The sequence below is a fragment of the Strix uralensis genome, chromosome 16, assembly GCF_047716275.1.
Source record: "Strix uralensis isolate ZFMK-TIS-50842 chromosome 16, bStrUra1, whole genome shotgun sequence".
Classification (NCBI taxonomy): Eukaryota; Metazoa; Chordata; class Aves; order Strigiformes; family Strigidae; genus Strix; species Strix uralensis.
Genome location: NC_133987.1, coordinates 1887415 through 2170543, shown reverse-complemented (window position 1 = coordinate 2170543; position 283129 = coordinate 1887415). Strand labels below are relative to the sequence as shown.

The following is a 283129-nucleotide window of genomic DNA, read 5'->3' as shown; positions in this document are numbered from 1 at the left end:
ATGTCTTGTTTGACACAGAAGCTAGGAAAAGGGATGGCCACCATGATCAGAAGTCCCACCATCACCATCACAGAAGTGCTGATGTTATGTCTGAAACTAAGAAGCATTCAGGAAAGGAGGCAGCACACTCTCAGTATCTGTCAAGAAACACAAGGGTTCAGGTATGAGGCTTATAAAGACTTTCAACCAGACTTAGAGCTCCTGGCTGAGGTAGTGAATCCTGTTGATGTGCATAGTCCATGAACTTGAATGGGGAAGAGGTGGGGGTGAAGTCTTGCTATTCTGAAGTATAATACATTCCTATTTTTGCACTGTGCATTTCAACATTAAGTAGTCATTCAGAGGCAGCTTTATGTGACACGAGTTGTATGTACGTTACATGTGTAAGACGTCAATGTGCATGTGTGTGTATCTATATGTAAATTATTCCTTCCTATATTAATAGAAACAGGTATCATTTCTTACCTCAAGAAATTATTGTGCAGCTCTTCAGCTGTTATAAATCTCCCACTTTCCCCACATACAGCAGGGTTTTGCCAGTTTGCCCAGCTAAGGATCTGGCCCGGTAGGGTACAGGAGCTCAGCAGACACCTATCTAGTGGTGAATGCATGGTATCAAGCCATGGAAAATACTTCTGTAATTCTTCTGCTGTGCGTGATGATCATGCATAATGTACTCCGTAAACATGAAAGTCGCTATTGGCAACCTGCAAAATTTTCTTTGCCTTGGCCAAGGCCCTTTTTTAGGTGATGAAACAAGATGCATGCCTTTATATTTTTATCGTTATCCTCATTGCAATACATCAGATTTTGCCCTTGAGATGACAGAGGTTCATGGCAGCTATGCGAGGCTGTGTTACTTTATGCTAGCAGCTGTTTATATTCTTCATTCTTGAGACACGTATCGTGCAGTGCCAATGCCTCGCTCTGCCACTGAGCATGTTCTAGGTCCAGGTGGGAGCTCCAGTACGAAACCTTCACCTTAGAGGGGAGAGCCAGACCTTGATGTCAATAACTGCGCCCTGCCGAAGAATTAAGAGACAGATTTCTTAGCAATGAAGGCACTGCTGTAAACAGCCATTTCAGTGAGCCAGGACATTATAACTTCTTAAGTCTTCAGGAGCTGCCTGAGCTACCTGGGGGAATCAGTATGTCCCGTTGAAGGCAGAGGGGCAAATATACAAAACGTGAGAATGTTGTGCAGAGTACATGGGCAGAAAGAGTAATTCAAGTGGTTATTTACTTACTGGCATGTTTCATTTACTGAAGAAGGTGCTAGTTTATTAGACCTGTCACAGATCATAAAATAGCAATGATTTTTCATTATGGAAATGGATCATGTTGCAAAATAACAGTGTTAGCTTATTTTTCTAGTATGGTTAAAGATAACTGCAGAATGCTGATTGGGGAGAAAAGGTGCTGTGGTCACTATTTTCTTACAGTTTAATATAATGCTAATTAGCTACAGGGAACATTCACTTGCTTAGAAAAAGGGAGTACACTTTTTTCACAGACTTGATGCAGCAGATGATCCTCCTCTGGACAGTTGAAAACTTTAATATAAGTTCATTTGACATATGAAATAAACAGGAATCATGCAGAAGCAAAGTAGCGACATAATCCTTTGTTTTACCTCATTTTGTGTTTTGGGAGCAGTGAGAAAGAAGTCATCACCTAAACAAACCTAAAAAAGCACTTGTCAATAAGTTGTCCAGTGAAGTGAAACGGGAAACTTCAACTTTGCATGGAATAGTATTAGTGCCAAAACTGCTGGGAGGAGCGGGGTTTGTTTATTGCTCAGGCAAAGGCTAAATGTTGGGATAGTTTCAGGAGCTGTATTTGAGCATGGTTACATGGGTGTATGGCATGACAGAGATGCAGCCAGCTCATAACGTGATTTAGGTGCCATCCACAAATATGACATCATGTGGGTACGTACAAAGGCTTTTGGGTCTCTCCCAGGTCAAGGAAGGACAGGGATGCTTGTTCATGTTCAGGGAGGGGGTAACGTTCTCTCCCTTCTTCTGAGAATTTGTCTCTCTTTCAGAATGAATGTGGGTTGTTTGGATGTGCCAAGTTAGGATCTCTGGAAAATTAAATCCCCAACATTGTCTAGCAGAGGTAGGATGGCTTGCAGCAAAAGCTTCTTCAGTAAGTGTGCCAGTCTTCTCAACCAGCCACATCCAGCATCTCTGCTTGCTTTTCCTGCCCAGTTCTGAAAAAGCCTGCAGCTCTGCTGGCACTACTGTGCCACAGATGAGTGATCTAAAAGCTGTTATGGATGGAGAAAGAGCAAACACCACCAAGCTGGAGCCCTGGGCAAGGACATTCAGGAGCAGTATCTGTGGAAATTCAGAGTAATGTGATAGTATTGGCAAGAGGCAATACTAGTTGCAGATTTCTCAGGGGGCATTGGACTTATTAAATGGACTTTGGCCATAGTTGGTCAGTTATCAATGTAGACACCTTTGATTATCCTATTTTTCCACTGGAGGAAGCTGTTTTGTCTTGAAAACAGATATTTAGGAGGAGGTAGGGCTTTTCTTGTCATTAACTGCACTTATCTAAGCCCTTGCCTCGTAGGGTAGAATCCATATTTCCTTATGGATTTCAATTTGTTGCTACACATTAAATTATTAAATTATCTAAAAGTAATTTCTAGATTTCCCCTCATTTCCCACTGACTTCCTGTTCTCATGGAAACTGAGCAGTCCACTCATTACAGCCAAACAGGAGCAAATGAATGGATTCAGAAGTTCAGGAGGGTAAAGGCAGTAGGTGTGACAGAGCAGTAAGCAGATTATTTGGGGAAAAATGTACTCAGAGGGTTTCCTGCTTCATTAAACTTAGAGCAGGGTTATTTTCAGGTTGTTTTCAGAAGCAATGAAAAATGAATGGTGGCAGATGGCAGAGAGGTGTGCACCTCCTACACGCTGGAAAAATAGATTGCCAGCCAGGCTGCGGTACGTACCACGGGTGGTAGAGCACATGTGCCTGTTAGGACAAGGCAGACGTTGGAAGTCTTTACATAGCCATGGATTTAGAAAACCCACAGTGCCAGCTTTGAGCCAGGCAGTGCAGGAAAAGCCAGGGCAAGGCCCCAGCTGATGGTGAGTTGAGAGCTGTTTCCAAAGGGGCTTGGCTGAGTACTGGTGCGTGCCCTGTGACAGCGAGAATTTGAGTTCAGAAGGAGCATGTGGAGATGTCTGTCGTCAGTGGTGTGTGAGATACCCGCTGGGTACATTCATGGTAACTTGCCTGACTCTGATGGACCTGTGTTTGTGTATGATGTGTTCAACACGGGTCAGGGTTCAGCAAAACCAGTGCTTCTGCTGACAGTGATTCCCGTAGTCAGTAATCTCCAGTGCTGTCCTTAACCTGAATATCTTGGAGTCGTACCCATGGAAGCTCTTGTGATGACACATCAGTGCTAATACAGCCACGGTTCATGTGAGCATGGCACGAATAGGCAGAGCTGCAAGGGAAAATAGTTATTATTCATCCACACAAGGTTGACTTCTGTGGTGTAGTACTGGGCATCCTCACTTCTTCAGGTCTGGCAAGAGTGGCAGTGCATCCATCATGGATTTTGGGTGGTTTTAACTATGCTGCAAAAGCTCTGCTCCTTCAGTCCGTCATCTGATTCAGTCTGCTGCTTCAGCCCATCACGGGCCCTGAAAACCACATAGATGGCTAACGCAGTCACGTGATTAAATGTCTTTGTGGATCTCAAGCTGCAGTGACAGACACCTTAAATGACATTACCTGAGATAATACTGTTAGGGCATGTTTCTGTAACCCTCTGAAGACCTGCCATCATGCTGCTTTTTAAGTCTGTGTTGCAGCTGTGACTTTTCAAGCGTAGAGGTTTGTAGGCAGAGAGGATATCTGTCATTACACCTGTGGAGCTCATGTGCCTGCAAGCTTCTCTGTTGTTTTGGGGTTTTTTTCCCGGTTATATCATTTGTTCTCAGAAAAGATGATCTGTCTGTCACATCTGTGTTTCAGATCTATACCGTCCATTGTAGAACCACAGAGTGGATGAGGTTGGAAGAGATATCTGCTGCTCAGCTAGTCCAGCCCCTCTGCTCAAAGCACAGTCAGCTAGAGCAGATGGCCCAGGAAGGACTACGTCCAGTCAGATTTTTAGTATCTCTATCTAGATACTTGGATGTCCTCCAAGAAAAAATTGAGCATTTGGGCAAGAAAAACAAAACACTGTTTCTTTTGAAGTCTCTGCTTCCACCCAGGTCCTCCATCTCTGTATTGCATCTAGGTATTTCCCAATCTCTTCACTCCCTAGCACACCCTGTAACACCAGAGAAGTAACTTAGGCAGATATCAGGATGTCTATCTGAAAATGGAAGTTTCAATTTGTGCTTCAGCCTTGACTTTTAATCAGGTATATTCCAAGCAGCACATGAAATACGGTGAACTTCTAAGTTTCTCTCTTAATGTGAGGACACAGTTCTGCCTCGCTTTTCCTTGCTGGTCAGGAAGCCCAGGATGTTCCAGCAAGATGATCAGAGGTTCAATAGGTTTCAAGCCTGTCGTCAGTAACAAGCATTTATTTGCAGGTACAGAATTTCCTTCTCCTTGAATCACTTTCCTTACCTCAACAGCTGGTGACAGTTAAGTAACAGCTATATTTGGAGTCTAGAAGATTAGGGGTTTTTTTACTTGCAAGATTTAACTTCCAGTTGGCTGAACAGTTAATTGTGGCATAGTCTTCATGTGATCCACAAGCTCTGTAAGAACCCAGCATGTCCCAGCAGTTTGTAATGTGAGCCAGCACTCAGCAATGTAGATGTGCGTGTGGATCCACCCCATATATTAGGAGAGAAGGATTGATACAGAGTGAAGAGGAGCAAGAGGAGAAGAACATGAATTTAATCATTTTGCTTTGTTAGACAGCATGTAGGAGTTGTTTTGTGGACATGCTGTCCAGGAGTTGATAGAATAATGTTCAGAGAGTGAGTCAACATTGTCAGTCTGTACACATTCCCCTTTTTAGGCTTGTTGAATTGATTTCCCATTTTAGTAGCGAGTGTAAGATACAGGTTAAAGGGGATAAAAAGAAGGGTATAAGGTGACAAATTAGTAGGAATATTAGAATGGCAAAGGATAGATATTTACAGTCCTTTGTGGACCTTTGCTCTCAGAAGACTGTCCCTGCTTGAAGTTTCCAAGAGCTCTGCCCCGGCTTTTATTTATCTGAGGACATTTCAGCCTTCGGGTTATTCATAAGCTGACTGTATTGCATATGTTATCCATTTGGGATCACCACCATGCTGAGGCATTTTTAATCATGTGGCACTTGCTCATAGAGCTGGGTGAGTCAAGATGAAGAAAGAGAAAGAGGGCATATCAACCCAAGAAGATATTTGGTTCTTTGGGAAAAAGAGTAGAAAGAGTTGATGTTATTTTGGGGAAAACTAATGAGGAAGAGTTCATTGGAAGAGTCTTGCCAGCTTCTGGTGTTTCCTTTCCCAGCTGTTTAAATTAGGCAGTGTTGGTGAGAGCAGGTACCACATCTGCTGCAACTGAGCTTGTGCTGAGCTTTAGACTAAAGTTTTGCCACCTGCTCATTGCCACCGTTGTCACTACCTGCTTACTCTCTCACAGCTATGGTTAGGAAGGTCATAGCATCTGTGTCATATCTGCCATGTCAAATCTGGGGATCCTTTCAGTGCTTCTGTCTTTGACCCTGCTTGTTAAACACCACTTGGGTGGGGTTTACAGGTCTCCAAAAGGCACAATCAAGATAAGAGCAGCAGAAGAAAATTACTATAAAAAAGCATATAATATAAGCAAAATCAGCATGGTTTCATCCTCTCAGCTAGCTGTGCCTACCAGTGCTGCCTCACTGGTTTTCACTTCAGCATTTCAGTTTGTCCTCAAAGCTCTGCTTTACAGTGGCAGCGTTCCAGCCATTGAAAAATGGGAATCCGTTTAACTGAGAGGAATTTTTGATCACCATGTTCTCTGTACTCTGCTCGAAGCGTTACCGGATCTGGAGCTGTATCCCTGCCAGACTCTTAAGGTGAGCAGGAGTGACCTCAGGGGTATTTACAGTATCTAACAGACATTTAACTGAGGTGCCCTGGGAGAGAGGTGTGCTTTGGAGCATTGAAGGTAGGATCAAAAATAAAATGCCTAAAATAACCTCAATTAATGATGTGATTAACCATACACCACCTCCCTTCCATTAGCTTGCCCCTAGCCTGAACCGCTCTGACAAGCCATGACATCGCCACTGAGAAGGAGTTGAGTTGGAAGTCTTCAACAGTGCCATGCCTGCAAGTGCTTTTAAGAGTCTGACCCTAAACCTTTAGCTTGTCTAACTCGAGACGTACGTGGGAGGAGAATTCCTGTGCCCAAACTTAGGCACCTAAAAGATGTCTAAACCCTGAGTTAATTAACCATGGCTCTGTCTGTAGTCAAGGGAGAGAAACAGGCATCCTCGGAGACTGACTCATTTTGTGCATCACCGTTTCTGTTTAGATGGATTGCCCAAGCTGGGCAATGAGTCCCCTCCCTCTTTATGGCACAGCATCAGAGATCTGAGTTGGTGGTGGAAAGAGGTGGTGTGGCTCTGTAGGAATGGTGCTCCACTCAGCATTTTCCTTAGCAATTATTTTAAATTGGTAGATTTTAGATTGCTCCGCAATTTGCAGGTCACCATTTTAGAACTCTGCTTATTTCCTAGGCTCCACAGACTCTCCTGAAAGGGGCAAAAATCCCCAATATAGCTGCATAAATGACTCAGCCCACAGGCTAATGAAGGAGTAGGAGTCTTCCCATTAAGTTCAGGGTCTTGGGGACAGACTCATGTTCTGGAAAGAACATTTGATCCCAGTTAAAGAAATTACAAAGAGATTAACAAATGTATACATTAACCTTAAAACAAAATGCCTATTACTTGGTCAGGGTAGTTCTTGTCATTATTCCGTGGCTTAAAAGCAGTAAAGTAGTGGATCTTCAATGTCCTTTGTTGAGGTTTTGCTGTAAACTGACAATCGTACAAAGAGAAATCTCTTGAAGGAAAGAGTTACAAAAGCTAATGTCCTTGTCACTGATTACAGAAGGAAATAGTGGAGTTTTGTCATTTCTCCTTTGTGTGTGAACATGTTTACATTATCATAAGGTGATGAGCTGTTGCAGCTTGATGAATTCCTCCTTATCAGTGAGCTTTCTACAATGGCAGTCCAGAGCACGTTGGCTGAAATTACCCTGATGTGAACTTCATTAAGCTGTATTAACACATTTGCTTCAGGCTGTTCAGGCAGACCCTTAGTTCTGAAGGAGTCTTTCTCAAAGCCAGTCCTGCCTGAAAACACACCTGAGCACGTGCCTGAACATTTCAGGAAATTGTACGTGGACAGTAGATAGTCTTCAAGTGGATGCCTTAAATAACAGCTTCTCAGTAGTGATTGAATACTCTTGCATCTGATTTTCCAGTGGCTTCTGTGACATCTTTTTTTATCCGGTCCAGTTGTTAGTAAACACGTGTTTTTATCATGATTTGTTACCTTCCAGAGTCTTGGCACAAGCTGTGGAGTGAGCTGTTGCTGTCCGTGCCATGACTGCTTTGTGGACACACATAGGACTTTGCTCTCCGACGCTGTTGATCTTTGTGCTTCTAAGCAAACGCCAAACTCAATTTAGTTTCAAAAAGCATGAATCTAAATTTTAAATGTGTCTTGGGGGAAGTCAGATGAAGAGAATATGGTAAAGTCTGTAAAACCTGAAGGACAGAGAAGGTGAGATGGGAATGACTGTGCACTAGCTCACTTTCCCTGCAAAAATGTGGGTTAGCCAACAAAATTGCCAAACATCAGATTTAAAGCAGAGCAGCAGTCACAGAGCACATAGTTTAAGTGTGAATTTCTGCCAAAGAATGACCTGGAAACAAAATGTGTTAATTGCTTGCTAAAGGATTAAATGCATTCATAGAAGTCGAGGCCATGACAAGCTCTTAAACACTTTTGTCCGTGAATCCCTGAAACCAAAAGGACAGCTAGTTGTCCTGCATGTCCTTAGTTTAAAAAAAACATAAAACACAAAAAAAAATTGTTACCTTGTGTATGTTATATCTTGGATTTGGACTGAAAAAGACTTTTCAGTGTCCCCTTAGAAACTGGGATAGTTTAAAAGTAGACTATTTCATAGGCTGAATGGAGGCAGGCCATGTCAGGTGTGCTCAGTATTTAGGCTTTGGAGTCCTGCCCAAGAGGGAGGAGTTTCCTGAGTCCTAGCAAACATATAAGGTAAACTCGCAGATAAACCAGGAGAGCCATTTGTTTCATCTTTCCTCACTCCTGACAAACCAGTTTTCAAGATCTTCTGGCCACCAGAAGGGAATCCATCATGGTTGCCAGCTATCCAAATCTCAGTAATGAGCAATGCTACCAGCATTTAGAGTGACAGATTTACTGCTGGTCATATATCTGTCCTCAGGTCTGAGACAGCTGAAGGGCTTTGTGAAAAATGCTGGTGCATTTACAGAGGTGCTCTGAAAGAGCACACAGGCCTACAGCAAGGTGTGGAGCCAAGCTGGGTTAAACCCTTTGAGGAACCATTCTAAGCCTAAAGGTAATGTCCCAGACATGATAATGGCTTCTTCCAGTGAGCCAAAGGTACTGCGTTCTCAAGACTGAGGAGGTGGGACTGACCTGTCAGGATTTGGGAGCTGATGGTAAGGTATTAATATTTAGTTCTTTTTAGATTGCTGCTCTTTGGTGAGTTAGGGTAGTATTGATAGTAAAAAGGACACTCGTAGCTTGGGTAAATCTGACTGTAGGCTTTATTTAGCAGAGCACTTGAGGGCAGCCCTCAAGATCAGGTTCACAAAGAGAATTGCATGTTTTCTTTTCAGATAAACACTGAACAGCCATTTGGTCACTAGTAAGTATATGCACACAGGTTGCTCATGGGCCATCTAAAGGCTTTGAATGCATGGGAGGTAGGTTGGGGAGTACACTGTGCTGCTGGGAGGCACGACCTTAGCCTGCATTCTGAAAATGAAGCCACTCTTCCCATATGTAAGAAAGCCTTAAGGAAAGGGTAGCATGGGGCTGCAAGAGGAGAAAGCATAAAGGCTCGTCTGTGCCTTTTAGCTCTTCAAAGATCAGATGAGGAAGGTGAATGACCAGGACTTAATGAAAGCTTGTGTGCAGAGGCAAAGATGAGAGTTGCTAATTAATATGCTCAGGTTGTGGAGGGAGTCTGAGGTGACTGGGACGGAAAGGAAGTGGCACAAGTTCTCCCTAAGAAAATACAGGGTATGTCTATGGTACATCAGATTGACAAAGGTTATGTAGACATCCAAGAGACAATGCCTTGGCAGAGACACTAAGAAAAAACATCAGTGTAAAGGTAATAGGTGGAAATCAAAAGACTCTCCTGATTTAGCTCATAACTGATGAGAAGCAATTCAAGAGTAGAGAAGGTGGTTGCTGGCACTAGGGCTTCCAGCAGGAACTGGAAGAAAATAATTGAAGGCAATATGAGTATAGAGAGGTCTAGAGGTCTATGAGGAATAGAATAGAATTGGGTAGTAAACTGGAAAAGCAGATGAATGTGAAATGTGAACAAGAGTGTGCCTGAGGAAGAATGAAAGGGGAGATATTTCAGGACAGCAAGCCAGATAGGACCAGACTTTATGGACTGGCAGACTGGTTTCATCAGGGATGGAAGAGAGGAGTCATAAGATGAATTTGAGGAGTCATGGGACAACAGGGATGGAAGGAGGAGGTCAGGAGTAGCTAATTGATCTTCCCCAGGCTGAGCAAAGAGGGTTGAAGGCCATCTCTGTAAAGGACAACTTGGACAAGGAGCTGTTAAATCCAGACAACTTCCTGGACAGAGAGAACAGAGCAAGCCCAGAGTGGTGAAAGGGACAGTGAGAAGTGATCAAAGAAGAAACTCAGTGAGGGAAATCACAAAAAAGCGTTGAAAGATTCTGTAGGTTTTACTAAAACTCCCCAGCAAAGACACAGGAGCTATCATGTGGATGCTTTTAGCCCACCGCAAGTGTGGATATCTGGATGTTAGCTTAAATCACTCTCAAGGTGTTCTAGGTCCCTTTTCCTTTCCAATCAGGTTCAGATGCAGTAAGTTAATCTCTTGTAGTAAGTCTGAGGAAGGCTGAAGCAAAACCACCACTTGCGCTTGGCTGCGTCCAGTGACAGTGGTGCATCCATGGGTGCCACTTCTTGGCAGATACCCTTTTGGATTTAGGAAGCACAAGTTCTTGCCAGCTGGGGTAGCTATAGCTACATAACACCTAGTTACACCCTACTGAGTGAAAGGGAAGTGTTAAACCTGTGTGAACTTGCCTGGCAACGGGTACTGCTGTAAATTGTTTGCACCTGGGGGAGCTGGCTGTTTGGAGTTCAACACCACCAGTGTGTCAGACCCTCTGATCCACTCTTCCTGACTGTTCTTGTTCAACGTCTGCTCTCAAGCTTCTCCGCCAACCGATGTTCCCAGAAAACCCACAGCTCTTTGGAAAAACCTTGGAAAACCTGTCAGTTGTTTAAAACCTGTCTTTGTTGTCCGAGTGTCGCCCTCGCGTGCTGCTGCCACCTGCCCTCTCCAAATGACGTCCATGCGGCACACGGCCTCTGAGCAGGAGCCAGGGGTCTTGGACTCCTGCTTCTGAAGGCGGGTTGGTGCAGTATATGGACTGCCTGACCTGGACAGTATTGATTTACAGTCAGGCCCCCACAGGAATGCAGGACCGTGCCAGTATGACCTGTTCAGATATCCCAACTGAGAGCAGGAGCCGTTGGCAGTCCTTAAACCAGAAAGGTCAAGTTAATGTCACAGCGCACCTTTGCCAAAAGGAAGGCTTCTGAAAGTGTGGTCTGGGAAGCTAATAGGATATGTTTTTCCCATCTGTTCTGTATTTTTCCATTCCTTTGTTTGGTTGTTCCCTCTCCCAGATCAGCTCTAACCTGCTGGAAGAACATCAGGTTTTGGATGCTGGAGGGCAGCAGTGAAGCCCAGCCTCTCCATTGGGTGGCTCGGATGGTCTCCCTGGGTTGTTTAAAGCTCTTGGATGGGTGGCAAAGTTCAAAGACGCCTCTGGAGGGCAGGTGGCGTTCAGCAAAGAGCCCACATAGCAGTTTGGCAGGAAGTCCTGCCTTCAGTGAGGTCTGCACATTGAACAGGAGTTTTCTCAGCTCAAAGGTCAGGTCCTGTTCAGCTGCTCCAGCTTGCCATTCAAGTAGGAAATAGGAATCCTTGCACCAGCTCACATAGAAGGAAACCTAATAAGCCACAGCTGTGCTTGGAGACAAAAGAAGCAGATTAACAGGAGCTCCTCTGAGTTCAGAGAGGTTCATTTCACAGGCGTACGAGGAGTGACCGCAAAGGGTACCTGCTCACAAGAAAGCCCTGTCTGCGAGCTGACCCAAAATGCAAACCAGCTGTCAGTAGCATCAGCACCTAGGCAGCTGGACTCACAGCCCATTCAGTATAATCCATAGGCTAGGAAAACAATCCAAAACAACCTTGACACTAAATACTAGCGTGAGAGCTCAGAAGTCACTCGTGTCCGCGGTTTCTGGTTCGTCGCTCTGGTGTGTGGTTTTGTTGATGTACTGCAGGACACTGCGCAGTCGGTGCTAGCTGCAGTCACTGAGAATGAGCAAAGCAAAGGGAGTTGGCTGGCTTCAGCCAGCAGCCCTGCAACCTGACTCCCAACCGCCTCCATCTCTCTTGCTCCGACACAGCTCTCTTCCTTTCATACTCATGTACAAGTTTACAGCATAAGCAGGGTGAGTACAGAAGATGCAAGACATGGTGGAAAGCCCACAAGAGATTTTGTGATCGATTAAAATATGATTTCTGCACTGCTTTCAGCTTCTTTCCACCCAAGGCATGAGACTCTGAGCTGGATCCTGTGGTGAGCAGGGGAAGGACAGCAAACATGCCAAACTAATGGGAGAGGAGTCACGGTGAGAAGCTACCAACAGCAGAGGGCACAGAAGATAATGGCATCATATACTTGACACGTGCACAGGACCAAAAGTGATAGCTTGCACTTGAATTAAATCAAATCAGTTTTGTTACTTTCTCCTTATGATCGTAAAAAAAGGGGGGTTCTTTATGCTGATTTTCTAAAGCTTCTTAAATCTTTTCTCTCTAGATTTTTTTTTCTTAATATTTAAAATCTCTGTGGTGTGATTTCCTTTGTTATCTCAAATAACAAAGCACCGAATACTCCAGCACCTGTGGGATCAACGTGGTCAGTGTTTCCGCTGATAAACTCTGTGAACTCCTAAGGAAATTCATAACATCATTTCACCCCATTTCCTTTCCTAGTTCATCTTTTTCTATATACACTGTGGTACCTGAGTTGAATAGATTAGAAAATGACCTCTGATGTTTTGAGGTATTTGCATTCATCATTCAGCTGGGTCAAGGAAAGCCTCATCTGGTGTTACAGGTCCAAGTGAGCAGAGCAAGCGGATTCCTGGGTCTGTTCTTTTGGAGCAGGAGGGTGAGATCCAGCTCCTGGAAACCTGAATGTGTCTGGAGGCAGCTCTGATGGGTGCAGCTACAGGGGATAGCATGTGCTTAGCTGGGCTTGCAGTGCCAATGGCTGTTATCTTTAGGGTTTAAATCTTTTGTGTACACAAATCTCTAATATTTGGTTACTCTAAATAAGTAAGTATGTGTTTGCAGGTCTGGCAGCAGCATTGTTCTTCGTCGTTTCTCTGTGTGCCTGTCAGTCATGTTAGCAGTGTTTTTCAGAATAGTGAACAGTGGCTGTTCTTGCTCTTTTTCCCAATCTCTGGAGCAAACAGTGCCGATTTGCACAGTTATCTGAATGTTGCTTTTTTTAAGGAAAAAAAAGCCCTGAGGAGAAGGACTTAGCTCTTGAGATGGTGCATAGCAGCATAACTGAAGGACTTGCACTGCATGGGATGGACACTTTGTCGGGTGGAGTGGCTGAAGCCAGCAGCTGCTGATGTTGAGAGCAGGAGGGCAGCACTTCTGTCCCCATGGTGTTCGTGGTGTTAATCACAGCGGTGACCAGGAAAGCCTCAGCACTTCCTATTCCTCTCTCAGAGCAAAAGGGCAGGTCAAAGGGGCATCCACCTGAGGTTGTTATTCTTTTTTTGTTTGTTTTGTTTTGTTTCTGAACAGGAGAAAACCACTCCTCCTGGAAGCACTGAGAATATTGTGGAAGAGATTGGTGAGTTGGGCCAAACTGTGAGATAATGGCTATAGAAGTCTCCTTCTCCCATGCAGGCATTTTCTTTTGCCACTTCAACCAGGAGTGACAGGGAAAATGCTCCTGGCTTTGCCATCTCATGCATGAACATCTGTACACCCAGCCAAATATTCAGATTCCTTCTTAGCACCCAGGGTCTGGCTGTGAGTGCTGTGTATTATCTGCCAGGCAAGTGGGCATTTCCCTGCATCTAGTTTTTGAAGAAAAACAAACCTACAGGGAAATCAAGCCCAGAGCTGTCTTTAGGCATTGGTTTCATGAGGTTGTATGCCCAGACCATTCTCCTGAACACTGTGTCTATGCCTGCAGAGCCCTGGAAATGGGGTCAGTAAGCAGAAGAGGCTCCCACTGCCCTAGCGGATAGTCCTGGGGAGGCACGGCTCTGCGGCTGGCACACTCAGCCACGGGGCACCCAGCAGGCTCTGGAGGATGCTCTCTGGCCATGCCTGAGGTCACATACAAAAGGAAAAGAGCGTGGTCCTTGCCCTGACCCACCACCACCAGGGACCTCCAAGGCAGCAGATGGGAGCGAGGATCTGGATACTCTCAGTCTTGCCTTCCCTTTCCTCCCACCAGTCTCTTCCAGGCCAGCCCGCTCCCTGGGCTCCTACTCAGTAGTGCCCTGATGCCCTGCTCTGCCCTAAAACCCTTCCCTAAGCTTTTCCCTCTCAGCCTGATTTGCAAATACATCACTGACTTCAAAATCAAATTTTATATTCTCCCCTTACAAACTGACCCTTCCTTCACGTGAAGGCAGTGAGCCCAGAAGTTGAGTCATTAGTGGACAGAGCTGGTTAAATAAATGAGGGTTTGCCAGGACGAGAGCAGAGGGGGTTCATGCCCACCCCAGCCCTTCCACAGTCAGTGGGTTTCAAAACTGCCCTCCACAAAATGTCGCTGGCAATTACTCTTGATAGGAGCTTTTGGAAACTTATTGCTTCTATCCACAATCGTAACAAGCATTTTTGATGAAAAAAGAAATAATTAAATCCATGCTTTGTTTTACAAGAAATATTCTGTTGCCAAAATTTGATTTGACCGGCTCTACAACCATTTAGTATTGTGTGTGTTGAAGGGAAGGAAGCCATCCTAATTTTAGTTTCCTCTGTTTTATCACACGCAGGTAAATCTGCTTTACCCACTTCCTCATTCTGCAGTCCCTGCAGATTTATGTTTGGAAACCACAGCTTATTTATATACCTCCTTATTATGCTAAATGCACACTCATATTTAACATAATAAATATGTATACCAGTTCACAATGGACCGTGAGACACAAAAAGCACAAGGCCAGACTTTCAGCTGCGCCAGCTGGCAAGGAAGAGTCTGAACAGCAGCGAGCTGATGGCGATTCTCCAAACAGGGAGTGATTTTTGGTTTGGCCATTTGGTTTTGTGCTGTCTGAGCTGTCTGAACCTATATGAGAAATGCAGCAGGTAATGTGCTTCCTAGGAAAGCAGGAGGGATGGCTTCAGGTATTGAAAGAGGATGCACTGCCTTCGTGTGGTGTAAGGCAGCCTTGCTGGGCAGCAGGGAGGAGAGGGAGACCAGAAGGATGTCCATGAAGTCATTTGGAGACCATTGTGCAGACAAGAGCTGTGTTTGTGCTGGAAGCCAGTGACTGTCTTGTACTGGTGGTGTGGGGCCAGGTATGACCCCGGTTGAGGGGTCCCTCACAAGTCTTGGAGAAAGCAGAAGTGATGGTCTCCTGCACTGTGCAGCAGTTGTGATCTTCAGGAGGTCAATGTGCTGGATTTCCAAACATGCCACCCAAAAAGCACACCAAATTTAAAAAGTTTAATCGAGCTTGAGAGGATAAAGGCATTTTCAACTGAAAAAAAGAGAGGGCTGCAGTACAGGTTTTCTGGACCGTTGTACGGGATCCCAGCGCTTGGAAGTGCCATTCCATGGTGCTTAGCTCCCACTGGCAGCTGTTACCAGGCAGTCTCCTGCAGGGCTTGCTGACAACTGCGAGGAGCTTATCAACAGAGGTATATCTTTCTTTGTCCTGCTTCCAGAGCAAGCGGTTCAGGAGACGGTAGACACAGATCTGTATGTGAGAAGACAGCGCCCGACTGCTTCCAGGAGATACCGTGAGGGTTACCGGTAAAGACAGTTCTCCATGGGCATCTTGGTTTGGCTGTAGCTCTCCTTGCCTCTTTCTTCCTTTCTTTTTCTGCTCTTCTGGACTCTGTTTCTGCTAAGCTCAGCTGTGTCATTACCAGGAGGGGGTGAGAGGACAACTGTTGGCAGCTCCTCATGGTGTGCGGTGGCCCTGGGGCAGGAGTGGGCTGAGGATGGGTGAAGCTGTGAAGATGGGGGATGTGGAGGAATACAGGATGGTTCTGGGATACTTTCCCCTGTTAATGTGGGACAGGAGTTCTGGCCATGTGGGAGGAGAATTGCGGAGGAAGAGGTGGCATCATTTTCTTTCTTGACATGGGCCAGTGAAGAGACTGTCTTGTGAGTGGCCTGCATTGGCTGACATGTCAGCACAGGCCCTACTTGGCTTCCATTGTTCCTCTGCTGTGTGTGAGTTCCAGGGGGATGGGACAGTGTCTCATCTCAGGAACCTCAGTAGAAATGGAGAGGCCTTTCCCAGTCCGTTGTCTCTGGGTGGCAGCTGAGCCCTTGACGGGGCCCAGAGTCTGGCCAGCATCCTGACAGGCTGCAGCGGCCACGCCAAGGAGGACCCCGGAGGCAACACTGCAGCTTGGTCTTGCGTTGTCCGAGCTGTCCTCAGTTACCATGCAGGGACGCTGCGGGCTACACCTTTGAGGCAAAGAGGAAAGATTTTATTTCTGCTGCTGAGCCGCTTCACTGCAGGCTCAGAGACCTCAAAATGAGCCATACTTATGGAGCAGAGCTGAACAGCCATTTCACAGTGGGCTTGGTCCAGCTCCAAAGTCTACCATGACCTAAGTGACAGGAAAGGAAGAAATGGGACCTATGGAAACTCAGTGTGAGCTCCTGGTACCAGGCAGCTGGCTGTCCAGCTTCTAGCCACTTCAGGAAAAGGAGGAGAGCAAGGGGATATAGGATTTATGAAAAAACAAACAAAAAAAAAAGGTGTGGCTCTCTACGTAGTTCAGCCATTAAAAAGCACCTGCTTGGGATTTTATTTCTCTTCCATTTGAGCGGTCAGTGCTTACACAGTCCGAGGGTGGCCCTGTAGTCCATGGCTTGCGGGAGTTTTGTTTCACACCCTGTAGTAGTGCTCGTTGTCTGGCATCATGCACAGTGTGTGGATGAAGGTATGTGTGAATACAGACGTGTGTGTATGTGTTTATCTGGAACATCCTCTGCGCAGTTCCACCTTCTTCAGCACATGTTAAACATTTGTGCTGGTTTCAGGGAATTAAACATAGTTGAAGACAGTTTACGTATGCACACTTATTGTTAGGTATCCCTGTAGGGGCATTAGCTGTATACAATATACTAGGTCATACAGAGCATATGTTGTGTGTGTGGTATGTGTATGCAATGACACGGTTTAACCTTGCTTTGGCTCTGCGAGGTAGGTCACACCAAATGCTCTGTCATGGCAATTTCAAGCTGACCAAGGGTCCCTAATCATCAGGTTATGTTGACAGCTGAAATAACCTTGCTCAGACACGCGAAGCATCTGCTGGTTTATAATTAGAGCCCTTTCCTCAGCAGCTGCACCAGTGCAGTCAGTTCAGGGGAAGATGGGGAGTGGGGAGGAGGGATGTTCATGCCTCGTAGTGTGGGATCCTGGTTAATCGTGTCAGCCACCATCCACCATGTCAGGGGGAAGGTGGCTTGGTGGGACCTGCTCCCCCAGAGCGTTGCTGCTGACAAAGGCATGTCCTGGTCACAGGGCTGGGTCTCAACAGGGAGCAAGGGCCTGGCCCTGCCACTCCATGGGAAGATGCTCAGCTGGTGCCCAGGACCAGGCAGATGTTCAGTCAGCTTTGCCTTTTTGCCTTGAGAACATAGTAAAGAAGGGAAGTAGATTGAGAGAGTCCATCTCCCAGGAGCTGATGAGCAGGGAAGAAGATGTCCTTTTCTGTCAGGGTTGCATGTAGCTGAAAGCAAGAACTTCTTGTGCTTCTCAGTGTCAAGGGTTACGTGCATGTTTTAACCCTCTTTGACGTGCAAACATTCAAGCACTCACTGGACAAGAAGTCTCAGCTTTTCATAGCTGGGAAGCTCCTCAAGAGTGGACACCGGGCCCCTGCATGCTGGAAGGGCCTTTGACAACCTGATCTGCTGTGGCTGCTGGTTTGCTCATCTGTACTCTGTCACAGCTCATTCTGGTGTAGAGTCCAGCTTGGGGCACTGAAATCATTTGGGCTTTGCACTAGGGCAAGGAAGATGAGCATTTGGGCTGAAGCCATATGTGTGCAAAGAGCTCTGCAGCTGGGTTGACCAAAAGCTGCTCTGCTGTCCCCAGTGACCTTGGTTTGAACTGCTGCATCCTCAGCCCGTGAGCAGCATCCGCAGGTCCCACCTGGAAGCCCTGGGCTGAGGACCATTGCTCTACCCCACAGAAAGTGTCCTTCCCTCCAAGGGTGACTCCACTGTTTAGTTTCTCCTCTTGCTTCAAGATGCAGTTGTCATCCTCTCACTGACTGCTGGCCTGTTTCAGTTTTGTTCTTTTCTTGCAGGCCTGAAGCAGCTGTTCAGCCTGAGACCGATACTACTTAGAGCTGTAGCTGGTAAGTGTCCCCCCATCACTCACTGCCCATTTTATATAACTCCATCAGGCTAAAGGTGTTAGGTGGCCACAGCTTGTGACACCCATCTGCAAGCGGTACGTGTGGCTGTCCTCTCTATCTGCCATGCCCAGGCATCTAGAAACTGCAGAGCACAAGGGCTGGGCTGATGTCCTGAACCTCAGATTGTGCTTTGTATTGCACCAGAAGTCCCAGTGGGCTTGGAGTCCCATTGCATGCCTCTTCCTGCCCAGCTTGTCCCTGCCTGGATGCCACCAGAGAGGAGGACTGAGGTTGAAACCCATCTGCCTGCATTGCACCACCACCACAGGATTCCCGCCTCGGCCTTGTGTTTAGGTGGTTTCCGTGGGTATGATCTATTCACCAGTTTGAGACTCTCTTGGTGCTGCCAAGACACAGCTTGGACCTCTGCAAGAAACGCAGAGCTGACAGAGGTGTTGCTGGTCTTCCTGGAACCACGTGAACCAGCAATTGAGAAACAGTCTTTGCCACCATTATTGTCACCTGCCTTGAAGTGAAGCTGCCCTTGACTAGTTGCTTTCCTACCAGAGCATGGCCTGTCAGTGCTTACTCCTGCTCCTTCTCCTCCTCCTCCTCCCAGAGTCTGTCCACATCCCACTCCTGTGACCTTCAGCCATGTCTCATTCCCTTTTCCTTTCTGTTCCCTGACAGCTCCAGCTTCCACGGTGTGTGGCAGCAGCTTGCAGAAGTAGTGTCGTCGCAGCCCTCCTGGAGGAGACCTGGAGCGAACCAAGGGGTTTGGTGGGGTGGGATCGGGGCATCTTTGGGGGCATACCTGGGTGAGGGGAATGCTTGATGTTGCAGTTCTGTTGCAGCCAAGACAAAAAGCTTTCCCTGTGTTGAGGCCAGGTCAGGTACATTTGCTGTTTCTTGAGGGTAGACATCCCATCTTGTTTGTACAGCTGCAGTCTTCACCTAACCAGACATTTACTGGCTGAAGACAGACTGCTCCACAGCAAGCCCTTCCCTGCTCCTCTCAGCAGCTGTAGCTTCCCACCCAGCTGGTGCCCCTGGTCAGCACCACGCACACTGAGAGAAAAGGCAGTGCCTAAAAAGAGAAGGCAGCATCTCAAGAAACACCAAACTGTCTGGCCTGGCCAGTCTCTTTGAGCACATCAGAGCAGTAGTTGGCTGTCTCAGGTCACGCAGAATCCAAAGCTATCCCACCACCTGAGGACTGCTGGCATTTATAGCTGGTGGCTGCCTGGCCTGACCCTTCTGGCTAAGGGGAGACAGGGTTTGTACAAACTCCAGTGGAACCAGGAGGCTGGATGTGCTTCCCACTGTCGGGGTCCAGCCCAAAGCTGTCACCTGCAGCTGTGAACAGAGAACGAAGCCAGAAAGTTCTGGGGCTGAGCACTGGCACACATCCTTCTTTAAAGCACTTTTTCCCTGTTCAATGGCTTTGTAAAGCCCACTCCCACATGGCAGCACTTGGAAGTCAGAGGAGCTGGATGTAACTGGTGACACTGGGAGACAGTAGGTAGAGGCTCAGTGGGGAAGAAGAGCCAATACAGCCAGTCGAAATGCTCCGGGCTGCTGATCCATCCCATCTAACCTGCTAAACCCCATCCAGTGGCTTTTTCAGTCCCTTTTTTTGCAATGTAAAGGCTGTCCACAAAGCACTCTCACTTCTTCAGCATGGATCTGCAGTGAGTATTTGATGTCCTCAGGCTTTTTGTCTTGTGCCATGACCTGAAAGGGGAGGGAAGAGAGCCTTCCCCAAGGCTGGTACGGTGATGCTCCTCCAAGGCAGACTTTGACCCCTAAATCTCCTTGGCTTTTCGGGGCTGAGCTGCAAGTCCTGCGGGGAGTCTTACCCTTAGCACAGGTGGGTGGGAGGCAAGAAACGCCCTCCACGGCTGGGCTGGGCCACTCCACCAGTTAAATATCGCTGCTGCTGGGCTGGCAGAAGGGTACACAAAGGAGCATTTTCTAACTGCTCCACACCCACTGTCCTTTCACTGGGACTTGTGCCAGTGAGACCCCATGGGAAGCACAGCACCGATGAATGTGGTCTGCCAAGAAAAGAAAACAACTCACAACAGATCTCTCAATTCATAACTGTTATAAGCAGTGACTGAGGAAGGAAGAAAGTTGAAGTGGATAAATAGTAAGGATTTCCTCAGGATTTTGTCTGAAGTGGATGCAGGTGAGCAGCATAAAGATGCTGAAAATAACCTCCCAGCAGACAATAACTGCTCACCCTCAAGAGTGCCAGGACAGGAGCTCTTGGGGCAGGGGTGGGTTCAGCAGAAAGGACAGGTAAGGGCCACAGTCTCACCTGGGGCAGCAGATCCCCCTGGAGGGACAGCATCCCCCAGAACCAGGCTGATTGGCTTGGGAGCAACACCTGGGTCCCATGGGACAGCATCAGTCACATGTTTTTATTCATTATCCTCTCGCATGCCAGCGCCAGTGGCTGTCAGAGTCACCTCGTGTTTGGTGCTGTCCTTTCAGGCAGGATGCTGGTGGTGTTCAAAGCCACCCACCAGCCCTTTGCAGAAGGGGAAGGGGACAGGGGCAGGCTGCAGCTCACCTGACTCTGCTCCTGCAGTCTCCCCAGGCCGTGATACCTGATCCTAAGGGTGGGGAGCATCTCCCAGCTGGCTGCTCATATCTTGTCCCCCTGATGGGTACATCCCCCCGCCACCCAGCAGTAAATGCCTGGTGTCTTTCAGCCTGCAAGAGGCAGTTCAACAGCTCCAAAAGCACTTTGTTATAAGCAGCAAGGAGGTCTCCAGGTTCAGGAGGGCAGCATGTGTTAGACTTGCTTTCAGCAGCAGCCTTAGAGGCAGCACTCGCTAGCTGAGACGTATCACCCCAACGTAGAGTAGTGATGAAATGGAAAGGTCCTGTTAACGGCGGGGCGGGAGCTCTGCGATGTCTCTGTGGTGACAGCAGAGCAGACGGTTGGGGAGCACTGCTCCCCACGCAGGCTCAGACCGTGTCAGGTCCTTTGCCTGAGCCCCTGGTGACGGGGAGATCCCGGGCTGTGCCCCAGCCAGCACCCGCAGCGATCACCAGCACGTGTCTGTGCAGGCACCGCCATCCCTCGGCAGCGCTGGCCGAGGGGCTTTGGTACAGCCCCGCTCTGCCGGGTTGAGCAATGCTGCTGGGATGCCGGGAAAGCCTCTGGGACAGCCTGCAGCCAGGGGTGTGTGCATCTGCATGCGCAGCAGCGTCAGCTTGTTCCTTGTACAAACCATTTGGAGTGAAACCAATAAACACTGAGCTTTCTTTGCCTGCGTTAGCGAGCTGAGCCTCCTTGTGCGTCTCTTCTCTTGGTCTCCCCTCGCCCTGTCCCTGCTCCACGTGCTCGGTGGCAGCTCAGCCATGGCCACCTGACCAGCAGGACAGGGCACCTATGGCCCCAGCTGGCCATCCACACGCAATGCCCACAGCCACAGGGACGCATCCACACCCCTCAGTGCTTCGGTGAGCACCCGCCCCACGCAGGCTCGTGGTGGTTGCTGTCGCCGCAGCCACCATCCTGGGCCACGCTGGGTCTGACCACATCCCTGCCTTACCCCCAGCCCAGCGTTGTGCATCCCACAGCACCCAGTCCAGCCACGGGGTGGGAGTGGTGGGGGCCATGGGGCACCATGCTGCGCATGAACTTGGCCAAATACCCCCAGGGGCTTTGCTGGAGAGAGCTGGAGCCAGTTCTGCCCTGGCTGGTCCCACACGGGTCCCACACGGGTCCCACCAGTGTCCCTCAGCGGCACCAATGGGTGCTCCCGCTTGTCCCCCACACACTCAGGATCAGCCATCTCCAACCTCCTCCACTGACTGCAAGTCCCACCCCACAGTAAGACCCGTCTACTCAGGTACAGACTGGGCATGCTCCAGCACCTGAACAAAGCAGCTTCCTCTGCTGAGGGTGTATTTTTGACATGAGAAAAATGTGACCTCATACAGCATCTGACCCTTCCAGGTATTTCCTGCCTTTAACAGGCCCCTCTGAGCTTATTCAGAATAGAGGTAGGAAATACATTCCGACAGCAAGGTACACTTTTCTACTGAAGTGGTTAAAGCTTTTGCAGGGCTGTACAGGCTTGTCCTGCTGAGCTCTGCCTTGGCAAATCTACGTCACGCCGTGCTCACTGTAGGTTGGGGACCGTAGATGTGGCTGTGCCCAGCACACGCAGCCAGCAGACACGGACCCCCCAAAAGCAACAAGAGCTGCAACTTTCCTCCTGGTGACTCCTGGTGCCATGACCCAGAGTTGCCTGGTGCTGCGGACCCACCTCCTTTAGTCATCAGCCATATGTCTGAGCACGGTGGCCACAAACGGCAGGTCCTGCCCTGTCACCCCTGCACTTCTTCTGTGTGGGGGTCAGGGTCTCCCCCACCAGTTCCCGCTCACTGCATGGGCAGCAGCTCCACAGAGCCTCCCTTCATCTCGTGGCAGGACGTTTGGTCTTCTGTCCCCAAATCCCCCCTTGCTCTGCTTCCTCACAGACTGGCGGGCTACTGCGTGGCTGGAGAAGGCACGAATGGGAGGAAGGAGCTTTCTGGGGTCCAGGCTGCGCTCCCCACCAGAAGGACAGGAGCCTGGCGGTACAAGGCAGCAGCGGGTGAAGCAAGCGCCAGGGCTGAGCACGCAGCGGAGGCAGGAGGGCGTGGGAACCTGAGAGGGGCATGGGGACCTCGGGGACAGGCGTGACAGGGAGTCACTTGAGCCCGATTGCGCCACACAGATCCCAGCAAGGGATGAGTCAGGGCCCCTTCTGGGTAAGGGTGTTTCCTCTCCCCACAGCTCTCCACCTCCCTTTGTAATTCCAGAGCCTCATGATTGCATAAATCCAATGTCTCTAAAATGAGGCGGTTAAACTGAATAAACCCTGTCAGGAGGAACACTGGCTTTACTACCCTGTGGATGAGCAGCCATGCGGAGCACTCAGGCCCTGCAGTCAGCTCTGCATGCTCTGGGGGTTTGTTTGCTCAAGTCCCTGTGGGAATTGCCCCAGTGCTGCTCTGGGGACACACACACTGCCAGGGTCCACGCTGGAGTCTGGGGGAAAGCTCATACTGCCAAGGTCCCCCCTCCCTGCATTGGTTTACACCCCAAGGAGCACCCCTCGCAGCACAGCCTCTCCTCCAGGAATAACTGCAGAGCCTGTGAAGACACTGGGGCTGTGGGGGCACAGGTCCCCCCAGCCAAGCTGGCAAGACCTGGGGCAAACTCAGCCCCTCTGGCAGAGCTCCCTTGCTCTGAAGCACTGGTTTCCAGTTACAAGAGAAAGGAAGACACCAGGCTACTGGGTCATGAGCAGGAGCCCACATCTGGCCCAGCCATGGGAGCAGCTGCTTTGTCAAACGGGTGTTTAGCACCAAGTCCAGCCCAGAGGTGGATCTCCGGGACCTCCTCCTGCCACAGGGTCCCTGTGTTTGGAGGAGGGGGGCAGTACCACACACATCTCCCCATGGGAGATCCAGGGAAGGGGGACTGGGCAGCCCCGTGAACAGGTCTGGGGGAGCAGGAGCCAAGAGTTGATGGGGAGGAAGAGGAAGGCCAGGCTTGCCTCCTCCCAGTCGCCCAGGCAGCAGGGTCACAGTGCAACTTAAAGCTTAAAGCTCCTCCCGGCCAGGTGTGCTAGAAAATGTGCAGTGGCATTTGTTCTTCCCTCTGCATCCAGGCAGGCTGGTGATGTGCGGAAACAGACTCTACAACTCAGAGAGAGTTATACAGCAGGTATGGTTACTCCGGCCGGGGTGCAAGGGGATTTCTCCACAAAGCTTGCACCCCAACAGCACATTTTACCAAAAACTTATCGAGTGTGGATATACATATTCATTGGATTACATAACACAAACATACATATGCATAAGGGAGGCTGGGTGAGTTCTAGAGGCTGGTGTCAGCAGTTTATGTTCTCTTTGCACCTGCCCATTGCCTCCTGGGGGGCGTCTCTGGGGTCTGTTGGAGGAAGGCTCACAGTCCTCCTCTCGGAGTATGCGCAGATTCTTGTAGCCAATTTCTTGAACAAGAGTGGTTCCAGCAGGTTTACTCCATCTATCTTATCTTTGCCAGTCAGAGAGGGACCTGGGGGTGTTGATTGCCAGCCGGCTGAACAGGAGCCAGCAGTGTGCCCAGGTGGCCAAGAAGGCCAATGGCATCCTGGCTTGTACCAGCACTAGCGTGGCCAGCAGGGACAGGGAAGGGATCTTACCCCTGTACTCGGCACTGGTGAGGCCGCCCCTCGATGAGTGGGTTCAGTTTTGGGCCCCTCACTCCAAAAAGGCCATTGAATGACTCGAGCGTGTCCAGAGAAGGGCAACGGAGCTGGTGCAGGGTCTGGAGCACAGGTCTGATGGGGAGCGGCTGAGGGACCTGGGGGGGTTTAGTGTGGAGAAGAGGAGGCTGAGGGGAGACCTCATGGCCCTCTCCAACTCCCTGAAAGGAGGGTGCAGAGAGGGGGGATGAGTCTCTTGACCCAAGGAACCAGCGCCAGGACAAGAGGGAATGGCCTCAAGCTGCGCCAGGGCAGGGTCAGACTGGCTCTTAGGAAGGATTTCTTTGCAGAAGGGGTTGTTGGGCGTTGGAATGGGCTGCCCAGGGCAGGGGGGGAGTCCCCATCCCTGGAGGGGTTGAAGAGTCGGGTTGAGCCAGTGCTGAGGGATCTGGTGGAGTTGGGAACGGTCAGGGTGAGGTTCATGGTTGGACTGGAGGAGCTTCAAGGTCCTTTCCAACTAAACCCCCCCAGTTCCCTCAGCCGCTCCCCATCAGACCTGTGCTCCAGACCCTGCACCAGCTCCGTTGCCCTTCTCTGGACACAAAGGCCAGCACAGTGGCGTGCTCAGGTCCTGGCCGGGGGGTCAGTGGGGTGGGGGAATGGCTACCCAAATGGCAAACATCTGTCCGCTTAGTCTGTCCGTCTCCGTCTGTCCATCCACCCATCCCGCCCCGGGAGAAGAGCTGGGAAGAGCCAGAGAAGGATCTCCTGGGACACAGGGACCAGTGAACTTATTTTGGGGATGGAGCCTCGTGAATGACTCTCCCTCCTCCGCCTCCCCATCCCGTCCCGCCCCGACCCACCCTCCGCAGCGGGCGGCGGGGCCGGCACGGCCGTGGCAGCGAGCGGCGGTGAGTGCGCCCCGCCGGGGCACCGGCTGCGCGGGGGCTGCGCGGGGGGTGCGCGGAGGATGCGCGGGGGATGCGCGGGGGCTGCGCGGCCGGCGGGGCTGGGCAGAGCCCGCTGCCGGCGGCCCAGGCTGAGCCCCGAAGCTCCGCTGCGGCCGCTCCGCAGAGCCCCGCCGGCAGCGGGCGGTAGCCCCGGGCGGTAGCCCCGGACGGTAGCCCCGGGCCGCGCGGAGGCCTTGCCCCACCCCCGGCCCTTCTCATCTCCCTCCGGCCGGGGCCGGGCTCCCGCTGCCTCCTCGCCTCGGAGCCGGTTATCCCGCCCCGCCGGCCTGTCCAGCTTTGGGTTTGGGTTTTTTTTCCTGCTGTTTTCTCACATTTCTGGTGGGTTTTTTCTGTGCAGCCCCTGGCCAGGAGCTCCCCCGTGTGTTCCTCCTCCTCCTCCTCCTGCCTGTGGCTGCAATGGGGGAGCTGGTGGGACTGGGGCACCGGTGGGGATAGGTCCGGCAGGAGAAGCCGGTGCAGGTTCTTTTTCTTTGGAGGCTGGGCAGGAGGAAGAGTCTGCCAGAGGGCGGCTGTTGGCAGTGATTTTGGGGCTAATCTGTGCCTGAAAGGGAACACTGACCTTTTTAATAGCGACCGACTGACAGAAGAGCGAGCAGTGCCGGGGCTGCTCCTGGCTGGGAGAGGCACAGAATCACAGAAGCGTTTAGGTTGGAAAAGACCTTGAAGATCCTCCAGTCCAACCATTGACCTAACATTGACAGTTCCCAACTACACCACGAGGCGTGTGTGTGCTGCTCCATCTCCTGCAGCCTGAGAGCAGGTGAGCGTGGGGCTCAGCACAGCCAAGGGGGGGCATTTGGAGGCAGAGTGGCTCGGGCTCATCTCTCCATCAGGGTCCGTTCTGTTGTGGAATCACTGTCAGCTTCACACTTTGGAGTTATTGCAGATTCCTCCTGTTGGTGAGGAGATGTCTGTGCACAGGGACCATAGAGGCTCACTCGGAAGCCCGGGCGTTTACATCCGTAGCTGGAGGTTGTGGTGATACGGTCCCACTGCGGCTGGCACGTCACCTAAAATGACCGCAGGTACCACCCACACAGCTGTGAGCATCAGCCCTGACTTTGAGCAGCCGAGGGTTGGGTCCCTTGCTGACCCGTCAGCCCCACACGGATGCAGCACAGGAGGGGGACAGGCCCCCGGCTCCGTGCTGGTGGGCACTGCACGGGCTGGAAGCCTCCGCGTGGCTGATCTCAGCGTGGCTGAGCTCAAAGGCTGCAAGGAGGGCATCTGAGCTCCGCAGGTGATGGTACGGCTGCGTGTGGAAACATCTCTGGACATGGGAAAACAAATCAGAGATTTTCTTCAAGCATCTTAAATTGTCAGTTCCTCCCCACGGCTTATGCTGCAGGCTGACTCTGCATCTGCCGGAGCCGTGGCGGTGCTGGACATTGAATGACTCGAGCGTGTCCAGAGAAGGGCAACGGAGCTGGTGCAGGGTCTGGAGCACAGGTCTGATGGGGAGCGGCTGAGGGAACTGGGGGGGTTTAGTGTGGAGAAGAGGAGGCTGAGGGGAGACCTCATCGCCCTCTACAACTCCCTGAAGGGAGGGTGCAGAGAGGGGGGATGAGTCTCTTTAACCAAGTAATAAGTGATAGGACAAGAGGGAATGGCCTCGAGTTGTGCCAGAGAAGGTTTAGACTAGATATTAGGAAGTATTTCTTTCCAGAAGGGGTTGTTGGGCGTTGGAATGGGCTGCCCAGGGAGGTGGTGGAGTCCCCATCCCTGGAGGGGTTCAAGAGTCGGGTTGACCCAGCGCTGAGGGATCTGGTGTAGTCGGGAACTGTCAGTGCTGGGTTAACGGTTGGACTGGAGGAGCTTCAAGGTCCTTTCCAACCGAGATGATTCTGTGATTCTGTGGCCAGTGTGGTGGCCAGTGGAGCTGCTCTGTGATGCATGCGACAAAAATACAGCTGAACCCATCTGTCCTCTTCTTCCCCACCCTCACCTTGATGGGGAAGATGGTTACTATCATCTGTAGTGCCATTTTGTGTTAATACCTGTGGAATAAATTGCACTCGGGGAAATAACTATTAACACAGACACCATACAACTTTCGATGTTCACACAAGTCTCAGGGTTTCCAACACTGAAAACTTCTGGCTTCGCCCCATTGCAGTCACTGTTATGCATCTTGATAACCCTCTGAAGAAACACAGGGAGGAAAAATTATGGGGCTTTAAAGCTGTTAAATGTCATTGGTGTGTTTCTGTGTTTCCTAACAAGATTCTTCTTTTCTCCCCCCCACCCCCGACTCTTAAAGCAGCTGAGCTGGGGAATCTCTTGATCAAGCCATACTCTTCTCAGTCTGATTTTTGTGGGATTGCTGCTTTGCTTTGCAAACCAGAAGTCCCCAAAGAAGTGTGCCTGCCTCTGCCAGTGCCTCTGCCAGTCAGCATCCAGGTCAGAGGCCTTGTGTTGCTGTCCTGCAACAGCCAAGTGGTGGCAGCTTCCTTCTGGGCTCTATCTGTGGCTGTGAAAAGGACAGGTCCACTTTCCTCTAGATTTGAACTGAAAAAAAACCCCAGCCTTCATCATGGGAGATATCTGGCACATTGGATTGATGGTACTTGTGTACGTCTGGTTTCCCAAAGCTGCTGCTCAGAATCTCATAAAGAACCCCAGGGACCAGAAAACAGAGCAAACCCTCTTGATTAGTGAAGTAAATACTGACAGTCCAGGAGAGGACACTTCTGAGTTTGTGGAGCTCTACCACACCAGCGGTCAAACAGCCCGCTTGGATGGATACTACCTGGTCTTCTACAACGGCAATGGAAACCGAGCCTACAAAGTTTTAAACCTCCAGGGCAAAGTTACTAACAGCCAAGGCCTCTTTCTTGTTGGCTCCTCTTCTGTGAACCCTGCTATAGTTATTCCTAAGAACACTATCCAGAACGGCCCTGATGCAATTGCTCTATACTACGGAAAAGGGAACTACAAAGAGGGCATGAGCGTCACAAGTTATGGACTAGTAGATGCCTTGGTCCATAAGACTAAGAAGACAGACGGAGCAGATACGCTGGTCAGGGTACTGACCCCTGGCAGAGATGCTTTCTTGGAGGACTCCTCCTTCAGGACCACGGATGAATCAATAGAAAGGTGCCGTGGGGCAGATGATCAGTGGATCTTCCAAATGGCCATGCCCACCCCAGGCGCAGACAACCACTGCATCCTAACTCCTCAGCTGAACGCATCTGCTGTCCTGATCAGTGAGGTCCTTGCTGCCTCTTCTTCTGAAGAGTTCGAGTTCATAGAGCTTCAGGGTCCCCACTCCACCATGCTGAGGGACATTGTTCTGGTGCTGATCGACGGTCGGACCAAAGACATTTATTTCACCATGGATGTTTACGGCAAAACCTCACTGGATGGGCTACTTCTGATTGGTCCAGCACAAAGCAGAACCCCAGGTAAGGACTGCATTTTGATAACTACCTCAGAGCTGGGGGGGCGATCAGCCAATTTGGAGCTGGAGGATGCTGTCATTCTTCACTGTTGTTTGGTGTTCTGAGAGACCAATGAAAATGTGACTCGGAGCTCAGTGGCAGATAAAAAAGCAAATCAAATGTTAGAAGTTATTGGAAAAGGAATTATATAAAACAAATAATTAAATATTAGAAATTATTAGGAGAAGAGGAAAGAATGGAGGGCATCTTTTAGGCCACTGTATAAATTCATGGTTTGCTTTCATCTTTAATTGTGTCTTGTGTGGTACAATACCTTAATCTCAGAAAGGATGTATTGGAATTGGAGACATTCAGAGAAGGTCAGCTAGGATGGATAGTGCTCTGGAAATGCTTCCACAGAAGAAATAACTAAGTACACCTAGAAAAGGGAAAGCTTAGGAGGGCCCTGACAGAGGTTTCAGAAATGGGAGTAGCCTGAAGAAAGTGGACTGGGATCAATTGCCAACCCTTTCTCCTGGTACAAGAAATAAAGGGCATCAGAAGAAGGTAGAAGGAGGTGGTTTCGGGACAAACAAGTGGAGGTGGCATGTCTCGAAGTGGTGGTAGACCTGCAGAGCTCCAGGTGAGGGACCTCGTGGAGGTCACAATACCACGTGTGCCTTTGCTGCTTGGGAGGACACGGTTCTGCTCCCAGCCCTGTGGCCAGCCTGGCGCAGGACCCTGACTGTGCCGTGTCTCCTTGAGGTGTCCCCCTTCTCTATGTGCAGCTGGGAGGTCATTCACAGCAGATCACTCCCTTCTCAAAAAAGCACAAGGGTTTTTCCTCCATGGCAGCATCTGCAAATGTAGGTCACACGTGTATTGGCTGTGTGAAGCTGCAATCTAAACTTCCTCTCAACATTCAAAATTTCTTCCAGGCCACCAGAGGAGGAAGAAATAACTTGTTATTTTGGGCACCTCAAAAGAAGATTTTGGCATCTGGAGACACTGACTCTGCAGATGTCTTGTGTAATTCACTGACTCATGATTTCTGAGTCAGGGAGTATATTCATGCTCACAAAGCTGGTTCCCATAAAAATAAAGATACTTTTGCAATTAAAACTTTCTTTTTTTTTTAAAGAAGTTGAGCTCCTTTTTACAATTCAAACTGCTCCAAATACTCTCTCACCACAAGTAGAAGAGCTGATTGTCTCAGAGCTGAGCTCTGCTTTTCTCACCGGGAGAGGTGCTCTGCTCTTACCTCTGGGTGAGCTGGGGCTCTTAGCAGTCAACAGCTAAGGGGGGGTCAAAGAAAGTGATGCAAAAGCACCACCAGCTTTCAGAATAAGCAGGAAATTGCTAACGATTATGTTTAACTCTTCCTCAAGACTCACTCAAGTCAAGAAGGTGACTGGAGATATGCTTTGGCATTTTTTTCCAATGAGGCTTTGTCAAGATGTCTCAAGCATACTGCACACACATTTTTGTGGAAGATTTTTCCCCCAAAAACACCCAATGACACTGTGTGATTAAAAAAATCATCTTAAAAGGATACTTTCATAAGTGACTCCACGCTGAGCACTATGTTAGAAGTTGATTTAACCCGACCACTTCAGATTTGGGACAGGAGCTGTTAAAATGGCCCCAGCTGTTAGCCCTGTATTTGTACGGTTTGTCTGCCTATCGCTGCAGAGAACTTCAAGCTGTGAGAGCACTAGAGAAAAAGTCCTCCCTAGACAAATGCCAGTGTGAAAACTTCCAGTTGAATCACAGACTGGTTTGGGTTGAAGGGACCTTTAAAGATCATCTAGTTCCATCCCTGCTGCCATGGACAGGGACACCTTCCACTAGATCAGGTTTTTTCAAAGACCCATCCAACCTAAGCTTGAACACTTCCAGGGCAGAGCATCCACAACTTCTCTGGGCAACCTGTTCCAGCATCTCACCACCCTCATTGTAAAACTTTTCTTCCTTATTCTTCTAATCTAGATCTACCCTCTGTCAGTTTAAAATCATTACCCTGCATCCTGTCAGTACAGGCTCCGGTAAAAAGTCTGTCCCCACCTTTCTTATGCTTGTAAGAACCTTTAAGTATTAAAAGGCTGCAAGAAGGTCTCCCCAGAGTCTTCTCTTCTCCATGCTGATCAACCCCAAGTCTCTCATCCTTTCTTCATGGGAGAGGTTCTTCCAGCCCTTGGATCATCTTTGTGGCCCTCCTCTGGATCTGCTCTAACAGGTCCACATCTTTTTTGTGCTGGGACCCCCAGAGATGGACGAAATACTCCAGGAGAGTGGAGTAGAGGGGGAGAATCACCTCCTTGACCTTTTGACCACTCTTCTTTTGATGTTGCCCAGAATATAATTGGCTTTCTGGGCTGCAAGCGCACATTGCCAGCTCACGTCCAATTTTTTATATACCAGTATCCCCAAGTCCTTCTCTGCAGGGCTACTCGCTATCCATTCATCCCCCAGTCTGTACTGATACTGGTGACTGCCCTGACCCAGGTGTAGGACCTTGCACTTGGCCTTGTTGAACTTCATGAGGTTCACATGGGCCCACTGGCGTCAAAGTCCCTCTGGCATCCCTTCCCTCAAGTGTATCAACTGCATCACTCAGCTCAGTGTCATCCACAAACTTGTTGAGGGTGACTCATTGCCCAACATTAATGAAGATACTGAACCGTACTGGTCCCAGTACAGACCCCTGAGGGACACCACTTGTTACTGATCTCCATTTGGGCACAGATCTGTTGACTACAACTGTTTAGATGCGGCCATCCAGCCAATTCCGTATCCACTGAATATTCCATCCATCAAAACCATATCTCTTCAACTTAGATAGAGACAAGGGTGTTGTGTGGGACCATGCCAAACTTGCAGAAGTCAAGATAGACGACATCAGTTGCTCTTCCTTTATCCTCCAACGCAGTCGCTCCATTGTAGAAGGCCACCAGAGTAGTCAGACAGGGGGAGAAATAGTCCCCTGGGCAGGGGTGCAGGAGGGCTGAGGCACAGGACTGTCCCTTAGTGTGCAGGTGCCCTGGTGGCACTTCTCAAGGAGTAACCACTTCTCCTTACCCTTCAGCCTCTCATGTGATTCCTCCTTTAATGTTTGTTCCCTGGAGCCATTTACACAGGGAGAAGTATTGAAATGTCAGCAGTCTGCTGCTTTTTAATGTCCTCAGCAGTTCCTACTGGGTGCTGGGGAAATAGCTTGTGAAGGGAACATTAAAGACGAGGAAGGAAATTGGGAAGCTCATGATATTGGGAAACTCCACCAAACCTCAACCTTAATTTTGCACGCTGGTGTCTTGGGCCTTTGCTGAATATGTGTGCATGTGTATGTGTAAGAGTGTTTGTAAAAAACATGGACTGCTAAATGGTGGAATAAAATATAAATTCTTAAATATTTTGTGTACTATTAAAGTAACTGCTACCTGAAAGGTTAGTGGATTTTGCAGATCTCTTTTAGAATTAAAAATTTCCTTTACTGCAGACGAAGTCATATCAGCACTTGCTTTCCAGCTCCTCTGCTTACGCATGAATCAGCTCCTCTGTTCACAGAACCAAAATAGCAGGATGAACTCTGCTCAGATTTCCCCCTCCAGCCTCCTCTGTATCTTTGTGAATCTGGCCACAAATGGGGAAATTCAGGCTGAGCAAACATAAGAAATGATAGTGAGCAGAAAGATGGGGTAGCAGATGCCAAACCTGCAATAACCAAACAAAACCACGTTCTGAGTTTCTGTGTCCTGCACTCCAGGACCAAAGCGATGCTGGTTTCCTACGTGGTGGGTATCTCTCATGTGTTGCTTACGTGCCATTGTTGTTCCTTTCCTTGCTGGTGTGCAGTGGATCTGCCATTCCCAGAGACCACCACCCGCCCTGTCCTCAGAGGTGGCCCCAATGCCATTGCCCTCTACAGAGGCAACAGCAGCAGTCTTGTCCCAGGGAAGGCGCTGCCAGTGACCGGCCTGTTGGATGCCTTCGTGTACACGAGCAGTGAGGAACCGAACCCTGAGCTGCTGGAGATCCTGACCCCTGGCAGACCTGCCTACAAGGAAAAGCGGTGAGAGGCTGCTCACTGGGCAGGGCTGGGAGGAGAGTTTGGCACCAGAGTCACCCTCGTCTGCTGGGGTGACCCCTGCCTTGTGCGCCACACCCTGGTCAGGACTGGAAGACAAGTGCCACCTGCAGACCAGGGTGTCCCTGTGGCAGTACTGAGTCCCAGACTTTCCCCACTTCCTCATTTACGTTTGTAGGTGTCCCCCTCTCCACAATAGCCCTGGTGCAGCAGTTCAGTTGCAGAATAAAGTACTTGAGGAGGAGTTTTCTGACCAAATGATTGCTGATTCTTATTTTATAATTTTAATTATTTATTGTTTATAAAAGTGTAATGGTCAATATAATAAATTTTCCAGTACCACTTTCAACAAGTAAAGGTTATTCTTAGGTTCAGGATGGAATTTCAGGTCAAAATGAGGGTGAGGGAGGGACTTCAGTATCTCTTGCCTGACCCAGGAGGAACTCTCTGCCCTGCTTCATCCAGACCAAGGACTGGAAGCAGGGTTACTGTTCATTCTGGGTTGAGAAACTTTCTTTTTGGTTTTGGGGTTTCTTTTTGTCTTTGGGCTGAGGGAAATGTTACTAACCTCAGACTTTTGTGAGACATGAGAACTGTTTCCTTCCCATTTGAGGCATGCTCTACTGACAGGAGAAAGAGGATGACAGAGTGGGTAAAAGACCGTGGAGCAGGTGGAGGAGCAGAGGCAGCAAGGTGCCATGCATGTGAAGACGGGGTGGGGTGTGTAGAACTAGGCAATAAGCAAAAAATATCTGAGCAAGCTCTTGTCTGTGGTTTTGATGACAAAGCACCAGACTTGGCATCCGTGTAATTGTCAACTAAATAGCAATGTCCTGGCTCTGTAGCTGAAGGAGATTCACCCTTCCTGGATGGGCCTGTGAAAAGACCATTTGAGACCACACCACACCAGGAAAGGGCATAGTTTACTCCCATGACAGGGTGACCAGTTACTCACAGCATATTCCTATTCCCTTCTTTGCTCGTCTTCCTCCCACTTGCGAAACAAAATCTGCACTTGTCCCGTAAGGAGGCGGTCTCCTTCCCTGAGGAGCTCTGTGCAGCTCCTCACATTGGGGCTTCACAGAATCATAGAATAGTTTGGGTTGGAAGGGACCTTTAAAGGTCATCTAGTCCTACCCCTTTATCCTCTTCACCTTGGTGTTGAGGGCTCTTACTCAAGCATTTCATCCTCAGGTGCTGCCTTTCCAGTTTCTCTAGCTGCACCCCACCTTTCTTCCCAGTGGTCCCAGGATGAGCACAAATGTGTCTGTACTGTCTTGCCTGTCTTCAGACCAGTCAAAAAAGCAGCCAGGGCTAGAAGAGAAAGGGTTGGATGAAGCCCATGCTTTTCTCTCTCAAGATTTAGTGAGCTCTTGGGCTTTTTTTTGAGACAAGGAGGTACTGAGGAGGATGGGATATCTTTCCAAACTTTGTGAAAGGAGAAGACTATAAGTGCATGGTTTCTCCCTCTGATGCAGGCAGGTGTGACTGGCAGGTGAAGAGCACTCAGGTCTCTGGCTGGCAGCTCATGTTTTCTTTCATTTACATGTCTGTCTCTTGCAGGCACCAGCTGGGAGATGTGTCCATGAACCAATGCAACTGCTGCTCTGTGACCCGGGACTCCTTGTCCTACGTCCTCAGCAGGCCCACCCCTGGCAAGTTCAATGATTGCCCCAGGAAACGCTTCAGCCAGACTCTCTCCTTCTGCCTTCGTGTAGCAGGTGACCATTAGTTATTTCTGCTCCTGTAGGCAGGACCTCCTAAGGACAAGAACACAAGCACAAAGCCAGAGCTGTCCAGGAAGACCACCCAGAGTCGTGCTGGGTTGTGTGAACGTAACACCAAAGGAAACATAACTAGGACATCTGACAATTTTCTGCAATATTTTTCTTCATGGCAACCCGTGCCAAGCTGAGCTTCTCCAGGCTTCATCCCCACACCCAACTGCTTGGGGTGAAGAGAAGCCTTTTCAGGCCCTCTGAGTGATAGGCAGGAGCTGACCTGCACCCATCCCAGAATAAGCTGGATCCCATGATGGAGGTTGCACTGTCTGGGTAACAACTGGCTTTTTGTTTCATAGATTGCCAGGAGTGGTTGCTGAAGTCAGAGGAGATTCTGATGACTCTGGTCCAGGCGCTTGATGGATCCTGCAGCTGTGGAGTCTCTGCTGCCTACTTCAAAGGTGAGCTGGGCAGGAGCGGGGCAGCCCAGGCGCCACCAGTGGTTAATGCCCATTTGCTTCTCACTTTCAGCCTTGTGTTCCCTGTTGCATTGTGTTCTGCTGGCCTGGATCCCAGCTAATTTGAACTTGGTGCTGATGACAGCAATGATGAGTGTTAGGCAGAGCGTGGTGCTGTTCTTCCATGTTACACAGAGTGCTCCCGTCTGCAGGTCCACCAGCACACATCAGTGCTCATCTGCAGACCACCAGCTATTTTGGCCTTGAGCATCTGCAGTCAGACGTTTGTGACAACAGGGCTGACATCTCGACTAGGAGTCTGTTGCCTGCTTGAACTTATAAGCCTACTTGACCAACTAAGCCAAGTTGCAGCAGAAATGCAAGCGGACTTACTGGTCTGTGTGGCTTTGCTGCTATCCCTACTAGGTTAGTGTGTGAGTGTGATGAGCACATGCAGACACATGAAGAGAAGAGCCGTGACCTTGCAGCCTGCATTTGCAGTAGCGTTATGTTTAACTTGTGTTTACGCACCCCCCAAAGAGACCGTTCTGTTCGCTGTTGGGACTGCAAGGCTTCAGAAGGGTGAAGACAGTATCTGGGCGTGCTGTGTGACTTGTCACAGGATGCCCCTTGGCACAGGCAGAGCTCACAGCGTTGTGTGGATGTCATGAGCTGCCCTGAGTCAGCCTGACCAGGAGGGCAGTGGTGGTAGAGATGAGCTGGTGAGCTCTGTGTCTCTTCCAGGAGAAAGTGGGTCTTTGGCAGCATGGGGAAACTGAGGCAGTTCTCTGCTTGCCTCTGCAGAGCCAAAGGCAGCCTGCCAGGACCTGGGGCTTGTGTTCACCACTCTGCTAACTGCTAAGTCAGAGGACCAGCTGAGCAGCCTGCTGCTAGCCTTCAAGACCTTCCTAGAGACGCCCAGACTTGCACATTTTGACAGAATGAACATCACAGCAGAAAGCTCCTGCTTCAACGATATAAATGTGCCAGACTTCCCTCCAGGTATCAGTCATCATTCCTGCAGGCTGGGGATACAATGTGTTTGAGGGTGGACATGTGGGTCTAGCTCTCCTAGAGGAGGGAGATGTCCCTCCCTCCATTTCCCCAACTCTGGCAAAGATCCCTTCCAATTTCATCACATCCAGTTACTAGAGCCCATATTGCTCATTATCCGGAATAACAGCAAGCTCTGTTGTTACAGCTGGTATTAGCCAGAGTATTGCCTGTGCTCTTCTAAGGGGTATAGAGCACAGAGATGATAAAAATCTTGTCCAGCATCCTCAGTCTTCTGCTGAATTTCATCTCACCCCAGCAAAATAATGTACAACATTGTTTCCCTGGGGCTCTGTGCTTAGGCCCATATTTATGACAGTTTTGCTTTCTAAGGTGTCCCATCAGAGGTACCAGAAGGGACTCAAGAGCCTGCTGTGCATGTGGCCAAGCTACTCATCAATGAGGTGAACCCAGACAACCCAGGGGGAGGAGAGGATGCAGAGTACATTGAACTTTTCTACACTGGACAGACACGCTTTGACCTTCAGGGATACTGGTTGGTCCTCTACAACGGTAAAAATAGCCGGGCCTACAGGGTGTTGGAGCTGTCTGGACACCATACAGACGAGCTGGGTTACTTCTTGGTGGGGAGCAGCACCATGAGTCCAGCACCTATGATCAGGCTGCCCCCCAACACCATCCAGAACGGGGCAGATGCTGTGGCTCTCTACTACAGCAACACCAGCCTCTACGCGGTGAACATGGCTGTGACGGCAGAGGGGCTGGTGGACGCTGTGGTGTACACGTCCCGAATGCCGGAGAGGGCAGAGCAGCTGGTCAAAGTGCTGGTACCAGGGCAGAGCATCCTGTACGAAAATGATTCTCACAGCACTGAGGATGAGTCTCTGAGCCGCTGCCACAGCCTGAGCACAAAACTGCAGAGCAGCTTCCAGGTGGGTTGGTGGCAGATGTCCTTTCTCCGTCCATAGTCACTGGGAGGGCAGCAGTCGTGTTTCAGTATGTCCTTTATTTGGGTGAGTGGCATGTTCTGGTGAGCCACATCTACCTCCTGCCATCTGCTGATGCTCTCACCAGCCCTCACCTCCCTGGTCTGTTCACCTGCCTGTTGTTGAACAGGTAACAGCTCCCTGCCCTGTGCAGCGTAGCTCTGAACCAGGAGATCCCTGAAGACAGCTCACATGTCACCAACCCCAGACCAGGGAGTCTGCTTTTGGGCAGCATCCTGGACTCTCAGGTTACCCCAAGCCAGATGTGGAGCTGCCTCTTCACCCCGGCTTGTTTGGTGCGGGATGTGTGGTGCAGCACATCACATCCCTGAAACCCAGCTTCCTGCAGTGCCTCGGCTGCTGGTGGGATTGATTTGTGTTAATTTGCCTGAACTGCTTTCTTTTTTATTTCAAAATATCTAGTTTCAGACAGTTGCCCTGAAGGAACATGACAGAGTACGTATGCTTGTTCTGCACAAAGCGGGGTACGGGAGGGCTTTGCTGCTCCACTGCTGGTGCCTACTGGAATCAGGCCAACACAGAGGTGTGCTCAGGTCCAAAACTGGCACAGTAAAGCTGCTTTAGAAGCAGAAGATGTCTGCTGGCAGGAGGGAGGTGCATTTGCAGTGGGAGAGGATCACAAGGAAGCGATGCCATGGACTGGAGACACAAGTGTAGAAGTGCTCCCCACAGTAGGGCAAGAAAATGGTTCCTAGTCCTGAGAGTGGGAGTGAAGGCAATGATGGGGATGTGTGGTGAGGGGACCACCACACAGGACAACCCTTGAACAGATGGTAGGAGTCAGGAGCAGCTGATCTAAGGCAGAACCACCACGTCCTCTTCAAGCCTCACCAGGGAGCCATAGGAGGCTCTTGGTAACACCATGAGCAGCTGTGGCTCCACCTGAAGGAATGGGAGCAGCAGTGATGGCAGCAGCTTCTGTGTCTCCCTGCAGGTGACTGTGGTGACGCCGCTGGGGGAGAACTTCTGCAGCAGCTCCTCGGCGCTGGTCCCTCCTACCATCCACATCAGTGAGCTGTGCTTGGCCAGCAGCACTACCCCCCACCGCTTTGTTGAGCTGGAGGGGATGCCTGGCACCAGCCTGGGAGGGCTCAGCCTGGTCTTCTTCTCGGGGAAGGAGGGCGAGGCACGTGCCAGCATCCCGCTTAGGGGGACCATCGGAGCCACAGGGCTGTTCGTGTTTGCGCTGGATGGAGGACATGGGCACGGTGAGGCTAATGACATGGACCTGGCATATGGTCTGTCTTCAAACAAATGGGTTCAGTGGCTTTGAGGAAAGGGAAGGAGGAGGGTGCATGGCGTGGGGAACAACTCTTTCTTGCCTTTTCTGTCCTTTATTCTTTTTTTTTCTTTCTTTGTTCTGCATGGGCTGTTCCATCACACTCCAGCTGAGAAGGTGCTTAATCCTCCTCAGTGCTTCTGCTGAGCTCCCCGTGCAGGGCAGAGGGACCAGGAGGACTGAAAGCTCCTCCTGCTGGTACCAAGACAAGGGGCTTTCAGGAGAAGCAGGGTCCACCAGGACCGTTGGGTCGTTCACTGATGCCATTTCACTGATGTTCACTGAGCCCTGCAGTGCTGCTGTCTCTTCCTGGTCATGACGTGGTGTTTCCTCAGCACATTTGTTTATCTTGATTTATTTTTTGTTCACCTTAAATTCTGACTGGGCTGCATGAAGAGGACTCTGCATCTCAGAGGAAGCTTGATCTTTTTGGAAACCTGTGTTCACAGCAAGCAGTCACTTCTTTACAGCTTTACTTGACCTCAGTCACCACCATTATTTTGTCTCCCATTTCTGTTCTTGGAGTTCTCCTTGTTACCAGCTTGTCCTGTCAGGCTCAGGCTCAGTCTAACACTATCTAGATGTTCACCCCATCTATTCCCCTGGCATTTCCAGATGGGACTAACCTGACTTTCAAGGACATCTCTGCTGCTAGTGAAGGCTTCAACGCTATTGCTGTGTACAGCACCAGCTTGACTCCTGGTGGCACAAAGGCAACATCAGGGAACTTGGTGGATGCCTTGGTTTACACGTGTGAGCCCAGCACAGCTGCCGTACACTTGGGCTTCCTTGGACCATCTTATGCTGTGCCCTGCAAGGATGACAGGTGAGGTCGCTTCTCTGGGAAAGTCTTTGGGTTCCCTGAGCCCAGAGCCTCTGGCTGGCGTGTTGCTGAGCTTGCTGCCTTGTCCTGCCTCTTGTATGGCTGAATGCACCCACCAGCGCTGTGATGAAAAACAGAGAGGTACGTAGCACATTGCAATGGAAAGGGCTTCCCTGTTTTTGGCGTAGGGAATTGAACTTTGTTCCTCCACTGCTCACTTAACTTGCTTCCCCCAAGGGATGTGTATGGCATCCCACGAAGGCATGCAGCCTTTACAGACAGCAGCTGAATATGTGTCTTTGTGAAACTTTTTCTTTAAAGAAAAAAGCCCAGACAACAAACCAAACAAAACAGGATATCTCTGTGAGCAGTAGAACAAAACAAAACCCAACGTCCCTTTCGCTCCTAGGTGGACTCAACAACAAATAGGGCTGAACCTTTCTCTTGGTGGGACTACTAGCAGAGTTCCTCCTGTCCACTTCTGTTTGTTAATTAAATCTGTCCTCCTCAAGTCCTCTGCTCCCCTGTCCCACCTGGTGTGACAGGAGGTTCTGTGTTTGTAGCCTCCGCTACAAGCACATGTGCACAGAGCACAACCCCATGTGCATGGTTTTCCTGGGAAGCTCAGCTTCCAGCTGGCTGAAACATTGTACTGAAACCTCACCGGGGTGGTTATTCACGAAGTCAGGGCAGTGGTTTGGTGGGAGATCTCACATGGGCTGACTCCAGGCAGCTCTGTCAGTCCAGTCCTAAACGACCGCATCCAGAAAAGCTGCTTCCTTACACCAGGACCGAGTTTCTAAGCTCTGGTTTGGGAAAGGAAACAATAGCTTAGTGAAATGCAGGGGCAGATATTGTGTAGCTTGGAAAACATCCTGGAGGACGAACTCCTAATTTTGGGAGGCTGGCTATAATGAGGCAGCAATCTTACTCCTACAGAAGCCAGTCAGACCAAATAGGTTAGCTCTGGCCAAGCCCAGGTCTTCTCCAACTGGTGGAGTTGGCTGGACCCATTTCTGTGATGGCTCGGTGAAAGCTGATTTCAGCTCTAGCTCCAGCAAACTCTCCATCATTCCCAGCAGCGTCAGGAACTGGAGCCCAGGGGGGATTTGTGGTTGGAGGTGGAAAGAAAGGTGTGTGATGTGTTGGTGAGCTCTGACTCCTCTTCTGGGGACAGGCCCATGTCCCTGAGCCGTTGTGCCCGCGGCAACGACAGCGCAGAACTGCAGTTTGCCGTCTCGGACCCTACCCCTGGTCTGCAGAACAGCTGTCCCCAGGAGGCTTTCGCAGTGGACCTCCACCTCTGCCTCCTGACACCCAGTGAGTGGAGCTGGGTGCCCCCACTGGTGCGGGGTGGGAGGGCTGGGAAGGGGAGGCTGACCCCAGCTTCCCATGGCATGGAAGGGGGATGCTGGTGGGGACCCTGCTGCCTCCCAGCTGTGAAAGGGGACGTGCTGGAGGAGAGCTGGTACAGACACCCATGTGTGATGTGATGCCACCATTCCTAGACAGCAGCTTCACTCACAGCTTCAGCGTGTGCTTGTATGAAGGTGGCCACGTATTTCATTTGAGATGTCTCTGCTCAGGCAGGGCCAAGCCCTGCTCGGGATTTCTCTGGAACAAAGCAGTGTGGCTCAGTCCTGACTCTGGCGCCAGCAAGCAGAAGTACAGTGGGTTCTAGAGCCCCTGCAAAGGCCATGCTTGGGGCAGTCAGGACCTGGGTAAAATGAAACGGAGGTTCCTCCTCCAGTCTCCTGAGGGGGGCAGGCAGTGGACCTCTCTCTCCTCTCCCAGCACAAGAGACCCTGTACTGGCCCGTGTGGTGGGAGCTGTGGGGCATGCCTCTTCCCCACGCCCCTGGGAGGATGGTGAAGGAGTTAAGCTGGCGTACATGGTGGTAGAAGGCCAGAAGTGAAGACTCACCATGCAGGAGCGGGGGGCAGAGGAGGATGGGATGCAGAGGAGGGTGGGATGCAGACTCTGGAGGAGCTTTGCTCCTGAGCTCAGGGGTGAAGGCAAGTGTTTTGGAGGGGGCACAGAGTTGGGAGCTTATTAACAGCACTAAGCTGCACCCAGAACCTGCACCACTCCTTTTCCTCTAGACTGTTCCACGTGGACCCTGCACCACAGGAGGTTGCTGGAAAGCTTGGGAAGGGCCTTGGTGAGCTCCCTAGAGGAGAAGTGCTCCTGCGGCATCTCTGAGCTCTACCTGCAAGGTTGGTGCCCCGCTCCGCTCGGCCGGTTTGCAGTGCCCTCCTCCCTCAACCACCCACAGCTGCTCATCATCAGGATGGTCCCTTCTGAAGCCAAACTTGCAGGCTTGCACTGGAGTGAGGGGAACTGGAGGAGCAGCGGTGGGTACATGGGTTTCAGTGAAGAGAGCTGGAGAGAGCCTGACACAGGCTGCTTACTAGTGGAAGGGCAAGCTAGAGGGACCGTGAGGCATGGGAGTCTCTGATAATGCCTGCAGACATCTGCTAGCCAAACTGAATATCCTAAACCTGCAAAGCAAAATGTCATTTGCACTTTAGAGGACTCCTGTGCTCAACTCTTTTTCTATCAGACTCCTTCAGTATCCTATACTTATTCAAAGTACCTGGACCAAAAAGTCACTTCTTGAAGTTTTAGGGAACTAGAGTTTTTGAAGGATAGGAAGAAATGTTTCTTATATTTTGGCTGGTTTTGTAAGGAAATGAAGGGTTCGCAGCCATGCGTTGTCTCTCTTGCCCAAACACCTTTTTGACCCTTTGAACAATTTCAGACAACTCTCATCAATGGGTAGAGATCACGAAGTTACCCAATGTAGTACAAAATAGTCTGCTGGGTTGGGAGGACAACTCCAAGTCCCTTTTGTCACTGAAAGAGAGGTTGAGCATGTGCTCAAGTTACCTGCAAGACAGCATGGCAGCGTGATTTCAGAGAGGTGAGGAGAAGAGGTTGAAGAGCATGGGAGCAGGAGGGTGTTACTGGAGCAGGGCATGAAGTCATGGGAGCAAGATGTTCCCAAACAGCTGGAAGGTTTCCGACCACCTCCCACCCACTGTTGTTTCTCCGCAGAGCTGAACCTGACATGCACGGACTCTCTGGTGAAGGTCTGGGGCCAGGTGTGGGCTCGGCAGCCGGAGCAGCAGCAATCCATCGAGACCTGGCACCAGGGCTTCCTGGCCAGCCCCCATCCCTTCTCTGTGGATGGGAGAGTCCTGAAAACCAGTCCTGAGTGCATTGCCCCAAAAAATGCACCATCCATGTCACAGGACAGCAGTGGTGAGTAGGAGCCAAGCACAGTGACCTGCTTCCAGCACAGTGAGCAGAATCACAGAATCATCTAGGTTGGAAAAGACCTTGAAGATTGTCTAGTCCAACCAGAGCTGGGGCTGGGGTCAGGCCATATCTCCACATGAGTAGGGCAATGAAGGGCAAGCCACCAGGGACCTCTGGTGATGCTTCCCAAACACAGCTGCCTTCTAGAAACTGGTGGGTCATTACGAGAGAGGTAACGATGGTCAGTTCCTCCAATGTGATGGGGTAGTCAGCCCTGTCACACCAATACCACTGGAAGTTTGGGTGTCTAAATCTTCTCGTGAGACTGGGCTTCACCGAGGAGCCCCTTGCTTTTGGAGCTGTTGGACAGACAGCCCAGAAGCCCTGAAGGCCAATTGCTTAGAGCAGCAGCTGACACCCAGGCTGGAGCTGGCCAGAGCGGGCACACCGCGGAGGATGCAGCAGGGGGAGTGGAAGAGTGGGAGGCTGGGGAGCCCAACCTGTTGTTGCCTAGAGAAGTTGTGGGTGTCCCACCACTAGAAGTGTTCAAGGTCAGGTTGGAGAAGGCTTTGAGCAACCTGATCTAGTGAAAGATGTCCCTGCCCATGGCAGGGGACTGTACTAGGTGACCTTTAAAGGTCCCTTCCAACACAACCCAACCCAAGCCAAGCCATTCTGTGACTGTGAGTCTATGACCTCCTGGTGGCACCCTGTGGTGGGAAAGGTCATGGCTATAATTTTCTGTCTCTGCCTTTGTACCCTCAGCTTCCTTTCAGGGCTGGGAAATCGCCCTGTTTGTCATGGGATCTCTCCTGCTCGTGTTCTTGTTGGTCAGCCTGGCATTTTATGTTATCAAAAGGTGAGAAACCACCTCCCCATCTGTCTTGCATCTCTCACGCTCTCCTTCCCCAGCACTTCCCTCTCTAATCGCTGCACAGGGACCTGCTCCTTCACCTATAGATGTAGGTGAACACCTACATTCAGATGCTGCGTCCAAACACTCCAGTATGTTGCTCCTAATTTTTGCAGCAAGGCCCCTTTGCTTTGATGCGGCAGATTGCAGGTTCTGCGGGAGGTTAAGACAAGCACCAATAAAACCATGGATAATGCCAGGCATGTCAGTGGACACAGCGTAAAGGCCATCAATCTTACAACGTGCTGTGGTGGGAGAGCAGAAAGCTGAAGGCACATGGCATACAAGGGGCAGTGAGAGGTGGTGCTTTGGCCGCAGGGAAGAGCTCTTCCTTAGAGCAGGGTGGAAGCAATGGCCAGTTTAGGATTACCTTGATGGGAAACAGCTTTCATATGACACCACTTTAAATAATTACTTGTCATTCCCTAATGTTTGCCAGCAGGCAAACAACAGCTTAACACTTAGGCTGTATGTTTCTCTGAAATAAATGTTGCAGTGGATGGGTTATTTGACCAGCCCAGGTGATTTCTTTCCAGTAATTTTTACTGGTCTCTCATAATTGGATACGGGGCTGATGTGCAAGAGTTAGAAATTACGAAAGGTCTTAAAAGAGATTTGGGGAATAGAAAACTCAACATGTATTTTTTAAAAGAAATTTTAAAAATACCTTAAGCCAGATTTAGGGAAGCTCTTTCAGAAACCAGGGTGGTTTTAAGTTGATGTACATGTGCCAGGTGATGGCAGGTGTTCTGCTCCTGTTTTTCCCCAAAACGTTAACAGAGACCTCAGGAAACTCCGTGCCTGCTGCAGGTTGGTCATCCAGCCTCTTCATTTTAAGTGCAAAGCTGAGATGCAGATTAGCTGCTTGGTGCAACAGAGCAGAGCAACTGATCTTGCGTTTTTGTCTGTTGCTTTTCAGACATCCCCAAAATTACACCAACATCGAAATGAATGACCGTGGGGAGATTGCAGCAGACTTCTAATGCTCCTGGGCACAGCTGCAGCAGCAGGGTCTAACAGCACTGGGGCCAAGCGTGTGTCTCTGTGAGGGGCAGACTGGTTGTCCAGCTCCCCCATCCATGGGGGGTGCTGCAAGGACCTGCAAAATGCCCAGATGTATATATACATATATGTGTGTGTATACAGCTCTGTGTGTGTGTATGTATGTATACAAATACCTGAATTATTTTTACACCTCTAAATTTTGACCTCTGATTCAAGGTGTTCAAAGAAACAGGCTGGGGACCTCTTCTAGGCAAAGTTTGTGCTAAGTGTGGTGACCAGAAAGAAAGAAGCCTGCTTGGCTGATGCAGGATATCCCGTCTCCCCTCAAGTTGCACTGCTGGGTGATGAACCAAGGCTGGCAGATCTTTCCACCCAGCAGGCAAGTCCAATTTCTAGTCCCTCTGGACTCCACTGCTGCAGTGAAACTACATCAGCCTCCCTTGAGCCCTTCTTGTCTGGGCAACGGGGTTTTCAGCATTGTGCCCCTCTCTGCTTGAGCAGTTCTGCACCACCAGCAGCCTGCACCAGGGAGAGCCCTTGATGCTGGGGACCACAACCCGTAGGATGCCCTGCGCAGGAAAAGAGGTTAGGGGAGAGATGCATACTCAGCTGATGACCAGGTACAACTCTTACTCATGGGGTCCTGCCCATCTCCTGGCCAGACAGTGGGCAGGACCGGTGCCAGACTCCAGATCTACTGAAAATTTGGGGTGAGGAGGGTGGCCTAGGTGGAATCTGCTCAGTAAAAGATTGTTTCCTACACAAGTGTGATATATCCCTAACAGTGCAGCAGCTGATGTCAGGCCTCCAGTAGGATCCTTTGTGTGTGGAGTGGTGGTCTCACCTCATGGGTGCGACCCATAACAGCTCCGTGCATGGTGATCCAGCCTGCTCATCGGTAGGGCAAGAAAGAGATCCCACACTGTTTCTAAACCATGGTGTACATAGAGTTTTTACTGAACAAGGCTCTGCAGAGGGAGGGCACAAAGCGTTTCTGTGATTGCTCGTCACAGCACTGACCCTCACGAGAGGAAGCCTCGCCTTTTCTTTGAGACCCACCTACCTGTTGTGTCTCTTAGTTGCATCTTCTGCTTGCAGGGAGCCTGTCTGTGCTGCTGAAGTCCATGGGCCACCAGCCAGCTTCAGCACCAGCCGGGTTGGGCAGCACAGAAGTGAGGGCTCAGCTCTGCACTGCCCTGCCTCTTGTGCCAGGCAGCCCCTTGCAGTCAACAGGGCTGAAAACATGAGGCACCAGCGACCTTCTCTGCTGGCTGCCCCACATAATCCTCAGAAAGGTGGTTCTTCCCCGCTTCATCCCGCCCTCAGTGCGGCACTGCTAAAGCACAGCGGCGTGGCCTGAGCTCAGATGAGCTCCATCTTGAACTGGCTGAAGTTTGGCACAGTGGGCGAGGGCTCGGCCATGCTGCTGAAGGGGACGCAGGGCTGGTTCGCTGGCACGGCCCCGTGGCTCACAGTGGAGCTGAGCTGCTGCAGCGTCATCAGCACCTCCTGCTGCAGCCGCTGCTGGTGCTCCTGCTGCCGCTCCAGGCGGCACTGCCTCTCCAGCACTGCCTGCAGGGCCTGGCTCAGCTTCTGGATCTCTGTCTGGACAGCATCCAGCTTTTCGGCAATGGCATAGGAGTTGGGAGCAGGGGGAAGCGCTGGCTGGCCCCAAGCAAGGCTTTGATTGCCAGGACTTGTGGGGTTCAGCAAAGCAGTCTGAGTGCTGGCGTCTTTGACCTGGAGTAGCAGGAGGCAGGAGAGAAGGGAAGGTGAAATGTTTATCAGCTGCTCCTTCAATGGCATTTATCAAGATTTATTCTGCACTTAGCTACAAGGCATGAGAGAAAGCCATCACCTTGTTGAGGACCTCTAGACCTCACCATGCTCTGAGCTGCACTTCATCCCCACCCAGCCCCTGTGCCGCTGCTCCGCAGGAACTCCACGCTGCCCTGCATGCTGCCAGCACGTGCTCAGCCATCTGCTGGAGGATGCTGCTCGATGGCAGCTGGGCTGCCCATGCTGATGCGAGGCCTGTGTTTGCTCTCTGCAGGGACAGAAATAGAATATCCTGGGTTTTTCTTTCCAGCCCCTCCATTTTTTATATTGCACCTTGAAGCAAAGGGCTGTTCTGCTCCCCCAGAGGATTACATGCTCGTTTTGAACCCCAGGAAGCCTTTCTCCTGGAAAGGATGTTGAACAACCTGTGTCCTCTCAAGCAGCTGGCAAAGGCCCTTGACAAATACCTGAGTGGGCTGGAGAAGGCATCTGCTGTGTCTGAGCAGAGACAGGGCTGTGGATGAAGGCTCAGCCTGACTCATAGCTGTGTTTTATACCCAGGATGAGAAAGGCAGGTGCCAACCATCCTCTGTGGGGCAAGAGCATTGCCCGTAAGTGAAGTCTTCAGAGGTCAGAGCCTGCTCTGAAGGGGTAAACCTTGAGCACTGGGGCAGCCCCACGGCCACACTGCCCTGCTGGCAGCCTACCCAGGGCTAGTCCTGGGACCGATCAGTCACGTTCACCCCATGGCTCCCCATGGCTACCGGCAGAGTTGGGCTTGGCCATAGGGCTGGCCAGCCAGCTGCATGCTCACCATGGTAGGCAGGATGGCTACAGGACAAGGACCTGCTGGGACAACACATGCACGGCCATAGCCTGGAAGTCTCATGGCACGGTGAGGCAGGGGTGTATGCATTAGGGATTACGGCAGCTGGACGTGTCCCAGAGAATGGCCGTCCTGGCTGTGTCACCCCGTCCTGGCTTGTCACAGCTCTTCATCTCCTGGTGTGACACCAAGCTGCTCAGCTGCTGGTGTCCTTGTGGCGGCTTGGGGAACCTCCTGAGCTGGTAGTGAAACCAAGCCTTAAAGAGGGGGTCTGTGAGCTGCAGGTTGGAGGCCAACGTTGACAGAAACCGGCATCGCTCCAGCCAGCATCGCCCAAGGGCAGCAGCGAGTGCTGGCTCCAGGCAGGTGGGCAGCACGCCCCATGGCCCGGGCGGGCAGAGGGGCTTCCCAGACGAGCTCACCAAGTGCCAGGGTCAAGCATCGCTCAAGAGTGCAGCTAGCAGAGGTGGGGGAGGGTGTTTCAGGAGCCTTTCATCCCTGATAGCCTGCCCCATCTGCATAGTTGAGATGCAGAAGGTGCTGTGTGGGGCTGCCCCAGCAGGCAGCACCGCACTGGCTCCTGCCCGGAGCAGATGGGCCCTCCCATCCCGCCTGGTATCCCACCTTTTTCTGCAGGAGGATAGCCTTGTCCATGATCTTCTTCTTCACCATCAGAGCTGGGTTCCTCGCTGAGGGTGCAACCAGCCGCCCTCGGCTGGTCAGGGCCTGTGGAGGGGTGGACGGGACCCCCAAAGCGGGGCAGCTCCCCAGAGCCGAGGGGGTGCCTGTGGAGCCATCACCGCCTGCAAGGGACAGCAAGAGAAACGCCTCGAAAGGAGACCCTTGGGGGCTCCACGGCAGGGGGTAGGGAGCCCTTTCCCCACCCATCACTGCCAGGGGTGGCCATGGTGGCAACGCCCCACAGGGAGCCAGGCCTTACCGTTCCCAGGGGGGAGTCCTACGGGCAGGGCCTCCCCGAGCTGCCCGCCGTCCTTGCAGAGCGAGGCCATGCTGACAATCTGGATGCTCTCCTTGGTGTCTTGGCTTCCAGCAGGGCAGGGTGCCCGGCTACCCACAGGGCCCTCACCCGGCACCGTGGGCAGCCGGGCGCTCGGCAGCTTGGGTGGCTCAGCCTCGTGTCCCTGCAGCGGGGGCCAGGGCTGGTCCCCGTCCCAGCCAGCTGCTGCCAACCCCGGCTCCACACTCTTCCGCTTGAGGAAGAGGTAGACGGCCTGCGGCGTCACCCGGATGTCGTCCAGCTCCAGCACCTTCTTGATCTTGCGGAAGCTCAGCCCAGCCCTGCGCAGCTCCACGATCCTCCTCTTGGCGTGGTCGTCCAGCCGCCCCATCGCTGCCGACACCGCTCCTGCACGCAGCACCTACATCCCTGGAGCACGGCCGCTGCGGGGATGCCGGCAGCCCCCCCAGGGCAGCACTCAGCCCCGTGATGATGCTGGGGCTCTGCTAGTGCTCTGCCAGGCTGCTGGCCCCAGGTCCACACCGCACCATCCCCAGCTTCCAGCAGCGACCCGGTTCCCAGACAGAAAGGGGGCACAAGGCAGCTTTTCCCACCAGAGTGACTAGGGACAGCCCCAAACCCCTCTCTTGCTCACACGGAGCCCCCTTGGAGCAGGGGGTCCAGCCTGGTTCCCCTGGTCTGCCAAGGGCACAGAGAGTGGGAACAGGCTTGGCTCTGCCCAGTGTCCTGAACTGGACATCGACTCCGCACTGCCAGCAGCACAGTGGAACCTGGAGCGGTCAGAAGCCCGAGCAGCAGCTCAGTATCCCTGGAAGCTCAGTACGAGTCCTAGCAAGCAGCCGTTCGTCGCATGAGACTGGCAGGTCCCCACCAGAGCCTCACGTCTCCTTGGCAGCCTGGAAGGTTACGGCGAGCAGAGCCGGGGGTGCCCACATTGACAACTACTCCGTGGAAACTGTTGGTGCTGCCCTTCGGGGCTGGAGACAACACTGTCCCATACCTGTGGGAGAAGCAAAAGAAACCATTTATATACCAGTTGTAAAGAAGGCACAATTATAAATGTAATGACTGTACCGCCTGTACTTCCCCTTTCTCCCCACAAACACAGCCTTGGCTGGCGGTGTCAGCCAGGGGACAGTGGCTCAGGATACAGTCACACTCACTGGGTGCGTGGCTGCGTAGCGGGGACTGCACTGCTGGTACTGCCCCTGCACGGCACTGCCTCTGGGTCATGCCCCGGAGCGAAGCAATGTGGCAGGACCAGCCCCTTCCCTTGCTGCAGGCACCACAGCAGGGCCAGGTCAGCACCGACAGTGCTTGGAGTTGTGTGTATGTGTGTACATACACACTTACATGGGGATATATACATAAACATGTATGTGCATATACAAGTATGGTGGAGGGTTTTTTCCACTTCACAGAATCATTCAGGTTGGAAAAGACCCTTGGGATCATCGAGTCCAACCCTCAGCCCTACACGACAAAGTTCTCCCCTACACCACATCCCCCAACATCTCATCTAAACGACCCTTAAACACATCCAGGGATGGTGACTCCACCCCCTCCCTGGGCAGCCTATTCCACTCTCTGACCACTCTTTCTCTGAAACATTTTTCCCTCCTGTCCAGTCTGAACCTCCCCTGTTGCAGTTTAAAGCCGTTCCCTCTTGTTCTGTCACTAATCACCTGTGAGAAGAGACCAGCACCAACCTCTCCACAACGTCCTTTCAGGGAGCTGTAGAGTGATGAGGTCTCCCCTCAGCCTTCTCCTCCTCACACTGAACAGTCCCAGCTCCTTCAATCTCTCCTCACAGGATTTATTCTCCAGGCCCTTCCCCAGCCTCGTTGCCCTCCTCTGCCCTCACTCCAGCACCTCGAGATCTCTCTCGTACTGAGGTGCCCAAAACTGGACACAACACTCCAGGTGTGGCCTCAGCAGTGCAGAGCACAGGGGGACTGTCACCTCCCTGCTTCTGCTGGTCACACTATTTCTAATCCAAGCTAGGAGCCACCTGGCCACCTGGGCACACTGCTGGCTCATGTTCAGCTGCTTGTCAACGAGAACTTCCTATCAGCTTCCTTCACCTGCAGGCATTTCTTGGACACTCAGTGCTGCAGCTGCTGCCTAAAGGACATCATTTTGGGTTTCACCTCACCAAAATAAATAGCCTCCAAGAATTCCCATAAAACAGCAAAACACTTCTTGGATTAGCAATGTATAATTGAGGCTACCTCAAGTGGTCGCTGCCAAGCCGATACAATATAGGAACCTTTTCCAAACCCCACTTGCCCAGACACATGTGGACCTTAAAAAGGACAATAATGTGTTTTGCTGGCCATGGAGGCACAGAGACTATTGTACATCAGCCACAGAAAGCAACAGGGAGAAATGGAGCCACTTAATTTGACACAGGAGTTGTGCCCCTCTGCGTTTTACTTCTTCCATGGCAAAAGAGGGAGACATTGACTCCAGAGATATAGATTGTACTTCGATCCAGATCTGTTTACATCTAAAGGCTGCCCCATGCCCTGCTATGTGCATTAGGGACCTTGTGGATAACAGCTAGGGGAGACAATGTCCCTGGATGCAGACACCACAATTGCAGAGCAAGAGGAAAAGGTGAGAGATACCCAACCTTCCCCATGCCAAGGGGAGATGCTACAAGGAAACCTCCACCTTGAGCTTCCCGTGGCTGCAGCTACAGGAAGCTCAGGCCCTGGCAAGGTACTCTGCCCTCCTCTCAGAGTGTTTCAAGACACGACCAGAGGACACTAGAGCAAAAGTAAAGCAGTGCAGCTATCTGAACAGTCAGTGACAGAAACATAAGGTTTAAATAAATGCCAGGAAAGCCAGCACCCCAAGCCTGCAGCCTTCATCAAGTCTCCGCTTGGGAGGAGAGATGATGAGAGGACCTTGGAGATGGTACTGACTCCACGCAGCATCTCCTCCAGCTCACGTGGTACCATCCCCAGGTGCCAACTCCTTCCTTCTTGACCTGCTCATTCCCTCTGGACCCTCCCTAGCCCTCCGCAGAGCTCCCACTGCCCTGTCTTCCCAGGCCTGGGGACAGCCCATCCCTGCCCTGCTAATCCATCAATTCGACATTCCCAATGCAGGGGGTTCCCCCGCAGCCCCCCCATTTCCCGGAGGGGCAGCAGGATGAGGAGTTTGGCTGGGACCGCTCCTCCCTTCAGCACATGGCTCCACAGGATGGCTCCGTGCCAGCAGCACACAGCTGCAGAGCCCCGTATCATCAGCACCCCAGGGCTCAAAGCTGGCTTCATCCAGGCTCCATAAGCTTCAAGAACAGTATTTGCCTCTGCAGCAGGGCTTTTTAAAAATATGTACGTACTGACCAGAGATAGACCGAGATCTGGAAACCCATTTCAGAGAAGACACTGAAAAGCAGGCTGTGGGGTCAGAGTCCAGCTGGCAAGCAGGAGGCGAGTGCAGGCAGAAGGGCAGGGCAAAATCCAGCTCAAATCCCGCTCACTTAGGCCATGAGGCTATACAAAGCACACAGCAGCTACTCTCTACCCTGTCGGGTAGGAGAAAAGGGTGGCCAATGAAAGCAACAGGTCACCCCTCCAGACAATATTCTAGCTATTTCCTCCAAAATCACAACAGTCAGCCTCTCTGACAGCTTGGGTCTGGCTCCATCTCTAGTTCCACCTTTATTTACCCAGGTCCTGCTGCGAACTCACAGGTTTCCTGTACTAAACGTGTTCCCCATTTCCACAGGTGAGTCCATCACCTTCTCCTCTTTCTCCCTCTCCAGAGCAGATGTTCTCAACAGGGCTGCAGCCTGTCATGCTCACTGCTTACGCAACACAGCTGCTCAAGTTACACATTCACAGAGATGAGACCTTTACACTCACCTGGCCTAAAAGATGTTTGTTACCCTCCAATAATTTTTCCACAAGGTAAAAAAAAATAAATATCAATCCAATGAGGGAAAGACTCAGGGATTTTCCTAGACTTCAGGGATTTCACATCAGGGATGGGGTTCCCTTCACTTGCCAGAGCCAGGCTAGGGGTGACACGGTTCCTCTGAAGGTTTCTTACACCACTCAGAAGTCAATTCAGTGGTGGCTTTACAGGGGGACAGGAAAAGGGAGCACATCAGTGGAAAAAAATTCACAGCACTGCAATCATGTGAGCTTACTCTCTGCCTTTAGCCCTCTTCATTTCTGTGCATATCAGGAAAACAGAAAGGTTTCACCTTCTCCAGAAAGTCCCTGGAATAATCTCATCTGGGCTGACTCAGCCTTTGCTGTTTCTACAATAGAGCAGCACCACAAAGGCTGCTTGGCTTGGAGGTTTCCATACAAAGTACAGGCGCTGTGAGCTGTGTGTGAGCACTACAAGTTCCCTCTTCCAAAACCGCAGCTTGCCTCCACCTGCCTGGCTATCACACTGTGCACCAGCCACAGCTGCAAGCCATTCTGCAAGCCCTGATTCTGCAGTCATGCCTGTGCAGACACATCATCATTCCCCTGTGAGCTACAATAGCTTCAGTTTGACTCCTCATGGGTCTGCAAGTGTGCTTCCCCCACCACAGCCCTTGGTTTGTAGTGGGAGGGATACTCACAGGGAGAAGATGTGACTGGCACTCTTGGCTTACAGCTACAGCCAGAGAGAGCTGTCACACCGTACCACAGGCTCCACGTTTTGCCCTTCGGTGGGCTGGCTTTCGAGACCTTACCCAGCCAGCTGGACACACACATTTGTGTGAGCAGCTGCATGTTTTGTTATACAGCCAGGCCTGCAAAAGGCATTTCACTTCAGCCTGCCAGTTTAGGCATCTGTCCAAATTTCACATCAGTCACCCTTTCTTCAGCTGCTGCTGAACCCCTGCAATGCCTAAAGTCATTAAGTACTTAGTTGTAGCTGGGAAAGCTCCTTTAACCAGGCAGTGCTGCTGGTAACACTTCTATTCTGTAACTCTACACACAGTAATATCCACAGAAACACAGACCAGAGCCTGGAGCAACCCTCTCATCACCGGGCTTATTTCCTTAGCTCCCCTACTGTCTGGCCCAGAAAATACTATATACAAAATGGAATAGCCTCAAGAGAGAAGGAAAAAGAAGGCAGCACTCATGCACACCCCAGAGTTCTCTTCAGGGCAGAGTGGATTTAAGGTCTGAGGAGGAGGAAGAGCATGAATCCAAGTTTCCTACAGCCCAGGTGAAGTTACCTAACCATTAGCCTTAGGGCAAGCACCAGGCTTTTCCTCTTCACCACTTGTTTCTGCACCAGTGTCGGGAGGCAAACACGAGGAAGAGGAGTGCTGCAGCATCCCTCCTGCAAGTCCCTCTGGGTAAAGCTCCCCTGCTTGCCTGCACACACAAACACCTGCTGGCTGCACTGCTGCCTGTTTCTCCCCCAGTGTTTCTGCAGCCCTGATTACCTGGGTTTGAGCACCAAGTTCCCCAAGATCAGTCATATGACCACAGAGTTGACTCATGTCTGGGAAGATTGACCTCTCTCTTCTGTCTCACAGCTGCAAGTCTGCTCTTGGACACAGGCAGTTTTCACCCTGAGGAGGTGCAAGCAAAGCTTCTTCTGAAATTCATGCTGGGTGAAGCAGGGAAGAGTCAGATCCCTGCAGAGTTTTCAACAGGCAGCAGTGCCATGCAACTGCTTTACCCTGGGGTTGTAGTTTCTCAATGGCTATTTAAGTCATCAGGGTCAGCAGCATGACAGCACACCTGTGCTAGCCTGGCCCTCAGGGGTGGAACAGCCTTAGAGAGATGTAGGTTTAACCAGAGCAACAAGCTCCAATCTATTATTTCAGAAGCAGCACAGCCACAAGGGTAGCAGATACCAAGGTGGAGCAACATGTCTCACCAGTGAGACAAACTGCTGATGCTGAGAATGGCTGTGAGTGAGGAAGAGGAAGGAATGGGAGAGGGAAAAGCTGCAACCCATGGTGAGCGAGAAGGTGCAGCTCATCCTGTCCAGTCTCAGCAACTGAAAACAGACGCTTTATGATGTTAACATCCCAATGCACATTGGACTCGAGAGCTTGCTGTGCTGCAGAGAGTGCAAAATACTCCAGCCCTAACAAGGACCATGTAGGGCCATGCAGGACAAAGATGTGGGTATACCCCTTTCCTTTCAACTTCAACTGCCTTTGTACAGTGCAAGGCCGGTGTACCAGGGTATGGGACAGAAAACAGTTTGACTGATTCATAATGGATGCGCAGGGCATCCCAGGCTATGCAAACACATGAAAATAAAGAAGGGGAAAGTGTTATCAAGAGGATTGATCCTCATGGACCTTGTAAGGAGCCACAAGCCCAAACTGCCAGACCTCCCTTCACCCTGGGCATTGACCTCATGACCCTGGGGCCACTCCTGTTTAACATCTTTATTGATGATCTAGACGAGGGGATCGAGTGCACCCTCAGTCAGTTTGCAGAGGACACCCAGTTGGGTGGGAGTGTTGATCTGCTCGAGGGTAGGGAGGCTCTGCAGAGAGACCGGGACAGGCTGGAGCGATGGGCTGAGGCCAACTGGGGGAGTTTCACTAAGGCCAAATGCCGGGTGCTGCCCTTGGGCCACAACAACCCCCAGCAGAGCTACAGGTTTGGGGAGGAGTGGCTGGAGAGCTGCCAGGCAGAGAGGGACCTGGGGGGGGGGCGGTGATTGCCAGCCAGCTGAACAGGAGCCAGCAGTGTGCCCAGGTGGCCAAGAAGGCCAGTGGTATCCTGGCTTGTACCAGCACTAGCGTGGCCAGCAGGGACAGGGAAGGGATCTTACCCCTGTGCTCAGCACTGGTGAGGCCGCCCCTCGATGAGTGGGTTCAGTTTTGGGCCCCTCACTCCAAAAAGGCCATTGAATGACTCGAGCGTGTCCAGAGAAGGGCAACAGAGCTGGTGCAGGGTCTGGAGCACAGGTCTGATGGGGAGCGGCTGAGGGAACTGGGGGGGTTTAGTCTGGAGGAGGCTGAGGGGAGACCTCATGGCCCTCTACAACTCCCTGAAAGGAGGGTGCAGAGAGGGGGGATGAGTCTCTTGAGCCAAGGAACCAGCGCCAGGACAAGAGGGAATGGCCTCAAATTGCGCCAGGGAAGGTTTAGACTAGATATTAGGAAGCATTTTTTTACAGAACGGGTCGTTAGGCGTTGGAATGGGCTGCCCAGGGAGGTGGTGGAGTCCCCATCCCCGGAGGTATTTAAGAGTCGGGTTGACCCAGCGCTGAGGGATCTGGTGTAGTTGAGAACGGTCAGTGTGAGGTTAATGGTTGGACTGGAGGATCTTCAAGGTCCTTTCCAACCGAGAGGATTCTGTGATTGTGGCTGGTAGCAGCTCGATGAGGTCCTCTTGCCCGCCCTTCTCTTTCCCTCTTATTTCCAGCCCTCCTTCACAGATCCCCAGCACACCTTTGGGAAGCTGGAGCAGCTGCAAGCAGCTGGGGAAGGACACTGATCCATCCTCAATGGTTTTACTGCTTTCCCACAGCGTTCTAAATAGCCACTGGAAAAGCTGGCAAGATGAGTCCTTCTTCACTCTGCAGCAGCTCAGAGGGGAAAAAAAAAAAATATTAAAAAGATCCTCCAGAAGCACAGAGTATAGTGCTGGTTTACACTTGATTCAGATATGGAAAAGAACTTCTTGCAACCAAGAAAGCAAGAAGCATTTCAAGTAGAGCAGAGGCAAAGATGCTGTGGAAGGGGCCAGTCTGCTGCAGAAATGCCCAATGTCTTCTCCCCCTGCAGAAAAATGTGCTTTGAACACAGCCATGCTGGACTGGAAGGCCAAGCTGATACGCAACGCTCCACTTGGTTTCTTGCCCTCAGGGTCCTGTTTCAGAGCCTGCCCAACACACCTTTGAAGGGACACAGATAGTTCTCAGCTCTTCACCTAGGTAACAGTTTCACTGCTGTACGAACAGACTGGAAAGTCTTGGCTCCATGGAGACAGGTAATCAGAAAGAACTGGCAATGTGGTTTAATGGTACTAAGCTTGGAGGAAGATTAACAGTAGGTGTCCTATGCTGAAATGTTGCCAAAGCAAGAAGATCTGTGGCAGGGAAGAATGACCATTCCTCACAGGCTGCAATTGTACCCAGTGTCACTGCTTTGCAGGATCTGCCAAGCCTCACGGAAGAAATAACATCTAACCAAATTGACTGCCACCAGCCATCCAGACTGCTGTATCCCATGTTACAGAGCCCTGCTTTTCTTTGCAAAATCAGTGAAGGAGCAGCTCTGTTACAGGTTTTATTAAGGGGAGACGGACCAGTTGAATTTAGATGGTGCTGCTGTTACCTGAGCCGTGCTGACTCCCGCTCTGAAGGGATAACCTCATAAGAAGCTTTTTAATGAACTTGGACTCCAGCTGTCAGAACAGCAGAGAAGGAGGGTTGTATTCCTGGCCCAGGATTTGGAAGTGAGCTATTGAGAGCCCAAACCTAGCTTTGCTCTGTCACCCTTGACAACTGACCAGTTCCTTTCGGCTCTGCTTGCAGAGCAGTCGAGGAGCTAGCACCCTGCCAGGCCACACTCTAAAAATTAGATTCTCAGATGGAAAATACAAAACTTTAAGGTTTGCAGTACATGCAAATTGAAGAAAGTTGGGTCCCTGCAAGGTTTCTTTGACAGTTTTGGGGTTTGCAAAACAAACTGTGAGTAGGATGATACACAGTTTGCTTTTGACCCAGACGATGCCACTACAGCTTTGTGCTAACTGGGGACGAGGGTATAAAGATAAGGTGATAGGATAAATAGGAGTGTGTACATGTAATGAGTATTAGGATTGTTTAGAGCATAGGGTAACAACTGTATAAACATAGTTTTGTTTGAGGGGAGGAAAGGAGGCGTTTCAGGAATACTGAAAAATCCACCCTGATGGTCAAAGGGTCCCAAGACACACAGCACAAAGCAGTGACACTACAAAACCACGCTGATGGATGGCTTTGTACAAAAAGGTTTTGCACTCAGCTGTCCTGCAGTTCAAAAACCATAGGTCAATGCCAACGCCATTTCATGGAGTCTGACAAATTCAGCATGGTTGTGATGCTGTGCCTGTACCTGGTAAAGGTCAGATTTGTATTAAGAAATGATCTGAAGGGTTCCACCCTGTTATTAAGGGCTGTGAAACCACAGCTTGAAGGAAGAAAAGGCTTTCACAAACCACCTGGAAAGGCCTGAGGGAGAGGGACAGACTGGATTTCACATCCAGGCTCAGAAATCCATCTCTGCCCTTGGACTGAACAAACTCATCAAGCTGAGCTTAAGTATTCAGACAAGAACAATAAATGCCCTGCCTTTACCTGTACAGTCAACATTAGCCTAGCCTCTCTTTAAAGTGTTTTGCAGCTTTAAGTCTCTGTTCTCCAAAGATGCAGCCCTTCCAGCAGAAAGTTGCAAAGGCTAAACCACAAACATACCTTGAATTTCTAGTGTCTTTCACATGCCTGAAGATGAAACAAATAAATGACTGCAAAGTGTACTGTGATATTTGTTCCTTGTGGTGAAACCAGGACTTCTGAGGAAGGTTGACACTGAGCAGGCATATTCCTACAGCGTCAGGGCACGCTTTGTAAGTGTTGCGGGAAAACAGAGAAAAAGTGCACCGTGGTACAGTTTTTAGGCTAAGAGCCCCGAAATACAAATGTGTGTATAGGCACACTCAGGTGCAGACAGTCCTGAAGTCTTGAGCTGCCAGTGTGCACTGCAAGAATCAGCCTCAGACCTTGAGAGAGGGCAGGGCAGATGTTCAGAGACTACAGCTGAAGACTTAATTCACCTAGAAGTTTCAGCTAAAATGCTAAATTCACCTCCATCTTCAGATTAGAGAGGAACCCCCAAAATTTCCTTTTTCTGCTGTTCCAAATCTATATAGCGACTCAACGGCGCAGTCATTGGAAACTCGGGCTAATCTCAACTCTCTGCGGAGATAACCAAGGCTGTTAGGATGAAAAATTTCCAAGCTCTCAAAAGACAAATCCCCCATCCTCTAATTTCTCTAATGAAGTCACACAGACTGTATTCTCTGAAGCCAGAGACACATCAAACCCTACACTAAAAGAGGTGCAGAAGGTGTGACAGGCTGAACAGGGGGATGGACCAAAGATCTTATTACAGCAACAGGGAAAACATCAGCATGAAGGGCTGCAGTGCAATCCCTACAGGCACGAAGTAATGCCTGGTACCCCTTGCACCTCACCACGATAAATGAACGTGTCGTTTAGTGCTGCTGTTGGCAGAATAACCCACGGATCACCCGGATCTTCTGGGGCTCAAGGGGAGCTCTCTGGAGCCACATCACCATGGCTCTGCCACCCAAAGCCAAGCAACAGGAGGAGAAAACGAAGCACTCGCTTGCAAGGTGGTGTGACACACAGGGCAAGCACTCTCAGGGCATTTAGAGACACTAATTAGTCCTAACCACCATCGCCCGCCGCCAGCTGAGCGGCTCACCTGCAGAGGTGGCAGTGAATAGCACTGTTCTCATCACCAGCCTGGAGCTGCAGGAGCGAAGGGGCAGCAGGACACAGAGGCAGGTCCACGGGCAGCGCTGGTGGAGCTCCGTTCCCTCCTCCTCCGCTCAAGCCCCGGTGCCCCGGCTGGAGCAGCTGCGTGAACCCAGCACGGGCGGCTTCTGGAGCGGGTCTGCGCCTCTGCTGAGGATCGCTGGGGGATTTCCGAGCTGCAGGAGCAGCCCGAGGGCAGCGCCCCCGCCGGGGCTCGGCTCTCCCGGCGCTCCCCCCGAGGCCCCGCGCGGCTCCAGCCCTCCGCCCCCCGGCCCGGCCCGCGCAGCCCCGGCCGCTGCCCCCGAGCTGTCCGCCGGCCTCCTGCTCCCCGTCCCCTCCCACCCCCCCTACGGGAACCGTCTCTCCGTCCGCGCTCCCACCACCCAAGCCCGTTCCCCGGACCCCGCCGACACCCCCCCGGGCCACGGCACCAACCTGCCGCCGCACCCCCCCGCCGGCCGCGGCCAGCCGGGTCCCAGCGCAGCCCCGCTCCGCCACCGCCAACTTTTCGGAAGGCTGCGGTTTGAAAAGCTCCTGCCCCTTTGTTTGGTTGGGGCAGCGCCAGCGGAGGCTGCCGGGAAGGTCACCGGGAGGGGCCGGGAGGGAGGAGCCCTCCTCTTAACCCTTTCGGGGCAGCCCCCCAGCCGGACCTGCCGGCCGTCCCACCCCGGGGCCCAGCTCACAGGTGGCCGCTCGCCCCGGGCAAAGCCCGCAGGAGGCGGCGGTGCTGTCCCGAGAGGTCCCATCCAGACCTGGCTGCTCGCGGCTCGGATGGGCACACGCTTCGCTGGGTGAAAACTGGCTGATGGCCGGGCCCAAAGAGTGGTGGGGAATGGGGTTAAATCCGGTTGGCGGCCGGTCACGAGTGGTGTCCCCCAGGGCTGGGTTTTGGGGCCACTCCTGTTTAACATCTTTATTGATGTTCTAGACGAGGGGATCGAGTGCCCCCTCAGTAAGTTTGCAGATGACACCCAGTTGGGTGGGAGTGTTGATCTGCTCGAGGGTAGGGAGGCTCTGCAGAGAGACTGGGACAGGCTGGAGCGATGGGCGGAGGCCAACTGGAGGAGCTTCACTAAGGCCAAATGCCGGGTGCTGCCCTTGGGCCACAACAACCCCCAGCAGCGCTACAGGCTTGGGGAGGAGTGGCTGGAGAGCTGCCAGGCAGAGAGGGACCTGGGGGAGGGATTGATAATGAGCCAGCAGTGTGCCCAGGTGGCCAAGAAGGCCAGTGGTATCCTGGCTTGTATCAGCAGTAGCGTGGCCAGCAGGGACAGGGACGGGATCTCACCCCTGTACTTGGCACTGGTGAGGCCGCCCCTTGATGAGTGGGTTCAGTTTTGGGCCCCTCACTCCAAAAAGGCCATTGAATGACTCGAGCGTGTCCAGAGAAGGGCAACGGAGCTGGTGCAGGGTCTGGAGCACAGGTCTGATGGGGAGCGGCTGAGGGAACTGGGGGGGTTTAGTCTGGAGAAGAGGAGGCTGAGGGGAGACCTCATGGCCCTCTACAACTCCCTGAAAGGAGGGTGCAGAGAGGGGGGATGAGTCTCTTGAGCCAAGGAACCAGCGCCAGGACAAGAGGGAGTCATTCAATGGCGTTTTTGGAGTGAGGGGCCCAAAACTGAACCCAGCTATCGAGGGGCGGCCTCACCAGTGCCGAGCACAGGGGTAAGATCACCACCATCCTGGGGCTGCCCCGGCTGCTCACAACTCTGCAGGGAGCTGCTTCAAGGAGACAACTGGCAGGAAAGTGGGTTTTTTTTCATGGTAGTATTATTTTTTTGCTGGTCCAGTGAAGTCACCTGGCCACCATTGGAGAGAAGAGAGCCATTATGAGAATAAGGGCGTGCATGGCTTTGAGATCAGCCAGCCATTATGGCTTTGCTACAGCTGAGAGAGATGAAGATTTTACACATTGTGCCCTAAGCCTAAAAGCAGTGAGCACAGATGAGTGGGAACAAGCCTGTCCTCCAGCCCTCCTGCCCAAGGAAGCACGGCCTGTCCCGCCAGACCTTCTCTCTGCAGTAGTACTTGGGGTGCAGGCTAGGCTGGGACTGAGCACTAAAAGGCTGTCACTAAACAGTACAACCTGCTGAAAGCCATAGGTCCTGTGGGTAAGGCAGGCTGAAACTTTGGCTTGTCTTTGCAAGGCCTAATCTTTAATCCATATTGCCATTTATTGAACCAAGGTAGTGGTACTTGCTGTCTTCCATAAAGCAGTTTTCAGATTTGCAGCTAAAATGTGGTATAGAAGAGGTTTGGATGTATCATGTCTTGCTCTTCAGCTGTGGCTGCAGTTGTTATCTAATGGGCACGCTCCTTAAGTATTCTTTCACTCAGTGGTTACTCTAAATATGCACAAAAATGGTTAGCACAAAAACAGGCAGCACAAAATTGCACTGAAGGTTTCAATAAAGCGCCGTAAAATTCAAGAATTAAAGCTACAGTACTCAAAATTTCATGTGTAATGAGTTAGTTGGAAGAAAGGAGAGAATAACACTATGCTGGGTCAGCCCATGGGTTCCTTGGGGTCAGCACCCCATCTTCAGTAGGCTGACTAGTAGATACCAGGGTAAGAATACAAAAGCAGTTCAAGCACGTAGTGGCTTTTCCCAAAATAAACTCCCACCAGTGCAGCACTTTCCAAGAAGGCCAACAGCATCCTGGCTCGTATCAGGAATGGCGTGGCCAGCAGGACTAGGGAAGGGGTCGTCCCCCTGTACTGAGCACTGGTGAGGCTGCACCTCGATTACTGTGTTCAGTTTTGGGCCCTTCACTACAAGAAGACATTGAGGTGCTGGAGCGTGTCCAGAGAAGGGCAACGAAGCTGATGAAGGGTCTAAAGCACAAGTCTTGTGAGGAGCTGCTGGGGGAACTGGGGGTGTTTAGTCTGGAGAAAAGGAGGCTGATGGGAGACCTTATGGCTCTCTACAGCTACCTGAGAGGAGGTTGTAGCGAGGTGGGGGTCGGTCTCTTCTCCAAGCAACAAGTGATAGGATGAGAAGAAACAGCCTCAAGTTGCACCAGGGAAGGTTTAAACTGGATATTGGGAAAAATTTCTTCACTGAAAGGATTGTCAACTGCCCAGGGAAGTGGTTGAGTCACCACCCTGGAGGTATTTAAAAGATGTGTAGATGTGGTGCTCAGGGACATGGTTTAGTGGTGGGCTTGGCAGTGTTAGGTTGAGGGTTGGACCTGATGATCTTAAAGGTCTTTCCCACCCTAAATGATTCTGTGATTCTAAGGTCATCATGATAGTCCTCAGTAGACACAGTCCAGTTTCATTTTGAACCCATATAAAATTTTAGTAGGCTACAACATCCTATGGCAAGGAAATCTGCCCTTCAACAAGATGTTGTGTGAAGAACAACCTCCTTTTGGGGTTTTTTTTTTTTCGAACCTGCCCATCCTAGTTTCATGTAATACCACCATGGTTTTGCAGCAGAAGAGAAAATAAACCAATTCTTCTCCTTGCCACACATGATCTTACAGACACCTGCCACGTTCTCACTCATATTCTGCAGTGGAAGTAGACAGGGTATATTCTTACACTGCGTTCGGGAGGTGGAGCTGTCTTCCTCTCAGAGAGGAGCACAAGGATTTAAATCTTAGGAATTTAACAAAAATGCCTATGATCACACTTCAGCTGACTAGGACGCCTACTTCTTGGAAAGGTTTGTCATGTTTATTAAGGCCCTGCATTAGGAATGAGGTCAAAGTACGCTTCTGACTTTGTTCCTTTGAAGTCAGGCGGCCAGTACAGCTGGAATCCAACGTGACCAGGTCAGAAGATCAATGCCTCCCGTGGCAAATTTCCTTCTAAGTTCACAGGACACATTATGGAAGAAAAAAAAACAAGAGAAAATGTCCTTCCCACATAAATCTTTGGATTTATGAAACGCCACTGGATGGTGCTCCATCTTAAAGATTTCATTCTTCTCCTTTTTCTTGCACTTCTGCAAGTCAAGCAGCAGGTGAGTCCCCTCTCAGTGGTACACACCCCCTTCTGCTTCCCATCCCCGAGAGGACACATCTGCCACATCTCCAGTTACAAACTTGTATTGTGAATCTGCAACCTGGACGTGACACTGCTCCCAGCATCTACCAGTGAGGGCCTACAGCTTGCTGCGTTGTCACTTACAGAAAGTCAAGTGTTGAGGCCCTGGCTGTTATTAAGTTTGTAGGAAGACTTAACAACTTTTATTACACCAATAAGTGTAGCTGCAAAAATGGGACAAGCAAGCCCAGTACCAACAGGATAGTTGTTCACCGTTCCACGGGGCTGCACAGGTCAGACATCCCTGACTGAAGGGGCCTGGCACCCCCAGAGCTGAGGCACCTCTAGCCTAGGGGAACATCGGGTGCTCCAATAAATGAGATCAGACTTTTCCAGCCACAGAGTTTGTCCTGCCAGTCAGTGTCCTTTGATCGCCATGGCCACAGCCCATTATCACTGGAGCTCTCTGATGAGCAATTGATTTCTTTCTCTGCAGTAATGCACTGTCTGTTTTCTTCTCTTCCCACTCCTGCTCTCAGCCTGACTGACCCGCTCCCTTCCTCATCGTCAGCAGACACCCTGCCTGACCCGCTCCCCTCCTCACCCCGTCACGGACACCCTGACTGACCTGCTTCTCGTCATGTCACAGAATCACAGAATTACCTAGATTGGAAAAGCCTTTGAAGCTCCTCCAGTCCAACCATGAACCTCACACTGACCGTTCTCAACTCCACCAGATCCCTCAGCGCTGGGTCAACCCGACTCTTCAACCCCTCCAGGGATGGGGACTCCCCCCCTGCCCTGGGCAGCCCATTCCAACGCCCAACAACCCCTTCTGCAAAGAAATCCTTCCTAAGAGCCAGTCTGACCCTGCCCTGGCGCAGCTTGAGGCCATTCCCTCTTGTCCTGGTGCTTGTTCCTTGGCTCAAGAGACTCATCCCCCCTCTCTGCACCCTCCTTTCAGGGAGTTGTAGAGGGCCATGAGGTCTCCCCTCAGCCTCCTCTTCTCCAGACTAAACAAATGTCATGTCATGTCATGTCATGTCATGTCATGTCATGTCATGTCATGTCATGTCATGTCATGTCATGTCATGTCATGTCATGTCATGTGACGTCCCCACTGACTCGCTCCTGCTCTGTCCCTTTAAGCCCGCCCGCCCCTCTGCCCCGGAGCGTGACGTCATCGCTGTGCGCCGCGCGGCGCTTCTTCCCGCCCGCGCTGCGTCGATAGCGCGCGCCGGGCTCGGGGTGGCGGCAGTGGCGGGCGCTGAGGATGTGAGTGCGGCCGGGGCGGGGGCCGGGCTGGGGCCGCGGCCGCGGGGGATCGGCCTCCATCCGGCTCGGCCGCGGCGCGGAGCGGCCCCGTCGCCGCGCGGGGGTGCTGAGGGGAGCGCACCGGAGCCGCCGAGGAGGAGATGGCGGGGCGAGGGTCAGGGATGGGGCCTCGGCGCCGCGGCCTACCGCGCCCGGGGGCGGGGAGGGAGGGAGGCTGGGCCGGGGAGGGGCTGGGAGGGGCCGGGCCGGGGCCGGGCCGGGGCCTGGACGGGAGCCGGGGCCAGGGGTCTCGGCGCTCCCCGCGGCCAGGGCGACGGGAGGAGCGCTGTGCGGGCCCGGGGGCGGGCGGGCCGGCGGCGCCGGGCCTGGCGGAGGCGGCGGGCGGCGCGGGCCCCGGGGTGCGGGCTCTGCTCTGAACCGACTCTGTGCATGGTCTGTGCTTTTCTCTCCCTGTTCCTCAGCCCGCGCCTTGGCTTCGCTCATAGTATGGTGACACGTACGGTGCGGTCAGCAGCGACAAGCCCTCGGTCCGCCCGGCGCCGTAACGTACCCCATGGCGTGCGAACCGGGACGCGGAGCTGGCTGCCCCTGCGCTCCTCCGGCCCTGCTCGCTGTAGTTAGCTTGGGCGAGCGGCCGTAACTTTGCAGAGAACTGCCGAGCGTTGAACCCTCTCCTCACAGGAGGAAATCTTTTCCCCATTTTGCAAATGAGGATCTGAAGCAAACTGCCATTAAAGGACTTGCATGTAGTCGTGCAGGAAGTCCGGGGGAGAGCTGAGTTTGCTTCCTTTGCTACAGAATTGCAGCTCTCTAAGAGTGCAAATCAACTCTTTAAAGCAGAGAGGTGTGTGTGCGTGTGAAATGAATGTTTGGCCTGTGTAGATTGCGCATAGACTTTCTGGTTTGGGGTGGGTGCTGCAAAAATACTGACTTGTTAGGGATTGAGAGGTTTTTTGATTGTAGGAAAGAAGCATGTTGCTTAGAAATGCGTTGTTATACGCCCTTGTGTGAAAACCATGGTTTTATTCTTTCCGCATTGTCCAGTGAATGAACCCATACAGGTGAAAGTGCCCACACGCTGTGTCTCTTAGGCTGAGGTTTTCAACTGAAGCTAGGCAAGTGGCACTCTTGAGAAAGGTCCATATATTTTGATGAAAACAGTGGTTGGTTTGGAGGCTGCTTAAATGCTGCATGAACCATCATATGGAAGCTTGCTGAATATATGAACATCCTATGGCTAATTTGTCTAGTAAGTGCCTGCCCTGAGGAGTGGGGGCTGTTTAACTGAAGTATCACCTACTACTCCAGCAGCAGGCTGGATGACAGTAGAGCATGTGCTGGTCTTCATCTCTGCTCTTCTCTCTTCCCTCCTTTCAGTAGGGGTAAAACTGGAGCCAGCTATCAGACAATAATAGATAGTTTAGCATGGCTGAGCTGATTGCATCATCACTGTGATAGTCCACAGATGCAAGAGAAGTTGGTGTGTAGGAAGAGATTACACAAACCTGGCTATGGTATATTTAGGAGAAGAAAGGTGGGAAAGGAAAATGTCAAGTTTTTTGGTCTTGTGAGTCCAGAAACTTGTCTGTTCTGTTCTTCCAAGTGAATCAGCTGGTCTTATGCAGTGGCTTTCAATTTTTGAACTGCAACCCCCTCCCACTCTGCACTAGAGGCATAGAGCTGCTTAGAAATGACGTACACAGGTTTGCTTTTTTTAGTCACCTTTGCACCTGTGGCACAGTCTGTGGGCTGCCTTCTTACCACCACTGGTGTTAGAGAAGACGTTTCCTCTCCCAGCAAGCCCAGCTGGTGTCACAGTTGTGTTGTGGGTTTCTTGTTGTCCGTGCAAAAAGCCATGGGTGTTTCTTGACTTCTGGATCTGCAGAGAGCTGAGTTTGCAAATGTTCGTTTGTGTTGCTTTTTGGAGTTGTATTAGGGAAAACTGTGAAGTTGAAAATCAGGAAAGCGAGTTCTGCTGTTCAGAAGTGATCTCTTCCCAAACGTAAATTTAATCGTGATTTAGAGAATAAAGTAATTGCTTACCAGAAGCTGGCACCAGAAGCATAGAAGCAACAAGACTGTTGGATGCAGTGAGCTGGAGAGTTTTTTCCTTTGTTAACTAATTTGCCTGTGATGCATGTGGAGATAAAGATGTTTCCAATACCATGCAGTACTGTGAATATTCAGTGCCACTTCAGAGAAGCCTGTCAGTTCAGACATGCTTGTGCCCACTCTTTCATTTCATGAATGTTTTGCTCATGGGTAGATAATGGTGTTACAGCAAATCAAACCTGTCTCACTCTTAGTGGTTATTAAAACATATATTGGAGGCAGCTTAGTGATGCAGGTGTGAAACAATCCATGTGGAATAGTCAAAATGCAACGACGTGTTTAGACAGATGCAGCCCTCTCATGGGAAACATCTGGAATTCAACTAATGCCCAGTATTTCAGTGTTAAATAGTGGGGTGTTAAATTTGTCTCGTTTTGGACTTAAAGAGGGAACTGGTTGGGGCTAGATGAGGTCAGAATCCAGTTTAGACCTTCTGCTAAGAAGTTAAAAGTGGGATCTGCTGTTGCAGCAGTGCAGCAAACTGAGCCCTTTAATCTCGTCTTTCCAAGGCTGACAGAGCTTTGGAAGCAGCTTGTTGAGGCTGAAAGCAGCTGTAATTCAGTGCGGGGGGTTGTTCTCAACAACCCTTTCTTCCTCACAAATTGGCTTTGGAGAAAATCAGCGCTTACCCCTCTTGAAACAAGGCTGTTGTCAAGACGCATGAGCTGCATGTACATCTTGCAGAGAAAATGGATGTCCTCTGTCTGCCATTTTTTGGGTTGGATGATTAAGGTCCTTTGTACTTCTGTGAATGTCAAAATGATAGCTTTAAACATGGTTGCAGACTTTTAGGAGGCACAGGGTACCAGTGTGAGCAGGCACAGAGACTGGCCTTAAGGGCCGTCTAACTGAAGTACTCTGTAGAAGTCAGGTGATGCCCAGTGTGCTGCCATTGTTGCAAAGCAGGTTTGTTGTTTTATGCCTATCTGTTAACTTCTTGTTTCTAAACCCTTTTATCTTGTCACTAGGCTGTTCTTTGGAGTTTATTGCACTCGATTAGGGATCGGTTCTCAGAATCAAGGAGTTAGAAGTGAGATTTGAGATAAGTGAGGCCCATTCGGTGCTGCTTTGGACGCCTCCGAAGGGGAAATGGAGTTATCAGGATTGAAAAAGAAGAGTTTGCTAGGACTCAAAGAAAATAATAAAAAATCCAACACTAGGTAATCATTCTGTCCGAATTTTCTAGGCTTAACAAACTGGGAATGTCATAGGGTGCTAGGGCTCTCCCAGTGAGGGTGAGGAATTGGAAATGTACCTCTTCCTGCGTGAATTTCTGTATGTGAGAATTCCTGTATGCTATAGCTGTCTTCTTCAAAGCTGCTCTGTAACGTAAAATATTTTCCCTTTTCTACAAAGTCCAAACTTGCTTATTGCTTTAATTCTGCAGTTATGGTGATCTTGAGTAACATTTGAAGTTCAATGTTTTGTGTTGCTGTTCTGTTCTTTGTCTGGGTGTGGGTTTTTTATTGTTTGTGTTTTTCTATATTAAACATTGTCTTCTGTGATTTGTTTTTGAAGGGCTCCCTCACCAACCAAGCGCAAGGATAGGTCTGAAGAGAAATCGAAGGACCGGTCCAAGGATAAAGGAGCCACTAAGGAATCGGGTGAAAAGGATCGTGGTCGAGACAAGACACGCAAAAGACGCAGTGCTTCCAGTGGAAGCAGCAGTACCAGGTAGTTATTCTTACAGGTAGTAACAAATTACAGTGTTTTCAGAAACCACCAGCTTGATTTCTGGTACATGTCATTCCCTGTGTCCTGGACTTGTTGAAAGCTTGCATTGTATTAGTCACGGTGCAGTGTTGTCTAACTTCAGGGATTTTATTTTTTTTTAGCTATGAATTTCCTTTGGAGCACCCATTTTTATTGTTCTAACTCACAGTTGCTCTCTCCGTAATTGTCAGAAGTTTTTCAGACGTTCTTTTTCTGGATACTCCACTCATTTTTATTCTGTACACACCCTGCCCCCCAACAGATCCCGTTCCAGCTCAACTTCCAGTTCAGGGTCCAGTTCCAGCACTGGTTCTAGCAGTGGCTCAAGCTCCTCTTCTGCCTCAAGCCGCTCTGGGAGCTCCAGCACCTCCCGCAGTTCCAGTTCCAGCAGCTCCTCTGGATCTCCAAGTCCATCTCGACGGAGACATGACAACAGGAGACGTTCCCGCTCCAAGTGAGTTTTATTTGCCTTCTAGGAATTACCAGACGGCGGGTTAATTTCCGTGTAGAATACAAGATTGATCAGAATAGATTGTTTTCTGAGGACCGTTTGCTTTCTCCATAACTTAGAGATCTGAATTTTCTTAGATTGGGTGTGCCTCTTTTGGTTACAATCAAAACATATGCCCTGTGGAAGAGAGATTAAAAACCTTATTTTAAAGAGTGATTTTAAATATTATATTCTATAGAGGCAGTCTTAATCAGTGTTTTCCCAATAATATGTGACTGTATGGGCACTAGATGAGAGTAAAGCTCTTTGATTCCTGTAAACTACCGCCAAGACTAGAGAAAAGTCAGGGCTGAAAATGGTGTATATGTATATTATGCATAAAAAAATAAAATTGAAGGAGGGGAGAAGGAAGCATTTTCCTGTAAGGGTAGGAATCAAGCTATGTTAATGTCCATGCAGTTTTTCCCTTGGATAATTCTGTAGGTAAGGTGCTGAAGTCTGATAAAATCTACTAGTATTATAAGCCATTGCAGGGTTTTTTAGTATATCACTCAATTTATGGACAGTAAGATTCAGAAGAAGCATAAATACAAATTTTCTGTATACTGAATTCTTTACAGATTAAAATTCCATTCCAGATTTTTTTTTTTTTGAAAACTACAAAGAAATTGTGATATGCAGTTACTTAAATAGTGGGTTTTGTTTTTTTTTTTTAAACTGTGGCATTTCTGGACCTCTGTTGTGAAACGAAGATACAGAAACACAAATCATTGGATCCATTAATTTGCCTGATTGTGATATGCTTTGGTGTTTATGTCCTCATCTTGCCACTCTAATTGTTGAGGCAAAGAATGTTTGGGTTTTTTTTTTTTTAACAACTGGTAAATTCTTTAACTATGGCCAAGGACTTTATAGCAATGTTTGCTAATTTCATGTTTGTTACCCTAGTTGCAGTAAAGTTGAAAATTCACAAAAAAAGGCTCTCAAATTCCAGAAGGTTCTAAAGCAAAAGCACACAAGGCAAATGCAAGTCCTGAGGTGTTTCTAAGTGGAACACCATCACCACCACCCCAGCACTTCCTAGCCTGTAACTTCTTAAGAAAAAAGATGCCCTCCCAAGAAAAATGGTACTTTTTAATCATGTGATAATGACTGGCTTCTTGGTTTTGTCTTGAAAGTTCCCCGAAAACTGTAAATGTTTTCTGTTGTCAAAACCAGGTCCAAGCCACCCAAGAGAGATGAAAAGGAGCGGAAGAGGCGGAGCCCGTCACCGAGACCTACAAAAGTGCATGTTGGAAGGCTCACTAGAAACGTGACCAAGGTAATGGCACGCTCCCGTGTAATATCAAGCTTGTATATCTTTTGTGAGGACGTGTGAGTGGCTCTTTTAAAGCTCTCAAAACTTTTTTGTTGCTGGAGTGCTGCCAAGTTGTTGCTGTTGGAAATTCTTGCTTTGTGTCCAAATTGATCAGTGAGGAAAGTTTTAGTAGGATTTTACTGAGTCAAATACAGTGCAGGCTTCTGAGACTGTAGCACTTAAGAGGTCTGTCTGCTTTGTCAGCGTTCCAGACCTCGTATCCTGCCTTACTAGGAAGAAAACTGTAGAAGTTGGGACAAAGTTGAAACTACCTTGAACACATTAAAGGGTATCTGGAGGTTCTTGATAAAGGATCTGAAGAGAGCTGGGCTGGCTTCAGTTGCCTTTGCTAAAATGTAGCTTAAAGGTCTTCAGAGGTAAAAGATTTAGGGTGCTGCAGAAATGATAGGTTTTAAAAAATAATAATTGCACCTTAAGAGTTTTTAGCTGAGGGCGTTAAGTTCCCTTTTCAGGTTCCCAAGAGGATCCTTACACTAGTTGTTTTTTTGTAGCCAGTGTTGACATGCAGCAGTAGTGCTGCTAGAACTGAAGGTTTGGAATAATCTGAGGAACTGTATAGACAAGAGTAGAGAAAGCAGCAGTAATCTTTTCCACATCTGGCCAATGAAATGTGTCCCTTCGTGACAGTGGCATTGATTTAAAGCTAATCTAATGCTGTGGATTTACTGCTCTGCGCCAGCCAGACCTGGTCAGTAAGTGTGGTCTGTGTCCTTAAGACTTGCTCTTTCTCTGCAGGATCACATCATGGAAATTTTTTCCACTTACGGAAAGATAAAAATGATTGACATGCCAGTTGACAGGTTAAATCCACACCTCTCTAAAGGTTATGCTTATGTGGAGTTTGAGAACCCAGATGATGCTGAGAAGGCCCTGAAACACATGGATGGAGGTAGGTATCAAATGCTGCAAGGAGGCTGAGTGCTTTTAAAGATCTTTGGAGCAGATGAGTTTGATCTGAAAATGAGTTAGAGGTGGTGGGGGAAGCCTTTGGAGAACTGATCTGATCTGTTTTCAGCCCAAATGGGTTTGGCTTTTGTGTGGTTCAGGACAGATACAAAAAAATCACAGAACTATTAAAACTGAGGGTTTTTTCAAAACAGTAATAAAATTCTTTTAAGTTTCTGTGAAGATCTTTCCCGGTTAACATCTGAACTGCAATTTGATGGGATATTCGGTTAAGAAGTCTGGTATGTATGTGGACTTTGTCAAAGTAACCCCTGAGCGGGTGATGGAAATAGCACGTTTCAGTTCTTGTGACAAAGCTGTGAGTTGCAGTAATGTGATGTGTAGACGTTACTCTTGGAAAATACTTACTTCTTCCTGTTTCTGTGATTCTCTAAAAAGGCCAGATCGATGGTCAGGAGATCACTGCCACAGCTGTGCTGGCACCACGACCTAGGCCGCCTCCCAGACGCTTCAGCCCACCCAGGAGGATGCTGCCGCCACCCCCGATGTGGCGTAGGTCACCCCCTCGCATGAGGAGAAGGTGAGAGCTGTGACAATTGGTATTTCTTTCTCAGTGTAACAATGTTATCACTGAAAGACTTGGCATGGGGACAGTTTTATCTTGCTGGACTTGACTTTCCCCTCCAAATGACAGTAACACCTTTTGGGCATCAGTTGAACCTGGATTGTACTACTTAACTCCGTAGCACCAGGGTGACCTGCTCTGGTCTACACCCTGAACGCAGTCTGTCAGAAATGTCAGATACTTTCCAGCCTGTTTCCTGGAGCCTTTTCTGCCTAAATGCTTGGAGGTGAAGTGCAATGGACTTCTGGCTCCAGCCACTTGCTTTTCTGAAGCCTTTGCACCTCCCTCCCTTATTTCTGTGAATGGGCACATGACCAAAACGCAGTCCCCCTGCATCAGATGAGCAGCGTACATTGACCCCGCGATGTGAGCTGACACGCATGCAACCGTTGTGTGACTTGGGGCTGCCTGAACGTGCTCAGATAAGAAGTCTTTCACAGTCTTCCTCAGCATCTAGATGGGCTCTTCTGTCTTGGAAATGTGCTTAAACTCTTGTCACTAGTAAAAGCAGCTCCCTGTTTGAGCCACTTGATTGCTGGACAGCTTACAAACTACGGGTTTAAAAATGAGAACTAGTTGACATGGCACAAGATCCACTGCCTGTTGGTCTTCCTTTAAACATGCCATTTACTGAGGCCTGGAAAATGATAGATTTGGCCTTGCCTCCTCATTGTTTGCTTCCCTAGTCTAATTTTTATTATCCTGTTCAGGCTCTGTTAATATTCTATGCCTGGAACCTTAGTGTCATACTAGTGGCTGTACAGGTTGATTGTGCTGCTTGAAGAGCTTGAAGCTTAACTATTTCTTTAGAGTTATGCTTCCTCTAAGATAATGTCCCTGTGGTTTGAAAGGGCTTATATAAATCCTTTCCCTGAATATCAGTGTATTTCAGGAGTCAAAAGCTGACCTTTCAGGTGAAGGAGAATCTGATGCAGAGTGAACATGAACTTGTTTTGCTTGAGGAAGAAAGATTCTTGTCTGTCTTTGGATATTAAACATTTCTTTCCACTTCCTGAAGCAGAGGGAGAGTAGCCAGGATATTCCTGCTGTGTAGTCAGTGTTTGAATTTCCTTTTTCCTCGCTGGAGCTGGCTGTATTTCACTGGAACTCTTTTAGCATGGTGTGTGAGGGTTTTTTGGAGGGGGGTGGGGAAGTGTTTTTTGAAAAGTTGGTAGATGAGTTGACAAATTACTGGAGCCTGTTGCTTTTATCTCCTAATGAAAGCTTTCCCCTCCTCCTCTGTCAGGTCCCGGTCTCCGAGGCGCAGATCCCCTGTTCGCCGGCGATCAAGATCCAGATCTCCTGGACGAAGGCGCCATCGCAGCCGCTCCAGCTCAAACTCCTCACGATAAAGCAAAAAGACTGAACAGCTTTTTATTTTTTAACTTAAATCCCATCAGACTAAATATTGTACCTTTTTTTTTATAATGGGTCTGGGTGAGGAGTAAGAGAGAGAGATAATCCTGGAAGTGAAGGCAACCTAAGAGGAGAGAGCAACAGTTCCCGGCCGGTAGATAGCCTTTGCTGTGGGGCTTCTAGTTTCCTGGCATTGAATTGAAATTATTTAAAAATGGCTTTGATTTTAAAGGCTGCAAAAACCATCTTTTCCAGATAAGCGGAAAGAAAGATGTTACAGCCTCTATTTCTCCAGTTAGCAGGCTGCTGCTTGGTGATTTCTAAATGCTTCGCACGCTGTACAGACGAGCATGTAAATCTTGAGCTATTTCAGAAACCCTGTAGAGTAAGGCAGGGAGGCATTTATCTTGATCTCTGGGTGCCAGCACAGGATTTTTCAGAGCAGCTGGAGTCCAGATCTGCTTGAGACTTAAATACTGAGTTGTCACTTTATTCCAATTCCCAAACAGATTGTTAGTTTCTGCAGAATAAGCTTTTTCTGCAGATTAAGCTCTTCTGTAATGCATATACCAGGCAATCACCGTGGAAACAACAGTTGAGCCCACTCAACATGATACTTTAGAAAAGAAGCTGGAAATCTTTAAGAACTGATTTGTAGCTGCCCCTGTAAGTGATTTCTTTCACCTTTTCTTAAAGGGTTTTGGTAAAAACTTCCTATGCAACCCCGCAGTGAAATGGTGTGAGTGCTTCTGCTTTTACAGATCTCAAATTAGCGCCTGACCGTCACCCCCCTGGCAGCTGCCGGGCAGAGGGAGGCTGGGGGCCGCGATGCTGGCTGGATTAACTGGGGTTCACATAGGCAAAGGCAAAGAATTTACCACCTGTTGTACAGTCAATACTATAAAGATTTTTTTTTTGTTTTGTTTTGTATAACTTTGTAGCCTTTTGGGCCATGTTGTGTTTGTACTTGTGTAGGACGAGCGACTATTGAATAAAGCAGTAGGGTTGACAATAGCCGGCCTGCCTCGCTCCCTTCCCCAGCCCCTCGCCCCGCGCAGAGGCGGTGGGGCCGCCCGCTGCCTTTACCGCCAAGGGCTCCTGTCTCTTTAAGAGCGGCGTGGGCGGGATTTACGCGCAGCGTCGAGCGGGCAGGCGCCGCTGATTGGCTGCCGCTGAGGGCGGGCGGAAGCGGGTCGCTGCCCCGCTCCGCGCTCTTGCCGCTCCGCGCCATGGCGGCGGCGCTGGAGGGCGCCCTGCGGGAGGCCGCGGCGGCGCTGGAGCGGGGCGGGGAGGCGGCCGCGGCGGCGCTGGGCGCGGTGCGGGCCGCGCTGGCGGCGGCGGGAGGCCCGGCTGCCCTCGGGGAGCGGGAGCGGGCGCTCTTCGGCGCCTTCCTGCGAAGCCTGGCCCAGGCGCCCCGCGCGGCGCGCCCCGAGGGCGTGTGGCAGAGCTGCTTCCTGGAGGGGCCGCCCGGCCTCGCCCTCTGCGTCCTGCTGGAAGCCCTCGCCTCCCCGAGGTCAGTCCGGCTTGGGCCGCGGCGGGCACGGCAGGGGCTCCGGGGGCCTGCTCCCTGGTGGGAGACGGGCGGGCGGGGTGGTGCCACCCGACGCGCTGGAGAGCTGAGAGGGGCTCGTCCTTCTCAGAGTCTGTCTCGGAGCGCAAAGGGAGGAGTGTCTGAGGATGCCCCACCGGTGGCATAACGGGCCGCAAACGTGCGGGTGGATGGAGATGAGCGTGAGCGTGGGGAGGCCTTGCTCTGCCCTCGGGCCCCCTGAATCCCTTCGTTTCAGAACCCACATACGCTACTCATGCTTCCCGCAGAGGTCACAAAACCGTCTTCAGTCATGCTTATTGGATATCCTGAAATGTTAGAAACCGAGGAAACTATAGCGATACAAAGAGGTTAAAATCGCTTTGATTTGAATTTGATTTTGGTTAAAATTCTGTGTGATGGAGCAGCAGCATTGTAGTCATGAGACCACAACAGAAAAACAATGGTGTGCGCATTTTTTTTTATCAGTTAGAAGGGGCAGGGACTCATTCCTGTTACTTTCTTCCAGCCCTGGCTTTCATCTGAGGGAGGTCGTTGAGGTGCTGGAACAGTTCGTGCAGGAGGGACGGATTTCAGCTGTCATGTGGGAGGTCTGTCAGCAGCAAGCCCAGGCTGGCTCACCTGACCTGCAGGAGGCCCTGCTCAACAAGATTGTGTGTTTGCCTGATCATGTGAGCAATAAACTCCAGGGGAAAAACCCACCAGTATTCTTCCCACAGAACTACTTTCCTTTCTTGGGTGGTGCAGTTATCCAGGTGCTGCAGAAGATCTCTGATTCTCTAAGAGGTAAGACTGTGCTATAGAGATGGGTTTTCTGAAGAAGTGTTTTGTGCATGGACCCCTTTGGCTGGTGCAGATAATGGGTATTGCAGAGCCTCGCATTCATCCTTCAGGCTGAAATTTGTTGTGCTTAAAAGCATAAGATACCAGGAGCGAGGAAGATGGCAAAGGCTTTTTAAAATCCCACTGAAAGCTGCAGTCCTACAGGTGGTTAAATAGCATCATCTGTTGCCAAAACTTAATTGTGGTCACTTGGTCTGTGCTGAAGGAATTGTGTGGAAGATTTAGACTGTACTGAATGAACCAGTGGCTTTGTTACCATTGAGTTAAAGTGGGACTGAGCTACTTTAGTCTTCTGACTACTGGGTGTTGTTTTGTGCCTGTAGGCAGGTGGTGGAGGGAGGAAGAGGTGGTACTTGAAGAGAAAAATTAATCTGTGATTTCAGGCTTCAGTACTTGTAGAAGTGTATGCACCTCCTTCTGAAGGTTGTTTGAAAGATCCTGGTGATGCTTTTGTTAAGCTTGTGTCTGTTTTATTCCAGGTGGCTTGGATTGCTCAATCTCTTTTGTTTCTCATGTCCTGGGGAAGGTGTGTGTCCATGGGAGACAAGGTGAGTGTTCTACAATGCTATTTGGGGGAGCTGTATTAGTGTGGAAGGATGACTATGATGATGATCAACAGAGGGAGAAGGAGACTGACCAGTTAATACTTTGGGAGTTGGACTGTACAGGCTGCTCTCTGCTTTTTGAGGCTACTCAACTATGTATCTCATAGATGTTGATGCTTTTCTGTCAGCTCATGGAATGTGATCTGTTCTCTCAAAACTTGATGAGGTTATTAGCCTTCTCATCCTGCCAGTTGGGGCATAACTGTTAAATGCTCTTCTAGCGCTTTTCATCCAGTGGTCTGAAAGTGCCTTGTAAGTACCAGCATAAATCCCTGCCCATATGTATAACCCTCTCATGTGAGTAGCCTTCAGTCTGGCTTTGCTTAGGACTTTGAAGCCACTGAATGCAGAAGGAGTTAACAGGGCTAGGGAAGAAAAGATTTTTCTAGCTGTTTACTGTGATGAGGAATACTTGCAAGTTCCTCAGGCTGCTTAGGTTAGTTCTCACCACAGGAGCAATTTAGAACAGCAAACTGTACGTTGCATTTCTTCATCTTGTAAGGATCTTGAAATTTGCAGGCTGACCTTGAGTATCATTGCACCAGTTCTGTCCATCTGGTGTATTCGCCTGTTTTCTCTTCCACTTCAGAGGAAATTCTGAGCGTTTTGCTACCTCGCCTGACGGATCTCACCAAGTCAGACTGCATCTGGCAAAGAATATGCTGGCGATTGGTTGAATGTGTGCCAGACCGCTGGATGGAAGCAGTGCTGCTTGGGTTTGTGCAGAGAGCACCTGGGTAAGAACTCTGCTTTCCTCCCTGATCCAGAGCAAAGGCTGGAATTTTTTCACAAATACTTGCAGAATCAGCTTCTGAAAGGTGCTGACGTGCGCGTGTGTGCGCAAGCGGACGGGTGGGCGGTTTCTTACGGTGCCATTTCCTGGGAGACTCCGGGGGTAAAATAGTTGATTGTTCCCTTTCAGGTAGAACCTGCACCATTCCTTAAAAAGCTGCATCATGCCATGCAGTGAAGAAACAAGTGAAAACATCCTTTGCAATTAAGGGTTTAGAGGTGTTTTAGAGACAGTTGCAAATAGCTGCTCACAGAATTTCCTGTGATTAGTAGCAGCATGACAGTAATTACTTGGATTCCTAATGTTTTGCTATTGACCTGTCTTGCTAGGGCAGATGTCTTGTCTCGGTTGCTGGGGAACCTGGTTGTGAAGAACAAGAAAGCTCAGTTTGTGGTGACACAGAAGGTGCTGCTTTTGCAGTACAGCCACACGGTAAGGACTCTGCGTTGAACAGCGGTGTAGTAATGCCTGGTTTTCCCAAGTGCCAGTGTGTTTTTAGCTGAACTTCAGGTCTTCTTGAGTAAGATTTAATTATTCATTCTGAAATCAGCCTTCAGTCTTTCCACATGTACCTGAGCTACACATCCCCTCAGCTCAATGTAATGAAGAGGGAGTGGTAGGTAGTTGCTTTGAAATCATGGGATTTGTGTGCGCTCTCAGGGTTGATGACAATTAGCAGAATTACTGTACTCTTTTTCTGGAACCAAAGGGTTATTTGCACATAATTTCAGTGTTCTGGGGAGTTGGAGACATCTAGTTAACTTACAATCTGAAAGAAGAGACTGAAGAAACCATGATCCACCCTCAGGGATAAGAATTAGATTGAAGAGATGAGACAGGGACTGGTTTGCTTTTTTCCTGTGTACCTAAGTTTGTCACAAGGTGTTAGGAAGTGATTTGTGGGTTGTGATGATGTTGTGAGAGATGTGCTGTAGACTTTCTGTGTTCCATGTTCACTTGGGACTGTGCTGATCTGTTTTTGATGGTAAAAATACTGTACTGTGTTCCTGTCCTGTTTTTCCATGTATTTCATCAGCAACTGCATGTGTGTGTTTGGTTGTTTTTTTAAATTTGCTTACTTTTCTGTCTCTGAATGTTGTCAACCAGTCCCTCAGAATGAAAAGTTTAAGGTAGTAAAAATACACACTTGTCATTGCTGGATGACAACTTTATGCCCAGTTAAAGCAAGACTCGTGGTTTTCATTGCAGACTGCAGTGCTGCAGAACCTCCTTGGCTACCTGTCCCTGGATAGCCTTCGGCGTGCCTTATTGATCAAGGTAAGGATGAGTAACACTGTTGGTGAGCTAGCTGATAGAAAAAATTCTACTGTGTGAGTGTGTGTGTATGTGTGCCTGAGGGGGGTGCACACTTTTGGTACTTCTCTAAGATGCTTCTGTTGCTGTTCATGAGAGTGAGGGAAGCCCTACCATATCACAAGTAAATTAAGTAAATTGTGATATGCAAATTGAAGACTTTCTGCTGGTGTTAGTTTTTCATAGTGAATTGGTAAATTGTCTTCCAATTTACATTGCTGCTTCCAAGCAGCAAAACTAATGAGGCTTTGATTTTGACAGATGTCCCATGTCCTCCATCCTTCTCGGCTTCCTCTGTCATCCCCTATTTGTGTGGCTGGGCAGATGGCAGCAAGGGATGAAGTTGGCCGAGAGCTGTCTCTGTGCCAAATGGGTGATGCTTCAGAATCTCTCTCACCTACCTCCTCCTCAGGAGGGGTGCAGATATTTCCCCTCTCCAAATCAGTAGGGTGATGGAACTTCTAGAAGATTTGTCTCTGTGGAAGTCTCTACCATTTTATCAATTTATTGTTTTTTTCCCCTGGTTACATGTTCTAAAATTATCTGGAAGTACTGGCAGCTATATAAGATTGGACTAAAACCATATAAAACCATGTAATGCTGTTTTTTGACAATAATACATATTGCCTTGCATATAATATGTATGAAAAAATAACATATCACTTTTAAATTTAAAAAAACATTATCTTTAACAACATATTAAATGAAGGTGGTGTGGAGTTCTCAGTTCATCAAACACAGTATGTTTTGGGCCCTGAAACAGTTAGCTCTGTTTGTAGGGAGTGTAAAGTTCACTGACCAAAGGGCCATTTCAGAAATGTGCGTGAAAAAGAAGATTACTTACATGTAGAAAAGATCCCTTTCAAGTCAACTTGTGTCCTCTGGTTCAGGTGCTGCTAGAACTGTTGGAGACCTGGGGCAGCAGCAGTGCTGTGAAACACTCTCCACCTGAGCAGCAGCAGTATATTAGCAAAGCCATCCTTATCTGCCTCTCCCACCTGAAGGAGCATGAAATTGAGAGCTGCAGAGAAGGTGAGGCAGTGGGAGAAGCCAGGGGTTAGATTTGTTTAACACAAGATCTGACTGTGAGTAGAAAAACATCTTGTTTTGATCTATGGATAAACAAAATTTTCCCATCTTTATCTTGGCAAACTAGGTAGCCTGCTGGAATCCTCTTTAGCACTGATGATACATAATTTCAAGTGCCTAGCTTTAGATTATGAAATTGGAGAAGCATATTTTTGAACTAAGGTTCTTCCCTGAACAGTGGTTAAGGAACCCTTAAGTTTTGTCACAGAAAGACAAGGACTGAGTGTGGGACTGGTTAGAGGAATGGTGTGATTTGCAATTTATAGGCTTACTGTTGGAGTGTTAGTAAGGCTCCAAGGGGGACAGGGGAAAGTACATCAGGGTAAAAAGCTATCTGGCTGGTCTCTGACTATCCGTGTGCATTCCTCCCTGTCATTCTGCTCCCCTCAGTGTGAGGTGAGTAGGGGTAGGGAGTTACTGGCAAGGTAAATTTCTGATCTAAAATTGCTGTTGCAATAAGAAAAATTTCTGTCCAATATCTGGAGTTACTTCTGTGTGTGTGTGTGGCTTTTGGTGGGAGAGAAGGTTGACTTACAAGATCCATTCATCTGCTTCATTCTAGAATTAATTCTTCTTTAGGTGAATGAGTGAGTTGTTGTTTACTAACAGTACTGTAGTTTTATAATCTGTCTTTTATCTGACAGCTGTTGAAAAGATAAGCTTTTCTGAGTTGAAGGAGGTCAGTCTAACAGCAGTAAGCCTGCCTGGTAAAGCTGGCAACCATCATTCTGTGTGAGCTGAGAAATACTGGTATTATCTGCCTGTTTCAAATCTAGGTGGTGAGGAGAATCTCTCCTTCTGTGATCGATGTACTGGTCAGAATTTGTAGCACAATAATCCCTCCGTGGTTGTACTAGCCAGAATTTGTAGCTTCCTCAAAATGTGACTTTTCACTTAGGTGTCTTTGAAGCACTGTAAAAACAAGCTAAAGATTGACTTGACTTACCATCTTTTTTTGTTTCAGTGAAAACCAAAATACTCTAAATTTAGAATATACTGTAATGTTTTGTTGACTTCGTAGCCCATGGAAAAGCAGGGCTTTATTATGTTGGTGCTGAAGGGCAATACTGCCGTTGCAGAAAGAGAAGTCCCAGTTGCATGGCTCCTTCCTAACTTTCTACCCATTATTGGGTGGTGAGTGGCTAAAGATGCCCTCGCAGGGAACCGGTGTAAAGATGCGGGTTTGTTTCTGTTACTGTTTCATGCACTGTTTGTTGTGGGTTTTTTTCAGAGCTGCTCACAAGCATGATGGAGGGTGTGAAATGCCACCTGGACAGCAGTCTGCCACAGATACGGTGTCTGGGAATGATTGTGGCAGAGAGCATTAGTTCGAAAATAAACACTGATGGGCCTGTCCTGAAGTTTCAGGTGAAGGTTATAATGAAATTTATGTCTGGTGTGCAGGGCTTAGAGGAGATAAAAGCTTTAAACCAGATGATGCAGGGCATTATAGCAAGTTCTAACACTGGAAGTAAGGAGAGGCAGCACCACTTTCAAAAAGAGAGGATACCTGTTTACAAAAAACAATTGTATAGAACATAGCTAGGTGGCTGAGAGTGATCTTAAGAGTGTAATCTGATGGCAAATTCAGGGTAAACTGATGATAATAAAGGACTACTAGGGGGTTCTCTTATTGCGTGAGGGAATCTGACCCATGGAACTTGAGAGGGAACTTCAAACCTAAACCAATGGTGAACATTCAGTCCCTGTCATGGTGGGAAGACCTGCTCTGAGTTGAGATTTTCAAGACTGACATGGGGATATATGCTCTGCTCTTTCCAGTAGAGTTTGTAAGAATTACATTATTAAATGACATTAATTCTTTAAAAACCTGCATCATCCCTCATGTCGCATTGCCATTTACTTTAAAGATTGTAAGTGACATTCAGGCAAGGTCTGATCAGGTACTACTGTTAAATATAGGGACAAAGATTGCATATGGCACAGTTCGCTGTGCAGCATAAATACATTACTGCTGGCAGCACAGTGGTTGATACAAATGGGATTTGTGTGGGTTCATCTGCTCGTGATTCAGTCTTCATTTGCACGTAGTAGAAGGGTCAAGTGTTGAATGTTGGTCATATTTTTAATGAAATAGAGTGCAGTAACAGTTTTTCTGAATGCCTAGTATGAAGAAGATGATGAAGCTAGAGAACTGAAGTCCCTTCTGGTGCAGACTCCACCGTTCCGTGTTGTCCCCAGCCTTCCAGATGATGAGTAAGATATTGCTACTATTCATCTGCATGCCACCTTTTTGCCATTCTTCATACCTTTTTTTGAATTACACACTAGAACTGTATACAGTATTCAAGATGTCTTATATACTCTTAAGCATTATTATGCACCTTATTCTTACAATGCAGTGGAGTTGTGTTAAATTCATAATTAAAATATATTACAATTGCTTGTTTGATAGCTGCACGTGGTGCAGCCATGCTGCAGGGGTCCTGTGTGCCCCTGCGTAGAATCAAACGGGCCTTTCTGTTCGCATCTTGTAAATCTCACATTTGGGCCATATGCCCCCAGCCCGTTCATCTGTGACAAAAATCTAGCATATCTGTTAGTCTAAAGACTGGTTCTTTGGTGCTCTTAACTTCCATGGTATCTGCTGAGGCTCTTCGAAGCACTTAGTTTTATCAGCAGATGAACGATGGGCTTCTTGTAATTAGCAAATGAAACTGTCCAGCACACCAGTGAAGTACAGAAGATTTATTGCTCCCATTTTAGGGGCATAATCAGCATAGACAGCTGTTTGAGACAGCATTTGAGAAGCAGGGAGATGAAAGGACCATGCCAAAGCCCACAGAAATAGGTACAGAGACAGAAAAAAATTTCTCAGTTATTGTATTCATCCTACTAGCAATGGTTAAAGCTGTTTCTTCCCCATTTGTTCAGTTTCATTCACAGCTTCAAATATGGTGCAGGCCATTGTGATCCAGTTATCACAGATGAGTCTTTCCTTAGCAGTCCTACATAGAGGTTAGTGCAGGGGAACACAGCAAATGAGCTAGCTTAATTTTTGTTATCCATTCTTCTTCTGTTAAGAGATTCTGCTTCTCTTCTCCCCTCATCCCATTCTCCTTCCCAGGACTTAGTTCCTTGTGTCAGCCCAGCTAGGGAGACTTCAGCAGAAAAAAACCATCTGCCATTCTGTTTAGGCAGCAAGGGTTGATAGTGCGGGTAGTTTCTTGCTTGTGAGTAAGGACTGTTACTTCATTAGTTTTAATACTTCTTGTTCCTCACAGCAGGAATGAGAAGGCAGATGCTGCACTGCCATCAGTACTGGAAAGTAACAAGAAATCATGTACAGCAGCCCCTGTGATGCCAGATGATGAGTCGGATGCTGAGCTTGACAGGTATGGGGTAAGAAACCGGCAGGAAACGGAAAATAAATGGCAGGTTCTTAAGAGCAGACGTGGGGAGAAAGGAGCTATTGGTAGCTGCATTTCTTGGAAAATCTTGTGCTTTCTGACTTTGTTCAACTGAGTGGTATGTGGCAGAGTAGGACATTGTGTAGGAAATTGCATGCAAATATGTCAGTCAATAATTTAAGCAAAGCCCACATCATGTACAACCATTGTATTTATTCCATTTGACTTAGATACATGTTTCCTGAAATTATGGATATATCTACCTATTTTAATAGTGGATCTGCCTTGTTCTGTCACTTTACCAATATATAAAGAAATCTCAGGAACCAACTTGTGTGTGAGTCCCCTGACTCCTTCCTGCACTTCACCAGGGGATCCAGGTCCAGATCTGGTCACAGAACTGCTCTTTCACTGAGCTTCAGAGTAATTCACAGAACTTCCTGAGGAGCCCTTTCAAGCCAAGCTTCAACAGTGCTGCTGGATGATGCAAGAGTGATGGTGTTATGGCAGCGTGTGTGCTGGTTCTTTCCCTTTCGTGTGGATAACTGGGGAAGGGAAGAACATCTATACCCCACAGACTAACTCCTACCTTTATTTCTTTTACAGTGATGATGACCTCATCCCTTATGACATGTCAGAGGACAAAGAACTAAAGGTTAAGGCTCCTGTGTATATTCGAGACTGTATTGAAGGTAGGAGATCTTGGGCTGAGGCTTTATTTGTTTCTTACTCGTTTTGGAAGAGTCATCTCTGTAGGTTTATTTTTTCTGAGCTAATTTGAAGAAGCTGTAGGATTTCAGTAATCTGGGCTCAAGTGTTGAACTGTAATTTCTGAGTAATTTCAATTGAATTCCTAATGCCGGTCATGCACTGGGTCAGTGATCCCTGCCTATAACAAGACCGACTATTGGCAGAAGAAAGTTGGAGGTATAGACCCAAGCACAACCATTCTGTTAATAGCTTTTGCTTGTCTTTTGATTACCTGCAGTCCTGACAGGATCTGAAGATGTGGACAAATGGGAAACTACAGTCAAGGCTCTTGAGAGCTTGGTTCGAAAGAATCCAGCAGCAACGAGAGAGGTGAAGTAGTATGAGCTAAGTTACCAGTGGGCTGTAATACAGCGTTATCGCATTGCCCTCATGAGGAGACTAAACGTGCCAGGAGAGCAGCAGGCCAGGCTAATGTGTACCTGGAATTAAAGCTTTCAATTTGGGAAGGGAAATAGAAGGAAATAGTTGCTTTGGAGGTGAGGCTGCAGAGCACAAAAGAACAAAGAAGCGGGCAAAGGTGTTGGCAACAGTGTGGCATTTAGCAGCTCCGGTGCTAAAAATGAAATGCATTGCAAGCAGAGCTTGTCAGTAACGTGAGGAAGCAGAGGAAGCTCCGTGCTTTGTGCTGAGCAGAAAAAAACATCAGAAATGCAATTTACAGAGCAGCCACAAATTCCACAGACCAATTGATTTTATTTTTGGATTTACTTGATTTTGAATTTAAATTGAATTTAATTGTTATTCCCCAACAAAAAGGGAGATAAAATCAAATGGACTTTCCCTATTTGCTTGTACAAGCACAATGTCTTCCTGAGGGAGTAGTTGGATTGTACTGGTCAAGATGAACAGCTCAGGTGAGAGGAACTTGGGACAAGCTCAGTGGTGTGATGAGTGCTCACCTCCACTTGTTAGTGAACACTCAAAGGTGGCAGAGATACAAGCCTCTGCCTGCTGAGAAAGGGAAGGGGTGTAGTCTGGTAAACAATGGGTGATCTGCTGCTGCCTATCAGACATATTACTGAGCTGGATGGGCTTTGGGTCTGGTACTGTACCCTTCAACCCAAGTCCCCCTGTATCATGATGCCACTACTTGTCCAAAAAGCCAAAGTGAACGTGGACACAGAAATCAGCATCAGGGTTTGTTCAATGTTTTGAGCAATCTGTCCTGATGGCATTTAGCTTATTGTGTTTTCTCTCCCTGCTAAGCAATGGACATGTTGCTTGTATTCCATACCCTCATTGTCTTTGCTTAAACATTAGAAATGGAAAATGGACGCTGTTGTGTAAATCCTGTGAGAAAGAAAACACCTGCAGGGATTTGATTCATTTTTTCATATTTTGAGCAGGTTAGTGTGGAGCTGGCAAAAATACTATTGCATCTGGAGGAGAAGACCTGCATTGAAGGCTTTGGGGAGCTCCGTCAGAGAGCTCAAGTAGCTGTTTTAACCACTGATCCGATACCTGTGAGTCCCTCATACTGCTTTCCTTTTTCCAGTTGAGGCACAGGCAAAAAATGAAGCAACTGAAGTCTCTTGCTAGCCTGATAGAAGCAGCTATCAGAGTGTGGTAGGATAGCTAGTTCACGTCTGACAGTATTTATGCAGAGATGGGCTGTGTACTGAAAAATCTACAATGGATGACTGAAACAATAGGCAAGAGAAAACTGTCAGAGCTGTTACGGACTGGAAGAACTGTTTGGAGACTGTTAGTATGAGTATACCTGACAAGGCAAGTTAGATAGGGACTTACTGCACTGCAGGGAGATTATTTCATATGGGAGGGAAGCTGAAGCACAAAGGGCTTCTCTAGAAGAAGACTTGACTGGGGATTGTAATCACAGAATGGTTTGGGTTGGAAGGGACCTTTAAAGATCATCTCCTTCCAACCCTCCCTGCCATGGGCTGGGACACCTTTCACTAGATGAGGTTGCTCAAAGCCCCTTCCAGCCTGACCTTAAACACTTCCTATGATGGGTGTTTACAACTTCTCTGGGCAACCCGTTCCAGTGTCTGCCCACCCTCATAGTAAAGAATTTCTTCCTTAGGTCCAATCTAGATCTGTCCTCTGTCAGTTTGGGACCTTTACACCTCATCCTATCAGTACAGGCCCTGGTAAAAAGTCTCTTTCCATCTTTCTTATAACCCCCCTTTAAGTATTGAACGACCGCAGTAAGGTCTTCAAAGTGCCAGAGCTACTGTGGCAGTTGTTTGGGTACCTCTGCATAGGAGGGAGAGCGGAATGGCAAAGTCCCTTCTGTCATTTACTTCCTTTGGGAGAACCTAGAAGTGGAAGTGTCTGAATTTCCCCTATTTGCACAGCATGTCTCTTCCCTTGGAGGCTTGTTGTTAACTAACAGGAAGCAGAGCCTCTCCTGAAATGGAGTGCTTTTAGAATTAGTGGGAATGTTGTTTCCAGCCTGGGTTTGTGTTCACTGTGCCTTGATTTTTTTCTGTACAGGTAGCAAAATACTTGACCTCCCAATTCTACTCTCTGAACTACAGTCTTCGTCAGCGCATTGACATTCTCGATGTAAGTGCTCTTCTCTTCACTTCTCAGTTTCCTTATGTCTTTGTTGCACCAGTGCTGTTTCCCTGAGATGTAATGGGGTTACCTTTTATTCCTTGTAGGAGGAGGCAGAGGCATGGGAATCTCTCACATTAGTATTTGTGCCTGGCATTCCCCCCTTGTTCATAACCCTTTCACACTCCAGTTGTACAGCGATCCTCCCCCACAGAATGCAAAACATATGATGGTCATTTGCCTGGGAGAAGCCACTGCTTCCTAACGTGTCATCAGTCTGTTATGTCTTCACTTTCTGAAAGACAGTAATCTGCCTGTGACTCCTTCCACATCATTTCACTTACTGTGTCTGAAGGAGACACGGTTCTGTTTCAGCCTAAGTGACCAAGTGCTTGGACCCCAGAGCCAGATGGTTGGTTGGGGGTCTGTTACCTTGCTGTTCTTCGTTCTGAACCTGTTGTGCCTTGCTGTTCTTAGCAGTTTGGGTGCAGGTAACTCTCTTGTTCCCTAGTACAAGGATTAGTCCTTTTCTCCCTCTTTTTCATCTAGGTATTGGTTTTGGCAGCTCAGGAACTGTCCTATCCCAAATCCCATGGGAAGACCAAGCATTCTGGTGCCCAAAAACCTTGTATCCAGCTCCTTCCTGGAAGTGACAGCTCTAAGGACTGGAGAAGAATTGTTGATGAGAGGATCAAAAGCAAGACTCGGAGATTTGCTATGGTGAGGCCAGGGCAGAAACAAATGTCAAATGCAGCAAAAATAGGGACGCTAGGAGGTGCTGTAGTTCTATCTGGAAAGAGCAAAATACATGTGAAATTGGGCCCAATCCAAAGGAAAGACTGTGTAACTTCAAATACAAATTTATCTTAGTATCTGGCTGAATCTTTCAGTGCAGAGTACCAACTCCTGATGTACTCTCCCAGCAGGAAGAGGAAAAGAAAGCTTTACCTCCTTGCCTTGCCCTGAGGGATAGTTGTTGCTGTTCTGTGATTGTTCTGAGCTTGTCTGGCTGCTGCAGGGAGCTGTGACTGCACCTCATGGATCCAGATCATCAGACTGGTTGCCTCTGGACTGGACTCTCTCATCCTTCCTATTTTTCAGGGAGATAAATTGATGCCAGTTTCCCAGTTCGCAGAACTCCTCTGTGGTTCATCCTGGAGAACTTGCTTTCCAAAATTCCTTTATCCCTTGCATGTTCTTGTTTCTTACATCTAACCCAGCAGTACTGAGCTGTATTGTACCGAAATATTTAGATGTGGAAGAGGATCTGAAGTGGGAAGTGAGCAGTTCAGTCTGGAAACTAGTAGGTGTAGGCATAAAAGCAAGCAGTGGCTGACATGGCTGCAAGGAACCCATAGTCTTGACAGTGTCCAGTGAAGTGGAAGAGTTGGATGCTGCATCTGTGTCTATAGTTCGTTTTTCTCTTGGACAGGGTCGGTCTCAAGTGGAAGTGGCTGCTGTCCCGAATGAGTTCAGTTCTGTTGCTGGGCACTTCTTCTTTCCATTGATTCAGCACTTTGACAGGTGAGTGTGCACACCTTGGGGTGTGGGCATGGCACTGCCAGTGAGCCCTTCTGCTTGCCTTGGAGCAGCAGGCTAAACCCCAGAGGCTGTGTGGGAGGCCAGTGACACCACACCGATGCCTGGCTCATGCAGAAAGCTTAGAGAAGAGGGGCTTGTGGTCTCTTGGACTTACCCTATGAAGTCTTGTTGGGCAGGAGTACATAAGACCCTACAGAAGTGAAGATACATTATGAGGAATAACCTGTCACCAGGTACACGGCAGATGATTTTGGCAAGTACCAAGCCAGTTGTCTCGGCTGACCCTCCACCTTGGGAGGTTTACACAAAACCGCAGAACTCAGACTGCAGTCTTTATCCAAAGTTAACTGTCTCAGGTTTGGGCCTGTCACCACAACTGGGCCTTGTGACCATGTTATAGGGCACAAGACATGATTTATTGTCAGTCATGTAAGTCTTTGCTTACCTAAGGAAGGCTGAGTAATTGATTCTTTTAATACCAGTCTTAATGGTTTGTTTCTAGTATGGCAGTGGTGCTAGCTTTTGCATGCAGTTTTTTCTAAGTAAAGCCTCTTGGTAGAGTAAGTGATACCAGCTGTAAGAGTAGAGGATATTACTAGTCTGGGAGCAAAGATGAGAGCAAAGAGCTTGGCCAGTGTTAAATTGGGAATGACTGTATAATGACTGTCATTGGAGGGATTCAAGCTTGTGGGGGACAGTTTGCCCTGCATAACTATCCTGCTTGTTCCAAGGATGCACTGATGGGTCTTCTCACTGCTATAGGACTGTGTATCTTGCACTTGCAGGCCTTTGACAACGTTTGATCTCCTGGGGGAAGATCACCTTGTCCTTGGAAGACTGGTCCACACTTTAGCAATCCTGATGTACTTGGCTGTCAACACTGTGGTAAGAAAGGCTGCATGAGCTTGCAGATAGCTGGGGAGACTTCCAGCCTGGGAACTCAGAGGTGCCTTCTGAAATAGCAGCGTGTTCTGGGGCCTGCTACAGCAAGTTCAAGTCGTACATGCTGAGGAGTTGTGAAAAGGGCTGGGAAAAAGTGGTCAGAAAAGAGACATGGGATTCAAGACACCCCTGCACTATCTTTTGCTGCTTCTGGCAGAAAAACTATCAACTTCTGTGGGAAGTTGGGCACATCGTTTCACTTTACTGCTTAAATTTCCTCATCTGTAAAATAAAGTTAATTGTAACCATGATCTTCACAACAGTATATCTCAAGATTCAGTTCTGTGTGGCAGTGTGAATGGGAAGGTATTCAGTGTTTCTGTCATGATCCTGTTTTGCAGGCAGTTACTGCAATGGGAAAGGCACTGCTGGAGTTCGTTTGGGCTCTGCGTTTCCACACTGACTCGTAAGTTGTAGTTGTATGTTTTCATTTTTAAAGATCAGCTGTGAGCCAGTCTTCAGCCATGGTTTGCTGTTGTCCAAGACTAGCACCTGACTGAGAATGTCAGTGACTTAATGCATTTACTCTATGCTCTCCTCCAGCCTTGTGTTCTTATGACTAAGCATTGCAAGGATATGTAATGAAGGCATTGCTTTAATGTCAGACCAACATATGAACTTGACTAGTGTCTTCTAGTGTGGAGGTATAGTAGAAAGCATGACAAATTTCTTAAGCAGCTATCCATGTGATAGTCAGGGAGCTCTTAAAACTTTAGATTCAAATCCAGCATTCAGCCCGGAAAGAAACTCACGTGTAGCCAAAATGCTGTAAACATCCAATTTCTGTTTTGATCTCAGGCTTGTTCAGGACTCTGAATTATGCCCGGCTCCCTGCACCACTGCATGGCAGGGGCTCTGTATGTGGGCACTCTGCCAGCTGGTGCGTGATTACACTCCTAATCAGTAGGAATATGGCAAAAGTCATCACAGTCACAAACTTTTGAAATTAGAGAACCCCTGAGGTGAGGAAGCCAAGGTGGAGCATGAAGCTGCAGACTAACCAGTTCAGTCTTCAACAGGTATGTGCGCCAGGGTCTTTTGTCCTGTATCTCCTCCGTGCTCCTCAGTGTCCCTAAGGAGCGTCTTCTGGAAGACATGACAGAAGAGCTTTTGGAGACTCAGTCCTGGCTGGGAGGTAAGATGGGGTGGTGTAACACCAGTGGTTTTGTGGCTCTGGTCTTTGTGCAGTGTCTCTTTAATTGTGATGGTAGCAGTAATGTCTAATGTTGTGCATCAGAGATTTGCATGATAAGCATATTTCTGACTTGCCTTTAAGTTTAGGGCAAATAACAGACCAGGCTGTGTGCTGTACAGATGTATTACTGAGGTATCTAAAGCATAAGCTGAGAGCTGTGTATGGCATTTCAAAGTGTGACTATCCTCACAGACCAACCAAAAAATCTCAAAATGTAATATGTGCCCCCTTTCTCTGTCTAAGCATCCAACCACCCACCTCATGAAGCTGCAGAAAGTATTGTCATATTGCATATTACATCCAGGCAGTGACTTTGACCAGCAGTAACATACAAGGCTTGTATGGCCTGTGCACACGGTGTGCACAGAAAATGGGTTTCATTAGTGCTAAAAATAGGAGGAAGAAGCGCACGGCCCCATCTCCTAACTTCCTATTGCTGATGGAAAGAACAACCTATGAAAGACAGCAGATGACTTTGCATGCTGCACCCTACATCGACAGGGTTTGTGGGTTCTGGTAGGCTGGAACTGCACACACTGGTGGTCAGGTACCGTGGTGTGCTGGAAGGACAAGAGGAAATAATGCTGTGTGCCTTGTGGCTCTGAAGCCTCTGCTGTATTCCGAGTGGACCTCATGTGACTCCCTGGGTTGGTTTCCTTCACCATTCTCACTCTTGGTGAGTTGGCTTCCCACGGGGAGCAGGCAGGAAGTGACAGTGTCACAGCCAGCCTCTGATCCTTGCAGGTTGTGGAGCTCTCTGCCCTGTAAAAGGAAGAGAGCTGCCTTGTGGGGCTGAAAACTTTACTTTTCCCATGATGTGGTGTGCTCTGAGGAATCTGCTTGTCTCTGCAGTTAACACCGCTATTACCGAGTAAAGCCTTTCCAGGAATGTTATAAATGTCTTTTCAGCATGAAGGTCTGCGTAATCTGTTTTTAATGAGGTTTTTTTTTGGAAGGAGGAGGACGACAGAGCTAATAGCATCTTCATATGCCTGTAGGTTGTGTAATAGCCATCCCTTTACATGTAGTGCTTTTCCATGAAAATTGCGTGGTAGATCCTGGTGGGAACGAGAACAGGATAAGATCACAGCTGTGTGGATAGTAGAGAAGGGGAAATTGTTGTAGGAGCCATTTAGAAACCTTAAAGGATGCAACTCCAGCTCCACGTCTGGTCAGGTACGATTTAAGTGCAGTTGAAAAGGGCTTCTAGAGCTGCTTCCTGAAACACAACAGCTTCTTGGGCTATGCCTTTGCTGTTTGTTGTCAGATTGCTGGTAAAACAGCTATCACAGGGAGGCACTGGGCTCCTCCTTGCTGCTCCCAACAGGTGAAGTCAGTCACTAGGTATCTACTTTTGTGTCTGAATCATGATTTTGAGCTAGCGGGCTTGCTGTTGCTTCAGGATCCTTACAGACCAGATTTGCAAGAGGTGTCATGTATTAGATCTGCTGTAGCTGGGAAAAATGACAAGCTGTCAAGCATGCAAGCCTTCTGCTACCGTGCCTAACGGCCAGAAGTCATCACTTTGGGTTTCAGCTTAAAGCATCTACATTTCTCCTGCTATGGCTAAAGCACAATGAGGAACAGTGGGCTAGAAAATGTTATCCATGAAGCATTGAGTAGAAATCTACAAATCTGCTCCAGTTTGTTACTGTATCACAGCCTGTGCAGATTGCTCTAGTTCATTATGTGAATATGACTGACTGTTCCTGCCCTTCAGCCTTTGGGCTGTAACTAGAACTGTTCCCTGTTAGAAAGTGTTCACAGTGTGGTGTAAGAAACTACTCAGTCACTGTCAGGGTACTGTCTGCTTAGTGGGTGTGCTGGGACATTTCAGCTGGGGAGAGAGGTGAGGATCCACCCTGTGCTTGCTTGTCATTGCCCTTAATGCCATGCTGGACCTACTACTAAGTAGCCTAATCTTTCCTGGGGGAGGGAGGGAATACCTAAACACTTCTAGGAAACAGTTCCTTTGATTCCTCAGCAGCTGCCTTTGAGGGAATTCCCCACCCCTTGCAAGTGCTGTAGAGCTATGTCATAGGTAAGTTTGGTTTATGTAAGGACCTGAATGATACTCTGGTGCCCTGTGCCTCCCTTTCAGTGGCAGCAGTTCAAGTCCATGCTCATGGCAATCAGAAACAGTGCCAACATCAGTTTCTTAGCTTTCGAGTTTATACTCATCTGTCTTGTAGCCTCCCCCTTTTTGCCTTCTGTAGAGGGAGTGTGGAAACACCACCGTGGAGCTCTCCCCGAGGTTATAAATAGCGCTACTCATCGGAGTGAGTCATGTGTTTGGGCTGACAGTGCTTGCTCTGAGCACACCGCTTTGCGTACAGGATATCCTTACACAGGCTCTCTGCTCTTCCAGGCTCCCCCTGCTCAGACATCCTGCATGCATCCTGGTTTTCACTTTGCAGGCCCATTAAGGGCCCCTGAAATAACAGCTGCTGGAAGCAGCTTCATGCCCTCCCTTACATGCTGCATAAAGTGTGAAAGAACTGCTAGTTTATCAGAAGACTAATCTCTCGGAATGGAGAATGTGTTGAAACTTGGGGCCTGCCTCTTCTTTTCCCCCATTTGAAGGGCAACGTGACCACAGATTTCAGGAGGGAGCACTGAGCATTTGTTTAGATTGCAGGAATTGACAGAGTGGAGGCTTTAGGCTTTTGAGTAAGTGGATTTCTAATTGCAAACTGCATTCATGCTAGTAGATCAGCTGTAGAAAGGTTATGTATAGCTCAAGGGCACAAGTACAAATTCCGGCATGGAGGTTATCTCATGGAATGCAAGGTCACACAGTTTCTGTAGTGTTTCAACCCAACTGACAATATTTATTTCTGCTACAAGAATGAACTGAGCGTTATTACATGTGACAGTCAGGGCTTAGCTAAACTCATACTGTTTAAGACGATTGATCTGGTTTGTGCATCTTTGCCTTCTGGTCTAACATCACTCCTGCAAGTGCTGATGTCCAGCCCAGACTAGTTGCATTTGGTGTTGCATTTAGTGCCATTCTGTGATGGTCAGTGAAACAGTAGAGAAGCAGTAGGTAAAAGGCAGTTTCTCCCCTTTTCCAACTAACAGTGGCTTCTTCTTTTACAGATGTGGTGGAGAAAGATCCAGATGGGGACTGCAGGAGGCAGGCCTTGCAGAACTTGCTACTAATGGAGAACCTGAAAAAGAAACTCAAAGCTGTCCCTTCCTAGCTGAAGGGTAAAAGAAATGACCTTTACCTCATACTCTTGCCAGCTGGATGTGTGTAGGCACTGCTGGGGCCTCTTCAGCCGTCACCTGGCTAGAGAAGAGGAAGGAGGGGGGAAGGGTGCAGAGCTGTAAGCCAGCAAACCTGACTTGACATCTGGACTTTGTAGTGGAGGCCAATTTAGTGAGCTATTGCTATCCGGTACGGGGTGTACAGATGCAGGAAGGTAGGCGAGCTCTGCCATCCTCCCCACACCTCCCCAGCCCCCACCCTCAGCTATTTATAACCTTGGCAGGTTTGAGTGCTCTGCTAAAAATACAGGGAAGATCTCATACCAGACTTCTTGTCAGAAAAACAGGAGGGCTGGAGAGGGCCACTTACCTCCCAGGGCTAAGTCTGACATGCCCATAACAAAGGCTCCCGTGCCTTCCAGCAGCCAGCGTTTGGCAGAATATCTGCTGTCCGCAGGGGTGGCATGGTGTAGCAAATGACACCACTGATGAGGTGTAAGAACTGAATAGCTACACTAAAGTTCTGAAAATGTGCCAGACCTTAAAGGCTTGAGCTAGAGCTGTGCTGTGGTTAGGAGGGAACAAAGCAGGAGTTCTTTTATGTAATCTTAGTACAGAAATAAATTTCTGTTAAAGGATAACTAACATTCAGAGTTTCACCTTAAAGTCTCTCCCCACCCTTCTTCCCTGAAAGCATACAATTTAAAAACTTCATACTCACCTCAAGTTTTGAAGCAAGTCACAAAACAGGAAAAAGAAAAATCACTAAACAGAAGGGCTGGTTGGTATGAAATGTATGAGAGTGATTTTATAAATACGCCTTCGTGGGGCAGGGTAACAGGCTTGGAGGGGAGTAAAACCTTGGTTGATTACGTTGGGCTTCACTTCTCGTGGTCCTACCTCTGCCAGGGAAAAATTTGCATCCTGAAATCTGACTAGTAGTAGCTTGACATAACTGTGGCGGTTGGAAAAGAAGCTTCAAAGTGAGAAAAAAGCTTCGCTGGCTCAAAGTGACCCAGCTTGAGCAGGGAGGATTGGATGACTTCCAGAGATCCCTTCCGAGCCCAACCATTCTGTGATTCTGAGGTTTAGTCCAGATTTCTGTACATGGGAGTTGTAGCCCACATGACCCTATGAGGTATCTAAAAACAAAAGCTCTGGGTTAGGGGAAGTCTTCCCTTCATTTTGCAGTAGGGGAGTAGTTTTGACTTTTACCCAAGCTCCTACCCAAATGGGACAGAGATTGTTGACTTCTAGGGAATGACAAAACAGTTAGCACCTTAGCAGATCAAAGCTGTACTTGAAAAGTTTGCCAGCTCTGGAGTTTCCACTTCAGTTACTCAGCTCTTTTCAGGTGTTTTTCTGAGTACAGAAGTTACAACATGCAGTTCTTGTTGGGTTTTTTTCCCCTCCAATTTATTAAAATACTAAACCCAGCTTCATTATAGGATATACATTTTTATCTTTGTACATAGTGTTTGAGATACTAACTTCAACACTGTTGCTTGTACCATCAAGCAGGCAGAATAGATTTCTTGGTAATAACCAAAAAGCCTTGTTGCAGCAATGTGTTGACTGATAGACGACCCCTAACGAGGACAGAATAAATGACCTAGTATTAAAGTCAGCTTCGCGTTTGGGAAGTGCAAGTTGTCAAGGGTCCTCCACTTCATCAGCCACTTCTTCCACCTCCTTGTTGTCCATACTGCTGTGGCAGATCTCTGGCACCAGGGTTTGTCTTACAGGAATGCCTACTCCTCGGTGAACTGCCTCCATGGTCTGCTGGGTCACGTAGTAGCTCAGGTTCTTGGGTGGAATTCTTTTCTGCATCTCTTCCAGGTACCGGTAAGCCTAAAGTAATGCACAGAGATCACTGCAGGGGAGGGAGGGGATGTTCTGCTACAGGAGTCCCAGCAAATGGGTGGAAAGCATCCACCCTTAGTGCCTGGCTGCGCTCCTCCCCGGAGCCCAGTGCTGAAGGGTGCTGATGCTTAGCCAGGAGCTGTAGCCTTTGCTAATGTGGTGACCTTTCATAGTGACTCGTGTCAATTCTGTCTTTTTCAGATTAAAAAATAAGGGGGCTCAAAGGCTGGTTTTACATTCTCCTGACAGCTGAAGCACTGTCAAAACATGTTAAAAATAAGGTTAATCAGCACAGCTGGAGAAACTTGCACTTGGCATCCTTGTGTTTCATAATAGTGGCAGGTAACAGTTTAGTCCAGATGCTCATGTGTGTGGCACTCCTGCTCTGAAGAAGTGATTCATCATTTCCTCAAATGACTGTAATTTTACAATTTTATTTTCTTCTTTGGCCAGGTGGCAAATGAAATTCAGTGTAATTGCTGAGATATGCACCAGACAGACCCTTCTGTTCTTATCTAATAACTGGGAATGTTTAAGACTCCACCACTATTTATGCTGTGTCCTGTGAGCTTGCTTTTTCTCTTTGGTCCCATGAAATAAAAAATATATGAATATGGATATAGTTCCTGGGGTCTACCACACCCTGCTGAGCAGTTTAGCTCCTGTAAAGGAGCCTCTACAATGGAATGTCTTCCTGTATGAGAACCATGCTATACCAAGCTGCCCTGGTGTATATGTGTGACGGGCTCTGTAGACTGGAAGAACTAAGAACTTGCTTACCGTGTGGAATTCCTCCACTTGTACATAATGTTCCACCAGAAATCCCAAGACATCGCCGTGACGGACGCCGCTGTCAAAATCTTGCTCGGCTAGGAGAAGTTCACACTGTCTGACTGCTTCTTTGGGATCTTCAGAGTAAACTCTAGTAAAGAGCAAAAGGAAACTGTTACCAATCCGAGGGAGAGCCTTCAGCTTGTCATGTGAAGAGCAGGGAAGATTTCTTTACTGTGTTATCGCCTGTTGGCTACGCTTTCCTTGGTCAATGCACTTGCTTATATTTCAGGTTACCTTTTCATCCTGAACGTCAACAGCACTTTTACAAAGCACATAATGCTTTCCCTGCTGCAAAAATGTAACAGCAGCTTTTAGAAGTGAGTCTGCAAATTATATACTAAACTGTAGGCACTAGTACAACGTCTTGACTTTCTGTCATTAGTTTACATGCTCTAAATACTGCAGCTCACCTCCGAGCGTGGATGAACCGCTTAATCAGGGTTATCTTGCTTTGCAGATGGGCTAGTTTGCTCTCCTGTTCCACAGGGCTTCTAGTCTTTGCTTTTGAAAGGCACTTATATGCTTCTGTCAGTGCTCCTTGTGCTTTCTCATAGTTCTGATACTCATCAATTTCTACCTGCAGGAGGAGAAAGGAGATGAATGTCTTGCTCCAGAGCTAGCAAACGAGTCACCGAAGGGGGATGTACCTGAGCACATGCATCATAGAAACCTGCCAGCAGGTCAAGGGCCCTTCCTTTAGTATAAAAGCTAATGATGTTCTTCATAATCGCAGGGTCCTTCCGCCAGTCCAGTGATTGTAGGTAGTTGGCTGCCATGATATAAATCTCTCTCTGTCTGGAAACTCCCGCAAAAAAGACAATTTTCTCAGTATCTCCAGATTTCAGCAGCGCCCTCATAGCCTAGTAATGGAAAGCAGGGCATGGGGGAAGAGGAGGAAAAATATCATTGTGAATGGAAGAACACAAGCTGTGCTAAGATGGCTAGGAGACCTCATCTGGATAGTCTACTGTATGAAGACTGTTCCAAGATTTACTTCTCAAAACACCCTTGTTTAGAGAAATCTTAGGAAAGTTTATAGGCTCAGCCTCTTCAGCTTTTTTTCCCCCATGTATCCAGGCTGACCTTTAGCTTGTTTCCTGCTTGTGTGTATTTCTTGGTTGCCATGTGGTAATTGCCTTGTCTCATGCAGCAGTCGGCGATTTGCTCCAGCAGCTCTCTCCGGGACTCCTCAGGTAGATCCTTAGAGTCCTTAGAGACCGTCATCTTCTCAGCCATCTCCTCTGTGATGGTCAGGTTCTGCTTCAGGCAAAGTTGCAGAGCTTCTTCGTACTAATGGAAGTGAGAAGAGACTATAGTGATACTTCACATTGCTTGTGGTGTAACCTACAGAAATTAGCTGTATGAAGGCACAAATGTGAGCAGCTGTGGATGCTCTACTAGAATGTTGTGTAGTTAAGCATCCTGACATTAACTACATGCTGTCTCATTTTGTTTCCTAAGAACACATTTGCTCTTCCATGAAGACCCTTGATTCTCAGAGGACACTAGTGTGGCATTAAAGGTTCATCCATTTCATCTCTTTGAACATGACATTCTCAGAGAGAGACATACCAGTCAGATTCATTAGGCATGGTTGATAACATTAAGGTTTTCAGCAAATAGAAATAGAAGAGAGGCATTTGAAAGATTTTGTTAAATACTATCCTACTTCCTCTGTAGGAACAAATTATGAGTAGTATATGCAAATAGCCTTTTGTTCAGGAAAGAGCTATTGTACCCTTGCAAAACATGGAAGAAAGTAAGACGTAGGAGGAGCTCGTTAGAGAAGGGTGGGTATAGGACTGCTTTGGTACCCGGCGTTTCAGTAAAGGCTGAGTTGCCAGCACAATCATGAGGGCAAGGTAGAAGTGTGTAAAAGTTCAGGTGTGTAATGAAGCGCCTTAACTACGTTGGTGGTATGACAAGAGGGACAGCATTGGGGTTTTTTGACTGATGATGCTATAATTTCCCTGTCTCCAAATATGTTAGTTTAGAAAGTAGGCGTTTTTCTTTTCCCAGGAGTGCAAAATCTGCAGGTTTTAAGCCAGAAATAAGACAAAAAGTCAGGAATCCACTTTTGGGTTGAGCCAGTGGGCTACCCCCTGATGAGTCACTGGCATGAGAGGAAACTTTAAACCTTAAAAATGTCTCTGCACATCTGTCTGCCAACAAAGATAAACGTATGTGCGTGCGTGTACACACCTGTTGTGCTCCTCTGTACCCGTGTGTGGAGGGACTGCAGAAGCTGGAGCTTACCTTTTTGGCTGTCAACAGCAACTCCATTGCCTTCTCATATTGGGCATGTTCAATAAAAAAATCAGAACAGCGGGCTAGCAGAGCTGGGTCTGATTTCTCATCCAGGTCTTCAGCAATTAGCTGTAGGGCCCCAAACTGCTGCGTGGCAAAGGCTAGTTCCAGTGCTTTGGAGAAATGTCCTGCCTGCAAAATTAAGAATGAGTCTTTAAAGGCTAGAATAAGCACTGCAGAATCAGTTTACAGGACACCCTTGAGTGAACTAATAAAGCATCACCCACCATGAAGAAATTACTCATAAACAGTACATATAGAGTAAAAACTACAGTTCCTCTGCTGTTAAAGTTTGGGGGTTTTTTACTAGAAAGACATTTACCTTGTGGTATAACATGACAGCTCTGTCCATTTGCTCCCCCTTTTCCTCATAATAGCAGGCTGCCTCTATCATGTCTTCTGGAGAACTCAGAAGAGCCAGGTTCATCAGCTGATCATCTAAATTGTTCTCCTGTTCAGAAGCAAAGATTTGGCTCTAGGTATGCAGTAAACACATCTCATAATTCTTTCTTCTGGCAAGCCTACAGCTTTATACTGTCACGCAGTAGCCCATCAACCCCCTTCTGTGTAAAATCTGTACCAACCCAAGTAACTTTGAGCTGCAATGATGACAATTTGTTTCAGGCAGTTTTCTGTTGAGATATACGAGAAAATAATGTCCCATACAACCAAGCCTTTATTGATGCATCTTTGTAGAAGATGAAGGCAGAAAGCAGGAGCATCTTCATAGTGGGATGTATATGAGCAGCAAGCAGTGTCTCACAAGAGGGAACGGGTACAAAAACTTGTACGGCTTTCATTCTGTATACTGCCTAAGGATAGAACCCTGCTTTGGGACATAAATGTACCTCTCTGCACACCTTACACAAGCGGATGGCGTTGTTAAATGCCTGGGCCCTGGTGTAGAAATGTACAGCCTGCTTGATTTCATCCTGACTCTCGTACTGGCGGGCCAAGTGATACGATGCTGCCCAATTCCCCGTTTCATTTGCTATTTCGGCAGCCTGAAAAGGAAATCATATAGCTTCACTTTATGCCCGTACTCCTCCCAGGAGTGAGAACTCTCTGGAAGCAGATGGGAGCCTTACCTTCTGGATGTTGCCCTGAAAGCAGTGGACACGGACCAGGGAAAAATAATCCTGAGCCAGTGCGTAGTATTTTAGTGCAGATTCCATATCTGATTGGCTCTCCAGATACTGTGCCCACCATTTCCACAGGCTCCTAGAAAAGCAACAATATTAATTGCAGTAATGAGAATTGCCAAAGACTGTATTTTTCACTCCTGGAGATGTTGAATGCTAGATAAATTTTTTTAGAATGTAGACGAGGCTTTACCCCCAGCTCAAGGGTGACGTTCAAAGGTCTGTGCTATAGGGAGGTCAGCCTCGGTATCTAACGTGGCAGTTCTGGAGCAAGATGTAGCCTAACCCTGAAAAGCTGGAGGAGGATCATAATGGGTAAGGCAGGGGCTGAACTTGTGGCTGAGAGGATTCATACTGCTCCTTCCCTGCTCTCTTCACAAGTTGTATTTCAGACCTGAAAGTCCCATTTGGGAGAAGGAACAAGCACAGCACTGACTTGTCTTTCATCTTGTTGACGTAGTTCTCCAGGGCTTGTAAGTCTTCGGAGAGCATTCGGGGTACCTCAAACCTATGCGTGTCTGACTTCTCATAGCTGTAGAGAAAAAGAACGTATTAGATGTGAAATTACTACCGTCGTATCAGCTCACTTCCTGCGTAAAATTTAATGTTTGACAGCCATAGAGTGACAACGCTGGTGATGCTGCTTTGTTTGTATTATTAAATTCCTTGTAAGACCAGTTGCAGTCTGTCAGCACCATCGAAAAAGTTCAATGGTCTTGCAAGGCACCTGGAATCAGGGAGGCAATGGGATCACAGGACAGTAAATACTTTCAAAGTGCCAGTGATGGTCCAAAGAAATATCCCAGGAAGCTCCCCAGACATCAAGCACATCCCTGTCCTTCTGCCATCTGCTGCAGCCTCAGCCCCTCTGCCACTACCAGGACATCACCACACTTCTGCCACCATCTACTGCTGGAGTCCCTCCTCACCTCATCTAATGGGTCTGGCTGATCACATCAGAGCTCTGCTTTGAACAGGGTGACCTTATATTATTATTGTTGTTATTATACTGTGAGGCTTCATATGATAAAACTTATATAAAAACAAGATTTCAAACAACAAATACAACACATTAAAAATCACCTCCCCTAACTTCTCTAGGGACTTATCGGTCACAGGAGAGGACCCGGCGCCAGAAGCACCCAAGTCACTAAATCCTGCCATAGCAGTTGTGTCTGAGAAGTAAACAAGTGGTTTTGTCATGGAAAAGGAAGGAAAAGAGGGCAGTGGTCTTCCACAGACAAGTACAGGATTGGCTATTAGTGGGGTTCAACTACTGGCCCTGACAAGACGCTTAATCTGATGCTAAGCTTTATTAGCCTGGGAGGGTGCTGGGAGGTTTATTGTAACAGTGCATAGAAAGCACCAGAAACAGGAAAATACTTTAATTAATTATTAGTAGATGTCACCAGACATCCTCCTTAGCCTGTCTCCAGTTTCACAGGAGAACAAGGCTCCAAACGCCCTGGGTGCAACAGGCTGGTGCTTACTGGGTGAGTGCAAGACTGTGCTCTCCGGTTGCTTCCAGGTGCTTGGCGTAGTTGTAGTAGGTGGTGCGTAGGTGAACCCGGTCGTGAGCTTCAGCTGTTTCAATGGCTTTCTGCCACTGGTTGGAGGCTTGGTAGAACTTGTTCAGAAGGTCGTAGCGTTTGCAAGCCTTGTACAGTCGCTCTGCATCCTCCTGGAAGCAGAGTACGAACACCTTGTCAGCTCCGACCGGTGTCCCAGAGGTGTCCTTCACAACAGACACTCCACTTCGGAGTAGTTTATTAGTGCAGGTCATTGTAATGCAATTAAACTAACAATAATTCAGGCAGGGGGGTTAACCAACTAAATATACGTAGCCTGGAATAGCACATTACTGGGAAACAGGATGTTTATGTGAAAATAAGGAAAGCACTCAGATCCTGGCATTTACTGCACCATATCAACGGGGGGTGACATGAGCAAGCCATCAACAATTAAATGCTGTCATCAGGAGCGTAAACCATTCCAGAAAGGGAAGATATGCTCCTGTGGGGCTACAGTTAACAGCCACACTGCCTACCCCGAGGTGACGTCCTGCAGAAGGTCCTAGGCCAAAACTAGGGGTTTTGGTAAGAAGGCATTAACGTGCCAGGGGACCCCCTGCGGCCTCCGAGCAGGCCTCCGAGGTAGCGATGCTGTTCGTGGATAACTGAGGCCCATTCCTGTGAATAAATGCTATTCATGTAAGGCAGAATTTAAACAGGAGGATTTTGCTGATGCTGACGCAAGGGCGAGCTTATTTGGAACTATTATTTTTATGCTTTGAGAGGTACTCCTGTGGAAGGAGCATTTTCCTGCTCCACCCAACTGCTGTCCAGCTGAACACTATATTTAGTAAATTGAGATTATCTGTCCAAGACAGAAAAATAGTTTCTGTCTTTTATTGTTTCAAATTCAACAAAAGCATAGAAAGTAGAGAAGGAAGATGCCTGCATTCTGTATGAGATTAAAAAAAAAAGCAACAGAACTGCATTTGTTTTGCTACAGTTCCCCTCCACCTCTGCAAATAGATCTAAACATTCAAAAGAAGGAGGACTGACACTTCCCAGCCTCACAGCTTTCTCTGCCAGGAAGCTTTCCTAAACATTTAGTTTGAATTTTCCTTTTCTTCTTTACTTTAACTCAGAACTGTTACTCTATCTCTCTAGCATTCATATTCTTAAAACAGTTGTAGATTGCTAAACACCTTTTAAAGCCAAATTCTAATTATTCAGCTATCTTAAAGATTTCCTTGTCTGTGAAATCTTTCCAAGAGCTTAACAATTTCCACTGATTTTCTCTGAACTTTTTCAAGTTAATCAACATTTTTTTTTCTAGTAATGAGATACTTAAGGGTGAAAGTCAATGTTCCAAGATGCAGAAGTTACCAAATCAAAGCCCCAGAATGTGGTGTCTCCTCAAACACAGCCTCAAACCAATGTTTGCTGTCATAGCACCTTACCATTTTTTATCTAATTTGTGATTTCCTATGAACTGTGGGGTATTTAATCAATTCTCCTTTCCCAGGTTTTCCCTCTTACAGATCATATGCCTGGATCTTTTATGGTACCCAAACTAAAAATCTCTGCTTTTCTTACAGATCATTGATGAAGACATTAAATAAAGGTGAACGGAGTGGAATACATGCTCTTATCATTCATCTGACTCGACAGTGCTCCAGTCACTTTTTGATCCACATGATAATGCTGGTCTCAAATCCACTTTAGATCTCACTCCGAGGGGAGTGGGTTCAGGCTACAATAAAGACACATGGGAGAGACAAGGTCCATTTTGGTGTGTATTTGGTGCCTGGTCTGGCTCCAGATACAAGTACAAGGGCCAGTCACCCCGTGCACCAGAGTACAGGGAGAACAGCTTGACCACGTCCTCTGGCTGTGCTGGATGCAGGCAAGTTACTGCTCCCAGGAGAGGAGAAGCCAGGATGGAAATCTGGGTGACTGTAGTAGAGCAGGCCAAGTACAGCTGCAGTAGAGACAGCACAGGCAGCAAATGTGACTGGCCAGAGCTCTCCAACCCCGCAGGAAACATCAATTTTGCCTAAACTGCTTAAATGCCTTGAGGCAGCCCATGCTCTCTGGGAGAACACAGCTTTAGCCTTTCACTCTACAAACAAACATGTCAAAATGGAACATGAGTTTCCCATATTGGACCTTAAAATATGTTTGTTGAAACATTTTAGCTAGAAGACTTTAAAGTACATGTCAAACCTAGAATGATTAAGCTTGGAAGAATTATGCCCCAAGAAAACACTTCTTCTGTTTAATGTTTCACACATAAATCATCCTTAAAAGATGTTTCCTTCATTCAGCAGTTTCCTTCATTCAGCAGTTTTTCATATGCGAGTAGAACTCCCACATAAATTCTGTACAGCAGTTAAGAAAACAGACCAATTAATCTGCTGTACCCTTCGGCAGCTCTGGCTCTTGGTACTCTTATTTCCAGGCATCAGATTCTGCCGTGCTCACTCCCATCTACTTTTTGAGGAACACAAAAAGGGCTCGGGGGGCTGCTGAGCCTCTGGAGTTGAGGCAAAGCCCCTGAGGAGTGTCACGTGGGAATTGCACAGCTCGGGGTTGTGCAGTGCTGAAGGAGATGCCTGTGTCCCTCGGATAAAAACCTGACAGCAGGAAAATAATTGTCAGAACTATTCTTCATCACTCCCTGGAAACCTGGCAATAGGTCTTACTCCCCTCCAAGGTTTTTGCACCTCAGAATTTTTAAAAAATGATCAGGTTCTCATTTCTGTCCCTAGTTCAGTGGGGTGGGTACTCCTGGATGCGGGTGGGGTTTACCAGCATGCCCAGCTGAATGGCCAGCACGGCCACCCTGGCCTCCTGCTCCGGTTCTTGTTCAGCCTCCCGCAACGCCTTGGCTCCTCTTGCGTGACCCATGTTTCCGAGGCAAATTTTGGCAACATCGAGCCTCTGAGTCTTCACGCACATGCGAGCCATGCTCTCCCAGACAGCCTCACTGTGAGAAATGGGAAAGAAACGGAGAGCTGTTATGGGGTCACAGGTAAGGCTTGGGTGCTGAGCGGGCAAGATGCAAGGAAAGAGGAGAGTGTTAAAAGGAAAACCATTAGTACATTGGACACTTGCTGAATGTAACGGACTGTGTGAAGATCGAAGAGGAACAGAAATAGGCCTCAGACATAAAGGTTAGTTCTGGAGCTGAATGCCCACAGCCTTAAGGAAATACTGTGGCATTTGTTTTACACCAATGTCTGAACAAAAGCAGTTACGCTTGCACATGTATGAACAGTTACCATGCACCCATCACTGTGGTTCTTGTGGTAGCTGCAACCTATTCACAATATCCCCATGTCGATGGTCATAATTTGAAAGTAAAACGTTAAGAAAAGTCTTATATATGTAATCCCTACACTGGACATGTCCTGCTACTGCCCTACGTAGTTCAAACACGGAACAGCCATTAGGAGCCTAATAGTTGCACTCAGGAACAGGGAATGATGCGTAGGGAACAACTGACCAAACTATCATGGTCTAATTTAAAACTTGCATTAAAAATAGCACAAAGAAAAGCTTTGTGATGCTCAGAATGAGAACTCCTCAGGGCTAAGAGCTTACACTTCACATCATTGCCAAATCCTCTGCCAAGACAGAGGCAGGGACTGGCTGAGCGCCGTGCTCCCATGCAGGAACATCGGGTCTCAGCAGGCAGCACTGCTCAACGCCAGGACCACAACACAGCTGACCATTACATGGGGTGACAAGCAAAGATTTTTGTAGATTCCATTTACATTTGAGGCTCTTCAGAATAAAATGCAATATGTTTGACTAATAGAAACCATAAGCATTCAAAATACGGGGTTTTTTTCAGTGTGTGAACCTCAGCAAAACTATGGTCCGTACAGTTCCCAGACACCAACGCAGCATAAAATATCTCAATGATAAAAGCAAGGAAGAAAAAAAAAAAAGTTGAATGACACTTCAGGTCCTGCATCTGCAAGCAAATCCCCTACCAGTTTTCCCATGATTAAAATGTTTTTCTCTTCCCAGTTGCTGTGGGAAAGCCCTGCACAAACCAGGAAGCAGCAAAGCAGATGAGACACGACATGCTGTCAAATACACACAGTAAAGAAAGGCAGAGAAAAAATGCTTTTCCTAATTTACTGTACAATTAGATCAGCTTTTATCTGCAACTACAACTGGTATAAATTTTCCAGGTAGTAATCAGGATGGATATAGACATAAACTTCATTAAGGCCAAACAGTATAGAGAAAATACAATAGGATCAGAAGTGATAAATCAGGGGCAAAATTCAGACAGTTCAGAAGTTTTGTTTGTTTAGAAGAGCAAAAATGCATGTCTGAATATTTTACTGAATTTCTTACACCCGCATGTCCATGCTGAACGTGGTTCAAGCACAGCCTCCTCCCATGTGCTGCTCTGACATGTCCCAGTACCCCAGAATGGGAAGCCAAAAGGAACACAGAAACAGAGCGCAGTCGTTTCTGAACTGGAAAGGCCTTACATAAACTTCAGCGCTAGATCCTGCTGAGTGTAAGTCTATGCATCGCCACTAATACGGAAATGCTGACCTATATCAGCAGAAGATTTGACCTTGATAATTTTTGAAAAATTGGAATTGGTTTCTCTTTTATTTCAGTCACTGCCTGTACCTGGAACTGGGAAAAGCACAAACCCCACCTTTAAAGAGCATTAAGGTTGTGTTAGATATTGTCACCTGGCTTTGATCAACAAGGACAGTGAGTTTTGTCTTTAGTAAAAGATGTCAAATCTTGTGCACGTGGGCATGGCTGTGCTTCTCCATGCATAAGGAAAAGAAATGTATTTTCCAAACTCTGTAGCATGCCAGAAGAAGTTGCCAAAGCCGTTTCACTTGGAGCGAAGGAACACACGCCTGTGCTGCGCTTTGTCAAACTGACTAACAGCAGGTTTCTGAAAGGAAATCAAAATGTTCATTTTTCAGAGCCTTGGCAGCGTGCAGTTCCCTCAGTGCAAGATGAGAGTTCATGGGCTTGAACAGATGAACGGATGGGAAATCTTACTTAGACTACAGGGAGTGGAAACTTTTGAAAGGAAATAGACCAAATAGTGTATTTTAAAGTACAAAAATTAAAAGATAACAGAGACACCCAGCAGGACTTAGATGCTACTCATCCTCCTTTGGCTGTATTATGCTTTCCTGAGTGGCAATGGCTCCTGCCAACTTCAAACCTTGGTGGGAGCTGCTGCCCCTGGGATTCCTCTTTGGCAGCTCTCGCCCCACTCACAGCCTGCCCGAGGGCCACTCTGGCACCCATGCCAGCTGTATGCCACGGACCACCCAGATGTACCTCTGCCCTGAGGAGCTAGAGCTCTGCCCTCCCACCTCTTTTGCCTCCACTCCAAACCATTTGCAAAACTAACCTGAGAGGCTCCAGCACTGGGGTACCGCTTGGGTGCCACAAATACAGAGGAAGAATCGTGTCCAGTTGATGTGCTCTGCATTTAGTTTTCCTCTGGCAAGCACTGCCTCCCCAACAGTCCCGGCTGGGCAGATGGTGAGCGCACATCAGAATTCAGCACTGTGGTCAAACCAGGCCAAAGGCACCGAGTTTGGGATTGTTCACAGCAGAGCAGTGCTTGTACGGGCTCACTCAGCACAGAGACGGGCTGAGAGCAGCTCACCAGCACAGATGCCTGAGAAATGGGAAAACAGTCTCCTCTAACCATCCCTTCTCCTGCCTCTGCCTTCCAGAAGCACTTGAAGGAATGATTCATCTAACGAACGTGGCCCTGCTCTGCACAGGGGGTCCCAATCTCCCACTGCTTTGTCAGTGGCTGCACGGGGGGAAGCCCACAGACAAACCTCCCCTGGTCCCTGTGGAGCTGCAGCAGAGGCTGGTTCTCTCCAGCAGACACGTCCCTCACAAGAAGGACACTGCTCTGATAAGGTATTATTTCAATTTTCCTGCTGCAGCAAAATATTAGAAAACTGTTTCTGCTTTGAGAGACCAATCACTTCAGCACCACACTCCACATACTGCTGCCAAGGTATGCCAGTATTTCTGACACAGCAACATACCGTTTGCTTGCAAAGACCATCTTCACATGCATATATGATATACTTATTAAGGTATTTGTAGTTATTATTTTCACAGAATCACGGAATTGTCTGGGTTGGAAAAGACCTTGAAGATCCTCCAGTCCAACCATTGACCTAACACTGACAGTTCCCAACTCCACCAGATGCCTCAGCGCTGGTTCAACCCGACTCCCCCCCTGCCCTGGGCAGCCCATTCCAACGCCCAACAACCCCTTCTGCAAAGAAATCCTTCCTAAGAGCCAGTCTGACCCTGCCCTGGCGCAGCTTGAGGCCATTCCCTCTTGGCCTGGTGCTGGTTCCTTGGCTCAAGAGACTCATCCCCCCTCTCTGCACCCTCCTTTCAGGGAGTTGTAGAGGGCCATGAGGTCTCCCCTCAGCCTCCTCTTCTCCAGACTAAACCCCCCCAGTTCCCTCAGCCGCTCCCCATCAGACCTGTGCTCCAGACCCTGCACCAGCTCCGTTGCCCTTCTCTGGACACGCTCGAGTCATTCAATGGCCTTTTTGGAGTGAGGGGCCCAAAACTGAACCCACTCATCGAGGGGCAGCCGAGTCCAGGGGTAAGATCCCGTCCCTGTCCCTGCTGGCCACGCTATGGCTGATACAAGCCAGGATGCCATTGGCCTTCTTGGCCACCTGGGCACACTGCTGGCTCATGTTCAGCCGGCTGGCAATCAACACCCCCATTTAATATATTTTATTAAAAAATATTTTAATATATAGTTTATTATATCTTATTTAAAAACTAGAAAGGTACCAGAATAACACCACCCTGTGAAATGCAAAAGATCTGAAATACTTTACAAAAATAAACTACCACACAACACACAGAAGGTCCCACTGCTTAACAGAGGCACAAAGCCCAAGAGCTACTGCCCACCACGGAGCACTGCAGCCAAGCCTCAGCCAGGCAACGGCCCGGACCGCAGCCCCCCGACCCCACGGGGGGGTAACGCAGCCCACCGGTGCTCCCACACCCTGGGCACTGACCCGCCACAGCTCCTGCACAAAGACCAGGGGACCTTTAGCCAGAATCTCAGTTCTACCTTCACCCTGAAAGGACACCTCCAGTCTCTCCACACCACGGCTGAGCAGAGAAAACAGACACATTGTATAATGCCAAATTCTTTTTTAGAGATTTCCCTTGCAAAACTATTCAGCTCGAGGCACCCAGCGGGTTTGTGGGCAGGCCTGCCAGCAAGGGATGGGTTTAGAGAAGAGAATGGTTCTAGAAGCATCAGCAACACGCTTCCACGTTTCTCTGTGGCTCAAGAAGACCAGCCTCAGCCTCAGCATGGCACAACCTCCCTGGCAGGCGGACACCTCCAGCACCAAGTCCTGCCCATCAGTTTTGCTGCCCCTCAGGAATGTGGGCAAATTAATGCAGGTCTGGTTAAGGAACAAGAAACAGGAGGTGCAGAACAGGCTTAAATCCCAGGCAAAACTGCGGTTTATTTCTCAGCAGTTGTTAGTGTAGGGCGAAGGACAAACCTGCCCTTGCACCCCTAAAAGGCAGCAGCACTTCTTCCCAGTCCTGGCCCTGCTGTCGCATATAAAATGCCAAGTAATGATTTACCCTGCCCCCAGCTCATGCTCTGGGAATTTCCTGTTCTTCCCCTCCTCCTCCTCCTTCTCTCCCCCCTGGAAAGCTGCTCTCATCTGCACTTAATCAGCCAAAGCTGGAAACCTAACGAAGCCCAGACGCAGCGCAGCGCGAGCAGAGCCCTGGGAGAGCGCTCCCCAAGCGCTGCGGGGGGGCAACGCCTCCCCAGGAAACCCAGACATAAATCTGCTGCTGCTGCACCCCAAACTCCCCAGGCCACAGCAGCAGTGCTGTGGATTTGGAAAGCAAACTCCGACACTTCTTAAGACTGGACACAAGTTTTACTACGTATTTGATGAAAGACTTTTTGTGCCTTTATAGCGAATATTTTGCATCTGTTTTTCCACGAAACTATGCTTGTAGCATCTAACAGTCTGACTTTACAAACCCTCATGTTCGTATATATTTTTCATTGTCCATTTTGCACGAAAGTTTGAAGAAAAAAATCCAGTAAATGGAGTATTATTTAGAAGTGCTGGAGATTTATATGTCTGAAGCATCTCACTACAAAATCCCTCTCCCTCTCGTTAATGGGGTATATTTGGAAAATGAACATATGTTCTGTCTCTTGCCTCTAAATATCTTAAATCAGGAGAAAAAAAGAATCTCCTTCGGATTTGGGCCCCACTTTGCTGAACAGGCCCCTGAGCACTCTGCTTTAAATGATTACTGTATAATGCAAAGGGAAATACTAATATAATATCTACAGCACTAATATAATATCTATAACACTATGATATATATATAACAATATATTATTACTTTCCTGTAACATTATATTATAGAAAATTAATATATAATTATGTCCCTCAAGCATACATCTACCTGGAGTGGGGGGTGTCCCCTTGTGCCTCAGGCACCGCCTGGGCCGTCAAAAATGGAAATAAATCCAGCAACAGGAGAGCTTTTGCTGAGCCTACAGTGGGGACAAGGAAGCTTCACTTCCCTGTCAAGAAATTCCGAGCAGATTCTCAGCAGCTTGGCCAGCCGGCCCGCTGCGGATGAACCGTTCTGGTGCGAAGGGTTTGCTACGAGACTCCCCCTGACGTGATGTGTCTGGGCTGGCCGTGACAAACGCTGCCGGGCACTGGGCACCACCCTTCCCCAGCCCCCAGCTGCTGCCTACGTGCTGCTCAGGGGTGTTTTCTATGCAAAGGAATTTTCTGTGCAAAGGAAAAGGATGGGACAAAGCAGGTGCTACTTCCTAAAGGAAAATTAACAACAACTATTACTATTTTTCAAATGTGAATTCTTTGCCTGGATTGCAGAACTTAAAAGTTGCACCTTCCAACCCCTGAGAAAACATGTTATAATAATGTAGTCTGGCTGAAATGTGTAACAGCAGGTGATTCTGACCAAATAATTCATTTATGATCAACTTTACATATATGTGATTTAACAGACCAGTCACAGGATAAAAGCATCCTGCTGTGGACCATAATGGCTACAAGAGGGCTTGGACATGGTCAGACAAGACAAACTACACGACACCTAAGGTTAGCAGGGATGAAAAGCTCATCATTTGGATGTGCTATGTAAAGTTTTAAACACAGCTATATAAATGGACACTGATCTTGTCTTCAAACCACTGCAAAATAAACAGAGAGTTAAAATGTCAAAATTGGTGGTTTACTGTTTGTTCTCTCGTAACCCGGAAAAAACTCAGGACTTGAAAAAATGAAGTTTTCTCTGATGTAGCTAAATTATGTTAGGAGCTTTTAAAATGTGTTTATTGGATTCTAGTTATGCCTGTTCAGTGGGACTAAAAGATAAGGAACTAAATAATATATGAAAAGTTGTAACAATTCAGTGAGATCCTTGATAGCATTATTCATATCAAATGAGTGTTTCTCTGCGAAACAGGTCAGGCCTTTCTCATGTAGGAACAAAACATTGAAAGCTGTCTGGATTATTCCTAAAAACTCTTCCCTGGCAGAAACAGAGTATTTGATAAAGCAACAAAAGCTTTACAGAGCAGTATTTATGATATCATATTAAATCCACAGCTTTGTCTGTTCCAACCTTACCCTGATAAACCCAACACCAAGCTACTGCTCAGTGTGAATTGCATCAGACAAAACTCGTGTGTCCTGTGGAACGCAGCAAGCACAGCAGCTGAACATACTGCTGCACACTGATTAGTGGAGAAGTGTTCGTTAAGGTGCTGCTTTTTTTTTTAAGGATCAGAAGGATTGCTGGACTGGTTTGTCCTGGAAGCACGAGATTTCTGAGGGAAGACAGCGAATGTCACTGACTCTGAATGTGCCAACAAGAACCATTTGATTAAAACTGTAACAAAAATGAATAACTGAGCCATTTGGGTATGAGCAGGGTAGGAAAGTTTACCAGATCTTTGAAAATCTCGTTTAATTTTGACTTAATGTGATCTATTCATTTGGGCAATTCTCCAATTTTATATCTTTAGATGTTTTTATTAGTTGAATAGAACGACAAAAAGCTATCTGCCTATTAAAAAACAATAGAAAAAAAGATTATGCCCTGCATAAACAACTGTAACCAGAATTTATTAGGTAGTAAATGGACAAATTCAGTATGGAAGCAACTACTTATCTGATATAATCTAGATTATTAAGATTCTGAAAGTAAAATTACTTTTACATAACTGCTTTCTCACCCAGAAAGACCCAAAATGCTTTATAAGCCGCTATGCAAATTGTATGGAGTAATTTAACCTACCCCTGAGCAGAACCACTCTCAAGCATGGAAGAAACAATTAGCAAACAACTACTTCCAGACAAGAACCACCACCAGAAATTTTGCCATGGGAAAAAAAAAAATCATGTGCTTGTTGAATTACTGCAGCCAACAGCAGTTCCTACGCCTTGCACTGCTCCTCAGACACCCCCAGTGCTGCATCATCCGGGCGAGCTGGAGGCTGCGGTGCTGCTGGCCTTTCTGCTCTGTAAGCCACGACGGGGGGTCCCTGAAAATTTTCCATTATCACAAAAAGTCCCAAATCATTTGTGATGTGGCAGTCCCCATCAACAGAGACCACATGGACTTAAAATTCTGCAGCCTTTTTGGAGATGGCCACCTCACCAGAGCTAGAGGGGTGAAGCATCCGACCGAAAGCCAACTTCTGACACCAGTCCCAGTGCCACCTCCTGTGTTTTCTGTGGCAGTGAACGGATCCTCTTGACTCATCCACAGCTGTTCCCAGCTGCAACTCCCTACACAGCCACCCACTCGTCTGCAGCCACGAGAAGAGGCAGTCTGGGAGACAGAAAGATTTTCTTCCTCTGGGAAAGCTGCCCTAAATGCAAACTCATTGACTTGCATGGATTTGCCTATGAAACATGAAGAATTTCTCAAGTATCATATATCTCAAACCACAAATTAATGCCATATGACGTTTAGATCACCTGGTCCCTTTGATGCTCAAATACAAGTATGATGTAGGAAGAATTTTTTTTAATGTTGCTGGAATTCAAAAAAGAGGTTGAATATTCTCACACCAAATAATTGGAGTGGAAAGAGGAAGAGACGTGACTAAGTCTTAAATTATTACACGGATTTGTTCAGCCTTTGTAAAATACAATTGCCTTTTTTTTTTACATATAACATGCGAAGAAAGTTTGTGCCCTTCTGAAAATACATGCTCAGACTTCAACAAATCACAAAAATCAAAGACAGGAGGGGGCAGAAGCAAGGGTGCAAGTGGGTAGAAGAGATTTTCCCTAAAGATAAATCTCTCCTGGCATTAGCTGTATATGAACATCATCTGTCTTGCTGCTGAATCACAGGCTTAAAATAATGACAAATAATCCATAGGTTATAAAACACAAAAATACAGTCGTCGTTGTTAGGAATTTTCTTTGAAGAATGGCAGACACCAGTGTGTTATTTATACGGAAACTTCTAAAACCAGAGATGTACAGGAACATGACCAATCACAGGAAAAAAAAAAAGAAACCAAAGATGCTGTACTGCTGTCAAAGTATGAAGATGCTCAAAGTACCTAAAGCTTAACCCATTTAAGGATTAAAAAGGAACCAAGCGCACAGAGGAGGGGTGAATTCGTAGCCAGATTTGTACATTCAGTTCCAATAGCTGAAAACTAATTATAGGGGCATATGAACTGCACTGAAATATTTTCCACTCCTCTCAGCAACAAGTCTTAGAAAATAAAATGTTGCTTTTCAAAAAATTTCCAACCAGTTTGTCTACATGTATTGGGGCCAAATAACTTAGCGGGTAAAACAGAGATGCTATAAAATTAAATCAGTTTCTAATCTAATTTCATTAATTCCACTGATGTGAACTCTTGTCCCAACACCTCGGGTGCTGCTGTGGTGCAGATGCACCTGGTGATGCGGGTGCTGTGCCACGGCTGCTTCCTGCTCCCTCTCCAGGCTGTTGACAAGAACGTCACACCTTCATTTCACAAGATACTATTTAATACTACACCTGGTAGAGTATTTTTTCAGCCTAAAGAACAGGCTCAGCCCACGGCAGGGCACAGCCACGGGCAGTAATGGCCTGGGGGGCAGCAGACGGCGGTGGCCACCGCAGGGCCAGACCCCCAGGGACGGTGGCCTCTGGCCCGTCCAGCCAGCGGTGGCACCCGATGGGAACAGCCAACAGCTGTTTGGGAAGCCTCTCTGCAAGACCCCTCTGGAAACATCCGTGCTGACAGTCTGAAACATCCTCGTAACTCTTTTTGAATCTGTTTATTAGAGCAGCTTTCCCTTCAGCTTTGCAGTACCAGTGCTGCAATGCAGCGATTTTCAACTTCATTCACATCGTGACACTTGCAACTGCCTTTTCAGACGCCTCAAATTTGTTTATCAGGTTGAGAATCTCGAGATTTTATATTTTCTATTTATCTGCCATGCTCCCTTCTAGGGTTGCAGAGCGGAAGGGGAACGCCAGTGGACACCCCCCCCACACACCACTTTCATCATGCTGTTCAACAGATAACCCCATTATTGTTTTGCTTTCGGTAAAATGCATTTTAAAATCCCTCTCCGCAGTCCGTGTCTGCAGACCTATGTTCCAAGGGTTGAGGCTGGGGATTTCTTTTTTCCCTTTTACAGAGGACTCCGATCTGCTCCCCAGGCTCCTCTGCAATGTGCAGCCCCGTCCTCCCAGCCCTGCTTTGTGCTGCCGGGAGGACAGGAGGGGAGAGGCGGGGAGGGGGGCTCTCCGAGGGGAGGAGGTACAACTTTAGAAGTCTCCATAGTCCTTTCCTTTCAGGAAACACATCCTGTTAATGTTTGACTGCCGTGGCACTGGCTCTGTTTGTTGCAGTCGACTACGCCCTGACGCTCACCAAAACCAGCCACAAAAACAGCCATTTCCTCTTCGTGAAGAGGTGGGGGGGCCTTTTCCTCACAGCAGTGGCTGTTCTCCGGGCCCTGCACTCGCAGCTCGGATCTTCAGAGAGGGACACGGCAGAGCAAACTCCTTGAGATACTCCAGACTCGCAGAGCTCCTCGGGGATGACAGCATTCACCTCCAGTTTGGCTTAGTTTTGAGAGGATGACATTTGTCGCGCTTTGCGGGATATTCTGAAGTTTGCACTTGAAAAAAAGGTTTTCGGAGCGGCGCTGGTTGACTCGGAGGACTTGGCCCGCTGCTGCTGAGCATCCCCGCCTCTGCCCCGGCACCAGCTCAGGCTCCCAAGCATCGAGTCTGGATTCTTTCTGGATTCGCCTCGTCTCACAAGGAATGGACCTCCCTATCGTTCAGTTCATCACAGGACTGGCATTACTTATCAAAGTGCAAGAAGGTGGATAAGCCAAAGCTGGGAAGGACCTAAAAACCTTCTTTGTGTTCTTATTTTATGGAATTCTCCTACCTACCTCGCAAAATTCTCATTTCCTTGATCAGAAACACCTCTGGAGTTGACTTTGAGAATGAACGGTGATGTCCTCTAGCCCTTCGTAACATCCGAGCAAAGCTGCCTCTGTTTCAAGTCCAATTTCAATGTGCTGCAGCTGATCGAGACCTCGTGTCTTCTGCAAACAGAGACTGGCAGCAAGCTGACAGTCAGATATGACTGTCCAGAAACTGGTAGCCACAGCTGTGTTGGTAGCCCTGGTCTCACTTATTCTTAACAACGCAGCTGCCTTTACTCCCAACTGGGTGTACCAGACCCTGGAGGACGGACGTAAGCGCAGCGTGGGGCTCTGGAAGATGTGCTGGCTGGCAGAAAAGAGCAGAGGAGGTGCAAGCACCAGTGCCAGGCATGGGCAAGGGGAGGAGCGCGAGTGTGAAGCCCTGGGCTGGGGTTCGGAGTCAGCTGGGTTCCAGGAGTCACGCAGTACTGTCAAACGTAAGTTCAATCTCTTGTCTTCTCTGCTTACACCAGGTCGCAACTGAGACCGTGTACATGGTCCCCAGGAGATTTATAGCCTAGCAGAGCATCCTGAAAGCATTGTTAACCATCTGGTTCTAAACATCTCTTAACACTCATCCCCAAATAAATTAATTTGGAAAAATAGTAATAATGATGTCCACCAGTGATGAACTAAATTCCTCCTCCTCCCACCCCAAAAGCACTGACCTACATTGTCTGGTTTAAACGGAATGAGGTACTTTGAAAAAATCATCAGTGAAGTGTAAGTGTAAAGCTTTGAGACTGCTGCTGCTCGCTTCTCCCTGCTGGGTTCCTGCTATAAGCATATCCTTTCCTGCTCAATACATTAAACCCCAACCCCAATTGCTCTCAATACCATAAAATTTAAAAAAAAATCCCAAAGAAAGTATTCAAATGCCATGCTAAGTTATTTCTCCCTTCTGTTTACTTTTGTTGGAAGTGCCAGGAACAGAAAAGACAAATAGTTTTGGTAAAAACATGTAAAATTGAGATAGGCCTTAATGTATGCAACTGTTCTTCTTGGTGAAAAAACACAGTTAGTATACTACTTGGGGAACATGAAAATCCCTACGCATGGTGTATTTCTCATTTTGTGAATTCACAGACACAGGGGATTTGAAGGATGCATATAGCTTAAACTGAGCTAGTTAAATTGGGTTTTGTAAGATGAGACCTGTAAGCCAACGTTGAGAATTATAAAGATGAGTAATACAAAAGTACACCTTGCTTATCACGTTCGTAATACTAACGGTGCAACCCTGCTCTCCCTAAGAAAGTAGAGCAGAACTGGCTTGGGATGCTTCCAGCAGCTGGCTCCTACACCCCTACAGAGGTCAGGGCTGTGAGCAACAGTGCCCGGGGTCCTTTGTTCAGCCAAACCAGTGCTTTAACTGCATCCTCCAAGGAACTGAATTTAACAGAACAAATGTCTGTAACGTTCATGCCTTGACAGACACTGGGATTCTCCAGAGATTTTATCATGAACAGCTCTGGGGCCTCTGAAGGACACTAGCATTAGTAACATGTGTGATTTCAGACAGATTTTTTTTTCATGATTTGAAATGTGGAGAAGGAGCAAAATGCTCTGCCTCTCCTCAGAGTCTCTTGTATCCCTCTGGAGATGAAAACAAAGAAATATGAGAGGAATTTCTTTTTAAAAAATGCTTTAATGTAGACCCATTTCATATCATGGTTTCCAACAAAACTGTGCAGTAACATCTTTTGCACATTCGCTAATATTAAACCTGCATAAATCACAACCAGAAAACTTCTAAACTGTTATAAAGCCCTAAACCTAACTTTCAATTCTTTTTTAACTGAAAGAACTTTTGTAATGACAAATAATTATAAAAAGGATTAGATCGTTGGAAAAGTTCCTTGATGTGTATCTGCAGTTTCTTCACTGGAATCACTGCCCCAATTAATATTTATAAGCCATGTTCTAACTTGAAAAACATGCATACCAGTCATGAATTTTAAAAGGACATGCTCTATATTCAACGGCTAGAATGAGCCCCTGCATATTGAATTTGGCTCCTGCAGCATTTTAAACGCACAACCTTGTATTTCTTGCTGTGCACGGGTCAGAAGATGGGTGGTGCTATAAAGACTGGCACAGTGGTATCAGTTTCATGGCAGAATTGTATGGGCAGCAGTTTCTTACATGAAATGGAAGCAAAATGTGATAGAAAAATTTAAAGTTTCAAAGTAATAATTATACCATGATCAAGTCCCAGAAGAATTCTCTAACCAACACTCTTAAAAATTCTAATTTAAAGGAGGACTTTGAAGCCAAATGACTCAATTTGTATAGGAATGAAGCATTCCTCCACTATTTAATCTGGAAGCAAATAGAAAGCAAAAGGCCAATTCTGAATCTTTATGAAGCATTTAAAAGAAGATCTCACCTCTGCAGGTGTCATGACAATCTAAGTAGGAAACAAATCTGTTGCACGTATCTTAAATATGTTTCCATGGATTGTCACATCATCAATATGAGCCTGACGCTGCATCCATGTTTTTGTAATTTTAAAGAATTTCTCTAATGAGAAATCACATGTAATATATATGGCAATGCTTATCTGCCAGTTGTAGATAAATCACAGACATATATGTGTGTCTGTGTATATACATCCATATAAAAAGAATTTTCTAAACAAAGACATTCCTTCCTCAATGGTAAGAGTTAACATGGAGTATTTTGGATGCCATTTGTGGAACAATAAATAGGAAATGTGTTCTTCCAATAGCAATGCTAAAAAGGCCACAATCTTGCTCATATAAAATAAATTATATATATACACACATATATATATTTGGGGCACAAGTTATTTATCTCACAGTTCAACAGAAAAACTAAAACATTTGAGAATTTGCTTTTCCATATCCTGATGAGTTCCGTACAAGGAGGATGTAACTAACAGCCAACTAAATCACAGAACCACAGAATCGTCTCGGTTGGAAAAGACCTTGAAGCTCCTCCAGTCCAACCATTGACCTCACACTGACCGTTCCCAACTACACCAGATCCCTCAGTTCTGGGTCAACCCGACTCTTCAACCCCTCCAGGGATGGGGACTCCCCCCCTGCCCTGGGCAGCCCATTCCAACGCCCAACAGCCCCTTCTGCAAAGAAATCCTTCCTAAGAGCCAGTCTGACCCTGCCCTGGCGCAGCTTGAGGCCATTCCCTCTTGTCCTGGCGCTGGTTCCTTGGCTCAAGAGACTCATCCCCCCTCTCTGCACCCTCCTTTCAGGGAGTTGGAGAGGGCCATGAGGTCTCCCCTCAGCCTCCTCTTCTCCAGACTAAACCCCCCCAGTTCCCTCAGCCGCTCCCCATCAGACCTGTGCTCCAGACCCTGCACCAGCTCCGTTGCCCTTCTCTGGACACGCTCGAGTCATTCAATGCCCTTTTGCACTGCTGTAAGCAGGCTCACTCGCTGGCAGAGAAGCACATTCTTAAAACCTATTTTTCACTGACTTTCACTGCCTGCTCCTTCTCCCGCTGACATCATTGGCAAAGCTCCTTTTCAAGGGACACAGTAAAGCTGGGGTGGGTTTTTTCTCTCATCATGTGCACAGCTCAAGCAAAATGATTTGCAAGAAAAATTATGGAAATAGCTCATTGTGTCAGGACTTGCATGTGCTTAAACTAAAAATAAACTCCAGCAAATTGAAACAAATAATAATTGAAGTTTTGCATATTTTGGGTAAAATTCTTAGTAAACGATCTGTCAAAAGATTGTGCAGGAAACAAGCAGGGAAAGTCGATGTGATGGACCATGTCTGCCAAAAGCCTCTCTGGAAACGCTAAGTCCAAATACCAAATAACCCTCTGATACAATTCCCCACTAACAGGACATCTGTGTGAATTATTTCACCGTAACACAAACCACTGGAAAAAGAGGAAAACTAAGGTGTTTTGCATCCTGTGATGTAAACGCTGTATCGAGAATATTAAAGTGTCAGTAAAGGCCCACTGGGATAAAGTGACATAAGAGACAAAGGGGGATGGTGACAGATGCTGCAGCAAAGACACACCATGAGAAAAAAAGATTAGAAATAGAAAAAAAAAATAATCCAGGGACAGGAGTAAATGATATTAAAAATATTATACAGAAACAAAGTGTCTCAATGTGAACTATTTCAACAAGGCACAACACAAGAAATGTGGATGACCTGGTCCTAGGGGAAAGCACCTCAACTCTGTTCTTCAAGCTCAAGCCTCGCTGCTCCTGGAAGGGGGAGCTCTCAGGCATTTGTCTTTATCCACTTCTTCCTCTCCTTCTCACTGCGCAGTCCTGCACCCTTCATTCAACCGTCTGTGATGCTAAAAAGCTTCTGTGAGACAGTTCAAATGACTAACAGCAAGAAAACAGCCAGGTTTGGAGTGGAAGGTTGCAGGGGGAGATGGCGTTTTTGCATGGTTATTTCTGTGTTGGATTAAGTGGTGGTATCGAGTCCAACAAGTACTGCTTCTAGCACAAGCTAAGTGATGCAAGCGCGGTGACGGGTGAGATAACTCTCTTTTAGTGGCAACAAACTATCAGATCTGAAATCTCTGCTTATGCTGAGAAGCAGAGCCCAGTTATGAGGACACCAATCAAAGTTTTTCTAACGTGGACAAACCACTAGATGATATAAACTTGAAGGCTTCACCAAGAACTCAGATGGTACATCCCCCCTTCAAAATACTTGAAGGAAACCTAGCCAGGTAGCCTAACTCTCCTGTCATCTGAGTGAGGGCAAAGAAATTTGCCAAAGTTTATGGAGATGCAGTTTCAGGGCTGTAGAAAAATCTCAGAATATTACGCTCTTGTCTGCATCTCTTAACCCGTCAAAAAAAGACCACATGTAGTAGAAGCATCCACTTAGTAAGATCTTGGCTAAGACAGTGTGTCTTGAGTACTCAGTACTCAGCTTTGTGCCCACTTAGTGCATGAGCAGACACAGCAAACGGAGCGATGCAGCATCACACGGGGACACACAACCTGCTTTGAGTAGTGAGAATACATAGCTACACCCCCAGTGATGCCCCTTCTCAGAGCTAACCAGACCTACCCAGAGCCACCATTACCTACATCCTGGCCCAGCACCAGGCCAGCACTGTGTTGCACTGTGTGAACACACCAGATTGCTTGGAATCAGCTTAGATATTTTTAACCACGCTGCGCAATACAAATATGCCCTTAAGGCCTACTGTGCTAGGAGGCTGTCTCTGGGTGGACAGATGGAGCTGATTTATTCATTAGCCAAGGTCACAGTCTGTCCCTTTGTGTCTAAAGAACATTACGAACAATGTGGAGACACAGGAATAGGGAGGGGTTTAAAAAGATATAAAAACCTTGCTCGGTTCTTCAGGGCTCCAGAGGACATAATGCAAATCTCAACAGTGGGAAGCGTGTATCAACTACAGATGCCCAGAGTAAGATAGTTCTCATTAATTGTAGTTCTTACAAGGAAGTAAAACCAGTGCCAGGGAGAGGCACGATATCACGAGCAACTACGTGACTGCCATAGGGACCAAATATAAACACCTGTCCAGCCTAAACGTATGATTTATGCAAACACATGTACACTGTGAAATACGGTGGCTAAGGCAGGATGCGGCTCAGTGTGGGAATCAGGAGCTGACTTTTGCTTGCAGAGGCAACAGCCAATGTCCACTGTATTTCCACAAATTTCTCTGAAATTTGGCTGGATGGAAGCCAGGCTGAGTCAAGCACAGAATCACAGAACCACAGAATCATCTAGGCTGGAAAAGACCTTGAAGATCCTCCAGTCCAACCATCAACCCAACATTAAGAGTTCCCAACTCCACCAGATCCCTCAGCGCTGGCTCAACCCGACTCTTCAACCCCTCCAGGGGTGGGGACTCCCCCCCTGCCCTGGGCAGCCCATTCCAACGCCCAACAACCCCTTCTGCAAAGAAATCCTTCCTAAGAGCCAGTCTGACCCTGCCCTGGCGCAGCTTGAGGCCATTCCCTCTTGTCCTGGCGCTGGTTCCTTGGCTCAAGAGACTCATCCCCCCTCTCTGCACCCTCCTTTCAGGCAGTTGTAGAGGGCCATGAGGTCTCCCCTCAGCCTCCTCTTCTCCAGACTAAACCCCCCCAGTTCCCTCAGCCGCTCCCCATCAGACCTGTGCTCCAGACCCTGCACCAGCTCCGTTGCCCTTCTCTGGACACGCTCGAGCATGTTGTAGACACATTATTTTTTCAAAATATACAGATGAAGAAAGGAGGCCCACTGCATTTGGAGAAGACAGGAACTACCATCAGATTTTTAAAAGCCCCAAACCTTATTGTATACATGGTTGCCTGGTAAACTGCTCAGGCTGTTATCCAGAGATGGAGGCAGTGCAGACAGCTGGCAGCTCAGGGCTTGTGATTTCCCCTCCTAACATCTGCAATACGATCAATATTTAAGTAAGTTAAATTACTAATTTCAATATTTAAATAAGTGAAATTACTAATGCTCATTTTAACATGGATTTTACTATGCCGTGTACTTATTTTGGAAAAGTTCAAAACTTTGGGGGATTCAGGATAGAAAAATGAACCTAATATATGTTTTAATACAGTACCTCCCCAGGCATTGCACAGAAACGTTCTCAGAGAAATTCATGTTTTATTACTCTCACTATCAAGACTTTGAATTCAATTAAAGCATTAAGAGTGAAAATGGCTATGGAGCTTTTGAAAATTTCAGATTAAATGCATTTATTACAGCCACCAACAGCCTAGTGATCCTTGTAAACAGGCAAACTACAACATGTAGACAACGAACATCTCAACAGGAACTATGCAACAGCCTTGTCAGTTAAAATTGATCACACTGCATAGGAGCGGTCTAAATGTTGAGTTTGGAAGATCCCCATCATTAAACAATAAGCACTTGTTTATGTTGAAAATAGTTGATGTAGCTATGTCTTCGCTCCAAAAGTAACTACTGAAGCTGTTAAAAGAACCCACGCAACCAACCACACTCTTCTTCTCTCCCCAAACAAGATATGTGCCTTTCAAACTAAATATTCAAATACAAAGTTTCACACTCAGATGAGCTCCATCCTAAAGTTCCAAAATAGACTGGTTTCTCCTCCCTCCCCTCCTTTTTTAAATTACTATTTTTAAGTGAAAAAGCACAAATGGCACACTTCAGGAAGCTAGCCAGTAGATGACACCAAGCAAAGTAAGTGACTGTTCTCATTTTTCAGATATCCACCCAGCAACAGAACGTATTGAGGACTCCTTGTACCTGAAAGCCATATGGCTGCTTACAGAGATTTAAAAAGGAAAGAGAGAGGGAAAGACTTTCCTTTTCAGGATAAAGTCCTGTCCTCGCAGTGAGACATGCACATAATTCCTTATGTGGAAAGGGTGAAAACTGATGAAGAAAAAACTAGATTCAAATCTGTTTCACTTTTAAGAAATCCGCGTATATTCAGACAATCAAAATATATCTGTATCAAAGAGGCAGTGCTTTAATTAAATCTTCCCACAGTCTCAGTTACATAGTCATGCAAAGGTGCACTTAGATACTGCCAGCATTTGTTTTACTTTTTTTCCACAAATTTCAACATATTTTTAATTCATATTCCAAAAAGCAGTTCAAGAGATTAACCACATAAATACCACAAATTTAAATCAACAGAAGAAATTAAATGTCTAAAGACTTCATTAATAGAGCACAAGTTTGGGAGGTGTAGCATGATGCTGTCAATAAATAATTACAGTGATTCTATTTATTGTTATCTCTTAACTCTTTTAACAGTCAGTGCTGAATCTCCTGTGTCTACGTCGTAAAATGAAACGTGGTTGTACTTTGCTTTTTCATAGTGCTCTTGATATTCAAGGCACAGCTCCAGCTAATTTCCATGTCAGCTGCAGAGACTGTTTCTGCACATCTGATCTTTGCTGACAATGCTGACATCCAAAACAAGAGGAACACAGAATTAGTTGCCGAAAGTTTAGTTAAAGTAGATTTTTTTTAGAATTGTAAAGAAGGGTTTCTTCTAAAATTATTAATACAGAATTCAGTTCTCCAGGTTGGAACTCAACTTCATTTACAGCCAGACCGTAAGAGTTAGCAAGACAGAAGTCCAGCAGAGAGCCAGTCTGAACAGCACCACTTCCATTTTTTGCAGAGCACTATTTCATGGGTTGAATGAATCAGAGCTCCCGTAAAAAATGGTATAAGCCTATTTAGGTAAAAAGTGTACTATTCTGGCTTTCTCCAGTGTTTGGATGCTTGGCTTTGCATTTCTGAAGTCCCTATAATGTGGTTTTTAAAAATTACTCCAAAAGGCTGAAAAAGTAGAACTCTGCTATACAAAACCATGCACTGAGCCCAGCCTAAATCATGGGCAGGCTGCAAATCTTTAGGTTAAGGCACAGGCATAACTGTTACTTATTTTCCAAATGGCTTAGGAACTGGGGCAAAATGAGAAGTGAGTTCCCCAGAGCCACGCAGCAAGGGCTCGGAGCTTGGACAGAGCAAACTCTCTGCTCTAGAGTGTGGTACCGCAGTGCAAAGACTGTCCATTGCTGGGACAGCAGAGCCATGAGGTGATGAACATGCCCAGCACTGCTGGGCTTTCAGAGGATGGAGTTGCCACTGTACTGAGGCTTATCAGACTACCTACTGGAGTGAATATGAATAGAACAGCAGGAGAGCATCCCTTATCTCAGCATAACACCTCAGCAAAATGTCAAGTTCCAGAGGAAAACTGTGCACTCAGAATCTCTTGATTATATTAGAAAGAATCTAACTACTGACCTAGTTAGATTAAACTTTAACAGCAGAGCATGATCTCAGCCTGCAGGCACCCAGCCCAAGAAGATGAAGTCTAGCAAAGTTAGAAGCAACTGAAAACAGGTTCTTACAAAAATTAGTGAAGCAACTTAAGCATAAGAAGCATTACCAATTCTAGCCATAATTATTTAGAAATCTCTATTTCAGAAACACGACTATTTATGCTCCTTTCCAGAATAAAGTCACGTACGAACATTAAGCATTTATGAAGACAGTCAAGTACATCTCAGAATGTACACTCAATAACTCACTAAGTAATCAATAAACCCAAGAACCATAAAAAGGAAAGAGCACCGATAAAATACATTTTTTAAAAAATTCCTTTCATCACAAACACAGCAACCATTGAATTCCTCCTATAAAGTCTGCATTTTTATACTGACAGTGAAAAAAGGTTAGCAACTGAGTAATGTTTGAAAAGCAAGTCAATGATGAAAAGGTACTCCACTCAAAACGCTGGTTGGTTGGAGTAATTTTTAAAATCTATACTTGAAAGGGTAGCTTTTGGTTAAAAGAAACCTGAAGTTAAACACAACTAAAGTAGTTAAGACCAAAACAATCAATAGAAACAAGGAAGCAAAATTCCTCAGGAGATTTAAGGTATGGATAAACTGATAGACGTAACCAATTTAGGGTCAGCCTAAGGTGGTGCTATCCTTCAGCTCAGCATAGCGAAGCCCTGCCCATCTACTTATAAAGTTCAAATAGCATTTTTTAGATGTAACACATCTTGTGTCCCACTGCAGGGACACGGTAACACCATGCTCCCAGCCAGCTTCAGCTTAGGCAGCAGGCAGGCACTTGTGAAGCCATGGTGAGATGTTTAGAGCCACTGCTGTTCCTACACAGTGAGTAAACGTGCGGTCACTAGACTCTTCCCAGGACGGGTAAGTTAATAAGTTACACAAGCTGGACTAAAGTTTGCACTAAAATTTTTGTTCACCAGAAGTGACATTTCTCAGGGGATGTTTTAAACGAATATTAAGATATCTTGGGCCATTTAGTTTCTTTCATACACAGCTTGAATTCCCACATACGATTGTTTTTCCCTATATGCAGACAGAAGAGGGGAAGCAAACCTCACAAGCAGTAAGCAATTAGCATAATCTGATTTTTCAGGGAGATCATCCTTCCTCATTATCTCAAAACACTGCAAATTAGTCTTCAATATGACTAAACTACTTCTGCAAAGCACAAAGAGTCCTGGGGCTATCATGGAATATAACAAAACAAAATTGCTGCTTGCAAATCAACATTTCTAATCCAGATGGATACATCTGGTCTAGGAAGTGAGCAAAACAACAAGGAATTTGAATTGGTCTCATCCCTGGAGTTTGGGTTTTGACCCTTGACTGATCACTGTGTTTTAAACAAAGCAGAATTCATTAGCCAGTACCCCCAGCTGTACAAGAGACCCAGCTGGATACCCTGTCCACCAATTAACTACTTCTCAGAGTAAACTGGGATCAGGATGGGCTTCCAGAAGGAAAAAGTCAGAGACTAGCATTTTATATTAATGAACAAAAGCCACTTAGAGCAGTGGTTTGGAGCCATTCAGTGTCTATTCCCTTTCAGTCCTCAACAGCCAAGCTGCATCTTAAGGGAGGTGAAGGAAAGGTGTGTATAAAGCAGAGATATACTCTGGATTGCCCTGCCTCCTTCACCTGTGTCAGACCTTCTGTATAAACACCTTCTGCAGTGTCCAGGTCTGTTCTGCTGGAAGCATCCACCTCTAGCTGTAGGAAACCCCTTTCACAGTTAAACTTCAGGAGACAGGTGACATTAACAATAATGAGTTCAAAACAAAAAAGGTAGGACATCCAAAATACAAAATACCTACGTCATGACAGTCTTAGACAATAGATTCTAGAAGCTAATGGTTAACACAAATGCTACCAGTAACTGTGCAGACATTATAACATTATAACCATTAGGAACCTCTTGTTTTACAAATTGTGGCTAACAAATCATTCTGCAAAAGCTGATGAAGTTTGTAATGGCCACAGAAAGTTACAGTGGGATCACGGCTGCTGTAAATGAAGCAGAAATGTTTGAAATGGTTGAACAAATCACCTTAAATTCATACTAATTATAAAGTCTCTAGAAAACACATCAGGACTGAAGCTGGCTACTGAGGAATTTACAACAGGCAGAGTAAAAGAGCACGAAGGTAAACACTGAATTTCACAGGTCTTACAAAAACAACATTGCAGCCGATTTTGTAAGAGATGAGAAATATTTATTGCTGGATTGCGAAGTCATTCAAGCAGGGAAAGAGCTTTGTGGCTTGGCCTTCCTCAGTATGACTTACACCTTCAACGTCTTTGGGTACAGACTCTGAAGAAATGCTTTGAAATTACACACTCAACTCCCTTCCTTGATCAGTGTTGTCCGTGGGTTGTCTGCAATAGAGAGAGGCCAGAGCAGCTCTCCACAACTCCCACCTTTTGGGCTGGGAGGTTTCACGTTGCAGAAGCTCGGCTTAGGGCTGCACACGTGTAAGAGACAATTACCATGTGCTGAGCTGACAACATGCCGAGTTACAACGGCTGTGAGTACGAAATCAGCCGTCTGCAGGGTGGCGCTTTCAGGCTGAATATAATTAACAAGCTCCACTGCAAGAAGAATGGAGTTTCTAAGAGTTACACATTACTAAAAGTTTGATCTTTTTCCCCTCTGAGGAAGAGGAATCAGTACAGTTCTAGAACAAAACCAAAAGGTGACAGATCGTACATTAAACCTGTTCAAATAAAACAATATCCTAATAGGAAATATGGAAGGGCACTCAATTCTTGTAATACCTTATTCCATAAAAACAACTGTCTTCACATTCAGTGAAATCCTACCAGCTATTTCCTTTATTCTACCTATCATCCTCTTGCAGTTCCAACCTGGACGATGTGCGACCTTCTTTTTGGTTAGAAGATGCAGCTATGCAAAGTATCAGTTGGATTCCTACATCCCTCTGAACAGCGAAGTGTATTCGGCAAATCAGCATCCCTCAGTGTGCAGTTCTTAGAAACAGCAGTGAAGATCATCAGTGTTACACGTCCAATGCTACTGCACTCTCCAGTTGCAAGAGAGGACAGTGATCATAGAACCATTATTTAAAGACTAAATTATTAGAAATTCTGTTGGAATTCAGTTGAGTCACAGTCATAAGCTTACTATTTGTGGTATGCTATATATAATATCGTCTATGGCAAAGCCAAAAGGATTTATAACACAATTAAGTGTTAAAAAGAAGCCATGAAGAACAGTGAAGGCAAAAATTTGGTGTTTGTTGCTCTGCCAAGGGGTAGTATGTATTTCTGGGATGAGCTTCACCCATTTAGAGTATATAATAACTGAGGCTTTCTTTTCTTTTTTAAAGCTCATGCATACTATATACAGACAAGGCAACAGAATTCATTATGGCTGTAAACCAACTATTTTTTTGACACTACAGATAGCTCTGTCAACAAATTAAAGAACTTTAAAAATAATGGCTGCAAGCCTGCTCTTTACTTCATACATTTCTCCTTTGAAAGTCTTTGCTATCTCTTCAGCAGGCATTGGTCCTCCAAGTATTACAGAAGTCCATTTCAGTGGAAGAACAGAAGAACGCCCCAAACACTCAAAAGTTTTACTGATATTTACAAAGTTCAGATGTCTGAATGTGATTCTGTTACCAGCCAGTGTGCTTCACGACCTGTAAGCATTCAACACGGCAAGAGATCTAAATGCTCCCAATGCTAGAAAGGACAACTTTAAAAGTTAAACACAAAATCTTTGAGCAAACTATTTTCTTGAGCGAAATAATTTTCCTCTCTGGTCAGAGATGAACTCACTAGGAAAAACCAAAAATACTTAGTATGTTATAACATTTTATTCAATATGAAAAAGTTTAATGGACTATGGTTCTTAACTATTTCAGATACAACACAATATTTCATTACATTTTAATTAAATCATGAGTTATTACTTAGAACGCTGGAAGCTAAAGATGACCTATGAGGGGAAAATAAAAGGTAAACTCATTTTTGACTCACAAAAGTAGGCCAGACTCAATGATCACCATGATGCAAGTTTACTTTTGCTTGTTTATATCAAGTTTTGTTTTCTGCACTTCCTAGCATTCTCCTTGAAAGATCAGGCGTCAAATACTGGTGGTCAGTGCACCCACTAAAAAACCAGTTAAGTCACTTTTGAAAATCTGGTGGATATTCATGTCCAGAGTCTTTCTTTTTCTAATATATGCCAGCTTAAACACTGAGCTGCTTCTATTTCAGAATAGCAACGACATATTAGCAAGAGATGTTGAACTGGCACAATGATATTTACAAATCCCACCTTTTGCTAGAGAGGAAGGAAAAGGATGAAAACAGGACATCCATCAGGTTAACAGGAAAAGTAGGAAAAAAGCCTGACTAAAAGTACCCAACTTTGCGATGAATATATTCCACTCAGTAGCCAGCTGGAAGACACATTTTAATCAGGTTTCTAGCCAGGACTCCAGATATCTATATCTGTAATAATTTCTGCATTTGTTCTTTATATTTAATTTAGAATCACAGAATATCTCGAGTTGGAAGGGACTCATAAGGATCATCAAGTCCAACTCCCTGCCCCTCACAGGACTACCTAAAAATAAACCATATCACCAAAAGCATCCTTCAGATGCTCCTTGAACGGGCTTGGTGCCGTGACCACTTCCCTGAGGAGCCTGTTCCAGTCACCGACCACCCTCTCGGTGAAGACCCTTTTCCCAATGTCCAATCTGCGCTTGCCCTGACGCAGCTTCCTTCCATTTCCTTGTGTCCTGTCACTGGTCACCAGGGAGAGGAGATCAGCACCTCCCCCTCGGCTGCCCCCCTTGAGGAGGGTGTAGACTGCGATGAGGTCACCCTTCAGCCATCTCTTCTCCAAGCTGAACATCCAGGTGACCTCAGCTGCTCCCTGTAAGTCTTGCCCTTGAGGCATTTCACCATCTTGGTCGCCCTGCTCTGGGCACACTCTCACAGTTTGATGTCCTTCCTGTATTGAGGCACCCAACACTGCACACAGTGCTCAAGGTGGGGCCGTGCCAGTGCAGGGCAGAGTGGGACAATCACCCTCCTTGGCTGGCTACTGACGCTGTGCTTGATGCACACCAGGACACAGCTGGCCCTTTTGGCTGCCAGAGCACACTGTTGACTCATATTCCACTTGCCATCAACCCAAAGCCCCAGATCTCTTTCCACGGGGCTGCTCTCCAGCCTCTCATCCCCCATGTTGTACGTATAACCAGGATTGCCCCGTCCCAGGCAGAGAATCTGGCACTTGCTCTCTAGCCTATCCAGATCTCTGTAAGGCCTCTCCTCCCTCGACAGAGTCCACAGCTCCTCCTAGTTCAGTGTCATCGGCAAACTTACCTAATGTACATTCAATTCCTGCATCCAGATCATTTATAAAAACATTAAAGAGCCCTGGCCTGAAAACTGAGCCCTGAGGAACCCCACTGGTGACTGGTCACCACCGGGATGTAACCTCATTTACTAGAACTCTTTCAGCCCAACCCGTCAGCCAGTTGCTCACCCAGGGTATTATGGACTAGCTGTGTGCTGGACAGTTTATCCAGGAGGATACTGTGAGAGACAATACCAAAAGCTTTGCTAAAATCCAAACTCACCACGTCTACTGCCTTCCCTTGGTCAACGAGATGGACGTAAGCTGGTTAAGCAGGACTTTCACCTCGTGAACCCATGCTGGCTATGACCAGTGACCGTTGTCTCTCAAGTGTTTTTCAGTAACTCCCAGAATAACCTTCTCCATAATTTTACCAGGCACTGAAGTGAGACTGACAGGCCTGTAATTACCTGGGTCTTTCTCCTTACCCTTCTTGAAGACTGGGACAACATTTGCCAGTTTCCAGTCGACTGGGACCTCTCCAGGCTCCCAAGACTATTGAAAACTAATGGAGAGAGGTCCCACGATGACATCGGCCAGCGCTTTCAGTACCCTGGGATGAATCCCATTGGGCCCCATAGATTTATGCAAATCCAGCTGGAGCAGCAAGGCTCGAACAGGTTCAGGGTTGGCTGGGAGTTTGTCATCCCCCCTCAGTCACGGTCTCCCAACACCGGGTGCCAGCGGTCCCAGGGCCCATCACCGGTGTTAAAGACAGAGGCCAGGAAGGCATTAAACGTCTCCGCTTCGTCTACATCTCTATTTGTGAGGTGACCAACCTCATCAAGTAACAGACTATTGCTATCTCTGATCCTCCTTTTGCTGTTAACGTACTTTAAAAAGCCCTTTTTGTTGTCCTTCACAGTGCTGACCGGCTTGAACTCTAATGGAGCTTTGGCCACCTTCATTTTCTCCCTGCAGGGGCAAACAGCATCCCTGTAGTCCTCCCATCTTGCCTGTCCTTATTGCCAATGTCCATACACTTCTGTTTTCTGCCTAAGCTCTAGAAGAAGATCCCTGCTCAGCCAAGCCGACCTTCTGCCCCCCTTGCATGACCTCCAACACTCTGGAAGTGCCTGCTCCTGCACTCTTAAGGCTCTTAAAGAGTGACCAGCATTCATGGACCCCAAATGCCTCCAAAAGCAGATTCCCAGGGGACCTTACTGACTAGCTGCTTCAGCACCCTGAACTCTGCTCTCCCCATATCCAGGGTTGAAGTTTTACTGGCAGTTTTCCCTCTATCACCAATGATTTGAAACTCAACTACTTTGTGGTCACTGTGACCAAGACAGCCACCAATCATCACTTTGTGCATGAGTCCCTCTCTGCTTACAAACTACAGATCTAGGAGGGCACCTTGCCTAGTCGGCTCCCTCAGCACCTGCACCAGGAAGTTCTCTTCAGCGTGGTTCAGAAACTTCTTGGACCTGTTTGTGTCCGCTGTGTGATATTCCCAGTTGATGTCTGGGAAATAAAAATCACCCATAAGGACAAGGGCAGCTGATCTAGAGATATCCCTTAATTCCTTGTAGAATAGTTCATCGGTGTCATTGACCTGGCTGGGTGGTCGGTAGTAGACTCCCACAACAACATCCACTAATATATATATATAAAAGTAACTTTTTACTTACACATGTAAATTATGCCATAACACCTCTGTCTGAACTGCCAAGCACTGACATCTTTGTAACTGTTTCCCTCATCACACAGATAGAAATATGAGGGTCTTCCCAGTGCATCCAAAAGATTAATAAATTTAAAAGAAGGAAAAGTTAAGAATCTTCTATACAAATCTCCCTTAAGCAAATAAGATGTTAGCATTAACATCCACAGGGTGTTTTCTAGGACAATACAGATGGACTAGGTGAGAAAGAAATTCAGGCTGTTAAAGACTTGTCTTTGGGGTAATTATTATTTTAGGGCCTTGCAAACCTATTTGTGAACTGAGGTTCCATTTCGGTCAGTACCACACAAATGCAAAACAAATACCATTCCTGCCCCAAACAGTTCTGGCTACTACTTACAGGTAGAATCTTCACAGGGCAAAAGTCAAGCACCTCTGGTGAGTCATCCTTTGAAATTAGCTGCTTGTTTCATAGAAGGTTGTTTTGCACTGAAGCAATGCTTACGGGATGCTGTGTAAGTAAAGGATTCAGTACACACCCTAAAGAAAATCTTTCGTTAATCAGACCACAGGGAATGCAGTTAGAGCAGCAGACTGCTGGGAGCAGGAATAGTGTCTGAGAATCATTTTCTGTGGACTGACAGATTTCACATACCTGCTCAGCCAGGATTTTCTTTTTCCCAGTTTTATATCATGTTAACTTTATGCTTACTTCTTATGTTTCCCTAGTGCAGTTTGACATGATGCGTGCTTGTAACCTCATCGCCACTGTTGCTCTGACTGCTGGCCAGCTCATCTTCGTCCTGGGCCTGATGGAGCTACCTATCATTTCTCAGGATACCCAGTGGTGGGAGGAGGCCATAGCTGCCGTGTTCCAACTTGCGAGTAAGTCCACTTCTTTTTACTCATGGAAAATTACTTCGTTTCTATTAAATTCAGGTGGAAAAGAGTTTCTTACTTTATAAATCTTTCAAGTGACAAAGAATAGCAAAGAGGCCTAAATCTAAAAGTAAGCTCATTGTCTCTTAAAAGCTCTCCCCATGAGATTCTGCAGTACATGAATAGAAGCTTTTATCTTGGATATATCAGAATGAGTCTTCTGCCAACCATGAAAAACAAGCCTTTATTATTTCCTATGGAACCAGGAAGGCAAACATGAAAGAAATCAACTAGATGCAATGTAATCCCTCAATTTAGCAGGACAAAATATACCAAAGGAACTGTTTGAAAGCAGAGCAGAATGGCCAAGCAAATTTTTGAAGTCTTGCTGAAACATGGTTACTTGCTTTTAGCTAACTGATTTTACTCAGTGACCACCAGCTGGATTTTGATAGACAGATACGTCTGCAATCTAGCAAAGCTGAAATCAATTCATAACATTGACTGCTGTAAATAAAATTCCCACGGTAATTCTCATGGATGCAGACTGTATACAGAAATGAATGAGGAAAGGAGGAAATGGTTTTATTACAAATCCATCTTGACAGCAGTGGCAACAAACTGTGAACATTTTGCAATCATACTTTTCTTTACTCCATAAGTCACTCAGTATTTATTACACCGAGTCCAATCCTATAAAATATTCATGCATGAAACTGTCATTAATGGAGTATAACATTCAAGCTGCTTACAAGATTGGATTAAAAATATATCATTATTGTTAATGTAAGCAACAGGTTATAATAAAGGAACACAGTTTTATTTAAGATTTTAATTTCAACTTTAAAAACTCAGAGTATTTAGATTGATATAAACCTGCTGAGACCTCAGGTTTGCAATGCTGCGAGATCAGAATCTAGCCTGGGTCATTTAAATATGGTCCTCACAGCAGTAAACACCCATTAAGGATGATGAACCTGAACTCCAAACAAGAGGAGGAGTCTGCAGAGTTTCTGTAACTCTCAAAGCATCTGATCCAGCTTCCAGGTGCAACAAGACCCTCATGCATCAGTCATAGCCTTGCCCTAACAAGACCTCCCTACAGCCTCTTCATGTACACCATGGTCTTTGTAACTCTGGGTACCTTCTGGATAGCTCTCCCTGATCACTGGTGTGATGCCTGCTTTACTCTCATTCCCTCCCATCCTCCCCAAAACTCGACATGCCTGTTTTTTCCAGAGAGGAAATGCATTCTGGCCCTGTTTAGTTGTGTTGTTTCATTGACAAACAGCACAGTGGACAGCCATGTGCCTTTCTTCTATCAAGGCTGCTAATTTTAGACTGGGCGCTTTTTTCCCTTTTTTTTTTTTATTTTTTTTTTTTCCTGTGCTGGAGTCTGTTTTAAACACAGTCAGAGAGAGACTGAAGGGCGCCAGGATATCCCGACACAGGAGAAGGAAATGCCTGCTATTACCTGTTATGCAAGCTGAACCTTGAAATCCCCAGTGCTGGGAGGGGAGAGGGGAGGAAAGCCAGAGTCAGAATGATTAACAAAACACTAATGAGAATGGCTGAAGAAGCTGTTGAACCAAGAAGTTCATCTGCCTACCTGTGTTCAAAAGGTGTGAAGAGATGGATCTGGCAGCTCGTGACAGTTACAAAGACAGACATAGCACTATATGAATCAAAGGTCTCCCATCTGCAGAAATAATGCAATGACTGGTTGCTATTCCTGCCCCCCTTCCTCATCCTCCTTTGCAATTACGCCATGCTCTCCTTCACCATCTCCAGATGGTTTTCTGCCTTGCAGTCAGTAACATGACATTCATTTTTACATCTCATTTCTTAATAGCATGAAGTTTTATGTTTAAACAAATTCCTCCCTGATGTCTAGAACAACCAGCTGAAGTCTTCTGGAACGTATATGTTTGAAAAAAGAGGGAAGGAATCATCATATCTGTCATTATCCCAATATAAAATAAACTTCTTGAAGACCTCCCTAGTTTTCCAGGACAGTGGTACGTCAGCTGCTGACTACCTGGGTAATCAAGGGTCTGCACTCACAGGACAGGCAGTTCAGAATACAGCTTGTACGGACAAAAGAGGCTGTTTCCTCTTTCACAGAACCCAATGTGTGGTCTGTAATGTTGAGCCACTCAAACTGGCCATGAAAATCAGCCCCGTCCACCAAATTCCCTGGATTGGGCCCAGGTGACAGCATTTTATACATTAGCACTGAGATGTCTCTGATGTCAGACAAAACTCTGAGCAAGTCCAGCATTCCTGTTGCTCTGATGAAGGACTGCTGCTACCTCTAAAGACCAACATTTCTTTATTGAAGGGGAGGAGAGCGGCCGCCCCTTGTCCTATAAGCCACAGGTAATACTCAGCCTCGGAGCCTCCACTCCGAGATGGTAACCTCTCATCTATTTTCAATGTAAAGTAGCAATATTAGGCAAAACCATCAGAAGAGTGGATACAAAGCTTGTTATTTAAAAGCACTTCATCCATACAAAACAGCCCAAGAGAAATCGCTGTGATGCTCTCCCCTACTTCATTTTAAGGGTTAAAGCCAATGTACTTTAGACCAGACAGATCGTTTGTGTGAGAAAAGCATACAATATTTAAGAATGTACATGCTTAGATTGTATTTAACATTGCTTTAGTACTGGCTGGGTAATTTCCATTTATTACACTTTCAAATATGTTACTGAAAACACAAGCACCCACCTCCTGTTTTTTCCTTTTCAAAATCCAAATGATCTGGAGAATTGTTCTGCAATACCTCATCCTGATAGTAATTTCAGAAAGAATTATCTTGAATCATATCCCCTCTAATTCCAACTTCTGTCTGATCTCTAACTTTTATCCTGAAATACGCCAGCAAGTGCTGAAGAGAACCGCAATGGTCATTGGTCATTCAATCCTAGAATGAAACCTAGGATTGTGGAGGGAGGCTTGGGTATATGGCTCAGATTCACAAAGTCAGCTTAGAATTTTATTTTTCATCAGAGTTTACCCACTGAAACATTATGTGTGGGTTTCATTGCAGTTTCCCAAAGTCTGAACAAAAGTCCTTTTTGTTTCAGAAAACTTAAGTGTACTAAGTATAATCTTCCAACCCCCTATCACAAGTTCAAATCAACCATCTCTGATCACACTGGAGCTTGCGATGACTCCAGGCTCCCCCGCTTTTTCACTTCTGCCACCTGCACAAGCATTTGACAGTCATTCAAAAAGGATGGACCTCTGACAGAAAATAAAGCCCCAGGAAGCAAAGAGGAAGGAAAGAAGAGAGGAAACAGCATTGCTCCTGGGACAGCAACGGGATTCACACAGCTCCAAAGCTCTGCAACCTCACACCTTCCAGTTAACAGGAAGCTGAGCTGTTTGCTTTGGAAAAGGCATGTGGTGAAAATGGAACCAGCGTTGTATGTGGAATTTTGTGTCAATGCTCAGAAATTTCCCTCTAGAGGGTTTTGGGTTTTCTGTTTTTTTCCAAGGAACTGTTACAAACTCCATGTGCTGAATATAGGATGAGTAACAGAGCTGACAGAAGAGCAGTCAGAAAGGGAAATCCACAGGGAATAAAGAGCACTTCAGAGAATATTAAACTACTACAAGCAGTAACCTGCTAGACTGGATCAGACCTTAAGGGTCTCTAGCCAAGTCTCCGATCTTGTACAGTGGTGATTATCACAGACTTTAGAGTGAAATGTTAGAAACATAATGGGGAAAATCAGGGATAAAATATGCCCTACATTAGGTCTCCTCCTAGTTTCTGGAAGTCCAAGATTGGAATAAACCTAAATCATAATGATTAATATTCTTACCAAACTGTTTTCAGCATTAAATGACTTTAATACATAATATCCTGAACACTAAGAAGTTTTGTGTTCCTGCTGAGCTTGTCACTTATGGCCAAATAAGTTACAATCTCAGCTCTCTCTTGAACGTCAAGCATTGCGTTCCATCTTTTCCTCCTGTGTTTTTCTGCTGACGGTGTGTTTCACTCCAGACCCCTAACGCACCACAGGAAGTCTGAGTTCACGCATACTCTCATTTCTGTGCTATTAAACCTACATCAAACACTTGTTAGACCATTTACCTTCTCTCTTCTTTCTGGGTACTACAACTTTAGATTGGTTGATGTCCAGAAAATCTTAAAGCAGAACAGACCAAGCAAAGCAGCCATTGGAGAATATAGCTGAAGATATTCATGACAGCAATGTGATTCTGATTTCTGTATTACTTCCTTCCACCTTTTTCCTTCATGACACCCTCAAGCCAGATCTGTTCTAAGATGAAATCTATGGAGCTGTAAACCTAATACTTCCTGAAAAGGAAGCAAATAAATGAGACATTGTAAATAACCTAAAATCGTAACAAAAAGAGAGAACTTGACTGCTTGATTTGTGCTAAATGTTTTCATTATTTCTCAGTTTTATTTCACCAAACTTGCTTGTTCTTTATGTGCACTGCAAACCTCACAATTTTTCACACGTTTGCAAAATGAACCACATTTGCAAAGATCTTAAAATATGAAAGCCTATCCCACTGTATGACTGCAGCAGGGAGAAGATCTGCATGTATTCTTCATGTCTAAATACTGATACGAGTAGCAGGCGATTTGTTGTAGCATCTCAATGTCAAGGGCACGTATTTTGATTAGAAATATGGTAGATAAATATCATTGGGATATGCATGTATAAGGAACATGCTTTATAACAGACACAGCAGTAATGCAGAAAGAAGCATGTGAAATGAAAAGTTCTTTAATTCAAATATTCACTTTATTGCTTGTGAATATACATATTATATATACATGGAGATGTCTCCTAAAATGTCTGAAACTGAGTTGCCTACCTAGATCCACAGTTATGCAACTCCTACCCTCTGACACATCAGGAGATGGACAGAGCACCTGAAAAATGGAAGCAGAAGATGACCACTGAAACTTCCAGGAGGATCATTTGTCAGTGACTCTCTGCACAAGTTGCTTTTGCTCAGGCTGAACACGGCTCTTACTGTGTCTGATAGGAAGTTTACTGCAATCAAAAGCAGAGCTTTCATTGACTCCAGCTGCCTCTGAATGTGAGGTGCCAAGCAATGTTTGCAGCTGACTTTGAGTGTGAAAGTCTGCACATTTAGTCTTATTTAAACAGCTGCCCAACGGGAACGATGTCCAATTCATAGGGAATGCTTTTCAATCTTCAGTTCCAGGACTGGCATCATTTCTAAGGAAACCTCCAAAAAGTAACCAAAAAAAGCAAGTTCACTGTCAGTATATCTAAACTTGTTAAAACAGTGCTCTGCGCCTCCCTTTGAAGATTTCCAACCCACTTAAGTAGAATTCACTGCCTTACACTGAATAAATCTCCCAGCTTATCAGGTTAAAGACAAAGAGGGACTGACAAACTCGAAGAACACCACAAGTGGAAAGCCATTGTAATTCAGTGGTGAAAAGTGAAGGACAAGAGGGTCCTATTGCCCCTGAGAAGCTTTGCTACTCATAACTTGTTTAATTCTAAGAGGTGCTACGTTCTACCAGGATCTTTGGAAGGAAATTTTTGTTGTACTCAGCACAACTGTACAACTGAAAACTCAAAGGCCACTGAAGTCTTTATGGCATCACAAACCAAAGCAAGCATACTTCTACAGCTTTCAGCCTGGTACTACAATGACTATAACACTCTATTTTGTGCCAAGCTGACACAGGAAAAAAGGGCAAATTGATTAATAATTTACCTAAGTCCTATAGCAGTCACACTTTGGGAATCTGTCTCACTTTGACAAATATAGTTGAGCTCCTACAAGTAGCTTACTCAGGCTTGTGACTCATTGCAGCTAAATCATTCCCTGTAAATGTTTATGGGGTGCATAGAGAAAGGGGGTGAAAAATTTCCCCTCTCTGTTTGCAGTTCTGCTGCACGAGCGTGGGTTGTGAATTCTCAACAACAGTCTGTCTGCTCTGTTTTCCTTCTCCCTTTTCCTGGCAGCAAAAGTAATCCTATAGGACAAGCTGCAAAGAGGAGGAGTGTAACTCCCAATATAGACTTTCTACCAACCCTGAAAAATCATAATGTAGATTTCTTCAACTGCACTATCGCTGTACTAATAAAAAGGAGGAATGCAAATCAAGGGGTGCCTGGGAAAAACTATCACAGAAATAAAAAAGTGACAGCGAGAGTTCTTTTAAAATGCTAAAAATCTGTAGTTGGCTTGCAGCCAGCTACAGTCAAACAGGAAATTCAGTATATAGATCTGAAATGTAAGTTCAAAAAGTAACATTCTCCCAACCCACCCCCACTCACACAGTCAATACTGTCCCAACCAAAAGTCTTCCTAGTGAATTTGTTATCTGTTTCCTTCCCTAGCGGAAAAGCACCACCCCCCCCCCCCATCCAGGCTTGTTTTGCTACGGATGGGAAACAACTAGAGATAAACAGCAGCTCTATGGGAAAATAAAGTACTTTAAGTAATCTCATCAGGATTTTTAGTAAAGATGTGGCCTCTGTGCAGACTTTAGACAATACACAATAAAATGATGTGAAATTGATTGACATACTAATGAAATTAATTCAGGGAAATTCAGCCATGCATCTAAAAGTCTTGTCATTGCTTCAAAACAGAAATGAAACTAAACCAGATGAAAATGTTTAATATTTTCATAACTAAATTTTGAAAATATTTCCCATCTGCAGCCCTCCTCAAACTGTATTGTAAATTAAGAGATCAAGAAGACTGATGGCAAGTAGAGCAATCTTCTGGTTATTTTAATAGAGTTACTTATGGGAAATAGTCTGGGAAGTCAACTGTCTCCCTCCAGGTATTTTATTGAAATACTGAAAGTTCAGCCATTGGTGCTCAATGTTACAGATATCTACCTAAAAAGTGAAAAGTCACCACAGTCAGTTTTAGTCATGGAGACAGAAGCTATTCTTAGTACAAGGTTCAATTTTACAGGTGTACTTGTAACTGTTCCGAATACAGAGCCAAATTCTGCACTGGTATATTTACATTAACAACTGAGTTATACCCGTATTACACAACCATCAGCAGGAGTAGAATTCCAGCACCATTTTTCCTACACTAAATTCTTACCAAAGTGATACACTAATTGAATATTTACCAGTATTCAAAGACAACAAATTAAAATGTTGTCAAAGACTTCCTAATGCTAATAACACTCACAGTGAAGGCAGTAAGCACAACAGGAGATACCAATATCACGAAAATACTCTGCTTTAGCTGTGTTAGTAAAAATAAAACATTAGTCAAACTTCAGTTTCATTCTCCTTCCTTACAGAAACTATTATTGCATCAGTACACTAGGCTTTGCAACCAAGTGGTGCGTACACACATTCACAAGATTTCATCCAAACTACGAAGACACTACTCCTCAGATACATCCATATAACAAAGGAATAATAAAAAAAAAAAAGTTCTACTTTTCCTAAGGAAGAGGAACCACTGAAGGAGAAGGGCCAGGCTGGCACAAATAAGTGAATTGAATGTGTTTGCCCAGTCATTTAGAGAACAGACTTGCTGCCAAGGTTTCCATCTCAATTCTTGGCTGGTATACAAGACCACTCTTAAGGACAAGGAAAACCTAAGTCACACATTGGAACACTTTGCTTCAAGAAGTCTAATTTTGATTATTACAGACAAAATCTCTCCAAGCAAACTTTGGGGGTTTTCACACAACATCTTTACAAAAACAGCATTCATCGAAATTTAAATATCATCCTATGCAAACTCAGTCTTTTTGGATCAGTATGATTTTTTCACCCGTTGCTCTTGAGTTCCTACATTTATAAATCCCGCATCAGGTCATGCTAATATGAAATAAGAATGCTGGAAAATAATGTTCACAGTGACATTTTAATTCTGAAGCTCACACTGGCAGAACTGTAAAACTAATTATGGAAACTCTCTACAGTAACATGTTTCCAACTCTTGCACCTCTGTCATGTTTTTCTGTCTTCTTAAATGTCAGTTCCTGTCTAGCCTGCAGCAAAGTATTCCAAACAGATCCTACGTTTTTCACTCAACAGCTCCAGTGACTCACTCCTGCTATCTGCCAAGTCGGGGAGCTCTCAAACCCGTTGTCTCCCAGTTCCCCCCTGCTCAGACACTGGTGCAGAACTGCAAAAGGAGAGAAAACCTCTTGCATGACTGGCTGCTCATCTGATCAGGGTTCAGGCAAAGGGCCTGCGAAGGGAAATAGGCTTGCTAGCACAAATAGTTTTATTTTGGGACCTGTAAGGAAGCCTTAGTGCTTTTTCCTGGTGGATAATTGCTCCATCAAATCGAAGGAAGCTCATGAAGGTGGCTGGTCTGGCATGGAGATGTGGAGTCATTTAGGACAGTAATTGGCCATAAGGGATACATAAGCAAGAAAGAAAAATCTAAGTAATTTAATTAAAAGCTGGGTATTTGGAAAAAAGTTTAAATATTGAAAATATTCCCACAGCGTTTATTTACTTCTCATGTGCCGTAAAGGAACGTGTATAGACTGCTGCTGCTTACCTGGGCTAAATGAGCAAAGAATGGGGCAAAACTCCTGCCCAGGGGAGTACAGCTCTCACACGCACCAGGAGCCAGAAGGGTTTCTCCCAGCAGATTTGCATAGCAGACCTGACTTTCAGTAAGGAAACTAGAAATGCTAATCATCCGTTGCTTCTCTAAGCTAGAGGTAATGATAGAGTAAATACCTGTAAACCTGCAGTGGGAAAGCACCAGTCACAATTCAGTAACCACAAATGAAGCTGCAAGACACAACATAGCATCAGGGTTACTCTGTGTAACTGGTGTTCCTTGAACCTAGCTCCCTCTGCCAAGAGAGCCTCAAATAATGCAAGACAGTGTAAAGTGGACTGTTCTTAATATTTATAACTACATATAAATATTATAACTAATATTTATAACTGTTAATATCTGTGTATAAACATTATAACTGTTAATATTTATAACCTGTAAGTGGTTACTAGTACAAACAGCTTAGGTTCAAAGTTCTTCCTGCTTAAGGTTTTTATGATTTGCTTCATACATTTTTTTTTATTTATTTAATGCTTTTTGGATTCCCTGTGAAAGTGTATGTAAACTGGAAAAGAGTTCTGAAAGGAAAACTGAGAAGGAAAACTGACCACACAAAGTTTTGGCATGTGCCAGACTCATCAGTAAGATGGGTCTCTTGATTTGTACCTCAAGACTCTCCTTCTTGCAGATTTTAAACCAGAAGGAAAAAAAAACAGGTCCACAACTTGGCTTCAGGAGGTGCAAGCAATCTCCCTTTCTCTCAGTTTCCTACCTTCATGAGAAATTTGGTATCTAGCATCCTTTGAAAAGTGTGCTGCAACCTGTGGAAAAGCAAAGCACTATCAGTGTTTTATCTGTATTATAAGACCTAAAGACCTCAAACGTAGATGTAGAGGCAGACATTCTCTATAAGCACTTTACAACTAACATGCTCTGCTCCCAAAGCCCTGAAATACAAAACAAAACACAGGAGAAAAAATAAGTTTTATCATCTTGGTTCCACAGATGGGGAACTAAGACATCTCAGAGAAGAGTTTAAAAAAATGATGTATTCCACAATACAGGATCTGATCTCTCTCCTCTAGCATGTGGCTCAGGACAAACTGAACCCAAAGAATGACATGGGAAATGAGGGAAAACTATTTTGTTTCCCAGCTCTGCTGCAATCTTCTTGTATGCTATTACTGCTAACAATAAAGAATAGATAAAAGTCATACAAGACCCAGATAACACAAAACAGGGAAGTAATGAGAATTCAAGAAAACATCACAGAAAAGGAGAGCACAATTAACTGTGGCTTTGAGGACCAAAGTAGTGTTCTGTGAATGCTGAAAAAACAGGTACAAACTTCAGTGAGGATTTTGAATGCACAAAGAGAGAACATTCGCACTTTCACGTGGTGATGAGCTAAGCATATGAAAATACAGAAAAATTAACTCCTTCAGAGACAGATGACTTCCCTTCAACAGCCCATCCAAGGGCAGAGGTAACATCTGCCTGGTTTCAGGAGATCTGGATTTTAAAAAGCATGCATGAACTGATACAAGGTGTGTCATCCAACAGTGATTACTGAAAAAAATGAAGATTCAAACTTAATTTGTCAAAAGCACAACTTCACAATTTTTCTACCTCAACTGTAACTCAGTATTTTTTTGAACAGGAGTTAAGAAACAACTTTCAAACCTGTTGCTTTGAAATAACACTAGATGACCACGTGTGTATTGGGATCCCATCTCCAACTTGGCTAACACTGAAGTGACCTCCTAAGTCTCAATTTGGGAGTGCTAGTGAACAACTATTGTATAGATCAGTGATTTCTGCAACTCAATTAAGTCAGTGTGCTTGACGTGGCCTTATTTTTCCCAGATTAAATCTGTTCATTTATAACTAAGCTGAATCATTAAATAACTACTAGACTTACTGACAAAATCAAGGAGTTATTAATTGATGTCCTCACAACTGACTCAACAGCCTAAAACCCATCCAGAATATATTAGACTTTTTTTCACAGCAAAGGCTACTGCAGAGTGGCAAAAGAGCAGGAAAAAGCTACTCCTCCTCTAAGAACCTATTTCCTCCTCGTACATCCTTAGGAAGAGACGCCTCACTTCAAACCCTCCGTGGTACATGCCATCTGTGGGACAGTGCTACTTCAGGAGGAGATGGTGTAGCAAACAACTGAGTTCCAAACCACCTTCTACGTAGACGCAAGAGAGCTGAGGATGCCAGACATCTCCTGAATTAATACTGAATTGCTTGTTTTATTAGGAGGGGGATTCAGCCTTCACAGGATTGACTCTCAGAATAGTAAAAGTGTCACACCTACTTAAGAAGTGGTTGATTCTTTTTCTCCTATTTGTATTTAATTTCCATTCTCTATTTTTTTAATCTGTATATAATTTGTGTCTTTTCCATCTTCACTGCATTACTAGTACTCTTTTTACAAAAAAACTTAATACAGTGCATACTCAGGATGTGCTCTTTCATGGAAAATCAAGGACCAGAGCCAGGTGTCACACCATTTGAGAGCGTTGCCATGTATCTGTGGGAACAGTGTTTGCAAGCAGCGTGGCTGGGAAAACAGCATGGAGCCACTGGAACTTACTTGCTCTTGACATCTCCTTGCCCATGAACTTAGGAAGATGGTATCTAGGAATCCTCTGGCTGTTTATGGGTCTTTGTTTATTCTAGTCTTCCTTCATGAAGGGGTCCTTTTGTCAGTAATATTTCTTGTGTTATGGTGGTTGTTAAGGAAGTGTGTAGGAGAACAAAGAGAAAACCTTTTTTTGGTTAGTGAGACATTTGCCTCTTTCTGTATTTCTGTATTCAATCTAATCACATGTATAAATTACTTCTCTTCAAAAGCTGAAAAGTAGTTTTATTTGAGAATAGGGACAGAAAGAGAGATTAATACAATAAACAGAGGGCAGAAAAGTAATTGCATACATTCTTCAGGGCAAGGGCAGTCTTAGTAACCTGAAAAAGCAGGAGTCAAGGGATCCAGATTCTGCCCCTTGTTCTAATACGGACCTCCTGGATGACTAGGAAAGTCACCCCACCTCAGCTCTGAAATGACATTACTATGTATCAGTGGTGTCTATCAAAAAGAATGTGGAAAATATTCTTTTCAGTTTTTTGCAAATCACATTGTGACATCTGGATGGAAATGCTAGACAAGTGCAGTGTTATCACTCTAGTATTACCCACTTTTTAGGGAACTTACTACTGTGCTTAAGGTTAGGGAGTGGAAACATTGCCTTTGATAGCTTCTGGAGGCATGATATTAGTCCTGTGTCATATCACTTTTTTCCAGTATAGAAAAAGTAGGACCATAAAGTCCCATTTATTTCACCTTCCCTTTTTTTTAAGCTTCTGTACATTTTTTTTATTATTTCTGTAAGATATTGAACTATTCACGTTTGCAGTTTACAACAGTGGCCTGCTTTAAATAGACATTTTAAAATTTCAGAATAAGCGTACCGTATTCTGAATAACAGATTATTATTATTATCATTAATATACCAGTTTTCTGTGTTGGCAACTGAAATAAGACGACTGTGTAAGTGAGACAGGAGGATGCGGAAAAAAACCACAAAGTGAAATACAGCTGAGTGGGAGTAATAAATTTAAATCAGAGTGAACAGGTTTAAACCTAACATTGAGACTCCATTTCAGGCACCCACTCCTTGCACATATCATCACGCCCAAATGTGCCTTCAAGAACATACACAGCACATCACAACAGGGATGGAAAGGCTTTACAGACTCATGAATGTTGGCCTAATGCATCTTGCCCCTAGAGAAATTCAAGAGAATAACTCGTTAAAAATAATTCTCACGTTCTCCTTGCAGGTTTTGTTCTGGTTATCGGATTGGTGACTTTCTACCGCATCGGACCATACACCAACCTCTCCTGGTCCTGCTATCTGAACATTGGAGCCTGTCTTTTGGCCACGCTGGCAGCTGCCATTCTCATCTGGAACATCCTTCACCGGCGGGAGGACTGCATGGCGCCCCGGGTCATTGTCATTAGCCGTACCCTGACCGCTCGGTTTCGCCGCGGCCTGGAAAACGACTACGTTGAGTCACCGTGCTGAAAGAGCAGACTTGAAGGGGGAAAGATCTCCAAGGAGATCTGCATTGGAGTTGTTTTCTATAAATATATGCTATAATTTAAAACTAAGGGATGAAAGACATCACAAAGCTCACTCTTGTGGGCAGAGGCCCTCAATTATTATTTGGATGGGCTCCATCTATATACATATGTATAAAACACATAATTTTATATATATTATATTATATTGCCCTCTCCCTCTGCTGTACAGCACAGAATGTTGGATTGTCAGAATCCTGACAGAGCATCACAGCTATATGTCAGCAGGGTCAGCTGCAGCAGACACAGAGTATATGCGATGAGAATATAGAAAAGAGGTAACCAAACACATTTTCTCTGTCTGAATAAAGTTATCCTCCTCCATAATAATAATGTAAAAAGCTATAGGAGACCAGTGACAATAGCTTTGGAGTTAACATGCAATCTGAGAAAGCAGAAAACTCACTATAGAGTAAGTGATGATTTTAACAGCTGTTTAAATTTAATGAATCTTTAGTCCTTCCCTCCACCTCTCTTCAAGGAACTTCTCATTAGCTGCAACACCTGCTCCCCAGCCACAGCACAGCCCAGACAGTACAAAGACAAAGCAACTCTAACCACTCGAACTGTAAAGTAAGGGAATGCAGAAGAATTAAGTTGCATTTTTTCAAACACTTCTTTTGTATCCTGAGACAAAGGTTTGGGTTTATCCTAAATGTAAACAGACATGCCATTAAAAATGAAAAGGGTACGCAGCTACAACAGGCCATACACGTTGCTGAAAAATCTACTTCAGTGTTACAATGAGACCAAACATCTGCAGAAGGTTACCTGGGCTCCCTAATGATCACAGACACTATTAGCTTACATTATTGGAAACAATTACTAAGCACAGATACTTCAGCCCAAATTAATTTCTCTTCTTCCCAGCTTACTTTAACATTTGCTGTGACATTTTCAGATTAGTGCTATGTCAGGACACCCAGCTCTGCCCAGCAATGCTCAGAGGCACGTAACACAGTGAATACTGGAGAGTATAACTGCCACTCAAGCACCCAAATTGGAGAATAAGACACATATACAGGACTTAAGCATGAGATTTTAAGAAGACCTGCCTGGTAACTTGATATGGTAATGAAGTAAAAATAATTAGCACCTTTGGAATTAGGCATAATGTTTCTAAGGCAGACCCGGAGAAGCACATGGGGCTCACAAAAGTCATGTGCATGTAACTTTCAGGAAGAAAAACAAAAGGTCAGAAACTATTACGCAGAAATACTTATGATACAGGAACTCTAGGCAATGACAGATGTTTAAAAACTCTAAGGATGCTACTCTGAGCACAGTTACTGACAGGTCTGAAGGACCATGAGCTGTGAATATTACAAATTCTTTAGGACTGTTGTGTCGCTCCCAGCCGAGTACACTGCTTTTCTGCTTTATCAGTATTTCCACCACACTTTTCCACACTACGTTAAAATGTGATCATCAAGCTGGCTCTTGACTTCTGTTCTGCACTCAGTTCTGATGTAATAAGAAACTCAACCCCAAATGCTGCTCTGCACCATGTTCCAAGTGAGCAACACTGTGCAGAGACTGATGCTCTAGAACAACTGCATTGTTCTAGACTATCAGGGTAGAATACCATAAAGCTGACAAAGAGTTTCTTCTAGCAGTAGGTTTGTAAAAACCAACTAAGATTTTTATTCATTTGCCTGCATTACTTTCTGGAAAATACTTTCTAGAAATAATATGCTATGATTCACTGCAGGGTTTTTTAAAAATAAAATATTGGAATATTTAAAAGACATTATTATTATTTCTTCTAATATTGCAATATCCATATTATAATAATGTACATTTAAATTTAAAAATCAGCTATGTGGTCAGTAAATTTGTAATACTCGGTATTACTGTGATTATTTTAGATGTATAAATAAAGTTGTGAGTGTTCATTTTCTTCTAGTAATAACATGAGATTTTTTCCATTCAGATACAGAATAAGGTTGCTTGTTGCCAATTATTTTTTCCCACTTAGTGAAAAAGAATCCACAGAGCTTCCAACATCTTGTAGACAAAGAATAAGCAGAGAATACATTAAAATGTCTGTAAGATAAAGATATTTCATCTTGTTAAAAATAAAAGGGAGAATGAAATCAGAGAGGAGAAATGTAAGCAGAATTTAGGAGGATCAAAACTTCATACAAACTTTTAACAAAAATAAACTGTACCCATAAATAAATACATACAAATACTTTGGTACCTTTTTATCAGCTTGATGGATTTGAAGGCCTCATCCATATCTCCAGCAGTCAGATAGAAGCTGAAGTTCAGCATGGCATCCCGCGTGGTCTTATCACAGTCTCCTAAGCCAATGAAATCTCTCATGGGTCTTCTCGCAACCATCTGGGAGATGTTTATTGAGCCAGACTCTGCTTGTCCTTTCTCAGCTTCTCCCAGCTAAAATGAGAATGTATTTAGGTATCAAGTAGGTTGAAACTTACTCCTCTGTACATGTAATTACATTATTTCCACTGCACTCCGAGTTTTCTATTTCTGCAGGACCATGACCAGTAGTGACAATAGTTGCAATGTTTCAGAACTTCCTAGAAAATGCCCCAAAATATGGAATGTCATAGAAGAAATCAGCATATCACAACAATCACAGAACGTCAGTGATAGTTTGGAGATCGGTAAAATACCGCAGGAGAGGCAGCATCCTATTATTAGAGTCATTATTATTTTTTATATATTATTAACAATTATTATTATAATAGCAACTATTATTTTAAGTCCCCGGATTTCTGGAGATATCAGATAAACATTTCTCTAAGGTTAGTGTCTTTTCACAAATGAGTCTGCTGTTCTGAAAGTTAACCACGTAGACCCAATTCTTTTATTTTTGCTTTCACAGGAAGCTTTCATAAATACTAAACATTTATAATACTAAAGCTCAGATTCAAACACTTCCCCATACAGTTGGCAGTTCTGGAGCCTCTGGAGCTTCAATGATACTTTTACCAGTCATTGAAAGGCAGTTCAAAGCAATTTAACCATTATTAGAAAAAGAATAAAGTCAATCCTCAATATCCAACGATCTGTCTAGAGTATAACAATGAAGCTTTCACAAGCCAAACACATCTCAGTCATGAAGGACACCAAATTTCACATATACTCTGCCCCGATTGTAGAGTTAGATGAGATAACTAAATATTAAGGTTTACAGAAGCCAATAAAATATAGTAATATATTATTACACAATGAAAGTATTAGATACAGTAAAAGACAGAAATCAAAAGTCCAAATGTGTATTCGGTCAAAACAGACTTGTTGCATCAACTAGATTTGCTATATTTAAAGCAGACTCTGTTCACATACTAAATCACATTTCCAAAATCAGTTATTATATAACAAGTAACTAAGATACATTAACCTACTGAGGAAAGAAAATGAAAACAGAAGAAAAGCAGAGAATGAAGGATGAGGAACAAAATAATGCAGCTACTTACAGGTTTACAGACACATCCCCTCCGAAAAAACAACTAATGGCAGCAATAATCCATACAGAATTAAAAAAAAAGAGGCATAATATCAAAGTAAAATTGCATGACACATGATGGGGGGGAAGTGTTAAAAGAAAAATTAGAAAAAGCAGCAGATCACCTTTGACCTTTCAAATTAAGGGAAAAAGTAAAGTAAAATAGAGTGCAACTGTAAAAGCTAGATCTGCACAGGAAGTGACAACAGTCAGTTCTTTGGAAGGGGGTTAAATTGCAAAGTACTGCTCTGAAGCTAAATACATTAAATAGAAAAACATCTAGATACATTCTCCCTCTTTAACACTGCTCCTAAACTACATGAAATTAGATTTACAGGATCACATTGGCCTATCTTATTCATAAAGATCCAGAGCATTAGAAGTCTCGTTAATATTAACTTCCTGCAGATTTTACAAAAATAAATGCCTTGGTAGAATAAACAGACTCTGTTAAGCTCTCCCTACAAGAAGGGAGCAGTGCAAACCACCATCCTAACAGGCACTGAGAAACTCAGGTCAGAGCTTAATCAGAAAACCAATCTGTAGGTAACAGGCCTCATTCATTCCAGCACACATGGTATTATTTACCTAAGATGCAACAAATTTTGGATTCATATTCAAGTTTAAGAAGTTAAAGCATGCTTTCCTGGTATTTGTAGCACATCAGGATTTGGTGATAGTGCAAGATGAGTATTCTTCCTCTCTTTGGTACTCTATGGGGATTAAGCTTCATTCCAGTAAGGAAATGGGTTGCTCTTACTGAGGCTGGTAGGCAATGTCCCCTCTTATGGCCTACATGAATGTGACACACACACACACTCACTCACTCACTCCTTACTTGCAATAGGCACAGTGACTTCATAAAGTAGAAAGAGAATTTCTTTCACATTCCTTTTTTAGCTGCATTCCCTGGTAATTACTGTGTTTCCTATATTTGTACATCACATCCAGTTTGCAATACCCATGAAAAGCCATTTCCACAGTACTGCCAAGTACATCCCCATTAGAATTATCTTTATGTCATTTCTCTATGTGATGCAGCAACTGCCATTGGAATTGTTCTACTTCCCCAGACTCAATTTGGTTAAATTTGACCCCTATACAGTGAAAAGTCTGAACTTACGGGAAAGGAAGGAATTGTGAAAGATTTCCTCACCTTTTTTGCAAAGTAATAGTGTGGCACCTCTATACCCAGAAGAACCTGGTAGGATGAAGGCAATGGAAAGCTGTCCTGAAGCAAAAGGCCATACTCTTCAGTACTGAAGAATGATATAATCCAAGCACCCACCTGGAAAAGGAAGCAAAGCTTTATTTTGTTTTTATGCTGCAATATCCTTCTTTCATTTTGTTTTTATTTTCCATATCAACTTGGCAGAACCTTCTCTTGAAAAATAATATGACATACACATTCATATGGACACCCCTTCTGGAGAGGGCAGAGCTGCATGCTTCCTGTAGTAGGTAGCCAGCAACTCATTCTACATTACAGTGTTCCTACTGCAATGGCACCACCTCTGCCTTTCAAGAACCAACTTCACTGCCCATAAAGAGCGAAGTCCCTGGCCACAGGCTGCTATTCCAGAAGTCTCTCTGACAGACCTGACTCGGGTCAAAGAAATACTCCCAACTGTTTTCAACAATTTTTTTGTTTTTTAATATTCTAATACTATTATTGTCTCTATATATTGTTTCTATTATAATTTCAGCAGCTCACTGACTGTTTTGAGTTCCCAAGGAATATACCAGCCATTTAAAAATAGTTTCTGTAACAGCTTAAATATTGACCTGACTCAAGTCAAAACGAAGCATTTATGTCCAACTGAAGTTAATCTGACTTCTCATTTCTTAAAGGATAAGCACACAGTTAAAAGTTCTGTTGAATAAAGCCCAAAAAGTAAGTTGCACTCCTTTTATGGCTTTTTATTTTTCAACTTTATGTAGAAGCCAAACGTTTCCACTTGTTTAGATTAGGACTATCAGGTTGAAGTGTTCTTCTCTTTCCTAGAAGACCCTAGCAAGGTCTTTTGAGACATCCTTCCTTCATTCCTCCTTCCTACCTTGATCTTCCCATGGTTTTTCTAAAGTTGTTTCAACAAACAAAAGAAACAAAGATCTATCTCTAACTGGAAGAGGTTTAACTTAAAATCATGCACAAATCAGAAAAATTTAAATCAACATGGACATTTCAAATCAATGGAATATTTATGAAGAACACACAGTTCTGTACAGACAAAATGGTGAGCACCGCTACAAGCACATCAGCAGGGGAAGCAGGGAAGAATTGTTGGCCTGATGAAAGAAATCTTTGTTTAGATAATTTCTGATCAATAAAAATGAAATCTTTTTTCTAATGTAAGAAAGACCATAAAAGACAACTTAGGAAGTACCATGCTGACTACAGGTCAGCAGGAGACAACCTGAAGAACAGCACAGAGGAATTCCAGCCAGTAAATCAGCTCCATCAGCAGCCCAACTTAAATGTCTCCATGAAAACAGATGTAGCATGGGGAATAAACAAGAGGAGCTGGAGATGTGTGCATGCCTGCAGGACTACAATCTTACTGGTGTCATGGAGACATGGTGGGATGACTCCTATGACTGGAGTGTTGGAATGGAAGGACAAGCAGGAGAGAGGAGGTGTGGGTGTTGCCCTCTATGTCAATGACCAGCTGGAGTGCAGGGAGCTGGGGATGGTTGAGGAGCCGACAGAGAGGTTATGGGTCAGGGTTAAAGGAAGGGCAAAGACACGTGACATTATACTGGGGGTCTGCTACAGGCCACCTGGCCAGGAAGACAAAGTAGATGAGGCCCTCTATAAACAGACAGGAGCAGCTTCACATTCACAAGCCCTGGTCCTCACGGGGGACTTCAACCACCCCGGTATCTGTTGGAGGGACAACACAGCAGGGCATAAGCAATCCAGGAGGTTCCTGGAGTGCACTGACGATAACTTCCTCCTCCAAGTGATAGAGGAGCCAACAAGGACGGGTGCTATGCTGGGCCTTGTTCTCACCATCAAGGAAGGGCTGATGGGGAGTGTGAAGCTCAAAGGCAGCCTTGGCTGCAGTGACCATGAAATGGTGGAGTTCAAGATTCTGAGGGCAGCAAAGAGGGTGCACAGCAAACTTGCTACCCTGGATGTCAGGAGAGCAGACTTCGGCATCTTCAGGGATCTGCTTGGCAGAGCAACATGGGATAAAGCCCTGGAGGGAAAAGGGGCCCAAGAAAGCTGGTTGATATTCAAGAATCACCTACTCCAAGCTCAGGAGCAACAAAGAAGTAGACAGGCAAAAACACCAGGAGGCCTGCATGGATGAAAAAGTTGCTCCTGGACAAGCTCAAACATAAAAAGGAAGCCTACAAAGGGTGGAAAAAAGGACAGATAGTCTGGGAGGAATACAGAGAAATTGTCCAAGCAGCCAGGGATCAGGTTAGCAAGGCCAACACCCTGACAGAATTAAAACTGCCCAGAGACATCATGGGCAACCAAAAAAACCTTCTGTAAATACATCAGTGATAAAAGGAAGACTAAGAAAAATGCAGACCCTCTCCAGAAGGAAGCGGAAAACCTGGTTACGCAGGATATGGAAGAGACTGAGGTACTCAATGACTTCTTTGCCTCAGTCTTCCCTGGCAAGGGCTCCAGCCACACCACCCAAGGGGCAGAAGGCAAAGGCGGCGACTGGGAGAATGAAGAACCACCCACTGTAGGAGAAGATCAGGTTCAAGACCATCTAAGGAACCTGGAGGTGCACAAGGCCATGGGACCTGATGAGATGCATCCACAGGTCCCAAAGGAACTGGTAGATGAAGTGACTAAACCACTACTCATCATATCTGAGAAGTCGTGGCAGTCTGGTGAAGTTCCCCCTGACTGGAAAAGGGCAAACATAACCCACATTTTAAACAGGGAAAAAAGGAAGGCCCAGGGAACTACAGGCCAGTCCCACCTCTGTGCCTGGCAAGATCATGAAGCTGATCCTCCTGGAAACTGTGCTAGGGCACATGGAAAATAAGGACGTGATTGGTGATGTCCAACACGGCTTCACTAAGGGCAAATCATGCCCAACAAATTTGGTGGCCTTCTACAACGGGGTTACAGCACTGGTGGATAAGGGAAGAGCAACTGGCATCATCTACCTGGACTTGTACAAAGCATTTGACATTGTCCCACACGACATCCTTGTCTCTAAACTGGAGAGACATGGATTTGATGGATGGACCACTTGGTGGAGAAGGAATTGGCTGGATGGTTGCACTCAAAGAGTTGCAGTCAACGGCTCAATGTCCAAGTGGAGAGCGGTGACAAGTGACATTCCTCAGGGGTCGGTGTTGGGACCAGCACTGTTTAACATCTTTGTTGGTGACACGGACAGTGGGATCGAGGCACCCTCAGCACGTTTGATAATGACACAGAGCTGTGTGGTGTGGTCAACACGCTGGAGCGAAGGGATGTGCCATCCAGAGGGACCTGGACAGGCTGGAGAGGTGGGACATGCAAACTTCATGAAGTTCAAAAAGGCCAAGTGCAAGGTCCTACACACGGGTCGGGGCAATCCCAAACACAAATCCAGGCTGGGCGAGGAGTGGATTGAGAGCAGCCCCAAGGAGAAGGACTTGGGGGTGTTAGTGGATGGAAAACTGACTATGACCCAGCAATGTGTGCTCACAGCCCAGAAAGCCAACCATGTGCTGGGCAGCATCCAGAGCAGTGTGGGCAGCAGGGCGAGGGGGGGGATTCTCCCCCTCTACTCTGCTCTCCTGAGACCCCCCCCTGCAGTGCTGTGTCCAGCTCTGGGGGCACCAACATCAGAAGGACATGGACCTGCGCGAGAGGGGCCTGAGGAGGCCATGAAAATCATCAGGGGGCTTGAGCACCTCCCCTGTGAGGACAGGCTGAGAGAGTTGGGGGGGTTCAGCTGGAGAAGAGAAGGCTCCGGGGAGACCTTAGAGTGGCCTTCCAGTATTTAAAGGGGCTACAGGAAAGCTGGGGAGGGACTCTTTATCAGGGCGTGTAGAGATAGGATGAAGGGTAACAGTTTTAAACTGAAAGAGGCAGATTTACATTAGATACTTGGAAGAAATTCTCCCCTGTGAGGGTGGTGAGGCCCTGGCACAGGTTGCCCCGAGAAGCTGTGGCTGCCCCCTCCCTGGAAGGGTTCAAGGCCAGGTTGGACGGGGCTTTGGGCAACCTGGGCTAGTGGAAGGTGTCCCTGCCCAGGGCAGGGGGCCTGGATGTAGATGATCTTTAAGGTCCCTTTCAACCCAAACCATTCTATGATTCTATGAAAGATGTACAATGTCTGTCCAGCAAAGCAGAAGATGGTAAGAACTGGGTGGGAAGAGTGTACTTCCCTGTTCACCTTAACAGTAGGGTCCCCTGTTATTCTATCAAATTAATTCTTGCTGCTAAAAGAGGATTCAAGATATAAAATCAGTATTATTTTTTAAAAAACAAAAATAAGTATCAAACCTCTAGATTATCAATTCACCCATTAATGTCACCTGAAAAACTGTAGTCCAGATACAAGCTTGCATTATGATCATCCTCGAAATTCTAGCATAGACAAAGAAATGAACTGTTTTAATTTGTCACTGTATTCAAGCAAGGGCTAAAACAGAAAGCTCATGTGTAGTGACTGCCTGAAGCCACAGACACCATACACACAGTTTCACTCCTCATTTTTGTACAAGATAATGTATACTACCTACTCCCACATCCTTAATGAAGGACTGATGATTTGTTACTTGGACAGGGAGAACTCCACATAAACCCAGGTAAAACAAACAAACAAAAAGACCATACTGTGCTCTCAGTCTGGTTTTCCTTCTGGTCTGGAGATTGTAGGCCTGTTTCAAGAATTGCTTCACATACAAAAAGTCGTGGTTCACTCTGGTCCCAGAAATGGCAAGCAGGGATGTGATAGTGCAACTCTGGGTACTCCACAATAGACCTACCGAAAGACAAGAAAAATAAATGTAGAAAGGGAGGCAAAATAGTTTCAGCCCATTTGGTTCATGAATGTAAGTAAAGGACTAACCAAGGGATAATTTTTGGATGATGATCAGTTATCTATACCAGTACCTCTGCATTGTAGCATTAACCATATACATCATCCTACCTCCTAACACTTTATATGTGGCAATGCCACTTTTAATTTGTTCTCTATACATTAACCATGACTACAGGACACAAAGCATTTCAGCAGAAAATAGGTGGTACTGCCACAAATACAAACAGGCATCCAAAAATCTGTCTCCACTAAGATTACATGCCCTGCAGAAATACTGGAACATCCTTCAAATGATTTACTTTAGCAACTGCTACCAGCGTAGGTACTGTAACATGGGGACTACCTCAGCTCTGTCTTCTGGGTTTTACAACCTGCCCCAAGGTGCTTATTGCCAGCGCTGCTAGAAATGCCCAGCCAGGTTAAAGATAGCTTGAGTATGTGATGTGCATTTAGATAAGCAGTAAAGAGAGAGTTTCCAGTACATATGCCTCATGTTCAAATCCAGCTAAGCAGTGGTCATAGAAGATCATAACTAGACAATTGTGCTTAAAGTGATGGGGGTAAAAAATAAGAAATTCTCAGGCAACAGATCTCCTTCTACTGAGAGTTTGGCAAAGAGACCTGGGCATGCAGTGTGATTGATGCTTTGAACTGCTGAACTTCTCAGCGCTGAGGGAAACTCGAGAGCTGCAGCTGAACCTGACCTGCAGCTGGGGGACTTCAGTCTCTAGATATGGCACAGTTCATTCCCCTTCCTCAGTGCAGTGCTTGAACATCATACTGTGCATGAACAATTCCAAGGCACTGTGAAATAGCACATTAAGCACAAGGACAGCCTTTGGAAAGCCACTCTCTGGCAGCAGTTTAAATAAGAAACATTTTACTGCCTCCTTCGGGCATTTAAATACTACTTCAGTGCCAGCCATGTTAAGACTCCAGACATACAGAATCAGACTATTAAGGAAGAGATTCAAAGAGCTGTAGAAATACACAATGTCCTATCCATGCCACCGAATTCAAAATAAATTACTAGCAAACTGAAAAACAGTATTTGTGTAAAAAAACTGGGCGTGTTTAGATTCTGTCTCAGGAGAAGAGAGAGAGAAGGGGAAGAATTGTAGATTACTATTATTTTCTGATGAGTTTACTTATTCCAATTTCAAGATACTCTAAAGTGAAGCACAGATAAATGGATTATTCACAACACCATCTAGCACTTAAGAATCAGTGAAATAGCATTACTAGCTTGTGGTGGCCTCTGTTGGGCTACACAAGATACTACACCTGAAAAAAACCTCCTCACTACTCATTATTATGCTGTTTGCATAACTGACCAAGACATAAGACCCCAAGTTTGCACTGTCCTTAGTTTTTTGATGAGCTGGGCAATTTCTTCTGTTTTTTGGTGGTAAGAAGTGTAAATCCTTTTTTGCTTGGGATACCTATAGCAGATAGTTGCTAAAAAAGCAAACCATCTTCTATTCTAATGCTAGGTTTTTTTAAGAAAGATACAGTCAGAAAAATTATTGCAAAACAAGATGGGAATTTGTACCCTAACATTCCACCGTACTTCCATGAGAATTCCTAGTTCACTGCATTTTGCTGCCTTGCTACTAGGATTTCTAATGTATTCACCACAGAAAAGCTTGTATGAAAACAAAGCTGGCAGTTCTAAATAGTTATTTCATGAGGTTTTATCCATACAAAAACATCCTGCATTGGACTTAAAAATTAACTTCTTTCCTAGGAGGAACTTCAGCGTATTCTCTTTTCAGTTTCTACCCTTCATGGGTAAACTCTTCATGGAAGCATAGCTTTCCAAGATTTTTCTTTATTTTAAGATCCAGATCCTGATTCCAGTCATATAATACCTCTCTACACATACCCCCCCCAACACCCAGTCCTCCTCCTCTCAGAGACCTCTTGAGCCAGATGTGGCTGCCGCATATCTAATAACTCTCACTGCATTTCTCTTCTATGAATTTGTCCAACACCTCCATGAACCCTTCCTTCATCATCTATAACTTCCTTGGGCAAGGAGTTCCTTAGCTCAGCCGCATGTTGTCTGAAGAACCACCTCCTCCTACTTATTTTGAGCTTGCTTTTTGATACCTTCATTTGACACCCCCTAATTGGAAGAGACAGGGATGCAGGCTGATTGACATAAAATGCACCAGTTTTAACCAATTCTTTAGAAATAATTAAATTCATACAAGCTCCCACTCAAAGACAGAAGAATGTCAGTATCAAAATGTTGCCTGTCTTCATAGGGCAGATTCCTATCTTAAATCCACAAGTAATGCTTCTTGAAATAAAAGCTTCTTACTTGTCAATGCCTTGTCCAGAAGAAAGCTTCTCTCTACCATTCCCCTGTTCAGCCTTGAAATCAAAGAGCGTAACTTTGTCCATTTCAACATCATAGAAACAGATCTTGGAATCAATGTTTCCATCCACCTACAAGAAGGGAAAACAGAAGTGGCTGAAGCACGCAGTCAAAAGAAATAAAAGGTACGTTTACCTCACCTGATCCATGCTCTCAGTTTTGTTTACTGGTAATCACACAAGAACATTCTTTGGAAGAAATATTAGGAAATTTCTTGATGTTTTTCTATTGTAGCAAGTTAGCCTTTGATTCCTTTGAAATGCTACAAAGTAGCTTTTGTAACTAAAATATTGCTTCCTTTTCTGTGTCCTTGTTCTCACCAAATGTACAAAACTTTAACACACCTTAATTTTAGTGTTTAGTTATATGCTCAAACATGACATTTCAAGACCAATACACTGCATAGAACATGTAGGTTTAATTCTGAGAAGTGAACCTTGTGTCTTCAGCAATCTTCTTGAACTGCACCAGTCTATTAACTGATGGTCAGGTCCTAGGGGGGTAAGTGAAGAGCTTTGCCTCACCTTGCTAACAAGGATGCTGACTTTATTGCCATTAGCATTGCACTTGACGGATGCAATGCCTCCAAGGCCAGGAAACAGCTCAGAGAAATTCTTGCTATTGCAGTGCACTTTTGCCTCTCTGTGGAAAGAAATAAACTTAAATCATATGGTGGCAAGCAACTGACAATACAGATCAGCCAAAACATTTTTCAAATTATGGGTAAGACTTTTAAAAACAAACTCTTTCTACCTTATGACACCACTGCCCCAGACTCCAGCTTCCTCTCCAGAGAATTGCTGCGACCTGCCTTTCTTTCAGGAAGAAGTTAATGAGACACTCTTTCCTCAATGAATCAGCAAGAATAAACTTCAATCCTCCTACAGGATTCCCAAAACAGGGCTATACAGAAAGAACATCCTACCAGAATTTTGCATTTAGAGGTCTGTTTTTCCTACCTAAGTAAGTTGAACAGTACCATGAATGTTGAATACAGCCCATCACATAAAAGTTCTGTGTATGGAAAACACACTATAGAGCAGAAATAAAGACATGTCATTGGGGGATGGTATTTATATCATCTTACTGGTCACTCTTCCTCTGTACTAAGTTCCAAAAGACTGTATCATTCACATACTTAACAGTTACCCTTCACCCACCCACACTCACCGATGATCCTCCATAAATTCTCCACCCACTTTCAAATACACACAAATATCCCTCACAATATCCTCTTTCAAAAATTATTATTGTTACTTATCCCATGTTTTGTCTAATAATTCTGTGGGTCTTCCCTTGCTTTAGGGATAGGCCATCAGTTCATACAGGCTGCATGTATTGCCTCAAGATTCAAAGTGGCTATCACTTTTCATCAGATCAAAACCAACTAAAAATTGCCCCCTCCCCACAAAATATACGCTCAATTTACAAACAAATGTTTTTAAAAGGCTTATTAATACCTGCGAGAGAGATCAAAGATTTTAAAGTGAGCCAAATCAGTTCCCACAGCCAGGAAATTTCCGCAGACATCCAAGAGGCACGGATTCCCCTCTGCCTCAGAGAACACCAGCAGCTGTTTAACGGTGCCCTGAGGAGAAACGTATAACACCAGGTTTGTGTGGTCAGGGCCTAAGCAGAAGGGACTTATTTTGCCACCAAGCTAAGTCACTAACTGCTGAACTTCTGTGGTAGACAAATCACTACCGGCAAAATGAAAGAAACTACACACACACATATGCATGGTCTCTACAAGTGCAATCTGTGTTTCTGGTTGAAAACTGGATGCATAGCCTCAAAAAAAAAAAATTTAGAGGCATCCTTCTGCAACAATTTCCTCTTCAATAATACAACTTTTTCCAACTAAGAGGGATACAGAAATACAGATCCCTGAAGGTCCTTTACTATACAGCTGCAAAAATAAATATATTAATTAAATCAGTCCTTATTGTGATAAATCCCACCCATTCTTGAATACAATATTTCTTAAATAAAATTATGTATCACAGAACTCTGCTAATTAGATTTCTCTTTTTGGTTCTCATGGAGTAGCAGAGGCTGCAAAGGTTAAGCAAAAGATTTTTCAGGAACACATGGAACGTGCAGGGGATATTTTTCATTATCTTATGAGAATATTCAACATGTTCATTTTCCTGTTAGTAATATACATATACATATTCAATCTGCATGCAGTTTTGATCGTCTTAAAGTCTGGCCCCTACAGAATTCTGTTTTCTTTTATAAATACTAGTTACAGTGCAGTTGTGTTTAAACTTTTTAAAGAACACAAAATGTCAAAGATCTTTCTGCTGAAATGCTCAAAGTATTTTTTCTATGGCAAAGGTAGAGTTAATAGATTTATAGAACATCCATTTAACTATTAAGCTGTAACGCCAGTCTTTCAGAACAATAAGACGTACTCATCACTTCATGGTTTCACCAGACCTTACCTGCCAGGTGCGGACCTGGACCCGATACGGCTCAACTGTGTACAGATTTTCTCCATGTACAGACAGAACTGGAGAGTCACAAAGAAAAGAGCCTGGACCAAGCACAATAAAGCCATCATTACAATAAACAGATCTTTTAAAAGGGAAAAAAAAGAGTAATTTTGACTTAAAGCATTTCCACTGTCTTGCACCAAATCCCTATTTTAATTCATCAGTCTCTACCGATTCCCAAACTCCTTGGTGTTGCAGCCTTCTTCCATTCTGCCACTACAACCAAAAGCTGGGATTCCTACTGAAAACAGATGTTTTGTACACTCTGCCCATGAAAACAAGTGGGAGAGGAAGGGCACAGAGTTGATATGGGCAGTAAAGGAAAGAAAAAGACTAGTGCAATGTGAGGTTCTGTTAAGAGAATTCACTCCTTCCTTCATTGAACTACAGTTGAAGAGTGATAAAAGAAACTGTCGGAAAAGAAGAGTGGTTCTTAAATAATTCCATGATTATTGTAGACTGTTGGGACCTTGGTGGTAATAACGCATTGATTCGGCATGGAAAAGTTATACAATAAATGAGTAAATACAGACAAGAGAAGCCATTTCTTAGAAAGCACTTGAGATGGTTTTTAAAAGACAAAGCCTAAACTCTCAAGATTTTGGATGGGATTGATGGAATCCTGCATAACCTGTTTCTCAAGGCAGAAATATTTAGGGAGAATTAATCATAGAAAAAAACTAATTTACTTGAATTAGCTGTATATACAGCAATTTATGAAACAGATTTTCCTGACGGCTGGGGCTAAAACCTACTCCTTCCCAGTTCCTATGTAAGTGCCATGTAACCTTTATTACACTTGCTCCCAAGCAAAGTAGAAAAGCCTTCAACAGCCATCGTGACCTATCTGTAGAAGGCAACAGGAGCTCTGGCTACAAAAGTAAGAAAAAAATTATGTTCTTGATCAGCTGTTGGAAGGACTTATTTAAAAGATAAAAAAAGGGCAGACTTATAGCATGTTTTGTGCAAGGCCCTATATGACACGCTAGCTCTGAGGATACCTTTCACGTCTAGGTGTGACAGTCAGGTATACATCTAATCTGTGAGAAACAGCACCAAAATGCTTGGTTTTGTCAAGGCCAGGCACACACTTGGATACCTTAGGAACTCTATGAATGAAGCACATTTAGTCTTTAGGTACTTCCAAGATTAGATTGTTGCTGAACAGAGGTTAAGAGGATATATACGTTAACTTTATGCCTACAGATGCACATCACCTTTGGTTTTACCTGTTGCCACACTGCTACTCGTATACAGAAATACCAACACAGTCTGAGGTTAACCCACACATTGTATCCCAGCATATTTAGTGAATAAAGCACAGATGTAGGAGTTGGCATCTGAGTTCTGGTTTTGTTGATGACTTTTATACACTAATCTTTCTGTTCTGCAAAATGGGAATATGAAGTCTAATTAGTGTTAATAATATTTTTCACTTTGTACTTATGATTACAGTCTGTCAGCTATCATGAATGAATGTATAACTTTAGAGGAAGAGAACCACTGCCACTCTGATCAGTGTTCTAAGTCATACCTGCACTTCTGAAGGTATCTCCCAAGAACTCAAAGACAGTAACTTGCTTCCCATTCCAGAACACTACAGCATCCTAAACCAATCAAAAAAGCAAAAGTATATATACATTCAATTTCTTTTGGAATTGTACAGAAATTCATGCAATAACACAGCGAGACCTTCCACACAATAGCCACCATTCACTAGTTCTTCTGTGTATTGAGTTGGAAGGCTTTTGGTAACCCAAAAGTTCTCTGGTCAGCACCCAGAGAATTACTGAGTCACTGTGCTATCTGAAAGTCACCTCCACCACAGCATCACTGCTACTATCATAGCAATACCTCCATTAGACAATAAATTGAATATCAAAGAAGGGTTATATTAAAGACTTAGAAAGTTTGGTTTCCCTACACCTAACTAGGCAAATGAACAAGCAAATAAATGAAAAACCCAAATTAACCTTAGTAGCGAAGACTCCATTAACATTCATATCAACACGAAGACTGTGTGTGGTTCCTGTGCTGAAGACGGTCACATTAAACAGGTTGGGAGACACCTGTACAACAGCCACTTGCTGATGAAAATGAGAAGACATGGCCTGCTCACTGAGGATCACCACTGAGCTGATGTTATTCACTGCCAGCAGGTTTTTTCGGGAACCCCACTGCACACAATGGGAAGAGCAAAAAAAAAAAAAAAAAAAGCACAACACACAATTTAATCTAAGATCTTGAATAGTCACTGCCCCCAAGACTGATGACAAGGGGTAGGACAGAATAAGCATTTTTATACATATACAGAGTCCTACTATTATGTTTGTTACCCAGGTACTCAGACACCCTTGGTCTAAGGGAGGAGCTGTTTTTTAAATTAAACGCACTTTTCTTTCCTAAGATATTATTGTACCACCTTACATTTACTACTGCAAGACAGAATCACATTATTTAAAGGGCTTAATAATGCTGCGATCTATAAAAGCAAGTTGCATGCATAGTTTCTTTTTTGATTACCATATTCTTTTCTGCAGTTTTGATAGCCCTTTCAGTCAATGTAGTTCAAATTCCCCAGCAAAGAGTGCTAAATCAGATGGATAAAGGGGTCCAAAAGTACACTTCTCCCATTATAGAATCATAGAATAGTTTGGGTTGGAAGGGACCTTTAGAGGTCTTCTAGTCCAACCCCCCTGCAAGAACATCTTCAGCTAGATCAGATCAATCAAAGCTCCATCCAACCTGACCTTGAATGTTTCCAGGGATGGGACATCTGCCACCTCTCTGGGCAACCTGTTTCACCACCCTCATCGTAAAAAATTTCTTCCTTGTATCTAGTCTGAATCTACGTTCTTTTAGTTTAAAACCATTACACCTTGTCCTATATTACAGGCCCTACTAAAAAATCTGTCCCAATCTTTCTTGTAAGCCCCCTTTTAAGTACTGGAAGGCTGCAATAAGGTCTCCCTGGAGCCTTCTCTTCTCCAGGCTGAACAACCCCAACTCTCTCAGCCTTTCCCCACAGGGACAGTGTTCCATCCCTCTGATCATTTTTGTGGTCTCCTCTGGTCCCAGTCCAACAGGGTATTGATACCAGGGGCTGCCCCGACTCAGGTGCAGGACCTTGCACTTGGCCTTGTCGAACCTCACAAGGTTCATGAGCCCACTTCTTAAGCTTGTCCAGGTCTCTCCGGATGCCGTCCTATCCCTCAGGCGCATCAACTGCACCACTCAGCTTGGTGTCGCCTGCAGATGTGCTGAGGGTGCACTTGATCCCACTGTCTATGTCATTGATGAAGATATTAAACAGTGCTGGTCCCAATACAGACCCCTGAAGGACACCACTCATCAGTGATCTCCATCTGGACATTGAGCCATTGACCACTACCCTCTGGATGTAATCATCCAAACAATTCCTCATCCACGGAGCAGTCCATCCATCAAATCCCTCTCTCCAATTTAGAGAGAGGGATATTGTGGGGGACCATGTCAAAGGCCTTACAGAAGTGCAGACAGATGACATCTGTAGCTCTTTCCTTGTCCACTGATGTAGTCACTCCATCACAGAAGGCCACTAGGTTGGTCAGGCAAGACTTGCCCGTGGTGAAGCCATGCTGGCTGTCTCGAATCCCCTCCCTGTCCTCCATGTGCCTTAGCACAGCTTCTAGGGAGGATCTGTTCCATGATCTCCTCAGGCACAGAGGTGAGGCTGACAGGTCAGTAGTTCCCAAGGTCCTCCTTTTTACCCTTCTTAAAAATGAGTGCAGTGTTTTTCCAGTCACCAGGGACTTCACCTGACTGCCATGACTTTTCAAATATCATGGAGAGTGGCTTTGCAACTACATCAGCCAGTTCCCTCAGGACTCTGGGATGCTTCTCATCAGGTCCCATAGGCTTATGGATGTTCAGGTTCCTCAGGTGGTCATGCACCTGATCTTCTCTTACAGTGGGAGGGACTTTGCTCCCCCAGTCTCTGCCTTGAGGTCCATCCATTCAAGAGGTGTGGGAAGAGAGGCTGCCAGTGAAGAGTGAGGCAAAAAAGTTGTTGAGTACCTGTCTTTACTCTCTGCCTGACCTATATCCCTCAGGACTCTCCAGTGCACGATCACTGCAGTCTAGGCTGCCTCCAATCCTGATGTCTCCAATTAGCTCACCTGCATTGGTGACCACCAGGTCCAGTAACGCACCTGCTCTGGTAGGGCTGTCTATTACCTGGCCTAAGAAGTTATCCTCAGTGCTCTCCAGGAGTCTCCTGGACTGTCTACAGCTCACTGTGCTACTTTTCCAGCAGATGTTGGGGCGGTTGAAGTCCCCCAGCAGGACAAGAGACTGTGAGCATGTGAAGCCCTCTGTAGCTGGAGTAAGAAGGCTTCATCAATAGGCTCACCTTGATCAGGCAGGCTGTAGTAAACACCCACCACAAGGTTCCCTTTGTTGCCTCAGTCCTAATTCTTACCCATAAGCTTTCAATCTGCTCATGGCTCTTCTTCAGAGACAGCTCTTCACATTCTATCCATTTCTTGATGTAGAGAACAACCCCTCGGCCCCTCCTTCCTTGCCTATTCCTTCTGAACAGCCTGTAGTCATTGATAGCTGCACTCTAGTCATGGGATTCGTCCCACCAAGTTTCAGTAATGGCAACTAGGTCATAGCTTTTTAGCAGCATGGTGACTTCCAACTCCTTTCTTCTGGAGGAATCTCCATGTTCCAGCTAACTCTTTTCAATGAGTTCTATGAAGGTTATCTTTTCCTCCTTTTAGGACTGAAAAATGGCACCCACACAGAGCAATTCTAAAACTGAAAATACCTTACAAAATTCAATGGGAGAAAGATAAGATCTGTTTCCAAGATGGCTTGCAAAGACAGAGTTTCTAACATGCAGCTGGTGATTTCTATTATTAAAGAGAAAGCAATGCTCCCATTTTCATTCTTTCTTTCTCTATTCACAGTTAAACAAGCATGGCTGACATTATTTATGTTTATTCCTACCAAACGATGATTCTGGCCAGAAAGCATTGTGGCAACCAGCTGACTACATGTGAACTCTTTGCACACACCACATTAACCAGAAGCGATCCAAACTCCAGTCTGGAAGCCATAACTACGTGTGGGGGCGCAGGGGTACCACACACCATCAGTAACGCTCCTTGATAAGCGCAGTCCATAGTTCACTGCACAGCTTCAGCATAGGAGCTCTCTCAGGGCTGGGCCAGGGAACAGGCAGAGGAGTTTGGGGTTGGTTTTTTGTGCTTGTGGTTTTTTTAATCTACCAGAGACCATTCATACAGATATACTTTCATGAGCCAGATAAACTATAAAGTTTCTTGGAGCTGCAGAAAATCCCTTTGAAGTCCAAGAGCTTCTCTGTCCTTGCACAACTGTTACCAGCTCTATAAACTCTAGGGATATGCCAAGTCTCTAAGGTCTCTGCTCCCCTCAAAGTTATTCAAAGTTTCGCATTAATTTCCTGACATACTGATATTTTGGTGGCTATACCTCTCAAACAACACTGATTTAAATAGTTGTGTTTGAAAATAATTTCATTTTATTCCAGAGCATGATCTAAGAAATAAAGCTATTTTGCATGGTTTGTTTGGGGTTTTCTTTTTAATGGTGCTTAGTTACAATTAACTAGATATTATGCTGCACAACAGATAACCTGGAGTGTATTTGCCAACCACCTCTCTTTTGAAGCCACCATATCAGGTTGAAAAAAGATGAAGTTGGCAAGGAGTCAAATTAAGTTATTGCTGCCCTTTGACCTCACCATGGTATATGACTTTCTATTCTGAGTTTTTCACGGTAATATAGGAAAAGGTTTTTATAGGAATTACTAAAAGATTCCATATGTAACAATTTTTAAAATCTTTTACAAAATATTTTTTGGAATACAGGGATTAAAATAAAAAATAATCTAGTTTCCATAATTAACGACAGCTCTGTAACATGAGGTAAAAATGCAGTGACAATTGTTTGGCAATGCTTTTGTTTATGCCAACAAACATTAGGAACGAGGGTTCTTTCTGGACAGTGCTCCATATTGTTATCTGGAACATGCCTGGATGGTCAAGCTGACATAAACACCTGTATCTCTTCCCTTCCCTCAACTTATTAGCAGATGTATGATACACCAATGGCACACACTATTTCCTATATCCTGGACCTTCTGTTACTGAAGCATCTTAACAAAAGATTTGGGTTCTCCACTTTGATAGTACTTATGTTTTAAGTTTGTAAGTAGGACTCTGAGACAGACCCTTGCTATATGCCAACCCAGAGCAAGCAAATGCCATTGCTTTTTACTTTCCATCCTTATGTGAAAACAGAATAAAACATAAAATTACTTTCTCTTGAAAGGCACCAGATATATTTATTTGATTTTCATTCCTTCCAAAAAATAATGGGTATTATTCTCACATATTAAGCACAGCAACAGAATAATCTAACTTATAACAGAAACTCTAAAAAAAAAATGGAAAAAAGTAATCATAGGGTATAACAAACAAAACAAAAGATGCTGGAGAACCTAAAAGCACAAGCTTTGCCTTTTAGCAGAAGGGTGGTGGTCAAAAAAGCTGTTTGTTAATGTAAAACTTTTTAAATTTAAATTTACAATTGTAACGCTCAGCATTTCTCTTCTGCATATATCAAAATGCTAATAAGTGTAGAATGACAGTGTTTAAGCTTACTGTGACAAATGAAACTATTTCAAATATATAAAAATGCTGCACCCTGACACTTAACAGACAATGGGTTAAAAAATAGATATTATAATTCTCTGTATTGTCATAACCACCAGCATGAAAATATTGTAAATAGCAGTAGAAATGTTTTAAAGCATTGGTTTTGCAAATTTGTAAGAGAAAACTTATCAGCCACATTGAGTCTAATGCTGGCACACATAAAAATATTATCTAGCAAACAAGAAACATTTTCTGACAAAAAAAGCAGCTGAAAACATCGTTTGTGCAAAAATATAGCATTCCCTTCTAGATGGCACATCTTCTCACCAGAGAATATTTGGTTGTCAATACATTGTTTTATTTTTGCAACTGCCAGTAAGAGCAAACTTTACGTTGAGAAAGTGACTAAAAAGAAGAAAATTGCCTACAAATAAAATCATGCATTTAGTCAGATTTTTTTGCCTGTTATCTTAATAAATTTATATAAATTTGACATTTCTGACAATCTATCTCCCAGAAAATAATTTCAGGCTGCTGAATGCAAAGAGTTTGTCAGTGAGACATATAATGGAGAGATGTTTGGATTTAAGGATGCCATGACTGCTAATTCTCCCAGACAGAGAGATGTATTTACATTTCAGTGTGTTATGTTGCTGAGCATTTCAACCCTGCCTGTAACGGAATAACTACAAACAGGTAATATTTCTGCCTATTTCAATTTTAAAAGTTATTTGATCCTGATGGTTTATCCTCCTTCTTCTGAAGGAGGACCAGCCTCTACTGGTGCACCTATCTGTATGATAGTGATCGCCTTCATCTGTTTCACAAAGATGATCCATTCATCTGATGTTTGTAAAGTCCTACTAACATGCAAGAAGACTCTTTCCCATCTTACCTTTATCTGAGTGATGTTTCCTTCAAGTTCTGTAGGTGCCTGCAGCTTCCACTTCTCCTTGCCCTCCAAAGCCCGTACGCTCTGATCGGATCCTGCTGCTTTCCTCCACATGGCTATTCTCCCTTTGTTTGTACCAGCTGCTAAGAGACCTGCCATTCACAAACCTTTTAGGCATTTTGTATCTTAAACTTCAGAAAAACAAACCCACATTATACAAAGTAGCAAGCAGCCTAGCTCTGGTTCTAAGGTAATGAGAAACCTTCATCCAGCAGCATCCATTTCTTTGCCTACCTGCAACCCAGCATCCTAGTCCTGAACTGGAGAAAGTTTCTGGAGAAACAATGGCAGAAGTTTCACATGGCAAGGCCCATTTTCTAAGGTACCAGATGAAGTTATCTTTTAAATTTATCAATGATTACATTTTAATCACTTTTTAATAGCTGATTTTGTAGTCACCATGGGCAAGTCACCATTAAACCATTCTAGTGGACACTAGCTATGGCTACACTGGCAACAAGGTGACATGCTGGAGTAGCTCTGTAGGAAACATCCATTTTAAGGACCATGCTCTATATGTTTGGCATTAGCTCTAGTGTGGGCTTGTAGACTGATGCCTGTAACATCTTGGAGTGCATTAGGTGTGCTACAGGAGTACTTATACCCGTTCAGCGTCATCAAAGGGTATCCAGCTTGTGTGCCAGAAGACAACTCCACACCGAGACAACCAAATTATCTCACTGTACCTTCAAAAGCACACTCCTGATCTGAACTAAAATGCTTCTACATCACATGCTGTTACTGAAACCCTCAGTACACGAGACAAATATACTGAAATGACTACAGGCACTGAAGGCTGAAGTTTGACAAGGTTTAGGATCCAGAGATCACAGCTGCCACGTTATTTCTCACCTTTAGCACTGCAGTAAGAAACACAGTTAATACATTCTCCTCCCTCAAAGCCAAATTGAACATCTGGGGAGAGCACATAGTTCTCATCTCGGTCCAAATCCCAGAACCTAAGGCACACAAAACAAGAGTGTTAACAATGCTTTTCCTTCCAGGTGTCTTGCTAAACAGAGTTAATAGGATGCTGTACATGAAATTAATTTGCTATTTCCACAATGCCCAGATCATTCAATTTTTAAAATTAAATTGCCAGCAGCTGCCTCTGGAATGCGAATTTCTTAACAATCTCCTTCCTTTTCCTTTGACTTCTTAATCTGCAGCATGTTTTGTGATATTCTCCTATGAAGAAAGGAGTCAGAAGCAAACCCAGCTTTAAGAAAAATAGAAAACAAAAGAAGTGAGATCTAGCTGCAATTTTCCTCCTGCCTACTTATGCTTCCTCCCCTATTTTAAGAATATTCCTCAGCTAACCAGTAGTCCTTTGGATTCCAGATGTATTTTCTAGAACTAAACATTGTCATCAAGCATATTCCTTCTTGATACTTGGTCTTTATCACACTCTTACAAAATTAACAGAAGACTTTGTCTGATAGTAGTAGATGGAGACACAAGAAAGTGAACTACTGATGTTACCCCCACCCTCCCAGAAAAGTTAGAAGAAACAGGTAGAGCAAGTCATAGTAAAGACAGGGAGAAAGAAGATTTAATACCTTTTTTAAAAAGATGCTAAAAGGTAAAAGCTACAGAATGTGGCACCATAGCGGCACGGCAAAGTAACATACTTGGTTTAAAGAATTAGGGATAAAAGTAACCAAAATACTTGCCTTATACTAGAGTAACAGAGAAACATCCTGAAAAGCAAGCACTTTTTTTCCTGTTGCTGATGCTACGACTATCCTAACAATCAGACAATAACAATGGAAAGAACAGCAAAGTGGCTACCTTTTTCATGCAAAAAACATAAATGGATATATTTTCAGAAGAAAGCAATAACAGCAATCAGAAAGGAAGAGGTTTGGGTAGTACTGCCTGACAAAACAAAATATAGATATAGAGAAGCAAAGAAAGATTATATAGAATTCATTTTTATCCTCAAGGAAACAGATCATTCATTTTATTTTTCTATTTATTTTGAGGAACAAAATTAGAAAATATTGGGAGTTTTTTTCGTTATTGGTTAAGAAAAAACAGTTCAGTAAAATACGGTCTGCAATGCAGACCATAAACCTTTTAGCTGGCACTTCTCGTGGGCAACCAGAACAGCTTTAAAATAGGATCCTTACCTGATGACTGTCTCGCCTAGTGCTGTAACAACAAGGCTATGGTCTATTAAAATGATGTCTGCAGAATGACCTATCTTCCCACTCAACTTCACCTGTTAATGATAAGTAAATAAATAGATTTACAGATGGTAGGAATAACACACTGAAAGACAATAAGCATCTGAATTTCCTAGTTTGGCTAAAAAGTTAAAATATAAGAATAAATAGACATCTCTGTCAGTTCAGATAGACCAATAGTTTCTCTCAGACAGTGTTCATCACTAAATGCATCAAGTATATGATGTATAAATTCAATAAAAGAAACCTTGTGGTGGGTTAATGAAGTAGGAAAGAAGCAGTTTTTTCTCTTGTACTAGATACTCTCTTAGAATGTGATAAAGATTGCTTTAAAATATGAAATACCAAAGCTTACTTCTACAATCTTAGATAAAAGGAAAAAAAATCTTAGGAAGGTGAAGGTTTGGGTTCCATCCCCCCAAGCAGTATTCTCCAACAGGACAGGATTTTGTTTGAGCCAAGGTAATTCTAAGTCCTGGATGAGGTTGGTTTGGGTTTTGTCCCTATACAACACTTTTTGGGTCAGTACGTTATTTTGATTCTATGACTTGTGGGTTGTTATTTTTTAAAAGCTTCCTTTTAAAAATACAGCAGAATACAGAGAAACTGTCCAGATAGTCAGGGATCAGGTTAGCAAGGCCAACACCCTGACAGAATTAAAACTGCCCAGAGACATCATGGGCAACCAAAAAAACCTTCTGTAAATACATCAGTGATAAAAGGAAGACTAAGAAAAATGCAGACCCTCTCCAGAAGGAAGCGGAAAACCTGGTTACCCAGGATATGGAGGAGACTGAGGTACTCAATGACTTCTTTGCCTCAGTCTTCCCTGGCAAGGGCTCCAGCCACACCACCCAAGGGGCAGAAGGCAAAGGTGGCGACTGGGAGAATGAAGAACCACCCACTGTAGGAGAAGATCAGGTTCAAGACCATCTAAGGAACCTGGAGGTGCACAAGGCCATGGGACCTGATGAGATGCATCCACAGGTCCCAAAGGAACTGGTAGATGAAGTGACTAAACCACTACTCATCATATCTGAGAAGTCGTGGCAGTCTGGTGAAGTTCCCCCTGACTGGAAAAGGGCAAACATAACCCACATTTTAAACAGGGAAAAAAGGAAGGCCCAGGGAACTACAGGCCAGTCCCACCTCTGTGCCTGGCAAGATCATGAAGCTGATCCTCCTGGAAACTGTGCTAGGGCACATGGAAAATAAGGACGTGATTGGTGATGTCCAACACGGCTTCACTAAGGGCAAATCATGCCCAACAAATTTGGTGGCCTTCTACAACGGGGTTACAGCACTGGTGGATAAGGGAAGAGCAACTGGCATCATCTACCTGGACTTGTACAAAGCATTTGACATTGTCCCACACGACATCCTTGTCTCTAAACTGGAGAGACATGGATTTGATGGATGGACCACTTGGTGGAGAAGGAATTGGCTGGATGGTTGCACTCAAAGAGTTGCAGTCAACGGCTCAATGTCCAAGTGAGACATGGAAATGATCAGGGACTGGAGCACCTCCCCTGTGAGGACAGGCTGAGAGAGTTGGGGTTCTTCAGCCTGGAGAAGAGAAGGCTCCGGAGAGACCTTAGAGCAGCCTCCCAGTACTTAAAGGGGCTACAGGAAAGATGGCAAGGGACTCTTTATCAGGGGGCATAGGGATAGGACGAGGGGTAACGGTTTTAAACTGAAAGAGGGTAGATTTAGATTAGATAAATGGAAGAAATTCTTCCCTGTGAGGGTGGTGAGGCCCTGGCACAGGTTGCCCCGAGAAGCTGTGGCTGCCCCCTCCCTGGAAGGGTTCAAGGCCAGGTTGGACGGGGCTTTGGGCAACCTGGGCTAGTGGAAGGTGTCCTTGCCCGGGGCAGGGGGGTTGGGACTAGACGGTCTTTAAGATCCCTTCCAACCCAAACAGGTCTGTGATTCTATGATCCCAAGCTTTTGCAGTGTGAAGAACACTTTCACTATGTGAGAACTAAACCATCTTTCAGATTTGCAAAGACAATATCACCAAGAGAAGGTACTGCTCCTACTAGTATGAAAGACAAGACAGCTCTGAGCATCTGATGATAATAAAACTGAGGACGCAGATTATCAACCATTTATCCACAAGACGTTTTAACACATATTTGATTATACTAGAATTTTTAATCCTTCTCTAATTCACTAAATCAAGTTAAATGAAGTGTGAAAGGATTAACATAGGGTCAAAATTAAAGAAACTAAGAGGAAACAGGAAGGCAAGACGAAAACCTTCCTTCCAAGTTCAGTAACACACCACTCTATTCCCCTTTCAAATGAGGACATATTTTCTCATCAAGGTATGATCTGAGAAACAAAAATGAGAGTCGATTCATTTGTAAGCAAAAAAATGATAATCAAAATACCCTAACAAATACTTATAAAGATTAAACATTGCAACTTTACCCTGTAGTCTGACTCTTACCTTCATGAGCTCTTCTGCCTCTCCCTCAAGAGTAATTGCATGCAAGGACAACTGCAAGTTCTCTGTTATTACAACTAAAACATCTCTTTTCTCCATGAACAGAAGCTTTTGGACCAGACTGTCTGTGGACAATACATGCCTTGGCTTTCCTTTCTCATTCACATAATGCACAGAACCTGTAGTACATATAAACAAGGTATAGTTTTACTTAACAGTTTTTAGCTACAAAAATCAAAGTTGCTTCTTTCTACCTTAATAAAATATTCCTCAAGTGCTGAAAAGTTAAAATAACCATAATTCTTTTGTCTTCTAGTTTGTCTCAGGACACAGACTTCAATAGTTGACCAGAGCAACAAACCTAAACTTACTTACTTTTTCCCCATCTAGGAAATCCAGAGGGGAATCATTTAAATGTCATCATTTAAATAATTTTAAACTACAAGTAAACATTCTGCATCTGTGTGCATGAATGATGGCTTCTGAAATCCTCAGTATTAATAATAATTTGTGAAGGAAGAACGGCAGCTAAGAATTGGTGCAATTTACAGCAGAGTCTAGATTACAGAAAACCGTGGATATGAAGTTTTTCATTGTTTAGAAACACTCCACCACACACTAAATACAGTTTTTCTACATTAATTTCACAAGTAAATGGGTTAGTGTCTTTCTGAGAACACTGACAACAGTGCGTGCGACTTGGCAACTACAGCACCTATCAACATTTTAAAAGCCATTCTCATTTTGTTGTAATTGTAATTAATTATTGTAATATTCATTAAATTGTAATACTGTATCAATCATTCATAAATGTACCCAGTGAAACACCCCTGAATTAGTATAGCAGTTTGCAAATGGTATTATAGAAATCACCCAAACAAATGAAGTAATCCAAATCAGACAGATCTCATGCCACACACACATACATAATTTCTTAGCAAATCATGACATTATACAAACGTGGCATTTCAAACCAGTGCAAATCAAAAAACCCTATGAAATGAAACAATATTTTCCCCCAAAAGCTGAAGCAGAAAACACAAATGTAGAAGAATGAACATTAAGGATTCACACTAAAATGTTGTACCCAAGACACAATATGATGTAACTAATTAAAAAGAATGTTTTCATTTCCAAAACTCTTGCAAATATATTATGATCCACTACATTTCAACTACATAAAAAAAATCCAAACTCCTCTCCCACCTTCTCCCACATGGCTTCATTTTCTCCCTGATACAAATCAGGTAACTTCATTCATCCCTCTTGTTAAATCACAGAATGGTTCAGGTTGGAAGGGACCTTAAAGACCATCCAGTTCCGTCCCCTGCCACAGGCAGGACACCTTCCACTAGCCCAGGTTGCCCAAAGCCCCGTCGAACCTGGCCTTGAACCCTTCCAGGGAGGGGGCAGACACAGCTTCTTGGGGCAACCTGTGCCAGTGTCTCACCACCCTCACAGGGAAGAATTTCTTCCTTAGATCTCATCTAAATCTGCCCTCTGCCAGTTTAAAACTGTTACTCCTTGTCCTAACAGTACAGGCCTCGGTAAGAAGCCTCTCTCCATCTTTCTTATAAGCCTCCTTTCAGTGTTGAAAGGTCACAGTAAGATCTCCCCAGAGCATTCTCTTCTAGGCTGAAACCCCCCAACTCTCTCAGCCTGTCCTCACAGGGGGGTGCTCCAGCCCCTGATCATCTTCGTGGCCTCCTCTGGACCCGCTCAAGCAGGTCCATGTCCTTCTGATATTGGTGCCCCCAGAGCTGGACCCAGCACTGCAGGGGGGTCTCAGGAGAGCGGAGCAGAGGGGGAGAATCCCCCCCCTCGCCCTGCTGCCCACACTGCTCTGGGTGCAGCCCAGGACACAGTTGGCTTTCTGGGCTGGCAGCGCACTTTGCTGGGTCACATCCAACTTTTCATCCACCACTACCCTCAATTCCTTCTCCACAGGGCTGCTCTCAATCCATTCATCACCCAGTCTGTAGTGATACTGGGGATTGTTGGGATAGTTCTCCAATGTGTCATTTTTTATCACACAGATATCTGTTTATTGTAGTAATACTTTGCAGTAACCGATCAGCTACTGAATCTCGGTTCTATGGGATCTGTTACAAGAAACGGACAGTCCTTTGATTTTATTTGCCATCTGGAATTGTTTCATAAATTAAATTAGCCTTCTGTACTTGGATATTACCATACAAAGTATCACATATCACACAGATAATGCTACCCACTATTTTGAAGCTACTTATGTGGTTAGAGAGAGAGTTCTAGCTTTCTGAGCAACTTCAAGAAAGTTTTCACACTGGATCACACAAGAGACTAATCTCAAAAGTTAACAAATCTGAGCTAACTAAGTAGAGGACATAACTCTGAGATTCAGAAAACAAAAAGCACCAGAAAGTGTACGCTGTTTAGGAAATACAAAGGGGACCAGAACAGGATTATTACTCATGACCTAAATTGTCTGCAGTCAAGACAAACAAGGGTGTATTCAGTAAAAATTTCAGGATGACTTCCACTATTCAGGTTATGTCCCAATACCTGTGCCAGTCATCTCAAATGCTCAGTAATGAAGATGATTCATTGTGCTCACGAAACATGTTGCAAAACAACCTCTGAAAATTATCAGTTCAGGTATCTGCTCTTCAGATAAGCATCTCACGTAACATATTACCTGAATCGCATCTATTGTTTTACTGCAATGATCAGTGTTTTGGAAGCATCAAAAAATATCTAGACTAATAGAAACTTGGGAGGTTTTTTTGTTTCGTTCTGGCCTTTTATGAGGAGCTTAATTGTTTATTTAGTTTTGCTTTAAAAGATGCTATATTGTCTTTAGTCAAATTTCTTTTGAGACATTTAAAAACATGCAGTAAGAATGTTTAGGGGTTTTTTCATCATTTTTATTAAACAAGTTTGGACTGAGAATCCATACTTTAGAGGAAATTTGCAAGTCACATTTAAACACTATGAAAACATTAACTGATTCTGAAGTTATGACAGATCACTAAGTAGATTAAGAACTGGGTCCAAAACACATGTGCCCAAATCAACGTAGGCAATGAGTCAGCTCAAAAGAAACAGTCAGTGTCATTTGACTGAAATTTGGGAAGTTTGAACAGGAGGCCCAAGAAACAAGATGTGGACACCTACCTGCAGGATACATAGTCTGTCCCTAGATGGAGCTGTGCACCACCACAACAGTTTCTTTGAACGCGAGGGTTTAACAGGCACAGCTACCCAAAGATTTTCTCCTTGTCCGTTTAACTTCCCTGTGCCCCTTTTTCATTTAAATGGTTCATATCTAGTAAAGAGGCTCGTAACTCATAAGTCAAATGAAGGTACAGCCCACTGCTGTGCAAAACAAACATACAGCTGGACAACACCACTCCTGCAATCATGTGGAAGTTATACTGGTGTAAATGCCAGGTCTCATTCTTGATAACGTAAACACTGAATCAAACTGTAATTGAGCTGCAGAACCTGCATAACTTAAATGTTTTTCGGATTAGTAAACACTTGAATCGAGAGGATTACATACTCAAATCACCTACCAGAAACATACTCATTACAATACTTGTCACACACATTCAGGCTCCAGTCCAAAGAGTCAGCAGGTTAGAGAGATAGAACGTATCATGAGAACAACTGGGGTAAGAAGAAAATGAGCTCAGAGCAAACTAGTACCCAGAAAAGTAAAAGGGAGAGGAAAAGACAAATGGCAGGAAGAAGCTGTATCAGGAAGAAAACTAACAAAACAGACTCAGACTTTTTTGCTTCCTTAGACTGAAGCATCGTTTCAAAGCATGAGAAAAAAGTGAAAAAGTAAATTTATAATTTATTTTAAAAGTTATGTTCTATCAGCATTTGCCTATTTCTAGAAAAAAACCAAAACACGTGCATCATTTTGAAGCTTTGTACAAAATGCTGACAACATCTTATTTACACTTAGGTGTTACAGATCACTTTCCTTACACTCACTTCTTTGGGAACCTGACTAATCCAATACCTATGGTGTCCTTTTGGAAAGGACTCACCCTGAAGATGCTAAGATTTTAATAATTTTATTTATTTCTTCTTACCGAACTTTCTTTAACTCCTATGGATACTCTATCCTGTTGGATTTATAAATATGATGGATATATGGATATAGATGTTGGATATATGAAAACAGGACTCTTGTGCACTGAGCTATTTTGAAGCATTAAGGAAACAAACTTCCAGCAGACTGGAAAAGTGGTTTTGCTCTTACCATCTGTCAAAGCGATAAAGAAGGAGAGTCCTTCCTGGAGTCCCATCTTCAGAAGTGCTCCCGTTCCAGCTTTTCTCCAGTTAAACATATCCAATGCCTTCTCATCACCACTCACAGCTGCTTTTGCCAGCTGTACAAAGTCCCTGCAAACAGAGATACTTGATTTCCAATTCCTTACAGAACAGAGCACTTTGCACCTCAGAGAATGGATGAGTAGTTAATAAAACATATGGTAAAGAGAGAATACAGACACTTCATACACTGACTGGAAAAAGGACAAACTCAGAAAGATACAAAGTAAAATTTTAATACTAGTTTTCATTTGCATTGTTTCACCTTTTTTTCCATAAGCATCATTTTTACAGAGACGTGAAACAGAACTGAGCCAGACAAGGAAAACTTTTTTTTACTAGAGCTGTTTCCTATTTCTTGCTTGGCGAGGAAAGAAATAATAATTTTTAAGAACTGACTTTTAATTTAATTATTCTTGCCAATAATTTCACGGATAACTGTGTTTTCAGTGTGCTTTCTGCTGTTCACAATCAGCAACATTGCTAATGAGAAGAACTAAAGGAAGAAAAGTCAACAGCAACAGAGAGAAAAGTATGGACAAAAGGAAGATGTGTTGCTGCATACAGGACACAGCTACCAGAGTGGCAGAAGAACCTGGAAATAAAGGACAGTTAGGAGAACCTTTTTTTATATCTATTTAAAAAAAGGTTTGTCTGTGAGTAGGCTTTTCTTTCCGTGGAACAGAGAACGCCCTGCTCTCCCGGCGCTCTGACACAGCACAATACTTACTCGCCAGGCGGGGGCGGTCGAAACACAGAGTGAGACAGACACTTCCCGTACTCCTGTTTCAGCAGGGCAGGCCCCTGCACTCTGCCTCGCTGGTCCATTCTCCATAGAACCAAGACACCAGACTAGAAAAAGGTAACAGATACTTCATTACCCTTTGCACACAGATGAGAATCCAGATTCCAAGTAGTCAGTGCACATAAACATTTCATCGACAGAGCAACACCTTTCCTTTCATTTAGCTGACATATACAGTTACTCCCACTTAAAACTAAGCCACAAGGAACAAGTATTATCTTTAACGTATTATTTGCTTATTTAAAATCAAGTTGCCTAAAAGAGTTACCTAAAGGTCATATCCATTCTTAGTAAAATTACATTGCCAGAGCAATTCAATGGAACAGCCTTGGTTTTCCTCTCAAGCAGCATATACAAATATTTGTTTAGGTAACTGCCTTTCAATTTTTTTGTTGCAAGTACTCTGCTAAAAAAAAAAATGATAAAGGATAGTAAAGCGTAAGATATGCATCCCTGAGTATAGTACACACTGATATAGATGAGCATTGGTGTATGATTAGACACGTGAAGTCACAGGATGCAGATAACCCAAGGAAAGAATTTCAGAATTTCTGCAGCTTTCCTCTTCTTTCAGAGTAGACATTCAAGTACAAGAAGGATTCATTTTTAGAAACAGAACTTAGTAACTAGAAGAATCACAGACTCTAAAGAAAGAAAGACTGGTTAGCTAATTAACTCAACAGTAGTCAATAAGTTGAGTTACTGCCAGAGCCTGGCACGGGTGCTGAAGGTAGCGCCCGTTCTGCAGTGCCCCCTCAGAGTGTGCACCAAATCCCTGCTGACTGGAGAGAATGGAGAAGGCCCAGAAGCAAAACCAGAGTTCAGCATGACATAGACATTAACCACCCCAACAAACTGACTTATGCTACAGCCTCACAGCTGGGATTTTAAGATTATTATTTATTGTTGTTATTATGTTAGTGCTTAGGAGGAACAAAATTGCATTTGGGGGCCTTGTGTATAAGCTTTACATGAAAAAAACAGCAACAATTTGCAATATGAAGTTCAATCTAATTTTATTTCATTAAGATAGATAACAATAAAGTGGCATTATAATTTGCTCTATTTTTCTTTATTGTTTTCAGTGGAGTATAGTCTTTCTAGAAGTGAAAGACTAGTAGCCGTGTACACTCTAAACACTTACTCTTCACAATCCTAACTAGAAGCCACACGAGATGCAGCTGAGGCCTTCCAAGGTAACATTTCCTTCTTTTTTTCCCAAGAATCAAGAATCAAATTTCTAACTTCTTTTCAGGAGTAAGATGAGCGTATTTATACTACCCAAAACTGTTTACTAAATGCAATGCTCTTACAGTTTAAAGACTGTGACACAGCTGTGCATCTGTGAAACTGCTGCAGTCCTGTTCCAAGAGGCCACTTGTGGTTCATACACTGTTTGCTGGTTACCTCTGGAAACCACAGGACCCTATCATCTGAAAGTTCATGTCCTGTTGGCTCCTTCTCTCACTTTTCTCTCAGGTTCAAATGCCACCAAGTTCCAGGGATCCCAACGAAGACTATCTGCACCATTTATAAACTGGAGGAAAAGCCTGCAGCTTTATAAAGCTGCTGACCTTCCTTCCATCCCGTGCTAGATATCCCATCCTGTATCCAGATAATCTAGCTGCAAACTCACTTCTGAGTTTCGAACATGTGAGATTGGAAATTAAAATGCTCACTACCTGTTTTAAGTGTAACTGGTTATAGAAAGGATGCAGAACTGGTCTGTTTTCAAATGGTATTTGAAAAGGAGAAAGGACATTGACCGTATCATCTACAAAATTTACTCTTAAAGTACCCTGTATCTTCCCAATCATTCTTAACAACCCAAAGCTTTAGCTTCTTGTTATAAAGCCTATTTGCCTTATAAATACACTTTCATTACAGAAAGCACCTAGATCCTTAGTATTCTTGTGTGTGATCAAAACCTGGAAGTCATCCATGTTATTTGTTACTTAAAACACAAATTAAGAGCTTCTGATTTTCACAGCATCCTATTGAACTTTAAGAAGTTATTTTCAAATAATTTTCTTGCAAGTCAGGATTTATGATGACTGAATGTTTTCAGCTGAGCACTCTCAGTTATGAAGTCCCACTGGAGATCAAACAGAAACCAAAACAGGGCCCAAATATTTATTTTCTTTCTAAAGGAACTCCTCTAATATGAGCAGAGTATGATCCTGGCAGCCCTCACCTAATGAAAGTTTCCTGAATATAAACCTTCATGGGAAACATTTTAAAAAATAAATGTAAAAGTTATTGGAAAAGATGTAGGAAATAGAGCATATCTATGCTGCACTCGGACCATGGTACAATGACACTGAGTGTGCAACACAAGGGATGAGTGGGCCGGACACCACCTTGGAGCTAGGCCCGGGATGCTGAACGAGCTGCCTGGGCTCTGAGCAAGGCTAATTAGCTCAAGCTGGCCACTACATACACAGCTGCAGGTTTGTAAGGACCCACATTTCATTGGCCAGGGACATCAGGCAGTTCTGCTACTCCATCTGTTGAGGTTGGTCTTTCCAACTACAGCGATTGAAACTACACGACACTGAAGAGCATTCATGTTAACACATGCATAGACTTTGTTTTGTCATGTATTTCCTTGAAACCACTGCTTATTCTACTTTGATTAATACTGTCATCAGAAGAACAGTTAGGACAAGTCTATAAAATTGTTAAATTTTACTATAAGGACAGCTACATCTGTTTTAAGATGTCTTCATTACTGTGATCTGATGCCAAATAAATCAATTTGAAAAAAGTTTGTTGATAAATTTAGGGTTAATGTAAGCTGTGGCATCTCCGTATAAATAAGACCTCGGTTATACTGTGTGTCACCTTCTTTTGTCTGAGCAGCATTTTCTCTTTTCTAATAAAGAAGAGGATAAATTCAAATGCAGCAATAGAATTTTACAAACAATGATTTAAAATTGTATTTTCCTCTGACTCATGTAGGTAAGAATTCTCAAAGAGCAGGAATTAAATTCTTGGACAAGCTCAAATTTATATCAGGGAAAATATAGAAAAAAAATTTTTTTTTTTTCTCATTTGCTCACTCAAGAACTGGAAAAAACAGAATCTTCTATGAATACTTAATCCTGAATACTAAATATTCAATAGCTAGTTTGTCATTTCACTGCACAAAAAGGCAACCACCTCATCAAGAAATAAAGACTGTCACATTTCAAGTATTTCCACAACATATTTTCCATACAGTAAGGCTGACTCATTTTTAGACTATTAATAAAAACAGAACAAGAGAGATTAACATGGGTTTTTTGTACTTAGGTGACCATTGCTATGCACTCACTACAGATTATGATGTTGTAGCTGGAATGCAGCTGTAGTCTGCTACAAAATTCATGCAGAGACCGGAACAAATAATTCAAATTGTCTATGCCTCAATTACCCCATCTATTAAATAGCCCTAAACCCTAACCTACTGTTCAGCCCATACTGAGATAAGACTCTTACTTAAAGATAAATTGATAAAACAGCAACAGGTACTGTAGAAAAAGTTAAAACACTGAGATTTGATTTTACCCCCTAACAGTTTTAATTTGTACCTAAAGCGTGGAAATTTATCCCCCTTGCAACTATCCCTTTCGCTAACAATCCATTCCATAATCCCTTCCCATCAGAGGGCTTGCAACACTGTGTTCCACATCAAACACACGTTTGGCATTTCAACTACTCACCCTATCACCAGACACAAGGTGGGTACCATTTGCACTCCAGTTCAGGACCGTAATTTTGGCGTTATGATTTGGTGGTACAGCGTGATGCTCCTTGTCTTGTTTGTTAAGTATCACAACTTCTCCCGTCTCCCAGCCTGCTGCAAGAATCGGTCTGGAAGGGTGCCAGGCAAGTGATGTGACCTGAAAGCTTCTCTCAACATGTGCATCAGACACATGTTCTCCCTGCAAATCGAAATAAAGTGCGAGCTCAGTACAAGGATGCAGCTAAAGATTTGCTCCCCAGTCAACAAGATATTTTTCTGTGATAAAGGACTGGCATGTAATAGAGCTTCCTGCAAGACATATGAAGTGGCTACACAAATTCTCTTCACAGCTATTTCACGTGCATAAAAACGTGCTACAACATGCAGTACATCCACTTGAAAATTGCTAATGAAAACACAGCAGTGCTGACTGCCTCACTCTGCTTTGCCAGGCTATTCTTCCCTCACAGCACACACAAGCAGCTCTCACTGAATAGCAAGCTTTTACTCCTGCATGAAGGATAAGAAGCATTTCAAGGTAAAAAACCCAACTTTTGAAAAAGACTAAAGCATCTCACTGAGCACACAGAATAACCTAATGCTTGAAGAGCTCTTAAAAGTAGACCCTCCTTTGTGCATGGTTTGCAAAAATCTTTCAGGCAAATCATTTCACTTCTCTATGTATTTATTTTTCCATTTGTGAAATTTAGATGACAATTTTTCATAATATACTTTGAAAAGTATATATTTTATAGGCTACTTGTATTAACAGACTTGAACGTTCCCAGTACGTCTGCTGCTAGATATCTTGTAGTACCATTTCCCTAAATAGCACACTTTTTCCTGAAAATTATGCAAACCAAAGTCCTACGCAAGCCTCTTGTGTAAAGTTTAGAGTATGCAAAGGAAATATCTGTCTACAGGCAGAAACCATACTAGGAAACAACCTACTCAAATGGAACAAGCTTTGTCTAGCAAATCAGTTCAGTCTCAGGGTGGAGGAATGATTTTTTTTAATTTACACTTCTTTGTAGTTTTTATTTAAAAAAAAAAAATTAAAAAGCAGCATGTGTCCATTTTACTTACAAGTCTGAAATTCTCATACTATGAGAAAAGCAAGTCAGTAACCACCACAAACAAGACTTTAAGGCTGCAAAAATTAAATTTCAGTGGAAAGATCGATTTAATTTATGAAGACCTTTTTATAAAATACATTTAGTTAGTAGCTGATGATTCTGACATGGCCTAGATAGCACAGGAGATGGATAATAATTAAAATCCAGAGAGAGGGATTCAGGAGAATAAGTAAGGCTGCAAATATATAGATAAAAACGTGAAGTTTCAAACCAGCAGAATTCTATCAAGCCCAACAGCCAAGTTGCTGATTATTCACCTGTTCCAGGTAGATATCCACACAGCCCCCAGATGCTGTGCTGATGGAAGCGACTGCCAGGAGCGGATGAAGTGGGTGCCATGCTATGTGAGAAGGGGAGGCAGCTGAATCGGGAGCTTCTGCTCGATGATCCACGTACACAGCCATAACAACAGAAGCTGTCACTGACTGCAAACCTGGCCAAGGAAAACAAACATTTCTAACAGGTATGCTGAAGTATATAATATATACACACTATATATACACACACACACCATATATATATGCTATATTATATATACTACATATAGTAAAAAGTATGCTTAAAAATGGGGAAAAAATAAAGCTACATCATCATCTTGTTAATACGCACTACACAGCCATGGAAAGGGTCACAGTGGTATTTTTTAAAAATACAGAGGAATACTGAGCCTTGTAGCCTGTAGATTCACAGTGCTCCTAAGTTAGTACGAATCTCTCACCAGTGGCTTGTGCTAGCTTCTATCAGAGGACTCTGAAATAACTTAGAATTCACCAGAAAGCTAACTCCAGCACCTCCTATCCAAAGGATAATGTACAGAGTGATTTTGTGTTGTAAGTCTCATATCTGGACTTTCAAAGTGAGTTTTAACAGTTGCCACCACTCTGGAGCATGTACTGTTGAAATTACACAAGATGAGTTTAACTCATACTGTTATCTGCATTTGAACTGTTACCTACATTTGAATGAAAATGCTCCGTAAGTGCTGATGTTCCAAGGAAAAGAACCTGAAAGCGATGCTCTTTTCAGAGTCATGTGTCAGAAATGGAGAATGTCACTAATAATCTTTAATATCTTAGATTATTAAAATAATAATAATCCTTTAAGATTATTCTGGGTATCTGCACAGGCTGGGGATGGATTGAGAGCAGCCCTGCGGAGAGGGAATTGAGGGTTCGCAGCAGCAGTTAGATTTGCCCAAGTCACCAACCGGACACTGATGCGGAACGTAAAATTGACATAAACAGACTTCTCTTTACTCCAAATATTCTGTCAGTGCTTAAAATAAATATTTTGCTTTAAGAAGGCTGTCTCCCCACCCAGAAAAAAAAAGAAAAAAAAATCAATCAGATTCAACACTTTTGATTTGACAGGTTAGAAAGGTGGGTAACATTTTTAAATAAGTTGGTAGTTCTGTATCTTGCCTCTGGTATTACAAGGAACAACATGGACTACCAGACATGAAAACAGAAACAAGTGTAGTTAGCCTAAAAACAAGCAATTTCATCTTTCAACAAGATCCATTCACCTTTATCTTCACCCTCCTTCAAAATCCTCCACGTTCCCATAGCAGCATGTGGGTCTAGTTTCATTGCCACACAAAGAAAACCCAACAAAGCATTCAAAGAAAAATTGACGCAGTTTTCATCTTTATTTCAAGTTTTTTAATAGTTTTCTTAAATCTCCAGTTGTGTTCCAAAATACCACACCCATTCTACCACTTTTGTTCTTATTTCATCTGTTTCATTTTACTCTAACAGAAGAATTTAGTCCATATTTGAATATAAACTTTAGATGGGCTCAAACTTTGAACTAATAGAGAAATTAACTTCAGATTCAAATAAAAATTTGAGATGCCTAAATGAAAAAAAACCCTACATTTGGTATGAAATAATGGTTTTATCACACAAAACCACACAGCTGTAATGCCTCTTCTAGAGCCACCTTTTTCTGCTGTTAAGTGTTCCTTGCATCTGTAGTCATAAATATTACTTATTATTATTATTTCAGTCCACTTCAGAGAGGGAAAAAAGTTTGTCAGGCTTACAAACTGCATCTCTTGATCAGCTCATAATGGGTACATCAAGCCACATTGTCTGCTTTGCTACAGGTGACTGTCAGCTTGTTCCAATTAGGATAGCTATGCCTTTCAGCATTAATAGACAGCAAGAACAATTTTTCAATCAATACTGTATATATTTTAAAAGGTAGTCTAGCACTTACTAAAACAAAATTCAGTGATATTGTCATGTAAATTATGGACAATCCCTAATAGAAAATACTTTTCACCATCTCAATAACTATAGAAAATTGTGCAGGAGACTGCTATATACAAATAAATAAATTGCTTGTGTAAGTGGATTACTCAGTGGTGTAAAAATCACTAAACCAACCTCATTTGCTTGCTGTAATCTTGGGAATTGATTATTCATGTTTATTGTTGCTTCAAGCTCATGTATTTACACTCTCTAGCTTTGACAGATGTTTCTTCAAAAAACCTTCACAGAAAAAAAATTAAAACCCAGTAGCAGTACCTCTACAAATTATTCTGGCACCACATGTTCTATTTTTTCTAGGTTTAACAGACAAGAATTTATGAAAAAGTTAACCGCTTTGAGGCTGGGAATAGAACACGACCAAGTCCAGATATCTGATCTCAGTAGATACACCTGATGGACACTTGTGAAACAACCCACAAGCACTTCATAAAAACTGTAAGAGTTCATAGAATCACAGAATGGTTTGGGTTGGAAGGGACTTCAAAGATGATCTAGTTCTACCCCCCGGCGTGGGCAAGGACATCTTTCACTAACATCAGTTTGATCTAAGCCCCATCCAACCTGACCTTGAAAATGTCCCATGATCCACAATTTCTCTGGCTAACACTGTTCCAGTGTCTCACCACGCTCATCATAAAACCTTTCTTCCATATGCCTAAACTAAACCTACCCTCTTACAGTTTAAAGCCATTACCCCTTGTCCTAACAGTACAGGCCTCGGTAAGAAGTCTCTCTCCATCTTTCTTATAAGCCTCCTTTCAGTGTTGAAATTTGCTCTAAGGTCTCCCCAGAGCCTTCTCTTCTCCAGCTGAACCCCCCCAACTCTCTCAGCCTGTCCTCACAGGGGGGTGCTCCAGCCCCTGATCATCTTCGTGGCCTCCTCTGGACCCACTCGAGCAGGTCCGTGTCCTGATGTTGGTGCCTCCAGAGCTGGACCCAGCACTGCAGGGGGGTCTCAGGAGAGCAGAGCAGAGGGGGAGAATCCCCCCCCTCGCCCTGCTGCCCACACTGCTCTGGGTGCAGCCCAGGACACGGTTGGGTTTCTGGGCTGTGAGCACACATTGCTGGTCACATCCAACTTTTCATCCACCACTACCCTCAATTCCTTCTCCGCAGGGCTGCTCTCAATCCATCCCCAGCCTGTACAGATACCCAGATGCAGGACCTTGCACTTGGCCTTTGTTGAACTTCATGAGGTTCACGCAGGCAAACATGAGACATGACACTAAATGTGTGCCCACAGAGAAAAGTTAAAGAGAGGTTTAAGGTCCTTCTCTGCTCCTGTTCTTAGCTGGCCAGACATAAGCCAGGTCTAGTCCAGACAACACACACCCATATTAATGTGGCCCTGTGCTTGGGCTATCAGGTCCTTTGGGGAAATCAAGCCTTACTTCAGGGTTTACCAGCTCACAGGTCATACACCACCAATACAGGGACCAATGCAGACTGACAACTGGCCATGGGCAAAGGATTCTGTTTGTCTGCACCCAACACAGACAGGCGTACACATGAGATTTCACAAGAAATCAGTAACTTTATGAGTAGGGGAAAATTATCCTTTGATATGGGATGATTTACCTCCAGGCAAACCTCTAAATTCAGTACTTACAAGTTGACAGAGTATTAAAATAAATTACAAACCAACTAGCCTTTATTTGTTTGCTTTGAATTTTCTTCAAATTTTCTTCTTCAGGTTAGGTTAGGTTAATGGCTGGACTAGATGATCATCAAGATCTTTTCCAACCTAGATCATTCTACGATTCTATGATTCTGGGATTTACATAGGTAACCTCAAGATTCCTATTGCTACAAACGACAGCAGTGAGCCAGAATACATGCACGTATTGCAAAAGACAATCATCTACACCCAGGGGAAAAAAAAAAAAGTAATTATTCTGTCTTTGGTGACAATTCTTAAAAACTAACTTTAGTGCTCTGTATGTCTGCCGTCAGCACATTTAGCAGCTAATGGAGGCTGACTGCAGTTAGGTTTGCTCTTCTGGTGGAAATGCCACCAGCCACAAGCTTGCCAGAAAACCCATCACCAAACATATTCATAAATGAGTTTTCTGTAGGCACTGCCGTGATGTTTCCCTGACAAGACTTGACAGCTACCTATGCAAAACCAGTTTTTTCTTATAATCCCTGTCAGAAATGCTAGTTTTTAAAATTTTTAAATGTTTAAAGTAGCTGGCCCCAGATGAAATTTAGAATACAAAATTGAGTTAGACTTCAAAAAGATGGCTCATGACTAAATACAAGCTCCTCTAATTCGTAAAACAGAAACAGTAACTCGCAAAAATCTGATTAAATCCTGACTCCACACCAAGGGAGGGGGTGGACTGAGGAAGCTCGCCCAAGGCCGGGCCCAGCCGCTCCCCCAGCCCGTCTCCTGCCCGCGGGACAGCGCCTCGCGTGGGCCGGGACCCGCGCGGGTCACCCCGGCCCAGCTGCGATCGCCGTTCGCCAGCACAGAACAACCGCGGCCCCGCGCAGCCGCCGCGGCCCGGGCGCGGTAAACACGCGGCTCCCCCCGCTCCCACCCGAGCTCGCGGCGCCTCAGGCAGCGGCCCGGCCGCGCCGGCGCCTCAGGCTCCCCGCGCCCACCGCGCTGCCGCAGGCCGGGCCCGGAGCGGCCGGGCAGAAGCCGGCCAAGGCCGCTGAGGGCTCCCGGCGCCTTCGCTCGCGCCGACGGCAGCGGGCCCGCGCCCCCCGCCCGCCCTTACCTGCCGGCAGCCCGGAGCGCGGGCCCGGCGCCGAAGGCCGCGACTCGCTGCGAGATGCTTTGCGTTACCCCTGACAACCGGGAGAGCCCCGGCGCGGAAACGCCCGACCCGGAGCCGAAGAGTCACGGAAACAGCCGAGGCGGCCGCCGGAGAGAGCCGGGAGGTGCCGAGCGAGCGCTGGGCGGCCCGCCGGGCCCTGCTCTCCGCTCGGGGCGAGCAGCGGGACGGCTCCTCCTTCGGCCCCCGGCAGCGGCGCTGGCAGCGGCCCAGCCGCCCCCGAGCACGGTACCGGAGGAGGGCTGCCCCTTCCCCGGGCAGGCCCCGCGCCCCGTCCCACCGCCCTGCCAGCCCCTCCTCGCCTGGCCACCCGCCCGCAGGGCCCCGCACCACTCCGGGCAGCTCTCGGCAGCTGCTCGCAGCACCTTGTGCATCAGCCCATGAGGAACTTCTCCCGCCACAGACGATGGACTGTGCAGCTCCCCAGCGCCCTGGAAATCACCGTTCCAACACCAACTCTTCAGGTCCCTGAACATGTACAAACAGAGCCTGATCCAACTGAAACTTGATGGAAAATAAATGCATATTGTAACCGTGTGTGATGATAGAGCCCACAGCTCAGTAGCTCTTTCAGCGCTTTTGCTGAAAAAGTGAGTTGGTAACATTTTAAGACCAGGTTTCTCTAGTACCCCCTAAGCGAAGGCCTCCTGCCGCCGCCCTCACACCCCAGCCCAGCTCTCCTCCGGCACCCCTGGGTGCAGCAGGGACAGCACAGCTCCATCTCCCGTCCTCACCAGAGCTGGGCCCGTGTTCAGCCTCCACAGCCAGGTCTACCCAACGCATTCAAGAGAGACACTTCAAGACTCAATCCTCATACGGCTGTCGACTCCACAACCATTTGCAATTCCTCTGAAGTCACAACACTACCACCCAAAGAGGTGAAAAGACACACCTCTAGCACAGCTGTGACCAAGAGCTTCTGCATGCGCTAGCTATGTTGACTCTGGCCACGTGTAACATGGATGATTTATGCAGCGTTTCACACTGTTTCCCTTTTCCAAGTATTCAGCAGTTAGTGGGACCCTTCTGACAAAAAAAAAAAAAAGGTCAGTTTTGTTAGCAAGTAGGAAAAAGTACTAGTTGGGAGGCAGACTGCATTAAAACATGCTGTGTCTCTTCCAGAGCTTAAAGACAGGCTTTAGGTAGGGAGGCAAACCACCGGCTTTAGACCTTCTTGCTACAAGCTCAGCAACCTCTTCTAGAACAAATTGTTTTCAGAGCAGTTGAATTTACAAAGTCCTGTTTCCTGTAGCTTTTTATCTCATGCTTCAATTCTCTTCCCCTTTACAAGGCATCAGCTCTAACCGTCATTTATGGCATCTCTTCTTGGTGGGTTCTCGGACACGTAACAACACTGTTAGCTCACTCAGGTGCCACTCCCAAAGCAGAGTCAGTAATTCATTTCTTGGTTCTGCCCAGCTGACTATTTTCAGTTTGTGCCCATAGTCTTTCTGAGATCATAAGACTTGACATTGAGTATTGGAGCAGACCATGTGTGCAGATGCCCTGTTTTCTCAGCCAACCAGGCTGAGGGAACTATTGCAACTACATAGTACAATCAAGTCAGAAATACGTGGCCAGCAGAAGCCTCAAGCAATCGTCTAGTCTATCATCCCTTTCTGGACTGGAATAAAAATAATCTAAAAAACCCCCCACTGACTGTCTCTGCTCAAGTGACCGTTTTTACAGCTTTCATAATCGCCCAGTTCAATGTTACACAAAATTTTGCCCAATAACTAAACTACATATCCCTACTTGTGCAGGTTCAGCTGGAAATTAAAGTTCCCTCTCCTCCAATATTCAACAGAGAAGCCCTGCTGCTGTAAAGGATTTATATCCTAAACAGACAAATGAACAGGGCATCCCAGGATCTTCCCTCCTGGGTACTACGCTCATAAAAGATGCCTAACAGCTCTGAATCCCTGAAGTCCCCCAACAGTCAAAGAACAGGCTTCAGCAGTGTAGTCACAACAGTTGCATTTCATCCCTTCCTCTCAGGGCTTGACCTCAGATGCTGAGAAAAAAAATAAAAGTTGCATGATTAGGTGCTTCCTCTTTAGTAAGCCATAAAGGATTAACACTAGAAGTCTGACCTTTGGTTTAAATCTTCTTACCTGAATGGGAAAGAACTTCTTCAGTAACACAAAGATCATCCATTATCATTTGCCAGATTAAACAACTTCGGAGCCTTGTAAGAACAAATGAGTTATGAATGAAATGTTTCTAAGTAACATCAAAGGAAAATACAGGACAACATCCACTATATTGGTGGCTTTTACATCTGAGATCTTTGGAAAAGTGTTTTTATGTTATAATTAGTGTAACAATCATGCACACTAGATGCAAAATTAAAACCACCTCAACATAAACCACAAGTATTAACTTTGTCCTTCTGCTGGACAGTCCTGCACCGCTTGCTCCATTTCTATTAAACATGCAATTTGTTATTCATACCTTAAAATACACAGGATGTACAAGAAATCCAAGTTAATGTTCTTGCCTAGTCTAGAAAACCATGGCAACAAACACTGAAAAATTATTTGCATCTGTGCAGGTCTGCCAGAGCATGATCATGGACCCTCCCTACTACTAAAAAAACTTCCAAAAAGTTCTTTTGACATCTCAACCTAAACCTACTCCCCTGCCTCTCAGCTCTTGTCCAACTCCTTGTTATTCAGTCTTCCTCAAACATTTACACACAGGAGCAATTTCACACCTTAACAGTCCACTCGAGGCAATGTGGCTATTCAAGCATATAAAGTTATTTGCATACAGAGAAAATGGAAACCTTCAAATCTGAGCTCCTTGGGGTGCTGAAGATACTTTCATGTCTCTTGGTAAAGCGCCATGGAAATATATTGCACTGTAGATGCAGAATGCATCATTTCCCGTCAGTATTGTTACATCTGCTTGTGGGCAAATCAAGTGGCAAAAATAAGCCATGTGATCTTGTGCTACATTATAACAAAACTGCAAAATACTCTACCAAAAAAACCAAAGCGTAGATTTAAATACAAAGCTCTACAGTGACAACAAGACCATTAAGCAATGTAGTTCTTTGTTTACAAAGTCCATTTATAGCAATACACTTGGTTACTCACAGATACGCTTTGCAGCGTATTTATAGGAAACGACGCAGAGACCAAGGCACGTTCAAGTTTAGTTCACCATAAGATGATCACTTGCAACGCTCTCTATGGGTCTGCCAGAATTTAGATGCCATCATGAAATTTAAATTGTTAAGACATTGATTTCTAAGATACAGTTTACAGCGTTTTTCCTCAGGAGGACTACAGCATCCTTTCCTGCTATGAGAGCCACAAAGCTTCAAAAAGAAGATGATCTAATGTTCTTTCAACAAAGAATTTATTAAAATAAAAATCTCCCACAGTACTAGTTGTAAGATTTTTGAAAATCTTATCAGTTAACATGAAGTCACCACATAAAAGTATCAGAGCAGTCACTGGAAAACAGGCCAAAACATTAGATTAGTAAATTAAATTCAACCCCTTTAACTCAGTACATCACTGAGTAAAGCTTCTTAATCCCAAAGACAGTTTGTTTAAATTAAAACAAAAATCCCATTTAAGGGTACCTACACAAGTGCAAACTCTGCAAGAAAACCCCAAGTTGTGAAGACATTAGGCCTTCCCAGAAGGCTTCACGTTTGTAATTGCATATATGCTATTTGTAACCTTTACAAACCATAAAGAATTTATTAAGGCCCCTCATTCTGCAGGGGCATGTTCGCGGCCTGAGGACCCCGCTGAGCTCCGAGCGCCTCGGAACACAACCAGCCCCTCAGGCGGCCTGGCCTTCCCCCCCCCACCCTCACGGCAGGCGGGCCCCTGGCACTCAGCCACGCTCCCTGGCATTGTTTTTCTCCTTAATAGCTGCGAAAACCACCACGGAATTAGCAGGAAGCGCGTTCTCTAGCCGCCCCCACTGCGAAGCGCTGCTCGGTACCGAAGCCGCAGCCCCGCGCAGCCCCTCCCGGCAGACATCCCTGCCGGTGCCGAGGTCCGGCCCGGGAATGCACAAGGAGCCCCGCGGGACAGCGGTCCCAGAGCTCCCCCGCACACCCGCCGGGCGTCAAGGAGCGGGAGCAACGATGCTGCTTCAGCGGGCAGCGAGCCCGCGCTCCGCGAGCCACAGCTCGCCTGGGCCAGCGGACCCCTGCGGGCGAGGCCTCGGGGGAGCCCCCCGCTGCTTTTCCCGCCTGGGTAAGACCCGAGCACAGGAGCCGCGGGGGAGCCCGGCGGGGCGGGGCGGGGGCGGAGCGGAGCGAACAAAGCAAAGCAGCGGCCACGCGCGCCGCGGGGAACACCCAGCCCCCCCACCCCACCCCCAGCACGCCCCTTCTCAGCGAGAGGGCCGCCGGCGCCAGGCCCTAAATACAAGGCCGCATGCAAATGAGCACCGCCCTGACCAATGGAGCCCCGGGCCGCGGCCGGGGCCCCGGCTATAGGGCCCCCAATTGGTTTTTCTTTCAGCCAATCAGCAGCCAGCTTTCAGGATTTGTCTCCCCTCTGACGGACACCGGCTGCGGCCTCTTCCTCTGCGTTCCGCTGTCGTCACCCGCCCCGCGCCGCGCTTTGTTTGGCTTGAGCGGGGGCCCCGGCCCCGCCTCCCGCCTCGCTCCCACTCGCCGCCAGCCAATGGGGCGCCTTGTTTGGGGTCCCGGGGCGGGAGCGCCGGCGCGCTCAGCTGGGCCCGCGCGCCGCGTCCTGCCCCGCCCCGTCGGCCCGGCGCAGGGTGACGAGGAAGCGGAACCGCCGCCGCCAAGAGCCCATCGCCACCCGCTCCGGGGCCGGCGGAGCGCGGCCGAGCCTGGGGTGCCGGGGAGCCGCGGCTCCGGCCGGGGGCGCTGAGGCCTAGCGGGGAGCCGGCCGTGCCGGGACCGCGGCCGCGGTTTCGGAGGAGCCCGGGGAAGAGCGGTCGCCTCCCCGGCCGGGAGCGGGGCTGCCGCCGCCAGCAAAGCTGGGAGGGCCGCTGGGGTCCGCGGTGGTCGTAGGGCGCGCCGGCCTCCTCCCGAGCTGGCGGGTCTGGGGCGCAGCCTGGGGGTGCCTGGGGCTGCGGGTGCCGGAAGACCCGAGGCAGCCGCCGGCGGGGGAGCTGGAGCGCGGAGGCTGCGCGGCGGTATTGATGCGGCAGGTGAGACTCGGGGCGGAGGCTGGAGCCTCCCGTGGGGGCGGGGGGGGGCTGCTGGGGTGGGGGGAGGAACGGCGCCTTGGGTCCCCGCGGGGCGTCCGTGTCCCCGGCGGGACGGCCCGGCCCGGCCCCGCTCTCCTGGCCGGGCCGTCGGTCAACGGGGCGCGGCGGCGCTGGGCTCTGCGGGGAAGAAGCATCTGAGGGGAGCCGGGCTTGTGTGGGGGGCGGAGGGAAGGGAGGGCGCCTCTGTGCGGAGGTCTAGAGGGCCAAAGCAGCGAGGTTGAGAAGAGTTTCCCTTTGGATGAAAAAGGAAAAACAGGGGTAACGTGAAAACGAAAGGAGAAGGCAGCTGAAATGGGTAAACTGGGTGCAGGGCGCTGCTGGGTGGTTTAGGCAGGATGCTGGAAGGAGCCAGCTCTTGCGAAGTGGGGCAGGTGCAGGGATTGGCTGCCCTGGTCTTGTCCCCGAGATGTGTTTCTCCTGTATCCCCCTGCTAACTGTTGGGGGATGCCAGTGGATGCATCGTTCAATATGCAGCAATAAAACTAAACTTGAAATCAAGGAGATTTAAGCCTTAAGTGAAGCTTTTGAGCACAGACTGTCAGAGCTGGAAGGTTTCTGTCCTCAAAATAACAGAAAACACTGTAATTTTTGTTGTGTGAACAAGTTTGTGTTTGTAATTAGGGATCTGTCAGGTGAATAGTTAACCGAGTTTTAATATGAGTTTAGATCCACAGTTCAAATCAGTTTATTGAGCGTTTGCAAAGAATGGAACGTTGCCCAACATAATTCTGAGTTGGTAGATTCAGTGGTTTAGCTGAAAATCATTCCAGGGAAAAACATCATTTTAATAGTAGGAATACAATCCATAAACTGTAATCACACACATTTGTACGCCATATAATGCTGATGCATCTTGTTTATTTTAAACCACGTTATTCTGGTGTCAGCCTAATCAGTAGTCATGCCCTTCTTTATTTGTGATATTCAGAATTTCATTCTCTTGTTGGCTTTTTATCTTTTCCCTTAATTAAAGTTGGACTGTGGCTCCTGCTGTGGTGATAAGGCAGCTGCATTGCAACTGCTACTTCTTTCTGTTTTGCTGGAAGTGGTTTCTTTCTTGGAAGTTGACTTCTTTTAGATATAGTGTCAGTAATAGTTTTACACTCTTTAAGAAAAAAAAAACCAACCCCAAGTGTTGGGTTTTAGCAGATAGTAGGATTTAATGCCTTAAGCTTTATTGTGTGTATCTGGCATTTTGTTCCAAGTACTTAAACTACAGAATGGAGAGGGTTTATGAAGTTAGGCAGAGTGAGGGGTCACTCCAGTGGCCGGTCCAAACGTCAGATTTGGAATTAAAGTTGTTTAGTGATCCCTCTCAGAGAGTCCAGGAGTGGTCCTCTAGCAAATGATGTTTTAAAACTTTTTGCTTGGCCAAGAGGTCGCAGCATCGCCATGAGTTACATGGTCCCCACCGAGGCGAGGGGGGACAAGCCGCTGCAGACGCCTGCAGGGTTTGTTGCCCTTCAAATTAAAAAAAAAAAATAATCAAGGGGGTGGCGTTAATTTAAAACCCCTCGGCTGGAAGGTGCGGAGCGAGGCAGGCAGCAGCGGGTGGCGGTGGGAGCCAGGCCGTCGCCTGGCGCGGGTCGCGCTGCGGCGGCCGGCGGTGACAGGCGCCCGGCCCGGGCGCGATGCTCCTGGCCGAGGAGGCGGCCGGGCTCGGGGCTGCCCTGCGGGGAGCAGCGGAGAGGTGCCGGGGCTTCGGCGGGGGTGGGGGCGGAGGGGGAGCTGGAAATCTTGGTAGCCTCGGCCAGTCCCAGCCCCAGAGACACACACACACACAGAGAGGAGGAGAAGCCGCCGCCGCCGCATCTAGGAATATGAATCCCCCCCCCGCGGCAGGTCGGATCACCTCGGCTCCATGGTGAGGAGAAAGAAGAGCCCCCCTGGGCCCGAGGAGCCGCGGAATGGGTAGGATGGGGGGCGAGCAGCCGCCCCGGCCCGGCCGCGCTGCCCCGCTCCGCTCCGCCGGGCTCGGCCGCTGCCTTTCCTCTCAGCGGCTGTCGAGCGCTTCCACACGCCCGAGTTTGGCTGGGCGATTTCTCCGCCAAAGGCGCCCCGAACCCCTTCGGGAGGGTGCCGGAGGGCTGCCGGGGGAGCCCGGCTGCCTTTTGGGCCCGTTTGGGGGGGGTTCCGGCGGGGCTTTCCCCCTCCCGCCTTCGGCACAGGTTGTTGGGTCGGGACAGCAAACGAAAGGGGATTTAGTAACAAACAACGGCGGCCATGTTGAGAGGAATTTCTGCAGCTAAACTTCTCCCCTCTCAGCCCAGGGATTTCTCTCCCTCTCTGGGGGGCTCCCTGGCCTGACTTTGTGCCCCCCTCTTTTCTCTCTCTCCTCCCCAACAGGATGACAGTGAAACTGGGAGAGAGCAGCGGGGAGGAAGGGGTGAAAAAGCTGGGCAAGAGAGCAGGAGGAGATGAGGAGTCCCTGGAAGAAGAAGGGGCAGGAGGAGGAGGAGAGGCAGCTCCAGGCAGCAGCAGCACAAAGAAAGAAGAGAAGATTATTAACAACAACACTAACAGCAGCCCCCCACCGAACCCCAGTTTATCGCAGGCCCCTGCCTCCCTCCAGCCCTCCCACAGCCAGGACCAGCATCATTTTCTCAGGTCCAGCGTCAGACCTCAGAGCAAGAGGCTGAAGAAGGATTCCCAGGCATCCTCTTCAGTTGGCAGCAGTACTGCTGCAAAAGGCAAAGGTACTGTATTTTGGCATCCTTAAAACATGCAGGCGGGGTGGGGGGAGTCACCTGTGGGTTTGGGGGTTGTCATTCTTCTCCTGTAGATGCCATCTTTTGTTTGGTTTTGGGGAAGGTGTTTTGGGGCTTGTTTCTCACAGTATAGCTGAAATCTTCTTTGTGTCCCAAGGCTTCAGCTTCTCTGCTGCCCACTATCCTCTTTGCACTTGCAGAAATGGGAGGTTTGGATGTGTATGTGGAGGAGGAAAAAAATTCTCCATTATTGAAGCAAACCTTTAATTCCTTCCTGCCTTTCATCTCTCGTGAGTTTTAGGCAATTCCTGTATTTTGGTTAGGAAATTAGACTCCAGCTAGCTGTGTAATCAGGTGGCCACACTCAGAATTCAGTTCTTGGATAATAACAAAATTCACTGGGTGCTAGTTAAATAAGGGAAAAAAACCCACAAGATATTGGTGATTTCCCCCAATTATTTCTAATGACCTTTTTGCCCAAAGAACTATTTTGGAAACAGCTGTGAAATACACATATTAACATATACGTTTCTGAGATTTCATGAGTCCTGCATTACTGTTTCAGAACAGTTTGGGCATTTCCATGTAATTTGAGTTTTTGAGATTGCTTTGTATACATCTGATGTCTGTATGTACATACATGCATACACAAGCTTTTTCACTTTAACACTGTAGGTAAGAATTTGATTTTTTTTTTGAAGCTGTTTCTTACTTGGGTAGCTAGAAGGCAGCAGGGATATTTGAATATCTTGGTGCTATTGTGTGTGCTCAGCAGTTACTGGATGACACCTGGCACTGTAGTTGAGCTGTACTCGAGACTAATTTTGGATACCTTGGGCAAAAGTACTCAAACGTTATTTTCTGTTAACTTCTGAGAAGGACAACACTGAGAGATTTCTTCAACATTTGAAATAACAAAGTTTACTTGTCTGCTAAAACGAAATAAAACTCCATGTAGCATAAGCACGTCTTGGAGAGAACCTCACTCTTTGGTCCATTACAGTGGTATGCACATGCTGGACATCAGGTAATTGTTATGAATTACGATAGTTTTGTGTTGCAGTAATAAAGCAGTGCAAATTTTGATATTTTAGTTATTGCCATATCATGAAGAAATTATTGAGCTCAGTTGCTTGACAGTTAGTTTATATAATTGACTAAAGTATTTTTTAATACCTTAGTAAGTCCTCTTTAATCTCTTAAACTTTTTGTTTTAAGTGAGAAACTCCTCTGTGTGATGTTGGAGGATAGAACAGAAAGGCCTACTAATTTTTCTCCCAGTTGCATTAAACCAAATAAAAAAACCCAGATGGAATGCCCAGGAGTGTTTAGCTACAGATAATTATTTCAAGGGCTGCAAACAGTATTAAATGCGAGGAGGTGTTTCGTTGGAATACATGTTGTTCATAGTTGACAAGCCTTTGAAATGATTCCACTGCTTTGAAAGTGTATACATGTGTGAACAAAATACATGTATGCACACGTGCACATGTATATTGATGTTTGTATATTTGTGTGTAAACATTCATTTGCAATTTTAGAGCAGCAGAACAATTTTTAACTAGGTGTATTGACACAATTGAAAAGCAAACTTCGTTTATTTTGCAATTCAGATTCCAAAATACCCCTAATAAAATTATATGCAGAATGGAAAATATTATTTCAGTAGTTGGTCATAGACAGTGCTTGTAATCACTGCACTTGACTCTGTACTTGACTGTGTTGTCAGGTTTGGGGAAACTTCTTAAATCATTAGGGGTGACAGCTGATGGCAGAATTATGGTTATGCTTTCACTTTTTGAATTGTAAGACCAGCCACAGCTCTGCCTGGCTAATTTTGATGTGAATCCATTGAAGTTGATTTCTCTGATACGGTTGAGATTATAACTGTCAGATCTTGGAGAACAGAGCTACCGAGTGGGATCCTTGCTAATTTGAGTTCTTTACATGCAGGGATGCATACTGAGAGGTTTTCCAGGCTTGTCTGAATTCTCCCTAATGGAATGTCTTGTGATCAGAATTTATAGGGCTTTGCATTCCGAGTGAAGCGTCTCACAGAGCTAGCTTCCAGTAGGGAACTAATTGGAGGGCGAAGATTACTAATAAAGATAGGACTTAAATCCTTCCACTTGCTGTCCCATCAACTTTCTCCTCCTCCTGTAAGTATAAAAATGATAAACAGCTCGAATGCATGTGCTTTGGATCAGCTATGAAAACTGGAAGCTTTTCCATTTTGCATGTCACAGTCAAGGTGATAGCTGCAAAGGTAATTTTCACATTGGCCAGCAGGAGTGGTTAGACCAAACTTAGACTTAGTTCAGTGAAACCAGAAACTTGCTTTTATCATAGTCTTTCAACAATGCAATAATGTAATCTTGAAAATTTTATTAAAGTGGTCCTGCTCTTAGAATCCGTGTTTTCTAAAGTCAAAACTCTTTCAAAGGCTATTCTTAAGGAGTGTGTATTCAGTAAACTTAATTTCTTTTCAAATTGTAGTTAGTCAGCAGGCATTAACTTGCCCTAATCGTGTCTTTAAAAGAGTGTGAAAATAGTATTTTTCTTCTGACTGTTGCAGATCCCTTTTTATTTTTGGCATTTGTGCTTTTAGGATGCTTCATTGTAGCAGACAAATTATTGATAAACTTTACTGTAAGCTGTAGGAAGAGTTTGCCCACTCAGCAGCTGCTGACTTTTCAACTTTATCTTACTGTGGTTCAGGGAAGACTGCTCATAGCAACTCTCAAATTCTGCCTAGCAGAATGTATAAGTGTATTGCTAATTTTCAGATTACGCTGATGTAATCTTTAATCGCATCTTTAGAGTCTCTTGCCTTTTGTGTACTGAGTTGTACTTTTGAGTTTAGGTCAAAAAGGTCGTAGAAAGTAGCATAGTAAAATAGTTTGAAAACTATTTCACTTCAAACAGCCAATCCATTTTGAATTGCTGAGAGGTTTATCAAATTTCCTGCATAAATATCTGAATCTGCTTTTTTCAAGGATTATTTTTATCTTATTCTCAGGTGTTGGTCATCTCTTTATTGTATTTTCAAGTTGTAGTCTACACCTCAGCTAATGCACACCATTTGAAGTATGAATGCTTGGAAGTAATTATTAAAGTAACTTGTTTGAAATCAGAGGAGGAACTTGAAGGAATAGTGGGGTGGAGGCAGTTTATTGTGAGAGTTCAAAAGCAGGGAGGTTCATTGAGGGAGAGGAAGCAGACCCGTGTAAGATTGCTGAAAAAGAAGGATTTCTGAATGTTTACTTCTCAAATATAAATAAGCCACATAGTTGCTGAGCACAGGTTTTAAGGTGTGTTTTGGGGCTTTTTCCCATGAAGTGAGGGTGGTTAGAACGTGCATTTGTATGTTGTGACCACATCGGTAAAAGCAAATGTGAAATACATTGCCATCATGTGCTGTTTAAACTAGAGTGTTCCCATTTCCATGTTTTTATCCATTTTCTGAATGAAGTCAGGAGGAAATAATAACAAAGTCTAATGGTGATGAGCTGAAGCTTGAAGATGTCTTTCACATCATTGCTCTAGATTTATTCATAAAAGGTTTAGAATGGCCCAAACAAGTATTTGGATTTGTTTTGTGGTAATAAGTAGTTCCTTCTCACTGAGATCCAGTAAGCTCTAGGGTGGATTGTGGTAACCCAATGATAAATATTACCATGCATAGTAGTAAGAAAGTTGATGCAAAGGGATGATGTAGCCAACTCCTTTATTCCTGGAAGAATTAAACAGCATATAAGATCTCTGTAGAGGTGACAGGATATTAGAATTTTTAGATCTTCATATATGATAAACAGTTGTCTGGATAGTAATATATTTGTGTTTAAAACAAGAAAGACTGTTATAAACTTCCCAGGATTACATTTGCCTTGTAGAATAGTAAGTATATATAAAGGAACAAAAGAGCAGTTACGAGCTTTGTAGGAGTGGAATCAGTGGAGTCCTTAGCATGTCCTCGATAGAACTGTTAATTTCATCTTTTACATACACCCAACTTTATAGTCTTATTAGAAGTTAAAGTCCTCACTGATACTTCTGCTTCTCATGCCTTTTAATAATGAAAACTTCATGTGTACCAAGCGTACTGCACAATCTGTAGAAAATCCTTGATAAGGTCTGAACTTCAGGCAGCTGACTTCAGGTTTTTACTTATTTGAGTATGTATACAGTGATGCAAAAAAACCCCCAAACCAAACCCAACCACCCAACAAACAAACCAACCCCCCAAACCCTGCATTTGTTGTTCCTCTGAATGAGTTCTCAGAAAGTTAGAGGTCTGTGATCAGAATAGTAACTCGAATAGAATCCAGTAGCTGTGTTTTGATAAAGGACGGCTTTTGCCTTGGGAGCTAGTAGCAACGGGAGATTGTAGATTGAGATTAATGGGGACTAGTGTGTTTGAGTTCCTCCTTCTCGATTGAGGATTTGAAATATTAAGATCTGCATTTCTTTACCATGCAAATGGTGATATTCCAATCTCCAGAATAAAGGAGAAATTCTGTGTCTTAAAGTTGTTGGTTTTCTTCTCAACCATCTATTAAAATGTTCAGGTTTTTCTTATGGTTTCCCTTTTTTAAAAGGATTTACCTTCACAGTACCAGAATTAAATTGCTTAACTTTCAGTTACTTTACCAGTGGCTGATGAAGGCTTTAGGAAGTAAAAGAAGCTGTTTATTTGAGAAGTTGTTTTTAAGGGCATTTTCTTCTAGATGTCAGACTCTTTTTCATGTTTTGCCTTACATGCTTCCCTGTGGTGACAGTAATTTTCTTCAGAAGGATCAAATAGTCATTCCTAGAAATAAAAGAAACATTAACCTTTTAATGGTCACAGTGTTGTATTTTATATCAAGTAAATGTTTATTGTATGCAGGAAAAAAATGTACTTTCATGCATCTTACTCTCTTCCAGGTTTAATTTCAAATGTTCTTCATAACTTGAACAAACAGCTTTTTTAGGATTTGGAGAAATACGGTTTTGTCATCCAAAAGAATTACTTGCAAATTGCAACTGAATAGTTACAGTTAAGATTTACGTACAAGTCCTTCAAATCTCTAAAGCATAGTAAGCCTCTAACAGTTGATTCTTCTGACAGTATTTTTTAAATAATATTAGGATTATCAAACTGGTTCTTGAATGAGAAAGATAAAAACACTGACTTTGTCAGGCAAACAGACTGCTTCATGTAATTGAATTTGAACAGGTAAGTCAACTTTTTAAGCCTAAATATGAAAAAGAACTGTGCTAATGTGTGTAAAATTTTGGGAAACTAGTTGTGACTGCTGTATTGTACAAGCTGGATTTATAAGCAAATAAACTAAGGCAAGCCAATTTATCATGAGATAAAACACAAACCATAAAGGTCAGTAACTGAAAAAATGAAAATGGTAATAAGCTTTCTTTTTAATGAGCAATGTATGTTCAATGTTAAAAGGCTCCTGTTCTATGAAGTACATGCCTGCATTGCTAAGGGCAGTCAAATCTTAAATAATACTTCTTAGCAAAATTGAAGAGAATGTATTTTGGAAACGCAAATTACTGAGAATGGTTACATTTTCATGAAAAAAAAAAAGTGCACTTTTTGGGAGGTCTCCCTGGTTTCTGGATTAACATTCTGATAATCTGTTACAGTGTCAAACCAAGCATGATGTTTGGTTTGATTTCTGTTGTGAATAAATCACAGGTTTAAGGTTAGGGATAATGTTTTTGCTGATTAAAATGTCTTTGAAAGACTAATAATTTCAGAGGTGATTAAAAAAAAAAAAAAAGAGGTTTTTCCTTCTGAATTAAGGTGAGGGAATAGAATCTTACTGCATTATATGTAGCTCTCACCATCCTGCAGTTTCTTCATCCTATTTTCTTCCCTGTTCCCTGCTTGCATGAACAGCAAATTCTCTTAGTTCCATCAGGGTTTATTCTCATTTTAGCATTTCTGATACTTTTTTTTTTCTGATCCATGTTCTTTGGGGTGCCGATAACTGACAAAGGTACAATCAAGATTATACTTATGTGCCTTTTTCCAAAAGCCACACCAGGATTTGGGGGAGAAGGGGTTGGTACTTGCCGTCCTTAGGATACCTTGAAATATCCTAGATGGGCTAAGTGTCAGAGATGGTGCTCTTTATCCTGAGGATCAGATTCTGGAGAATACTGATCCGTTATCATGTGATGAACTAAAAGCAGACATCTTTCAGTCCTTTCTTTACCACGGTTATTTTGGAGGCAGTAAGATCAAGACCAAAGACAAGGATATGAAATTATGTATATTTTCTCATGGCCATTAGTTTGCTTTATTGGTCACATCAGTGTTCAGCATCGCTCAGCAGTTCCTCGCAGCTGCAAGGGGCAACTGCAGAGTGCACCAGTGTATAAGCGTCAGAGTGTGTGGCCTTTTAGAGGTTGCTTTGGTATATTCCTGCTTATCTGTCTTATTTCTGCAAATACAAAATTAAGCCTTTGAAACCTTCCCCTTGTTTTTTGCTCTTTGAGATCTTAGTTCTCTAAAACAAACCTTGTTATTTGCCTGTTGTATTTCAGGTGAAATATCTTGGAAAAAACCCGATATAGATGGGAGTAGTGAAGAAGGAGAAAATTCAGAGTTCCTCCCTTATCTCTATCCATGAAATCTTCCTCTTGGTTTAATATTCACTCTGGTCATGTTTTTTTTGCAGCAGCAGATAATGGAGGGACTACATCTGGTGGCACATCAGGGATTCCTCCCAGCAATCCTGCTGGAAATTCCAAGTCAGCAGCAAGGAACCTGGGTGCCTCAGCTGGAGAGAAGGAGGAAGGGAAGAAGGTCAGACGGCAGTGGGAATCGTGGAGCACAGAGGACAAAAATACTTTCTTCGAGGGACTGTATGAGGTAAGCCTAGAGGAAAATAACAAGTTTAGATGGCTTCATTTAGTATGTGGATATTCCTAACGAAGGTTGATTCAGTTGAGATTTGCAGGAGCAAAATGCATCCATACACATACTCATTTGTTTGGGTATATGTGTCTGTACACTTGGCTGTAAACCAGCTGTCAATCAAAGCCACATTTCAAAACTGTCAAGCTTTTTTTTCTCTTGAAATACTCAGGAGATATTTGTGAGTTTTATTCACGAATGTTTAATGTCATTTCAATTACTTTTCAATTACGGTTCTGTTTCAAATGAGAAATAAATAAATAATGTCCCTATCTCAGCTTTCAAAAGCAGCACACTTGTGCTGTAATATTACCAAACAAAAAAATCTGTTCTATTCTAATAAGAATTGTAGGCACTGTGTTTAATCTTTGAGCATGAAAAGTTTTGAGCCAGTTCAGTACTAGGACTGAGAGCCAAAGAGAAGTTAGCTCATCTTATCATTTATGTCATATGATGTATTCCTGCTTGTCCTGTTCCCATGATTATTTTAAGAGCGCTTCTGTTACAAAAATACATACTAAAGGCAAAAACAAAGGACGTGGCGGTAGATTTTCTTTGCGTGTGTACATCTTTTAAATACACGGTTTTTTAGTGGTAGGCATGCTTCATGCATATGTATTTTGTGGACAAAATGAACACTTAAACCCTTTTCTTTTTAACTCCTCTGATTTGCAGTGATATTCCTGGGAATCATGTAATTATTAAGTCCCTTTATCACTAAAAGAAAACATTTTTTTGAATGCTGAGGAAAAAGTTCAAAAATGTGCTCTGTATTGATGGATTTGGGATTCAGTTTGGTCCCCAAATTCCATTCATTTTGTGTCACTACCTTTCAGAAGAGGTTTTCACGCTTTGTATTTAAATCAATTCCAAGCTTTTTTGAATACTAAGAAATTTTATGATAGCAGGAGTTCAGTGATAAGGTATATAAAATTAAGTTTTCTTCTTTTGAACTACAAAGATTTTACAGGAATTGGCTAATTTTAAAGGGACACTTAAATGTCTCATTTTTATTTTTACACTGAGAATGAACTTCTGAATGACCTACAGTGTAAAAATGTGTTTTCTGTAAGAAGTTGTGGTTTGGGTTTTTTAAAATGTAATATTTTCCTTCATTATTTGAAACTCAAATTTTGTACTCCTAATAACCGGAACCTGAAACTTACTGTAAATAAAAGTGAAGCTGTTAAATATAATAGGGTTCTCATTCACCTTAGTCAGAAATGGAGGTAGGAGGGAGAGGGAGGAAAATGCAGAGGAAAGTAAAGAAAGCGAAGTGAGAGAGTCTGAATTTTACTTAGCACATTTATTAGTAAAGTTTGGGGGGGGGTTAAAAGTTTGCTAGCAACTTAAAATTTTTATTTTGAAACAATTCAAGAAATTGGAAAGTAATTTATTTGGCATCTGTAATGCATTTTATATAAAATAAAGTAAACCAGTCTCATTCTTACGATGTTGAATTCTGATACCCAAGAATTTTGTTTATGACCACTGAAATCTAGTTTCCCACAGAGAACCCAACCCCACAGTCTCTCGTGTTGTTTGAGTGGTTGTATGACAAGATATAAGTTCGGTTTAGAGTATTTGGATTTATTTTATTTGTTCTTCAGCATGGGAAGGACTTTGAAGCTATCCAGAACAACATTGCCCTGAAATACAAGAAGAAGGGCAAACCAGCAAGCATGGTGAAGAATAAGGAACAGGTCCGCCACTTCTACTATCGCACCTGGCACAAGATCTCAAAGTACATTGACTTTGATAATGGTTAGTATGAAAAGAAATGGGCTTAGCGTAGAGCTCACAGTCTCATGAGGGTTGGAGTCCTGCTTGGAGTGCCATCGTGGGGGGTAGGAAAGGTGGAGATGAGAAAATACATACTGAATAGGATGTCTGTGAACTTGGCTTATTTTCATTAGCGTGGCCATGCAGAGGTTCATGTTTTTTGACAAGTACTTCTTAAAAACTGGTATTTGTGTCATTGCTTTTATATGAATTCACCACACCATTATAAATGCTGATCCTAGTATTAATACTGGGGAGAAGCCAGGTTCAAGGAAATGTTCTATTCTCTCTCTTAAGCTGCCTAAATCTTAGTCAGGCATGACTTCATCGAGCAAATTGACTCCAGCACTACTTTGCACTTCTTGGGGGAAAGTAGAAATAAATAAATAGTCTGATACAAGTGTAAATGGTGAAATATTTGCTCACACTTTAAATGAGCCTGAAATTATATCGCTGGTTCAGTAACTTAAGATTCTCAGTGCCATATTCCCCTCTTCCCATTCTTTTCCCTTCTTCCCTGACTTGCTGAGTGAAATGGGAAGTCATACAAACTGCTAGTGGTGTTTTTAACAATAATAGTAATATATGATCATTAATAATCGGTTTTTATCAGATGCATACTATTCCTTGAGAATTCAAGTCAGTTTGCGGGTAGCCTAATCTGAATAATGGGTTAAAGAAATCTATTTCAGAGTGAACAGATTTTACTAAGACACCTCTTTGGACTTTCAGGTTCTCCCATTAGCTTGTTGGCAAAGGTCTCCAAGGCTTTCCTATCCTGTTGCTATATTCGAAGCTGTATAAGTCATGGCAGTTTCATGGTGGTTGAATTTTTTGGTCTATAAACAACGCTCTTTAACATCAGGAAAAGTTTGGATAGTGAATTCATGTATGTGATTTGTGGCCAGAGCCTCGTTAATGAGAAATGGGTATGACTAGAAAGAAGCTGAAGGAATGCAAAGATAGTGTATGGTATAATCTCTTTATGAAATTGACATCTAAAACACCTCTCATAAGGTGTATTTTTGAGTTCCTTCTTCAAAACAAGACAGCGCTTTAAGATGAAACAAGTCATTAGTATTTTATTTAAAACAAAATGTTACAGCAAACACAGGATGGAAAAACTTCAGGAAAAAAAAAATGTCATGGAGGAACTTCATCTGTTTTCTGGATAACATAAAGTTCTGTATGTATACCTCTGAGGTCTGATATCTCATTAGCTGAAGGAATTTAAAAACTAGTGCAGTAGTCTGATTAGCTTTAGCATTGGTGGAAATATGTGTGCCTGGATCTTGAGATTAAATGATTCTGCAAGTCAAAGAGAACTGAATTATTTATGAATAGACAAGAATAAATATTTTGATCTGATTTGTGAATCTTTCCTTGCTGTCTTAGATATTTAGATCTATTAGAAATAATGTCTACATCACGTGTGTTAATGAGAAAGGAGAAAAAAACCCTTGTAAAGTTGAATAAAATCTGTGCAATTCTTCATATAAAAATTTAGAATCTGAAATTTGCATTAAATCTCTAAAGGGCATTCATAGTGTTTGTTGGAACAGAACTTGGTCTTCCTTTCAATGAGATGTTTGTCTCATCATTGAAAATGAGTATCATTGAAATGAGTATCTGCAATGTAGCTGTGTATGTGTATCTGCAGTCTGTATCTCACACCTCTTCTGCTTTTCAGTGTTTTCTCAAGGGCTGAAGAAATCCTCCCTGGAGCTTTATGGCTTAATCTGCTATGGGGAACTAAGGAAAAAGATTGGGGGATGTGAGTATGAATTACTTAAAATTATATGGTGGTATCAGAAGTGTCTACCCTTGAAGTTGGCAATGTCTAGTACAGTTTCACCTTTGAGTTATTCAGAATTTGTGTTCATTGTATTCTATTGCAGTGCCCTTTGGTATTGTTTTGTCATTAAATGTATTTTTATTTTTAAAGACATTCTTAGTCTGTTGCATTAGTCCCCTTTTTCTTTGACAGATTTCTTTAGCTTTTGCTATCTGTGAAATGCAGTGCATGTAATACCCACAGATGACAGGTAAATGTATATGCATCTTAGATTATCTGTCTGATTTATTATTCTTGAACACTAAGCAATTAAATGAGTAAACGATATCATCTACACCCACGATTATTTCTGCCTGTGCAATCAAAATCTGGGATGGTGCCTTTCTCTAAGTCATTCTGTAAATCTTTACTTATTGAACACTGAAGATGAAAAATCATTATAAATCATAGTCAGAAATAACAACTTTACTGGCTAACCAAGATGCATTCTGACCTTGTAATCCCTGAGGATGGTTTTGTCCGTAAGGATGAGTGCAGACAAAGGAGTATATGCCATACCAATGCTCCCCCATTTTCTGGGAGTCAATTAGTTGCATTAGCAAGATATCTGAGCTTAGGCTTACTACCATGTTCATAGAATCACAGAATGGTTCGGGTTGGAAGGGACCTTTAAAGGTCATCTAGTCCCACCCCCTTGCCATGAGCAGGGACATCTTCCACTAGATCAGGTTGCCCAGAGCCCTGTCCAGCCTGGCCTTGAACGTTTCCAGGGATGGGGCATCTACCACCGCCCTGGGTAACCTGTGCCAGTGTTTCACCACCCTCATTGTAAAAAATATCTTCCTTATACCTAGTGTGAACATCCCCTCTTTTAGTTTGAAACCATTACCCCTTGTCCTATCACTGCAGGCCCTACTAAAAAGTCTGTCCCCATCTTTTTTACAAGCCCCCTTTAAGCACTAGGAGGCCACTCTAAGGTCTCCCCGGAACCTTCTCTTCTCCAGCTTGACCCGCCGCAACTCTCTCAGCCTGTCCTCACAGGGGGGTGCTCCAGCCCCCTGAGCATCTTCGTGGCCTCCTCTGGCCCCGCTCGAGCAGGTCCATGTCCTTCTGATGCTGAGGGCCCCAGAGCTGGACACAGCACTGCAAGGGGGGGTCTCAGGAGAGCGGAGCAGAGGGGAAGAATCCCCTCTCTCAATTTGCTGGCCACGCTGCTTTTGATGCAGCCCGGGAGATGGTTCCCATGGTCTTTATGACTTCCGGACTAGAAAGAGCTCTGATGCTGCTAGCTTGGAGAATGGGCAGAGGAACATGCACTGCATGTGCTAGTTCAGGCACATACACCTTCTTACCTGTGTGTTTTTTTCATTTGTCCCCAAGCTTTTTGTAGAGTCAGTGTTGTATCATAGTGCATCTTCTACATGTGTTTTTAGTTTGTGAGACATGGAAAAATCATCAAAATACCTTCACTTCTTTGTAAAGTCATACTAGGTGCAAAGTGAAAAAGGCAAGAAAACTTTAATGAGTAGATATGTACAATTCCTAATAGAACCATGGTATTTTGGCAGATTGTTTTTTTACTATATTATTTCCTCAACTGGATTTATTGTAATGTGTCATGAGCGAGACTGTTGTGAATGTTCATACTGACTTTATTCTGTTTGTTCAAAGATCTCCAGTGTGTTAATTCATATTGGAGAAGCAATTTTGAACTGTTTCATGACAAAGAAGGTGCAGAGGCAAGAAAGATTGCATTGTCAGTAGAAATCAGTGTTAGTGTTTCTTCCCTATATCCACATCTTGTCTTAAAAGCATCAACAGACCCTCCTTGCTATGACTGGGAATAAGGTTTCACACAGTCACCATGGCAATGCGTGCACACTTTGTGCTTCTGTCTTTTTATAACTTTGGTACTTGGTTACATATTTTACCCACTATCACTTGGAAGATTCTAGTCTCCAAGACCAAATGGGCTTAAGCTTCAAGCCTCTACACCCAGTTGATGAGAGGTCTGCTCTGCAGCTGGTGAAAGTAGTTTCTTTCTCTCGTGTTTTGGTTTTTTTTTTTTTTAATTTCTCTTGTGGTATTCACCCAGTCCCATCTTCCCAGAAATCGAGATGACTTACATAGAGCTATTGAGACACGAAAGCATGTCAGGAATACTTTCAGCATTGCCAGAGGGAGATTAATTGTTCAGTAAATAGATCTGGGCCTAACTGTTATGGGGAATATAAATCAAGTTGCCATAATGTCTATTTAAATTTGTGCTGTATAATGCATAGAAGAAAAGTGTGGGTTACATGTGCATTTTATTATTTTTATTTACTTTTTTTATTGCATTCAGGGCTGTGAGGGCTTGATGCTTTCATTATGCTGTGCTGCCTTAGCAACAGAGATTGAGCAGGAAGATGAGGAATCTTTTTTTTTTTTTAATACTGCAGCGTCAGATTAATGCCCAGCAATGCAAGATGACTGTAGCACCTAAACTAGGGTCATTTAATCCATGAGTGAAATATAATTTTCATGGCAAGGATGTAAAGCTTGCACATTATGAAAATAGAAACTTTTCAGAAAGGCTATGTTACAGCACATTTATGCACATTAATCCTAGGTGAGAATAAAATGTATTCGCTTTGAAAACTGAACAGGACATGTAAAAAATCATGATTCTATCACTTTAAATCCTAATTCACTGTGTTATCCCATTTCATGTAAAGGTATGGATGACAAGAATGCAGCTAAACTCAATGAGCTCATTCAAGCTGGGTAAGTAAGAATTTATTCCTGAAACTCTTAAAACTGGGCTATTCAGCAACTTGATTGTTGGTCATCCAGAGTCTAGGGAGCATTTTGTACTTTTTTTGAACTGCAGTTTGACGTTTTCCATTCTTAGTTTTGTATGGGCTTTTTCTCCCCTTTTCCATGAAGCCATTAAATATCATTAGTAGGAAATGATGGGTGAAGAAAATAAGGTAATGAAATGAGAATTATTTACAGAAGTTGTGGCATGATAACTGTGTTGATTCACTATAGGGAATATAGAATCATTTAGGTTGGAAAAGACCTTTAAGATCATCAGGTCCAACCCTTACCCTAACACTGCCAAGCCCACCACTAAACCATGTCCCTGAGCACCACATCCTTCAAATACCTCCAGGGATGGTGACACAACCACTTCCCTGGGCAGCCTGTTCCAATGCTTGATAACACTTTGGTGGAGAACTTTTTCCTAATATTTAATATTGGTGCAACTTGAAGCCGTTTCCTCTCATCCTGTTGCTTGTTACCTGGGAGAAGAGACCGACCCCCACCTCGCTACAACCTCCTCTCAGGTAGCTGTAGAGAGCCATAAGGTCTCCCCTCAGCCTCCTTTTCTCCAGACTAAACACCCCCAGTTCCCCCAGCAGCTCCTCACAAGACTTGTGCTCTAGACCCTGCACCAGCTTCGTTGCCCTTCTCTGGACACGCTCCAGCACCTCAGTGTTTTTCTTGTAGTGAGGGTTCATCTTCAAACAGTTCTCCCAGCAGTGCTCATGAGTCCAGACTTCCAGACCTGAAACAACACTTCCAGTACACCATAGGCCCCAGCCCTCCAATTGCTTCTGTATCTATTTGACTTTAAGAACAATTATTCTATTTCACTCCAAGAAAGAATTACGGGATTTGGGGGTTCAGTATTGGCAATGTACTTTAAAATACAGAAGGGGTTAGAAGTTTCTGTACTATTAGAAATGAGGGAATACCTGATATATTTGTATGTAAAATTTTCTGAAGTAGTCTTGCTTTTAGAATTTGTGTATTCTAAAGTGAAATTTCTTTCAAAGGGTATTATTTTAAGGAGTGTGATCAGCACTCAGCAGGCATTGGTCTACCCTAATGTCTTTAAAAGCCATTTCAAAACAGTGTTATTTTCTGTTACAGATGCCTTTTTACTTTAGGCATTTGTGCTTTTAGGGTGCTTCACTGTAGCAGACAAATTATCAATGTAGTAAACTTTACTGTAAACAAGAGGGAGAGTTTGCCCACTCTGCAGCTGCTGACTTCTTGACTTCACCTTATGTAAAATGAATACTTCTTGTTGCATCTTTCTGTTGTTCACAAACTGAGTTTCCAAATGAGTGCTTTACAGTTTATTAACCTTCCATCTCCTGGGAGATGGCACTTTGTGCAGTGTGCTGTTGTGTTGCAGGTCTTGAATGAGATTATTTATGAAATCACTTGTTCATTCTTTTGTTAACTGTGAAGTTTGAAATTAGAAGGGAAATTGCCATTTGATTTGGGTTTTGTACAATTAACAAAACCTTAGCAGTAAGTTTTTTCATATAATGATATTATTCTTAAAGCAAATGATTTCTTTCATTTGGAGTTATCAGTTAAAATGGGCCTGAGATGAGCCTTTTTTTCCCTAGTGTCCTGAATATCTCTAGAGTTCAGGTTATAGGCAGTCATTTTGGTCTTGTGCTGGAGAGCTTTTCTAATAATGTGTCATCCAAATAGACTAAACCATAATAAATGAGACTCTTCTAATTAATTGTTAATGGAGGCTCATGATTTCTATGAAGTCTAGGTGTGTATTCTATAAAAGGCAGTGTTGTAACAAACCATTTTGAAAACAGGAGTCTTTGCATTGAAAATATTAATGCTAATCTTCTAATGAAAAACTAGATTGTACATAATATTAACATTCTTAGCCAGTTCAGAAATAGTTGCTTTTGTATAGGCTTTTTGTCTCCCAGATGGAAGACACATCTTTGCGTCCATTTTTCTCCTGCATCTCTTAGGCCATTTGGTGGCTAAACCTTGTCAGTTGAAGAAGAGCAAACTGTGCAGGGAAACAATGTTCACATTTTCGTCTTTGTTACCACCTGGATGTTGACACCATATGAATTAATCCCCTGCACGTGCAGGGCAGCCTCATATTTCACACAAGCAAACACATTGCCTATATCTCATTAGATTAAATTTTTCATCTTGCTCAGTGATGTTACAGTTCTATGATCCCCCTCTCTATTTTTAAGCAGTTACTTTTTTCATTTCCTAACGCGTTTCTTTCAAGTGTGATACTTCTTTTCCTCTGAGTTCAATGTGCTTTGTAGGGCTTGTCACTGTGTTGAGAGTCTTGAGTGAAAGTGAGTCCAAAGTGATTAAAAATAGGGAACGTGAACATGCATTATTCTGATGATCTTCTGAAGTACATAAACATTAGCCTCATTTAATTGGTAAAAAAGGTCAACAGAGGCTAAGATTGTGAGGAGCTACCTGGCAATTAATTTCCAGGACAACTCTAGACCCTGGAGTTACACATTCTGATTCAGTGCTTATTTTGTTTGTTACATATAATTTCTGGCTTTCTGTAATAATTACATGGTGTATGGAGAAACAAATGACCCTGTGAGGTGCTCATAAGAAAACCATATTTTAAATTGTCCTAGTTGAGGTTATAACCCAGGTCACAGATACTAAATAGTGCCTGAAAACTTAATCACTTGGCTGTTCCAAGTAATGGCAAAATCTTTGAGAAATGTCCCTGTCTGGTCAGTGAAATTAAGGCCATTCATTGCTGTATGTCTCTACTTGTCTTCAGAATTGCAGTAACATGTAAAATCAGGCTAGACAATAGCCTTTGTTACAGTTGTAGTTTAATGAATTGGGGATCTTTTAGAAAATAGATCAAAGTTTACATATTTATAAATGCAAGGAGAAGGTAAGAATTCCCTCAGTTGTTGTAGCTGGTCTGAGTAGTTTAGCATACTCATGTCAACAGTGGCCCACATGAGCTGCTTAAAAAAGTTTTCAGAATCACTAAGCAGGACAACTATGAAAACAAAGCTCCCTTAGAAATTATAGGGAATCTGAATCACTTTCTGTCCAGTCCTTTGTTGCTAGTTTTTTATTACAGCAACAATATGTTGCTGGATTGTGTGATGAGGATGTGTAACAAGAAACAAAGGTTTGTGGAAGTAAATCAGAACTGCTCAGAAAGCCATTTAAATAAACCTAAGCTTCTTTGTTTTGTTTCATTTTTAGGAGTGAAACATTTTTATTTAACTTAGGTTTTGCAACAGTCTTTACATTTAATAAAAAACTACATTTGAGGAAATGTAAATATTTTCTGGATACCTTTGTAAACCTGTAGGATTTGTGGATGAGTTAAAAAAACCCCACCAACACAACAGACATGTAATTAGAGAAATACTGTAAATATGCAATAGTTAAAGCACAGTACTACTCGGTGTCTGTTAGCATATGTGGTTTTGCCCCCCAAGCTGAGAGGTTCTTAGTATCACAAGTAAGACTGTTAAAGACAGAAACTTTTAACAGGTATGGATTGATCTGTCGGGTTCAGTTCCTGGGTGTTCCTTGTGTGGAGTGGGAGGGATCATTCATGGCTTTTGATTGCCTTGTAACAGCTGTTTGGCATACTGAGGGGGAATTTGTAACTCCTTAAAAATCTTGATAATAAAATAGCAATTCATCTTAAAAAAATTGTGTACAAACCCAATTGTTTTAAGTAGGCAGAATAGGCTCTTGGTGTCAAGTTATACTAGTAGTTCTTAATGCATATTCAGTAGAATAACTTTAAGATTTACCATTTTCGGCATTTGAAATCCAGAATCTAGGTAAGAGAAGAGGAGGAGATAAGTGTTTTTAAGCTAAGAGTAGTTCTGTTGCACGCTGCCTTCTTTTTACTGTGCTTTTCTTTTTAAATTAGTAGAACTATTCTTCTTCCAGCCTCCCAGCCATGGATTTCAATTAAGAAACTATAGTCTCTGAATATATCTAATTTTATTTTCGTTTAAAGAATAACTTATTATCAGACTCTCCCAAGATTGCTTGAAGCCCATTGTACTTTATAGAAAAGGGAATTAGGGCAATTATTCCTGACTCTGCAAGCAGAACACCTGAATGTAGAGAACTGGGATGCTACTTCTAAAACATGTTTTAGGGAACAATGAAAATAAAAGTATTGATTGCTGCAGTCATGGAAGAGTGCTGTAGTGCCAGGGCAAAGACTTCATTGTGAAGTTTTTAACATTGTTACGTCAAATTTATGTGTGCTCTGTGTTCCTTCATTTACTGGACAGTGTACTTTGCTTGCTAACTTCTAAACTCAGCCATTCTCGCTCGGTACTTGGGGAAATACAGCAGTTCCTGCTCTTCTAGGGCTATCAGCAGTTTTGCATTTGGTTTTTTTCCTCCAATATGATTTTTCTCCTTGATTTTTATATTTTTTAATCTTTTCTGTAATATACTTATGGTTTTTTACTTATTTTCTGGCTTTTATCCTAGGTTTTGGTGGGTGGGGTTTTTTTCCCCCCTCTGCCCTTTAAGCACAGCTACAAATGCAGCCAGGAGCTTATGATGCTGATCTGTTGGGTTTTGTGAGCTGCTCCGTGGTAGTAACAGATAGTGGGTATCTGTAACCCAAGGTGTAGCTGAGCAGGTGGTGGACAAACTGATCAGGAACAACTGCGAGGAAGCCTGACTCAATAATAAATGCTTTATGACCAGCTAGTTAGGCTCTTTAAGGGAAATAGAAAATATGAAAAATGAACAGCAGTGCTTTTCTTGCTTCTTGATCAAATTAGCTGAGCTGTTCTAGGTGGATCAAACAGCCTTTTGAGCATGCAGGCCCTTCTTTCAGTCACCTTCAAGTCATGTGATGGAACAATTTCCACAAAGCATGTCTGTTTTATATAGTCATACAAGTTAATCTAAGCAGAAATAATGTTTCTCACCACAAACCCCTTCTCACTTACGCCCTTACACTGTCACAGTTACAATAATAATAATAATGCTATTTCTGACTCTTCACTTGCATGAAGCTACTTCAAGGGCACATTTAAAAGGTGTTGCAAAAATCAAGATGCAGAAGGAGAGTCTCAGCTCATACAAGTAGTTAAAAGAAGTTGATGTCCTAAAGTAGTGTAAATTTGCATATTAATAACCTGTTTGAAGATGCATGGAATTACTGGATTTATTTTCACTGGCTTTACTGGATTTTTGTATGAGGCTACTATGAAACTGTGTCTTCCCCTGGAACAGGAGAGAACATCTAGGCATGTCTTCACTAAGTAAGGAAGTCATTGCAGCAGTTCTGGTTGCTGTAATGCTGTAATCAACTGCTTGCAAGAACAAAGACGACAATAATTTTGGCATATTCATGCAGCAGCATTGTTTTCTGTACAACCGTTCTATCATGTTCCCAGACTTTGCATTTCTAGTGGTTGGGTGCATTTGTGTGTCCTATCATCCCAACATGAGCTTTATAAAATCACTTACAATGCTGTGACAGACAGCATTAGTGGTAATAAACATAGCTTGCATTGAATCCCTGTAGTTAAAGGCAAAAGGTATTTGTGGTGAATTGTGAGGGATGTGCTACTTCAGTGTAAAAATATGTAACGGGAAGAGAGATTTCTAGGAGCTATAGTAAAAGGTGAAGACTTTTAGTCCTCATATGTTTTTTTCAGTTACTGTTCTTGGAGGAAATAATGATAAGCACCAGACAAAAAAAATGTGTCTAGAATTTTTATTTACTGCAAATTCTCTAGGTTCTGCCCAATCCTTCCAGTTTTGTACCAGGCACTTTTAGACTAGGCTGATGTTTCTGGCTGCTGGATGAGACCAACGTTTGGATTCATGAAGAAAAGTGGAGATTCTCCACCTAAAGATTCAGACCTGAGAGGGAAGTTGTCCAAACACTGACCAGCTGAATTTGAGAGCAGCATTTGTAGTCAAGTTTCCTGTCTTTATACAGTGCAGTCCCCATTAATTTGACATAAGTGAGTTTGGGTTGATTCCTACTGATCTTGTCCTCACTTACAATGAAATTTGGTTTATTTACACAAAAAATCCAAGAGGGTGCTAGCTGCATAGGATTAAACTTGTTTTCAGGAGATCTATTTTCTAAAAAATGCTGATTTTCTGACAAAATCTTATCTGCAACTTCAGTATAATGACAAGAGGCTATTGAGCCTCACGCATTAAGGCTGAGGTGTCCAGTGCAATGACCAGGAGGAAGTTTTACCTTTCGTGTCATTGATTAGCTATTCACGAGCGTTACTATGTTCTCCTCTAAGGGTCTTTCCACTGGCAGAGATTGACTGTTGTACTTGGTGGGACCTACTGTCTTCAAACAATTCAAGTTAGAGTTAAGTTGAAAGAGGAGAGGTAACAACAGGAGAAGTAACAACAACGCTTCTGTTAGAGCAGCTATAGTGTCTGCTGTTGCAGACATGGAAATAGGAAGCACTATTTAAAGCCAGGCAATAGCTCTTGGGACTTTTTTATTTTCTTTTTAGTACTGTTGCTAGTTTCTCCACAGTACTTGAGAGCCTTCTGTTTTCATTAGTTGGGTCGTCACTACTTCTGTGTCAGAGATCGTTAGAAAGAGTGAGGGCTAACATATTCCCTTTAGCTTTTGGTAGCTCAGTGTGGATTGAGGGGATCTGCCCTTCCAGCCCTGGGATATTCTGAATCTGTAGAAGTGCACAGTTTAGTAACTGAAACTTTTGAGCTGCTCACCTTATCGACCCCTTCTCAGGTCTGGCTTCACTTCTGCTGCCCTTCTGCAAATTTCCCTCTTAGCAGTGTAGACAAGCACTCTTTCTGCCTGATGTTGTCTTCCTTACAGCATAGGAAAAAATGAGATCCTGCTGTAGGAGTATTCTCCATAATTTCTTTCATTTTACTTACAAGGACTTGTGTTCAATCCTGCTGCTTCTATGCTAGCTGATCCTTATTGCTTGAAGTATTAGGTAATAAATACTGCAATCAGTAACTTTGTTGGTCTCAATGCCTGCCTTTTAAGTCTCTTAAAAGAAAACAGGGCTGACTGAGTGAAGAAATCAAATAGTTCCACTGTGTGAAAACAAAAATGGCCTCTTGCTTTTAGGGATCTTTATAGCTGTTAATGTGGTATTGAAGCTAAAAGCCAGTGAAATCATACTGTAAAAGTTACTTTGTTTAGATTCTGCACAAGCTGTTAGACCTCATTTTTGCAACAGATGTGGTGTTGATATTCCAGAATGGAAGACTCTTCAAAAACTTTAGACTTTTTCTTCCCATAATTAAGAGTTAGGAGTATAAAGAGGAGAGAAAAGCAAAACCACTTGTCTTTTATGAAGCTGTCTCTGAGGGTACTCTTAAACTGAAGTAACATAATTCTGTTCCGCTTTATAAAATAGCAGTCTGTCTCCAAGTGGACAGCCCAGTGTTTCATGAAAGTCTGGGAGAGGAGGGTCACAAGAATAGTATTTCTATAATGAAAAGTAAAGTGATAGAAAAGGTTGAATGCTCTTGTGAATTTGTGCTGCAAAACCTTACATTTCTTTGTTCATGCCTATAGCCATGATTGTATTTGACTCAGTGTCCCTAATAGGTAGGTATTCACAAACTTTTGCTAATGGTGCCTGTAAATACTTCTCTTTCAATGTATTCAGGGCTACGACCGTTCGTTACAAAGGCAGAAACCTTCGTATCAAAGCTCCGATGTGCAGGGCTTTGAAGAAACTCTGTGATCCAGATGGTGAGTAAGAGATGCTGGAACTTGAAAGCACTTTAACAGATGGTCGGCAGAATATGAGAGAGAGTAGGTCTGTTTTGATGTGTACATCACTGGCAGGGGAATTTGTGCTATTTCACATTTGTGTTGGGCACAGATATGTCCCTATTGTTTTACTTATCCTGTTTGCTTGTATAAACCAAATCACTTTAGGACCCGCCCAGCTCTCTAAGTCTTGGAGTATGTCACTAGCTAAATTGAAAAGGAAATAGCTACACTGGCAATATCACTACTGCTTTAGCAGTTGTGCTTTCACTGTGTGTGAAGTTTAGTCCCTTATGCCGGTGAATAAGCTGGCATTGAGCATTTGAGGCTTTTTTTTTTTTTACCTTCCCTAGTTCAGCTATGTGTGATTTTTTTTTTTTTTAAATTGTTTTTCTTCCTCTTGCTTCCCCCCAATAAGTAGAATCAGTGCAGTCTAAAGGTCTGAAATACTGTACTTGTTCAAAGTTTCCAGCCACCTGATTTTGACACTGCTTGTTCACCTGGAAGCTCCAGTATCACTGCAGTGTCCAAGGAAAAAAAAATAAACATACTGGACCAGGAGGTAATCTAAGGAAGCAGGCTCCACCAGTGGAGCTGAGCTGCCTCGGTTGTCTGTAGGTGATGCTAATGCCTGTGATGCTTTTTTTCATGTAACTGACCATATAACGTTCTGAGTTGTCCTTACTTTGACCCATGCCCTTTGTGTTTCATCTCTCTTCAGGTGTTAGTGATGAAGAGGACCAGAAGCCAGTACGTCTTCCTCTCAAGGTCCCTGTGGAGTTGCAGCCACGAAATAATCATGCATGGGCTCGAGTACAGAGTCTTGCCCAGAATCCACGGCTTAGGTAAATGAAGAACTGATTGTGGTGCTCAGACTAGAATAGGGAGATAAATGAGCAGCATTCTAGCATCATCTTCTCTCTTCAAGGTTCTCTGCCAACTGTGCAGTTTATCTCTGATAATGCAGTTTGCCTAAATGTACTTATTCTGAAGGCTTTGTCTATCCAGAGTACATGATTGTTGTAACCATGAGATACCAGACTTGAAAATTAGGTTACCATTGTTCTTTATGTCTTTTGAGTAATGATAGGAGCTACTAGAGTTGGAGATTAATATATTTTGTGCCATGTGCACCCAGTTGTCAGAGCAGAGTGCAAGTAAAATAGTTCTACTAAAATTTGTATTGAATGTACCATGAGACAGAGGCAGAGGGAAGTAAAACAATGGTCAGAGTTGCCTGCACCAAGAGTCTGAACATGTCAACTGCAACACAGTGATACTAGCAGAAAGGAGGAATTTATAGCTTAATCTCCTCCCTGCAAAATGTAGCTGGTGCTGTTGTTTCAGTGTCATCAATGGCTGTTCATCCTAGTACTTACATCTAGTCCAAAACTCAGGGCAGAAAACACAAGACCTCTGTGGTGTTGATTGTTCTTTCAAATAGTGTACTTCAGTAGAATGGCCAGAGATCATGCAGAGAGGAGAATGAAGATTTTTAGCATTAGGTTTATTTTGTAAAATGATTTAAGAGCAAAAAGTACATGTTTAGGGTTTCTTTCTCTTTCTTTCTATACTTTATGAGATCGCTTTGTGCCTTGTCTGCACTTCTGCAGTTTAGCTAAATCTTGCCATCTTTTCCTGTCTTCTTCCATCTGGAGAAACTAGTATCTCGAATCATGGCAATCAGATTTATCTGCTAGGCTTTTAGATCTTTCTCAGTTGTGAGTTATCTAGATTTTAAAGTTGCTGGATAACGCATGTTTTTGTTTTTCTTGGATTTTTTCTTAGAGCTTGGGAGTGGTAGGTGTGTTGCCTGTGCTTGTATTAAAGAACGCCATTTTCTTCCCTTAATTCCCATTCTAGAATCAAGGCTGTGATTTGAACTTCTGACATTTTTTTGCCTGTTCCCTTGCTTTGTTTATCTTGCATACAGAATGATTGTGGAGTTACATCGGAAGGTCTCCAGCCTCATTGAGTTCCTGAAGCAGAAGTGGGCTCTCCATGAAGTGCGTATTGTATCCTTTTTCTGCTTAGTCTGTTCTGTATGCTGTGTCCTGGGAGCAATTCCCTTCCTGTTCTAAGTTCATTTGTGCATCAGAAGTGTGGTTCTACCTCAGATTTACCAGTGGTAGAGGTAGAGGTCAGTATCTCAGCATCACTAATGGAGACTTCCATGGGAAATCCCATCATACTCCACTTTTACCTCAAGTCTTCTCTGCTATAATCCCCTGAAAAGCTAGTTAGTAGTAAATGAAGCTCCCTCCCTTTATTTCATTTCCTTAAACTGTGAGGTTACTCTCTTTCATTATAGATGAGTGACCACCGTAGTAGCCTGGGTAATAACTGTGACAATTTTGTTTCCAGTTTCTGCGAAGAGATTAAGGACAGATCTTTCCACTTGCTTTATGCAGTTTCACCAAATGAAGGCTTAAGCTCCTTGTCTAGGTAGCTGCTGCTACCTGTTACGTATCTCTATGCTGTCTGAGCCATACGACAGTAGAGATAGCCCCACCTCTGAGCTTTGATCCATGGAGTAAAAGGATTTGTGAGTTAACAGCCATTCTGTTCTCCTGTTGGCTAATATGCTGTATCCTGTTCTTAGTCCGTTAATTCAGGCTTTTCTTTTTAATTTAAAGAATCTGGGAGAAATATCAGCATAGCACTTAAAACCTAGAAGGATGTCAAAACATGTAAGATGGAAGTTACTGCACAGAAAGGGGAGTCTGTTTTGCTATGCAGTGACGTTGGAGTTTTTTATTTGGTTTTGTTGGGGTTTATTAGTTGGTTGGGTTTTTTTATAATTACAATGATGTATGAAGCAGAGATAAGTCATTTTGTCTGGAACAGAGGTTTAGTTTATGCTTGTAACAGCTCTTCATTGTAGTCCTTATCACCACAAAAGGACTTAATTTCTGATCATAGAGTCTTCATGTCTATGTTGAATAGAGAACATGTCCTTGATCAGCTACTGTTTTTGGTGGTTTTTTTGTTTTTTAAACTTGTAAAATAGGCTACCAGGTGCTTATTTGTAAGGGGCAGATGATTGTTCTATTCTTTGACACATCTTTTGTAGCGTAAAACACTAGAAGAACGGCAGCTTCAAGACTCCAGAGACTCAGAAACAAGAGGCAGCTTCTCAGAGGAGAAAGTGATGCTCCATCTCTTTCCGGGAGAGAACTGTACACTCACTCCGCTGCCTGGGGTAGCCAGAGTGGTCCACTCCAAGGCTTTCTGCACAGTGCATTGGCAGGAAACTGGCAAGTGCAAACAGAACACAAAAGACTCTCACTTACTCCCCCCTGCACAAATCCTAGGCATACAGAGTGGTCAGGGGACAGCTAGGGGACAGCTAAAATACATGCGGGGAACAGAAGGTAAGGGTGTTGGAAGGGCAGAGAGCACTACAGAGTCAAGCAGAACCTCTCAGCCCACAGCTGAAGTTTCTGCAAGCACTGAAGATGGTGCCCCAGAGCCTGGCCTGGTGGAAGGAACAGCCTCAAATCTTGGCATCACTAATTCTCTCCAAAAACTGCCTTCTGGACTTCAAGATCCAGGAGGGAACCACGAAAAGCTGAGTTCAGTGGCCTTCTGTGTGGAGGGCAGGGAGGCCCTGGCTAGTGACCAAGCAACTGTGCTACCATCATGCAGCACAGCTTGTGCTTGCAGTAAGATCCCTGATGTGGAGGAACTCTCTCTGCTCGATCCATTTCCACGGTACATGAAGTCCTGTCAGGACCTGATCGTCCCAGAGAAATGTTCTTGCACAGACAAACTGCATGGGAAAGACTCTACTCCAGCAGCTGCTGATACTTCTCCTGTGGCTTTTCCAAGCGGAAGGAGCACAGAGACATCTGACTCCTGTTCACAGCTACCAAGAGGTGGTGTGGTTTCACCTGGCAGTGGCCCATCCAGATACGAAACTCAGGCTAGCCACAGCCAGGGCCAGCAGCTTGATGCTAGTACCAAGGATATAACAGATGCAGTAATGGAGGATTCTCAAGAGAAGCTGGGCTCCTCGTTTCCACCTCCACCTCAGGGACAATCTAGTACAAAGTCTCTCAAGGATGACCCAAGCCGGCTCTCTCAACAGGTTAGAGAAGAAGGATGGAGTCTACGAACTTCTGAGAGCCTTACGCTGGCTGAAGTCTACCTCATGATGGGCAAACCGAACAAGTTGCAGCTGGAATATGACTGGTTGGCTGTCTTGGAGCCAGAAACCCAGGATGCTAGGGAGCAAACTTCTGAGTCAAGTGCTGTTCCCACATGTACCACCTTTCACAAGCAGAGACTCCTAAACTGCCTTTTAAAACTCATCTCTACTGAAGTCAATCCCAAACCAGTAAGTGGCTCTTGTTCATGTTGCAGATGCTAAACTCTTATTTGATCTGGGGAATAATTGCCCAGTTATGTTTTCTTAATAAATCAATGACCAGCCTTGCCATCTTGGGGATTCCTGTGTTTAAAAAAAACCCTAAACAAACAACATGACCTAGCTTGCTACAGAGCGGACTTTTCCTCAATATGCTGCATTTGCTTTTTTACACTACCTTTTAGTTTCTGGTTTGCTGTGAGTCTCAGTGGTATTACAGTGAACGTTTAATGTGACTGCTGAAGAGGTCACTCATGAGGTTAGGTTAGGTAGATGTCTTCTATTCTGTCTCAGGTTCACAGAACCATAGAGCATCCCAGGTTGGAAGGGACCTTGGAAGATGATCTGGTCCAACCTTTTGTGGGAAATGAAGCCTGGATGACAAAGGGAACCTAGACGATATCAATATTCGACGTGAAAACCACAACCCTTAATTTCCAGTGTTTATGTAGTTCAAGTTGCACTAAGTGTGTGAAAAGAATTTATTTCTTTGGGATAGCATAGCCAGTATAACTACGCCTGCCACAGTGATAATCATAAAAGTTCCCTGACTCTAGGATAGTTGTTTAACAGGCCCAGAAAAATATCTTCTTCCTTAGGCAGACAACTGGGAATGAACTTGCTTTCCTTCTTGTGCATTGTAACCAATGTGTAAGATCTGCCCCTGTGATACCTGGGCAGCCATTTCCACCTAGTGCAACCCATTGAAACTTAGTAAAACATCCTCTTAAAGACCAAAAAGACCCTGAATTCGACAGATCTGGCTGAATGCCTGGGATGGAGATATGATGAGTTAAAGATACAATTTGCGTTGTATTCCAGCATAGGATGCAAATGTATCACTGTTCCCAAACACACGTAGTTCTTTGATCTTTCTTTGTTGGTGCGGACTTAACCCCCCTTGAAGCTCCTTTTGATCCTGATTTTATAGACCTAGAATGTAGGATCTTACAAATTTAAAACCATCTTTGCTCAGATACAGCTCCAGATATAGACTTTGTTTGAACTGTGAAGACTTTTGGTCTGACATCTCACAGATCTGTGACAATGTCTCCTCTTTGGCATCTACCTCTGGTAACACACGTGACAGCCAGGGATGACATGATTAAACAATCACAAACTAGAAAGAACAACATCTCCTTAGACTTGGGGGGAGAGGGGTAGAAGAGGTAAAAAAACCCAACAGTTACTTTTCAAGTGTTTTCCTGTCACTTTAGCACTCTTAGTGTCTTAATCAAAGCAGTGTAGTGCTACTGAAAAATAAAGGAGCTCTTTCAGATATGTACCATATCGTACACTCAAATAAAAACAAGTAATGTAACCTTTTATTTGTCAAAAACCACTTTATACTCACCGTGCTTCAAAAAAAAGAGATACTCATCTCGCAGCAGTGAATGTTGTGAGACTGATACATATTGAAGAGGTGAGGATGATATTTACTGCCTAATTGAAAGTACTGTAGACTTTCTGAAAGTTTTATCTCTTAAATCCTCTGCATTTCATCAAATAATGACAGGAACCATAATATCTTTGCCACGGGGTACTTTAACAGAGGAAGGATTGATTGTCTAGATCCCTGCTATTTTCTCAAGATAATATGTAACAAAGCCAAATGGCCAACTGTGCTGTGGTTCATTCCTTTAAATGAAGATGACCAGCATAAAACAAACTGTAGCAAATTGCATTGCACTCAAGTGTGGGTGGTAATATTATGCCTGTGGTTGCATAGAGATTCCTTAAAAAGGGAGTATTTTCTAGAAAAGCGTTTAAACAACTTAATTAAAATAACTGGATATGCCTGGAAAATGAGTAAAGCACCTTGCCACATGCCTCTTGTTATTGCTGTATTACAGTATGAAATAGGAGAAGGGATGGGGAAAACTTCAAAACTATGGTCTCTACTTGGTTGGAATTAAGAGCAAAATATTTTTGTCCAGGTATACTTCCAAACAGAGGAGCCCTCTGGATGGCTAGAGTTTATGAAAATCAGTTTTGCACTGAATCAAAAACACCTTTTCCATTACTGTGACAAATCTCTTTACCTCTTTTTTTTTTTTTTTTTAATTAAATCTTGGGGTGGTCCAGCACACTGTGTGAAGCTTGTTGAGTGTTAACCTGATCATAACATAAATTACTGGTAGTGAACCGATGACATTTAACACTGCTAAATGCACAGGAAGGGAATTTCAGCTGCCCACCATGCACACACAGAGGTATTGGTTAGAGTACTTAAAGATATTGTAGTATGTCAGATTTCTTTTTTAAAGCTTCCTAAGTAGAGTGGGTTTAACAATACGTTTGCTGTAACAGTACACAATATTCATTTCATGTGCCTGCGTTTGTAGATGCCCGAGATGAGCTCTGTTGCCACATCACCTATAAAGCCTGCTCAAGAGGAGCAGTCACTGACTCCTCCGGGTAAGGTGATTGCCATCAGCACCAGGAGTCCAGGTTGTGCACGAAATCAATCTGCCCTTCGCAACAACAAGACTTTTTCTCCTGGTGCTGCTTCCAGCTCCTCAGGTTAGTATTCATAAAAATCCATTCCAAGAGATCAGGCCATTAGTACCTCATAGCGTGATAAGTACATCCCAGTCATGTGACACTGGCAGAATGAGTGGTTTTATTCTTATAAACTTAACTGTTTAAGAACATTAGTATGCGTTAATTTGCTTGAGAGTTGTCCTAAATTCAGTACTATGAATCTTGAAAAACAACACGTGTCAATAATGCAGTTTAGAGTCCAGAAGAACTCTCACAAGTCACTCTTACAGAAGTTGCTGCTGGCATTCGTTAGGAGCTGGATGATACAGGATTTGGGAACTCAGGAGAGTGAAGGCTTACAGAACAGGAGAGTAAATACATGGTGTAAAGTTTGTTGATGAAATAATTAGTGAAAATTTTCTGTGCCATTATAGAGTATGGAATGATGATGAATTACCTTTTCTTTTAATAGAAGGTACAGCTTGTGAGCCCTAGCCATGCGGACCAAAGATTTCAGTTCTGTTATTCAGTCCAGTTGCATTTGCCAGCACATGTTTTATGACTTCAGAAAAGTCTGAAGGTGTCAGGGTTACTGGGAACAATTGTGATTCTTACGCTGTGCTTTTCACACCTCTGCTGTAAGAAGCAATGGGCCATGAGCAATTTAACTGATGCTGTAAAGCATACTTGGTGCTCTGTGTGGTTTTCATTTTAAAATGGCATTATAGCAATTTCATCTTTGTCTAAAGCTTCATTGCACTTGCAGACAAGGACATACTTACTTAAATATCTAGTAAAAAGCCAATAATTTAATAAATCAGATAAATGGTTATGTTTCAGTGAGATACACAGGCTTGAAGGACATATCTTTTTAAATTAGACTTGAAAGTAGAATCAAACTTCCTTAGTTTGTGACATTCATCTTTATGAGATTATATTTTATGCTTCCCTAATGCCTTGAAAATCCTTTGTGCAGCATTTTAAGTAAGGGTAAGGATCATCCACTGAGGATACCAGACAGAAACATCAAGAAGATAACAATACTTTGTATCTGATCCCCTAGAAACAGATAACTGTTCTGATTATGTAGAGCTTTGCTGATTCAAAAACAAATACAATTATCCGTGCTGGTCTTTGATTTGCATCACTGAATTACAAGTGGAGTTGTGTAGCACTATGGTCTAACATATTATGAAGCACAGAGTCTTTAGTGCAAAGTCAGGATGTGAAAAATATAGACTTAGCTATTCCTGTTTTGTACAGTACCAGAGATAGCCAAGGTGGCTTCAGCCAAGCTGTTTGGCTTGAACAGAGGAGCAGTAAAAGTGTGTTCAATACAACATTCTGCCTAGTTAATTAGTTTAGCTTCTTGACAGTTCTGACTGGGTAATGCACTCAGCTTAGGCCTCGGGGAGTGGCGTTCCGATACCCAGCAAGTCTGATATCTTCACCCTGAGTTGTGTTGTTTTGGTAGACAAACTGAATCCCTTTGATCAGCCCTGATAAGGGTGTTCTGGATTGTTTGTGCTCTGGATTGCAACCTTCAGTACACAGTAATTGTCAAGCTTTTTTCTATCCTCACATACAGTGCTATTAAATGACTGCAGTGATTTGGTTGTCAGCAAACTGCTAGGTTCCTTTTGGTGATGAGTCTTCTAAGTGTGTTCCCTCATAGACATTGGTCCTGAGTCTGTCTAGGTGCTAGCTGCTTTTTTTGGTTTTGTCTTTTGAGTTTTTTTTAATTAAATTGATTTGGTCTTCTCAGTAGAAAATAAAGATTAGAAGATAGCCTGTGTCCACTCCAGAAGTACTGAAAGCGATGGCAAACTGACAGCTCTGCAAAAGCCACACAGCTAGCTGGAGAGACAAAAAAGAGGATACAAAGAATCATGAAAAGAGATTTAGAAAAAGTGAAGCAACAGCTGTGATGCAACATCACCCATGGTGCTTAAAATATCATTACATAATTATAGTTGCATCCCTTTATTTTTTTAAAAAAAAGATAATATTGTGTGTATTACTTTTAACAGTTCTCTCTTAACTCCTGGTCAGGCAGGAGGCACAAATTTTTATGTTGTTCTGCATTTAATTGATTTTTAGATACGTTGGCACGCTGTAATTTTAACTAACCTTTGGAAGAACAGCAGAATCTAGAGCAGCAGGGCGGAGATGGCGATTTTGCCTTTTAAATAGGAGGATAATAAAACCTGCAGGTTTACTTGTTAGGTAAATAAAGTTTGATGTTCTTCAAAACACTTCTTGAATGCTGTTGCGTATATCCATAGCGTGGCCTCAGCTTGTGCTGTATTGTCTTCCTGCCCAGGGAGGCAGCAGGCGTGACTGGTTGTTGCCTGCATTGCTGCTTCCCCCTCTGGGCTCTGCTGCCTCCCAGCTGAGATCTCCAGCCTCCACTTCCCCTGCTGCCTCCCAGCTGAGATCTCCAGCCCAGCAGTGGAGGCTGGAGTACTGTGACAACCGTCAGTGCAGTATGACTCTGAAAATAGCTGTTGTTGTCTGTTGTAGCAAAACCCAGTGTTAAATGCGCAGCGAGCACTTCCTTGGAGGAGAGGCAGGTACGCTTCTTGGTTATCTCAGAATGACATGCTAACCACACTGGTTTTCATCCTAGCTGGATGCCTGCAGAGTGGGCACAGCACTGTGAAATCCTGCAATATTTTTAAAAGTTAAATGTAAGTGGAGAAGTTTTACTCAGACCAGATGCCATTATTTCAGTGTGCCAAATGTATTACTAAGACAATCCATCTTTTGGAAGGTGTTTTGGTAAATTGATCCCCACTCTTTCATTTCTCTGTCACCAGAATAATTTTATTGGGGTTGCCCATTGAATTATTATGAGGAAGGGGTAGGGAGCGTAATTAAAACAGGAACACTGTAGAATGAGTCTGTGTTTGTATTATCTTCCCCTACAAAAGGAATGGTGGATATTTAGTTTGCTTAGTGGGAAGGACCCTCAACTATTTCTACAAGCTGAACAGATAAACTGGTTAACACAGTCTGTGGGGGGCTTAAAACTGGGTTATTAAATTCTAGTTTCTTCAGTAGAGTAAAATTGCGTTTAACCCCCTTCTTTCAAGGATTTCAAAGCAAGTGAATGTTTGCAGTATCCTTGTGAAGCAGGTAAACACTGCCAATTTGCAGGTGGGAAGATTGAAGTGTCCAGAGTTTCATGATTTGAGATCACAAACAGGTGGTGGCAGAGCCAGAATCTCTGTATGATCCTTCAATTACTAGTTACTTTCTTTTTGTTTTCACTTCATTTAAATTGCTGTTAAAATCTTCTAGGTTTGAGAAACCTCCCTAGACCTCTTTTGGTGGCTGGGCCTTCAAGTTCTGGAAGCACTGATGCTGATGGTGGACTCTTTGCAGTTCCTACAACTCTACCCCCCAATAGCCGCCATGGGAAACTGTTCTTGCCTAGCAAAGAAGCAGAACTGACCTTCCGGCAGCACTTAGACACAATCAGTGTAAGTGGGGTGACTGAATGAAAAAAGTAGCATATTGTGCCTGAGCCAGCTTCCAGTAGGTATTACAGGGGTTTTTTGGCTCATCAGAAAGTATGAGCTTCCCTATGAAGCAGTGCTTCTACTGATGCTCAAGCATAACATTATATTAGCTGAGATTAGTCAGGTTTTGACTATATAACTATGCTTTGAAGTGACATCACCTCTTCAGACCTGAATCTGAATGCCATCATGCAGCCTGATGAAACTGGTTCACTCTCTAATTAAGTTGCTCCAGCAAATATGTTTGCCAGGTTTAGCAAAACTGATATCCTTTTTATTGTACAGCTACTTTTAATACAACCTCCTTGCTGTGTTTAATCCAAATACTCATTTTGTTTTTATACGTACAGTCTCAGTAACAATTTCATAGCAAGCTACAGTAGTTAAGTAGTGAAAGGGCCTTTTTGGGAGAAAACTTTATCTCCATGAAACAAGAAGAAAAAGGTAAATACATTCCTGGTGGAAAATTTTTGTACTGTAGCAGAAAGAATATTCTACTGTCCAAAACAAAACAATATTTTCATAAATAGTTGCAACTTTATTGAAACCCGGAGTTTGGGAGGTATAATTTATTCTGTGTCTGCACACTTAAAATACTTTCTAACACATTTCCTGTTCTTGTCCAGATGCAGTCAGACTTCTTCTTGCCAAAACCAAGAAAGTTACGGAACAGGCACTTGCGGAAGCCATTAGTAGTACAGGTCAGAACAATTTGCAAAGTGTGAAATGCCTGTTTTGCTTCCTGAATAGATATCAGTAAGGCTGTAATGATTGGCAGCTAATTGAAATAAAAAACTGAACTTCCCTTATATATCCACTGAAAAAATGAAGCCAAACATATGAAGGAACAAGCTTTTTAGTCTGTATTGTAACCAGCCATGTTATATTCCCTGTATGAGGAATGTCAACAATAGTAGTAGTCCAGTGCATGAAGTAGTTTCAGAGAAGGGGCTTTTTTATTTTTTCTAAAGTAGGTTCTGCTGTTTGGGCCTGCTGGTACTGATGCACAAGCAGTGGGTGTTCATGTGGTGTCCTGGTCTGTCACTGTTAGAGCTGTCACTGCTGTTGCAACAAGATCTCCCTTTAGATATTTTTTCCTGCTTCCTACTCACTAATGACTGTTCAACTCTGTAGTGAAATAAAATATAACATTATTTGAAAGAACAATGATTTCTGGAAAAAAATGGGACTTGAAAAGAGAGGTATGGAAGAGGTAGCCTGCTGTCATGGAACTTTGGTGGCAGGCAGGCATTAACCTCCTTTAGACTGATAACTCAGCAAAAAAGGCACATGGCACTGTGAAACCAGAAGCAGGTGGAGAACATAAAAGAAATCTAAAACCAAAATAATGGAAACTTGTTTGGGGGAAACAAGCTACCAAGTGTCAATGTACCCTTTTGTCTCTTCTGCTCTGTTTAAGAGTAGAAGACCTAGAAATAATGTACATGCTATTTTCTGGTGCTGAGATATTCTGGTCTATGCAATTCCATTTGTTTTAAGAGCTCCCAAGTACATACAGCTGCCTCATTAACTCCCACTTGGTTAATTGGAATGGAAGATCAGTTTGCACACAGACTAGATCCCATCCTTAAGATCAGTTCTGTAATTCTGTGGGAGATTTGAAAATTATTGCAAGTATAATTGGAAAGGAATATAGTTCTAATTAGCATTTCTCTGAGAATTGTCCATGTGGAAATTTTCCCTTATAGCAGTTTACAGAGAAAACACATGATTCATATCTGTAGCTTCTTTCTCAAGATTACACAGATCTTATTGCTGTGTCTGTTGCATGATAATCATGCCATGTAAATATTCTGCTTATTCTGGGAGGTATCATGAACTTCTGTGCCTTAGAAGATGAACTTTACCCTCTGTTCTGTGTTTAAATATGTTCTGGTTTATTGTTGTTTCTCTCACGTAGAGAACACTGCTACCCAGGCCATCTGGAAATCCGTCCCAGCATGTCTGTTCTTTTTCTATCTTATCCAACTCATCCATTACAGGTGAGTCTGCATATTTTTCTATCACTTTTATGCTGCTGTGAGAGATGGACTGAAAAGTGTCCCTTAAAACTGCGTAAAGGAGTAATGTTAAAAAGAGGAAAATATCCTTCAAAGCTACAGAAGCATTTAACAGTTGCTTGAGTCACTTCCTACAGGATGATGGGAGTGTTCCTCTGGATCATTGTTAAGCAAGACATGATTATGATAGAAATTTTTTTCTTCCATTTCCCTGTATTTAAAGCAGGGAAGAGTAAGAAGCTATCTACAAGGAGACAAAACTTAGGTATAAAGTACTTAGATGAGAATTTTTTTGCTGTAGGGTATAATCATTTGTATAGATTTTATAATGGTCTTTTCCTAGTACCTGGGATACTGTTTAAACTTCATAATGGTATAATCAATATACTGCCTGTTTGTCCTTTTCTACTGATACACTCATGAGTACAGTGGTGGTACAGACGATCCCCCATCTCGGCTTGAATCTCAAAATCAACATGAGGCCTTAAAGGTTGTCTTCAATGAAAGTAATGAAAGCAGCTTCACTAACACAGCAACACTTGCTGTTGCATTTTTGTGATAAGGCACTGGTTAGCTTGCAGTACTATTTCAAGTTTGTTTTATCATCTCCACTACTTGCATTTCTGGAGCTTGCTACTGTTTGGAATTTCTTTGCTTCCATTGAACTGTGTTGTGCTCTGCTTTAAAAATGTTAAGATTTCATTTGCTTGAGAGGTATTTAATCCTTCACCCTAGGGAGAGGTTCGTTTCGGCCAATCCAGTCCTCACTGACTAAAGCTGCTGTTTCTCGTCCAATTGTGCCCAAAGTTCTTCCAACACAGGCTACCAACCATCTGTCTAGTAAGTAATTTCTTAAACAGAATGAGAGTCACAGTCTGTTGTGATCTGTATGATGTTAAATCGTTAGTTTCTATTTCCCTAGGTAAAATTGTTTAGTGCCTTTGGAAGTTAAAAAAAATAGCTGTGTTAATGATATCTTACCTTCTGTGGCTTTGTGTGACTGCAGAAAGGGAGCAGTCAGTGGTGGGACAGTCTGAACTAGGTTCCTTCGCTGAGTCTGACCTGCAGGCAAAGCAAGGGCTTAGAATTTGTAACCAAAGTTGAGCACTTTTGTGGTGTTCTGTTGTAAGACCACTTTGAACAGGGGTTGTGACATATTTGGAAGAAACTTCTAAACAGTTTATCTACTAACGTGGGATTATGAATTCTACAAGAAAAAAACATGTCGGTGTACCCCAAGCAAATACTGTCTTGCAACAAAAGAATGGGTCCCATAATTAGAATGATTAGTGAGGTGAAAACAATGACTGCCTCTGTGTTTTACTTAGAGGAGTCTCTGTGATGGGAAGACATTCAGATGTTTTAAGTGGATTTTAAAAGATCTGGGTGAGGTTGACCCTGCAATAACTAAGGTTTTTATATTGAGTCTAAATGGCTGCTAGAGGCAAGATAACAAAATAAGGCTATGTTGGTTTTGGAGTGCCTCTAGTAAACCGTAGGAAATTTCCTGAAATTGCACAACTAAATACTTAACAATTCGCAGGACAAAAAAGGGGAAAAAAAAAAAAAAACAGAAGGAAAGGGCAGAGGGGGAGAACTGGTATTTTTCTCTAAACTGATTTGATATACCTGATAACATGTTAGAACAGGGCAGAAAAATTAAACATTTTAGCGAAAAGAAATGTTATACTTTGTGAAGAGGAACAACTGATACAGCTGATCAGATAACTACCATTTCGCTTTTTGCACATGTTAAGTTTTGACTGAGCAATTTAAAAAAACTCCCATCTTTTAGATGAGTCACAACAAAGTAATTGCCGGAAGAAAAGGCTTGTAATGTGTTTTTTGCTTTTTTGTTTCACAAAAGGTGCTATTGACTTAGCCGCTAAAAGTGCTGGTATTATCCCTGGTAGCCCGATGACTGTCCTGGATGCAGATGGTTTGTCAGGTGTGTCTCCACTGTCACCAGATGGAGTGACCACAGTGGTCACAGGGCAGGAGTCAACAGCAGCACATCAGAATGGAGGCTCCATCGCCACTGTAGAGGTCAGAGTCTCTTGAGCATGCTTTTGAAAGTAGTTAAGTGTCTTGCTTTTCAGTTGTGTAAAAAAGCTGTATTATTAGTGACTCCTCAATGAGCTGTCTCCTGGAGCTTGCTGTTAGAAACGTTTATCATGGCAAACACAATCTATATTGTGTAGTGTGTATTTTGGGGTTGAGGGATCAAATCATCACCACATTGAACAGATTTCCATCCCATAGAATAGCTTTCAGCTGTCAGACTGTTGAAGTTGGCTACCTGGAAGTCTGGGCTTGAAAAGAAACAGCAGCATTTCAATAGACAGTAATTCAGCAGGGAATCTGGGGCAAAACATTGACTTTTAGGGATATATTTGGAATGTAAGCTGTGACTTGTCCTTGCCATTTTTTTCATTGAGACCCAGATACATGTTAGTCCGTGTCATTTTCTCAGGGAGTTGATGGGTGACTTTGAAAGGCACAATATGTAGAAAGAGCATGCATAAAGGGAGATGTGCACTTGTCTCTTATCTCCCCAGCTATATTTGCACCATCTCATGTAAACATTTGTCACTCACATGATTTCTGTTGTGCTTCTAGGGCTCGGGCCCTGGGTGTCGTGTTCCGTTCATCAGCCTACCAACACGGCATGAGCAGGAGGCAGTTCCTGATGGTTTCCAGGTAAAGTAGTGTTGAAAGAACAGTTGTATGAAATGGGTAGTGTTCTGAAAATGCCACTGGTATTACTAGTTAAAACCCCCTTGTTACCATTGGTACTGTTTTGTGGGAATGGAAATCTCTAGCATCTGAAGAAATTTAAAGAAATTTAGGAAAGCTGCTTAAATTTACGTGGGTGCCATTCTCTAAAAAAGCAAAGCTGACAATTTCTGACCTCTGAAGGACAAACAGGTTTTATGTATTTCTTGATACATTGGAGAAAGTTATAATTGCTTTGCTGTATCATACCTGTGTATTTGAGACATCACAAAGAACGATTTCAGCAGTTGGCAGCCCTGATGCTTGTGTGTTGCTGAAGGAGGAATATTAAGACTAAAAGTGTGATTGTAATGCCACCATCCTCTTCAGAGAATCTTTATGCTGGATCTCTTCTTTATGCTGGATCCAAAAGACATAGATACTTAAAAAGTAACTGTGGCAGCACCTAAGTTGTAAGAGTATTGTCATCCTATCCCCACCTTTCTTCTCCAGTGGGACCCAGGACCTTGCATTAGATACTTAAGCCTCAGAGTACAGGCTTTTCTTTTTTTTCAGTGGAAGCCTGTTCCACCCTCCCTGTGACAGGTACATGCGAAGAAGGTCAAATTAATTTGATTGGAGAGCATGAAGGAGAGGAAGATTTATTTTTTTTTTTTATAGCACAGATGTTAGGACATGAACCTACTGGGCATTTATTTGTGTTGACAGGGCCTTAGGTTCTGGTTATTGCTCTCAGGACAGCTTTGTATATATTACATCAGAAAAAAAATCACAAACAGTTCTATGATGAGGTACTAATAACAAGACTCCTTAAAAAAGATCAGTTGAGTTTTGGGAAGTCTGGCTGTAAAGAGGAGTGAGTTAGTACTTAAAAATATTTATATACTCTTCAAGCAGTTACAGGGTTTTTTGCCTATAGAAAGGCAAATTAATGCTTAAGACTTATCTTGTATGTTCATCAAAATTAATTAATTTTATTATGCTTGTTTCTGTTATGTAGGCTGTATTAAATTTTCTTTGGAATGTTTTCATGTGTTTTCAGAGGGTATGGGCTGAAGCATTTTTTTTAATGCTTACAGATATTTTTCATTAAAATAATATAAATGTATACAATAATATATACCTAAAATTTTAGGAATATTATCTGCTGAATATTATCTCCTCTTTTTTTTTTTTCTTTTTTCCCCTTGAAGTCTGACTTTAATCTGATGCTTAGGAGCTAAGCTGTTGCTTTTCAGACAGATTTCCAAGTCCTTCATAAATTTATGAAGTTAACTCTGTTTCTTGTAACAGGGCACATCAGTCCTTTCTCTGTCAGAACTGACCAAGACTCCCCTCCAGAATGGTCTTTCCACCCCTCCACTTCCCTCCTCAGAGGCTTCCAGCACCCGGCTCTCTCCTCCCAATGTTTCCGCTCTCTTGGATATTTCTCTGCCTGGACCACCTGAAGATGTGCTTTCTCAAGGAGAACCTGCCACTCAAATCAGTGACTCTATCATTGAAATAGCTATCAGCTCTGGTCAATACAGTAAGTTTGAGCTTAGCTAAGTCTTCCTATTAACTTGAAATAAAATCCCTGTCATCTTACATGTCAGCAGAAACTTTTCCAGGAAGCAGTTCTTGGTTTTTGGGGGGTTTTTTAATACCTGTTGGAAATAAAATCATGTGCCTAGCCTTTACTTTGTAGCATATATAGGTAGGGGGGTTTTTGTTGGGGTTTTTTTGGTTGTTTTCTCTTTCTAAACATAAATTGGTGCAGTGTCCTGTAACTTTAACGCATTGACTGAATCGGTGATTCCTGACATTGGCTCACAGGTGAAGGTGTTTCTCTCTCACCTGCAAAGCTGAACGGCAGTGACAGCTCCAAAAGTCTTCCATCCCCATCCAGTAGTCCTCAACAGAACTGGATTGCCTCTCCCAGCCATGATCCCCAGTGGTACCCCAATGACTCCACAGACTCGTCTCTCAGCAGCTTGTTTTGTAAGTGTCAGTATGCAGAGAACTGCAACGAAAAAGCTCTTTTCTTTAAAAAAAAAATCCAAAAAACAAAAAATGCTGTTTAGTAGAAGTGAATCCTTTGGAAAATCAGAAACCCAGTAGGAGTTTTGTAAGATTCTTCCCTTCTGCTTTCATTTCAACAGTGTTACCTTGAATACACTTTCTTTCTCTTTACAAGTCTGTTCCTGAAAAGATCCTGTTGCTAGATTGGGGCCCATACCTTGAGACAAGTAATTCCTTGGCAGTTCTTTGTAGTCTGTTTGGAGCTTGACTCATCAGTTAGGTTGAGACATTTTGGTTGTTCTGCCAAAGTGAAAAGATGCCCTTGGCTCAGCTTTTGGAAAAATAGGCTTCGTTCTGTGCTTGGTCAGCATAATCTCAAAAGACATGAGATCACTGGGTTTGTTTGGTGGGTTTTTTTAATTAATATTTAATGGGCCCGGTGTAATTAGTCTCTGTACTCTTAGCAGTGTGCTGATGGTGTTCATGCTGGTAACACATAATTTTTAAGAGACAGAAGAAATACGTATGTTCTCCATTTTATATTTTCTTGTCCTTCTTTTTATGCTCCTAATTGCAAACATTCAGTGCAGTGACTTACTGATGTGCCTGTTCTTTATAGCAAGTTTCATCTCCCCTGAGAAGGGACGAAAAATGTTGCCAACTCCTGTTGGGACTGCCAGTGGCACCTCCTTACTGGGACCCAGCCTTCTGGATGGAAACTCACGGGATTCTTTTGTGTCACGGTCTCTGGCAGATGTAGCAGAGGTATGTCATCAAATTACATTCAGCTCTCTGCTTCCTTTTTTTCATGCAGTGTTATTGTGTATGGTCCTGAGATACTTAAGGCGAAGATGTGTTGACATCTGCACTTCAGCTTAGTAAGGCAGGGTTACAGTCTTAACGGAAAGATATAAATGATTTGAGGGTATACGGCACCGGAGCTGGTGCAAGAAGCTGTTGTGTGCACGTTCGACCCAGGTTCTTTTTGTGGTGACAGGTGATGTTTACCGTGGTGGATGTATCTTTGTTTTGACAGAGAGAGTTGTAATCCTGTTTTGTATGTCCTGCTTCATAGAGCAGGAGTTGAAAATACTGAAGATGAGAGAAAAGTTAATACTGATGCAGCTACAGTACAGTTGGAGGACTGCTAGAAAAAGTAAATAGGTCCAGAAGGAAGAAGCAGGAAAGGGTTAATACTAAATTACCTGAGGGAATGGCAGAAGGACCTGTGCTGCTGAGTTATTTTCTCTGTTGGTAGAATTATCCTCTTGTTTTGAAATCTTTTGAAGGGGTAGAGTAAAGAATAGCAGTTACTAAGGCTTTGGTATGCTTGAGGACAGAGACATGCTGGAGGAATGAGCAGGAACATTATGGAATTCAGCAAGGACAAATGCAAAGTCCTGCCCTTGGGAAGGAATAACCCCAACAGCAATATAGGCTGGAGACTGACTGTTTCAGACACAGCTCTGCTGAGAACTACCTGGGCACGTTGATAGGCAGTAAGCTGAACATGAGCCAGCATGTTGTGCGGCAGCTAGGATGACCAGCAGTGTCATGGGCTGTTTCAACAGGGGCATAGCCACTAGACTGAACAGGGTGATGATTATCCCACTCTACTCAACAGCTGTGAGACCATGGCTACAGTATTGTGACCAGTTTTGAGCATCCATACAGGAAAGGCAGAAATAAACTGGAGCAAGTTCAGCCAAGGGCCACTAAGACGATTAGGGGGCTGAAGTGGGCGTCTGTGAGGAAAGGCTGATGGTGCTGGGCTTGTTCAGTCTGGAGAAGGCTTCAGGGTGGGAGGGACATAACTGCCTGCCTGTACTTGCAGGGAGGTCATCAAGATGATGCAGCCAAGCCCTTCACAGGGTGGTGATGCATCGTGGGAGGAACAGGCAAAAGCTGAATTGAGAAAGGTTCTGACTACATACAAAGAAAAACCTTTTCACCCTGAGGACAGTCAGGCAGGGGAACAGGTTGCCCAGAAATGTGCAGTGTCCATCTTCAGAGCTTTTTACAACTGACATGGATAAAGCCTTGAGTAAGCTGGTCTGTCCTCTTAGGTGACCCTGCTTTGATCAGGAGATTCAACTAGAGACCTCTTCCAGTCTTAATTATCGTACAGTTTATAGTTGTTGACTCAGTTGTTGACACATGATGTTTCATGTACATTGTAACTTTGGGAGGGCTTGCCCTGATGGAAGGAAAACGTCATTGCCCTTTGGATTTGGATAAGGAGGTTCTGAACAGCCCTTGTAACCAGGAGCTGCAGCAAGCTCATGCTGTTTTAATGTGCCTTTGGCAGCTTCAGACTCCACACACAGCTCCACTTCCTGGCATAAATATGAAGATACTGCTTACTTGGTGGTGAGAATCTGTCAAGGTGTGTGTTAATTAAAGTAATATATAATTTATTTGTGTGGATTTGAAATGCCATTGAAGCCCTTGATCTTACAAACTGCCTTCAGAAGAAAATGGGGTAAGGCACCACTTTAGGCACACCAGAGCGGCTGTTGTGGCAGATGTGGGTTTGCATGGGCATCTTCAGAGGAAGCAAGTATCATTTAAAAATGGCTTTAATGATGGCAGAATTTTGAAAGGCCTTTTAATGTCCTGCAGAATTAGGTTTTATTTATAAATGCAGTTACTATGTTAGAGGTAATATCTATAGAGTTCTTGTACAGTGGATCTACTAGTGCACCTTAATGCTGAATTAAGGATAGGCAGGTAAGGCCCATTGAGACTATAAGTTTTTGGGGTTTGGTTTGGTTTGGGGTTTTTTTGAGGCTTTCATTTAGCCATGGATAAGAGCTATTCTCTAACTCAGATAAAGTGAGATAAAGTGTATCTTTCATATGAGGAAAGGCTGGAAATGAAGAGGAAGCCAAACTCTTCTCAGGACAAGAGGCAGCAGGCACAAATAAAAACACATGAAATTCCACCTGAATACAAGAAAACTCTTTTAATGTGAGGGTGGTCAAACACCAAAACAAGTTGCCCAGAGAGGTTGTGGAATCTCTGTTCATGGAGATAATTCAACACCTGGCCGGACACGGTCCAGGGCAACCTGTCCTAGCTGTGACCCTACTTGAGCAGAACAGTTGGACAAAATGATCTCAAGATGTCCCTTCCAGCCTAAACAATTGTGTGAAATTTCCACTGACATGTAGCTCTTCTTTTCTCTCATGTCTCTTCTAGGTGGTGGATTCCCAGCTGGCTTGCATGATGAATGAGAACAGCATAGATTACATATCTCGTTTTAATGACCTTGCCCAGGAACTATCAATACCTGAGCCAACTCGCAGGGAAATTCTGTTTGATGGAGGAGGTGGTGGTCCCCCAATTGGGGATCTCTCACAGTGAGTGTACGAGACCAGCCGGCTGGTGTAGACTGTTCAGCTAAAGTTGGAGCTTGCAGCGCTGGATCATGGCAAGGACAGGTTGTAGAGAAGCAGCTGAGGCTCAGTTGTCCCTGTCTTGTGTGCTTCTTTCGAAAAGAGGAGCATTGTCTTCAAAGGTCTGAAGAAGTACTTGCAAGTCCTGGAATGTGCAATATGCTGGGAAAAACAAAACATGGAATTAGTGTGTCCCCTGCATCAGTGATGGAAGATGGCAGGTTTATGGGACAGGCCTGGACTTGTACTTTGGAATGGCCTAAGCAAGAAGCTCAAGCAGGGAAGAGTATTGCCAGCAGCTCTCCTACATTAATTATTTTTTGTGTAGTAATCAAATTGCTATGATTTGGGATCCACACTGAAGTTGTGGAGGATGAAGGGTGGGGGTGGGTATGGGAACCATTTTGCATCTTGACATGTCCTAGTTGGCACTGTTTTATCAGTCAGGCAAACTGAAATTTCTTGCACTCTCTTTAAAGGCGCTGCGACTCTACCGATGCTTCGTTTTTATAGACCATTCTGTTTCTTTGGTTATGTTTTGTTGTTTGACCATTCCAACAGGGGCACGTACCCACTTTCTTATTTTGTAGGGGAGCTCTGATTTACGCTAATCCCAGACTGCATGGATCCTTGGGGAGTTTCCTCAATTTTTAAACCCCATGACATGTCACAATCGTCATTATCCTGACTGCACTCATATTCTCCACCTTTAAGATTTTTCATCACATTGCACAGCTCATCCCATGAGCTGGGAGAGTGCTTTCTTGCTTTCCCTGAAGAACGGTTGCTTTATAAGTCAGGAAACACTGCAAAAGAGCTTACTGGAATCACTATGAAAGCTTTGTCATAATTAGTCTTGGCTTTGCTGGAAACCTGTATATATTGCCATCTTTCTTCACAAAAACTGAGGATTTACCTGGGAGAGGAAATAGGAAAGAATATTCTAATGTATAGAAACAAATAATACATTAACGCTAAAGTTGTTGAGATCTCTTCTGTGTCATGAAGAGGAGCGGTGTCAAGTCCTAGCTTAATCCCTTAGTCCTTCCTTATTTCCTTCTTGTTCTGTGAATTCCAGGTGCTCTGTCGTACCTCAGGGCATCATTTTTCATTATAGTCACTCCCGGGCACTAGTGGATCTCCCTCTACTAAATCCCTGTGCATTTAATGTTCGTGTTTTAGCATTTGAAAGACCCAGATCCTGATACCAGCGGGTTTAAAGGAATATAAAGTTACTTTCCGTAGAACTGGTTGTCCATTGATTCAGCCTTTATAACTCAGGAGACTTTTCCTATTTCCTTTCCTACGGGTCATGAGAGAGAATACCTTTATTGTGCCCCCTTTTTTTAAGCACTTGTCTGCTTCTCCAGAAAGAGGATGTCCCTTGGCTATTTTAAGTAGCTCTGAACTTATCGAGGGGGCTAGTTCTATATAAACCTCAACTTTATATTATTAATAAACAAACAAAACTTCTCCATCTCTTAGGCTATTATCAGGGGTTCATTTTCCCAACTTGCACTATACTTGGTGGATATAGTTCTGCCTGCCTCTGGCTACCTTTACAAGGCATTTGACTGGGAGTTTTTCCTTGTAACTTTGCTCACAGTGCACTGATTGGATTTGCTGTTTTCTCAGTCACTTTACTTCATGTAGATTTTTTTTTTTTTAAACTGCTATATAGTTTGCCTTCTGCTTTCTGGTATTAAGAGAAAATGTAACAAGTTTTCTGATGTACCTTTTGTGTGGCCCAGAGCAGCCTTCCTGATTTCACTCAGAGAGTGAGATTTGGATGACATTCCAAGACCCCACGTATCAGGTTGCTACATCCTCCTCTTTGACAAAGGAACCATACAGATGTGTAGAAACAGCATTAGTACAACTGGATGTTCCAACAAGGAGGCAAACTTGTATTACTAGCAAGAAACAGCCATGACTAGAAGAATGGAGAATTTCATACCTGTGGGCTAACTTCCTATTCTGACTGCTCATCATGTGGTATATTAAGTCCTTCCGTCATTATTTCTCTTCCACTGTTCTTACAGAGCCTTGTTTGAGCATTCTGATGCAATTATCAGGAAATCATGTAAACCTAGAATATAAAAAGTTGAAGGCTGTCAGAAAAATGAATGCTGAGGACTGTATCGTTCTGAGCATTCACCCTTGGTATGGAGAGGATACCCATTACTCTCAAGAGTCACTCCCTCTAAAATTTTTAAGTTTTGCTTAGAGTTGAGCTGTATTTTGGTTCAGTCTTTCCCAGATTGTTTCCTCTTGGTTTTGGCTTCTTACATTAGTAATCATAGTAATTATCCTGTATGCTGTACCTCCAGAAATCCTTCAGACTTGCAAGACAAAAGTAGAGGGCTCCTACTGTGGCTGTGGATTACAGGACATGCAGGAGATGTGATACATTCTAATTAAGTACTGTATTAAAAAAAAATATGAACTCTCATTCTTAAACTTCTAAATGTTGAAAGACCAGCCTAATGGTCTCCAGTGTATTTAGGTAGCTTGACAAATATTTTGTCATCTTTACCCATGCTGGTAATGGAGTGGATGTGACACTGGGTTTGACTCTTAGGTTGTCTAGAATAAGTGCCAGTGTTGCTGCACCTGTATGGCAGAGCACTTCATCACGATCCGTGAAGACTTTCTGCTGATCCAGGGGGCTGTCAGGCTGCCCTTTCTCAGCACATTCAGTTGCCATAGGGGAATAACAGAATTGCAGAATGAAGTCAGCATGGTGGCTATTTTCAGTGATGCCATGAGATCCTGAATGTTTGCAATTAGGGTTGGACCACCAAGTAATAACAAAGTGGAAATGACAGAGGTCAGTTCAGCATTCAGAATTTTGTGGTTAGAAATCTGTTTGGCATCGGCCTGTCATTATGGAACAGCATTTGATTTCAGAAATGTAATGCTTTGCAAACTGCAGTTAATAATAAAGCCCTTTCAGGACAAGTAAGTCTTATCAGGGAAAAACTTGAAAATAACTTAGATCGTTGTGGTAGTTTTGAATTGATGCAGAATTTGTTACCCTTGTTATGTGAAAGGTCACTTAAATGCACCTCTGATTCCACCAGCCCTAGATTTTTAGGTGGATGTGCTTTACAATACCAGTCATCATCAGTTTGTGCCTAAGACTGCTAAGCGAAAAGTTGGGGGTGGGGGGCGTATATACACACACATATATATACACACATACCTCAGTGTATGCTTATGTGTGTGTATATATTGATTTTTTTCTTACAAAACACAAGGCTTTTCCAATTTTAATTATTTCAGCTTCCCCAACAGAAATCGGTATGTGTCACAATGTCAGCCTGTTGTAAGCAAACATTCATGCAAGTTACACTGAAATGCACACAGGATTGGTTTTGAGGTAAATGTGACTTTGTTAGCTTAATAGCTTCTTGGGGCACTGTAAGGTGGTTGGAGAAGACAAATGGACACTAACAACCTCCAGTTCTAGTATTAATTGCTTTAAGCTTTCCCCGTGTTGGTTTAGTGACACATATATAATAAGGAAGTTCTGAGTAGTTCAGCAAGGTGAATGGCAGAAAATTCAGTATTTGTTGTCATCATAGTCTGGGTGAAAAGCAGTACTACATCCTAGGAATTCTATCTACCTGTGTGTGCATGTGTGCGCTAACTGGGTTTTCTGCTGGGTGTTGCATCCTGATTACCCACACAATTCATTTAATCCTTTATCACTAAATCTACTAAGCATAGGAATACTAATTGTTTTTAATATGGCATTGTTAAGCCTTTTTTTGACACCCCTCTTTATATTTCTAAATTGAATTAAATGGCTTGGATCTAATCTATAAAGACATCTCATTTACTGACTCCACAGATCCCAGAGTGGAGATTAAATTGCATTTTGTTTTTTACACTCAGACTTCGGATGCATTTATAAGGAAAGTACTGCACTTTTTTTTAACCTTTTCAAACCTTTGACTCTCTTAATTTCACAGCAATTTGTAAATGTTAACTAAGTGAAACCTTGGCAAGCACTACAGCAATAAGTTATCATTAATTATTGAAACATGATAACTGCTTTAGAGCTTATGGTTCTGGCAGCAAAATTTAATGCTGTTTCTTTTAATAATAGTTAAGCCATATCATCTAAGGTCTCTGGCTTGTTTGAGATGTGAATTTGTTTTATAGATTATAAATATACCTATATAGTGTATGTATAAAGCAGAATGCCTGTCCTTACTGATTATTTTTTGTACCATATTGTAAATTATATTATTTATTCTTTACCAATTTTGGAAAAAGGTGTTTTGGTTATTTAATATAATATACAAAAGCTGTTAAACTTCCTCTGTTTAAATTTCCAATTCAACTTGTAAAGCTGTTTTTATTCTTGTGCATAAATACATACTAATACTTGGTCTAACTTATGTCCAGTGTGTTACTTGCTGTTCATGCCCTATCAGATTTTTCTATTTAACCTTTATTTACATAATGATGGCCTCTTGGGGGAGGGCTAAAAACTTGTCCATAAGGCCAAGCCTTCCAAGGTGAGATTCTGGTTTCAGTGAAATCAGTGGCATAACTTCTCTTGACATCTCCCATCCTAGAATTTTCATGATTTTCACCATGGTGAGAGAAGGTTTTGGTTGGGTTTTTTTGGTTGGGTTTTTTTTTTTTTTTCTTTGCAGCTTCCATTCCCAGTAGTGTCTGCTAATAGTGAGTGTCAGAAATGGGTCAAACCAGAGGGCTGGCTGTCTTGAATGTCCTGTCTTTGTCTGTGGTCACCAGTACAAGGGGAAGAAAGAAAAAAAAAAAAAAAAACAAACCACCACACCAAGGAAATGGGAGCAATAAAAAGGGTATTGTATATCTTGGTCTGTATTTTTTTCCCTGAGCTTTTTTTCCTTCACACCTTCAGATAAGCAGGAACTTAGATGTAGAGGTCGTATTCAGGCCATCATGTTTTATATAGCCACTACCAGAAAAACTTTGTCACCCTGAGGACAATCGGGAAGAGGAACAGGTTCCCCAGAGAGGGTTGTGCAGTGTCTGTGTTCAGAGCTTCCCAAGGCAAAACTGAATAAAGCCCAGAGGAAGCTGGTCTGATCCAGCTCACCCTGCTGTGAGCAGGGGGTTAGACTCTAGGCCTGAGGTGCCTTTCAAGCTGAATTATCCTGTAATCTATGTCACTAATGTAACTTAATTCCTTTTTGTACACATTTAGGACTTTGGTCTCTGCAATATACATGGCAGCTTTAATTTTGCATTGAGAAAGTGAAGAGTGTTCTTAAACTAGATGATAAGAAATGGAAGTTTTGAAAAGCTCGACAAAAACCTTACTAGTAATATTCTTTGATGCTTCCTTTCCATCCAAAGAGGGTGGACTCCTCTCCAGCACCTGTACACTGAGAAAACTGGACTCTATGACCAAATTCGAGTTCTTTCTGTGCAGCTGTGACATGCTGTGACAGAGGCTCACAGCTAAGGGACCTTCAATTCTTTTCCACCTTCTGTCAAAGCTGGTACTGAATCCTACCACTTTTTCTCACAGATTATCTAATTTTGCCCTTAATGACCAAAACACTGTAAAACCAGAAGGAATGAGTCAGAAGTAAAGAATGATCTGCAAAACAAGAAACAAAACAAAGCAAGATGTTGCAGTTACAGTATGTATTTTGGGTGTGTGGTAGGGTTTTTTTTTTAAAAATCCTTCAAGACAAAAGCAGCACTACGGCTGCCTCTACATCTACTTCTTGACATACTGAAAGCTGGGGAGCCATTAAATAAAACCTTCAGCTGTAAATGTTAACTTGTAATGTTATTATCAATTAAAAATATTTGGTTAGAAAGGCCATGCAGCTGTTGGCTCCCTGAGTGTAACTCCTGATTCTCCAGGAAAGCAATGGCTTCCACACAGCAGCTGCCGAGCTGCAGCCTGCAGAGCTCTGAGCAATTCACAGCCACCATTTCCTGAGAGAGGGGAAGGAGGTGAGTTACAGCAGATGGATTATGATCAGGTTACATGCTGGGGTGGATAATGGTGTGTCCGCTTTGCCTCCCCCCCCGCTGTGCTTTGTGAGACTGAGGTGCTCTGACAAACCTGGGTGAAGCTTTGGAGGTTCCTGACGGACACGATGCTGAAGTTACCAGGTTATAAAGTTGTCTCTGAGGTTACTCCTTATGATGGTCTTTCTCGTGATTTTTGCTTTACATTGACGTTTTGGGGGTAAAATGCCCGTACGAGGCCCCCAGGGGCCTGGCTGCACGGCTGAAGCACGGGCCGAGCCGTCCCCTCTCAGGGCCGTTGCAGCCCTTTGCCGCACCCCTCCGTGGACAAAACCCGGCCCTTTTCGTCCGAGAGGCAGGGACGGCTGGGCTTGTCCATGGGGAGGGGACCATCCGCTTCGGAGCCCGTCCTCGGGAGCGGTGGCTGCAGCCAGGCCGCGCCCCCTCAGCGAGTAAGGCGGCCGGAGCCACCGCCCGCGCCGCGCCCCTCAGCTGGCCGCTTGCCGCTGCCTTACCTGGCCCTTTAAATACCCTCCCGCCGCTCGCCCCTCTCCTCTCTCAGCCAATGGCTCTGCAGTTCCCTCTGACGGACGCGTGGTGTTACCAATGGGAGGCGGCCAGGACGAACGACGACGCGAGCCCTTTTCAAGCTTCCCTCCCTCTGCGAGGCTTACCGGATAGGCGGGATATCGAGAGGGTGGGCTGCATGCGATAGGCTGCTCGACATGATGGGCAGCTGGGTCAACCAACGGCAGCGCAGGGCGGGCCCGTCGGCGCTACCTGCTGTCCAGGCGGCCGCGGAGGAGCGCCGTGCGCGGGGCTGCGGAGTCGAGCTCGGCGTCCGCCACCATGTTCCAGGGCCCCGAGGCCGATTCGGCCAAGCCCAGCTCCAGGTGGCGCAGCGGGGGTGGATCGGTGGTGCGGGGGGAAGGGGGGAGCAGGAAGAGCCGTGGGGCGGTGCAGAGCCCGCGGCGGGGCTTTGTTCGGGGCGCGGGAGAGGTGCAGGCTCCGTCTGGGGCGCGGCGCTGAGGGGAGGGAGGCAGAGGGGGAGCTCCCGCTGGGGCGTGGCGCTGAGGGGCGGGAAGCAGATGGGGGCTCCGGCTGAGGGGACGGTGTCCCTGCTGAGGGGCCTCTTCAGCCACGGTGGGCGGGAACGCGGCGCTCCCTCCCTCCGGTAGCCCTGGGGCAGAAGGCCGGCGCAGGGCGGTGGCGCTCGCCGCCTGCCCGGTGACCTTCCTGCGCCTCAGTTTACCTCTCCCGCGCCCCGGGGCTTGGGGTGGGGGTGATGTCGCCGCCGCGCCGCGCTCCCGGCGGGGCGTGTCGCCGTGGGCTCGGGGCCACGCGTGGGTCACGCGGAGAGCGAGCGGGCAGGGTCGGGCCCCGTGGGGTTGCAGCGCTTGCCTCCTGCCCCGGCCTGCTGGGAGGGGGGTTGAGCTGCTGCCGGCGGTTACCGAGCTGGAGAGGGGGTCCGGATCGTCCTGAGGGGGTTCCCGTGCCGGAAGAGAGGCCTGGCGCTGTGGAGGCCCTTCTTCCCCCGTGTTGTACCTCCTGAAGGAGGGAGGAGGGCCTGGTTACGCAGTGAAGCTTTGAGAGGATCCAACACAAACGCCTACATCAGCAGGTGTTAGCTTGTTTTTACCTTACGAAGTTGAAATATATTGTTACACTTGGACGAGGGCATATATCCTAATAACTTGGAGCTGGAGTGATTAATCCATCTGCTAGGTAATCACGTGCTCGGAGGGGAAGGAAGGAACTGTTTCGAAATTGTGTAAGGGTGCTTTAAGTTTGCCTTTTATTCCAGTTGCTCTAAGCTATGACCTGGTTTTAAAAGACTTTCTGAGGATGCTCTGCCCTTAGTATAGTCTTTGAGAAGCTTCTGTTCTCATGGTGATTTTGAAGCCATGTTAAACTCCTAAATTGCGTTTCTGGGTAGAGTCTGGAATCATAACTTTTTCGTTAAGAACCATCATAACTTTTTTTCAAGAGCAAGCAAAGGTGGTCTTGTTACAGCTTGTTCTCTGTCATTGTGGGTTTTCATCGTGCCTGGGGACAACTATAGCAATACACACAGCTATATAAACAGACCCAGCACAGCAAGCATGCATACTGGAGCGCTGCAATATGTTACATTATTGGATTTTATAGAGTGCTCTCTGAGATGGTGACTATTGACATACAGCCTGTGCCATCAAAAGCAAGAAGTAGTTGGTTTAAGGACACTTTTTCCAGAGTTCATTCTATTATTTCCCTAAACAAAACTTTATTTGATGACAATGGAAATCTTTTTGCAGTTCTTGATGTGTAGAAGTTTCTCTAATTAAAACAGCCTAATTCAGAATCCCTGCAGCAACCACAAATGGCTGTGGAAGTGGGAAAAAATAACTCTTCCTAATGTGAAAATCTTTGTGAGGAAATTATAAACAAATGCTTTGCATTTTGAGAACTTCATAATACTGTATTTCTAACAAAGCTTCCACTTAAATTATTGTCCAGTGAGATATATCTCTCATGATCCAGTTACTGTGTACAGTGATCTAGCGGACAACTAGTTTGCTGAATCAAATTAACTGCCTGATTTTATTTTATTAAACTTTAACAATGATGCTTTGTATTTTTAAGGAAGTTTTGCTTTTCCAAAATAAAACAAGGAATTGCATGTCTAAGAGTTGCTGTTGCTCTGAAAGCAAAACAGGGCAGAATTCTAACAATTCTACTGGTGGTGCACACTCTAAAGAGGGATTGCTTTTATGTATCCTCAGTTCATCTAGTGTACCAGCAGTTTCACAACTACTGTCTAGAGCTGAAAATGTTAAACACAGCCATCTTGGAAGTGTAATACACATGTTCCCCTCCTCCCCATCAGTGTTATTGCAGAACACTGCAGAGATTTCAGACCAAGAGCAAAACTGACATAACAAAGCATGCTGTTTGTTTATAAGATGAGTGAGCTATTTAATGAGCCATGAGTTTATTGATCCAACAGCAAGAGTGCCCCCAGTCACTTTCTGGTCTTTGCTTTAGAGCCTGGTGCTCCAGACCTTAACACCTGCTTTCTCGTAGGCTTTCTGCTGTGTTGGCGTTCTGTGCTGGCTCTATGGCTTTCTGCTCTCCTATTTTACCTGCTTTATTAGTACTCTCTGAAAACTGGTAGGACTTCAGTGTTTAACTTTCAGGAACAATTAAAAAAAAATAATATTTATATAGCCAGTGTCTTGAAGTAATGGATAAGTCTTGGCACCTCTTCCACAGGTCGGCTGAAAGGTTTAATGAGGAAAGGGCATTCAAATTCAAGTGTGTTAGAATGTAGGAAAAAAAGGCCACAAGGACTAATTAAAATTCTTCAAGCCTGCCAGAAAAGAACAAAGCAATTAGTAGAGGCTTTTAAATTTACAGGGTAGAGTTCTTAATTTAGCTGTTCTAGATGAATTGACAGGCTTCCAGTCTACTGGAGGGGAGGGGGAAGAGGCAGGTTTAGACGTAGAAGACTAAGGGTTTGGGGTAATTACTGTTTGAAAGAACAAAACAACTGATTCCCTTCCCCCCCACCTCCTCCCAAAGCAAGAAAAAAGATCTAGCTTATCTGGCTATAAGGCACAAAAATATCTCTATGTAAACTGGCATAATACCAATATAAACTAAAATGACTATAAAGTATAAACTAGAATTACTATAAAGTGCATGTTGAATTTCCTTGTACTCTTGAAGCAGCTCACACTGGCTTATCACGTTTAGCATGCTGTTTTACTTTGGTAGGATTCACAGGCTAAAGTTTATTTTCTTATTTGGTTTGGGACACCTGCACATCACTCTGATCTAGAACTGAGTGACACAGGAGTGCAAGGAGGTCAGCAATGCTCTAGAGGCTACACACCTGTGTATTCTCCCCAGTTTTTGGCTGAAGCAAAGGAACGCAAAACCCTGTCCTATTTGCTATCATAAACTGGAAGACTTTGTTGCTGTACTTCAAGATTATTTTGGGGAATTCCTGTGAATTATTTAGACTTTTGTGGACCTGGTGTCACAGTCAGTTGAAAGTTTCTGGAATATTTGGAAGGTTGCTAGCAATTAGAAGTGTCTGAAATTGAGGCAAATCCACTTTGTGTATGTAGAGTCAAGACATTCTTTTGGGGGATGCTGACAGAAAAGATCACCTATTATGCTGATTTCAAAGTGCCTCGATAGCACCTCAGGTGATGCCTCTGATTTATTCATTGCAACAGTAGGGTTTTCCTACTGAAAATGGGAAGACAACGGAAGATTAATTTCTTACACTGGATTTCTTCTGATGCTTAATTAAGTTTGTTAACCGAACAATAAAGACCTTTAATCATAAAATGGTTTTTCACTAGATTTTTTTCTGTAATGGATCTTAAACCCAGTTGCAGGAATGAGAAATAATTTGATTCTTATGACTGGTTGTTTTTCTTAAACAAAAAAAATCTGAGCGTAGTTATTTTGTTATTCCCCCCTACGCTTGTAGGCATGTGCTAAGAAAACAGTGTGGTCAATGGAGTGAATCTATAGTGTAAGAAACTCCATCTGTATAAACGACATTTCTCTTCCTTTCAATCTCTTTGATAGTAGACTTAGAACTCAAGAATGACTAGATGCATTAAAAAAATAGCTGAAAAGAATGGGTAAAGTCAGATATCACTTAAATTATATGAGGGATACTAGCAGACCTAGTTTTTTAACAGGACCCCCTTCCCAAGCTCCTCTAGGTTTTCTTTATTGTTCCCTTTTCCTTTCATCTCCCAAGTTTAAATGCTGAAATTGCCTCATTGTTTCTGGACCATTGTGAATGATCGAAGTACATAATATGCCTATATGATGTCTGTTTTAATAGTCTTCTAAGATATGTGGAAAGCATGGTTGGATCTGTAGTCTGTTGAACACTGAACTGTTAATAAACCTTCTGCTTGGCTATGATCTTACCTGCGCGGTGGACAAGACAGTTGTCCAGTCTGCTGAAATTCTGGTTACTCCCTCAAGCTAAAGGGGTTCATTAAATCCACAGTTGTACAAAGGATTAAAATATTGAAATTGGCCATAAAGACAGTCTCTCTGAGGCTGCTTCTGTCTACATAAACTACTCCCAGACTAAAAGAAGAACCTTTTTCTTCTTCCTCCCAAGGAGCATAGAACTGCTTTCTGCATCCTGAGATCTGAAATGCTGAAAAAGCTCATTTTCTGACAGGGCAGCCAAATATCTCTGGTTTTGGAAATTAAATCTTAAATTGGAGTAGATCTTGGCTCTGAGAGGAACCTCTTTTTCTGCCTGGTGGATATCTAACCTGAAATGGTTTGCTCTGTCACAGATCTATGGAGGGAATATGTTGTATTAGTTCACTGATGTTTGAATTTTGTTCAGGTAGAGTGGGATAAAGATCCTGCAATTTACAACTGTTCTCTTTGTATAAAAGTAAAGATTAGTTTAGGTCCCAGATCAAGTATTCAGATTAGAAGAGGTATAATTCAGCTACAACTTTTGCTCAGCTGCTAAGATTGTGGGTAATTGGTCAAGTAGACATAACCATAAAGATTATTTTTGGTACCTAGGCATTCATCGGTTTCCTATGCTTTTTCTGTTAATTTTCCAATGAATTACACTGATTCTACTCCCAGGTAGTGGTTCAGTTCCTTTTCAGGGCAGGACCTGAAGTCTGTTGCACAAGGCGTAGGTATTAACTGGACTTACTACTCCAGGACGAACATGACTTTTGGTAGGTGTTAAAGAAGTCAGTCCATTCCTGCTGTAACCTCTGATTTTTATGAGGACCTGTTTGATATACCTCCGGTGCAGAGCTTTGGTTGTGATGGATTTGCATCCTGACCACTAAAAATTTGCCTTTTTGACATTCCACCTTTCTACAGCAGCTAATATGATAACTGATGGTTGAAACTCGCGATTCTTTAGTACTTATGAAATGTCTGCTTTTATTTAAAAGTCAATGGGTTTGAATTGTGTAACATGCAAAGTTGGTATGTGCAGTTTAGCAGAAAGTCTGATTCTGTAATGGTTATTTTTAAAATGCTAACTAGAGTCATATGTCTTCTCTTAATCTCCTGTTGCTTCTGGAACACCACAGATAGCACTGCCAGTTGCTCTGGTGGCACTGTTATGATGATTCCAAGTAATCGTAGATAACATAATGATCAAGTTCACTGACCAGGAGGCTAGCAATATTTGTGCTGAACTTGAGAATATTTTGTTAGAACAGCTCTTGAAAAGTAGATACTTCATGGACACAGCAGAATTACCTGAATAATCAGAATAATTATTCATAACATACAAGGGAGAATGGGGAGGGGACATCAAATGTGTTGAATGCTGTAAATTTCAAATGAACTTTTGTCTCTGCTTCTCTCATTCTGCAATGTAGGGTATTGAAGCCCCCAGGAGGAGGTTCAAGTAATCTCTTTGGGAGTACAGAAGAAGTTTCTTCTTCAAGCAGGCCACACCGGATGGCATCCAATATCTTTGGAGCATCAGAAGAACCTCAAAACATTCCAAAAAGAACAAACCCTCCAGGTAAGAGCAGCCATCTCCTTTGGCACCACTGGGGCTCTGAATTGCAGCACAGGACTGGTTTCCTATTCCTAAAGTGGAACACTGTGATCTGTCTGTCTTTTTATGTTGCATTTTTACAAAGTGAGTGGGCTTGAACAATAAATCTATTCAGACTTCTGAATATATGAATATTTCAGTGATCTGCGTGTTCACAGACTTTTTAGCACATCATCCAAGTTTAATTCTTTCCAAGTTGAGGTCTAGGAAATGATGAAAGGAAACTGCTTCTATTCTGGAGGTGTGTCATCAGTTAGCTGCAGTGAGTGCAGCTGTGAACCTGAGATCCTTTAGTGAATTCTTGTAACAAAGGGTTTCAACTGGTCTCTTCAGGCAAACAAAAGTAAGTGTCTAGGCAGTAGGGCTCTAGAAATCTTTACGTTCTTATATATTTTTTTAATATAGTGTGGTAAAGCTAAGTCATCTAGAAAAAAAAATCTAACTGCCTTTCAGGGGGAAAAGAAAGTGGTATCTTTGAGGATTCTAGTTCTGCTCAGCCTCGTCCACGCATGAATCCACCTGGTGGGAAGACAAGTGATATCTTTGGGTCTCCTGTGTCAACCAGTGTTGTGCGAGCACACCCAAACAAGCCTAAGGTATTTGTACTTCTTTCACTGTCTAACCAAGAAGCTAGCAGCTCAGTGTGTCGTCTTACAGTCTTGTCACAATGCAATGCCTGTATTCTCTTTAAGATGACAGACCTGAATTATGCATAGGGTAACTTCAAGTTAGGCAGTTATACCCAAAGTCTCTTTTTGATAGCCTGTTATCTTTGGTATATCAGATCTCAGCACGCTCTGTAGTTTGGACTGTGAATGTGTGTTCAAAAGAAAAAAAAGAAAAACAGTCTTCTGAAACCTTTGGTCTTCCTTGTAAGTGAGGTACAGCTGGAGTTCTTGGTGCACAGCCAAGAGGCATTTAAGCTCGACAGGGAGAAGATATCTCTTTATTCTGCAGTTTGGCAGAGGTGATCTTGATGCCAACTCTGGAAAGTTGGTGAACACCAGTAAGCTACAGTCATAAATCTTCATGTGGCCTGGCTGTTCCCTTCACTTCTTAAATCTATGTACATTCAGCATGAAAGCACTTTATCAGGAGATTAAGCTTGAAAAACTGAACTCAAGATCAGCTTTGAGTGTCAGGTCCACCATGTACTTGATTTTGTGATGTCAGACAAAAGGGTGTCATGCTGTATCAGTTGTTATTTTTTTATTTTAAAGCTGGAATGTGTAATAGAGAGACTTGTAATTTTGACCAAATCTGGTTTTGGAAAAAAGAAGGATACATTGCCAGTCACTTTATTTTTGTGTTTAAATGCTGTATATCTGGATTTACAACCTGCTGCTTTACTCTGAGTAGATCCTATTAAGTGAGTGGCTACTATGTTGGCCATGTTTTTGACATGGCAGATAGCGTGGAAACTTAACATCCCATGAAACACAGCTCACTGTCTTTGTGCTGAAAAAGTAGTAGCAGTCTCATTTTTCCTGGAACCTTAGGAAAAAAAGGTTAGTCCAATTTAACTTTTTTTTTTCCTTGTTTCCCCTTGAATTTGAAGGTGCTGGTAGTGTGCTTTTGCCTAACTTTATATGCAGACTCTGGAGTGTATTTGGGTCATAAGAAAGGAGGACAAAAAAAAGACTTTGAACTAGCTTTTTTCAGCAGTCGTACTGTTGGTGTAGGGAAGGGGCTTCGTTTTGTTCCTCTGTACCCCTTTATTGGGCTGGTCTCTGATTCTTTTTAGTTGCTTTTTTAAAAATGTAAAATGTTAGTTCCTGTGAATTCCTGACTAAATGGAGGACAACCCTTTGGAAATTCCTATGTCTTCATTTAGAGCATTGCAATTGTGGGAAATACTGGGATGGAAAAGAGGTAGCATATTCGCAAAAATTACCGCAAGTTGAATTTCATGGGATTTCATGCAAGCTTTTCTGAAGTATCGCTGTGTATTTCTGACAACCAGTTGGGAAATGGTCTATAAAGGTTTTGTTAGGGTTCACTATGGATACTCACTGAAGGCAATAATTGCTGAATATAAATAGGGTGCTCAAGGGCTGCTTGTGTTCTAGTTGTGAGTACCAACTTCTCCTGGGTGGTGGTGGGTGCTTGACAAGGATGGTAATTCCTGACATCTGGACTGCACTGTTCATCATAGACAAAGTTTTAAGCATCTCATGAACTAATGTAGTGTCTTCTGTGTTTCGATTAATTGTCTGAGATGTGCACCTTGGCATAACGTAGGGGTTATCTTCTACCACTGCTTTCGGGATTAGTGGAGGGGATGAAGGGCTGCACACAGAGTCTGTTGGCTTTTACCATGATAAGTGAATAAACCGAGATCAGAAACAAAGCAAAACTTTCTGAAGGGTTTTGGGGCAGAGTTACTGTTTGAGAATGATAATATACTAAGATAGTTTTTGGTTTGTTTGCAGGATCACATTGTCTTGAAAGAAGATGAAACACCAAAGAAGCTAGAAGGTCAGCAAGAGAAATTCCTCTCTCTGTTCTCTGTGAGAAGATAAACTCTGAGGAATAGCTTATTATGCTTCCTCTTGAAAACATAAGGCTAAGGCTGGTGTTTAGGATAGCATAGCTGAGAAGTTTTCCTTCTGTTAGTCAGAAAGTGTCACTTATCTCAGGGAAATGGTTCTCTTCCTCTTATTGAGGAGAACACAGGCATAGGTCTTGATACTATGTGGGTGTGTATATACTTTGCTTGATACCATGTATGTGTTTATATAGATATATATGGAATATGTATATACAGGAAGACACCCTATCAGATTGCTTCGTCCTCCCTTGCAATTGCCTTCAAGTGTGTAATCTCGGCCTTCTGTCCTTGTAAATAACAAAGAGCTGACTGACAGCTAGTTATTGTTAAAGAATGATGGGAATGCTGCTTTCAAGCTCAGTGTGAAAGGATTCCTTGGTATGTTGCAGCTCTTAATTGCCTGAAACTGCCAAAGTAATTCTGAAGGTATATTGGTTAGCCTACATATCCTTGTTAGAAAGATTGCTGAAAGAAGAGAGGAGTTGTTACGAAAAGTTAAATTCTTCCTCAGCACCTGTTTCCTTCAGGAAAAATGAACAGATACAGAGAAACCTTAGGGTGCTATGGGTGGGAGATGTGGGAAATAATGCAGCCTACAGAAGATGAGGCACTTTGTGCACTACAGAATAGCAAGTTGATCTAATCCCTGTTCTTTTTATTCAGCTACAGAAAATATCAAACCACAGCTGGAAGATGGAGGCGAGAAAAAAGATCTGGGCAAAGAGGAGCGATGCAAGGACCCAGAACCCAAGATAGACAATCATGAGCCCCGATTAGGGCCAAGGCCACGCTCACACAACAAAGTTCTCAATCCGCCCGGGGGGAAATCCAGTATTGCATTCTATTAGGGTTATCCGTTCACTTTCACTAACGGAGTCTGCACAGAAACTCTTGTCTGTGGTTGCGAGGTCAGTTTATAGGTTATTGTTGGTGGATAGATTCTTAGGCAGATGGATGAGGGTTATACTAAAGTGTGTAGGAAGGATAACCTGATGATTTGGGGAGGGAGGGCTGGGGAGGGAAAGGGTGCCCTGTGGAAGATGTGAGCATTGGCCTGCCTGGGTGGGTGGCGGAGGGGGGCAGTAGTGTAACTTTGTGAAAGATCAGTGCTACTTTGTGGTGAGTTCATCAGACTGTTAGGTTCTTAGCTAGCTAGTGGCTCAGGACACTCTTGTGGAGTCAGGCTTATCCCTACAGTCAACACATAAAACGTTGTGAATGGGTAGGGGCCTGGAGGTCATATCTGAAAGGTTCTGAAGCACGGCAGGTAGGCCGTGCTTCCCTCTAGGCAGCAGGGTGCAGCTTCACAGTGTGAGTTGACTTGCAGTCACTGTAATGTAAATATGTTTCCCTGGAACAAGTAGTGCTACTGTGGTTTTGAATGTCTTCAGTCTTTGGTTCTCTTTTTCTCCTTTCTTGCTTTGCAGCACATTATTGCTGATACAAGGGCAAAACATGCTGAAAGTTTTTTTATACTCATAAACCATCATATGTTAATAAATATTGTGGGCTTCCCCTCCCCAGAGTATTCAGGCCTTTCTGATGCCCTCAGCAATCTGCTGATTACTATGACTAGCTCTTGACAAGTGATAGTGACAGTCCAGCCCACTGTTTCATGTAGGTGCTTCTAGAAGACTTTTATTTAAAGTATCCTGGTTGAGTGCTTGCACATTTCTGGTAAAGATGTGGGTGCAGACTATAGCTTGATAGTAGTCTTTGAACTTAAAGTGTACAATTACCATAGAGAATATGGGGAGGTGTCCAGCCAGCTAGCTTTGACCCAACCTGTATAGAAATGCCTTCGCATCTGCAAAGGTTTTCACTTTGTACCCTGTGGAAACCAGGACTGTTCTACTGTCTTCACCACAGTGCATTTTTTTTTTTGTTGTTTATCTGTGCTGACTCTGTTAGTGAATTCTCTCGTCTTTGGTCAGCCTTATGTTTGCCTTTGGCTGCCTCAAGATTTTTGTTGGTAAGGTTGGGAGAACTGCGTGGATTCTCCCCAAACCACAGTTGTAATTGTTTTGAGACATGCTGTAGACTATCCTAGTTGGAGAAACAAAGACTTTAGCAATACAAACCTTTTGGTTGTGCTGACTATCTTAAATCATGTTTGGAAGATGTGCATATTTTGCACGAACATTTGTTAGGGAGGGTAGCTCCCATCATTTGTTCTCTGAATGGACTTTCTGATCATATCTAGGGCCTTGATACATGAATGTTAACATTAGGTGCTTACTGTTCAATGTATTTAATAGTGACTTTTTAAATCTGACATATCAAAACAGGAGTTGTTCAGGTACACCAAAGAACAAGTGGCCTTATCTGCATATATCTGCTGCTGTTCTAGCCCAGGATCCCTGGGAACTGCCACTGTTCAGAGGGGACTGTCTCTGGGCCAGGTGCTAAAACACTCTGTGATTCCAGTGCTCACTAGACTGCTCGGTTCAGCTGATGTCAGAACTGGTGGATGACTGCATGAAGACTTAGTTGCCTTTTCAGACAGGGAAAGTGAAATATATGGGGCAGTGCTAAGGGCAGAAATAGCCATGGAAGGTGGGGATTTCAGTGCCCCTTCAGAGATTTGGACCTCCCTGTTATTTGGCCCCCTAGGAAGACAAGACGGTGATTCTAACTGCAACTCTGGAATGGATTTATGTTACTTCCAAACATGTATTTCCTAGCAGCTATTCTTGAGTCTGTGCTGTCTAGCCTCTGTCTGAGTCTTGGACACATCTATTTGTTTCAGTTCCTTGTTTCAGTACTTGACAGGGTTTTAAGAGGCCACCATGTGGAAAAGTCAACCAGAGGCTGATTTCTGCATTGAAGGGCCTGGTGTAATTGATGCTGTCTGTAATACTGAGCTTAGACTTGGCATCTTTTAGTACCTGATGTGCATTGGCTACAGTGCCTGTCTTTTAAACAGCAACTTCCAACTAGGCCTTAAATTTGTTAAACTATGTTCATTCTCTTGTATTTTTTTCTTCGGAATCTAAACCATGTTTTCAACTCATCAAATAAGATTGATAAGAGCATTTCTCCGGGACAGAAGGGGACTGGAAATCAAATGATAAATCATGCAGTTGTCAATAAACCTCTGTATTTTGTTACTTCATTGTGTGCTGTAGATGTCTGCTTTTATAAGTTAATTGGTAATCTAGTTCCGTGTAGATACACTGGTGAATTTTGTTATCTGAAACTGGAAAAATTGCACAAATCTTTTTGGGCCTTCTGTACTGGGGAGTATGCTTTGGAGATGTGACATCCCGCTCAAAGTTGCTCATGAGACAAGCACCTCTGTCCCTGGGAGTGTGCAGGGACGGTAGCAAGGGCAGGCTGGTCAGCTCGATGCCTTTTTGTGGGCAACATTCCGTGGTGCTCCGTACAGTGCAGGGATGCTGTTATGCTCTTCAGCAATATTGTAAATAGACTTAAATATTTTAAACGTTTAAGTCTATTTGTAGAATAGTGTAGTAATTCCCCTTGAGCAGGGGATGCTCTTTATGTGGAGAAGTCACACCCCCACTTCCACACTTCTGGTGAGTGCACAGAACTCCTTGTGCCAGACTGTCTTGGCTGACAGAGGGGAGGTAACCACGCTGTGGAAATTCCAGTTCTGGGTGAGTTGGATGTGGTGGCCTCTCCGCCAGGGTGTTCTAAATCTGCTGTGTTCATCCCTTAATGTACAGACTGTGATGCCCTGCGGAGCTCTCAGCAGTTGTTTCTGCAGTGACTTCTGTATTCTGTCTGCTCTGGGAGTTCTGCCACTTGTGGTTCAGAACTCTTCTTTCAAGCACACCCGATGCTTTGGGTGGGATCTGCTTAGTGTGGGAACTGTGCATATCCTTGATAGATAACACATTAGCCACAAAGGATTGTCCTTCCCTTGAACTGCTGCCAAATACTAGACTACAGTAGAGTTTCACTTTGCAACTCTATACGTTACCTCATTGCCTTGCCCCTAAATTGAAGGTTTGTAGCTTGAACGCTTAGGATAGGATATTATCCAGGTTACTTTTGAGTCTTGGAAGGAAAATGATTATATCTGTTACACTGAGCTTAGCTTGGGCAGTGGCTAACAGATGACTTGCATGCTTTCCTAAGTCACGTGTACAGTTCTAGGCATAGCTGCTGCTTAGTTCCGAAACAAGTCACTGTGCCTGACCAGTACAAGACACCGCTGCTCTAATGAGCAGCCCAGCTGCAATGTGTCACCTCCTGGTCCCCTGGGAACCTCGTTAGCCCACATCAGTGCCTGTTTGCCCCTATTAAGACTGTGGGCTTCCAGGCAATACCTTTTAAGCAAGTGCTGTCTGATATTGTCCTTCTGTTCCATCACTGCGTAGCTGTTGATAAACAGCCCACGCTGCAGTCTCAATGAGAAAGATTAATGTCCTCTCTCTGTGTTTTAAGTAGTATTACTGTTGTTTTGCAGGATTTATAGAGGTTGTTTTGCAGGATTTATAGAGGTTAATCAGACTTGGGACATCTAAAGTACATTCTTGGGACTTGTCTAGTGAGAGAACATACATAAAGTAGTGTTGTGTGGAGACAATTATTTAAGCACCAAATGAGTAACTGTCGTGGTGTGGTCCCTGAAAAATTCTGCCATTTGCTTACGTATACCGCGATGGCCCTGTGCGTGGAGGCCCAGCTACCCCGCTGCCTGTGTGATCGTCGTGCAGGGCAGTTTGGTGCTCGCCTGTCAACGCGGGGAGTGTGCTCAGCTGTCAACCTGCATCTTCAGAGCTGGGACGCCCACTGGCCACCCAGCGTTTTGTTCAAGCCCTCTGATGAGTCTCCTGTTGCATTTCAGCTTGAAGCCCTACTGAAATGCTGCATCACAGTCCTGTCCTGGGCTAGGGAAAGCAAAAGGATACTGACCTCTGTGCGTAGGCTGTCTGCTGGTAACCGAGGGCAGGGTTAGAGAGACTTTGGCACACGATTAGCCATTTAGGTCATTACTGGTTACCAGCTGTGCAAGCAGACTGGGTAATGATTTATTGCTGGCCAAGAACTGATGCACAGGACCCCTGCAAACAGCCAGCAGACTAAGCTGGATGTCCAGGCTGCTGGTCCAGCTTGCCTCTGCCTCTGAAAACACAGTCAGTGAGCAGAAAGAGCAGATCTTAATTATTGAGCTAAATTTGCAACCCTGATCATTGTTTTATTGTGCTTCTGGGGATGAAGATTACCCTCTCTTGAATCTGGCTTTCCCTTCTCTCAAGCTGCAACTCCTGTTATTAACAGGACCTCCTCTTCAAGCAGGTCAAAATGCTGGCTGTAACCAGCAAGAACACAGTAACGTGCTTTGCCCACCAGCCTCTAGCTCCAGCCAGCTTCTAATTCTGGTCTCTTTACCCTGCCACCTCCCTCCTACATAGACATGTATTTTAAATAGTAGCTGTGCTGCCTGCGGCTTCTCAGTTATCCCTCCCATGCAGCTCCTAGGTGTATGCCCCATGCTGCCAAAGCACAAACAGCCCTGTGTCAGTGTAGCACAAGCATAGAGGTCCATCAGAAGTAACCAGGAACTTAATGTTTTGCCCCTTTTTTCACAAAGATAATCACTTTTCCCCCACTGCCACCTCCCACAAACAGGTAAACATGGGCTCCACTGCGTAAAAGTGTTTAGTGTTCTGGCTTCTGGGAGCATGCTCTGGATTAGGGTGAGCAAAAAAAAAAATTCACCTTGGTGTGAGTTGTCTGAACTAATGTCCACTTTCACGTTTCATAGTTTATATTTTAAGAGTTGCAATCCACCATGTCTCATGCAAGAGGAAGGTTCTGCCAAATATTGTTGAGCTGCTCATTTCCAGGGTTGCCCAGGGCTAGGGAGAGGGTGAGGGGTGGGGCTTTGTTACCTGCATGACATGATCAGTGCAACACTACAAAATTAAACACAACCAGCTGATTGTTTCTTTCCATTTCTTGCAGCACGTTCACCTCTGTGAATGTTTAAGCTTGTCATGAAAATAAAAGGGTGGCAAAGCAGACTGCCGTGCAATTACTTTGTGAAAGGTTTCTCCAGACTGAGCACTGGCATCTCAACGGCAGGTCTGAAGCACAAATTGGGAAGACAGGCAAAGCTGAAGGTGGCTTTCTGGTCATCAGTGGAGTAATTAGTGAAAACAGCAGTTAGGCAGGAGTAACAGGAAGCTGTTGCTAATGGAGATGAGCAGGTATAGTTGCAGGAAAACTCATTCTCTGCCTCCTTACTGTTGTTACATCAGCTTCAAGCTTTATTAATCTGAGCTGGAAGACATGAGCAGTCTTTTAAGAACAACTCTGCCTGGAAGAGGCTCCAGTAGAATCCTCCCAGCCTAAAGCTGGTCTCTGCTACAGACTCTCCCATCTTCAGATTATATGAAAGGGTTTTAAAAGCATCTGCAGGGATCTTTGTACAACGGGATCTCCCAACCCCTCTGTAGCCAGCAGAACCCTGGTGGAGTCGGCAGCGAGCCTTCCAGTGCTGCGTCACCAGGACCCTTGGTAACCAGTGGCAGATTTTAAGGAAAGTATGTCACAACTCTTCTTCAAAACAGAAGAGTTAAATTTATTTTCTGGTAATTTGGAAGTAGATTACAGGATGGCAAACAGGCTTTTGAGCTTTTACTATGAAGAAGCAAGGACAGGACTTCCAGTGGGTGTCCCAGCACTCGTCACAGGCCCAACGCCACGGAGTTGAGCTGCAGCATCTGCAGCATCGTGTGGTGAACAAAGAGCTGATGACTTCCTGCCAGCCAGGCTGAAGTCACTGCTTTAAGCCAGGTGTCAGTAGTATTAACATAAAAAATCAGCTGCTGAATACTTTCATCATGCTTTCTTCTGTACACAAGCCTCCAACACGAGTATATAGTACTGCTGCGTGTGGTTTTTCATAATCACATTTGGAAATTTGCCATGGGATTGTTCCACTACAAAAAAAAATGCAACTGCAGGATTTCAGCACGGAAGAGTAGTACAGTGGCTGTAGGCTGCGGAGGGTACTTAAAGCCACAGAGTAGCAGGAGTCTGATTTACCAGCTGACTCAACACACTGGTGAGGCCCCACATGGAGTACTGAGTCATTTTGGGCTCCCTAGTATGAGAGAGGTGACTTAGGGAGGGTGTGCAGCGAGAGGGCACAAAGGGGGGAATGAACTGGAGCATCTTTCATAAGAATCACAGAATCACCTCGGTTGGAAAGGACCTTGAAGATCCTCCAGTCCAACCATTAACCTCACACTGACAGAGCCCAACTACACCAGATCCCTCTGTGCTATGTTGACCCTACTCTTAAACCCCTCCAGGGATGGGGACTCCACCACCTCCCTGGGCAGCCCATTCCAACGCCTGACTACCCCTTCTGGAAAGAAATGCTTCCTAATATCCAGTCTAAACCTTCCCCGGCGCAACTTGAGGCCATTCCCTCTTGTCTTAGTGCTCATTACTTGGTTAAAGAGACTCATCCCCCCTCTCTGCAACCTCCTTTCAAGAGGAGAAGCTGAGAGAGCTGGGGCTGTTCAGCCTGGAGAAGAGAAGGCTCCAGGAGATCCTACCAGCGTGTTTCAGCACCTGCGGGGCGGGAGCGAGGACGAGGGAGCCAGACTCTTCTCTGGACAAGAGGCAACGGGCACAAATTAAACCACACAAAATTCCATCTGAACACAAAGAAGCACTTTTTTACTGCGAGGGCGGTCGAACGCTGGCACAGGTTGCCCAGAGAGGTTGTAGAGTCTCCATCTGTGGAGAGGCTCCAACTCGGACTGGACACGGTCCTGGACAACCTGCTCTGGCTGATCCTGCTTGAGCAGGGGGTGCTGGACTACGTGATCTCTGGAGGTCACCACCAAACTAAAGGAGTCTCTGATCTTGCAGTTCTGTGAGTTACCACCCCACCCACCAACTTCTACATACCAGACTCCAACAGGGAAATACTTTGTCTGGGGGGTGAAATGAATTCACAGTGTAACTACAAACTCAGACAACCTCGCTCTCTGAACAGTCTCTTCAGTAAATCAGTTTAAGAAAACTTTGCTTTGATGCGTGGATTTGTCTTCTGTGACATCTGTTTAAAATGTGACTTTACTGGATGCTGTCAGTGCCTAAATTGCTTTCAACCTACTAGTGTTTATATTAAATGCAACTTGAGCAGAGCTGCTCTTTCTCTTTAGAATTTGTAATAATTTACATAAGTCATTTACTTCAGCATTTCTTGTACTTGGCTGTGTTAAAAGTTTACTTCATTCTTAAAGCATCCTTTGTGCTTTTGTAAACACTGTGGGAGTGTTTATGAGCATTTTGCATAGTGAGACGGGCAGTTGGCTGAGTCAAAGAAGCCTCTAGCGTTGGTGAGTAAGAGCACCCTGGTTTAAAGGACAGAATTTCAGATCAAAACCTTTCATGCTTTTGAAGGCAAATGGCTTACAGAAGCATTTCTAGTAAAGTAATAAGCAATTAAGCTAGGCTTGTGTGCAAAAGATAGTCAACTTGATTAATTCAGTCTCCTGCCTAAACAATACTGGTGGTGTCACTTGCATGGCTATGTCATTTGTGACAGATGTGTGCTCATCCAGAGCAGTAACTGAAAGGGGAGGCCTGCCAAGGCATGTGGGTCAGCAAGTGCTGATGTACAGGGTTCTCATGCCAGGAGACTGTGGGCCAGGCAGGCACACCTGGTGGGGGCGGGCTGGAGGCAGGACTGAAGAGCAGCTGCCCCATGGCTCGTGAAGCAGCTGCAGCACAGTTAGTGTCACTGACTGTAGTGTGGCTACTGAAGTGCCCCGTGCAGGTTTCTGTACGGTGGAGAACAAGCAGACACTTGCGTGCCCGGCGTAAGAAAGTGGAAACATTCCCTTTCCATACACAGTCCCCTTCAAAATTCCCTTTAAAGATGTTTGAAATAGGCTACAAATCCCGGGTGGGACAGAAGGCTCAGCGCGGGGTCTGGCCGCCAGCGCTGTCCTCACGCCGCAGAGGTTCAGCTGCCGGAGCCCTCGTGTCCCGTCTCATCCTGGAGCAGCGGCGCCGCATCCGCAGGGCTCCCGCGCCCCCGCTCCAGCGCCGCTCCCTTCCGGGTGCTGTTCAGCGTGCCGCCCTGCCCGGGCAGAGAAGCCAGCAGTGACCAGAAGGAGACTGTTCTTCCTTACACAGATATTGCTACAGCTGCGTCCTGCCCTTCCCCTCGCCCTCCTGCAAAAACACCCAGCTGCCAGCAGCTCCAGCCCAGCTCGGACACTTTAGCAGACAGTTCTCTTAACGCAGTCCCATTTTTACATCGGGGAATTGCTTGTACACACACCCAACAGCTCCGCCGTCAGTACCAGCAGCTCGTGATGCAAGGCTACTCTGCACCTTTCAGCACACTCACCTGTTTCTTGTCCACAACATTGAGGCTAATGGAGGCAACAATGCAGGCAATGGTGTTTGCCAACATAAAGATCATCATCTGTTGCCAGCGCCACAGGGGGATCTTTAATTCACTAGAAAAAGCCAAAAGAGAATAGAATAACTAGTCACTTGCTGATATTTAAGGCAGCATCAAGTTGCAGGCACTGATTTCTGTTCACACTGTTCCCCTAAAGCACTGCTGGTGTCTCTGCTTGAAAAAAAGAAAAAGCACTCTCACCTGGACTTTGTTCCTAGAATGTGTCCAACGACCAGATTCGAAAGGCCAACTCCAACCATCTGCACAGAAGTTGCAAGCCCCATGGCTGTCCCTAAAGTTGCCTGGGGGACCACGAGAGGTATGGATGGCCACATACTAGCCTGGCAGGAGTAAGGAGAAGAGGAATTAACTCAAAGCCATATTTAAAGGATGGGAGATGGTCATTGGTTTAAAAAGGAATTTGCATTAAATGTACATTTATGCTTTCTCTTCAAAAAATCTGTCACTTATCCCTCCCAGTGTATTGGCTGGTTCCAGACTGTTCCCCATCCTTTTCAAGCAGCCTGAGACAGCACAGACAACATACGTTATCTGAAACAGGAATAACCTGATTCCAGATTTCTGAAGGGGCGTTAGACCTGATGATTTAGCTGATAAGACTCACAGGAGATTCAGGTGTTACATTCAAGGTAAAAAAGCACTAAGAAAAGCACAGATTAATGCTTCACTCTGTAGCAAATGGTCCCTTACTCTGCTTTTCATTTTGCTCCATATTGATTCTTTGGGGTTATTTGTTACTAACCAAAGTCTTCAGGACTGGGGCTGAAGCCTGGGGTTAGGCTGTGGCTGCTAAACCCGCTCATCAGGACACGGGGCAGGGAGATGTGCCACCCAGGATGTGGAAGGAGCACAGCCACAGAACACTCAACTGCAGCAGCAGGGCTGGGAACTTACGGCAGCAAAGGAGTAAGTAATCCCCAACCAGATGGTAGAGACTAACGGAGGCACAAACGTAAACGCCAGGAGGGCGAAGACGGGCAGAGTCAGTGCAGCACAGCCAACGGCAAAGACACCCCTCAGTCCAACGTAGTCCTGGCAAAGGAAACACACAGGCGGCCTCTGACAAGGGACCCCCGCAGGGCCTAGGGACAGGAGTGGCTGCCCCGAGTGGCGTTTCCTAGTTGTTGACTAGTTCCTCCTGCGTACTTCTGAACCGAGCCTGAAACCCCTGTCAGCGAATCGGTGTCCAGCACTCCTGTAAACCAGCAGGCTTTAATAAAGGGCGGAGCGGGGAGACACACCACTATGCCCTGACAATTAGAGAAATAAGGAAGGGAAGAGTTTGAGAAAACAGGGACTGATTACTTGCAGGTTGTCTTTTCCCATCTACTTGCAAAGCTTACTGTGATCCCTTCTGTTCCAGGCTCAGGTTTCTCAAAACACAACAGCCATTTGCCATGGTCTGATGCTACCACAGCACAATCAAGGGACAGAGGGAAAAACAGGTTAACGTTATTTCTTGTCATTTAATTCAGACCAGTGCATCTTGCAGTTTGCAAGGAATTAAAAGACTGCTTATTCAGCAACAAGCTAAATTCTGTTGAGGGGGCTGTAACAAAGACATTTCAAAAAATCAGGGAAAAGTTATCAGCAAACACTTTGGTTTTGGGTACTCACAATTAATATGCCAACTGCTGCAGAGAGAACCAGGGAGCTGTCGTACACTGCCCCAGCAATGTAAGCGGCTGCCTGCTGGCTGTAACCAGAATATTTATCCTGGATAAACTTGCTAAAAATAAAATGAAGGGGGGAAAAAATTACATAATTAGGATTCTTGATCTGGTTATTTTGACAGAAAGTTAGTCTGAGCACAAGCATATGAAACTGTGAACAAGCCTTTATTGTTTTATTTTTTTTGAATTGGTGCACACCATAGAGAAGCTGGTAGCTTAAATGGCCACTTTCACGATGCTTCTGCAAGTGCAGAGTAAAACTGCAGGTTGAAGTTGGGCATATGTTCAATTACATCAGCACAGCTCACAAGCAGCAGTTTGCTGTCACCTGTCCAAAACACAGGGATGGAGTTTTTTACGTTGCCTTTGAAAGGGCAGAAAGCATTATCAAGCCAAGGGTGAGAACGCTGAGGGACAGGAATAATATTTTTAAATAATCCATCAGCAAGGATCAGCATTTAAATTGAACACCTGCATCTCAGAAGTACTAGGAATTCCCCCCTGGCATCTTTAAGGAGACCTGGTTAAAGCAGAAAACATGTTTCCACTGTCAGAAGTCAGCCTTTCCCCTTTCCTAGGGACACGCAAAAAGGGCGTTAAAACTTAGTCAAATTCTTCACAGCATTTACAGTCATACAGTCCTAACAGCTTAGAAAGCCTCGCTGATTTAGAGATCTTGTAGCTATTTAAACCCGGTTTGGCTACTTGCACGGCTACTTACCATTAGTAGTAACGAGCCTTCATAGCCCGTGCTGTCAGCACACTGTGAAACAAGACACTGTTCCCTGAAGATTTACTGCAACAGAGTTTGCCAAAGAGCAGTGGCCTTGGCACCATTGTTTTTCAAACTGGGAAGCAATTTTTGCCAGAAAAGATGTGTGAAACATGACTCTTCGTGTCTGAACTTTTGTTCCACAGGGAGCAAAAAAAAAAAATAATTCTGCAGAGAGGCAGAATTGCAGAAATGAGGATTCTGTGTGATCAATAGACACCGTTTTCAGTTAAAATGAGAGGACAACTGATATACAGCCCATCTCATCAAGGCCTTGATGATCCTTGCCACCTTGAATGTCTGTATTGTACTAATAAGAGGTCACTTCTACATTTGTTATGACGATGTTGATGACATTTCTTCACTCCCCATTTCACAGTGTGTTACTATACACCACTAATGAAATACTACCAAAATAATTTTCTTTTTTCCTGCAGGCCTTTGCTAATATAAAAGTTCATATTCATTAGGTGATAGAAGCTGCATCATCCACAAACAGGAAAAAAGCAGCAAAATTACGAGTCTGTGGCAGAGCTACAGGACAGAAGCAGGAGTCCCAATTCAGTTGGGCAGGTTGCTTCCTTGTTTTAAGCAAATGAAGGCATAAAAAAGGCAGTCTGCAAGCCTTGCACTGGGATGCAGACGCTTCCTCCCTTGCAAAGGCTTAGCTTTGTTCCATACACAGCAGACAACATGCAGGAGCTGCAGGACAGAACTGCCCCAGGCCTGTGAAGCTCACACCCCACCCAGCTCAGAAGACAGCCACTTTGTTGGACTATCACAAAGGTGGAATGTCTACAGGCCATTTTTTGAGTAATGTATTTCCTCCCCTTCTCCCAAATCCTTCTGATCCTCCTTTTGCCATGTTCCAAGCTTTAAAGATTGGATGAATTATTTCCCTTTAAGTTATTTTTGCTTTCCTTCAGAAGCCTCCCTCATCTCTGAAGGGAAAGAAAGGTCAAAGAACCCTCACATCTTTAACTAGGTGTTAAAGACATGTTTCTCTGTGTTTCATGAGTGGAAGGAACAAGCATTTACCCTCATATTTCCCCGGCTTGTATCAGTCAGGGGGACTACAGCCACAGAGCAATACCTGGCGTCTGCCACAAAGGGGAAGACTCCGTTGTAGAAGAACATGATGGTGAGGACCAGGAGCCAGTAGCGAAGGGGAAGTCGCCGGATGTCCTGAATCCGCTGCAAAGATAAAATGTGCCCTCACTCACCAGGAAACAGTCTTCAACTTGACATTAATGTCACTTTCTGCAAGCCATTGAGGGTCACAAAAAATTTCAGTAACAGCAGGTAAAAGAGAATTGAAAGGCAGCTCATGTACCTCTATGCAAAATTTGGCACGTGCTGACTTCAAAGCACTCCTTCTTTAATGCTATTCAGCAAAGAAAACAAAAAAGCTTTCATCTTATTTCTATAAAGGTTATGGCTGCAGGAGCATATTCTAAGCAACCTCTATTAAGAGCCTACTGCAAAACTTTAAGTGAAACACAGTGGAGAGACACAATATAAACAGGAGTCACAACACTGAGACCGGGAAACCAGTAAGAATGCTGTCACGAGAAGGAAGCTGTCTAATAGATTTAAGTGCCATAAAAATTGCAACCTCTTGCCTGTAATGCTTGCTCCTAGACAGAAGAACGCAAGGAGGAATGGAAGATAAGGGCTGGCAAACAATAGTTCAGTACTGACCAGATTAGCTATTTTCTATCAATGACGGATCCTGTGAGCCACAGAGCAGTCCCAGAGAGAGGCTACTGCCTAGTTTTATGCACAGAATCCTCCTCTGAGCCACGTACAGTCACAAGTGACTGGCTCAAAAAAGTAACGGCGTTCAGAGTGCTAACTCGGCTCTCTGGGAGGCTGCAAATACATAAACAGAAAATTCACACTTGCCCGGTGGCTTGCAGATGCAATATCCTCAGATGGACCTGAAGAATTGCTCAGCAAGATTTAACCAGGGGTGTTAATGCCACCTCCTGGCCGGGAGCAGCTCTCACTAGTGCAGCCCTCCCTGACTGCAAAAGCCGAGCTCATGCACCCCAGGCTCCCAGAGGCCGAGATGGCAAAGCTGTCTGCACACCACATACCACTTTTTTGGATTCTTGCTGGATAACCCCGTCCAAGCCCAGTTGCTTCATGCCCACTTTATCTAGTAGGCTGACTGTGAGGGCTGAAACAAAACCAAGCACACAGAGCAGGGTACCTGGAAAAGACACAAGAGGTGTTAGAAATTCCTCAGTGTGGAGAGAGCTGAATGACAAAACCAACTGCATGTAATACGTGGAATTCTCTGTGACTCCCACTCCTGGCTTCTCTTAATGTTTAAGGGTCTCCCTTACTGCAGCCATATAGTGAGACCATTTAACTCTTACCACCCCCTCAGAGTCCGTGAGCTCTTTGCCCACTAAGCTTCCAGTGCCCTGCAGAATTGCCTGAGGCCAGTGAAGCTAAAGCCCTACTGGTGTCCAAAGAGAGCCACTTTGTTGGACTACGGGCAGAATGCTTTCTAAACTGCAGCAGGCCTGTGCCTAACAAACCAGACATTAAGAAACTTCCATGGTCCCCTGAGCAGGAGAGGTATGACACACAGGCTGGTACTGGAAGCCAAGTCACACCTCTTCGTTTATGTGACCTACTGCAGTCACTCCAGCAATCTGACCAGTTGGCACACTCAGCTCCACAGAAGTGAGTCAGATTATGCTGGATATGCCAGAAGCATATTTGGCAATGGGCATCTGCTGCGGACGTTCTTCTTTCAGAAAGAGATCTGTATCTGTTTTGTTTTCTAAAGAGCCAGAACAATCTCTGTATGTGATGCATACACACTTTGTATGATGTATTTATCCCCTCACGGACTACTGAAGTCACGGTGCTGTGCTTGCAAATGCTGCCTGAGCATGAAACTAATAGTGTCAGATGGGATGTAACACGCCATGCTCATGTCATTGCACTGAAGAGAGGACAGAAATTCCAATCTTCTAAAAATATGAGCCCTAGAACAGATTCACACTAGGAAACGTGTAACTCAGATCCTGCTTCTCATAGTAATTTATACGTACAGTTTTGACCAGTGCATGTGCAAGGCATCTTATGCTGAGACCAATACAGATGCTACTACAGAACCAGCATGTTCTGCTAGCTAAAATATGGAAGAAGAAACACATTAGATTCCTCTTTTGTTTCACTCTGAAGTTTCTGTTCTATAGGATTAAACCTACATTAAGTACCGACTACCTGTGGCTGCAGAGTGGTGTCCTCAGGGGTCGGTACTGGGACCAGTGCTATTTAACACCTTTGCTGGCAACATGGACAGTGGGATCGAGGCACCCTCAGCAAGTTCACTGACAACACCGAGCTGTGTGGTGCGGGGACACACTGGAGGGAAGGGATGTGCCATCCAAAGGGACCTGGACAGGCTGGAGAGGTGGGATGTGCCAACCTCATGGAGTTCCACAAGGCCAAGGGCAAGGTCCTGCCCATGGGTCGGGGCAATCCCAAGCACAAATCCAGGCTGGGCAAGGAGTGGACTGAGAGCAGCCCCAAGGAGAAGGACTTCAGGGTGTTAGGGGATGGACACGAGCCAGCAACGTGCGCTCACAGCCCAGAAAGCCAACCGTGTGCTGGGCTGCATCCAGAGCAGTGTGGGCAGCAGGGCGAGGGAGGGGATTCTCCCCCTCTTCTGAGACCCCCCTGCAGTGCTGTGTCCAGCTCTGGGGGCACCAACATCAGAAGGACACGGACCTGCTTGAGCGGGGCCAGAGGAGGCCACAAAGATGCTCAGGGGCTGGAGCACCCCCCCTGTGAGGACAGGCTGAGAGAGTCGGGGGGGTTCAGCTGGAGAAGAGAAGGCTCTGGGGAGACCTTAGAGCGGCCTCCCAGGACTTAAAGGGGCTACAGGAAAGGGGGGAGGGACTCTTGATCAGGGAGTGTAGTGACAGGATGAGGGGTAACAGTTTTAAACTGAAAGAGGGCAGATTTAGATTAGATAGACAGCAGAAATTCTTCCCTGTGAAAGCCCTGGCAAGGTTGCCTCGAGAAGCTGTGGCTGCCCCCTCCCTGGAGGGTTCAAGGCCAGGTTGGACGGCGCTTTGGGCAACCTGGGCTAGTGGAAGGTGTCCCTGCCCAGGGCAGGGGGGATGGAAGTAGATGATCTTTAAGGTCTCTTCCAACACAAACCATTCTGTGATTTATGATTTTATCTTAAAATATCTCAAGAAAACTGCAGATAAAACTGTCAGGCTGACACTACAGCTCTAGAGAGGGTTTTCAGGCATCAATGAAGAAAACACCACTCCATTGCATACAGAAAGCAACAGGAAAACCTGGAAAATAATGTGCCTCCTCCTGCTAACTTCCCTCTTTCAGGTACTTTTCATAACTGGACAAAACAGGCTACCCTCAGAAAACAAAAGGCCAAAGCACCAAAGAAACTCACCTCCCCAAAGTGTCCACTGCATTCCAAATTTTGCCTCAAACTGCTGGGTGAAGAAGAAGTTGAGGACGCTCCCAAGACGTGAGAAAGACAAAGTCAGTCCAAATGCCAGTGCCAGTTCCTTCCCCCTGAACCAGAAGGCTGTGATACGATTCTGCACAACTTGGAGGAGACAAAAATCCTTGTGGCCAAGAGCATTGCATAAAAGCAACAAACGCAGCCTCTCAATCTAGAGTACCTGAGCCGGGGTAAGAGACCTCCATGCATCAAGTGGAGGTAGTGTCAGCTTCGCAGTCCATTTTAAAACATACTAAATCATGCTGAGACATGGGAGGTGAGCTTAATTCCTCAAATAAAGCAAGCAAAAATACCCCTAAAGGCATAGCAATCACATGTGAGTCCCCACCCCTGGGAGAAGGATAAATTTGTTAGAGGGGAAGACTTTTAAACATCTCAGCACACATTAAATCCATGCAACCCTTCAAGGAGCAGTATTCTTCTCTTAGCAAGGTAGGTTCCCGGTGCAAAGCAGGTGAAGCTGACTGGTAGGACAAGGGTCTAGGTGACAAATTAAAAATGTATCATGACCCTCTAGTGAGGTGTAATTAAGAATGTGAATTCCTTACTAGTAAGTGACCCATTCCCAGAGCCAAAGAGCAGTCTTCCTGTTAGCATCATTGGTAGGAGGTATGGCGACCCCTTGAAATGTGAGCCTAGAGCAAAGATTGATGATCCCAGCACAGTCATAAGAGAGAAAACAAAGACACCAACTAGGGAGAAAAAAAATACACAAACCTCAACAGACATGCTGAGATCAGGACAAAAGCATTCTTTGTCAAAAAGCAAAAGAGCAACCTCAAAACACGCCAGTGAACCTGTGAGCTCCCATCAGTTTACTCTCATTTTAATTTTGTAAAAACCGGTCTCTTTATAAAATGACCTGGGAATCCTCAAAATAATGATGATTTTATCATGGTGGAAGGTTAGAGAGGCAGAATAAGTCAAATAGGGGACTCTGAACTCTATATAGAGTCCCTGTTCCCGTCCTGAGCTCCACTGCAGACTATGGCCTAGAACAAGCAATGTCCTTCTGTGTGCCTCCGTCTCCTCATCGGTAAGATGTTTACCTCTAGAGACAGAGCATAACTCCATTTGCTGGGACTGCTGGGTCTTAGATTATGGCACACGCCAGAACAAACATCAGAGCAGGGAACAGAACACTACTTTGTCCGATCAAAACCAGATAACGCTACTCCCTGTTATGTGCATGCCAGAGGAAAGCAGGATTACTGTACTGCCGTGTAAATTCAGGTAAGTCAGTGGTCAAAGGATGAAAACGTCTCAGTTGCCTTCATGGAGCTGCTCAACTAAGCATCACGCACTCTGTACACAGAGCTGTCCCTCCTCTCCCATCCCTCTGTTATCTTCCTGAAGTGGAACCTTTGACCGTCCCTTTGCACTGAAAGAACACCCTGAAATCCCACCTCACTACAAGAATAAAGGAATCAGTCCTCAGAACTTACAGCGATTTCCTAGCTTATCAATCAGGAATCCAGCCAGAATAACCACTACTGCATTTCTAGGAGAAAACAAGAACAGAAACATTTGTGTCTTGCTGCTGGGAAGCAACTAGCAAACTACCCCGCCCCACCAAAGCAAGAGAAGTGACTTACGTCCACGCGTAGATCGCGTACAGCAGGTTGTACTGGGCAGGTGTCATTCCCAAGCCTTCCACACAGCCCAGCAGGCTGTCATGCCCGGTGCTGTTATGATGGGTTCCATTGGGGCAGGTCAAGTTCTGTGTAACAAGTCACAGAGCCTGTGTTAGGCAGCAGACACAGAAACCCTACACATTCCTTTAAAAATGAAGTTAATTTCTTGCTTACTAGATGCCTATTTCTCCTACTCTGTTCCCACTTCCATGACCAGGAATTAGTGGACTTGTGTCTTCTCCCAGGACGCCAGCCCTTGCCAAATGAGAAATGACTGGCCATCAGCACGTCACACCTTCCCTTTCTCTTTCTGCGGCAGTAGTGGCAGGAGCTCAGCACTTTTATACACATTTCAGTCCAAAAGAAAACCCAGGAGACTGCACCAGGAGGTTTATCTGATCCCTTAGTTTCTTGCCTATAGTTTAGTTTGATCTGACTCTTCATTACATACTATAAAGTCTTAAGCAGTGCGTAAATATGAAACTTAGTAGTAGGCCATATTAATTCACAGCTATAAAGTATCTGCTGAACAGTAGGAAACTGGTAGTCCTAGCTTGATTTCATAACATCATTTTTGCCACTGAAAAGCAGCATCTCCTCAACACCATATGATCAGGAAGAAACCCTAGATCTTCCAGCTACTAAAAATGTACCTACATTAGGAAATGGACGCTAAGTTTTCCACACCAGTAGGCACAAGCTTAACATCTTGAATAAGCACAAGAAAAGCGTGATTTTAACCACATGGTTTTTATATAGCCATCATATTTGCAAACCTGTCAGATCTGCTGTAGGGAGTTGTCTGAGGCTGCAGGGAACAGTTCTCTAGAACAAAGTGTTTTCACTGCAAGCACTGGTGTTAGATGTCTGACTACCACTGTACCTCTTGTGTAAGGCAGGTAGAGACTAAATTCGCCAGAGTAAAAATATGATGGGAGTGTCAACAGATAAAAACATGGTTTGCACAGTACCTAACAGAAAAATATGGCTTGGCTTCACTACCCTATAAAGTTACCTAGGCAACGAGATATGACATAACCTTCCCTTTACTCCATAAATAAACGACTCTTCTCCCACAGACCTATGAAGTTGCGGAGGATCAACGAATAAATACTGCCCTTTTTTTTCTTTTTAGTCCTGTTTGCAATGACAAACTACGCCCAACTTAGCCTGGACATCACTGTCTGAATGATACGGATTAATTGCATTTAAAAAACCCCAAAAGTTACATGGAAGCTAATAGGTATTTCTGCCCTTGCTATTGAAGCACAGAACTGTGAATCTCAGCCTGCACATACTAACCTACCAGCAGATGGCACACACGAGTAAAATCACCTCTCAAAAGACATGAAAGAAATGCAATAATGACAGATAAACGAGTCAAGAATTTGTCAGGAATTCAGGTAAGAACTCTGAGACTTCGGCATTCCTGGAAAAATCCCAGAAATAACTGGGATGTCAGTCTGAACCCTGAACAACAAAATTTTGTAGCATTTGAGAATACAACTAGTTTTTATACAACGGTTGTCCTGTGATCTCCCTGCACAGCTCTCTTTCGGCTAGCAAACTAACACATTATGGGATGCCTGCAGTATCAGGAGGTATCTGAAGGCCCAGAAAGCCTTTTTTAGTCTCCTATATACAACATCACTAGGCTTCCAGTCCAGCGGGGGACTAATCATAGAATGATAGAATCACAGACTGGTTTGGGTTGGACAGGACGTTAAAGACCATCTAGTTCCAACCCCCGTGCCCCGGACAGGGACACCTTCCACTAGCCCAGGTTGCCCAAAGCCCCGTCCAACCTGGCCTTGAACCCTTCCAGGGAGGGGGCAGCCACAGCTTCTCGGGGCAACCTGTGCCAGGGCCTCACCACCCTCACAGGGAAGAATTTCTTCCATCTATCTAATCTAAATCTGCCTCTTTAAAACTGTTACCCCTCATCCTGTCACTACACCCCCCGATCAAGAGTCCCTCCCTCCTTTCCTGTAGCCCCTTTCAGTCCTGGGAGGCCGCTCTAAGGTGGCAGTTCCCTCCCTGGAAGGGTTCAAGGCCAGGCTGGACGGGGCTTTGGGCAACCTGGGCTAGTGGAAGGTGTCCCTGCCCAGGCAGGGGGGTTGGGACTAGGTGATCTTTAAGGTCCCGTCCAACCCAAACCGTTCTGTCACTGTCCCGGGTTCGTGCATCTTCTTCACAGCAAACACACCATCAATAACACACACCCCACACCCCCCACACCCCCCCCAGCTCCCGGAACAGAAGACCCAGAGTGTGACTCCTATTCCAACACCGTAAGAAAAGGTTTTGAAACTCCACCAGGGAGAGCGAACTCTCCGTTTTGCTGGTTCTGCCTTTTTTTGCCCTCCCGCTGCCAGGCTGCAGCCCGACGCCCAGCACTCACCCCCTGGAACTGCTCCTGCAGGACGCTGGGGATGTCGAAGCAGAAGTAGGAGCCGAAGGTGAGGAGGCAGTTGAAGAGGAGCACCACGAACCTGAAGGCGGCTGCGGGACAGAGAGGAGCCACCTCAGCCCACCCGGCACCTCGCAGCGCGGCCCGGCCCGCCCGCAGCCCCCGGCCGCGCCTCTGCCGGGCGGGCCCAGGGCTGCGCCCGACCCCCCCCTCCTCCGCCCGCGGGCCCCGCGCCCCCGGCCGCGCTCACCGCGCTCCGCCGCCGCCGCCATGCCTCAGCCCGCCCCTCCCGCCGGCCCCGGCCGCTGCCCGGCCCCGCCCGCCCGCCCCGGGGACACGGCCCAGGCCCCGCCGCCGCGCCGCGGGGGGCGCCGCCGGTAGGCCGCGGTATGAGCCGCCGGTAGGCCGCGGGACGACCCCGCGCCGGGGCCTCCCCCTCGGGGCGAGCCAGAGCCGGAAGGGCTTGAAGAGAGGCCGGAGGGAAGGATCCGGTTTTGAAAAGCAGCGAATTATCCTCAGTCAAAAAGAGGAAATGTAGTCAAGAGAGTTAAAGCTAGTGCATGTAAAAGGAAGAAGTCAAATGGGTAACTACGAGATGGGAAAGAGCCGACTAGGGAGCAGCAGCACAGAAGAAACTGGTTTGTAATGCATCATAAACCGAAGACAAAAATGCAATGTTTGGGGGGAAAAAAAAGGGCTATCTTTGAGGGTGTGTTAGTAGAAGTGTCTCATGTAACAAATGGGGAAAGGGAGCAGTTACTTAAGCTAGTAAACAATACTGCACAGAACAGAGAGAAACCCGCCAAGCATAAACTAGAATTTTCTAGTTATCACAAGAGCAGAGTCCTGGTAACAAAAAGAGGAAAAGGAAACAAGAAAGAAAAAACCAAACACACACACACACCCCCCAACCCCCTATATGATTGAAAGGGTTAAGTGTATTTCTCTTCCTGTTTGAATATATTCTACCCGAACAAGACATGAAGAGCCATCAAATAAGGCAAACCTCACAATGGCAACAGCGAGGGCCAGCACCTTACCTCATTTTAAAATAAACCTTGATAAATACACAAATAAAGCTATGTGGCATGGCTGTCCACAGCAAGCAGCAGGACTTGAGAATCCCTAAGTTTCTTCCCATTCCTGTGTCAGTGGGTCAGGGGTACACACACAACAGGAAAAGGTACAGGATGAAAAAATAACCTTGAGCAACCCGGATACAGGTTGTAAAATGTTCACTGTGCTGATGTTACAGGTTTGGTAAGCCTAAGTTTATTTGGGTGGCCAGTGCAATGCTAAACAAGTTTTTCAGCAGTGGTGTGTGACTGAAAATAGTTCAATAACAATTTTAGGAGCATCTGATTTGTGGACAGAGTCAGACTACAAGATATCCTTTAATTTTATCCTACCCTATGATTTCGCACTTTCTTGGGCTGCAGGTGTGGAGGATGCTGAAACAGCATCATTCCCTTATGTGCAGAGGATGCTTTACATCGCTGGCCTGTGTTTCCTTACCTAGCAGTGGTGGGCTGACCCCGACGAGCAGGTGAGCCCCCACCCAGCTGCTCACTTCCCCCAGTGGGATGGGGGAGGAGATCGGAAGGGCAAAAGTGAGGAAAAAACCACAAAACCTTGTGGGTTGAAATGCAGACAGTTTAATAAGTGAAGGGGGAAAAAAACAAGGGAAAAAACCCAGGTGATGCACAAGCAGTTGCTCACCATCAACAGACCGATGCCCACTCAGCCCTCAAGCAACCTTGGAAAAAACTACACCCCCCAGCTTTCTTGCTGAACTCGATGCTACACAGCATGGGGCATCTCTTTGGTCAGCTGAAACACGGTTGTGTTACCAACGTTGTTTTCCTCACGAGCCTGAAGCACTGCACTGTATCAGCTACTATGAAGAAAATAAACTCTTTTCCAAGTAAACCCTGCACACTAAGAACTGGGTCCTGAAAGGCATTCTTTTGACCAAATAAAAATGTTTTATAGCAGCATTTAGCAAAAATAAAAAGTGTCTGGATAGCAATAACATTTTTATGTACTTTTCTATGTGTGTATATATATGTGTGTATACAAAAATATGTGTGTGTGTATATAAAACATGTAATTTTGTGTGTGATTGATTTGAAAACTAGGGTTAGAGCTTTCCTAATGATTTGCAGGTTTTCAGAAACTAGCTGGGTTTTGATTCTAGGTACTTCCTTACAAAAGCTATGAAATGCTCCCAAGCCCAGTTCTTTCTAACAGTGCTGCCCCTCTTTTCATTTCTGATTTATGTCTTCATGAAGGACGCCGGCTGGCAAGTATCGTTAAAATGGCATCTGGGAGAGACTTTTGAGCTATCAATATATTGCAACAGCACTGCTTTTTAAATTCAAAGAATGAATCTAAGATCCCAGACTTGGAAACAATACATCCGTGCAGGGTACTAAAGCCCACAGAGTCTCAGGTTCTATAACCATTACTAGCAGCGGCAGGGGTGGGAGCAGCAGCAGGTTCCTGGGCTGTATGAAGTTTTGTAGCACCTCTAAGATGTGTTTGTGCCACTAATGGTTGGCACACACTTCAGGAACCTGTGTGGCAATCACATTGCTAATGAAAAATGCTATATGCTGGACAAAATTCACTGTGGTGCCAAAGGGCTGGAAAGGAAAAATACTGTCAGCATCCTGCTATGTAAATAATAGGTTAAAGATAGTGGATTCCTTTGCATAGTGAGTCTGGACACACACTTCCAATTTTCTCCCTCAGAAGTGTTTTGTTTTCCATATATGTATATATGAAATATCTTCTGTGTATATATGGAAATATATATATTCTATATATTTCATAATATTCCATGTTATATATATGGATTATATATATTTTCCACATATTTGAAACACTTCCCCCTCCTTCCTTTCAATCTTTGGCTAACAGGCTATGTGAATTTGATGTGTTAGCATTAATTCATCTTTTCAATTTTACTCTTTTCCCCCCTTTTAGCTCCAGCTCATAAATGTTCTGGAGTAGAGATTGGAAGTATGTTCAATTCCTGAGCCCTTAATACGAATTAGTATACAGGACTACTGATGGTGAGATTTGCAATGGTGGCATGAACGTTTGTCCAGATGCAGGTTACTGCATGTCCAGAAGAACCTTTAGGCTGTCTTGAGGAAGAAAAGGGACAGGCATTAAAATACTTTTGGTGTCTTGTCAGTTAAAGATAACTTTCTGAGCACGGTCAGGTGAAATACTTTCCTGCTGAATCTGTATGTCAGCAGCTCTGGTGGGTCTGCTGTTGCTCAGAGCTTCCTAGAAGAGAACCAAAACTAATAGACATGACTGATTAAAAATCTGTGATCCAGAAGTCATTTGGGAACACTGAACCTAAAGACTGTTGTTATTTCCATCTTCCATCCAGTAAGCAGTAGAAGAGGTGTGGGCTTACGTCGCAAACAGAGTAGGAAGATCCAAAAAACTTAAAACTGAAGAAGCAGCCGTATGTCAGAACCAGGGGCAAGAACCAGACCAATTCAGACAGAGGAGAGAAAGAGGAGACCTCTTTTTCCATTACTGCTTCAAGGAAAATAGTTAATATTTGATAAGAAAAATCAATTAGCTGACAAGATGGAGATTCTGAACACAACCTATGGAAACCATCCTTGAAGAAAACCTTTAATGTAGAGGATATCTGATGGCTTTGTGAGTTCTGGAGCATGGTTGTGTGTAGCTGGTTGACTCAAGGTTTGCTTTAGGTTCTGCCTCGTAAGTATATCTGTGATATTAATATTGTCTCCTGGCTATTAGATCTCTTATATTCTGTCAAATTCTGTTCATCTTAACTTGAATTTTTAGGTGTTCAGTCATTCTGATTTTATTTGAATGATTACCTGGTTCCCATACCTGTGCATCCATAAATGTATCATCATAACATTTTGCCTTGACTGTAAATTTATTCTTTTGTTATTTCCTGAAGTCCTGGTTTTAGTCCTCTCATAAAACCCACACAGATAATTGTAAGTTTTACAGAAAGCTTACTGAAAGTAGTATCAAGTCCTTCTCCTGCCGTTGAAGTTCTTGTACCAATTTTTTCTGATTTTATAGCTTCAACTTTCTATCTTAAAACAGGCAGTCTAGTCTGGTATATGTTTCCTCTTGTTTAGCTGTATTTTTCATCACCAAGATCTGAGTCTCAGGGACTCCTTGAGTACTCTGTGGACAGTCCCGTGAGTTTAACACTTAACTTAGTAAAGCATGTGTCATTATTTGCATTCTGTTTCAAGGCATTGCCTTACATGAGAGAAAGCAGTGACATTGGTTTTGTGACAATTTGTGTTCAATCTTTTTGAAAAAAAAGCATACTGTATTATTTCTTATCTCTTCAGTCATAAACAGTCAGGTAAAAGTATAGCTGTAGTAAGTACAACATTTTCAAGCAGGCAAGTGATTTTAATTTATCAGGTGTTGTACTTTGCTTTGCAATGAATTGCATATTTCTTTTGAAAAAGGAGGAAACCAGAGGATTAATATGTAGACATTTAATGTATTTTGTCATATCCTTCTCATGACTGCGTATTTTTCTTACTGACCAGCCAGTGTCTTCTCCCAGGCTCGCTGGGTCCCCAGAGACTCTTCTGCTGCCAAGCTCCGTTGTTTTGCTGCTGCTGCTGCCAGAGGCTCTGTCACCAGATGCTGCGTGACCAGATGATGCTGCCTGACCAGATGATGCTGCCTGACCAGATGCTGCGTGCGGCTCCCGCCGAGGCTGAGGGAGGAAATTCCCCAATGCAGGGGGTGAGCAGCAGGGAGGAGGAGGGTTCACAACACGGCAGGAAGAGCCCCGCTTGTGTGTGATTGCTTACTGCAGTGTCTGAGGGATGAGCTGTTCTTTTTTTCTCTGTAATGTCCTTGCAGTTGCGAGAGAGTTCTTTAATATAATTAATGATGTAACCTTCCCTAGCGTTACTGCTCCATTTGCTGATGTTCACTCCAGCTAGCTTAGAAGCTGTCCCTCCCAGGGCTTCAGGACAGACCTTAAAACCCACCATGGATTTCATATGGCACTAAACTCAGGAGTCCTGTTAGTTAATTATATTCTTTGCCCTTGTCACAGAGGCAGAATTTTCCCTCTTTGCTGAACCACAAATGAAGGCAACCTCACTCTTTTGGTACTTGTACTGCATCTCTTATTGCCTTATCTGAGCATCTGTTGGTCACCTTAAATTTGTACTGAAGGTCTCTTAAATGTAGCTTAGGTTTCTACAGGCTCTGCAAGAGTCTCTCTCCTACTTAATAAAAAGCAAATGGAAAGAAATGGGGGAGTTGATGTAAATCTAAGCACTAAGGTATGTGCAGCTGCCCTTTTCTGCTTGAAAAGATTGTCCCTAGCCAGGCATGTCCCTGCACCTGCAGTTTGTCAGCTGAAAGCATGGGAGTAAAAATGGGGCTGGGGTTCAGGTCCAGGACACGGGAAGAAAGCAGCATGCTGGTACAGAATATACGTGGCAAAACTGACATTTGAAATATCCCCTCCCTTCTTGTTTGTCTCTGTCTCTCACTGGCATGGAAGGATACCAGGTGCAGAAGGGCTATACAAAACATACAACAGCAGCCAGTGTTTCTGAAAACATCATGAGCTTCTGCACATTTTACTATGCTTCTACTCTATCTTAATTTACCATGAGATACCCTTCCTTGCAGTGGCTATGGTTTTCACATAATATAGCTTGCTTGGGGGTTTGGGTGGGGTTTTTTTCCTCTCTATAGTTTATAGGGCAGAGAGTAGAAGGTCTGAGATCAGCAGGCCAGGACATCCTAGCCTCCTTCAAGAAATCTTTTTTGCCTTCAGTTCAAGGTCTACTCATTGATTGAATATGCAAGAAAAAAATAATTAAGTCCACATGCAAGTTAGTAAAAAACCCCCAGCCCCGAACTCACACTTTGCATGCATTTTTGGTGTTAATATTCACCATGAATGTAATTGTCATCTCCCCTGAAAAGCACACTTGGATATCAATAATAAAGCAATGAGAATTAATAAAATACAGAGATGGAAGATGAAACTCTGATCCTACGATAGTTAGGGCAGATCACCACTGCCATCAGTGGTTTGGTAATTAGCACAATACTGTCTTAAGGAAATACTACACCATTTATGTATCATGTCCTGCTGTACTGCAGAGCTCTCAAGTGAACTTCAGCTGTGAGTACAAGGGACAAGTTAGTGCACAAATTGAGCAGTTTATTGTGACAGATCAAAGTAACAGGGTATATGCTGACTTTGGAGAACCATGTCAAAAAGACATTTGCTTTAGGCAAACATGCCATTTTTAAAACTGTGTCCAGAAAATGCTTCTGGAGTGCACTGAAGAGAGATAGAGGAGAAATTAACTTTTCTGTTGCTAAACCATGTCATCGCAGCAATGAGTAGTGCACTTCAAAAACCAGCAGATTGGAAGAAAATTATGTCAGATCTTATAAATCTGTTTTAATCAAAATATTGTCAAAAATATAATTACTTAAAGCATTTCAAAGACAGAATCACAGTGCTAATAGTGAGTTCATCTCTGTTTTCTTATGTTCTATAAAGAACTCAAGTAAAATAGATTACAGAAAGGAAGTGGAGTTGCCTTCAGGGATGCAGACATCCGTGTTTGCGGATCTCAGGGATTTCAACCAGAATGCAAGTTGCTTTTACTAATGTTTTATGAACAAAAACTCTCCTGAGCCTTCCTACAAAGCCTGACTTCCTCCTCTTCTATTCACCATCATCTGAAGAATTAAGGCTCTGGTTACAGTTCTGCCAGAACCTTCAAAACGCCTCCTTGATTAGCCATTAGGATTGGATAGGGAATCACATTATGTGGTCCCTAACAACTGTCTGAGTTCTTGTTTGGTATTTGCACAGTCCTGCCTACTGCTCCTTGATTGAAAATGCTTTTGTTTGTTTGTTTGTTGTGCATATTTATACTAGTGCCATTTAAACTACTGAAGAAATGTAAAAGATTAGAGAGGATGAACCGGTACGCCTGTTTCTCCACAGGTTACAGAGCCAAGCACTACATCAAAGCAGTTAATTAAATTTTGACTAAATGAGAGTATTATTTGTAAAACGATGATGGAGCTCTCAGTAGGGTGAGTAGATGTACACAGCTAGTCTATACAAAAAATTCATGGTTGTGAAGGTATCCAACATGTAGTTTTATCTACCTTTTTTTTTTTATAGTCCATTTATTTAATAGACACTCTGTGTAATAATGTAGAAAACTACATGCAGTTTTCTTCAGTCAGAAGAGAATTGAACAAACAGAAATCTGAGGGTCTGTGGACTATAAGTACCTACCAAGGAATGGCATCTGATTCAAGACAGCTCCCGAGTCCTGTAGAAGGTATATTAAGACCCCGTGGCTGTAAATTAAAAATAAAAATTGTAAAGCTGGAAATACCAGTAAGGTTTTCCACGAGATATAGTAGATTGTCTGTTTAGATTGTCTATTTAAAAATGAAGGCTGAATATCTCTGTAACATACATTCTCTGGACAAAGCACAAATCATTACCACAGTTCAGAAATTACTGGGTGAATGAGGTTTTGTAAAACCACCAGAATGTTTTTTTCCTGATCTTAACAAATATGGAAGAAGCTTCTGTAGCGGGAGATGACCTCAGTGGTCTTCTGTAAACATTGTCTTTAAAATGCTTATGCAACTCCATGAAATTATTTGAAGCCAAATCAAGCATTCCTCTTAAACTTAAAAGGAATACTACTACACAGTTCTTACGCTAGACAGAGATAAACCTCTTTAAAAAGGTTTTATATGATCCATTCCTGCAGCTAGATTTCGCCAGTCAATTCTCCAGATACTGTCTTACAGAAAGGAAGCACAAGTAGTTTCTGCTGTACAGGTATTTTTAAATGAGAATAATCATGTAAAGAAAGTCTGGTTTACAGAAATCCTGTCTCTGCTACAACTGTCATGTTGGTACTATGATGCCATAATTTTCTGCAGAAACAACACCTTGGATTTCAGCTGAATATTATTTGAAGGTAAATTCTAGCCACTAAAAAAATTTAGTATTTTCCTTGGCCGTGTGCTATCAAGATAAAAACCTAACTTTCACACAGCAAAGTTTCGACTGTCCAAAAGGAAAAAAAAAATCTAACTGAAGATCGTGTTGTTATTAACAACCAATCCTTGTTTTTACTTGCTTATTCTCGGCATTTCTATCCATTTGTCACTCCTTGTGTGTTGCCTTTGTATTATCTACTTGGAAAAGTAAACTCTTTAGTAAAGGGACCTTGCAGTCGTATCTACAGAACAATTAGTTTTTAGCATATATAACATAATAACAATTTGAATCATATATAAGGTCCTATGCTAGATGCAATAAAAAAACCAAGAGGGATAGAATAAGCAAATATTTTTCTTGCCAACTTTCATTTTGAAGTGGTAATTTTAACTGTTTCTCACATGTGGCAGCACCTAGCATTTCTGCTGTGCCTTGACTCATATCTAGACTTTAAATTATTTATGGATTTATAAATACAGGGATGTATATTTTAATGTATAATTTAACTTAAGGCAATCACCCACCTTTTTCAGTAGGAGCTTTAACGACATTATAGGACTTGAACAAGTTGTCGTTTGTAGAAAGGAGAATGTAACTAAGCTCGGATCACCTCACTCAGGGATGCCTGCTGCACCTCCTGAGGTTACCGTCAAGAAGTGTGAGCTCATCAGGCTATGCAACTTAATGGGTTTTAATTAATGTTACTCCCATTGTTTTAGTTTCTTATGTATATGGGCAAAACACAAGAAAACTTTACAAATGTTTTTTACATGCCCTCTAGATTACATGAAATTAAAAGTTCACTGTAATGAGGAATGAATGAAAATAACTTGGCAAATAAGCCTTCTCTCACCCTTCACCTGCCTTATTTATCTCTCTCTTCACTTGACGTTGTAAATTTTTATTCATAATATTTAAAATGCAATCAAGCATTTAATCAAGCATGCAATCAGGTTTGCTGGCATGCTGTTTTTGTTGTGAATGACAGTACAACTTTTTGTCTATATAGTTTCCCATACAAGACTGTGAGTCAAGGCCCAACACGTTGGTCAAGTTTTTGAGTTTAAAATTTTTCAGGGGGATTTTTTGCATTCACTTATATGTATACACCCATTGCATCTGCTGCACTCGACTGGACCTGCTCTATGTGGAGAACATTTGAAAATCTGGCTGTTACATTCAGATGCCTCACAATTTATTGGTGATCATAACTACATATCCATAACTACACCTCAGACCCAATCCCTTCCAAGTGAACCCTATTCTATTCTATTCTATTCTATTCTATTCTATTCTATTCTATTCTATTCTATTCTATTCTATTCTATTCTATTCTATTCTATTCTATTCTATTCTATTCTATTCTATTCTATTCCATTCCTACTTCTATTTCTATTTCTATTTCTATTTCTATTTCTATTTCTATTTCTATTTCTATTTCTATTTCTATTTCTATTTCTATTCTATTTCTGTTCTATTCTACTCTATTCTATTTCTCCTTTTTTGGGAGACAAATGGATTTTTTGCTATAAATGCACCTGCCTCTAAAAGCTGTCATGCAATGAGTTATAGTATACTAGCAATATAGTTAGCTATAATGACATAACATAGAATGAAACAGTCATAAGACTTAGAACTGTTAATTACCAATGAGATGTGATATTCTCATTGCAATTATGCTTTCTGCGTAGGGTTAAAGTTCTTTCCCTTTGTGTAATGTGAAGCTCCTAGGGTCATTGCTAATCACAACTTTGGAATTATGCTCTTCTTCAAGAGCTCTAAATCAAATGTGTATGTCAGGACCCTTTTCACAAATTAACACCTCATTTCTCTATCCTGCCAGGTTGGACTCAGTACAGAGAAGATGGCTTTCTGCTGCCTTCCTACTTGAACTCCACAGTCTAAGATCAGCTGAGCCCAAGATCTGACTGACTGCTCTGAGGTTTGCCTGCAGTGGTTTTCTGTAGCTGTGCTGCAGAAGGCAATAGCTGGTCCCTATCCAAGTACAACCCTTTTGGCATTTCCCTTACCTTGATAACTCTATTACGGTCAGGAAGCAACAATGCACTAAGGCAGACTGTCAGCCACAGCAGTGCTTCACACTGCCACAGAAAGATGAAAACACAGGTCAAATGCAGACTCCGAATCTGCATTTAGCCATCAAAAACTCCTTTGCTCTAATCCCAGCTCTGAAAGTCCTTCCCTGTGTGGCCTTTATGGGTCCATTTAACGCTTCTGCCTCAGTTTCTTCCCTCTCTAAACCAGAGATGATATTCAGAAGAAGGTGTAAGACCTGATTAGCGTTTGTAAAATGGGAGTTACTGAGTATATTGCTGTGGATCTGTGGACTCATACATGCCAAAGACAGATATTTCTTACATAAATCATTAATACACATGCTGCTGTAATCCCATTCAGTTCTGTATGAGTTCTGCTTGCAGGATATAGAATCACAGAATCATTTAGGGTGGGAAAGACCTTTAAGATCATCAGGTCCAACCCTCAACCTAACACTGCCAAGCCCACCACTAAACCATGTCCCTGAGCACCACATCTACACATCTTTTAAATACCTCCAGGGTGGTGACTCAACCACTTCCCTGGGCAGTTGACAATCCTTTCAGTGAAGGAATTTTTCCCAATATCCAGTCTAAACCTTCCCCGGTGCAACTTGAGGCTGTTTCTTCTCATCCTATCACTTGTTACTTGGGAGAAGAGACCGACCCCCACCTCGCTACAACCTCCTCTCAGGTAGCTGTAGAGAGCCATAAGGTCTCCCATCAGCCTCCTTTTCTCCAGACTAAACACCCCCAGTTCCCCCAGCAGCTCCTCACAAGACTTGTGCTTTAGAACCTTCATCAGCTTCGTTGCCCTTCTCTGGACACGCTCCAGCACCTCAATGTCTTCTTGTAGTGAAGGGCCCAAAACTGAACACAGTAATCGAGGTGCAGTTGAATATGCCTGTACATATGCTGCTATGTACAACTGACTGCCTTAGTATTTAGTTTTCATTTGTTGTATGGGAAAATTCCCAGTTGCCCATGTTTTTGCAAGACTTTTTTCTAGATTTTTGTCCTTGATCACACATTCTGGATGGGGCCATTTTTTACCTTACTGCCTTGTTTGCCTAGTGTTTAGTATGCTCCTGTTGCGGCTTGTACTTAGGGAGTTTTACATGCTATGTTATTTACTGTTAATGGTAAAAAAAATGACCCTGTTTAGGTGATGAGAATTTCATCCACTTAAAGCGCTGTTTAGTTTACATGGGCTACAGAAACATTTTTCAGTTGGTGCTGGGGGTAATCTTTGATTATAACCAGGCTGATCTCCTTTCTCTTCTGTGAAAGTAAGCAATTCACTTTAATCTTCTGTTTCACTTTTTTCCCCCACATGCTAACTCCACACATTTATCTATAAATTCTGATGAAAGGAACATTTAAATCCACATAAAATTATGTTAAATTGGACTGTTTACAAAAACACGAGGACACTCATTTGTGCAATTTTAAAACATTTTTTTCAAGAAAAAGTTTGAGATCTGAATTACACTACTATATCTTTTTAAATTAGGACCTATTTGAAAGTAGGACATATTTCTTCATTACATCTGACACAGTGTCTGAAAAAACAGTTGGATTTATCTGAGTTAGTACCTACTGCATGTATGCAGGGGAAATAGCTACATATAAGTACAGGCATAGTGGTTTCATGGATATTTCTTTTCTAGGTATTTAATAAGCAAGTTGGAGATTCAGATTAAACATAATTTTCCCATGTTTAGAGGAGAATATGAATCAACAGAATCAGAAGGTTACATTGGGTATGCTTATTTGATGTTGTTAGGTAGGGAAACTTGTTTTATAACACATCTGTAGAAATGGAATTGGACGTCTCAGTTCATCTGTGAGTAAAATGTTCCATGTTGTTTTCTATCATGCCAGTTTTATCCCCATGCCTAATAACAACCACTAATATTGGGATGATATTCTGCGTGATTGAACCATTGAATTTTCCAACCATATATAACTTTGGAGCGTATCCCTTTGTTGTCATGGTGTTTAGACTATTTGCTGTAACCTTGTGCAGTTGAAATTCAGAAAGGCTATCTATACTTTGCATTGTTCAGTTTGTCTAATAAAATCCAATATTTGGGACTCTAGTGATGTAAACTATTCAAAGGCAGCTAGAAAGACAGAAACGAATCTTTACTGCTGTGAAGTATTGCTTGCCTACAAAAGCAGACGATAAATTATCTTGTTTTAGTCTAAACACAGCTGTATTGCAAAATGCAGGTTTCAGTGGTGTTGTAAGACAGGTATGTCTTTTTTATCCAAGTTTTCAGCCTTTAATAAAAATACCAAATCTGAAAATCTATTTCTGATTTCAAGCTGTTAATTTAAGCAGTTGTGTGGGCTCCTCCTTTTAATACCCAAACTGAAAACATTTCTTTATAGTGAAGGGTCTGTATAGTTCTCCTAGATTCTCTTTATCCATTTTTCTTTTAATTTTTTTAAAAACACTGTACAAAATGAGCTTTTTAAAGTGACAGCTTTAAAGTTCCGAGATCCTAAACAGCTAGGTTGCTCAATAATTGTAAAAATCTGAGGAAGGAAAAGTATGACTGGACTTGGATGAATGACTCCTGAGCAGCCACACTGTAGTCTCCTGGGTGTTAATATGCAATAACACAAATGAGCACCATTGGCACGAAGTCCTGCATCCACTCATTAGGCTCAGGCTGAAGTGTTGCCCCAGTGATGAAAAAATACACCCCTAATGTCTGAAACCTTACTGCAATATCAGTTTGGACATTCATTCTTCCTGGCTGATGAGCTCTTGGAGGCTGTTCTGCACCCCTAGAAGAGGCAAAAATAAACACTGCTGAAAGGCGGTTGATTACCGGAGGAGTGGAATCTGGGGTGCTACAAAGGAAAGTTTAACTCCTGAAGAATGATTTGGACATACTTTCTATGCATAAATTTGCCCCGTAACTTTGAAATATTTTGTTTAGAAAATTAGAAATGGCAACTATCACAGTAAACCTCTAACAGTTTTGGTTTAGAATTAAATTTCCATTAGTTGGAAATCCCCTGGAAGTGGAAAGAATTCTTCAGAGAACATTAGAGATACTTTATTTGAATATTTCTGATCATTAGGTGACTGAACAGTCATTTTGCATATAATAAAATCTTTTTTGGGGCTTGATTTTTTTTTAAAAAAGAGAGTAACAGCTTGGCTAATTAATAAATCTCTTTTTCTCATTTACCTATGCTTATTTCTTCCAATGACGCAAATCACTTACCTAGTTTGTAAACCATTTTGATTTCTGATTGGAATGCATAAATGAGATGCTTTTGAATTTCAGATATATGTAAAGAATTTATTTGCCTTTTCTTTGTTAAGAATAGTAAAGTACGTCCTTGATATTCCAGAATCTCTCTACTTTCTCAGCTAAGAACGTGAAAAGCAATATCCCTCACAAGTAGGTTATTCACAAGGATATTTTGCAAAAGGGCATTGAGATGAATAACAATGTCATGAAGTGTTCTCGTCACAGCAGTGAGAACTGGGGGATGCTGATAACACAGGCATTTTGGAGCAGCATTTCCCACTTCCACCCCATTGTTAGACTCCATACAAATGTGTGACATAAATGAGTATCATATGCATCAATTTGCCTTTTGTAATATATGCTGTGGGTGCTGGAGTCTGCCTCCCATATCTGGGAGCACGCTGCTGCTTATAGAAATCTACTAATGAAGTTTTGCGATTGTGCAGCTACTTTCAAGGGCTCACATGCTGGATTTCTTTTTAGGACTTAAGATGCCACTTTTGGCCTCTGATTTTATCTGTCAATTCATCCCTGTCTGAATAGGTCTTTGTCTCCTTTCACTGTAGTAGCTATGGCTGCCTTATCTTGGAAATACAATTTAGTAATTAAATTGAAACAACTAACATGTATGAAGCAAAGGAGTGCCCTGATTTTCATGGAAGAGACTTGCAAGT

General features: G+C 44.5%; 9 protein-coding genes and 1 long non-coding RNA gene across 33 annotated transcripts; 6 read left to right on the top strand and 4 right to left on the bottom strand.

The window, feature by feature from the left end:
* Nucleotides 1–25041: 25041 nt before the first annotated feature.
* On the top strand, nucleotides 25042–44262 carry LOC141950908 (uncharacterized). 2 transcript variants are annotated; one of them, XM_074886403.1, is made up of 14 exons: nucleotides 25042–25060; nucleotides 27384–28524; nucleotides 32353–32569; nucleotides 34148–34305; nucleotides 34665–34766; nucleotides 35568–35765; nucleotides 36150–36709; nucleotides 37719–37992; nucleotides 38679–38889; nucleotides 40064–40206; nucleotides 40989–41102; nucleotides 41944–42150; nucleotides 42913–43006; nucleotides 43980–44262. In XM_074886403.1, the coding sequence occupies exons 2-14, from the start codon at nucleotides 27654–27656 to the stop codon at nucleotides 44041–44043; spliced, it is 3213 nt and encodes a 1070-aa protein (XP_074742504.1). In that variant the 5' UTR covers nucleotides 25042–25060; nucleotides 27384–27653; the 3' UTR covers nucleotides 44044–44262. The 2 variants fall into 2 exon arrangements, with proteins under 2 accessions (XP_074742504.1, XP_074742505.1); XM_074886404.1 differs by lacking the exons at nucleotides 40064–40206; nucleotides 42913–43006; nucleotides 43980–44262 and having other exon boundaries at nucleotides 41944–42073.
* Nucleotides 44263–45001: 739 nt separating this feature from the next.
* LOC141950878 (uncharacterized) lies at nucleotides 45002–58706 on the bottom strand. Of its 7 annotated transcripts, XM_074886318.1 has the most exons (6): nucleotides 58570–58689; nucleotides 58082–58236; nucleotides 55040–55167; nucleotides 47611–48649; nucleotides 47295–47473; nucleotides 45002–45805 (listed from the first exon to the last, which is right to left on the bottom strand). In XM_074886318.1, exons 4-6 carry the CDS (start codon nucleotides 48017–48019, stop codon nucleotides 45428–45430), a joined length of 966 nt encoding a protein of 321 aa, XP_074742419.1. In that variant the 5' UTR covers nucleotides 48020–48649; nucleotides 55040–55167; nucleotides 58082–58236; nucleotides 58570–58689; the 3' UTR covers nucleotides 45002–45427. The 7 variants fall into 7 exon arrangements, with proteins under 7 accessions (XP_074742419.1, XP_074742416.1, XP_074742417.1 ...); XM_074886315.1 differs by lacking the exon at nucleotides 55040–55167; XM_074886316.1 differs by lacking the exon at nucleotides 55040–55167 and having other exon boundaries at nucleotides 58082–58294; nucleotides 58570–58688.
* Nucleotides 58707–63337: 4631 nt separating this feature from the next.
* RNPS1 (RNA binding protein with serine rich domain 1) lies at nucleotides 63338–72958 on the top strand. Of its 3 annotated transcripts, none has more exons than XM_074886102.1 (7): nucleotides 63338–63403; nucleotides 67034–67189; nucleotides 67491–67682; nucleotides 68898–69000; nucleotides 69793–69946; nucleotides 70402–70543; nucleotides 71835–72958. In XM_074886102.1, coding segments are annotated over exons 1-7 (855 nt in total). In that variant the 5' UTR covers nucleotides 63338–63401; the 3' UTR covers nucleotides 71941–72958. The 3 variants fall into 3 exon arrangements, with proteins under 3 accessions (XP_074742203.1, XP_074742202.1, XP_074742201.1); XM_074886101.1 differs by lacking the exon at nucleotides 63338–63403 and adding an exon at nucleotides 63447–63557; XM_074886100.1 differs by lacking the exon at nucleotides 63338–63403 and adding an exon at nucleotides 66500–66675.
* A 215-nt stretch (nucleotides 72959–73173) lies between these two features.
* Nucleotides 73174–101126, top strand: TELO2 (telomere maintenance 2). Of its 8 annotated transcripts, none has more exons than XR_012631229.1 (22): nucleotides 73174–73457; nucleotides 74002–74279; nucleotides 74816–74884; nucleotides 75531–75678; nucleotides 76064–76166; nucleotides 76944–77012; nucleotides 77939–78080; nucleotides 79369–79505; nucleotides 80266–80354; nucleotides 81383–81493; nucleotides 82115–82200; nucleotides 82497–82588; nucleotides 83626–83742; nucleotides 84737–84808; nucleotides 85349–85519; nucleotides 86232–86323; nucleotides 87127–87226; nucleotides 87625–87689; nucleotides 88303–88418; nucleotides 91581–91691; nucleotides 93437–93530; nucleotides 100944–101126. XR_012631229.1 is itself a non-coding variant. In XM_074886568.1 (21 exons), the coding sequence occupies exons 1-20, from the start codon at nucleotides 73174–73176 to the stop codon at nucleotides 91682–91684; spliced, it is 2445 nt and encodes an 814-aa protein (XP_074742669.1). In that variant the 3' UTR covers nucleotides 91685–91691; nucleotides 100944–101126. The 8 variants fall into 8 exon arrangements, 2 of the variants coding, with proteins under 2 accessions (XP_074742669.1, XP_074742668.1); XR_012631228.1 differs by lacking the exon at nucleotides 100944–101126 and adding an exon at nucleotides 94008–94742; XR_012631226.1 differs by lacking the exon at nucleotides 100944–101126 and adding an exon at nucleotides 93756–94742.
* On the bottom strand, nucleotides 92972–184503 carry IFT140 (intraflagellar transport 140). Of its 3 annotated transcripts, none has more exons than XM_074886564.1 (30): nucleotides 183954–184503; nucleotides 179209–179384; nucleotides 177793–178014; nucleotides 174014–174135; nucleotides 173213–173355; nucleotides 168964–169139; nucleotides 166455–166546; nucleotides 165175–165281; nucleotides 164266–164414; nucleotides 158658–158861; nucleotides 158219–158291; nucleotides 156634–156725; nucleotides 155647–155774; nucleotides 154711–154828; nucleotides 154130–154257; nucleotides 151596–151746; nucleotides 146946–147077; nucleotides 144515–144711; nucleotides 102157–102334; nucleotides 99328–99518; nucleotides 98274–98369; nucleotides 97784–97916; nucleotides 97556–97699; nucleotides 97018–97146; nucleotides 96645–96827; nucleotides 95472–95678; nucleotides 95036–95248; nucleotides 94799–94965; nucleotides 94335–94476; nucleotides 92972–93542 (listed from the first exon to the last, which is right to left on the bottom strand). In XM_074886564.1, exons 2-30 carry the CDS (start codon nucleotides 179353–179355, stop codon nucleotides 93345–93347), a joined length of 4362 nt encoding a protein of 1453 aa, XP_074742665.1. In that variant the 5' UTR covers nucleotides 179356–179384; nucleotides 183954–184503; the 3' UTR covers nucleotides 92972–93344. The 3 variants fall into 3 exon arrangements, with proteins under 3 accessions (XP_074742665.1, XP_074742666.1, XP_074742667.1); XM_074886565.1 differs by having other exon boundaries at nucleotides 151596–151743; XM_074886566.1 differs by having other exon boundaries at nucleotides 151596–151743; nucleotides 184376–184446.
* On the top strand, nucleotides 112218–144211 carry TMEM204 (transmembrane protein 204). The gene is made up of 3 exons (XM_074886570.1): nucleotides 112218–113335; nucleotides 129468–129623; nucleotides 142011–144211. The coding sequence occupies exons 1-3, from the start codon at nucleotides 113056–113058 to the stop codon at nucleotides 142253–142255; spliced, it is 681 nt and encodes a 226-aa protein (XP_074742671.1). The 5' UTR covers nucleotides 112218–113055; the 3' UTR covers nucleotides 142256–144211.
* Nucleotides 184504–188776: 4273 nt separating the features above from the next.
* Nucleotides 188777–237924, top strand: CRAMP1 (cramped chromatin regulator homolog 1). 3 transcript variants are annotated; one of them, XM_074886581.1, is made up of 21 exons: nucleotides 188777–189164; nucleotides 191571–191920; nucleotides 198622–198812; nucleotides 200468–200621; nucleotides 202330–202413; nucleotides 205152–205200; nucleotides 212880–212965; nucleotides 213708–213831; nucleotides 214920–215001; nucleotides 216060–217325; nucleotides 219701–219878; nucleotides 223143–223324; nucleotides 223990–224064; nucleotides 225285–225366; nucleotides 226120–226224; nucleotides 227252–227430; nucleotides 228004–228084; nucleotides 229414–229648; nucleotides 229936–230100; nucleotides 230741–230886; nucleotides 233323–237924. In XM_074886581.1, the coding sequence occupies exons 2-21, from the start codon at nucleotides 191572–191574 to the stop codon at nucleotides 233485–233487; spliced, it is 3978 nt and encodes a 1325-aa protein (XP_074742682.1). In that variant the 5' UTR covers nucleotides 188777–189164; nucleotide 191571; the 3' UTR covers nucleotides 233488–237924. The 3 variants fall into 3 exon arrangements, with proteins under 3 accessions (XP_074742682.1, XP_074742683.1, XP_074742681.1); XM_074886582.1 differs by having other exon boundaries at nucleotides 198619–198812; nucleotides 214920–214992; XM_074886580.1 differs by having other exon boundaries at nucleotides 198619–198812.
* Nucleotides 233545–239706, bottom strand: LOC141950984 (uncharacterized). 2 transcript variants are annotated; one of them, XR_012631233.1, is made up of 3 exons: nucleotides 239602–239706; nucleotides 235477–235608; nucleotides 233545–233681 (listed from the first exon to the last, which is right to left on the bottom strand). It is a non-coding gene; the product is annotated as an uncharacterized LOC141950984 (long non-coding RNA). The 2 variants fall into 2 exon arrangements; XR_012631234.1 differs by lacking the exon at nucleotides 239602–239706 and adding an exon at nucleotides 238842–238916.
* A 555-nt stretch (nucleotides 239707–240261) lies between these two features.
* Nucleotides 240262–251744, top strand: JPT2 (Jupiter microtubule associated homolog 2). 3 transcript variants are annotated; one of them, XR_012631232.1, is made up of 6 exons: nucleotides 240342–240400; nucleotides 245894–246042; nucleotides 246532–246674; nucleotides 248511–248556; nucleotides 249293–251402; nucleotides 251440–251744. XR_012631232.1 is itself a non-coding variant. In XM_074886583.1 (5 exons), the coding sequence occupies exons 1-5, from the start codon at nucleotides 240357–240359 to the stop codon at nucleotides 249475–249477; spliced, it is 567 nt and encodes a 188-aa protein (XP_074742684.1). In that variant the 5' UTR covers nucleotides 240262–240356; the 3' UTR covers nucleotides 249478–251744. The 3 variants fall into 3 exon arrangements, 2 of the variants coding, with proteins under 2 accessions (XP_074742684.1, XP_074742685.1); XM_074886583.1 differs by having other exon boundaries at nucleotides 240262–240400; nucleotides 249293–251744; XM_074886584.1 differs by lacking the exon at nucleotides 240342–240400 and adding an exon at nucleotides 241017–241128 and having other exon boundaries at nucleotides 249293–251744.
* Nucleotides 251745–256273: 4529 nt separating this feature from the next.
* On the bottom strand, nucleotides 256274–269365 carry LOC141950802 (lysosomal dipeptide transporter MFSD1-like). Its single transcript, XM_074886120.1, has 13 exons — nucleotides 269321–269365; nucleotides 269062–269162; nucleotides 266622–266746; nucleotides 266472–266527; nucleotides 265575–265718; nucleotides 264952–265110; nucleotides 262604–262719; nucleotides 261598–261698; nucleotides 259677–259788; nucleotides 258954–259091; nucleotides 258240–258379; nucleotides 257982–258093; nucleotides 256274–257708 (listed from the first exon to the last, which is right to left on the bottom strand). The coding sequence occupies exons 1-13, from the start codon at nucleotides 269340–269342 to the stop codon at nucleotides 257592–257594; spliced, it is 1443 nt and encodes a 480-aa protein (XP_074742221.1). The 5' UTR covers nucleotides 269343–269365; the 3' UTR covers nucleotides 256274–257591.
* Nucleotides 269366–283129: the final 13764 nt, after the last annotated feature.

Coding starts and splice junctions, on each gene's coding strand:
- TELO2 (XM_074886568.1), top strand. CDS start 73,174: ATGGCGGCGGCGCTGGAGGGCGCCCTGCGGGAGGCCGCGGCGGCGCTG. Junction 76,167..76,943: donor TTTTGCAGTACAGCCACACG/GTAAGGACTCTG, acceptor TTTTCATTGCAG/ACTGCAGTGCTGCAGAACCT. Junction 78,081..79,368: donor AATTGAGAGCTGCAGAGAAG/GTGAGGCAGTGG, acceptor GGTTTTTTTCAG/AGCTGCTCACAAGCATGATG.
- LOC141950908 (XM_074886403.1), top strand. CDS start 27,654: ATGGGAGATATCTGGCACATTGGATTGATGGTACTTGTGTACGTCTGG. Junction 37,993..38,678: donor GGATGGAGGACATGGGCACG/GTGAGGCTAATG, acceptor TGGCATTTCCAG/ATGGGACTAACCTGACTTTC. Junction 42,151..42,912: donor CATGTCACAGGACAGCAGTG/GTGAGTAGGAGC, acceptor TTGTACCCTCAG/CTTCCTTTCAGGGCTGGGAA.
- RNPS1 (XM_074886100.1), top strand. CDS start 66,605: ATGGAGTTATCAGGATTGAAAAAGAAGAGTTTGCTAGGACTCAAAGAA. Junction 67,683..68,897: donor AGGAGACGTTCCCGCTCCAA/GTGAGTTTTATT, acceptor TGTCAAAACCAG/GTCCAAGCCACCCAAGAGAG. Junction 69,001..69,792: donor TCACTAGAAACGTGACCAAG/GTAATGGCACGC, acceptor CTTTCTCTGCAG/GATCACATCATGGAAATTTT.
- JPT2 (XM_074886583.1), top strand. CDS start 240,357: ATGTTCCAGGGCCCCGAGGCCGATTCGGCCAAGCCCAGCTCCAG. Junction 246,675..248,510: donor CACACCCAAACAAGCCTAAG/GTATTTGTACTT, acceptor GTTTGTTTGCAG/GATCACATTGTCTTGAAAGA. Junction 248,557..249,292: donor AACACCAAAGAAGCTAGAAG/GTCAGCAAGAGA, acceptor CTTTTTATTCAG/CTACAGAAAATATCAAACCA.
- LOC141950802 (XM_074886120.1), bottom strand. CDS start 269,342: ATGGCGGCGGCGGCGGAGCGCG. Junction 265,719..266,471: donor TGATAAGCTAGGAAATCGCT/GTAAGTTCTGAG, acceptor TTTTCTCCCTAG/TTGGTGTCTTTGTTTTCTCT. Junction 259,092..259,676: donor CAGCAGTTGGCATATTAATT/GTGAGTACCCAA, acceptor TTCCTTTGCCAG/GACTACGTTGGACTGAGGGG.
- LOC141950878 (XM_074886314.1), bottom strand. CDS start 48,019: ATGGGGCGGCTGGACGACCACGCCAAGAGGAGGATCGTGGAGCTGCGC. Junction 47,474..47,610: donor AGGACTCCCCCCTGGGAACG/GTAAGGCCTGGC, acceptor TGTCCCTTGCAG/GCGGTGATGGCTCCACAGGC. Junction 45,806..47,294: donor CTATCCTCCTGCAGAAAAAG/GTGGGATACCAG, acceptor CTGCTACTCCAG/GTCAAAGACGCCAGCACTCA.
- TMEM204 (XM_074886570.1), top strand. CDS start 113,056: ATGACTGTCCAGAAACTGGTAGCCACAGCTGTGTTGGTAGCCCTGGTC. Junction 113,336..129,467: donor GTCACGCAGTACTGTCAAAC/GTAAGTTCAATC, acceptor ATGTTTCCCTAG/TGCAGTTTGACATGATGCGT. Junction 129,624..142,010: donor TGCCGTGTTCCAACTTGCGA/GTAAGTCCACTT, acceptor TTCTCCTTGCAG/GTTTTGTTCTGGTTATCGGA.
- IFT140 (XM_074886564.1), bottom strand. CDS start 179,355: ATGGCTGTGTACGTGGATCATCGAGCAGAAGCTCCCGATTCAGCTGCC. Junction 158,292..158,657: donor ATGGAGTCTTCGCTACTAAG/GTTAATTTGGGT, acceptor TGATTGGTTTAG/GATGCTGTAGTGTTCTGGAA. Junction 151,747..154,129: donor TCTGGACAAGGCATTGACAA/GTAAGAAGCTTT, acceptor CTTGTCTTTCGG/TAGGTCTATTGTGGAGTACC.
- CRAMP1 (XM_074886580.1), top strand. CDS start 191,572: ATGACAGTGAAACTGGGAGAGAGCAGCGGGGAGGAAGGGGTGAAAAAG. Junction 202,414..205,151: donor AAGGAAAAAGATTGGGGGAT/GTGAGTATGAAT, acceptor TTTCATGTAAAG/GTATGGATGACAAGAATGCA. Junction 225,367..226,119: donor ATCCAACTCATCCATTACAG/GTGAGTCTGCAT, acceptor CCTTCACCCTAG/GGAGAGGTTCGTTTCGGCCA.